Source organism: Schistocerca piceifrons, chromosome 1 (genome assembly GCF_021461385.2).
Source record: "Schistocerca piceifrons isolate TAMUIC-IGC-003096 chromosome 1, iqSchPice1.1, whole genome shotgun sequence".
In the NCBI taxonomy this organism is placed as follows: domain Eukaryota; kingdom Metazoa; phylum Arthropoda; class Insecta; order Orthoptera; family Acrididae; genus Schistocerca; species Schistocerca piceifrons.
This window is the reverse complement of record NC_060138.1, coordinates 1,103,478,573-1,103,766,930: the sequence shown is the minus strand read 5'-3', so window position 1 is coordinate 1,103,766,930 and position 288,358 is coordinate 1,103,478,573. Positions and strand designations below refer to the sequence as shown.

The 288,358-nt window shown below is 42.8% G+C and overlaps 1 protein-coding gene and 1 pseudogene across 1 annotated transcript; one reads left to right on the top strand and one right to left on the bottom strand.

Annotated features, from left to right (window-relative positions):
- Window positions 1-60,729: 60,729 nt before the first annotated feature.
- On the top strand, window positions 60,730-281,439 carry LOC124798820 (putative inorganic phosphate cotransporter). Its single transcript, XM_047262353.1, has 10 exons — window positions 60,730-60,800; window positions 180,033-180,169; window positions 186,747-186,977; window positions 204,946-205,033; window positions 212,462-212,682; window positions 222,832-222,981; window positions 243,859-243,991; window positions 250,136-250,380; window positions 265,783-265,909; window positions 280,028-281,439. The coding sequence occupies exons 1-10, from the start codon at window positions 60,773-60,775 to the stop codon at window positions 280,060-280,062; spliced, it is 1,395 nt and encodes a 464-aa protein (XP_047118309.1). The 5' UTR covers window positions 60,730-60,772; the 3' UTR covers window positions 280,063-281,439.
- Window positions 146,623-146,740, bottom strand: LOC124726931 (annotated as a pseudogene).
- Window positions 281,440-288,358: the final 6,919 nt, after the last annotated feature.

Below are 288,358 nucleotides of genomic sequence, written 5' to 3'. Positions count from 1 at the left end.
TAGGCGGCGCGACTCGAGCTGCTTTTGCGCTTTCGCGCCAAGCTGTCGAGCGTCGCCAGCCGCTCCCTTGCCTTCGGTAGCGGGCGGGGCGCGAGTTTCGGCGGGTGCAGTCGATCCTCGCGCCTCGTGTGTCGCAGTCTTGCTGCGGGTGACAGCAGGAGAAGTGCTAGTAGCGTCCGCCATCTTGCACTTAGGATTATTTATTGGGTGGGAAGGAGGAAACGACAATTTTGCTTTTCTCGATAGGCGAGAGAAGTGTCTCTTGTTCCCTGGAAGTGTCATGCGCACATACACGGTCCAGTCACACCAATGTGACCACCGCCTCTGTTCCACCCCAACGTGCAATAATCACTCAGACGTGGCAGGTGGTGCCACTAACAGTGTTGGGTATACAGGGTGTTACAAAAAGGTACGGCCAAACATTCAGGAAACATTCCTCACACACAAATAAAGACAAGATGTTATGCGGACATGTGTCCGGAAACGCTTAATTTCCATGTTAGAGCTCATTTTAGTTTCGTCAGTATTGGTAGAGGCGGACCAATTCCATGGCCCCCACGCTCTCCTGACCTCAACCCTCTTGACTTTCATTTATGGGGGCATTTGAAAGCTCTTGTCTACGCAACCCCGGTACCAAATGTAGAGATTCTTCGTGCTCGTATTGTGGACGGCTGTGATACAATACGCCATTCTCCAGGGCTGCATCAGCGCATCAGGGATTCCATGCGACGGAGGGTGGATGCATGTATCCTCGCTAACGGAGGACATTTTGAACATTTCCTGTAACAAAGTGTTTGAAGTCACGCTGGTACTTTCTGTTTGCTGTGTGTTTCCATTCCATGATTAATGTGATTTGAAGAGAAGTAATAAAATGAGCTCTAACATGGAAAGTAAGCGTTTCCGGACACATGTCCACATAACATATTTTCTTTCTTTGTGTGTGAGGAATGTTTCCTGAAAGTTTGGCCGTACCTTTCTGTATCACCCTGTATAAAGCGTGTCGGCGGTACGCGGATAACAGTGCTGTCGTTGCCGTAACGCGGAAACGGAGCGCCTAATCAGACGTCCAAAACGACATGTTCGTCGGCTTTCGGGCCAAGGGTGGAAGCATTTCAGAAAAGGCTAAGTTTGTAAACTAGACACCCTACATGGCAAAATGACGCTATTCAAAACCGGCGCCGAGGAAACTCTGGGCCATAGATGACAGTGGTGAACGATAGATCCGAAGACGTGTACGGGCGAACAGACGTGCATCTGTCGTGCAACTGACTGCCCAGATGAACCAAGGGGCTATCAACCGTGTCTCCTCAACGACCGTTCAGCCCACTTTGCTGCGTATGGGAATCCGCATCAGGCGTCTGGTTCATGCACTCATGCTGACTGCTGTTCACCGGCGACGAAGGCTGGAATTTGCACGCCAGTATCACAACTGGACGTCAACTGAGTGGCTACAGGTGGACTTTTCAGATGAATTAAGTTTTCTGCTCCATCACAGCGTGGAACGTCCGAAAGCAAACACTACGCTACAATCGTAGGAATGGTCCAGACCGGAGGAGGGAGCGTTATGACCTGGAGCAAATTTTTGTGGCATTCCCAAGGTGATCTCCTCATTCTGGAAGGCTTCTATCCTTGGGGATCATGTCCACCTCTACAGTTTTGCTGGGACGATGGTACCTACCAGCAGGACAATGCAACATGTCACACAGGTCTCAGCGTACGTGCGTGGTTCAAATTGCATCAGGGTTTTACCATACTCCCCTGGCCACCAAATTCCCGGGATTTAAGTCCAATCAAGAATCTGTTGGACCACCTTGTTCGGGCTGTTCGTGCAATGGATTCTCAACCGAGAAACGTACCGCAGCTGGCCACGGCACTGGTGCATGGCTCCAGACCCCTGTCCGTACCTTCCAGAACCTCACTATTCTCTTCCTGCACGTCTCACTGGGTCCGCGCTACAAAAGGTGTTGATTCAGGCTTTTCACAGGTGGACACATTAATCTGACTGGACAGTGAATTGCCTTATATCATCTACATCTACATTTATACTCCGCAAGCCACCCAACGGTGTGTGGCGGAGGGCACTTTACGTGCCACTGTCATTACCTCCCTTTCCTGTTCCAGTCGCGTATGGTTCGCGGGAAGAACGACTGTCTGAAAGCCTCCGTGCGCGCTCTAATCTCTCTAATTTTACATTCGTGATCTCCTCGGGAGGTATAAGTAGGGGGAAGCAATATATTCGATACCTCATCCAGAAACGCACCCTCTCGAAACCTGGCGAGCAAGCTACACCGCGATGCAGAGCGCCTCTCTTGCAGAGTCTGCCACTTGAGTTTATTAAACATCTCCGTAACGCTATCACGGTTACCAAATAACCCTGTGACGAAACGCGCCGCTCTTCTTTTGATCTTCTCTATCTCCTCCGTCAACCCGACCTGGTACGGATCCCACACTGATGAACAATACTCAAGTATAGGTCGAACGAGTGTTTTGTAAGCCACCTCCTTTGTTGATGGACTACATTTTCTAAGGACTCTCCCAATGAATCTCAACCTGGTACCCGCTTTACCAACAATTAATTTTATATGATCATTCCACTTCAAATCGTTCCCTACGCATACTCCCAGATATTTTACAGAAGTAACTGCTACCAGTGTTTGTTCCGCTATCATATAAACATACAATAAAGGATCCTTCTTTCTATGTATTCACAATACATTACATTTGTCTATGTTAAGGGACAGTTGCCACTCCCTGCACTAAGTGCCTATCCGCTGCAGATCTTCCTGCATTTCGCTACAATTTTCTAATGCTGCAAATTCTCTGTATACTACAGCATCATCCGCGAAAAGCCGCATGGAACTTCCGACACTATCTACTAGGTCATTTATATATATTGTGAAAAGCAATGGTCCCATAACACTCCCCTGTGGCACGCCAGAGGTTACTTTAACGTCTGTAGACGTCTCTCCATTGATAACAACATGCTGTGTTCTGTTTGCTAAAAACTCTTCAATCCAGCCACACAGCTGGTCTGATATTCCGTAGGCTCTTACTTTGTTTATCAGGCGACAGTGCGGAACTGTATCGAACGCCTTCCGGAAGTCAAGAAAAATAGCATCTACCTGGGAGCCTGTATCTAATATTTTCTGGGTCTCATGAACAAATAAAGCGAGTTGGGTCTCACACGATCGCTGTTTCCGGAATCCATGTTGATTCCTACATAGTAGATTCTGGGTTTCCAAAAACGACATGATACTCGAGCAAAAAACATGTTCTAAAATTCTACAACAGATCGACGTCAGAGATATAAGTCTATAGTTCTGCGCATCTGCTCGACGACCCTTCTTGAAGACTGGGACTACCTGTGCTCTTTTCCAATCATTTGGAACCCTCCGTTCCTCTAGAGACTTGCGGTACACGGCTGTTAGAAGGGGGGCAAGTTCTTTCGCGTACTCTGTGTAGAATCGAATTGGTATCCCGTCAGGTCCAGTGGACTTTCCTCTATTGAGTGATTCCAGTTGCTTTTCTATTCCTTGGACACTTATTTCGATGTCAGCCATTTTTTCGTTTGTGCGAGGATTTAGAGAAGGAACTGCAGTGCGGTCTTCCTCTGTGAAACAGCTTTGGAAAAAGGTGTTTAGTATTTCAGCTTTACGTGTGTCATCCTCTGTTTCAATGCCATCATCATCCCGGAGTGTCTGGATATGTTGTTTCGAGCCACTTACTGATTTAACGTAAGACCAGAACTTCCTAGGATTTTCTGTCAAGTCGGTACATAGAATTTTACTTTCGAATTCACTGAACGCTTCACGCATAGCCCTCCTTACGCAAACTTTGACATCGTTTAGCTTCTGTTTGTCTGAGAGGTTTTGACTGCGTTTAAACTTGGAGTGAAGCTCTCTTTGCTTTCGCAGTAGTTTCCTAACTTTGTTGTTGTACCACGGTGGGTTTTTCCCGTCCCTCACAGTTTTACTCGGCACGTACCTGTCTAAAACGCATTTTACGATTGCCTTGAACTTTTTCCATAAACACTCAACATTGTCAGTGTCGGAACAGAAATTTTCGTTTTGATCTGTTAGATCAGAACGCACGCACTACCAAGTTAGAACACTGTGTGTTTTGAGGATCAAACTGACTCACATTTTCACCTTCACCGCAATAATTTACGTTTGTGATTCACTCTCCAGTCAACCACTCAGCAAACAAAAGTCTTGAGATAATCCGCAATGTCGTCGATTTGCTGTGGCCGATCTGCGCCGAGAGCCAATCTGTCTGGAGGATAGTCTAAAAGGCTTTTATTTCTCTACGTTCGGTAGCTCCTACATAGATATGTTTCAGGATCAGGATCTCTCCACAAAGTAAATCATGCCTCAACTGAGAGAGATACGATTTTGTCTAAGTGCCTTCGCGAGTGCTTTGATTTTGTTTACACTTAGTTATTCTTTCAATTCTTTGCAGGTCTCACTTCCGGAGATAATAATGGGCGGATAGATGTATCACAATGATGTATACTGGATAGTGGATATATCCGTAGGATGACCAGTAGTGGGTCAACTCGTATGGTGCCGAAATCCCCACTTAACCTTAAAGTGCGTTTACACCTGTACAATTTTGCGTACCCACAAGGTACATGCGTCCGCTGAACAAATAGGCAAGGGACGCAGTCAGCGGTGCAAAGTCACGCATGCCGTTTGTTTGTACACGTGCGCCATCTTGCGCAGTTCCCGAAGCTTTCCCACTCCAGTCGAGGAGACGCAGTCTTGTGCCCGTTCGCGGTTCGTTTTACTATCTCTCACTGTTAAAGGTTTAGTTTCTTGCGCGTGTCCTGACGAAAAACACGTCGAATTTAAGGGGGCTGTCGTGTTTTCCCTTGTTTGTGGCTTATCACTTCCGCAGATTATTAAGATAGAATAAAACCAAACGACTGTCTACAGTTCCTCAAAGGTAAATGTAACCTGGAAATAATAAAGTTAAGCCACGACAAAATAAAAAAGCCTTCGTGCTTCCAACGAATATATGCTGAAGGGTAATTCTACGGCTCTTGATGTGCCGAAACCGTCCTGGCTCCTTTAAGAGTTACTTCAATACATGTACTGTTTGCATCGACGAGACAAAATAAAAGAGCAGCGAAATCATGCTTGTAATTGAAATGGCTTGTATGGGTACTGCAAGGCCACATATTTGTCGTCTGAAGCCCACAGCCGGCCGAAGTGGCCATGCGGTTAAAGGTGCTGCAGTCTGGAACCGCAAGACCGCTACGGTCGCAGGTTCGAATCCTGCCTCGGGCATGGATGTTTGTGAAGTCCTTAGGTTAGTTAGGTTTAACTACACTCCTGGAAATGGAAAAAAGAACACATTGACACCGGTGTGTCAGACCCACCATACTTGCTCCGGACACTGCGAGAGGGCTGTACAAGCAATGATCACACGCACGGCACAGCGGACACACCAGGAACCGCGGTGTTGGCCGTCGAATGGCGCTAGCTGCGCAGCATTTGTGCACCGCCGCCGTCAGTGTCAGCCAGTTTGCCGTGGCATACGGAGCTCCATCGCAGTCTTTAACACTGGTAGCATGCCGCGACAGCGTGGACGTGAACCGTATGTGCAGTTGACGGACTTTGAGCGAGGGCGTATAGTGGGCATGCGGGAGGCCGGGTGGACGTACCGCCGAATTGCTCAACACGTGGGGCGTGAGGTCTCCACAGTACATCGATGTTGTCGCCAGTGGTCGGCGGAAGGTGCACGTGCCCGTCGACCTGGGACCGGACCGCAGCGACGCACGGATGCACGCCAAGACCGTAGGATCCTACGCAGTGCCGTAGGGGACCGCACCGCCACTTCCCAGCAAATTAGGGAGACACTGTTGCTCCTGGGGTATCGGTGAGGACCATTCGCAACCGTCTCCATGAAGCTGGGCTACGGTCCCGCACACCGTTAGGCCGTCTTCCGCTCACGCCCAAACATCGTGCAGCCCACCTCCAGTGGTGTCGCGACAGGCGTGAATGGAGGGACGAATGGAGACGTGTCGTCTTCAGCGATGAGAGTCGCTTCTGCCTTGGTGCCAATGATGGTCGTATGCGTGTTTGGCGCCGTGCAGGTGAGCGCCACAATCAGGACTGCATACGACCGAGGCACACATGGCCAACACCCGGCATCATGATGTGGGGAGCGATCTCCTACACTGGCCGTACACCACTGGTGATCGTCGAGGGGACACTGAATAGTGCACGGTACATCCAAACCGTCATCGAACCCATCGTTCTACCATTCTTAGACCGGCAAGGGAACTTGCTGTTCCAACAGGACAATGCACGTCCGCATGTATCCCGTGCCACCCAACGTGCTCTAGAAGGTGTAAGTCAACTACCCTGGCCAGCAAGATCTCCGGATCTGTCCCCCATTGAGCATGTTTGGGACTGGATGAAGCGTCGTCTCACGCGGTCTGCACGTCCAGCACGAACGCTGGTCCAACTGAGGCGCCAGGTGGAAATGGCATGGCAAGCCGTTCCACAGGACTACATCCAGCATCTCTACGATCGTCTCCATGGGAGAATAGCAGCCTGCATTGCTGCGAAAGGTGGATATACACTGTACTAGTGCCGACATTGTGCATGCTCTGTTGCCTGTGTCTATGTGCCTGTGGTTCTGTCAGTGTGATCATGTGATGTATCTGACCCCAGGAATGTGTCAATAAAGTTTCCCCTTCCTGGGACAATGAATTCACGGTGTTCTTATTTCAATTTCCAGGAGTGTAGTTCTAAGTTCTAGGGGACTAATGACCTCAGCAGTCGAGTCCCATAGTGCTCAGAGCCATTTGAACCATTTGAAGCCCACAAACAGTAGAAATTTCATGTCAGTTCAAAATCTCGCTGGACATCCAGCCACACTTCTCTAGAGATCGGTAGCTGAAAGTGTCCAAACAAGAAGCTCAGATAATCTAATTAACTATAAACGATAAACATCAACCGAATGTTTTATTTGCCAGAGTAAGAAGCGTTCAGTATCTTAATGTAATTTTCTGAGGATTTTATCAGAGTTTGGCAATCTTCTGGGATGATATTACATATCGAAGCAGTAGATCCCTTGAAATGGAACATCAACACTGGCATTGTGTAACGTCCCCTTAGAAAAATTTGTGAATTACTGTGCTGGTAAACCCCTTACGTTATTTGATTTTCAAACAGCTGAGCTAAACTGAACGTACTCAGACATTCACTAAAGTGACACACAATATGTTTAGCGCAACGCAATCTGACTTTCAGTAATCCCTACAAAAGAATGGCCCTGACTAACAATAACCTATACCTTTAATGAATTCTTACCTCACAAAAATCTTCGTTACTCGAACTACTGCAATACAGCGAGCGCCAATACTGCCAGCTAAATAAAAGATTCAAACTACTGAAGGGACTAACTGCTGATGGGCATAGTTAGCAAATGAAAGATTTTGATAGAGAACAAACAATGTATTTACCTTAATAGTGTTCAAAAGTCATAATATATATATGAGTTCCTTACATCCAGTCTTACAAATTTACTGTCTCTGTCCAGATCATCCGCTCTCAAAACTCCGCCATCTCACTCCCCACATCCACCACTGCTGGCGGCTCACCTCCGACTGCGCAACGCTACGCGCTGTTAACATCCAGCTGTCCAACACTACAATAGCAAACAACAATGCAAACCAGCCACAGACTGCACACAGCACAGCCAGTGATTTTCATACAGAGCGCTACGTGGCGTTACCAATAAAAAAACCTAAACAGCCTACTTACAATTGTCTTTGGTAGAAAGAATCTGAAGTGTCAGAGCAAATCTTGTCACCACTCTCTGTGTTGTGTAGTTTCCTTCACTATCAGTGATACAACAGCATGAAGTATTACTCCGAAATCACGTCTAAAATTTCAAACCAGAGTGTTGCTACCATCCTTTTTTTTCTTTCACCACACTCGCACATGCCTTATGCAAAATATTTGCACTATCCCAGTAATTTCTCTTATTTCTACAATTTTGTCTTTGTCTCAAACAAATACCAAGTTCGATGGCAGCTACAGCTGCTAGCAAAGCGGGTGTTTCGAACTTTGGGATAGAGTAAGCGCTTCTACCCAGGGGTGAATGGAATCACGCATGCGCACATGTTGAGAAAGAGACGTACCGCTTCACGCATACCTCTTCTTGTACATGAGGCAAAAGAGAGTTCACAGCACTTGGGTGCGAACCGCAGACAGAATAAATTTTCGAGCTTTCTCCTTGGTTTCCTTTGCTGCTTACTCAATGTAGAGACTGAATAACGTGAACGATGGAGGCTACAACCCTGTCTCATTCCCCACACAACTGTGCACCTAAAATCTGGTTTCTGCCCAAGTTATAGATTTTTCACTCCCTGTACTCGACGAAGTAGGAGATACCCTTGCCGTCCGCTTTTTCGCTGTATCTTGTGATTTCCGCATAAAGCTAGAATGTTCCTGGACGTGTCAACTCTATCCTTCCTCAGTCATATAATGTTATTTAGCTGACAAACCACAGCCTAACCGTGTTGTTCAGTCTTTCGTCGTATTTTTTTATATTTTTTTTATGCATGCTGTTGTAAAACGAGTGTATGTGATAACGGTCAGCAGTCTGCAGAAAACTGGAACGACTTGTGACCAAGTTTTTTTTTTATTGAGTATAATGTAATAACGTAACTATTTTATAGCAAAATTATACGTAAGGCAGATGCCTGGCCGCAGCAAGCAAAAAATACCCATGTAAACTAATGTATTCAACTGATGAGTGTAAATCCTCGAAACACGTCGCCAACATATATACAAAGTGTGGCTTATGCAGACAACTCATTTACTTTTTCTTTTATCATAAACAAATTAATTACAACCTACAAAGCGGGTGCAGTTGGATGTACCCTCTGGCATGTACTTCACATGTTCTGCAGATTATGGATGCAGAAGAGTATCAGATTTAAAAATACACAGTCCTATAGGGTCAATTTACGACACAATGTTGTTAAGATTGTCAGCTGTCTGAAACCGAGAGTGGCTCGTGCGCTGGTCTCGAAATTTTCTACACGTCAGCAAGTGATCGCAAGAAGCCTCTCCCGAACCTTGGCGAGAGCACTGATTGGCCTCTGGGGTTTTGCAGTCCTAGAGGTATGTGTAATCGTACTTCTTAATAACAACATCCTTCAGACCTCTGCCAAATCTCAGGATCCTTGTGCTGCTAAGGATGAAGTGTAGAGAAAGAAGAGGTGAAACGGGGTGCTGGCGCACAACCACTCTTCTCGAATCCCACCAATAGGACCGCCGGGCTTAACGCCCCCAAATCGATGGACCTCATCATCATTAGTGCGATACCGCCCCACTCCAAAACACAGTGCGGAGAGGTTTGAAATTTTATCACGGTCATTGGTGTGAGATTTGGCAATCGGGAACCCTATACCGTCTCTCTTTCACTTCGTGTCCGAATACCCGCAGCGAGAATTTCTTCCTCAGTTAACACAAAAACTGATTAGTCCGTGTACAAACGTTATTCGGCGACCTCGCCAACGACGGTGAGTTGCGTGTCCGTCGACTGCGCCTCATTAGGCGACACTACTCTGACAACGGTGGCAGGGTAATCACACACTTTGTCAAAGATAACCAGTCCAGTTCGTTAACAGCGTGTTCGAGCTTCTCTAGTTGCCCTTGAAATGCCTTAATCATTCCCTGTACGATGTCGTAGCAACATTCTTTGACTCCCACTTTTAACCTACCATGAAGTTTGATTACAGCGCACACTCTGCTGAAGAGTGATGACCATTACTAAAGCTTCCATCTTACAGTAATTTCAAGAAACATTAGCCAGCAATTCACATAAAATTTTCAGAACTTTAACGAAAAGAATAGTGAAATGAAAAGTGAAGAAGTTGCAACCCGGTTTACAATTCGAAAGTACCTTAATTTAGAAAATTAAAGGTAATCTGCGAATCATTTATAAAAGATATGAATCGTGGTCTCTATGAAAATAGCACGAAAATAAGTTAGAAGCAGTAGTTTAGAGGATGTTGTGGCCAATCTGTCACGAGACCATGAATTATTCTTGGTGATCGACCTAAAGTCTACCAGTTGGCTTGCTCGAGCCTCGCTGCACTAAATTCTTGTCATCGAGTCAGGTCAAACAGCAGGCGAAAGAGACCTAAATTAAATCACGTGATAATCGCTATTTTCAACAGTTAACAAGCCTTGAAATTTTCTAGTATTGGTCTGCGTGGGGTTAGAGTAGAGAGATCGTGTCTACGCACGACTGCTAAAATTGCGACTTCAGTGGTACATACACACATCAAAAAAAGTTTTGCATCACCTCGGTTCCAAGTGTTCCGGAACCTGTACAGAAAATTGGAGTAGAGATCAACAATTCCGCCCTTTTTATTGCTCATGGAAACCACAAATTGCATGTTGTACCACCATACAGAGAGACCTCTAGAGGCGGTGGTACACATTGCTGTACTCAACTGTACCTCTAATACCCAGTAGCACGTCTTCTTGGATTGATGCGTGCCTGTATTCCTCGTGGCATACTATCGACAAGTTCATCAAGGCACTGTTGGCCCAGATTCTCCCACTCATCAACGGCGATTTGGTATAGATCCCTCAGTGTGGTTGGTGGGTCACGTCGTCCATAAACAGACCTTTTCAACCTATCCCAGGCATGTTCGATATGGTTCATGTCTGGAGAACATGCTAGTCAAGCGATGTCGTTATCCTGTAGGAAGTCATTCAGAAGATGTGCACGATGGGGGGCGCGAATTGTCGACCATGAAGACGAATGCCTCGCCAATGTGCTGTCGATATGATTCCACCATCAGTCGGAGGATGTCATTCACGTATCGTACACCCGCTACGGCGCCTTCCATGACCACCAGAAGCGTACGTCGGCCCCACATGATGATATCATAAAACAGCAGGGAACCTCCACCTTACTGCACTCGCTGTACATTGTGCCTAAGGCGTTCAGCCTGACCCGGTTGCCTCCAAACACGTCTCCGACGATTGTCTGGTTGAAGGCATATGCGACACTCATCGGTGAAGACGACGTGACGCCAATCCCGAACGGTCCATTCGGCATTTTGTTGGGCCCGTCTGTACCGCGCTGCAAAGATGTAGTGGTTGCAAAGATGGACCTCACCGTAGACGCCTGGAGTGAAGATGCGTATCATGCAGCCTATTGCGCGCAGTTTGAGTCGTAACAAGACGTCCTGTGGCTGCATGAAAAGCATTATTCAGCATTGTGGCGTTACTGTCAGGGTTCCTCCGAGCCATAATCTGTAGGTAGCGGTCATCAACTGCAGTAGTTGCCCTTGGGCGTCCTGAACGAGGCATGTCATCGACAGTTCCTGTCTCTCTTTATCTCCTCCATGTCCGAACAACATCGCTTTAGTTCACTCCGAGACGCCTGGACACTACCCTTGTTGAGAGCCCTTCCTGGCACAAAGTAACAATGAGGGCGCGATCAAACTGCGGTATTGACCGTCTAGGCGTAGTTGAACTACAGACAACACGAGACGTGTATCTCCTTCCTGATGGAATGACTGGAACTGTTCGGCTACCGGACCCCCTCCGTCTAATAGGCGCTGCTCATGTACGGTTGTTTACATCTTTGGACGGGTTTAGTGACATCTCTGAACAGTCACGGCCACTGTGTCTGTGATACAATAGCCATAGTCAACGTCTATCTTCAGGAGTTCTGGGAATTGGGGTGATGCAAAACTTTTTTTGATGTGTGTATAAGCTTTGTCTCTTCGCAATATTTCTCGCACCCAGATATAATGACACTGCTCAATAGTCAGCTTCAAGTCAAACAAACACATTGACAAATATACTCCAATACAGTTCAAGCTACTAATCACATGTCACAAATTACTAATAATTCAAGCACGATATACTGTTCCGCATTCCATACAGAGAGTGCGCCACTTGAGTTTGTTGCATCTCATTCTGTACCCGCAAATGCGAGTGTACAGTGTTTCGACCACGTCAGGCCCACAGTCTCAGTGTAGGCCTAGACGTTTGACGCCAGAGATGTTGCGAGTGGTGAAGCAGGAATTCCACAGCATGCTGCCAATGGGTATTTGCAGAGTTTCGAGTAGCAGCTAGGCAGCCCCAATCCATGTGGTATCTAAGAAGAGGAACGGATGCCGTCTATGTGGCGATTATCGGCAGCTCAATGCGAGGACCATCCCGGATCGAGACTTCTCTGACAACATTCGTGATAAGGCTATATTTTCCATTATTGATCTAGTCCGGGTTTATTATCAAATCCCCTTTGCCGTAGAAGATATCTCCTACACAGCAGTGACAGCACCTTTCGGTCTCTTCGAGTTTGCTAGGAAGTCTTTTGGTCTGTGCAACGCACAACAGACGCTTCACAGTTTCATGGATGAGATGACTAGGGACTTAGACTTCTCTTATGTTTACGTAGATGACATTTTGATGATATCTGCGACGGAAGAAGGACCTTTACGTCATCTGGCTCAGATACTTAAACGTTTTCGCACACGAGGCATAGCAATCAATCCTTCAAAGTGTACTTTATAAGCGAAAAATGTGCAGTTTCTGAGTTACCCGGAAGACTGGAAGCCAGAAACAAGTACCCTCGCCCTATGGGAGTCAGAGAGTTACTCTGGTTTTTAGGATTCATAAATTGTTACCAAATATTTGTATACAATCACGAATCGATACCGGCGCCCATGAATGAATTTCTTAAGGGTAGTCCAAAGTCAAACGAAAGGTTGGATTGGACAAGCGAGGCAGACGACGCTTTTCAAGCCGTAAAAGCAAAAGTTGCAGACGCTGCACAGTTAGCACACCCTGTGGCACATACTCCACTTGCACTTACGGTTGATGCCTCGTCTACCACCGTTGGCTCTTTACTGTAGCAACAGGCAGCCCATAGCGTTTTGCAGTCACAAGTCATCTTCGTAGGAACGTTGGGCAATCTGTGGGTGCGAAATGTATGCAGCTTACACCGCGGTCGAGAAATTCCGCCATTTACTCACTATTTATACCTTTTCTGTACGTTGCTGTAAAACCAGAGAAAGCATCGCCGAGGCAGCTATGCCATTTAGATTACATTACTCAATTCACCACCTATTTTGTTTATATACAAGGGAAGCTGAACTTACCAGCGGATGCGCTATCACGTGTAGAGGTTGTGAACGCGACAGCAGAGACATGCTCACCTGTTGAAGCTGTAGCGGCTACCAGTGATTTTGATGCCCTTGCACAGCCCAACAACGTGATGATGAGTTACTAGATTTGTTGAAACAACCAAGACGACTGAATTTACAATGTGTCGGGATACCTAAAGTAAATGTTGAATTGTATTGGGATCTATCTGGAATGCAGCTCGTCCTTTTGTGTCGCAACACTGTCGAATACAAGCAATGGCATCAGTACACAATCTGGCACATCCAGGAGTACAATCTATTACTAGATTGGTCAAACAAAATTTCATATGGCCTGGAATGCAGGATTGTAAACATCTGTCAAGCAACGCATTGCGTATCAGAGGGACGAAATCACGCAGCAAGTCAGAGCACCTCTAGGCGTGCTTCTGTCACCGAATTAACGTGTCGAACATGTACACGTCAATATCGTAGGCCTGCTCGCAGTCTCAGAAGGCTATAGTTAGTGTCTTACAGTTATGGACCGATTTACTGGATGGTCTGAAGCATACTTGATGAAGGATATCACAGCCGAATGGGTGTCACAGCCGCAACCGTGGCACAGGCATTTTGTCGGGGTTGGATCGCCCGAGTCGGCGTACCACTACGGATTACCACAGAGCAGTAACGACAATTCAAAGCCTACCTTTTCAAAGCATTAGCTACATTATTAGGCATGAAGCGTATACGCACCACAGCCTATCATCATGTATCAAAATGGTTCAAATGGCTCTGAGCACTATGGGACTCAACTGCTGAGGTCATTAGTCCCCTAGAACTTAGAACTAGTTAAACCTAACTAACCTAAGGACATCACAAACATCCATGCCCGAGGCAGGATTCGAACCTGCGACCGTAGCGGTCTTGCGGTTCTAGACTGCAGCGCCTTTAACCGCACGGCCACTTCGGCCGGCCATCATGTATCAAATACCGTTTAATGGTATAGTTGAACGCCTGCATCACCAACTGAAAGCAGTTCTGCGATGTCACACGACGCAGAGTTGGATGGAGACACTACCTATTGTACTCCCAGGACTACGGACGTCATCGAAAATCGATCTAAAGGCTACGGCAACAGAGCTGTCGTACTGGCAGGCTTTACGTCTGCCAGGAGAATTCTTGCACAGCATGGCAGACGATACAGTAGATGCATCAGATTGCTGCTAGATTACGAGAACACATACGACAGCCTAAACCAACGGCGGCAATAAGTCAGGCTGCGAGACACTTGTTTGTGTTCGCAGATCTTGAGAATTGCACACACGTTTTCTTACGCAATAACACAGAACGAAAGCTGTTGTAGCCACCATACGAGAGACAATATCCGGTGATTAACAGAGGCGGCCACACACTCCAGATTAGAATTAATGGTATGCCTGCCACCGTCGCACTTTTTTGACGCTTTGACCGCAGCAACGACTGCAGGAGGCAAACGAGAAGACAAGGATACATCACCAGAAAACGTCCCCGTGCCCCACAGTAACCACGAGATAATACGGACGCCAGGTGCCTAGGAGAAGGAAATGACACCGAGGACTGGTACCTCACATACCGTTGGAACCACCGACTGCAGTGGCACAATGCCAGATTTCAAGAAAGCAGTGGTAGCGCATGCGGGGCGACATGTGAAGTTTAATTAGCGATATTATTAACACTAGGGGAGGGAGTCATGTAGCATTTAATTTTTTCCCGACAAATGCGAGCGTACAATGATGTATAAACCTTCCGTGTGACTATTATTTGGGGTAGCATCCATCTCACGCTAGATGAGGTGAACCCTACGTCATCGTGACGTAAATACGTCATCATGACGTAAATATCCTAAATCGACTACATGAGAACGTATATCGATCTTTGCAGTTGTACTGATAACGTCGTCAAAGCTAAATGTAAATACATGTGTACAAACGAAGTGACAGGAGCTGTTATACTCATCACAGTTGAATTAATTATTAAGCGGTAATCTCAACAATTTGGGATGTAAAAAATCGTGCATAAATCGTGTGGATAGAAACGTTAAATAATTAATTATTAAGCTGCAATCCAAAGAATGTGGGATGTTATTGTGTGTTTCATGAACATAACGAATATCTGAATGAAGGAATCATAACCATAACGAAAGTGTCTAATTATTTTTCTAGCCTGAGATGAATGCTACCCCATTTTTTTAAAATCCGACGAATCGTGTCTAAATCCTGTGGATAGAAACATGAAATAATTAATTATTAAGCTGCAATCCAAAGAATGTGGGATGTTATTGTGTCTTTCATGAACATAACGAATATCTGAATGAAGGAATCATAACCATAACGAAATTGTCTAGGCATTTTTAGTCCAATTAATTGTGCATAAATCATGTGTATAAAAAGTGAAATAACGAGAAATTAAAGTGTTTCATATTTTTATAAAAACCAGTGAATTGTACATAATTCATGTGGGCAGAAACGTTAAACTGAAAAACTGAAGTTCCGAAGTTAATTCCGAATGTTGCTGGAAATATTAAACAATCTAGTTCCATTTAACTTTGCCTTCATGTTGTAAATAAACTAAGAACAATGAACAATGCAGACTCAAGACGTACACAATAGTCGATGTATACAGAATGCACACAACAGTCGATAGGACAACTCTCGAAACTCATGATGACGCGTGCCTGCGTCACTATGACGTAGGGCTCTCCTCACCTAGTGTGAAATGAATGCTACTCCTATTATTTGTCATTATAATAACTCTTTGATGTTAGAGACTGAGACCATTTCATGCCGCTCTTTACAGTAACCGTTAAACCTTCCACGCTTGTGATCTATCTTCTACAGACGTGTTTTAAGTAGAAATAAATGCTCAATTCTATCAGATACGACAAGTCACTGGCTATCCTGAATCAACATTAATTCCATTCCATTCACATATGAAATAAATCTGATCTGTCGTAGATAGATGTCTTGGCTGCCGTCATATTGTCTCATAGCTGTCGTAGAGCACAGCCAGCTATTACAGGTCTACCGCCCGCATTGAGAACAGAGAGACTCGAGCAAATGTCAGAATTCCGCAACGTCTTCGTACATAAAATCCCCCCTAACAGTGGACCGTTGACCTCTCAGCAGTAATTTTAGTCTGTACAAAAGTCCAAATAACCCAATACTCACGAAAAATAAAATAAATTTTAAAGGGCTCCATAGGCGGTCAGTTACAATGTGTAGGAGAGGGATGAGAACATTCTGGACGAATAGGAAAGGTAAAGAACAATTTATGTCTTCGTGGTATACGTGACGTTACCTTTCACCCGTGCTGTCCTGACGTACCTAGATACTGAGGGTGTTCGACTGGTACTCCCGATCTCTTACCCACTGAGAAAATCTGGCCACGGGTTTCTGGGACGCCACCACTCGCCAGCTTGTTTTTTAGTATTCAATGAAAGTGATGTGAGCTCTATTTTTATTCGATGTGTCACACTTCATATCGGTACACTGGATATTTTTCAAACATAAGTCTTCAATAGTCCAAAATAACTAATACATACTCATAAACTTGTTATTTTTAAGTTTCAAACATATCTGCCTTCCACTTACTTGCAGGTACGTATAGGAATTTCTCGATCGACCACAAACATCGAAAACATTTAGGAAAAAATTTAACATCGTCATCTTTCAGTGTCAACTACACTACTGGCCATTAAAATTGCTACACCACGAAGATGACGTGCTACAGACGCGAAATTTAACCGACAAGAAGAAGATGCTGTGATATGCAAATGATTAGCGTTTCAGAGCATTCACACTAGGTTGGTGTCGGTGGCGACACCTACAACGTGTTGACACGAGGAAAGTTTCCAACCGATTTCTCATACACAGACAGCAGTTGACCGGCATTGCCTGGTAAAACGTTGTTGTGATGCCTCGTATAATGAGGAGAAATGAGTACCATCACGTTTCCGACTTTGATAAAGGTCGGATTGTACCCTATCGTGATTGTGGTTTATCGTATCGCAACATTACTCCTCGCGTTGGTCGAGATCCAATGACTGTTAGCAGAATATGGAAACGGTGGGTTCAGGAGGGTAATACGGAATGTCGTGCTGGATCCTAACGGTCTCGCATCACTAGCAGTCGAGATGACAGGCATCTTATCCGCATGGCTGTAACGGATAGTGCAGCCACGTCTCGATCCCTGAGTCAACAGGTGGGGGCGTATGCAAGACAACAACCATCTGCACGAACAGTTGGACGACGTTTGCAGCAGCACGGACTATCAGCTCGGAGACCATTGCTGCGGTTACCCTTGACGCTGCATCACAGACAGGAGTGCCTGCGATGGTGTACTCAACGACGAACCTGGGTGCACGAATGGCAAAACGTCATTTTTTCGAATAAATCCAGGTTCTGTTTACAGCATCATGGTGGTCGCATCCATGTTTGGCGACATCGCGGTGAATGCACATTGGAAGCGTGTATTCGTTATCGCCATACTGGCGTATCACCCGGCGTGATGGTATGGGGTGCCATTGGTTACACGTCTCGATCACCTCTTGCTCGCATTGACGGCACTTTGAACAGTGGACGTTACATTTCAGATGTGTTACGACCCGTGGCTCTACCCTTTATTCCATCCCTGCGAAACCCTACATTTCAGCAGGATAATGCACGACCGCATGTTTCAGGTCCTGTACGGGCCTTTCTGGATACAGGAAATGTTCGACTGCTGCCCTCGCCAGCACATTCTTCACATCTCTCGCCAATTGAAAACGTCTGGTCAATGTTGGCCGAGCAACTGGCTAGTCACAATACGCCAATCACTACTCTTGATGAACTGTGGTATCGTGTTGAAGCTGCATGGGCAGCTGTACCTGTACATGCCATCCTAGCTCTGTTCGACTCAATGCCCAGGCGTATCAAGTCCGTTATTACGGCCAGAAGTGATTCTTCTGGGTACTAATTTCTCAGCATCTATGCACCCGAATTGCGTGAAAATATAATCACATGTTAGTTCTAGTATAATATATTTGTCTAATGAATAGTCCGCAGCTCGTGGTCGTGCGGTAGCGTTCTCGCTTCCCACGCCCGGGTTCCCGGGTTTGATTCCCGGCGGGGTCAGGGATTTTCTCTGCCTCGTGATGACTGGGTGTTGTGTGCTGTCCTTAGGTTAGTTAGGTTTAAGTAGTTCTAAGTTCTAGGGGACTGATGACCATAGATGTTAAGTCCCATAGTGCTCAGAGCCATTTTTTTGTCTAATGAATACCCGTTTATCATCTGCATTTCTTCTTGGTGTAGCAATTTTCATGGCCAGTAGTGTACAGTTGTTCCATTACACTGTGAGGATTTGAACAACTTCTTCGCGTTAGTATAGGAGATGCATAGTATTGGTTTTATGTCTTGGATTTTCGTTTCTTCTGTGACTACAAAACATTTTTTTCTGCAGACTGATGGCAACTGACACACATGGCAGGGGCTGAGCATTAAATACCTGGTTAGTGGGAAGAGGACCACATCTTTGACAAGTAGCTTGGTCTTTTCAAGCCCTGGTGGTGAGCCTCATTACGTTAGATGTATGCGGGCTAACTTTAAGGCAGAGAAAGCCTCCTTAAAATACTCTGACAGCTTCTGTCAATTGAATGTCAGCATGAAAGACGGTATTCTGTGCAGCTCATCATTAACTCTTCTCAGAGGTTCTAAGTACAAGCAATGTGATCTTTTGTTGTCAGTAGCATTGTCGTGCCAATAGCATCCAGTGAGAAGTAAGTGAGGGAGTTGGGTGTTGGTCACTCTGATTGGCAATTGAAATAACCAGCAGAACACAAAGATGTAAGCCGGAGGATGTTGCTTTTTGGAAATTTAATTTGATTAACCCTGCGGCGGGCGCACTGTACCTCTAATTCAGTTTTCTTCCAGTAATTAAGTTAGCGTGCCAAGCATACAATAATGGTCCTAGATATGCTTCGATGACATTGTCAGGCTACAAGCATCACTGCTGCCGCATTATAAGACCATTCATAATACGCGTGATTGATCTGTGAAGTGGACAACTAAATTGGGGTGGCACTGCGTACCGCACGCGCCCGCTGATGTAAGTAAATGTTGAGTAATCGCTGTTGAATGTTTCCAAGATCAGAAGCTATATTTTACAAAAATACTTTGAGTGAATGATTATTTAGTCACAGAACATTAGTATTATACTTTCCCTATTGTCTTGAAGTTTCGCACAAAGAAAAACATTGACGCCAGACGAAATTGAGCGCCTTCTTCTGGAATCATCTAACGAAAAGGATTATGCTAATTTCTCTGACAGCGATGATGAAGCAGAAATAATCGAGGCTGCAGGTTATTCCAGTGAATCTGAAAAATCGTACGATGGCGGGAATGAAGTGAATGAATTACCAAATGATGAGTGTCATTTTTATATTGGTAAGGACCAGGAAACTTTGCAGATAAATAATTCGTTAGTGGTGCCGGGTAAAATAAAATGTAAGAATATAATCAAGATCTTATCTGGCCCGAAACGCAATGCTGCAGGAATTGAAAGTTTCAAAAAATGGTTCAAATGGCTCTGAGCACTATGGGACTTAACATCTGAGGTCATCAGTCCCCTACAACTTAGAACTACTTAAACCTAACTAACCTAAGGACATCACACACATCCATGCCCGAGACAGAATTCGAACCTGCGACCGTAGCGGTCACGCGGTTCCAGACTGAAGCGCCTAGAACCGCTCGGCCACTTCGGCCGGCTTATGAAAGTTTTCTCAATTTTTTTTTTTTTTTTTGATCCGGAGATAACTGGTTGTGTTGTTGCGAACACCAATAGACATATAAATAACAAGTAATCATCTGTGAATTACGCTAGGGACAGAGACTGCAGAATTACTCTGGCCCGAAACGCAATGTTACAGGAACTAAAACTGAAATTGAAAGTTTTGTCAAATTTTTTGATCCTGAGATAATTGATTGTATTGTTGCGAAGACCAAATACAAAGAACAAGAGATTATATGTGAATTACGAGAGGGCAGAGACTGCAAAAATATTTCTGCTTCTGAAATAATGGGTCTCTTAGGAGCACTGTTTTTCATAGCTGTACATAAAGGAGGACGCACAAACGTATTACAGTGGGCATCAAATGGCACAGGAATGATTATTCTCAGGGCAGCATTTAGCTACAAGCGCTTTCTGTTCTTGCTCCGGTCACTGAGATATGATAAAACTTCAACGAGAAAAGAGCGACTTGCAGTTGACAAAATAGCTGCCATCCGCGATCTCCACCCTTATTTCTGAAAAACTGCAGAAATAACTACAGCCCAGGGGAGTTCACAACCACAGACCAAATGCTTATTCGTTTTCTTGGAGACCGAGAGAGGTGGCGCAATGGTTAGCACACTGGACTCGCATTCGGAAGGGCGACGGTTCAATCCCGCGTCCGGCCATCGTGATTTAGGTTTTCCGTGATTCCTCTAAATCGCTCCAGGCAAATGCCGGGATGGTTCCTTCGAAAGTGCACGGCCGACTTCCTTCCCCGACCCTCCCTAATCCGATGAGACCGATGACCTCGCTGTTTGGTCTCTTCCCCCAAAACAACCCAACCCAACTCGTTTTCGTGGACGTTATGGTTGTGTGCAGTATATGCCTAATAAGCTGGCCAAGTAAGATTTGAAGTTTTACACATGGTGCTATAGCAAGCCATTTTACACTTGTAACTTTGAAGTATACTGCGGCATACACAATCCTGGATCATATCTTGCATCTCACTAGCCTACGGATATTGTGAAGAGATCAGTTGAACCAATCAAGGGCACTCACAGGAATGTAATTACGAACAACTATTATAGTAGTTATCCTTTAGGACAGCATCTTCTAGAAAATGGACTAACCTTCATAGGCACACTGAGAAAGAACAAGAGAGAAATTTCTCCAGAATTTTTGCCAAACAGGTCGAGAGAAACTGGAAACTGTCCTTTCGGAATGATGACTTCTTCTGGTTTCGTGCCTGTCGAAACAGACACTTCAACAGCAGAGTCTGTTGTAAATGTGGACTACAATGCAACCAGAGGTGGTGTAGATACTGATGATTACATGTATACATCCTACTCCACTCAGAGGCCAACAAGGAGATGGCTCTTGGCCTTGTCTTTACGCTTTCTGGATACTGCTGTAATTAATGCCCAAATGCTGTTCTTCGCAAATAATCCAGATAAAAGGTTCAGAATAAGAACGTACCTCACAAACCTGGCCTTGTCTGTTCTAATGGAGGGCCAGTTGAAAGGAGCGGCTCAGCTCTTTACTTTACCAGGGGACATCCAAGGATTTCTGTCACCCTGTCGATCAATCCCCGTACGTAACGAAGAGGTTGTTAGAAGGTGTGAAAGGTACTATCTTTCTGGTGGTAAAAAAAAAGCAAAACTATTGTGAGTTGCAACTGTTGCAAAAGTTTTGTTTGCAAGCAACTCAGCCACAACATAGCGACTTCTACTGACTGCAGAGCTTCTCCAAAGGAACAAAGTGTGTGATTGTTTTTATGTGTTCACGATAATTTTTTTTCTTATTTCGATGTCTAGGCTTTATTATGACTATACAGCATTTCCGTTTCTCTTCACTATACATTTTTATAAGACTTGCTTTAATAAATGTCTTTAATAGCACTGAAATCTGTGCTTCTAACGATTTTACTTGTAGCTCTAAACCACTTCTATAAATTCTACCAGAAAACTAGAAAAATTATCAAAAAATTGTATTTGATGTTAGGCGTCGCTTAGTGCCGCACGCGCCCGCTGGCTTAGTTACACTACACGATCAAACGTATCCGGACACTCCCAAAAACATACTTTTTAATATTAGCTGCATTGTGCTGCCACCTACTGCCAGGTACTGCTTATCAGCGACCTCAGTAGTCATTAGACATTGTAAAAGAGCGGAATGGGGAGCTCAGTGGAACTCACGGACTTCCAACGTGGTCAGGTGATTGGGTGTCACTTGTGCCATACGTCTGAAAGCGAGATTTCCACACTCCTAAACATCCCTAGGTCCCTGTTTCCGATGTGACAGTGAAGTGGAAACATGAAGGGACACGTACAGCACAAAAGCGTACAGGCCGACCTCGTCTGTTGACTGACAGAGACCGCCGGCAGTTGAAGAGGGTCGTAATGTGTAATAGGCAGACATCTATCCAGACCATCACACAGGAATTCCAAACTGCATCAGGATCCACTTCAAGCACTATGACAGTTAGGCGGGAGGTGAGAAAACTTAGATTTCACGGTCGAGTGGCTGCTCATAAGTCACACCACACATCACGCCGGTAAATGCCAAACGACGCCTCGGTTGGTGCCAGGAGCGTAAACATTGGACGACTGAACAGTGTAAGAACTTTGTGTGGAGTGACGAATCACGGTACAAAATGTGGCGATCCGATGGGAGGGTGTGGGTATGGCGAATGCCCGGCGGACGTCATCCGCCAGCGTGTGTAGTGCCAACAGTAAAATTCGGAGGCGGTGGTGTTATGGTGTGGTCGTTGTTTTCGTGGAGGGGACTTCCACACCTTGTTTTTTTGAGTGGCACTATCACAGCACAGGCCTACATTGATGTTTTAAGCACCTCCTTGCTGCCCGCTGTTGAAGAGCAATTCGGGTATGGCAATTGCATCTTTCAACACGATCGAGCGCCTGTTCATAATGCACTGCCTGTAGCGGAGTGGTTACACGACAATAACATCCCTATAATGGACTGGCCTGCATCGAGTCCTGGCGGACTGGTTACACGGCAATAACATCCCTGTGATGGTCTGGCCTGCATAGAGTCCTGACCTGAATCCTATAGAACACCTTCGGGATGTTTCGGAACGCCGACTTCGTGCCAGGCCTCGCCGACTGACATCGATACCTTTCCTCAGTGCAGCACTCCCTGAAAAATGGGCTGCCATTCCCCAGGAAACCTTCCAGCTCTTGATTGAACATATGCCTCCGAGAGTGGAAGCTGTCGTCAAGGTTAAGGGGGGTCCAACACCATATTTAATTCCAGTATTACCGATGGAGGGTGCCACGAACTTGTAAGTCATTTTCAGCCAGGTGTCCGGATACTTTTGATCACGTAGTCCATCTTTAGCGGCGCGTGCCACAGGGTTGGACTGATTTGAGAAGTGTGAAAATATTCGGGTACAATTATGTTGTTGTTACATTGCTGGGTCGAAGTAATTTATAATAAGTTTCCTAAAAGCAAGTTTTCAGGATTTTCTTGTTATTTGTTCTGGTCAGTTAGACTGGTTGTCGAGACGAGACTAGGTAAAATCGTTTGTTCACATGGCTTCCACTAAGACTTATAGTTTCACTACTTTTTTACAATTTTAGTAACGTATTATATTGCAGAGTAATATTTTTAATAAGAAGTAATTTTTGTAAGGATGGTTGCAATTGTCAAGGAAGGAGTTTCATTATTCACAATACATTTTTTGAATGCTAGTCTCTTTTCAATCATTTAGTAAGTCGATTTTCTACCATTATCTCTCAAATTTCGTTTTGCAATTGTGTGTCCCCACATTGCACTAAGCGAACACAGCCACTCAAGGTAAAGTTTTATGTGCTTAGTATAGCTACTTCTTCTTGCACTGTACTGGGCAACTTTTCTTTTCTTTAGCTAGTTTGCTGCACTTTTTAGTTTCATCTCTTTCGAGCAGTACCGAGTTTCCGTTGCCACTTTAACTTTACAGTCAGAAAACAGATAAATCATTCATCAAGCTTTGAATTTAAAAATTAATATCAGTGACGGTTTAGGTAAGGTTTAGTTCAGATATCGTTTCTTTGTCAGACAGACTTATTCTTACAGCGCGCGCACTATGTAATATTTGGAATTTTATTTACTCTGTTTGCGCACATTAATTTACAGGGCATTTAAAAAAATCATTTGGACGGTTATTCTTTCAAAATTCGATTTCTAATTTTATGTAGAATTTTTATGTTGTTTGTTTTGTGTGTTCGAACTGAAAGTCACGTACTGTAACGTCACTCCTTGTAACAATTTCACTGCACTGCACAATAAAGAATTCCACAGGACAACTTATTTAGTATATAGTTTTATTCTTGGTAAAAGTTAATTGTAACACGGTTATGAAGTTTTCAGCTGTATTTGGCGACTCCTTTTATCAGATAACGTTTACGTATGCATGCCACTTGCATTGTTCGAATTAAAATCACAATGCAGACACATGCGACAGTTCAAGTATAGGTAACCAGTTGGCAACAACAATACTTCAAAAACCCAAAAATCACAACTGTTACAGGTTTGATGAATTCTGGCACAGAGTTCTTACAGCATGGAATGACGTACCCCTTATATGAAATCCCAGCTAAGTCAGAGCCGTTGTTGCTGTTTTGTGTACCAAATTCCTCACTCTCTATACTCCAAAATCACCTACAGATTTAAGTAGTAGGCCTTCCCTTCCTATGCACTATACAGAGTGGTCCAATGATAGTGACCGGGCCAAATATCTCACGAAATAAGCATCAAACGAAAAAAATTACAAAGAACGTATCTTGTCTAGGTTGAAGGGGGAAACCAGAAGGAGCTATGGTTGGCCCGCTAATGGCGCTGCCATAGGTCAAACGGATATCAGCTGCGTTTTTTTAAAATAGGAACCCCCATTTTTATTATATTTTCGTGTAGTACGTAAAGAAATATGAATATTTTAGTTGGACCACTTTTTTCGCTTTGTGATAGATGGCGCTGTAATAGTCACAAACGTATAAGTACATGGTATCACGCAACATTCCGCCAGTGCAGACGGTATTTGCTTCGTGATACATTACCCGTGTTAAAATGGACCGTTTACCTATTGCGGAAAAGGTCGATATCGTGTTCATGTATGGCTATTGTGATGAAAATGCCCAAGGGGCGTGAGCTATGGATGCTGCTCGGTATTCTGGACGATATCATCCAAGTGTCCGGACCGTTCGCCGGATAGTTAACGTTATTTAAGGAAACAGGAAGTGTTCAGCCACATGTGGGACGTCAACGACGGCCTGCAACAAATGATGATGCCCATGTAGGTGTTTTAGCTGCACATCAGTAGCAGACAAATTGCGCGAGAATCGGGAATCTCAAAAACGTCGGTGTTGAGAATGATACATTAACATCGATTGCACCCGTACCACATTTCTATGCACCAGGAATTACATGGCAACGACTTTGAACGTCGTGTACAGTTCTGCTACTGGGTGCAGGAGAAATTACGGGACGATGACAGATTTTTTGCACGCGTTCTATTTAGCGGCGAAGTGTCATTCACCAACAGCGGTAACGTAAATCGGCATAATATGCACTATTGGGAAACGGAAAATCCACGATGGCTGCGACAAGTGGAACATTAGCGACCTTGGCGGATTAATGTATGGTGCGGCACTATGGGAGGAAGGATAATTGGCCCTATTTTATCGATGGCAATCTTAATGGTGCAATGTATGCTGATTTCCTACGTAATGTTCTACCAATGTTACTACAAAATATTTCACTGCATGACAGAATGGCGATGTTCTTCCAACATGATGGATTTCCGGCACATAGCTCGCGTGCGGTTGAAGCGTTATTGAATTGCATATTTCGTGACAGATGGACTGGTCGTCGAAGCTGGCCCGCACCTTCACCGGATCTGACGTCCCCGGATTTCTTTCTGTGGGTAAAGTGGAAGGATATTTGCTATCGTGCTCCACCTACAACGCCTGACAACATGCGTCAGCGCATTGTCAATGCATGTGCGAACATTACGGAACGCGAACTACTCGCTGTTGAGAGAAATGTCGTTACACGTATTGCCAAATGCATTGAGGTTGACGGACATCATTTTGAGCATTTATTGCGTTAATGTGGTATTTACAGGTAATCAGGCTGTAACAGCATGCGTTCTCAGAAATGATAAGTTCGCAAAGGTACATGTATCGCATTGGAACAACCGAAATAAAATGTTCAAACGTAAATACGTTCTGCATTTTAATTTAAAAACCTACCTGTTACCAACTGTTCGTCTAAAATTGTGAACCATATGTTTGTGACTACTACAACGCCATCTATCACAAAGCGAAAGAAGTGGTCCAACTAAAACATTCATATTTCTTTACGTACTACAAGCATATGTAATAAAAATGGGAATTCCTATTTAAAGAAACGCAGTTGATATCCGTTTGACCTATGGCATCGCCATCTAGCGGGCCAACCATATCGCCATCTGTTTTCCCCCTTCAAGCTAGACAAGTTTCGTTCTTTGTAGTTTTTTCGTTTGTAGTTTATTTCGTGAGATATTTGGCCCGGTCACTATCACTGGACCACCCTGTATATGCACCAAAAGCAAAATTCCGTTACGTTCTATCATTTATAGTCTCGCAGTTTTAATGGCCAGCAGTGTAGTAATCCAAACAACTCATTCGTATATTGCGTGATAGCTTTATATTAAATTCCTGGGATCATCTTGGATCACGTAGTTCTAGAAAATGCTTTTGTGGAAAAAACTCAAGACAGAGACAGAACATTAGTAATCAAGGGTGTAACGATCTGGAGGAATTGTGGAAAGCCGGCCGATGTGGCCGAGCGGTTCTAGGCTCTTCAGTCTGGAACCGCGCGACTGCTGTGATCGCAGGTTCGAATCCTGCCTCGGGCATGGATGTGTGTGTTGTCCTTAGGTTAGTTAGGTTCAAGTAGTTCTACATTCTGGGGGAATGATGAGCTCAGAATTTAAGTCCGCCGGCCGGAGTGGCCGTGCGATTCTAGGCGCTGTAGTCTGGAACCGAGCGACCCCTACGGTCGCAGGTTCGAATCCTGCCTCGGGCATGGATGTGTGTGATGTCCTTAGGTTAGTTAGGTTTAATTAGTTGTAATTTCTAGGCGACTGATGACCTCAGAAGTTAATTCGCATAGTGCTCAGAGCCATTTGAACCATTTGTGGCAACCGCATTAAATGGCTGATGTCGGGAGAAAGCCGTATAGCTACACGCTGCCGCACATATTGCATATTGGGGTCGATATAATAACTGGAAGCCTAGTCCCTTGTGCTGTGAACTGGTCAGTGAGTCTTGCAACCTACTACGTTAACTGGTCAGACGACTTGCGCACTGTTGCAGTTACGCAATCGTGGAAGAACTTCCCAGCCAGCTTCATCGTCTCCGTGTTCTTCTCTGCTCGGTAGTTCACCCGACTCGTTTCCTTACGGACCCGTTGTCATTACAATCAACATGTACTTCGTGCAGTCTGTACTCACAACATATTGGACAGTGGCAAAAGATGCTCAAAAGGAAGAGGTTTCTGAATCGCCTCACTAACACAGAGAATTCCGGCTGTCCTTTCGTGTACAATAAGTCAATGCGAAATACTTCGTGTTTATCTTCCGTCTCTCAGGCTGAAATCCCCTGCTATACCCGCAGGACAGGATAGATAGTTTAATTTGTGGGAAGGGGCCAAAATGAGTGGCTGTCAGTTGCGCTCGAACATACTACTTCATTCATTTGACAAAGATTACAAGAGTAAAGAAAACATTAAAAACAAGGCAAACATTAATTTTAGAACTTAATTCCCGGCTAAATGCGCCATTCAGTCTCACGCTTCAAGGGCAAAACAGCTTTAATTTAAAACCGGCTGAAGGCCAATCACTTAAGACTCAAAAACAAGAATTTGAATTTTAAACGCAGAAGGCCTTATCTTAATACATTTCTCTAAATTAGTCTGAAGGCCCAAACAATCTCACGCCCTAAGGGCAAAACAACTTTAACTTAACATCAGCTGAAGGCTAATAACTTAAGGCTCAAAACAGGAATTTGATTTTTAAAACGCAGAAAGCCTTATCGTAAAATTTCTTTAAATCAGGCTGGAGGCCCAAACAATCTCACGCCTTAAGGGCAAAACAACTTTAATTTAAAATCAGCTAGAAGCCATACATAAACAAACAACAAGGACAAATAAGAAAAGGCAGCACATCAAACGGCGCTCAGAAGTTTCCAAGGGTCGGCCTGGAATTCAAACACTAACGCTCGCTTAGGTGAGACAGGCAGTCCGCCCAACAATTCTCATTTCGACGGCAACCCAACCGACAGACAGTCAACGAACCAAGCGACAGGATAACTTCCACTCCACACGACCAGCACACAACAGGGAGTTCAATGGAACAACACAGAAGGTATCGGCTCCCACAACGAATTACACATTAGCCCGCATCTCGTGGTCGTGCGGTAGCGTTCTCGCTTCCCACGCCCGGGTTCCCGGGTTCGATTCCCGGCGGGGTCAGGGATTTTCTCTGCCTCGTGATGGCTGGGTGTTGTGTGATGTCCTTAGGTTAGTTAGGTTTAAGTAGTTCTAAGTCCTAGGGGACTGATGATCGTAGATGTTAAGTCCCATAGTGCTCAGAGCCATTTTTGAATTACACATTCGGCTATGAAACTACACGCCGTGCTGGACAGCCACAACAAGTCGAGGAAAATACAATGCCTAGATTTACATCAACGGCCAGGATAGGTAAGGCGGAAAGTTACCGGCCACAAGGCAGAAGATTCCGCTGGTGCACTTCTATTCAAAAATAATCAAGTTGAACTCCACATGAGGACGGCTAGAATTTCGCCAAGTTGAAAACACGTGTTGTTGCTCGCGGGAATGTTGCAATAGCCCACAACGAAATTCAAACGACACAGTGTGAACAGTTGGGGCTGGCTCGTAGATTAAGTAAAGACTCAACTTTCATGTCCGGGATCGGTGAGCCACGGACCTCGTAGCAATGGGAACAGCCCCTCATACCGAGCGAGGTGGCGCAGTGGTTACACACTGGACTCGCATTCGGGAGGACGACGGTTCAACCCCCCGTCCGGCCATCCTGATTTAGGTTTTCCGTGATTTCCCTAAGTCGCTCCAGGCAAATGCCGGGATGGTTCCTTTGAAAGAGCACGGCCGACTTCCTTCCCTAATCCGATGAGACCGATGTCCTCGCTGTCTAGTCTCCTTCCCCAAACAACCCAACAGCCCCTCACACTCCGACAGCGCGTGGACGCCACCAGCGGACCCCCGCCAGACACGCGCCACTGAGACTTCCTCGCTGCTCCACGCCAACCGACCAACTGCCCAGGCCCGGATACGGTGAAAGGACCAAATATACGTCGGCCGATGTGACGACCAACCGAACGGCCAACCAACGGTCGTCCCGCTCCACTCTACCTCCGTCGGACAGTTCATGTGTGTCGCCAGGGGTCGGCGAGCACTGGCTGTCGGCGCCTCACCGGCGCTCCGTCCCCGACTTCACTGCTGCTGCGTCCCGACTGCACTGCTGGTCCGTCTCCAACTGACTGCCAGACACACGACGACCCGCTAATACTATCGGTCGCTCCAGCGGTGGTACAACAGTGCACTTACCGATACGCGCTGCTGCTGCCACTCACGGGCAAGTAAGGCAAGAAGTTAGTGACGCCACTAAATGGAATAAGAAAACGAGGCGGCGTTACGGTAATAGAAGATGACAATGAATAAATGGCATGAACACAAGCCGTGCACGGCTTACACGCATTCAACAGTTTCAAATGGTTCAAATGGCTCGGAGCACTATGGGACTTAACTTCTGAGGTCATCAGTCCCCTAGAATTTAGAACTACTTAAACCTAAGTAACCTAAGGACATCACACACATCCATGCCCGAGGCAGGATTCGAACCTGCGACCGTAGCGGTCGCGCGGTTCCAGCCTGTAGCGCCTAGAAACGCTCGGCCACTCCGGCCGGCTCAACAGTGTCAACTTTTAGTTGAATCAGCACTGATCAGACCGATTTACAAGACGGGTTCAAGAACATCAGCGCACAGCTGTAGACGATATTTGCAGAAAAAAGCATCTGATGCAAATTTCAGTAACTCATTTCTGGAGACCTAACGACGCTTCTGAAGGTATCAACACGGTTTTTGAAGGTCCAAATCATATGAAACTTTGTCCTTTTATGAGATCCATATCGGTGTTGATAGCACACCCTAGGTTCAATTTCCTACTGGGAATATGTCGTCACTCAGAGATTCAGAGAGGCAGCAAAATTCAACGGCTCGAAAACTTATCTGTTCCAGTGGTCATAAGATAGCAGCTTATAGTCGTACACTGAATTCATTCAGTACAGGCTCTTCGGGACACCGATGGTCCAAAACAGCATTCACCCAGAATTGCCTATCCGTTTAATTCCATTAACACTACTACCACTACTACTACTACTATTACTACTACCACCACTATTACTACTTCATCAACAGGCCTCTGCAGCCCCATCGTCCCAGACCGCCGTGTCATCCTTAGCCAACGGCTTTAGGGGATGCGATGTAGGGGGTGGGTGGGGGGAAGGGGCACGGGGTCACCACACGCTCTCCCGGCCGTTGTGAGTTATCGTGGCATGCAGCTGCAAGTACACTACTGGCCATTAAAATTGCTACACCAAGAAGAAATGCAGATGATAAACGGGTATTCATTGGACAAATATATTATAGTACAACTTACATGTGATTACATTTTCACGCAATTTGGGTGCATAGATCCTGAGAAATCAGTACCCAGAACAACCACCTCTGGCCGTAATAACGGCCTTGATACGCCCGGGCATTGAGTCAGAGCTTGGATGGCGTGTACAGGTACAGCTGCCGATGCAGCTTCAACGCGAGACCACAGTTCGTCAAGAGTAGTGACTGGCGTATTGTGACGAGCAAGTTGCTCGGACACCATTGACCAGATGTTTTCAATTGGTGAGAGATCAGGAGAATGTGCTGTCCAGGGCTGCAGTCGAACATTTCCTGTATCGAGAAAGGCCTGTACAGGACCTGAACCATGCGGTCGTGCATTATCCTGCTGAAATGTAGGGTTTCGCAGGGATCGTATGAAGGTTAGAGCAACGGGTCGTAACACGTCTGAAATGTAACGTCCACAGTTCAAAGTGCCGTCAATGCGAACAAGAGGTGACCGAGACGTGTAACCAATGGCACCCCATTCCATCACGGCGGGTGATACGCCAGTATGGCGATGACGAATACACGCCTCCAATGTACGTTCACCGCGATGTCGCCAAACACGGATGCGACCATTATGATGCTGTAAACAGAACCTGGATCATCCGAAAAAATGAGGTTTTGCCATTCGTGCAGCCAGGTTCGTCGTTGAGTACACCATCGCAGACGCTCCTGTCTGTGATGCAGCGCCAAGGGTAACCGCAGCCACGGTCTTCGTGCTGATAGTCCATGCTGCTGCAAGCGTCGTCCAACTGTGCAGACGGTTTTTGTCTTGCAAACGTCCCCCTCTGTTGACTCAGGGATCGAGATGCGGCTGCACGATCCGTTACAGCTATGCGGATAAGATGCCTGTCATCTCGACTGCTAGTGATACGAGACCTTTGGGATCCAGCACGGCGTTCCGTATTACCCTCCTGAACCCACCGATTTCATATTTTGCTAACAGTCATAGGACCTTGATCAACAGCAATGTCGCGATACGATAAACTGCAATCGCGATAGGCTACAATTCTACCTTTATCAAAGTCGGAAACGTGATGGTACGCATTACACAGGCAACGCCGGTCAACTGCTGTTTGTGTATGAGAAATCGGTTGGAAACTTTCATCATGTCAGCACGTTGTAGGTGTCGCCACCGGCGCTAGCCTTTTGTGAATGCTCTGATAAGCTAATCATCTGCATATCACAGCATCTTCTTCCTGTCGGTTAAGTTTCGCGTCTGTTGCACGTCACCTTCGTGGTGTAGCAATTTCAATGGCCAGTAGTGTAACATTCGCCATCACGAGGCTGAGTGTACACTGTCCAGTCCTCCCACCAAGAAAAATCCTAACATTACCGGGAATCGAACCCAAATCCTCCGCTTTGAAGCAAGCTGCGCAGACCACAGCTACTGGAGCAGACTTAAATTTCGTCAGTACCTGTTGGAATCCATACATGATGCTGACATAAGATTTTATGATATTCTAATCTACATACACAACTGGTATTAAAACTGAAAAACCAGATAGGTAAGCAAATAACCAAACTTTACTTATTGTGCGTATACACCGATCAACCAGAAAATTACGACCACCGACCTACTTTCGTTATAAAATCGTCCAGGCGATAGCAGCGTCACCTGGCGAGGAATGACTGCTAGTCAGACACGCGCAGGGCACATGTAGTATCAGTGAGAGTGCTCTGCGCATAGAATGGGGGAGGCGCGCGATCATCTGCGTTTGACCGGTGGCAGATTGTGATGGCCCGGAGGCTCGGCACGAGCATTTCGAAAACTGCACGACTTGTTGGATGCTCGAGGAGTGCTGTGGTGAGTGTCTTCATTACGTGGCGAAACAGAGGTGAAACCACGTCCAGGCGTCGTGGGGTCGGGCGGCCAGTCCTCACAACAGACGTTGGACGTCGTAGCCCGGCAGACTAGGAAAACAGGACAGGCGGCGAATTGTGGAGGAACTAACATCAGGCTTTAGTGTTGGCCAGAGTACAAGTGTGTCTGGTTCAAATGGCTCTGAGCACTTTGGGACTTAACTTCTGTGGTCATCAGTCCCCTAGAACTTAGAACTACTTAAACCTAACTAACCTAAGGACATCACACACATCCATGCCCGAGGCAGGATTCGAACCTGCGAGCGTAGCAGTCGCGCGGTTCCGGACTGAGCGCCTTAACCGCGAGACCACCGCGACCGACACTAGTGTGTCTGATCACGTAGTGCATTTATGACGGCGGCCGAGTTTAGGTTCGTTCTGCGCATCTGACGTCACAAAACACAGTCAGCCAATGAACAGAGAACGACGTTGCCACAACTCGACTGCAGTGCAGGGCACGGACGAGTGTCTTCAGTTTTAGAAACGTTCAGTCATAAATAAAGTAATTGAACAAAAGCAATGTCTTGATAGCAGGCTTTCTTTTATAGAAAGTTTGGAAAAAGCATTCTTTATACCAATTGCTTCATATTCTATTAATTAAATAAACCAAATAAGCAATAAGCCTCCTAATTCAGGCGATAGCAAGGAAGGGTGTTAGTATCATTCTCACTAACCGCATTTTCGCAATAAAGAACAGCGGCAATTGTTTATTTCCTATTGTACCTCGACGAAACGTGAGAAATTGATAATCATACGAACAGTGTTTGTCGGTATTTTGCGTGCTATTTTAAAGTCCTCCGGGAGACATATTGAATGACGAGCTGCGATAGCGTAAGGGTACGATCCCCCTATTGCGGTGGGCAATATTTCGCCTTCTCTTGCACACATTGCCTCATTTCTTGTTGATTACAGTTATGTTCGTCTGAAAGTACCTTCGATGAGAATACCCACGACTCGGGAGATCTATAGGTGCTTGATGGATCAACATGGCCGCAACATAATGGAATTCAAATATCCGTCGAGAACGTGGAACCACATTTGGTGTGCAGTGCATACATTGGCAGAGATGGTCAAGATTATATGGCTTGCTGCCAGATTTATGATGCGACACCGCGTGCTGCAGGGATTGTGATGCAGATGATAACTTCATTCTCACCCCCGCCCGTGACTAGGATTGTCATTTACTTTATTCATGTCACAAAAAAGGAAAAAAAAAGAGGGCGGCCTTTACATTGATTTTATATTTTATCGTTTCCAAATTGTTTTTGCTGTCTCGATACTTTCCCCTAGGACAGCACAATTGTACAAATAAATATTGTTTGTTTACCCTGCCTTCCTGTTCCCAAAAAAAAGTGGTCGCGTTGTTGGACTATAAAGCGAAGGAACCGCGTTTTTATTTTTATTTTTATTTTACTTTTTCAATAAAAAAAAGCGGTCAGCGCGACTGACCGTCAATCCAATGGGCCCAGTTTCGATTCCCGGCTGGGTCGGAGATTTAAAAAATAAAAAAAACAACAAAAAAATAAATAAAAAAAAGGGTTAAAGCGTTTGGTTGCTATGCGAAAGGTTGTGAGTTCAAACCTTGTCTAATGCTTAATATTTTCTGTATTTCAAAACAATATTGAAGTGTCTTCATGAATTTTATTCGTTTGAATGTAATTTTTTGAAATTTATAGTGGCAACTAAAATCGACCATGCGGAAAGTATACGCTATGGACTTTTACCTCTGGAAACTCTTCAAAATATCGTGCAATGGTTTACTACATCTAATACTGCACAATAACTGCGTTGAACATTGCAACAAAATTAAGTCATTTATGGGGGGAAGGTATCAGTCAAGAAGATGTGTAAAAATCAAATTTTTGGGCCAAACAGTTTTTGTGAAATCGAATGATAAAGTGTGTCAAAGCAGTCGGAACACCATGTGTCAGCACAGGCGAGCAGTGCAGTGATGACAAAATCGCGCACATCGCGGAATGCGTGGAGCACGTCTCTGTAGCAGCGAAAGGGTTAATGCGGCCGTGGTGGCTATACTTCATAAACTGCGCGCTCCCCCCTAAACGGAAGTTTGCGAACTATACTATCCCGCTGCTTCTCTTGGCGCGTACAACTGGCAACGCAGCAATCTCCCACGTCTGGGCGGGCATGCGCGAACCGCCGAGATAAAAGAATTGAACTACTATAATAGGCCTCCGCACTCGTCGAACCATGCATGTGCCAATGTTAACTCCACGAGATTGGCAACTATGACTTAAATGGGCACGTGACCATCGGCGCTGGAAGTTGGTGCAGCGGAAAAGCATTGCATGGTTTGATGAATCCCTATACCTTCTTCATTATGCCGATGGAAGGCTCGAACCCGTCGTCTTCCAGCGAAACAGCTCCTTGACACCTGTACTGCGGGACGGAGACAAGCAGGTGGCGGCTCCATTATGCTCTAGAGAACATTCATGTGGCATCCATGAGTCCAGTGGGGCTCGTGCAAGGCATCAAGACAGCCCTTCATGAAGACCATGTTTCCGACAGCAGTGGCATTTTTCAGCAAGATAATGCTCCATGTCGCAAGGCCATGAGTGTGATAGAGTGGTATGAGGAACACAGTGGCGAGTTCAAATTGTTGTGCTGGCCCCAACTTACCAGATCGGAAACCGGCCGAACACATCTGGGATGTGATTGAACTGGGCGTCAGAGCATACTGCCCCCCCCCCCCCCCCACTTTGTAATTTGCGGGAATTAGGTGAGTTGTGTGTGCAGATGTGATTCTAGCTCCTTCCAGCGACCAACCAAGGCTTCATTGCTTCTATGTCACGATACATCGCTGCTGTTATCCATGCTAAAGGTGGACATACTGGCTATTAGGCAGTTAGTCATAATGTTCTGGCTGATCAGTTTACGGCAAATAAGGAAGAATTAATAATTTGTAGGTAATCTTAGGGTATTCAGAGCGCGAAATGCAATACACAGACTCGCCACTTTTGGAGGGAGTAACAACCCCTACACGGCGAGTCCTACATCGACATCTACATCTACATTTATATTCCGCAAGCCACCCAACGGTGTGTGGCGGAGGGCACTTTACGTGCCACTGTCATTACCTCCCTTTCTTGTTCCAGTCGCGTAGGGTTCGCGGGAAGAACGACTGCCGGAAAGCCTCCGTGCGCGCTAGAATCTCTCTAATTTTACATTCGTGATCTCCTCGGGAGGTATAAGTAGGGGGAAGCAATATATTCGATACCTCACCCAGAAACGCACCCTCTCGAAACCTGGACAGCAAGCTACACCACGATGCAGAGCGCCTCTCTTGCAGAATCTGCCACTTGAGTTTGATAAACATCTCCGTAACGCTATCACGCTTACCAAATAACCCTGTGACGAAATGCGCCGCTCTTCTTTGGATCTTCTCTATCTCCTCTGTCAACCCGACCTGGTACGGATCCCACACTGATGAGCAATACTCAAGTATAGGTCGAACGAGTGCTTTGTAAGCCACCTGTTTTGTTGGTGGACTACATTTTCTAAGGACTCTCCCAATGAATCTCAACCTGGCACCCGCCTTACCAACAATTAATTTTATATGATCATTCCACTTCAAATCGTTCCGCACGCATACTCCCAGATATTTTACAGAAATAATAGCTACCAGTGTTTGTTCCGCTATCATATAATCATACAATAAAGGACCCACCAACGAGCGAACTGTTGCGATCGAGCCGCGGCGACCGCGCAAAAATATAAAAACAGTCGCGAGCGCTTGAATTGTCCTACGTGAGCCTACCACGTATGAGGCATGATGCGACACGCGATGCCACGAAGCGGACGTGATATGTTGGTTTCGTGAAGCTGACGCAGTTTCCGATTTGTCAAGTTATAATATCTAAGATTTTGATCAGCGTTGTTCAAAACGTTGTGTACATTTACATTTACATCTATGCCCTGCAAAACACTGTGAAGTGCATGGCAGAAGGTACGCCCATTGCACCATTTATTAGGGTTTTTTCCCGTTCCACTCACTTATTTTGTGCAGGGGAGCTCTTTTTGCTAGTTCCGATCGTCATGCAACCATACGCAGGCTGATCAAAGGGGACACTAATTAGATATGAAACTATTTTAATTATTACCTTTTTTAGACATGCAGGTTAACAAAAAGTCTGGTCAGTAGTTTGGCAATCAAGTGGCGAATCAAGTATCATAACCATACAGCTGAAGTTGACTAGTTAAAGCTAATTATGGACCTACATAGCTACTATTCAGTCTTTGATCAGTAAGAATGCTCATAGAGCAAGCTGTATTGTTCTACAGGATGTGTGAATTTTGAAGATGGTGACAGGCAATTAAGCCTGGTACTTGGCATCACAGGATAAAAGAATCTCAAGAAGAGTACCAGATACCTGTCTACAGGGTGAAAAGTATTTAAACCGTCAAACTCTGGAAGGTTGTAGAGGACATCAAAACAAATATTTTTCCCTAATGTCATTTTTTCCTATGAGGATTATTTAAACCGGTGGAGGCCGTATTACGCTTCTCAGTTGTCAGAGGCCGTATTACGATCTTCAGCCGTTAGAGGGCGTATTACGCTCTTCAGTTGTAGGCAGCTGCTGTCCACCTGTGTAATAGTGCATTGTCTCTGTTTGGTAATGGAGCGGTACAGCTGGAGTGACTACACTGATATGGTTGGTGCGCACTACAAGGGACGAGCTGCACAGCGGGTTTATCAGCAACAATATCCTAATCGCCGTATCCCACATCATACGACCTTTGCTGCTGTGTACCAACGTTTGCGTGAGACAGGGTCATTTAGCAGATTACCTGGACAAGGACGCCGTCGCACGGTAAGAACGCTGCAATTTGAGGAAGCTGTCTAGCAGCATGTGGAGCGGGATCCTTCAATCAGCACTCGTGCAATTGCACGTAACATGGGGACGAATCAGACGAATGTAAGAACAGTCCTTCGAGAGCAATTGTTACGTCCATTTCACTTACAGCGTGTCCGCAATCTGGAACCAGTTGATTATCCACCCAGAGCACAGTTTTCGCAGTGGTACCTGGAACAGTGTGAAATGCATCCTACATTTCCATCCTCTGTGTTGTTTACCGATGAAGCAACGTTCGGGCGTGATGGAGTCTTCAACATGCACAATTCGCATGTCTGGAGTGAGGATAACCCACATGCCACAGTTACTAGCGCTCATCAAGTGCAGTTCTTCGTTAATGTGTGAGACGGTGTTGTTGGGGACTGTTTAATTGGGCCGTATCTGCTACCTAGGCCATTAAATGACAGGCACTGTTACAATTTTCTAGCCAGAGCATTGCCAGAATTGCTGGAAGACGTCCCACTCCTTACAAGACAACGCGCGTGGTTCCAACATGACGGGGCGCCGGCACATTTCAGCCGTCGTGTGCTTCGGTTCCTGGACCGACGGTTCCCAGAAACGTGGATTGACAGAGGTGGTCCTGTACCATGACCTGCTCGATCCTCAGATATGTCCCCTCTGGACTTTTTTGTGTCGGGAGAGATGCGCAACCTTGTTTATGCAAATCCTGTTGCATCAGAAGAGAATCTGGTTGCCCGGATAGTAGCAGCAGCAGGAACAATTCAAGATACTCCTGGGGTTTTTGCCCGTGTCAGACAGAACGTGATCCGACGGTGTAACCTTTATTTACGTGACAATGGAGGCATTTTTGAAAATCTACTGTAATTGAAATTGGGTTGTGTTAATGTGTTGTTTCTTGGTCATAAAAAAATGGAAAAGTGTTTGTTGGTTTAATTAATTGGCCTCCAGAGAAATCTTCCTCTACCGGTTTAAATACTCCTCATAGGAAAAAAATGACATTAGGGAAAAATATTTGTTTTGATGTCCCTTACGACCTCCCAGAGTTTGTCAGTTTAAATAGTTTTCACCCTGTATAAATACCGTTTCAGTAGTTTTACTGGAGAGACTAGTTGGCAAACTGACATCAAATATAGCTGTAAAGCACTCTAAAAGTTCTAAACAAACAAAATGCCTTACTGCAGATTGAAATAATGAGGACATGTAGTTATGTAGCGATTATATCTTGTGATGTAACCACAAAAAATTTCGATTAAAGCTAGGTAGCCCGTATAAAATATCATAAATATTAATGGGTGCAATGCCAAAGTATTCTTCTTTGATGAAAAATTACATTTTGTTAAAAAACTAAATGGTTCCATCGAAAAAACTGTAGTTACTCCATACCTCGATAAATTAAAAAGTTCCAAGCGTTAATCATATGGCGACATAATCACATCATTGCATGCTATCATTTGAAAAAAAACTCATTTCGTTATCTTGAACCGTTTATGAGATACGACTGGTGTTATGACCACATTATTCAAGTGGTACAAGGACTGTACGGCGCGCACTGCGCGCAACCCTCCCATAAAAATGCAAGCCATAACTTAGAGAGCAGAGGTGGATGTCGCTCTGCTCTCAGCTTTAAGTACAATTTCGATATGTTAGTTACATTTCATATACAGCAATGTCTAACCTAAAATGAACTGCAATGCGTTTCCCCATCTGCAAACTCATAAAATTTCGTGCAGAGATTTACTGAATTTGATGCAGCACAATAACGGTGACAGATAACGAAAAGAAATTCGGTACATAATCGAGTGAAGGTATCAGACTGTAAGATGCGAAAGAATCAATTATTTTTCAGTGAATGGTTTTCTTGAAATTGGATGATAAGTACTTCAGGGGGCGGCTCATCTGTTCAAGCACTTCACAAACAATTCATGCAACATGGCTGCACTGCACACATAGGACAGAGAAACCGCACCGTTTTGCATTGGATCGCTCGAATATTTGTGCAGTCCTGCAGTGCGCCCTATTCGCATCAGACTGATCACACGGAACGAGGGATAAGTCGACTGGGCATCACATCGAACTGCATCATTCCACGTTGCTGTAATAGTCAGGAAGCAGCCACCGGCCAGGACAGAGCAGTAACAGGAAGTAACCGATTTTGTGACGTTTTACGAGTTTTAACCAGAAGTGAATTAAACGCTTCCATCTGTGTGCTTTGGTAGTTTAGGTTTTTAATTTCTGCATGTTAATGTAATATTTAATACACACAGTTCTCGCGTTTTCTTTTGTGTCGGAAAGAAACCGATTTTTTGACATTTTACGAGTTCCTAACCAGAAGCGAATTACACTACTGGTCATTAAAATTGCTACACCACAGAGATGACGTGCTGCAGACGCGAATTTTAACCGGCGGGAAGAAAACGCTGTGATATGCAAATGATTAGCATTCACACAAGGTTGGCGCCGGTGGCGACACCTAGAACTTGCTGACATGAGGAAAGTTTCCAACCGATTTCTCATACACAAACGGCAGTTGACCGGCGTTGCCTGGTGAAACGTTGTTGTGATGCCTCGTGTAGGGAGGAGAAATGCGTACCATCACGTTTCCGACTTTGATAAAGGTCGGATTGTACCCTATCGCGATTGCGGTTTATCGTATCGCGACATTGCTGCTCGCGCTGATCGATATCCAATGACTGTTAGCAGAATATGGAATCGGTGGATTCAGGAGGGTAATACGGTACGCCTTGCTGGATCCCAACGGCCTCGTAGCACAAGCAGTCGAGATGACAGGCATCTTATCCGCATGGCTGTAACGAATCGAGCAGCCACGTCTCGATCCCTGAGTCAGCAGATGGGGACGTTTGCAAGACAACAACCATCTGCACTAACAGTTCGACGACGTTTGCAGCAGCATGGACTATCAGCTCGGAGACCACGGCTGCGGTTACCCTTGACGCTGCATCACAGACAGGAGCGCCTGCGATGGTGTACTCAACGACGAACCTGGGTGCACGAATGACAAAACGTCATTTTTTTCGGATGAATCCAGGTTCTGTTTACAGCATCATGATGGTCGCATCCGTGTTTGGCGACATCGCGGTGAACGCACATTGGAAGCGTGTATTCGTCATCGCCATACTGGCATATCACCCGGCGTGATGTTATGGGGTGCCATTGGTTACACGTCTCGGTCACCTCTTGTTCGCATTGACGGCACTTTGAACAGTGGACGTTGCATTTCAGATGTATTACGACCCGTGGTTCTACGCTTCATTCGATCCCTGCGAAACCCTACATTTCAGCAGGATAATGCACGACCGCATGTTGCAGGTCCTGTACGGGCGTTTCTGGATACAGAAAATGTTCGACTGCTGCCCTGGCCAGCACATTCTCCAGATCTCTCACCAATTGGAAACATCTGGTCAATGGTGGCTGAGCACTGGCTTGTCACAATACGCTGGTCACTACTGTTGATGAACTGTGGCATCGTGTTGAAGCTGCATGGGCAGCTGTACCTGTACACGCCATCCAAGCTCTGTTTGACTCAATTCCCAGGCGTATCAGGGCCGTTATTACAGCCAGAGGTGGTTGTGTCTGGATACTGATTTCTCAGGATCTATGCACCCAAATTGCGTGAAAATGTAATCACATGTCAGTTCTAGAATAATATATTTGTCCAATGAATACCCATTTATCATCTGCATTTCTTCATGGTGTAGCATTTTTAATGGCCAGTAGTGTATTTAGTCTCATCTGTGTGCTTTGGTAGTTTAGCTCTTCAATCTCTGCGTGTGAATAAAATTTATTAGACATAATTTCTTCCATTTTGGTCAGTGTCAACAGCAGAGTTTCATAGTGTGTGTCTATAGTCGTTTGTAAAGTGTAGTTTTCCACTGTATTTAGTACAGCTAGAGACTGTGATTGCTGTGTGCGTATGTGAACTGAGTTGGTGACACTGCGCTCTCAGCTCCAGGCAGTGTTAGCTTCGCATACGCAGCCTGAGTGTGCATTTAATGAGCACCACTGTTGTGGACCAGCCGTTGGGGATCCAACGGACGTCTAGCATCACTCATGAGTCTGCCGATCGTTCCGCACTGGTGGCCAGCGCAGTTAATACTCGCACCTGTGGTGGATCAGGGGGTCGCCTCGGAGCGTGGCAATCTCCGAAAGACTTCGCCAGAGTCCGAACACAAGGCCTCCCGGTTAATCTGACAAAAAGTTTCCAGGTGCTATCTGTGGCTGACGAGGTCCCTCAGCCAGATGCTGTCGCTTGTCCTGTTTCAGAGGAAACCTCTCAGCCTACAAGAAGCAGGTAGTCACATTCGGAGGGATTATTGGTAGCTGGGAGCTTCAATGTTAGGCGCATTATGTGGGTGCTTAGGGACACAGAGTACGCGAAAGAACTTGCCCCCCTCTAACACCCGTGTACCGCAAGTCTCTAGAGCAGGCTGTTCCAGCTCGTCGGCTCCGTTGTGAGCCGTGGAGCGCTACCTGCTCCAGGGAGCCGTGTCGCTCGCTGTGGCCATTCAAGTGGGCCGGCACGCCGGTACGTGGCACGGCTGGCTGAGGCAGGTGGCAAGGCAAGCGTTTTGATGTGCCAGCTGCGTCTTACATGATCGACAACCTCATACTCTTAGCTGCTAAGACGTGGTGACATCCTATACCAGGAAATACGATGTTCAGGAAATAAATAAGAAACAACTGTTTTACAAGAAATTGCATTCTAAATTTATTGGGCGTCTGTAGCTTGATATTTTCTTTTCATTACAAGATCGGAAAATCCGGCGTCAAAGTGTTCGCAGCGTTAATGCGGAGGGTGGCCTTCTTTGTTGCATCCTGAAGAAACGATTGTTCCTTACTTTTTACTCTTTTCATTGCTGAGAAAAGATGCTCACAACAATACGTAGATCCAAACATGCACATGATCTGAGCGGCATTGTTGTGAAGCTTGGGAAATTTTTTGCTGTAATGAACAATACCATGATGACAAATCCAACGTGTTGTAATACCTCTCTTTCAACAAAGTTAAATTTTGCAAATCAATAATCTCCAAATGAAGTGACGATGACAAGTCATGGGGGGAAACTGAAAAAGGAGTGCTGAACACCTTAAGTTCCATTTCCAAACTAGTGAGGTCTCGGAATCGTGTTTCAAATGAACTTTGCTTGGTAATCGCCGAAAGTAGTACCTTCAGGTAGTTTTAAACAAGCAAGACGATTGAAGAACGTTAAATGTCCGTTACTCATCTGCCTCTCAAATAAACGTAACTTTTCCATGAGCGCTTTGATCTGGACGTGCATGTCAACGATTAGCTGCCCTTTGCCCTTGCAGTGACAGATTTAAATTATTCAGATGCATAGTTATGTCAGCTAGGAACGCTAGGTCTGATATCCATTTCATATCTTTCAGACAACGCATTTGTTCCCCTTTCATTTCGAGAAAAAGGGATATTTCCTCACGAATGGCAAAGAAAACATCAAGGACTTTTCCCCGACTCAGCCAACGAACTGTACTGTGGTAAGGTATATCCCCATACTCCGCTTCCATATCTTTCAGGAATCCTTTGAATTGGCGATGATTCATACCGTGACGCCGCACAAAATTCACACACTTCACGACATCTTTCATTGTACCACCTGGCTCTACTGTTTCAGCACACAGTGCCTCTTGGTGAATAAAACAATGAAGAGTCAAAATGTCTTTCCAGAATTCGTCCCTGAGTTTATTTTTCAAACAAGAAGCAAAACCTTGGTGACACCCGATCATTTCTGGTGCACCATCTGTCGCTACAGAATGGAGCTTATCCCATGGCAAATTCATATTGTCCACTGATTCACAAACAGCTTCAAAAATGTCACATCCTGTTGCGGTGTGATCTAGTGTTACCACATCCAAGAGTTTTTCAGTTACTTGCAGCTCCATGTCGACACCACGCACAAAGACTGCAAGCTGAGCACAGTCCGATATGTCGGTGCTTTCGTCAAGTGCTAGCGAAAATGCAACAAAGCTCTCCGCCTTTTTCCTGAGCTGTGTCTCTAAATCCGCTACCATGTCCAGACATTGTTTGCTTCGACAGGCAAACGCCTTCAGTGGCCTGCACCTCCCTTGGAAACAGCCGGCCGGAGTGGCCGTGCGGTTCTAGGCGCTGCAGTCTGGAACCGAGCGACCGCTACGGTTGCAGGTTCGAATCCTGCCTCGGGCATGGATGTGTGTTATGTCCTTAGGTTAGTTAGGTTTAATTAGTTCTAAGTTCTAGGCGACTGATGACCTCAGACGTTAAGTCGCATAGTGCTCAGAGCCATTTGAACCATTTTGAACCTTGGAAACAAACATTCTGCAAGTGCTACCATGCACGAGTCTACGAGTGGTCCCACCAAAAACGGCTTGCCACTCGTCGCAATGATGTGAGCGACCCTGTAGCTCGCTCGAATTGAAGAGTCAGTAGTGTTTTCTCCGCTCTCATTCACCTGAAAATGTAAACGCATTACAGAACACGAACTATGTTCCATGTTTTGATACTCTCCGTATTACGAAACCGTTTTTAAACTTACGTCTCCTGGTATGTCGTTCTTAAGCCGGGCTACCAGTTCTCTGCGTGCAACGCCTTCTACCTGATCGTAGTGCACTGCGTGAAGAACTGTATAATGTTGTGTATTGTACCTCTTCGCAGAATTAAATACTTTATGACATACAAGACACTGTGGACGACCATCCCTCTCAATGAATAGAAAGGTATCCTCCAATAGAGGTACAGGGCTCCTGTGACTAGTCATAGCTGTCATTGAACAAGGATTATTGCGTCAGTTGCGGCTGCATGCGGCCAGGGGGCAGTGAGTTAGCTTTCCCTCACCACGCCGGCTCCGAGCTGCCGCAGTGAGCGCTCTGGAGCGCTCCGGCTCCCTGGAGCTCGGTTCGAAGAGCCTGCTCTATGGGAACGGAAGGTTCCAAATGATTGGAAAAGAGCACAGGTAGTTCCAGTTTTCAAAAAGGGTCGTCGAGCAGATGCGCAAAACTATAGGCCTATATCTCTGACATCGATCTGTTGTAGAATTTTAGAACATGTTTTTTGCTCGCATGTCATTTCTGGAAACCCTGAATCTACTCAACATGGATTCCGGGAACAGCGATCGTGTGAGACCCAACTCGCTTTATTTGTTCATGAGATCCAGAAAATATTAGATACAGGCTCCCAGGTAGATGCCATTTTCCTTGACTTCCGGAAGGCGTTCGATACAGTTCCGCACTGTCGCCTGATAAACAAAGTAAGAGCCTACGGAATATCAGACCAGCTGTGTGGCTGGATTGAAGAGTTTTTAGCAAACAGAACACAGCATGTTGTTCTCAATGGAGAGACGTCTACAGATGTTAAAGTAACCTCTGGCGTGCCACAGGGGAGTCTTATGGGACCATTGCTTTTCACAATATACGTAAATGACCTAGTAGATAGTGTCGGAAGTTCAATGCGTGTTTTCGTGGATGATGCTGTAGTATACAGAGAAGTTGCAGCATTAGAAAATTGCAGCGAAATGCAGGAAGATCTGCAGCGGATAGGCACTTGGTGCAGGAAGTGGGAACTGACCCTTAACATAATAGACAAATATAATGTATTGCGAGTACATAGAAAGATGGATGCTTCATTGTATGATTACATGATAGCGGAACAAACGCAGGTAGCAGTTATTTCTGTAAAATATCTGGGAGTATGCGTACGAAACGATTTGAAGTGGAATGATCATATAAAATTAATTGTTGGTAAGGCGGGTGCCAGGTTGAGATTCATTGGGAGCGTCCTTAGAAAATGTAGTCCATCAACAAAGGAGGTGGCTTACAAAACAATCGTTCGAACTATACTTGAGTATTGCTCATCAGTGTGGGATCCATACCAGGTCGGGTTGACAGAGGAGATAGAGAAGATCCAAAGAAGAGCGGCGCGTTTCGTCACGGGGTTATTTGGCAAGCGTGATAGCGTTACGAAGATGTTTATCAAACTCAAGTGGCAGACTCTGCAAGAGAGGCGCTCTGCATCACTGTGTAGCTTGCTGTCCAGGTTTCGAGAGGGTGTGTTTCTGGATGAGGTATCGAATATATTGCTTCCCCCTATTTATACCTCCCGAGGAGATCACGAATGTAAAATAGAGAGATTCGAGCGCGCACGGAGGCTTTCCGGCAGTCGTTCTTTCCGCGAACCATACGCGACTGGAACAGGAAAGAGAAGTAATGACAGTGGCACGTAAAGTGCCCTCCGCCACACACCGTTGGGTGGCTTGCGGAGTATAAATGTGGATGCAGACATGGCTGCAAGGAGGGAAAGAAAGCCAATGTGCACTCTGTGTGCATGCTGGGTGCCATGAAGAGCACAGGGTGCAGCCATCTGCAGGTGCTGGCTAATGTTGGTACCAATGATGTGTGTCGCTTTGGATCTTAAGAGATTCTCTCTGGTTTCGAGTGGCTACCAGAAGTAGTAAAGGCTGCCAGTCTCGCTTGCAGCGACCATTTGCAGCATAGTCGGCAGGACGGATTGCGGACCTCTTGCACAGAGCCGAGTGGAGGGTCTGGATCAGAGGCTGAGACGGTTCTGCGACCGTGTGGGCTGCAGATTCCTCGACTTGCACCATAGAGTGGTAGGATTCGGATTTCGCTAAATAGCTTAGCACTCCATTACACACAGTAGGTGGCTGTACTGGTAACGAGGGCTGTTTGGCGTGGACTTGAGTGTTTCAGGTTAGAGGGCCTTGGGGAAACACAGAATGGGGTTCAGTCTCAAAGGGTGCAGGTCGAACACAAGAAGAACGTAGATACAGGAACCATCCGTACAACAGGTGTAAATTGTCGTACCTGCGTTGGGAAAATACCAGAGCTCCAATCGTTAATGGAAAGCACTGACGCTCAAATCGTTATTGGCACTGAAAGCTGGCTAAAGCCGAATGTAAGTTCAGCCGAAATCTAACGGTATTCAGAAAGGATAGGCTAAATATAGTTGGTGGCGGCGTACGTATTGCTATTAGAGGTAGTTTATCTCGTAGCGAAATTGAAGTAGATAGTTTCTATGAGTTAGCGTAGATAGAGGTCATTCTTGGCAACTGGAATAAAATAGTTATTGGATCCTTTTACTGACCTCCCAACCCTTTGCTGAAAGGCTGAAAGAAACCTTCACTCTGATTTAAAACATGTACGTGACTCATAGAATTATAGTTTGTGAGGACTGCAATTTACCTTCGATATGCTGGCGAAAATACGTCTTTAAATACGTAGGTACGCATAAAACGTCAACCGAAATTGTGCTAAACGCATTCTCTGAAAATTATTTCGAGCAGTTATTTCATGAGCCCACTCGAATAATAAACGGTTGTGTAAACACACTTACCTATTAGCAACAAATAATCCAGAGCTAATAACGAACCTGAAAACGGATACAGGGTTAGTGAACACAGTGTTGTCACAGCGAGACTGAATACCGCAACTTCTAAATCCACCAAAAATAAACGAAAAATACATCTATTAAAACAAGCAGGTAGAAATTCGCTCGATGCCTTCGTGAGAGACAATCTCCAAAACTTCCAGATTAACAGTGTATACGTAGACCATATGTGGCTTTAATTCAAAGAAATAGTTTCGAGAGAAATTAGGAGATTAATAACAAATAAATTAACTAACGGTGGAGCTGATTCTCCCACGGTACACAAAACAGGTCAGAACCCGAAGAAACAATGAAAGAGCATCTCAAACAAACGCAAAACCTCCCAGATTTGCCATTATTTACAGAAGCTCGAAATTTAGCGCGGACTTCAATGCGAGACGCTTATGATAGTTTCCACAAGAAAACTTTGCCTCGAAACTTAGGTGAAAATCGAAAGAGATTCTGGTCGTATGTAAAGCTTGCTAGCGACAGGACACAATCAATGCTTTCTTTGAGCGATAGCAATGTAAATACTATCGATGACAGTGCTGCTAAAGCAGAGTTACTAAACCCTGCCTTAATAATTTCCTTCACCAAAGAAGATGAAGTAAATATGCCTGAATTATAATCAAGAACGGTTGCCTACACGAGTAACCTAGAAGTAGATATCCTGAAGTAGCGAAGCTCCTTAAACCACGTAATAAAACAAGTTTCCGGTCCAGACTGTATACCGCTTAGGTTCCGTTCAGACTATGTTAATGCAATAGCACCATACTTATCAATCATATACAACCACTCGCTCGGCGCAAGATCCGTACGCAAAGATTGGAATAGCCAATAAGAGTTGTTGTTGTTGTCTTCAGTCCAAAGACTGGTTTGATGCAGCTCTCCATGCTACTCTATCCTGTGCAAGCTTCTTCATCTCCGAGTACCTACTGCAACCTACATTCTTCTCAATCTGCTTAGGGTGTTCATCTCTTGGTCTCCCTCTACGATTTTTACACTCAGTGATTCCCTCCAATACTAAATTGGTGATCCCTTGACGCCTCCGAATGTGCCCTACCAACCGATCCCTTCTTCTGGCCAAGTTGTGCCACAAATTCCCCTTCTCGCCAATTCTGCTCAGTACCTCCTCGTTAGTTACGTATCCACCCATGGCACAACGGCCTCATCCGCAAACTCAGCGATGCGGGGTTCCCCGACGGGCTGCTTCGTCTAATACACTCATACCTCACAGACAGGAGTTTCAACACTGACGTGCAGGGAAAACAATCAACACGACACGGTATACACGCGGGAGTACCCCAGGGAAGCATCCTAGGGCCCCTACTGTTTAACCTCTACATAAACGATCTCCCAACCACACACAACACAACGATGGCAATCTACGCGGATGACACAGCCATCCTTGCGTAAGATTGGAAACCATCAAACATTACGTCACGCCTACAGACTGCACTCAGAGTGGCCGAGCCTTGGCCGGAGAAATGGCGTGTTAGAGTAAACGTCGACAAGTGCGAAGCCGTTCTGTTCACTAGAAGACCGAAGCAACTGCGCAAACACCGCTACTGCAGACCAATAACTCTACATGCACGTCCAATACGTTTCCGCGAGAAAGCCAAATACCTCGGTGTCTGGCTGGACCGGAAATTACTCTGGGGGGACCACATACAACACATGACCAACCGAGCTAGCGCGAGGCTCAAACAGCTCTATCCTATGCTCAACAGGCGTAGCACACTGAACAGAAGGGTGTCGAGGTCCATGTACATGACACTTATCCGACCCCTGATGACGTACGCAGCTCCTGTCTGGGGATACTCTGCGCTTACACGCCTGCGCAGTCTGCAGCTCATACAAAACAAAGTACTCAAAATCATAAGCAATGCTCCACGATACACACGCATCGCGGACCTTCACCGGGAATATCGACTTGAGACTCTCACGGAGGTAATCCACAAACTCACCACAAGACTATACAGAAACTCCAGACATTCGCAGAATCCGTTTACTCTGAATCTGGGGAACTAAGACCACAACCATAGATGGAAACATAAAAGACCAAAAGGCATACTTGTAAGGACATAACATCTATGGCCAAGCATACGCAAACATAACGCACAGGCGAGCCCCTGTTAATCAGACGCCATTACTGGATGTCCAGCTGAAATACACTGCCGAATAACTGGCACAACGCAGGGAAGCCGTACCGTACACTGCATGCAAACAAGCTCCACACATCCCCCACACAGTGAGATGATCTTGATTCTTCCAGGAATGTAGCAGCTGCAGCAACTGGGACACATCGCCATCACCTGTCACGGTAATGATGCGTGATACCTATACTAACAAATCCAACCTTGCATGAACTATCGCAGCTAGTAAGCCACTACTGCTCTTACTACCCATCCCACTGTCGCAGAGGTTTTTTCCCACGGCACGAGCCATGGCACTTTTTTCCCTCTGCTCTTCAAATCGCTACCCTCACTCGCGTTTCGTCCACTATCTATCACCTGATGGACCGTGTTAATGCGGAGTCTTACCCAGACGCACGGACAACATCACAGCCCAGCATCCTGTGATCCACTTACTAGATAACTAACATGTTTACGGAGGTGACAGTAGAACTTTTGGTTTGGTCACCACGTTGGTGCGGGCGTGGAGGGGCCCCATCTCTCTTTAACCCATGTAATCTTCAGCATCCTTCTGTAGCACCACATTTCAAAAGCTTCTATTCTCTTCCTGTCTAAACTGTTTATCGCCCATGTTTCACTTCCATACATGGCTACACTTCATACAAATACTTTCAGAAAAGACTTCCTAATACTTAAATCTATAATCGATGTTAGCAAATATCTCTTCTTCAGAAACGCATTCCTTGCCATTGCCAGCCTACATTTTATATCCTCTCTACATCGACTACCATGAGTTATTTTGCTGCCCAAATGGAAAAACTCATCTACAATTTTAAGTGTCTCATTTCCTAATCTAAATCTCTCAGCATCACCTGATCTAATGCGACAGCATTCCATTATCCTTCTTTTGATTTTGTTGATGTTCATGTTATATACTCCTATCAAGACACTGTCCATTCCGTTCAACTGCTCTTCTAAGTCCTTTGCTGTCGCTGAGAGAATTACAATGTCATCGCGAAACCTCAAGTTTTTTAGTTCTTCTCCTAGGACTTTAGTTCCTACTCCATATTTTACTTTTGTTTCCTCTCCTGCTTGTTCAATATACAGATGAATAACATCTGGGAAAGGCTGCAACCCTGTCTCACTCCCTTCCCAACCACTACTTCCCTTTCGTGCTCCTCGAGTCTCATAACAGCAAAAATGGTTCAAATGGCTCTGAGCACTATGGGACTTAACTGCTGTGGTCATCAGTCCCCTAGAACTTAGAACTGCTTAAACCTAACTAACCTAAGGACATCACAAACACCCATGCCTGAGGCAGGATTCGAACCTGCGACCGCAGCGGTCGCGCGGTTCCAGACTGTAGCGCCTAGAACCGCTCGGCCACTCTGGCCGGCTCATAACAGCCATCTGCTGTCTGTACAATTGTAAATAGCCTTTCGCTCCCTGTATTTTACATGATACAGGATTTGTGGTGGACATAATTAAACAAAAGGCGCTCCTCGTTGTGGCGGGATGTTCTCACGAATTCTGTTCTCACGAAATTCCAATCAGCAACTGTCTCCTCCGCATGCGAGAATATTTTGTTGACGCCGACCTAAATAGGAAGAAACGATCATCATAATAAAATTAGAGAAATCAGAGCTCGCACGGAAAGATATAGGTGTTCGTTCTTTCTGCGCGCAGTTCGAGAGTGGAGTGACAGAGAATTATTGTGATGGTGGTAAGATGAACCCTCCACCAAGTATTTAAGAATGATTTGCAGAGTAGATGTAGATGACTTTTGTGCCAGAATTCATCAAGGGGTGTGGCTATCTAGTGATGGCGTGCCAGTCTCTTTGCAAAACACGACCAGATGTTTCCAGTGGATGAGAGATCTGGAGAACGTGCTAGCCAGGGTGACAGTCGAACACTCCCTGTGTCGAGGTAGGTCAGGAAAAGCACGGACAACATGCGGTTTCTGTTGTTGTTGTTGTTGTTGTGGTGGTCTTCAGTCCCGAGACTGGTTTGATGCAGCTCTCCATGCTACTCTATCCTGTGCAAGCTTCTACATCTCCCAGTACCTACTGCAGCCTACATCCTTCTGAATGTGCTTAGTGTATTCATCTCTTGGTCTCCCTCTACGATTTTTACCCTCCACGCTGCCCTCCAGTACTAAATTGGTGATCCCTTGATGCCTCAGAACATGTCCTACCAACCGATCCCTTCTTCTAGTCAAGTTGTGCCACAAACTCCTCTTCTCCCCAATTCTATTCAATACCTCCTCATTACTTATGTGATCTACCCATCTAATCTTCAGCATTCTTCTGTAGCACCACATTTGGAAAGCTTCTATTCTCTTCTTGTCTAAACTACTTATCGTCCATGTTTCACTTCCATACATGGCTACACTCCATACAAATACTTTCAGAAACGACTTCCTGACTCTTAAATCCATACTCGATGTTAACAAATTTCTCTTCTTCAGAAACGCTTTCCTTGCCATTGCCAGTCTACATTTTATATCCTCTCTACTTCGACCATCATCAGTTATTTTGCTCCCCAAATAGCAAAACTCCTTTACTACTTTAAGTGTCTCATTTCCTAATCTAATTCCCTCAGCATCCCCCGACTAAATTCGACTACATTCCATTATCCTCGTTTTGCTTTTGCTGATGTTCGTCTTATACCCTCCTTTCAACACACTGTCCATTCCGTTCAACTGCTCTTGCAAGGCTCTCTGTCTCTGACAGAATTACAATGTCATCGGTGAACCTTAAAGTTTTTATTTCTTCTCCATGGATTTTAATGCCTACTCCGAACATTTCTTAAGTTTCCTTTACTGCTTGCTCAATATACAGATTGAATAGCATCGGGGAGAGGCTACAACCCTGTCTCACTGCCTTCCCAACCACTGCTTCCCTTCCATGTCCTTCGATTCTTATAACTGCCATTTGCTTTCTGTACACATTGTAAATAGCCTTTCACTCCCTGTATTTTACCCCTGCCACCTTCAGAATTTGAAAGAGATTATTCCAGTCAACATTGTCAAAAGCTTTCTCTGAGTCTACAAATGCTAGAAACGTAGGTTTGCCTTTCCTTAATCTTTCTTCTAAGGTAAGTCGTAGGGTCAGTATTGCCTCACGTGTATCTTGTCCAGAAACATTGTCACGGGACCTCGAGGATAGGGGACATCCACCGGCCTTAACTCGTCAGAAACGTATCGGTATTGTCCAAATTATTGGTTATGCGAACCGGAGTCATCGAGCTGTGCACCCAGTGACACTCTATATCATCAAGCCACGTGCTGGGCCTGTTTTACAATGAGATCTAGCAATTTCCGTATGTTACGTACCTTTACGACCGTGCAGGGCCTAGTGAAGAATATGTCTGTCCTCGTACGCGTTAGTCTTGTGGAGCAGGCCGCTGTGACCGAGCGGTTATAGGCGCTTTGGTCCGGAACCGCGCTGCTGCTACGGTCGCAGGTTCGAATCCTGCCTCGGTCATGGATGTGTGTGATGTCCTTAGGTTAGTTAGGTTTAAGTAGTTCTAAGTCTAGGGGACTGATGACCTCAGATGTTAAGTCCCATAGTGCTCAGAGCCATTTGAACCATTTAAACCTGTGTGGTGTTGAGTATGACCTCGTGAAATCATCGGTTCCATATTCACGTAACAGTAGAAGCATACCAAACAACGCGAGCAGCAGTATCACAGAACGATAAATCGTAGTCTTGGAAGGCCGCAATCTTGCCACGGTTGAATTCCAACCCGAGGGATAACACTATCTTCTCAACAACAACCGCAATCAGATGCGATTTCTCAATGACAAATCCACTGTGTAATCTTTCCTTATATAACAAAATGTAAATAATAAAATGTCATGTGGTTCAGTGGCCTGGTGCAAGACTTTCATTTGGACGCCACTTTGGCGACTTGCGTGTCTTCAATCTATCGCAGTTATACAACCCGGAAAAGGGGACATGCCGTTTAACGGGAGTCCGGACCACGTATCGTTTCTGGTGGTTTTTGTTTTCGCATCATTGAGACGTGAAGTCTAGGTTAAAGACAGACAGAATACTGCACAGTCAGAATATTATCCCTCACAAGCTGTGCTGGTTTTTTCTAAACACTCCTTGAACGGTGGAGCCGCGAGTTACTGGCGAAGTGGTAAGACACCGGAATTACATCCGGGAGGTCAGACGTTAAGACCCTCATCTGGCCACTGAGACTGAGATGTTCAATGGGTTCCATACGCTGCTCAAGGAAAATACCGGTAGAGCTCCCTTGAAAGGGGCACCACCGATTTTCCTTCCCATCTTTTCCCCAACTTGAGTTTGTGCTCCATCTCTAACAACTCATCGTCAAGGGATCTTCATATTCCTAGAAGGTGGAAAGGGACATAGACTGATTCCCCTAGTGAAAACCTGACACCACAGCGCTTCGTCCGCACTATGACCTTACAACTAGCTTGCCCACTCTAGCAAGTGGAATCCAACCACAGATATACCTAGTTATTTTCGTAGGAACGATTAATTAAGGTGGCAACAGAAAATAACTCCAACCACGACAGCAAGCTTTTTCTCTCTGTCTGTTTCCGAGTATTTCCACAGGAACCATTAGGATCAATCAGTCTCACTTTTATAGGTTTTATGGGCCAGTAAGAACCTACAGTCTGTGTCCCAGTAGTCAGTCGCCCACCGCAACTGACGACTGAAACGTGATAACCAACACAAGGGAGCTACGTTCCTCCGATTTCAGTGCAAGATCTATTCACATGCTTCACTGCATAACTGATTAACTTACGAGAGAGTTTTAATCGAATTTTTGATAAAAATCAACATATTACTTTATCCAAGACAGCTGCACTAATACCAAAGTAATATGAGTTGACAGACATGATTACACGCCACACAAAACGTTTAGTTTATAAGATTTACACTTTCAAATGTCATTTTTAATTAATTGTTTTTAAATTCGCCTAATGTTGTCCACAATTCGAAACAGATTATAGTCACGTTAATTCTGACTGTAGCAGTGGAAAGAGAAGGAAAATTCCTGTAAGACTGAGGTGTCACACGTGTCTACACTGTAATCAGTGAAGGCACAGACATGACCTATTTTTATTACTGTTGCTAAAGTATGCAGTTGTCTAAAAGAAATTTGTGGCCAAAGTACTACACGTAAATTAAGTATGATATCCCAGTTTTCTTTAGATTTTTAGTGCGCATCTGATAGCGCATTCAGATTTTTAATTGCATTTGTATGTAAAAAGTCGTAAGAGAGGCTGGTGACAGCATGAAGGCATTAAGTGACGTAGAGACTTGGATTTTCCTCAAATGGGTGCGCCGAGGGCTTAAAAGCGTGACGGCTGTCATTCTCATTCACAGTTTACAGCTCCGTCTGGTAAAGGGCAGACCTACGGTAGTCTGAGCAGTGATATTCTCGCTGACAGAAGTTTTCGCGTCGTCGGTCGCACCGCTTTGAAATACACTACTGGCCATTAAAATTGCTACACCACGAAGATCATGTGCTACAGACGCGAATTTAACCGACAGGAAGAAGATGCTGTGATATGCAAATGATTAGCTTTTCAGAGCATTCACACAAGGTTGGCGCCGGTGGCGACACCTAGAACGTGCTGACATGAGGAAAGTTTCCAACCGATTTCTCATACACAAACAGCAGTTGACCGGCGTTGCCTGGTGAAACGTTGTTGTGATGCCTCGTGTAAGGAGGAGAAATGCGTACCATCACGTTTCCGACTTCGATACTGGTCGGATTGTACCCTATCGCGATTGCAGTTTATCGAATCGCGACAATGCTGCTCGCGTTGGTCGAGATGTAATGACTGTTAGCAAAATATGGAATCGGTGGTTTCAGGAGGGTAATACGGAACGCCGTGCTGGATCCCAACGGCCTCGTATCACTAGCAGTCGAGATGACAGGCATCTTATCCGCCCGGTTGTAACGGATCGTGCAGCCACATCTCGATCCCTGAGTCAACAGATGGGGACGTTTGCAAGATAATAACCATCTGCACGAACAGTTCGACGAGGTTTGCATCAGCATGGACTATTAGCTCGGAGACCGTGGCTGCGGTTACGCTTGACGCTGCATCAAAGACAGGAGCGCCTGCGATGGTGTACTCAACCTCGAACCTGGATGTACTCAACCTCGAACCTGGATGCACGAATGGCAAAAACGTCATTTTTTCGGATGAATCCAGTTTCTGTTTACAGCATCATGATGGTCGCATCCGTGTTTGGCGACATCGCGGTGAGCGCACATTGGAAGCGTGTATTCGTCATCGCCATACTGGCGTATCACCCGGCGTGATGGTATGGTGTGCCATTGGTTACAGGTCTCTATCATCTCTTGTTCGCATTGACGGGACTTTGAACAGTGGACGTTACATTTCAGATGTGGCTTTACCCTTCATTCGATCCCTGCGAAACCCTACATTTCAGCAGGATAATGCACGACCGCATGTTGCAGGTCCTGTACGGGCCTTTCTGGATACAGAAAATGTTCGACTGCTGCCCTGGCCAGCACATTCTCCAGATCTCTTACCAACTGGAAACGTCTGGTCAATGGTGACAGAGCAACTGGCTCGTCACAATACGCCAGTCACTACTCTTGATGAACTGTGGTATCGTGTTGAAGCTGCATAGGCAGCTCTACCTGTACACGCCATCCAAGCTCTGTTTGGCTCAACGTCCAGGCGTATCAAGGCCGTAATTACGGCCAGAGGTGGTTGTTTTGGGTACTGATTTCTCAGGATCTACGCACCCAAATTGCGTGAAAATGTAATCAAATGTCAGTTCTAGTATAATATATTTGTCCAATGAATACCCGTTTATCATCTGCATTTCTTCTTGGTGTAGCAATTTTAATGGCCAGTAGAGTATTTCGCGCCTGTTCAGTGGGGACTTAAAGAGTTATTCTGCAGTGGTCACGACTGTTTTAACTCTGCCGCGCGTGAAGCTGAGTTGAACTTCGAGCTATTTGCACTGAGTCTGATTTTTAATTCAGTCAGCCGGCCGAAGTGGCCGTGCGGTTAAAGGCGCTGCAGTCTGGAACCGCAGGACCGCAGGTTCGAATCCTGCCTCGGGCATGGATGTTTGTGAAGTCCTTAGGTTAGTTAGGTTTAACTAGTTCTAAGTTCTAGTGGACTAATGACCTCAGCAGTTGAGTCCCATAGTGCTCAGAGCCATTTGAACCATTTTTAATTCAGTCTGCCACTGGGGACTTGGATTATTTTCGTCACTGATCGGCACTTAAGATTATAGCATCCAGTGCAGATTAGACTAATATTTGTTAATGTTACTGTGGAGTTTGAGTGCTATCCATTATGTTCATTTTATTTATATAGTGTATTTCCCACCTACTATATCGGAGGCTCTAGCTAAGTTCCATTTCACTTAATTATGATGAGATTAGATTAGATTCAGTTTTTCGTTCGTGTAGAATTTGTCACCCACCTACAATTTTTAAACGATTCCAAGAACAATAAGCTTTATTTACTAAACTTATCTACCTGTATTTAAAATATATTATTTAGATTTCATGCACCTACCCTCATCCTAACATTATTTTACATCTGATTAGTATAACAAAGACAATTTTATTATTTTGATTTAAACCAACAATTACTGAAAAATAATCACCACCTAAGACGAAGTATTACTGAGCGGCACAAACTCTACTACTATCGTTGTAAGGCGACTAGTTAGTTCAACGAGTCTCGTGTTTGTAAATATTTTCAAATGACGCAAGGCGTCGACAGCGGCAACGGTCAGCTGAGTTGTTTAACCCAAAGTGGCAAGCTGGAATATGACCTGCGGAGTAAAAGTGACAAATTTTTATCCGGTATGCCGATTTAAGTTATCGCAGTGCATTTGGATTCTTATAATAATTGTATGACCCCACTTCGCCATCTACAGTCTCAAGATTAAACGTGTACCGACGATGTTTTTTTCTTTTCACGTCTGTAACCAGGATGGAGTACAGTGCTTCCGACATTGCACAGAACGGAAACTTTTAATTCGAGTTCCAATTGCTAGAGAAACTGGTGGGCTGGTTGCAATACCGTCATAATTCCTCTTGGTTGTCTTCTGAAACCGTCGTGGAACTGTTTTAGGGGAAATATTAAACCCGGCAGCACCATCATGACTCATGAAGCTATCAAAAATGTGGACATAAACTAATCATCGGATCTGAATATGCACAATTACGAGCCATAAAACTAGTTGTACAGAACAAGAACACAGCTGACAGAAATTAGGATGTTATTCAAGACATCTTTTATGACTATCCTGGTAGGGGGCCCGATGACTCCAGTGTCCTTTGCAAGGTAATAACGCAATTATAATTTATTCAGTGTATTATACCAGTTTCCTTTGTTTCGGTGAAAATAAAAATGTGTGCCGCCACTAGTCAGCTGATATAGATGTTGATTTCAATATAATGACGTCATGTGCCACCTGTATCTTCTAAGATATAGGGTATGTTTTACTCTTCCATTTCAGGTTTCTAGGACGAATAAAATATGGCGAAATTCCTATGAATAGGGAGGCCTCATTATGGTGATCAGATACTGTCGAAGGCGACAGCAGAACTGGTGAACCTGCTCCGAGACATATAATGGAATGAGATGGCGCACGTTTCCCGTAACCCAGTGATCGTCAAATTGCGGCCCGAATAAATTATTCGTGTGGTCCATGATTCTCAACCGTGTGTTATAACAATATTATCTAGAAACTAACAGCCGAACCCAAAAACGTCAACCAACATTAGGAGTTTCTTAAGAGTGCTCACTAAAGCAAAACTAATTACAGACACAGTAATATTTTTAGATATGCTTCATTTTAATTGACAGTGAATTCGACCGCGAGTTATGTTGGCTACTGACATCAGGAGAAGAAGAGTAAGTAGCGCGGCCGCGTCGAGAGTGGAGGACGTGAGAGGAGGAATGTTTTCTTGTTTGTCTTTCAGTTCTGACAACCCAAGGGCGTGTGTGACTGTTACGATCACCTGTTATACGTAGTATAAATGTCAAATGGAAGGAACATAACACTGATAAGTCAAAACATTATGACCACTGCCCACCGCGGCGTTGCATGCCACCTGGTATCACTGCGGGCACGTGACGCGGTAAAAAAAATGGGTGTAAGCGGAACATACATGGACGGGGGATCACCCTAGCCAAGATGTGGGGGCCGGCCGCTGTGGCCGAGCGGTTCTAAGAGCTTCAGTCCGGAACCGCGCTGCCGCTACGATCGCATGTTCGAATCCTGCCTCAGGCATGGATGTGTGTGATGTCCTTAGGTTAGAAGGGTTTAAGAAGTTCTAAGTCTATTGGACTGATGACCTCCCATGTTAAGTCCCATAAGTCCCACAGTGCTTAGAGCCATTTGAAGATATGGGCTCCAAATGGGGAAACCCATTGAGCTAAGCGGCTTTGACAAAGGGTTGATCATTATTACGCAGAGCCTGTGAATGAGTATCTCGAAAACGGCGAAGCTGGTCGAATGTGATCGTGCTACTGTCGTGAACATCTACGGAGAATGGTAGGACAGTGAAACTTCCAATAGGTGCTCAATGGTCGGACGTCCACGGCTCTTCCCAGAACGAGTAGTTCGGAGGCTTGATTGCTCAGTAAAGTAGGATAGATGGTGATCTGTGGCATGTCTGCCGAAAGAGCACATTTCTGGTGCACGCAGAAGTGTTTCGAAGCGCAACGTTCGTCGCGCATTGTTGAATATTGAGCTCCGCAGCAGGCCACCCCTATATGTTCACATGTTGACCCAACGAGATCGTCAATTACGACTGAATGTGCACTGGACCGTCAGGAGTCGACTGTCGATTGATGGAAACGTGTCGGTCTTCGGGTGAATCACATTTTTGCTACCCTAAGCCGAGCGTCGCCATCGATGTGAGCGGCGGCCCGAAACGTGCAGCGCGCTGCGGACGCTGGTCGGTGGGAGCAGTGTTATGCTATGGGAGACATTCTCCTGCGCTTGCATGGGGCCTTTGGTGGTAATCGAAGACACGCTGACAGCTGCGAACCACGTGCATCCCTTCATGCTTGATGTCTTCCCCGACAGTGATGTCATCTTTCAGCAGAATAATTGTCCGTGTCTCAGAGCCATAACCGTGCTGCAATGGTTTGAGGAGCATTATAGTGAACCCACGATGCTGTCTCTCTACCAAATTCGCCAGATGTAAATACTCTGGAGCCTATGTGGATCGCTATCGGGCGCAGTCATCGCGTTCGCACTTCAGCGGCTCCTTATTTACACGAGTTACATATAATGCCAAATACCTCCACAAAGCTAGTAACAAACTGTCGGATCTCTGATACGCAATATCAGTGATGTAGCGCCCCAGCAAAACTATCTATAGCAATGGCGCGAAGACTGGCCGCTGGCCCCCAAGCACTGATCGTTAAAAGTCGACACTATTCGGAACACTTCGTGTATACAGTTCTGTTTCAGTTTCCTGCCACTCTGAGCGGCCTCGGTTTATTGTAATTGCTTGACGAAGTGTCATGTTGTCTGTGTCAGACGATGATTAACTGATTAATACCAGAAACTCGCCGAGCGAGGTGGCGCAGTGGTTAGCGCACTGGACTCGCATTCGGAAGGACGACGGTTCAATATCGCATCCGGCCGTCCTGATTTAGGTTTTCCGTGATTTCCCTAAATCGCTTCACGCAAATGCCGGGATGGTTCCTTTGAAAGGGCACGGCCGACTTCCTTCCCTAATCCTATGAGACCGATAACCTCGCTGTTTGGTCTCTTCCCCCAAAACAACCAACCAACCAACCAGAAATTCGACTTATATTTAATTGATATATTGAATGTGAGACACATTCATAAATGTTACTGTTTTGAGAGTCATTTTTCTTCTATTGACTGTGTTGTATTACAGGACCCCTAATTTAATTTCTTACTTCTTGCTACAAATCTATAACACATTTCAACATGACCGTCTCTACAACGCACACTGGCCAATTCATGTTACTTCCGTGTCAAAATTTATACAGTAGCAGTGGATCGGTACGAGTCGCGAACGCCCGTCAGTTGTCAGTACTAGAAGACAACGAATCATTCGCCTTCTTATTTCTAGTAAGCCTGCAGTGTTTGCGCTACTTGCCCCTCTGCCCCTAAACTGAGTGGATTGGTTCAAATGGTTCTGAGCACTATGGGACTCAACTGCTGAGGTCATTAGTCCCCTAGAACTTAGAACTAGTTAAACCTAAGTAACCTAAGGACATCACAAACATCCATGCCCGAGGCAGGATTCGAAACTGCGACCGTAGCGGTCTTGCGGTTCCAGACTGCAGCGCCTTTAACCGCACGGCCACTTCGGCCGGCTAACTGAGTGGACAACTTTACTTAGATCACGGGCAAATTCACCAACGACAATTAAAAGTAAGCACATTTTAAAATATTACTCTCTCTATAAGTACTTATTGTAACTGAGCAGAAAAAAGCTCTTAACGTCAGTCGATGTTTATGGATTCGGCTGTTATTTGCCACATGCGTATTACCGTAAAATTCGGCTGAGAACCGGGGGACGAACTAATATTTGATTCGGCACGCATGCGGCCCGCGGCCCGCAGTTCGAGGACCACTGACTTTGCCACCTGCAGGACTCGCGCAGTCCGAACACGCACCAGTGCATGCGCCCAGCGGAGCAAGTAATTGGCGAAAGGCTGCCCGGCGGCGATAGGAGCGGATAGGATAGCGTAGTGTAGGACAGCGTAGTGGCGCCGCTTTACCAGGTGGGAGGGGGGGGGGGGAGGTGAGGGGGGGCGGTGCGGTCGTCGCGGCTGTCCTGAGACTCGCGCAGTGTCACGACTGGGGCAGGCTGAGCAGGACGCCGCCGCAAAACACTCTCTCCACCATGGTGAAGCTCACGCCCACCGCCATACGTACGTACATCTCGTCTCACCTTACACTACTGCAGCTGTCTGCGTTCACAACCAAGCTATGCTTCGACTAGTGTCGCCGGCTCCCATCGACGTCCAAAATGTATCGGATTTCGTGTATCGAGTTCGACGCCGTCATGTCACCTGTTGCGTGTTACTACCACAACTAATGATAGGGTCGCTTTCGCGCCAATGCTCAACCACCGCACATAGCACACTTGTATCGAATGATGACGTTTGGAAGTTTAAAATGTATCGAACCAAGACGACATGCTAAGTGCGACAGGTTAATTATATAGCCCGTTCTTTGTAGTTCCACAAGTACTACTTCGTACCTCAGTTTCCTTCGGCTGTCGCACATAATGAAAAAAGAGCTAGCGATATTTGTCATCTGCTTTCTCCATTGAAGTGTCCATTATCCCACGGGACTACACCCACGTCCAAAATATATCAGGTCACTTACTACGTGTTCGACACAGCCACAAGTCAGTAGTAGTATATGACAAATTCATAACCAAAGACACAGTTGCTTTGGCGCCAGTGATAAACCAAACTTGTCCCTAGGGATCAGATATTACAGATCGAAACCTGTCGAACTAAAGCAACACAGGAAGGCGTGACTCCTTAATTATATAGTTAGATTTTAGATAATCCGGAATTAAAACAATGTGGATCAATTTCCTGTTGCTGTTACAACGAATGAGTGAAAAATTACTCGAACATGTTTTTGCTTCACAAGGTCGTTTTTCGCGAAATTGAAATAATTTGATGGTTTGAGAGGCTGGTAATTAAGCATGCGGCGCGCGAGTGAAACAGCGACTAATTTCCAATATCACATTAATACCGGAAATCAATGGCATTTATTTTTCAGTTTATGTACCAGCCTCATATTTTAAGGTATTGTGTATGATTTTCGGCCCACGAGTAAGTGAGAAAATACACAAGTTATCAATTGCAACCGTAGCAACCAACGAAGTTAAAGCTGTACCCGAAGCTGAGGTTTTCACGCCTCCTGTTCAGCTGTGCGGTAAAGTGTGATAGCTTAATGACGTAGTCACTTTTTTTTCAAATTTCCAAATTGATACATGGTAGCTCAGTTTCTTGTTGTAACTATCCGATGAAATAACGAGTAGTGGAATTTTTACTTTCTTAAGATCGCTTTTTTTCAGTCGAAATTAAATGGTTCAAATGGCTCTGAGCACTATGGGACTTAACATCTTAGGTCATCAGTCCCCTAGAACTTAGAACTACTTAAACCTAACTAACCTAAAGACATCACACACATCCATGCCCGAGGCAGGATTCGAACCTGCGACCGTAGCAGTCCCGCCATTCCGGACTGCAGCGCCTAGAACCGCAAGACCACCGCGGCCGGCAGTCGAAATTAAAAAAAAAAAGCTTGTTGGTTGACATATCAACATTTTTGTATCCCAATCTGTGACGTAAAATTCAAATTATTTTACGATCGCATTTAATGGCTTTCATTGTGCTTTTTTATGGTTCAAATGGCTCTGAACACTATGGGACTCAACTGCTGAGGTCATTAGTCCCCTAGAACTTAGAACTAGTTAAACCTAACTAACCTAAGGAAATCACAAACATCCATGCCCCAGGCAGGATTCGAACCTGCGACCGTAGCGGTCTTGCGGTTCCGGACTGCAGCGCCCTTAACCGCACGGCCACTTCGGCCGGCGTGCTTTTTTATGAGTTTAGTACTTTACGTATATTACAATACAGATCCTGAGTGAAAATTAATCTGAAAAATTCCGAAATGGTATTTTTTCCGTTATTTTTCGACCTGTTCGCATTTTCGTGGCTGCAACGCTAGCACAGTGTGAATGAAAAAGTTTTCCTGGTGGTGTGTGTGACGTACAGTTTAAAAGACAGGCGCATCTGAAATGAACTTGTCTGTTCTGAACCGGAACATATCGTTCTTCGTTCCTTCCTACACTGGCACTCACGGTAAACATTCCTTTCTGCCATACGTTGCTCAGCACGAAAGGGTGTAATTATAACATTTGCTTTTGTAATCCAGTCTTCTGTCCTTCCATTGAGTCACTATTTTTTTATTTGCAACTACTTCAGTCCTTAAGCGTTCGTACTGTCGATTTAGACAGCATAGGTTAATGCTATACAATAGGCAATTGCGCCAGCAGAGGGGTACCTGGTTCTGGACCGTCCAACAACACATACCAAACCATCCACAGTTTCTTACTTCTGTTCTCAGGAGGACGGAGACTGTCACCATGAACAGCATATAAATGAAATGAATTCGCGATTGCGAATATGGACAACCATCAGCTGTAGAACAGAATGACGACAATGAAAATTTGTGTTGGACTGGGACTCGATCGCGGATATCCCGCTTATCTTGAGCGGTCGTTTTACTATTTAACTATCCGTGCACGACTCCGCCCACTCTCATCCATATGTCGTCAACGATGCGTCTACAGCCTGTACGCCTATGTGTATTGCTATATATTTCCGTACAGGAGAAACATTTTACTTGGAAGTCGCTTGGCCGGTGTCGGCGAATAAATACGATATTGCTGTGCCTATGTTGCTTCGATTTATGATGCAAAATTCCTTTGGATATGAATGCATGATGGTTGCCCATATTCGCAAATGTAAATACATTTAACGTATTTCGTTATGTGGTATTCTTCCCGGTGTTGCAGTCTTCATGCCCAGCAGTGTAATTTTGTAAATCTCGTAACAATACCGAAATCGAAACAGAGAACGTCAAAGGCTGAATTGGATCAGTTATAGTGAAACGAGAAATTTCGGTTGAGAAATGTGAATGGCTATATAGTTGAAGACATTCAACTCAAAGAGTTTGGCTTTTGGAAACTAGTTGAACGCTAATATTGTACGACGAATTGAATTGCGCATCCACAGAGGATCGACTGCTTATTCACATTGTAAATCATTCGGTAGACTTAGAGAAAGCTTTAGACAATGTTAACTGGAATACTCTCTTTCAAATTCTGAAGGTGGCAGGGGTAAAAAACAGGGAGCGAAAGGCTATTTACAATTTGTACAGGAACCAGTTGGCAGTTACAAGAGTCGAGGGGCATGAAAGGGAAGCAGTGGTTGGGAAGGGAGTGAGACAGGGTTGTAGCCTCTCCCCGATGTTATTCAATCTGTATATTGGGCAAGCAGTAAAGGAAACAAATGAAAAATTTGGAGTAGATATTAAAATTCATGGAGAAGAACTAAAAACTTTGAGGTTAGCCGATGACATTGTAATTCTGTCAGAGACAGCAAAGGACTTAGAAGAGCAGTTGAACGGAATGGACAGTGTCTTGAAAGGAGGATATAAGATGAACATCAACAAAAGCAAAACGAGGATAATGGAATGTAGTCAAATTAAATCGGGTGATGCTGAGGGAATTAGATTAGGAAATGAGACACTTAAAGTAGTAAAGGAGTTTTGCTATTTAGGGAGTAAAATAACTGATGGTGGTCGAAGTAGAGAGTATATAAAATGTAGACTGGCAATGGCAAGGAAAGCGTTTCTGAAGAAGAGAAATTTGTTAACATCGAGTATAGATTTAAGTGTCAGAAAGTCGTTTCTGAAAGTATTTGTATGGAGTGTAACCACGTATGGAAGTGAAACATGGACTATAAATAGTTTGGACAAGAAGAGAATAGAAGCTTTCGAAATGTGGTGCTACAGAAGAATGCTGAAGATTAGATGGGTATATCACATAACTAATGAGGAGGTACTGAATACACTCCTGGAAATTGAAATAAGAACACCGTGAATTCATTGTCCCAGGAAGGGGAAACTTTATTGACACATTCCTGGGGTCAGATACATCACATGATCACACTGACAGAACCACAGGCACATAGACACAGGCAACAGAGCATGCACAATGTCGGCACTAGTACAGTGTATATCCACCTTTCGCAGCAATGCAGGCTACTATTCTCCCGTGGAGACGATCGTAGAGATGCTGGATGTAGTCCTGTGGAACGGCTTGCCATGCCATTTCCACCTGGCGCCTCAGTTGGACCAGCGTTCGTGCTGGACGTGCAGACCGCGTGAGACGACGCTTCATCCAGTCCCAAACATGCTCAATGGGGGACAGATCCGGAGATCTTGCCGGCCAGGGTAGTTGACTTACACCTTCTAGAGCACGTTGGGTGGCACGGGATAGTGCGGACGTGCATTGTCCTGTTGGAACAGCAAGTTCCCTTGCCGGTCTAGGAATGGTAGAACGATGGGTTCGATGACGGTTTGGATGTACCGTGCACTATTCAGTGTCCCCTCGACGATCACCAGTGGTGTACTGCCAGTGTAGGAGATCGCTCCCCACACCATGATGCCGGGTGTTGGCCCTGTGTGCCTCGGTCGTATGCAGTCCTGAGTGTGGCGCTCACCTGCACGGCGCCAAACACGCATACGACCATCATTGGCACCAAGGCAGAAGCGACTCTCATCGCTGAAGACGACACGTCTCCATTCGTCCCTCCACTCACGCCTGTCGCGACACCACTGGAGGCGGGCTGCACGATATTGGGGCGTGAGCGGAAGACAGCCTAACGGTGTGCGGGACCGTAGCCCAGCTTCATGGAGACGATTGCGAATGGTCCTTGCCGATACCCCAGGAGCAACAGTGTCCCTAATTTGCTGGGAAGTGGCGGTGCGGTCCCCTACGGCAGTGCGTAGGATCCTACGGTCTTGGCGTGCATCCGTGCGTCGCTGCGGTCCGGTCCCAGGTCGACGGGCACGTGCACCTTCCGCCGACCACTGGCGACAACATCGATGTACTGTGGAGACCTCACGCCCCACGTGTTGAGCAATTCGGCGGTACGTCCACCCGGCCTCCCGCATGTCCACTATACGCCCTCGCTCAAAGTCCGTCAACTGCACATACGGTTCACGTCCACGCTGTCGCGGCATGCTACCAGTGTTAAAGACTGCGATGGAGCTCCGTATGCCACGGCAAACTGGCTGACACTGATGGCGGCGGTGCACAAATGCTGCGCAGCTAGCGCCATTCGACGGCCAACACCGCGGTTCCTGGTGTGTCCGCTGTGCCGTGCGTGTGATCATTGCTTGTACAGCCCTCTCGCAGTGTCCGGAGCAAGTATGGTGGGTCTGACACACCGGTGTCAATGTGTTCTTTTTTCCATTTCCAGGAGTGTAGAATTGGGGAGAAGAGGAGTTTGTGGCACAACTTGACAAAAAGAAGGGACCTGTTGGTAGGACATGTTTGAGGCATCAAGGGATCACAAATTTAGCATTGGAGGGCAGCGTGGAGGGTAAAAATCGTAGAGGGAGACCAAGAGATGAATACACTAAGCAGATTCAGAAGGATGTGGGCTGCAGTACGTAATGGGAGATGAAGAAGCTTGGACAGGATAGAGTAGCATGGAGAGCTGCGTCAAACCAGTCTCAGGACTGAAGTCCACAACAACAACAAGTCATTCGGAGATACATGACAGCATACAATAACTGAGAAGTTCGCTAATAACAGTACAAATTAAAGTGAAAAATCTTTGTCCACACCGTTGTAAAAAAAGAGAGAAAATAGACACTGTAGGACTGACAACACACATATACAGTAATGTTAGTAGCGTGCTTTTCACCGAACTTGTTGTCGTATCAGTAAACACTTGTTCAAATAATAGCTGCGCGCTACACTTCATACGTTCCTAGCGGCGTAGGACGAGCAGATACGAACTTGGCCTTGTTAGGTAGAATGGAAGAGAAATTACAGTAGAAATGATAACTCGACAATGAGTCGCACCAGTTGGGCTTTCGATGGTATCAGCGTTTGCTGCAATTGCTTCAGTATTCACGGCCCACTGGCACTATCTTCGCATTAACTACAAGTTTACTTCAGGTAGCGATCAAGGTTCAGTGAAGGCCGTCAATAAGTCAGCTGCATCTGCCGGCCTCCGTGGAGTAGTGGTAAAGCGCGACAGGTCGCGGACTCGAATCCCGGTGGAATCAATGAAATGTTTCCGCCTGCCTTTAAGCTAAACTGCACCTCTCAGTGATGTGAAGATTCGCTAGGAACGAAACGTGGTCCGAATCCGACGTTAGAAAGTGTGTCCGCTTTCCCCGCTTGGGCTACTAGGTTGGGTTAGAGACACACATGTTGCCAAAGAGGCGCCCAGTTGAAAGACTTGCACCAGACTACTGAACTACACGAAATTGTTGGCTATATACAGTTGGCTGACAAACAGTAACTTTCTCATTTACGTGACTACAGATGTATTACGCCATGCTATGATTATAATAAACAATACGAGGTTTACAAGCTGATAATATCGCGATATACAGGGTGTTACAAAAAGGTACGGCCAAACTTTCAGGAAACATTCCTCACACACAAATAAAGAAAAGAGCTCATTTTAGTTTCGTCAGTATGTACTGTACTTCCTCGATTCACCGCCAGTTGGCCCAATTGAAGGAAGGTAATGTTGACTTCGGTGCTTGTGTTGACATGCGACTCATTGCTCTACAGTACTAGCATCAAGCACATCAGTACGTAGCATCAACAGATTAGTGTTCATCACGAACGTGGTTTTGCAGTCAGTGCAATGTTTACAAATGCGGAGTTGGCAGATTCCCATTTGATGTATGGATTAGCACGGGGCAATAGCCGTGGCGCGGTACGTTTGTATCGAGACAGATTTCCAGAACGAAGGTGTCCCGACAGGAAGACGTTCGAAGCAATTGATCGGTGTCTTAGGAAGCACGGAACATTCCAGTCTATGACTCGCGACTGGGGAAGACCTAGAACGACGAGTACACCTGCAATGGACAAGGCAATTCTTCGTGCAGTTGACGATAACCCCAATGTCAGCGTTAGAGAAGTTGCTGCTGTACAAGGTAACGTTGACCACGTCACTGTATGGAGAGTGCTACGGGAGAACCAGTTGTTTCCGTACCATGTACAGAGTGTGCAGGCACTATCAGCAGCTGATTGGCCTCCACGGGTACACTTTGCGAACGGTTCATCCAACAATGTGTCAATCCTCATTTCAGTGCAAATGTTCTATTCACGGACGAGGCTTCATTCCAACGTGATCAAATTGTATATTTTCACAATCAACATGTGTGGGCTGACGAGAATCCGCACGCAATTGTGCAATCACGTCATCAACACAGATTTTCTGTGAACGTTTGGGCAGGCATTGTTGGTGATGTCTTGATTGGGCCCCATGTTATTCCACCTACGCTCAATGGAACACGTTATCATGATTTCATACGGGATACTCTACCTGTGCTGCTAGAACATGTGCCTTTACAAATACGACACAACATGTGGTTCAAGCACGATGGAGCTCCTGCACATTTCAGTCGAAGTGTTCGAACGTTTCTCAACAACAGATTCGGTGACCGATGGATTGGTAGAGGCGGACCAATTCCATGGCCTCCGCGCTCTCCTGACCTCAACCCTCTTGACTTTCATTTATGGGGGCAGCTCTTGTCTACGCAAACCCGGTACCAAATGTAGAGACTCTTTGTGCTCGTATTGTGGACGGCTGTGATACAATACGCCACTCTCCAGGGCTGCATCAGCGCATCAGGGATTCCATGCGACGGAGGGTGGCTGCATGTGTCCTCGCTAACGGAGGACATTTTGAACATTTCCTGTAAGTGTTTGAAGTCACGCTGGTACGTTCTGTTGCTGTGTGTTTCCATTCCATGATTAATGTGATTTGAAGAGAAGTAATAAAATAAGCTCTAACATGGAAAGTAAGCGTTTCCGGACACATGTCCACATAACATATTTTCTTTCTTTGTGTGTGAGGAATGTTTCCCGAAAGTTTGGCCGTTCCTTTTTGTAACACCCTGTAGACTTGTACCTTCGTTGTTATTGTTAGTGATAGTCACATGACATTGCTGTCATTCGCATTACAGACAAAAGTAGATTCTTAGAAGAACATAAGGGTTTTTAACGACTCTAGGATGCCTAAAACTGTTAATGATTAATTTAATCTTGCACTGTTGCACAGTTTCGGCGCTAGACCATTTTCAAGTACCAGGATACGTTTCTTAGTCCTTTTATGATTAAATATTTCTGATGGAACGTATTGACGCCTTCTATTAATATTAAATATTTGCCATCGTAGGTATTTTATCATCAAAGAGTTAAGAATCGCATCCATCCTGGAAAAGGCCTAAGGCCGAAAATGTACACAGTACAAAAATAAAATAAAAATTAATAGTTGCAGGCGTCATGGACGCATGCAACAAATTCGCAGCGACTTTGACCTAGGATCGAAGAAAATAACACGAGAATGTAACAAAAAAGTCCGAAAGAGGACGTACAGAAAATAAACATAAAACGCAAACATACCCAAAAGAAATTATGGCATGCTTCAAATCAATGGAATCTGTCAAGCTGCAAATAAAATTACGCTTTTATCTCTAAAATGTTGAGAAAAGAAGACACGACCACAGATTTATTAGCCATTCCAAAAGTTTTCTGTCACCACCAAAAACAAAGGGCAATTTCGCTATCAGTTTATCAACCACGATCTTGTTAGCAAAGTTGGTGCGGTCTTCAAATATATGCGTACGGATTAATCATAAGCCAGAAGCGCCGTATACTGTCCAGTCCTCTCACTAGAGGGACATTTAATCCGTCAGATGGATGTTTCCAATTCTCTATATTCGAAAATTATTTCAGGAATACTGACGTTAGCATCCACAAAGCGAATTGGTAGTGATGGAGAGTGCCAGCCTGGAATGTGGACTACAGATATTTTATACGATGCAGAATTCTTAGATACTTCTAGAAGTGAGTAATAAAAAGCAATTCTCTGGGATACAATAAGATTTTCGCGTCGCCTGTAAAATTTAGTTGTTGAGGCACGACATGTCTCAAAACGGACAAACTCATTTATGTCAAAACTGATAATTTTTGAACCTTGCCCCCCCCCCCCCCCCCCCTATTCCCCCGCGCAAACTTTTCTGCTGACGTCCATGAATACCGATCTAGCTGGATAAAGAAAATTATGTAGACGCATGGTTTAATACATGCGATCGATCCTGGAAGACACCGCGACGATTTAAGAATTTTACTAATGAAATTGAAACCCTCATCAGGCACAGACAATATCCAGTCGCAAAACTCCTTATGTGATATTAAATCTTCAAAAAATTTCATCGCACAGCTAATTTCCTGTCATATTTTCAGAGTTCGAATCAACAAAATTGTGCCATGTATGTCCGTAATAGCTTGATTATTAGTCGTTAATTATTTTATTATCTTTGTCTAATCTTGCAATCTCTAATAATGATATTGCATCGTTATCTCGGAGGAACGGCAGATTGCTTAAGCAGGGAACAGACAATTTACTTCAAAGAGAATATTTGCCGCTTCATAAGTACCATGAGTCGAAATCACGTTCGATATGACCGTCCGTTAGTGGTAAACACTCTGTCTGAAAAATGTGTCACTCGTGTTAGTGAGCCACGCACATGACAAATTAAACAGAACACATACTTGTCTCAGTTTTGGCATCACGCTGTTTGTATTCTGGCACACGGGACATACAAAATATGGTAATTTCGTTATTCCGCGAAGATACGATGGTTGTATTTACTTGGGACTGATTTCAATAGATATATACAAGACGGAAGTATCACTAGCTGTCTAAATTTATTCCATAGTAAAATTTGGCGTTCACAAGTTAGCATGAAAATTTACGCACAAATTGGCACAGATACAGAACCAAAATCTCCCACACCTAAAACAAGACACACCACCTGCTCATTTGCGTAGCTGCATAAAATATTTCTCATTTATGAAGTTGCATTTGCTTTAGATTATTTGCACGGAATGTTATAATGACTGAAAAAAGAGACCTTTACAAGTCGTTTAACATAATTATGCGCTTCCATATATTAATGGTACATTTACACTGATGAGTATAGTAGTATATAAAAGGGGCAAAAGCTGTTTTGTAACACCAGTACGTTATCTTTACTTTTGCCGTAGTCCGTAAAATCAGTTGCAATAACATAAAAATAATGTTCATAGTTGCAGTGATTCTTCCTCAGTTGCTAGCTCAAAGTCTTTTACCTTGTTATTTCACCTAAGTGTATTAGGCATCTTCGGTAGTCAACAAAGGAACCGAAGGAACGTCAGTGTAAACATTTTGTTTTGAGATATGTAGTGCTTCATGGCACCACATTTAGGTTACCTAAATGTTTACGTTGCTTTCAAATACAAGAATGCGATTTAGCAGTTAATTTTGAGCTTGTTGTGCTTTGTGTGGATCCAATGAAACTTGTGTAAGCATTTTAGCCTCACAATTCCTTTGAACAGCACGGTTGAGTCATTTTAGTAAATAATGAATAGAAATAAATAATAATAATAGAATTCAGTTACAAAAGTAATAGTCATTCCCATCGAAAAAATACACAGTACTGGAACAGCGTATACTCAAAACATCGAACAAGAAATAGCACAACTAAACTATTAAATCATAAATCAAGTTGGCGAGTTTTTGTATTTAGGGTATTTGGATGAAACGAAAAGGAAAAGAGTTCCGACGTGCTTTTGGCACGCTAAATGAAAATGAAAGCTTCCGGCATCTCTGAGACGGAAAGTTTTCAATCATTGCGTGTGAACTCTTCTGACAAATGACAGTGAAACTGAGCACTTAACGTGAAATTAATTCAAAAATTGAGCCTTTCTGAGCGAGTAACTGAGAAGTGCATGTTGGGAATAACTGAGAGAGACAGGAGACCACACGAACTGCTTAGAGAAAAGACTGCAGTGAAAGGCGTGATGAATGCAATGAAAATGAAACGATGAGGCATCGTGTAGTTGTGAATTTGATAACAGAGACAAATTTGGTGGCACAAATTGTAGACGATATCATGGCTTTAATATAAACATGTTGAAATGAACGTATGTTGCAGTAGCTACGCAGAAATGAAGAGGCTTAAACAGGATAGACTAACGCGATAAGCTGCACCTTCGTATTGAGGATCACAACACCATTTTTTTACGAATCCGTAAACAGAAACACTGAACGACACATATCTTATGAACAGTAGTCCGTTTTTTTTATTAAATCTGTAAGTGAAAGCCCCAGTCTCAGAGCTTAGAATTTTATTGTGTTTCTTATTACGACCTGATAGAGCAGTCGTACTTAACGAATATTATCATCAATCATTTTAGTCATCAACCATTCGACATTCACTACTGAATGAAGGCTACCACCACACTATTCAGTGCAATACTCACTTCATATATCTGCATCCATATCACCATTGCGTGTTTCCTAATGTGATCTACCCACATTTCATACCTCCCGGAAACAGTCAAAGAACTTCCCTGACCTACGTTACACCATTTCACCTAGTTGGATGTTTCGCCTGCTTCCATTTAATTTTAATTAATGTCTGTTGGAAATACCTCGCTGTACAAACGTTGGTCGTGAAGGAAAGTGAAAAACGGAAGGTGCGAGCGTGGAGACGTTTTGAACTAGTCGAATAAGTGTAACAAGACAGTAAATGATGAGAAATGAAACGGCTAGGCAGATAAGATATGAGCAAACTCTAAATGATAACTTTGTGGAAAGCAGATTAAGATGATATGGGCACGTGAAGAGAGTGGATGAGAAGACGTGAACTAGAAAGAGTCGCTAGATGAAGGTTATGGGCAAGAGAGGAAGGGGAAAGCCAAGGGATGAAAGGGCTAGAAGCAGTGGAGGGAAGTATTCGGAAGTCAGAAGAAAATTAGCCCAGAATGGCGACAGAGAGGTAGTGGGAAGAATGCAGAAGATGGAAAGGCTTGCGATACAAACAGACCATTCCAGAGGCGAGAAAATGCACAGCATGATCGCGATAATGGTGATGATAAGTCTTCCAATCCAGTAGGTTCTCTTATCTATTTAATTCATCTCCAGACTGTCAGTCTATCCTCAATTTGGCAGTAGTATAGTACGGAATTGTTTCTAACGCCTTTCAGAACGCAAGGAATACGATGTCAGCTTGGCCGTCCTTATCGACTGCCGCCTGGGTCTGGTGGACATACAACGCGAGTTGAGTTTCAGATGGTCCTTAGTTGTGGAATCCATGTTGGTCCTCACAGAGGAGATTCTTGGTCTCAAAAAAAGATCATAATGCTTGCGCATAAAACAAGTTGCATAATCCTACAACAGCGTCAATGGTATAGGCCTACAGGTCTGTGCACACGACAACTATTCTTGAAAATGGAACTGACAAGCCCCCTTTTCCAGAAACGAACTACAAACTCGGAATATGTCAAGGATGGGGAAGGAAATCGGCCCTGCCCTTTCAGAGGAACCATCCCAGAATTTGCCTGCAGCGATTTCGGGAAATCATGGAAAACCTAAATCTGGATGGCCTGGCGCGGATTTGAACCGTTGTCCTTCTGTAATCGCTTAGAACGCTTCCCTGCTCCAGCGGCCTATGACAAACTGCTACTGGAAAGACAGCAAGTTCTCTCGTGTAATCTGTATACCGTACATCTAAGGTGTCAGAAGTGATTTCAACGCTTCACCGGTAGATTTCCAACACTCCTCGAGCGGCAAAGGCAAACGATTCGCCGAAGGACCTATGACAAACTGCTAATAGAAGGTCAGCAAGTTCTCTCGCGTAATATGTATACCGTACATCTAAGGCGTCAGAAGTGATTTCAACGCTTCACCGGTAGATTTGCAACATGCCTCGAGCAATCCTGTGAAAGGAAGCGGCAAAGGCAAACGATTCGCCGAAGGACCTTGCCCAGAGCGGATACTCGGGGTTCCCTCACCGCTCCACGATTTACGTCATGAGAATGCAGCCAGTGTTCCACCTGCTGCTCGCTATTGTGCAACTCCGCTACATGAACTGCAGCCTCCACTTTCAAGGGGGAGGCCTCAGAGACGGCCAACCGACTCGGCTCATACTGGGCACGTCGCTTTTGTAAAACCTAAAATGAAAGACTGCTAAGATATTTTGGCTCAACATCCCTCCGGGTTTGAGGAAACCTAGCCTAAACTTCAAGCTGCGCAATCGACTCGAAGTTGACTGGATCGATAGGTAATTTTTCATCATATGTGGGGTCCGCAAAGGCACATTTTCCTAGAAATCGAGGAAAGAAACCGTTAGAGCTGCCGCTCACATGCCAAACAGGAAAAATCTGACGTAATAACCAAGTCATCTAGTTGGGAATCAGAGAAATAGTGTTAGATTCTCAAATGAAACAGGCTCTAGCTTTTTTTAAAAAAATTGTATTTGTTTCCGTATCGAAACTGGTAGGAATAGGAGGGTAAATAAGGTAATCAATGAGGAATAAATAACAGACGAATAAATTATTACGCAAATTAATTTCTCAAGCGACTTGTATTAGTAAATAATTAAAATTTGAAGCACCAATTATTCAGGCTATATTATCTCATGCGTGGTACTTATTAAAATTAATTCCGAAAAAGAAATATTGTTAAATGTAAATCAAGTCTGTTTCCTGCCAAATCTTCGGAAGGAACGATGTAGTTGTGCGAAGATTGCATTCATTAGATATTCTTGGTGCCGCGAATATATTTGCTTCGAATGTTTGTATGACAAGTACAATCCAAGTAGTTACTCGAAAGAAAGTGAGGACATGTAACAGAGTGAGTAAAAGAGCGATTGTAAGGCGAACAGGATTAAAATTTTAATTCTTTACTGACCCGGGTCGTTTGAGAAGTTTCTTTGCTTACGTTGTTGTTATTCCTTATTCTTTACTTTATTAACCCTCCTAGTCCTGTCGGTTTCGACACAGAAAAAATACAAATTTCTACACCACCGACACTTCCGTTGTACAGTGTTTTCCTTATGGTTACACAAGCGGCAGTCGTAGCAGTTTCTTTCCTCGATTTCTAGGACAATATGCGTTTGCACATATGACGATGAAAAATGCTCAGTTTCTAGTTATCTATCGATCCCTGCAATTTTCAGTTGCTTGTGCGTCGTGAGCTTTACAGGTGGTTTTCTCAAAAGCGGAGGGATGTTGAGCCAAAATATCTTAGAGTATTACAGTAACTGCCAATTTTTATTTTGGGGGCGTCTAATTACAGTTGAATGAAACAATTTCTTGAGCCGTACACTTTTCGCCTTTATTGTTTGCAAATCATCTTCAGTGGCAGATTTCGCGCCTGTTGGTCTACTTGTTGTTTTTTCTTTCCTTTGTTATCGCTGTCCATCTTGTTATAACTGCCGCTTGAAACTTTGTTTTCAGACTTCACAGCACTAGGAACTGAACACTCGTTTTGATATTATACGCAACTGAGGACGACAGTCACAAAATTTGAAGCTGTATCGTAGAGTCTTTCTTACACAAGCGACCTGCCAAATATGAGTCGAATCATTTTGGGTATTAATAACCGCTTCGGCTGTATTTAGTCATTTAATATTGGATCACTACCGGTTTCGTGCCACTAAAAGTCACATCTTCATGTGAACATGTGATTAAAACACTGGAGAGGAGAAGCCCGGAATCTTTTTACCCAACATTCGTTATCCGTACGCGGTTCCGTATAGATCGGAGAAGCTATCACTATGGCCCGATATGTTTTGGATCCATCAAATATATTGGAAACTGGCAGATTTTAGTCTATGACATACCGTCTTTTTGCGCCGTATTGTTTTGACAGACAACAGAATGTTGGGTAAAAAGATTCTGAGCTTTTCCGCTCTAATGTTTTAATTATATTTTCACCGGAAGACATGGCATTTAGTGCCACGAAACCGGTAGTGATCCAGTAATAAAGGACTAAAAACAGCTGAAGCTGTCATTAATACCCAAGATGAATACTCATAGCTGTGGTTGCCCCAACTACAATATTGTATGTTGAACCGATTCAGTTGGCCGTGTCTGAGGCGTTCCCCTTGTCAGTGAAGCTTAAATGACGGCTGATTGATCCACTCACATTCACACACAGAGAAATCAATAGTGTTTGATTGTGACAACGGCTTCCACAAGTAGAATAGTAAAGGTAAGGAGGGCAAGATTTACCGTAAAAGTAAAGTATGGGGATAAAACCAGAATATTTTAGGTAATTCTGTTTCACTGTCAGTTTATGTTATTCGCGGTTTGGCCTCCAGATCAACATAAAGCCAAAGCATACCTTTTGCAGCATCACTAATATCATACACCTGCAATTGTCAAACGACAACGATTCAAGTCAATCAGTTGTGGCGCTGCACATTTTTTTTCTATTTTTTGGTATTCGGAGCGCACACAGTATAACATTGACAGCACATCTACAAAAAATTTCAAATAATTACACTTAAGGGCATAGCAGCTATTAACATACCATAACAATATTCTGAAGGTGGCAGGGTTAAAATACAGGAAGCGAAAGGCTATTTACAATTTTTACAGAAACCAGATGGCAGTTATAAGTGTCGAGGGACATGAAAGGGAAGCAGTGGTTGGGAAGGGAGTGAGACAGTTTTGTAGCCTATCCCCGATGTTATTCAATCTGTATATTGAGCAAGCAGTAAAGGAAACAAAAGAAAAATTCGGAGTAGGTATCCATGGAGAAGAAATAAAAACTTTGAGGTTCGCCGATGACATTGTAATTCTGTCAGAGACAGCAAACGATTTGGAAGAGCAGTTGAAGGGAATGGACAGTGTTTTGAAAGGAGGATATAAGAGGAACATCAACAAAAGCAAAATGAGGATAATGGAATGTTGTCAAATTAAGTCGGGTGATGCTGAGGGTATTAGATTAGGAAATGAGACACTTAAAGTAGTAAAGGAGTTTTGCTATTTGGGGAGCAAAATAACTGACGATGATCGGAGTAGAGAGGATATAAAATGTAAACTGGCAATGGCAAGGAAAGCGTTTCTGAAGAAGAGAAATGTGTTAACATCGGGTATAGATTTAAGTGTCAGGAAGTCGTTTCTGAAAGTATTTGTATGGAGTGTTGCCATGTATGGAAGTGAAACATGGACGATAAATAGTTTAGACAAGAAGAGAACAGAAGCTTTCGAAGTGTGGTGCTACAGAAGAATGCTGAAGATTAGATGGGTAGATCACATAACTAATGAGGAGGTATCGAATAGAATTGGGGAGGAATTTGTGGCACAACTTGACAAGAAGAAAGGACAGGTTGGTAGGACATGTTCTGAGGCATCAAGGGATCACAAATTTAGCACTGGAGGGCGGCGTGGAGGGTAAAAATCATAGAGGGAGACCAAGAGATGCACACACAAAGCAGATTCAGAAGGATGTAGGTTGCAGTAGGTACTGGGAGATGAAGAAGCTTGCACAGGATAGGTTAGCATGGAGAGCTGCATCAAACCAGTCTCAGGACTGATGACCACAACAACAATATAGCAAGGCAATGGACAAATACTGGGCGACGCAAACGGAAAAATTTGAAGTTCATGTTGGCAGCCCTACAGCAGAGGTGAGGGAACGGCGTCAAACTAAAGCAGTAAACGGACATTCAGTTAGGGTGCACACACAGTAACTTCGTCGTACTTGAGCGGGTATGGTAGGAGACAGCAAAATGTAGTACGTTCTCCTGTGTGCAGCCACCACCCAGCAGCACACATGCATTACAACAGCTGACGCTGCTCACAAGCAGAACTTCTAAGCTACAAGTAGCGAGTCTGCAAACAAGCGTATTTTACACGTCATGCCAGTGCTACCAGCAGCTCGACGAAGTGCTTCGCTCTGCAGGCAACAACACATCAACGGTCGCCCCTACGGACAAGAGGTAGGCTCGCTCAGCCCTGAGAAGGACAACGCGTTAGTGAGCTACCAAGTTATCAGAAGCTAGTAAACTCCGACTGTGACAGTGAAAGTGAAAAGGTGGCACCGCATAACAGGCATTTTGTTGGTGTTCCTATAGTCAACTTCTGCATAATCTTCAGCGAAATTAAAGCAGAAGATAGAATGAAAAAAATCAAATGGCTCTGAGCACTATGGGACTCAACTGCTGTGGTTATCAGTCCCCTAGAACTTAGAACTACTTAAACCTAACTAACCTAAGGACATCACACACATCCATGCCCGAGGCAGGATTCGAACCTGCGACCGTAGCAGTCGCACGGCTCCGGACTGCGCGCCTAGAACCGCGAGACCACCGCGGCCGGCAGAAGATAGAATGAATTTGATGGATTATACGATGGGTAGTTGTAAATTTTAATTATCACCTGGACAACATAAAATTACGTAAATAATTTTCATTTGTTTGCTGGTATCTGTCTGTAGTCTTGGTACACATCGAAATCTTTGCGACGCAATACCGCAGAATGTCCTAGAGAACTCAAAACAAAATGGCGCAGCCAATTAGTACAGTGCAGTATCGTGCGGGATTCGTTGTCTGCATTTGAAGGGGAACAACGCTGAAACAATACATGCGTAGTTGGTGATGGTGTGCTACAGATAGGCGTCGTCATATGCCCCAATGGTCAGGTGACAAGCGCTTCCAGTCTGGTCAAACAACTCTGAAGTGGCACACCATCTCTCTGCGAAGAACCGACAATCGCAGGAAAACATCACAATCGAGGCGAAAGTCGAGAAAGTGAAAATCATTCAGGGATAGATTTGAAGCTTCTTATTTCGAACATGGCAAGCCTCCCCACTGGCTGGGTTCTACGACTGCGCACATCCATCCAGAAAGCTGTCGAACCGAGGCAGCAGCGGAATTGCAGCCAGACCAGATGACTGTTTTAGCCAACTAGTAGCCAGGGACGAGTGCTGGGTGGATCAGGGCGTCCCCGAAACAGAGGAGCAAAGCTAGAAACGGAAACACGTGGACTCATCACTGCCGATGAAGAACATCCAACCATCGTAAGGCAACATTAGATTAGAGGTACTTTTCGTTCCAATTAACCCGTAGTGAGGACATCCTTCAGAATGTAGAATATGTCAGAAAAATAAGAATACATAATAAACATTTACAATGAAAAACAAATATTCTAATTTAACCTACATAGATCCTAAGCAAAATGATCGTCATGGATGTGGAAAGACTAAAAAAATTGTAAGCATGTGAACATATAAATGGTAATAAATACTTGTCATAAAACATGTAAATGCTCAGTACACTCAGGTGCACATGATAATACTTATGCTGTTGCAGCCTTGCATCATCAATCATGTTACAACAAGACTGAAATTTCTCATTTTGAGAAACTAGAAGGAAAGAGCTCTTTTACTTGGTAAGAAAATTTCTACAGCTTAGATCGCATAAATACTTATTTATTTTCGACAACTGGTTTCGACAGGCTAAGCTGTCATCTTCTGGACCTCAAAAATTTTTCTTACAAAACGTGTTCATTGTGAGTTGGAACTTAATGTCGAGTTGTCATACTAGAAGATAAAGTACAGCACACTATGCAAAGGTTTGTCTAAAATAAAACGTTTCTAGTCAAAAAGCACCTTGCGCACATGGCCAGCCGGCCGCGGTGGCCGAGCGGTTCTAGGCGCTACAGTCCGGAACCGCGCGGCTGCTACGGTCGCAGGTTCGAATCCTGCCTCGGGCATGGATGTGTCTGATGTCCTTAGGTTAGTTAGGTTTAATTAGTTCTAACAAGGGGAGGCCACGACGTTTGGAACTCAGATTTACTGCAAACTTCGTACACTCGTAGTACTCCATGAGGACAACAAAATGTGTAAGCAGTAGCGCGTACTTCTCAAGACTTATTGAGAAAATCGCAAGATAATTTCGGTCCTCGAATGTATATATGTGTGCGTGGCCATTTTAACTATGAAGCGGGTGCAGCCGACTGGTGCCGGCAGGGTAGCTCAGCGTGTTCGGTCAGAGCATTAGCTACCCTTTATAATAAAAGAAACTGAACGAACGGATCATCGAACAAACTGAATGAGCGGCATCAGACGTCCGCTCTGAACAAATTCCACGAAGAATATAGAACAACTAAAAAAAAGAAAAGTGTTTGGCGTTCAAGCTGCTGGATCGCTGCATCGAGTTCCGTACGTCAGCTTTTTTTTTTTTTCAACAGAGTCATTTTCTTTATTATTTATATTACAATTGATATAATGGGGAAAATACGTGTAATTGGATGAACTTTTATTAAATTTACAATGTTATTGGCAGTCTACTAATTTTTACTATCACAAATAATGTAATATTCGTAACTGTCGACTAGTAAACGACCAAACGCATAAAGTGATACTGAAAGTAAATGCTTGTCCGTGATTTGAGAAATCCTTTACACCTGGAAGGAGCCGGAAACGACTTGTTACCTCCAAGTTTTGACCGGCACAGACGGCTTTCGAAAGATGTACAATTAATCGTCGCTTTCGACATTACGAGTACAAGTTACAGGGTGACATTTTTCGTAAAAAGATGGAAAACATAAAGTTAAACGGCACCAGATGCATTGAATAAATGCTATGTTTCCGCATACACGAGGTCTTTTGACGTTTTCCGTGGAAAAACAAACCTCGTTAACATTTTCAAAAACCCCTCTTTCAGACGATAGTTTCGAAGCAAACCATGCATAGAGCAGTATTTCCTTAAAAATCGGCGCTGATAATTGGTTTTTGCAGTATCGAGTGTATTTTAATAGCGTCTTCCAAGAAGCAATTTCTCGTTCTCTTTCGATTAAATACGAACAGATTTGAAGACACGGACAAGCACACATTTTCAGTATCACTTTATGCGTTTGGTCTTTTACTAGTCGATTGTTATGAATATTATATTATTTGTGATAATAAAAATTAGTAGATTGCCAAATAACATTGTAAATTTAATAAAAGTTCATCCTATTACACGTATTTTTCCCGTTATATCAATTGTAATATAAATAGTAAAGAAAATGACTGTGTTGAAAATAAAAAATAAAAAAAACTGACGAGCAGAACTCGATCCAGTGATCCAACGGCTTGAACGCCAAACACTTTTTTTAAAAAACAAAAATTGGTCTATATTGTCCGTTGAATTTGTTCAGGGCGGACGTCCGATAACACCCATTCTGTTTGTTCGTTCATCCGTTCGCTCAGTTTTTTATTAGAAAGGGTAGCTAATGCTCTGACCGAACACGCTTTTTTTAATCTCATTTTGTTCGTTTTCGTTCGTTGTATCTGCTCGGGACGGACGTGGAAAGACACCCATTTCAATTCGTTGTTGATCCATTAACTCATTTTTTTTTTTTTTATTACAGAGCGGCACCAATCCGCTGTAGCCGCTTCATGGTTAAAATGGTCACGCACACACACATATATATATATATATATATATATATATATATATATATATATATATATATATATATATATATATTCGACGACCGAAATTATCTTGCGATTTTCTCAGTAACGCTTGAGAAGTACGCGCTACTGCTTACACATTTTGTTGTGTTCATGGAGAACTACGAGTGTACGGAGTTTATAGTAAATCCGTGTTCCAAACGTCGTGGCCTCCCCTTGTAAGTTCAAGAAGACTGATGACCTCAGATGTTAAGTCCCATAGTGCTCAGAGCCATTTGAACCATTTTTTGCACATGGCCATGTCCGTATATGCAGCGCTTCACAGATGACTGCTAAATTTTAAAAGCACAACGTAAGGTAAAATGCACAACAGCTCATCTGTTTACGTTAGCTTGGCATGTTCCATTCATTGGTAACCTACCTTAGACGGCGTATTAGTACAAAGAGTTGTACCAAATACGCCATCTACTATCGTTCATGATCCACGTTCCATTCGTGTACCATATGCGTCGTGTAAGGTTATAAACTTGGTAGACAAAGGGCTAAGGCACTATCACGTAACTATATTCCTACACTAGTGTCAAATTTTTTAAAGAATTACGGCACGCTCTTCATTATTTTCGTAATAATTTCAGTAATTTGCGTTTGCAGCAAAAACACCTGAATGTAAAAGGGTTGGTGAGCACAGTGAATATAATTGTACGCGTTTGGAAATTAATGTATAATTACTGGGAAAATTCTAATCGAGAAAACGTCCTGAACTATATTTTACGATGCTTACGTTAACAACACATGTGTAAGTGACCTTGCGGAGGCACAAGTATTGTCTGACCAATTAACACACAAATTTTCTCGTTAACTTTCCGTGTGAGTATGCGTAACTTTTTTACGCCCGTAAGTTTCCGCAATCATGAGAAAACTAAAAACCTACAGATAATTCACCCTGAAGCAATTATTGCGTTTATTTACTTCGACCAAAAGAAAACATCACAATGTTATCAGCAAAACTAGAGTGGTTCATGTGAGTTGCACTGACACACATTCTTTCCTTGTTTACGCAGCTCAGGCTCCTGTAAAATTCCTCTAAAGTTGCTGCGAACGTTTTCGTGATAAGGCATTCCCATGCCAGACACTTTTTCCAGTTCTGATTTGCCGGCCGCGGTGGCCGTGCGGTTCTAGGCGCTGCAGTCCGGAACCGCGGGACTGCTACGGTCGCAGGTTCGAATCCTGCCTCGGTCATGGATGTGCGTGATGTCTTTAGGTTAGTTAGGTTTAAGTAGTTCTAAGTTCTAGGGGACTGATGACCTAAGATGTTAAGTCCCATAGTGCTCAGAGTCATTTGCACCATTTTTAGTTCTGATTTTCCCGTTTTCCTAATGGAGTCTAGCGGCAGCTGTGTTATTGAAGAATTTAATCTACTGCATACTAACACAGGCGTGATCTATGTCGCGTTTCTCAACGGCAGTTAGTACAGATTTCGTTGAAACCGAGTCAAAACATGTCCCACAATATGTATGAATCCCAGAAAAAGTTGTAATTCATACGCATAGCTCGTGTAGAAATCTCTCTGGCGGTGCAGCTGAACTTCCGAACTTCCACAGTCAGGGCATACCCTGAAGAAAGCCACATGCATACTATCCGAAAGTTGACATTACGATACAATCAACAACCTACAAAAGTTTATGGAAACTGGCCCCGGCCGTGAAAGATCATACTACAATCATGCCCTCCATGAGAACGCTCAAGTCTTCTTTTGACTCGTTTTGATCTAAAACGCATCTCAGTCGTGGCTGTAGTTACTTCTCTGATCTGTAGCCTCACCTCATACAGAGGAAGTTCAGTGGGTAAGCTGGAGGACATGACGACATATTGTACGCGCCCAAGTTGATACAGTGTTTCTCGATTTTCGGAAGGCATTAGGTGCAGTTACGCACTGGTGCTTAATGAACACAATACGAACTTACCGAGCTCAGAAAATACCATTCTTGTGAAAAACAACTAGCTCTTTATTCACACGAAGTAACGAGTGCTACCAAAAGGAAATTCCTAATTGATACCATATTTATAGATTTGCAGAAGACTTTTGACACCGCTACTTTGAATCAAACTGCGTGTCTACGGAGCATCGTCTCAGTTGCGCCACTGGATTCTTGATTTCGTGCCGGAAAGGTCGCAGTTTGTAGTAACTGTCGGAATGTCATCGTGTCAAATACAGTTGATATCCTGCGTTCCCCAAAGGAGTGTTGTAGGCTCTTTGTTGTTTTTAAATGTACATAAACGATTTAGGAGTCAATCTGAGCAGCCCTCTTAGATTGTTTACATGACAAATCACAGAAATCTAAAGGCTATCAATACAGTTAAATATGTAAGGATTACAATTACGAGTGATTTAAAATGGAACGATCACATAGGTAATTCTGTGTGGAAGGCGAACCGAAGACTCCGTTTTATTGGCAGAACGCTTATAATATGCTACAGGTCTACTAGAGACTGCCTACACTACGCTTGTCTGTCCTCTTCCGGAGTAGTGCTGCGCGTTATGGGATCCGTGTCAGATATGACTGACGGGGGACATCGAAAAAGTTCAAAGAAGGGCAGCTCCTTTCGTACTATCGCGAATGGGGAGACGGTGTCATGGATATGACACATGAGTTGGGATGGACATCATTAAAACAAAGGCGTTTTTCTTTCCGGTGAAGTTTTTGCATGAAATTTCAGTCACCAACTTTCACCTCCGAATGCGAAAATATTGCACTGGCGTCCGCCTACGCAGAGAAAAATGATTATCGTATAAAATAAGAGAATTTAGATCTCGTACGGAGAGATTTAAGTGTTCGTTTTCCCCGCGCGCTGTTCGGAAGTGGAACGACAGAGATGTAGTCTGAAGGTGGTTCCACGAACCCTCTGCCAGGCACTCAATTGTGAATTGCAGATTAGTCATGTAGATGTAGATACAATATGTGACGAGTCTTTGTAACTGGATTCAGGACTGCCAAGGAAACAGAACTCAACAAGCCGTTATTAACTGGGCAATTGTTTCCGGAGTAACACTCGGGAATGTTGTAATATCGTTACTGTTAACAGTATACACCGAGGTGACAAAGGTCATGGGACACCTCCTAATATCTTGTCGGACCTCCTTTTCCCGGCGTTTTGCAGCAACTCGACGTGGAAAGGCACGGCATTGTATCCCCTGCAGAAATGTTGAGCCGCGCTGCCTCTATAGCCGTCCATAATTGCGAATATGTTGCCGGTGTACGATTTTTTGTACGAACTGACATCTACATCTACATCTACATCTACATTTATACTCCGCAAGCCACCCAACGGTGTGCGGCGGAGGGCATTTTACGTGCCACTGTCATTACCTCCCTATCCTGTTCCATTCGCGTATGGTTCGCGGGAAGAACGACTGTCTGAAAGCCTCCGTGCGCGCTCTAATCTCTCTAATTTTACATTAGTGATCTCCTCGGGAGGTATAAGTAGGGGGAAGCAATATATTCGATACCTCATCCAGAAACGCAACCTCTCGAAACCTGGACAGCAAGCTACACCGCGATGCAGAGCGCCTCTCTTGCAGAGTCTGCCACTCGAGTTTATTAAACATCTCCGTAACGCTATCACGGTTACCAAATAACCCTGTGACGAAACGCGCCGCTCTTCTTTGGATCTTCTCTATCTCCTCCGTCAACCCGATCTGGTACGGATCCCACACTGATGAGCAATACTCAAGTATAGGTCGAACGAGTGTTTTGTAAGCCACCTCCTTTGTTGATGGACTACATTTTCTAAGCACTCTCCCAATGAATCTCAGCCTGGTACCCGCCTTACCAACAATTAATTTTATATGATCATTCCACTTCAAATCGTTCCGCACGCAAACACCCAGATATTTTACAGAAGTAACTGCTACCAGTGTTTGTTCCGCTATCATATAATCATACAATAAAGGATCCTTCTTTTAGCGCTCACTACGCAAACGCCGTTTCACTCGAACGTTGAGTGAAAGCCTTGTGCAACTGTTCAGGGCTATTACAAATGATTGAAGCGATTTCATAAATTCACTGTAGCTCCATTCATTGACATATGGTCACGACCTCTCGATTATGACCCATACGTTCGATGGAATTCATGTGGGGGGATCTGGGTGGCCAAATAATTCGCTCGAACTGTCCAGAATGTTCTTCAGAACAGTCGCGAACAGTTTTGGTCCGGTGGCATGGCGCACTGTCATCCAAGATGATTCCATCCATGAATGGTTGCAAATGGGTTCCAAGTAGCCGGACACATCCATTTCCAGTTAATGGTCGGTTCAGTTGGACGATAGGACCCAGTCCATTCCATGTAAACACAGCCCATACCAAAATTTGCAAAGTGCCTTGTTCACAATTTGGTCCATGGATTCGTGGGGCCTGCGCCACACTCGAGCCGTATCATCAGTCATACCAACTGTAACTGGAACTCATCTGCCCAGGGCTCGGTTTTACAGTCGTCACGAGTCCAGGAGAGGCGCTGGAGGCGATGCCGTGCTGTTAGCAAAGGCACTCACGTCGGTCGTCTGTTGCCATAGCCCTTTGATGCCATATTTCGCCGCACTGTCCTAAGGAATACGTTCGCCGCACGTCTCACACTGATTCCTGCGGTTATTGCACGCAGTGCTATTTCTCTTTTAGCGCTCACTACGCAAACGCCGTTTCACTCGAACGTTGAGTGAAAGCCTTGGGCAACTGTACAGGGCTATTACAAATGATTGAAGCGATTTCATAAATTCACTGTAGCTCCATTCATTGACATATGGTCACGACACACTACAGATACGTAGAAAAACTCATAAAGTTTTGTTCGGCTGAAGCCGCACTTCAGGTTTCTGCCGCCAGAGCGCTCGTGAGCGCAGTGAGACAAAATGGCGACAGGAGCCGAGAAAGCGTATGTCGTGCTTGAAATGCACTCACATCAGTCAGTCATAACAGTGCAACGACACTTCAGGACGAAGTTCAACAAAGATCTACCAACTGCTAACTCCATTCGGCGATGGTGTGCGCAGTTTAAAGCTTCTGGATGCCTCTGTAAGGGGAAATCAACGGGTCGGCCTGCAGTGAGCGAAGAAACGTTTGAACGCGTGCGGGCAAGTTTCACACGTAGCCCGCGGAAGTCAACGAATAAAGCAAGCAGGGAGTTAAACGTACCACAGCCGACGGTTTGGAAAATCTTACGGAAAAGGCTAAAGCAGAAGCCTTGCCGTTTACAATTGCTACAAGCCCTGACACCCGATGACAAAGTCAAACGCTTTGAGTTTTCGGCGCGGTTGCAACAGCTCATGGAAGAGGATGCGTTCAGTGCGAAACTTGTTTTCAGTGATGAAGCAACATTTTTCTTTAATGGTGAAGTGAACAGACACAATGTGCGAATCTGGGCGGTAGAGAATCCTCACGCATTCGTGCAGCAAATTCGCAATTCACCAAAAGTTAACGTGTTTTGTGCAATCTCACGGTTTAAAGTTTACGGCCCCTTTTTCTTACGCGAAAAAAACGTTACAGGACACGTGTATCTGGACATGCTGGAAAATTGGCTCATGCCACAACTGGAGACCGACAGCGCTCACTCCATCTTTCAACAGGATGGTGCTCCACTGCACTTCCATCATGATGTTCGGCATTTCTTAAACAGGAGACTGGAAAACCGATGGACTGGTCGTGGTGGAGATCATGATCAGCAATTCATGTCATGGCCTCCACGCTCTCCCGACTTAACCCCATGCGATTTCTTTCTGTGGGGTTATGTGAAAGATTCAGTGTTTAAACCTCCTCTACCAAGAAACGTGCCAGAACTGCGAGCTCGCATCAATGATGCTTTCGAACTCACTGATGGGGACATGCTGCGCCGAGTGTGGGAGGAACTTGATTATCGGCTTGATGTCTGCAGAATCACTAAGGGGGCACATATCGAACATTTGTGAATGCCTAAAAAAACTTTTTGAGTTTTTGTATATGTGTGCAAAGCATTGTGAAAATATCTCAAATAATAAAGTTGTTGTAGAGCTAAGAAATCGCTTCAATCATTTGTAATAACCCTGTATTGTCCGTGGTGAGAGGTAATGCCTGAAATTTAGTACCCTCGGCACACTCTTGACGCTGTGGATCTCGGAATACTGAATTCCCCAACGATTTCCGAAATGGAATGTCCCAGGCGTATAGCTGCAACTACCATTCCGCGTTCAAAGTCTGTCAATTGCCATCGTGCGGCCGTAATCACGTCGAAAACCTTTTCATATGAATCATCTGAGTTTAAATAACAGCTCCGCCAATTCAGTGCCCTTTTCTTACCATATGACTATCCCATGACTTTTGTCACCTCAGTGTATGTTAGTGATGTGGTGGAGAACGTCGGAAGTTCGGTGAGGCTGTTCGCAGGAGATGACCTTGACTAATGACCTTTACTGTACGGAAGTTGCAACGGCAGAAAACTGTATTGAAATCCAGGAAGACCTGCACAGGACCGACAGCTGGTACAGCTACCGGCAGCTGAGCTGAACGAAAGTAAGCGTAAAGTATTGTACCTATGTAGGAGAAGAGACCCATTGCCGTCCGATTACAGTATTGCCGATAAATCACTGTAACTACTGTGATCTAACGAGGAGTAACCATCTGGAGCTACATAAGTGGAATGAACATACAAAAGTTGTCGTAGGAGAATTAGTTGCCAGGCTGAGATTCGTTAGAATAATCTTAAGCACGAAGAGGTGGCTTACCAAACAGTTCTGGTGATCCTTGAGTTCTGTTCGTGAGTCTGGAACCCTTTTCTAGTTAGATTAATAGAAGATATAGAGGGTTGTAGCCGCTCCCCGATGCTGTTCAATCTGTATATTGAGCAAGCAGTAAAGGAAACGAAAGAAAAGTTCGGAGTAGGTATTAAAATCCATGGAGAGGAAATAAAAACTTAGAGGTTCGCCGATGACATTGTAATTCTGTCAGAGACAGCAAAGGGCTTGGAAGAGTAGTTGAACGGAATGGACAGTGTCTTGAAAGGAGGATATAAGATGAACATCAACAAAACCAAAACGAGGATAATGGAATGTAGTCGAATTAAATCGGGTGATGCTGCGGGAATTAGATTAGGAAATGAGATACTTAAAGTAGTAAAGGAGTGTTGCTATTTGTAGAGCAAAATAACTGATGATGGTCGAAGTAGACAGAATATAAAATGTAGACTGGCAATGCCAAGGAAAGCGTTTCTGAAGAAGAGAAATTTGTTAACATCGCGTATAGATTTAACCATCAGGAAGTCGTTTCTGGAAGTATTTGTATGGACTGTAGCCATGTATGGAAGTGAAACATGGGCGATAAATAGTTTAGACAAGAAGAGAATAGAAGCTTTCGAAACTTGGTGCTATAGAAGAATGCTGAAGATTAGATGGGTAGATCACATAACTAATGAGGAGGTACTGAATAGGATTGGGGAGAAGAGAAGTTTGTGGCACAACTTGACTAGAAGAAGGGATCGGTTGGTAGGACGTGTTCTAAGGCATCGAGGGATCACCAATTTAGTACTGGAGGGCAGCATGGAGGGTAAAAATCGTAGAGGGAGGCCAAGAGATGAATACACTAAGCAGATTCAGAAGGATGTAGGCTGCAGTAGGTACTGGGAGATGAAGAGGCTTGCACAGGATAGGGTAGCATGGAGAGCTGCATCAAACCAGTCTCAGGACTGAAGACCACAACAACAACAACATAGAGACGATTCAACGAAGAGAAGTGCATCTCGTCAAGGGATCGTTTTGTCCGCCCCAGAGCGTTACGGACATACTCCAGTGCCGGAGGGTACAGCAGAGGCGTTGTGCACCATGGAACAGTTTACTGTTGAAATTCTGAGAGTACGTTCTGGCAACATACCAGTTCCTATCAAATACGTCTCAGGAAAGGACCTAGGCAAGAAATTCAGAGAAATTAGAATTCATATGGAGATTTAGCGACAATCTTTCTTACCGTGGGGCATCCGCGAATGGAACAGGAATGGAGGGAAAAGAAGTGGTACCAGAAAACTCTCCGCCGTGCACCGTAAGGTGGTTTACGGTGTATAGATGTGTATAGAAATACAAGAGGCAGTAAAATGAAAACGAGACAGATGGAGAAAAGTAAACAAACTTTTCATTATTACGAAAGTAATTGCCGTGACTGTTTATCCCAGTGTGAGACAAGACGGCCAATGCCTTCATGGAAAAATGTTTTAGGATGCCGACCGAACTATGGTTGTATCCAAGCATGCACCTTTTCGTCTGAAGTAAAAATACGGAAGTAAAAATACGGAAATCTGATGGAGAGATAATCGGGATTGCATGGAGCACAAACGTCTGCAGCGTAGTCGAAACAACCTTGGCAGCACGTTGTCAGACATTATCCTGCAACAAAATGATGCCGTCAGTCAACATTCCTGGGTATTTGGACTTGATGTGGCAATCCAATTTTTGCGAAGTGTCCACGTACCACTGTATGTTAGTTGTGGTGCCGTGTTCCAGAAAGTCAATGAGCAGAGGCCCGTTGCAGTCAAAGATAAAGGTCATCTTGACTTTCCTGGAGTTGGTGTGCTTGTTGTTTCGACTAGGCTGTGCAAGTTCCACTAGACACCCTGAACATCCTCCACATAGTCCCGATCTGTCCCAGCACGATTTCCACATTTTTGCAGCGCTGTAGAAAGACATTCGTGGCCGTCGGTTTGCTTCGGACGAAGAGGTGCCCTCCTGTGTAATATAACGGTTCCTTGATAAATCGCAAATATTTTTCCATAAAGACATTGACCATGTTGTGTCATAGTGGGAAAAACGTATTAAAGGTTACGGCGATTGCTTTGAAATAATAAACAGTTTACTTGCTTTTTAGCGTTCCGTACATCAGTCTGTAAAAATGAAACCCTTAAAGGATTACTTTGTTGACTGTCTCCTCGGCCGCTCAAAACATTTTTCCTCAGTAACGGATATACGTATCATGTTCAAATTTAAGTCAAATATTAAGGTTTATGGTCCTTTGCTGTTGCAAAAAAGTGGAACTTCTAAGTCAATGTAGTAACAAAATACGGCCGTTTTTGTGATATATTTTGATACTCGTAAGCTCACTCATCAAAACCTATAGGGTACTTCCCTTTGGTCTACAATCGTGAAGTTTGGCATGAAGAAAGATTTCACAGTACAAGTAACGACAAAAATCCGAAATTTTTTATTTGTAATTGTATCACATGGAAAAAAAAATTGTCATTTGTTAACCTACTGTCTGTCTATTCCTTCGTCTGTTAAGGCCCCTTTTTCTCAGGAACGAGTACACGTATCGCGTTTAAATTTATGTCACATAGTGAGGCCTATAGGACTTAGCTGGTGCAAAACTTCTAAGCCCCTAAGTTAGTGCACTCAAAAGACACGTCCATTTACGCTAAATATTTTGATACAAACTCTCTCAATAAAACATGTAGGGCACTTTCCATTGACGTAGAATCATGAAATTTTGCAAGAAAAAAGATTTCACAGTACAAACAAAGAAAAGAATCAAAAAATTGTTGATTTGTAATTATATCGCACGAAAAAATAGCGTTTGTCATTTGTTATCCGACTTCAAACTTGAAATTAGAACATTCTCGAAAGTTTTGGAATTCATAGGAGCGATATCTTGCCAGTATCAACATCGATAACGGGCAAAAATTGTCGAGCTCTCGACATACGAGATCTCGATATACGTAATTAAACGTTTGCGGAACCCTGAGTGCGCGATTTCTCTTCAGACTTGGCCAATACTTTTTCCATCTATCTCGTTTTCATTTGACTGCCGCTTATACTAACAGTATGATTATAAAACCGCATCGCAACGCGACACCCTGGTTAGACTAGTGACAAATTGGTTCTATACACCACTGACGTATGCATATCGTCACAAAGAAAAATACGCTCACAGATTTGGATTTACCAAGTATGCTAAGATCCTCGAGAGAAGGTAATAGATGTCTATGGTGAACTCGTTAAAAGCCGGATACACACTCGTGAGCGATTATGTTCGAGACTGCTGATATGCGGAGATACGGCGTTGCTATCGCGACAGGGAATGGAATAGTTTGGCGTGTCACGTGACTAAGAAGTCGTCAAGGTCTGAGTCGTGTGTCGGTGCGATAATCGAGAGCGGGGCGGGCAAGATGTGCGATATCGATTGTCCGCGGGCAGGCAGCTGGTAGGCGCCGCATGGCGGCCTTTGCCTGCGAGGTCGAGAGGTCTCCGGGTTTTTCATGCTCTACCGTGTTGAGGAGGCGCCGTGAATTCCGAGAATCATCTGCTAAGAGCAACACCTAGTTGCTGGCACGCAGCGCCGATCACTGTTACGGAATTTAGCGGCATACAGACGGGCTGTTGTTGTTCTGGTCATCCATCTGACTGGTTCGATGCAGGTCTCTTCATCTCTGCATAACTACTGCAGAATACAACCATTTTAACCTACTTACTGTATTCAAGTTACGGCTAGCATCAACAATTTTTACACTCAACACTTTCCTCCATTACGAAAGAAACTCAGAGTTGCATGCGGTACGTCCCAGACGTGACTCAAGGAGCGTAAGTGCAATACCTATTATAAAACAAAGCCTCGATCATACGGGCGAGTGCAATGCTCGTTCTTTTCTCTGAATACTTCATGGAACAGATCGTTGAGTCTGGTCACTGTACGCAAAGAAAATACCGTCACAAAAAATGGTTCAAATGGCTCTGAGCACAATGGGACTTAACATCTGAGGTCATCAGTCCCCTAGAACTTAGAACTACTTAAACCTAGCTAACCTAAGGACATCACACACATTCATGCCCGAGGCAGGATTCGAACCTGCGACCGTAGCGGTCGCAAGGTTCCAGACTGAAGCGCCTAGAACCGCTCGGCCACATCGGTCGGCAACACTGTCACTGTGAGAACAACAAATTGGATATACAACAGGTTATATTTGTTATTTGTGAATCGCGTATCCATGGAAAAGTCGTAGGACAGACGTTTTGGAGCGTATGCAACCATCGTTCTCACGCTTTCTGGGCGGTGCCATGGCGTCTTCGACTTCGATATACGCACATAAAAGGCAAAACGCGGTGACGGCAGGACGGGTGCCGGCACAGTAGTATGAAGCAGGCTGCAGCCACACTTCCTCAGAAACTGACGATCTCCCCGGGGTGGCGGATTTGGGGGGGGGAGGGGGGGGGAGAGCACTCCTACTCATCTCCCATTGAGATTCATTGACTTTCTTTTGCTGACAACAGGATTTAAGACCACATCGGTAGCGCACCGTCCCAGAGCGAAAAAGCGGAGCTTTTCTCCCAAGCAAACCAGGCCAGTACCCACGAAATAGTAACCGTGAAATAGTCGCAGCGAACCGGCCAGGTTACCCGAGAGCGCTAATGCGCTGCTTCCTGGACTCGGGTAGGCGCGCCGGCCCCAGATCGAATCTGCCCGGCGGATTAACGACGACGGCCGGTGTGCCGGCCGGCCTGGATGTGGTTTTTAGGCGGTTTTCCACATCCCCCTAAGTGAATACCGGGCTGGTCCCCACATCCCGCCTCAGTTACTCGGCTCGTAGACATTTGAACACTTTCGTACTATTCCATGCATTACACTAGTCGCAGACAGTTGGGGTACACTGATTCCATCCCGGGGGGTACGGAGTGGCGGCAGGAAGGGCATCCAGCCACCCCTTCCACTAACATTGCCAAATCCGATTAACCATGCCGACCCTGCGTAACTGTGGGAAAAGGCACAAGCGCAACAAAGAAAAGAGAGAAAGAAAGAAATAGTCGCAGGCAAAGAAACAATATCGTATACCACTATGTGACGGTAATATCACAAAATATTTTTTGTTACCTCAGGATGTGCCCTATCAACCAACCCTTCTTTTTGTCAAGCTGTGGGATAAAGATCTTTTCGCCCTGGCTGCGTGGGGTAAACGCTCCGTCTTGAGCGCCTTGTCATGGTTCGCGCGGCTCCCTCTGTCAGAGATTCGAGTTCTTCCTCGGGCATGGGTGTGTGTGTTGTCCTTAGCGTAAGTTAGTTTAAGTTGGATTAAGTAGTGTGTAAGGCTAGGGACCGATGACCTCAGCAGTTTGGACCCATAAGGACTTACCACCACCACCACACGTTTTCTACCTGAATCCTTTACATTGATTATCCTACGTAACCCTCTTATTTTCGGCAATATTCTGCAGCACTACATTCCAAAAGCTTTACACGCATCTTTGTACTAGTAATTATTCTACACGTTTTGCTTCCATATGTCTTTTTATGTTTAGGTTTTTATGTAATTCTATGTAGGTAGGCTGTTTAGGATTTCATGTTAGTAACGTCACGTAGTGCTCTGTATGAAAATCGCTGACTGCTTTGTGGCTGGTTGGACTCATTGTTGTAATATTCGTTAGTGTAGAGTTGGACAGTTGGATGTGAACAAATGGTTCAGATGCCTCTGATCAGTATGGGACTTAACATCAGAGGCCATCAGTGCCCTAGAACTTAGAACTACTTAAACCTAACTAACCTAAGGACATCACGCACATCCATGTCCGAGGCAGGATTCGAACCTGCGACCGTAGCAGTCACGCGGTTCCGGACTGAAGCGCCTAGAACCGCTCGGCCACCGCGGCCGGCGGATGTGAACAGCGCGTAGCGTTGGGCAGTTGGAGGTGAGCCGCCGGCAGTGGTGGATGTGGGGAGAGAGATGCAAGAGTTTTGAGCGGACGATCTGGACGTGTGTCGGTCAGAAAAAGGAAATTTGTTTAATTGGATGTCACAAAATTATATATAATGACTTTTGAACGCTATTAAGGTATAGACAGTGTTGGTTCTCTATCAAAATGTTTCATTTGCTAACTGTGCCTATCAGTAGTTAGTGCCTTCAGTAGTTAGAATCTTTTATTTAGCTGGCAGTATTGGCGCTCGCTGTATTACAGTAGTTCGAGTAACGAAGATTTTTGTGAGGTAAGTGGTTCATGAAAGGTATAGGTTATTGTTAGTCACGGCCATTCTTTTGCTGGAATTATTGAAAGTCAGATTGCGTTGCGCTAAAAATACTGTGTGTCTGTTTAGTGATGATCAGAATAAGTAAAGAGAGAAATTTCTGAGACTTACCATCACCACCACCACCCGTTTTCTACCTGAAACCTTTTCATGGATTATCCTATGTATCCCTCTTATCATCAGCAATCTTCTGTAGCACTACATTTCAAACGCTTTACACTCTTCTTGTCTGTACTAGTAATTATTCTACACGTTCCGCTTCCATATTACGCTACACTCAAACAATATTTTCAGAACAGATTCCCTGTTCATATACTGGCGTGAAAAACTTAGCGACGAAGGAAAATTTCGCATGATGGGCCTCTACCACGAAATATAGCTCGATGAAACTTCGACCATAAGTACAAAAAGCTGCTATAGTATAGTACAGAAGGTAACTGAAAGAAATACACAATGAGACGAACGAAAACCGATCGAGGTGGCGCAGAGCTTAGACACTGGACTCGCATTCGCGAGGACGACGGTTCAATCCCGCGTCCGGCCATCCTGATTTAGGTTTTCCGTGATTTCCCTAAATCGCTCCAGACAAATGCCGGGATGGTTCCTTTGAAAGGGCACGGCCGACTTCCTTCCCCATCCTTCCCTAAACCGATGAGACCGATGACCTCGCTGTCTGGTCTCCTTCCCCAAAACAACCCAACCCAACGAACTAAAATCACACTTTTATTCAAAAATGATAATTACACTGAAGTCACATAATTCATAACAGGGAGTGTGTTCACAACGAACGGCAGTGCATGCTCTGCGACGTGCTCCCACGCTGGCCAAGAGCTAAGTAAGGGCCGTGCGGTTCTAGGCGCTGCAGTCTGGAACCGCGAGACCGCTACGGTCGCAGGTTCGAATCCTGTCTCGGGCATGGATGTGTGTGATGTCCTTAGGTTAGTTAGGTTTAACTAGTTCTAAGTTCTAGGGGACTAATGACGTCAGAAGTTGAGTCCCATAGTGCTCAGAGCCATTTGAACCATTTTTGAGGTAAGTAAGGACTTCCTGTAGCAGGGCGTTCCATTCTCCCACTAGCGTTGTTAACAACTGCTGGATGGTCGTGCGCGTGTGTGGTCGTGCTGCAATACACGTCCCCAACGCACTACACAGGTGCTTGATAGGATTCAAGTCGGGGTCACGAACATGCCAGTCCATTCGCCGTACATCCTGTCGTTAAAAGAGCTTGTCCCCCTGCGCTGTTCGATGCTGTCGCGCATTGTCATCCACAAAAATGAAATCAGAGCCCGATGGATCCCTGAGATCACGTACATGGGGAAGGAGTACGGTGTCATTATAGGGTTGACCGGTGAGCGCACAATGTTCAAAGATGTGGAGGTCAGTACTCCCATGCAGCTTTACACTTCCAAACACCATTAACACCTGCACCACCAAAACGACCACGTTCGACAATGTTCGTGCGTGCATTGCTTGTTACCGCTTCTCGCCATACGAGGGTACGTCCAGAATCACGACTCAGACCGAATCTGTTCTCATCGGAGAAGGCAGGCGACCCCAGCCTCGTTGGTCCCGTCCTTATGCCATTGGCACCGTCGAAAGCGGTACTGGTCACCGTGCAACTGTGGAGCGTGAGACTGTGTGCTTTGCACTCCTGGTTAATGTCACTGCAATTGCATCCGCTGCTTGACGTGCGTCGCTCCTTGTCGGTTGACCGATCAACATCTACACTACTGGCCATTAAAATTGCTACACCAAGAAGAAATGCAGATGATAAACGGGTATTCATTGGACAAATATATTATACTAGAACTGACATATGATTATATTTTCACGCAATTTGGGTGCATAGATCCTGAGAAATCAGTAACCAGAACAACCACCTTTGGCCGTAATAACGGCCTTGATACGCCTGGGCATAGAGTCAAACAGAGCTTGGATGGCGTGTACAGGTACAGTTGCCCATGCAGCTTCAACACGATACCACAGTTCATCAAGAGTAGTGACTGGCGTATTGTGACGAGCCAGTTGCTCGGCCAACATTGACCAGATGTTTTCAATTGGTGAGAGATCTGGAGAAAGTGCTGGCCAGGGCAGAAGTCGAACATTTTCTGTATCCAGAAAGGCCCGTACAGGACCTGCAACATGCGGTAGTGCATTATCCTGCTGAAATGAATGGTTTCGCAGGGATCGTATGAAGGGTAGAGCCACGGGTCGTAACACATCTGAAATGTAACGTCCACTGTTCAAAGTACCGTCACTGCGAACAAGAGGTGACCGAGACGTGTAACCAATGGCACCCCATACCATCACGCCGGGTGATACGACAGTATGGCGATGACGAATACAAGCTTCCAATGTGCGTTCACCGCGATGTCGCCAAACACGGATGCGACCGTCATGATGCTGTAAACAGAACCTGGATTCATCCGAAAAAATGACGTTTTGCCAATCGTGCACTCGGGTTCGTAGTCGAGTACACCATCGCAGGCGCTCCTGTCTGTGATGCAGCGTCAAGGGTAATCGCAGTCATGGTCTCCGAGCTGATAGTCCATGCTGCTGCAAACGTCGTCGAACTGTTCGTGCAGATGGTTGTTGTCTTGCAAACGTCCCCATCTGTTAACTCAGGGATCGAGACGTGGCTGCACGATCCGTTACAGCCATGCGGGTAAGATGTCTGTCATCTCGACTGCTAGTGATACGAGGTCGCTGGGATCTAGCATGGCGTTCCGTGCTACCCTCCTGAACCCACCGATTCCATATTCTGCTAACAGTCATTGGATTTCGACCAACGCGAGCAGCAATGTCGCGATACGATAAACCGCAATCGCGATAGGCTACAATCCGAACTTTATCAAAGTCGGAAACGTGATGGTACGCATTTCTCCTCCTTACACGAGGTATCAACACAATGTTCATAATGGTGAAAGTATTGCCGGTGTAGGATTTTGTGCAACGTACCTCGATTATGCCACATAAAAGTTCAATGGGATTCATGTCTCGCGATCTGGGTGGCCAGATCAGTCGCTCGAATTGTCCAGAACGTTCTTCAACCAACCAAGTAGCCGAACATCACCAGTTCCAGTCAACGATCGGTCCAGTTTGACCAGAGCACCCAATCCATTCCACGTAAACACAACCCACACCATTATAGAGCTATCGCCAGCTGGCAGATTGCCTTCTTGACAAATTGGGTCGATAGCTTCATGGGGTCTGAGCAACACTCGAAACCTACCATCAGCTCTTACCAACTGAAATCGGGACTCATCTGTCGAGGCCACGGTTTTCCAGTCGTCTAGGGTCCAACCGATATGGTCATGAGTCCAGGAGAGGCGCTGCAGGCTATGTCCTGCTGTCAGTAAAGACACTCGCGTCGGTCGTCTGCTGCCATAGCCCATTAACCCCAAATTTCGCCGCTCTATCCTAATGGATACGATCGTCGTACGTCCCACATTTATTTATGCAGTTATTTCAAGCAGTGTTGCTTGTCTGTTAGCACTGGCAACTTTGCGCAAACGTCACTTCCCTCGGTCCTTAAATGATGGCCATCGGTCACTGCGTTGTCAATGGTGAGAGGTAATGCGTGAATCTGGTATCCTCGGTACACTCTTGGCGCTGAGGATCTCGGTATATTGAATTCCCTAATGACTTCCGAAATGGAATGTCTCATGCATCTTCTTCCAACTACCACTCCACGTTCAAAATCTGTTAATTTCCGTCGTGCAGACATAATCACTTCGGAACCCTTTTCAAATGAATAACCTGAGTAGCCGGCCGGAGTAGCCGAGCGGTTCTAGGCGCTACAGTCTGGAGCTGCGCGACCGCTACGGTCGCAGGTTCGAATCCTGCCTCGGTCATGGATGTGTGTGATGTCCTTAGGTTAGTCAGGTTTAAGTAGTTCTAAGTTCTAGGGGACTTATGACCTCAGATTTCAAGTCCCATAGCGCTCAGAGCCATTTGAACCATTTAACCTGAGTGCAAATGATAGCTCCGCCAAAGAACTCCCACATTATACCTTGTATGCACGATACTACCGCCATCTGTAAACGTGTATATCGCTATCCCATTAATTTTGCCACCTCAGTGTAATTGTAGGTGTGACATATTTGTGATAATTCTGCAATGTGCTGTTACCTTGAAACGGCTTACTGCAGTTTATGATACGAAACAGCTAAATATGCCAAAATCAATATGGTATCTGCTGCATCGAGAAAAAGTCGGTCCTGGAACGGGGTAGTCAGAGATCCCTATACTGTAGATCCCAGAGCGAGGAATTTCGACGTGCCTGTAGATTCTTGTCATCTGCATACTCTGCCATGTTGTAATTAAGCAAAAAAAAATTCCACAGGTCTGTAGGTGATAAAGAATTCTTTTTTTTCTCGCTTTGAATGTTATATTAATATATGATGAATAGGTTGATGTAAGAGCCAGATCGAAAAGTATTATCACTTTGCGTTCTCGTGGCATTTCCTCGTACTTATAATTAGGCAAGAAACGGAATACGAGCATCTTTAGCCGGCACGATCGCAAGCTGGAACTCGACATCCATATAGAATGGAGATCACTGGGTGTAGTAGTCTCTGGCCATAAACGGAAGTGGTATAATCCTGCTATTAACGTGCACTCGCGTAGCCTGCGACACTTGTCGAGGTTTTACATTTAACTGCCAAACAAAAAATTATACGTGATGAATACATGGACCCCCAGAGCGTAGAATGATTACCCGCCCGCTGAGCCCTCCCACTTGATTCGTTGAACCGACATCCAATTATAGGGAAGTAACAGATCTATCAGACGAGACGGCAAGAAAAACAAAATAATAATATCTTCTTTAAGGTATTCCGATTATCCTTGTAAAGTAATAGCCTACAAAGAATGTTTCCTCAGCACTTAATAATTCGCAGCCACTTCTAACTTAAATAGACACAGATTTAAAAATACTCAAATACAGCCGCAGTATGTATCAAAAACTAAACATAAAGGGAAACTTCACATACAGAAGGAAATAGTTTGAGGAATACAGATTATAAACAGCAGCAAAATGCGTAATGCTTTGTGAGATGTTGCCGCTCTTTTTAATGCACTCAACAGCTGATTTTAATCTTGACTACGGCATTTATTAATTTTATTCTGCCGCCGAAAGGCGTAATGAAGTATAAAATTAATAAATACAGACTAATATCAGTTTTTGAGTGCAAATTATAAACGATTGCATTACATATGCAATGCCACACTGTTAAAAAATTATAGGAACGATTCAAAAACGACAATAAAAACTGGAAAAATAATAGTAAACACACACACACACACACACAGAGAGAGAGAGAGAGAGAGAGAGGGAGAGAGAGAGAGAGCGAGAGAAAGAGAGAGAGTAAAGAAAGTTCAGATTGACGCCAGAACAAGTCTGAAAGCAAGTGAACGTTTACAAGCATCAAACCACAACAGTTGCAAACATTGTGTTATGGAAAGTTCAAAAAGCGCTACTTGCGAGTTCATTTCTTCAAAAACGTGTAACTCGTTCAAGAGCATATTTCCACAAGCACATAGGCATCCACATGAGAGGGCCGGCCGCGGTGGTCTAGGGGTTCTAGGCGCTCAGTCCGGAACCGCGCGACTGCTACGGTCGCAGGTTCGAATCCTGCCTCGGGCATGGATGCTTGTGATGTCCTTAGGTTAGTTAGGTTTAAGTAGTTCTAAGCTCTAGGGGACTGATGACCACAAATGTTAAGTCCCATAGTGCTCAGAGCCATTTGAACCCTGCACATGAGAGCAGATACCACGAAGCTATGTGTAAGGAATCGAGAAATGTACAATATTACATTTGGTGGTAATGTGATTCGTTGACTCGCCAGCCAAACTCACAATAACATTTACGACTACATCTGCATGGCTACTTTCCAGTTCAAACTTAAGTGCTTGGCAAAGGGTTCTTAGAACCACCTTCAGAAATAGTTCTCCACCGATCCACTCTCTAAAAGCGCGTGGGATAAATGAACACTTAAATATTTCTGTACGAGCTCTGATTTCTCTTATTTTGTTATGATGATCATAATTTTCCTGTGTAGATTGGAGGCAGTAAAATATTATTACATTCAGAGGAGACAGTTGGTGATTGAAATGTCGTGAAAAGGTCTCGTCGCAACGAAAAACCCCTTTGTTTTAATGACTGCATCCCAACTCGCTTGTTGCATCCGTGACACTCTCTCCCCTATTTCCCATTGAGTTGTAGATGACAAGCTATATAATAAAGTAAATAATTTTCTACAGAACATAACATCCTACAAAATAAAGTAATGGTCACAAAACATAAAATGTTTTAGGCCAAATTTCGTTACAATAATTATTACTCACAGACTTTAACATTTCACAGAAATGAAAAAAGTAACCACCGGTGACGGTGCAAAGCTATTGAATTACGTATGGTATTATGTGTCGAAAAGGTTCGAAACCTTTTCATTAAATCGTAATATTGTGGAAGGATTAGGGAGATAAAAAAGAATAAAAAATAAATAAAATTGATTCTTATCTTCCAATCTCGCATGTGCTCTGAGATTATTTTTAGGAAATCACAATTTCATTTTCACTAGGATAATTGTCTGCACTATTAATATGGCACAATATAAATGTGGTACCTGTAGTCGATTAGTATTACAATCGACAGAGGATTAGAAAAAAAGTATGTCTTACATTGGTCAGGGCCTCCAGTTCGCTCAAAAGCTGTGAAGTTTATTTTGTTAAAGGGAAAACCCTCAGTTGACACGCGCACGTACTCACTGGGTTTATGTCAAAGAATCAGATGCCGCCCACATTTCCTCCCTCCGCATCGCTCCGTACCATTGTTCTGTCAGTTGGCACTCGTTACCAGTGTCTGATGTGTGTTTTAATCGCTTATCTAGTTATCGTTGAAATTATCATGTATTATCAGGTATTTATAATTTTTCAGTTATTTTGTGACGTCGTGGTGATAAATCATGTCTTTATCTTACATCACAAGACAGGTGTTTGATTGCCGTATATTTGGTAAACCTAAATATACAGGGTGCGTCAAAAAATGTATACACACTTTGAAGCGCCATAGAAAATTTATTTTCCGTTCTACAATGTTAAATTTCTGGAAATGGAAAGCTTAAAGTCCAATTGGAAAAATAAATGTACTTTGCAAATGTGATTAATGTTCAAACTGGTGGCCTTCAGCATCAATACATTTCTGAGTACGAGTGACCACTGATTCCATACATCGTACAAAAGTGTCCAAAGAGATTTCTGCGCACACCACCTGAATCTCATTCCAAAGTGTGTTCAGGTTACGTGGTTTACTTTTGTACACCTCATCTTTTACTGTGCCCCATAAGAAGAAATCCAGCGGCGTGAGGTCTGAAGAGCGTGCAGGAAACTCGATTGGTCCCCTGTGTCCTATCTACTGGCCTGGCACATTGTGATCCAGGTATGCTCGTACATCGCCATCTTGTTGGAAATAAAACTCATCATTACCGTATAAAGCACGAATGGCAGGGAATATGGAGTCACCAAGCATTGTTAGGTACCTTTCTCCAGTAACAGTACCTTCAAATCGGAAAGGCCCAATGAGTCCCCTTGCAGACAAACCACACCACACATTTACACCAGGCAAATTCACAGCCTTTTCATCTGTAATGTGAGGATTATCTTCAGCCCAATACACACAATTGTGCCTATTGACAGTTCCATTGAGTTTGAATTGGGCTTCATCCGACCAAATTATGCTACCCATAAATCCCGGTTCACGTCTCACCATCTCTTGAACCCATTCACAAAATTCTAAACTTCGATCTGGATCGTCGTCTCTTAGCACCAACCTTGGAATGTACACACGAAACTTGCTTTCCTTCAGAATGCGTAGCACACTACTAGCACTTACATTACTCTCACGTGCCGCTTGCCTTGAAGATTTTTGAGGCGTACGCTGAATCAGTTCCAAGACCGCAGTTGTGGAATCATCACTTGTAGCTGTACGAGGTCGCCCTGATCGACCTTTATGCACATCACACACTGTTCCACGAATTTCGAATTTGTCTCGTAGACGTGTAATTGTTAACCTTGAAGGTGGTTCTGTACCACACTCACTTCTCCACTGTCTTAGAACCGCAGCTACATTCTCAAACTTCTAGTACCACTTAATTATCTGCTTCCGTGCTTCAAAGCTCAAACGCACGTCCGCCATGTTTCAGTTACTTCCTTGCCACTGCTGCCACCTGTTGAAGAAACGTAACATTACTTTCTCACAGATATTTAACCTTGTAGAACGGGAAATAAATTGTCTATGACAGTTCAGAGTGTGTATACTTTTTTTGACGCACCCTGTATTTCAGCAAACAGGCTTCGTACTGGTGAGGACAGGATTCGGCGTTGTTCACAACACAAGTACGGGAACTGGACAAAAATATGTAAACATGTGATAAATACGTGCTTGAACACAAATGTAGATGACAGCCAAGCCTGCTGGTTGCGCTGTTGTGTTTGACCACGAACGGGATTTGTGCAGTGTCCTCAATACGTTGTAAGTCGTCAGCCGTGGTCACAATGGTTCAAATGGTTCAAATGGCTCTGAGCACAATGGGACTTAACATCTATGGTCATCAGTCCCCTAGAACTTAGAACTACTTAAACCTAACTAACCTAAGGACGGCACACAACACCCAGACATCATGAGGCAGAGAAAATGCCTGACCCCGCCGGGAATCGAACCCGGGAACCCGGGCGTGGGAAGCAAGAACGCTACCGCACGACCACGAGATGCGGGCGTGGTCACAATAATGTTCTCTGTAGTTGTGAGTGCGTTACGTCGGAGCTAAGTGAATTCGAACATGGGCAGATTTTGGTGCCCGTATGGTGCGTGCTAGCGTAACCAAGAGGGCCGAAGTGCTTGGTGTTTCAAAAGGCATCATACCAAAGACTTAAACCGCATACAAGGAAAGCGAAACAGAAGTGTGTGTTGAAGGATGTCTGTTGAAAGACCATGACAGACGCTCATTGAAGAGCATTGTGACGAAAAATAAGAAGACGTCCAGCTGCAAAAGACACTGCAGAACTGAATGTCACACTCGCGAACCCTGTCAGCACCAAAACAACAGGAAGGGATCTCCATAAGCAAGGAATTGCAGGGCAATGGAAGAATGTCATATGGTCGGATAACTCTTGTTCCAGGTTCTGCCGGAGTTTACGTCCCAGGAGTGAAACATGGAGGGGGTCCGGTCATGATTTGGGACGCCATAGACTATTATGGTATTCCATGGATCTAATGATTACTCTGCAGTACGCCCCCGGTAGCTGAGTGGATAGTTCGCCAGCGGACGGCGTGGAGGTATGACGTAGTGTGGTGTGCGCTGAGCCGTCTGTGCTTCCGCGTGACAAGTCATGCGCTTTCAACAGCTTAAAGCTCGGTTTACAGAAGACTTCGAGAATTAATGTGTAGCATGCAGTGATGGCCCAACCAAGTTTAAAAGATACATTGAAACTTACTTTTGATCCACGATATGCTCGACCCAAGTCGTTTGAAGTAGAGAATTGGTTAGAAGAAGATGCGGAGCCCTCCTTTAATGATATAATAGGGATCCACCTGTCGATTGTAGCTTGTGTCGTGTTTGTAAAATTGTGTAGTGCCGAGTTGTGCGAGAAAATAGTTGAGTCTTCCGGATGTGTCATGAAATTTAAGCACACTGGCTATTAAAATTGCTACACCAAGAAGAAATACAGATGATAAACGGGTATTCATTGGACAAATATATTATACTAGAACTGACATCTGATTGCATTTTCACGCAATTTGGGTGCATAGATCCTAACAAATCAGTACCCAGAACAACCACCCCTGGCCGTAATAACGGCCTTGACACGCTTGGGCATTGAGTCAAACAGAGCTTGGATGGCGAGTACAGGTACAGCTGCCCATGCAGCTTCAACACGATACCACAATTCATCAACAGTAATGACTGGCGTGGCGAGCCAGTTGCTCGGCCACCATTGACCAGACGTTTTCAGTTGGTGAGAGATCTGGAGAATGTACTAGTCAAGGCAGTAGTCGAACATTTTCTGTATCCAGAAAGGCCCATACAGGACCTGCAACATGCGGTCGTGCATTATCATGCTGAAATGCAGGGATCGAATGAAGGGTAGAGCCACGGGTCGTAACAAATGGTTCAAATGGCTCTGAGCACTATGGGACTTAACTGCTGAGATCATTAGTCCCCTAGAACTTAGAACTAGTTAAACCTAACTAACCTAAGGACATCACAAACATCCATGCCCAAGGCAGGATTCGAACCTGCGACCGTAGCGGTCTTGCGGTTCCAGACTGCAGCGCCTTTAACCGCACGGCCACTTCGGCCGGCGGGTCGTAACACATCTGAAATGTAACGTCCACTGTTCAAAGTGCTGCCAATGCGAACAAGAGGTGACCGAGGCGTGTAACCAATGGCACCCCATACAATCACGCCAGGTGATACGCCAGTATGGCGATGACGAATACACGCTTCCAATGTGCGTTCACCGCGATGTCGCCAAACACGGATGCGACCATCATGATGCTGTAAACAGAACCTGGATTCATCCGAAAAAATGACGTTTTGCCATTCGTGCACCCAGGTTCGTCGTTGAGTATACCATCGCAGGCGCTCCTGTCTGTGATGCAGCGTCAAGGGTAACCGCAGCCATGGTCTCCTAGCTGATAGTCCATGCTGCTGTAAACGTCGTCGAACTGTTCGTGCACATGATTGTTGTCTTGCAAACGGTCCCATGTGTTGACTAACGGATTGAGATGTGGTTGCACGTTCCGTTACAGCCATGCGGATAATATGCCTGTCAATTCGACTGCTAGTGATACGAGGCCGTTGGGATCCAGCACGGCGTTCAGCATTACCCTCCTGAATCCACCGATGCTATGTTCTTCTAGCAGTCATTGGATCTCGACAAACGCGAGCAGCAATGTCGCGATACGATAAACCGCAATCGCGATAGGCTACTATCCGACCTTTATCAAAGTCGGAAACGTGATAGTACGCTTTTCTCCTCCTTACACAAGGTGTCACAACAACGTTTCACCAGGCAACGCCGGTCAACTGCTGTTTGTGTATGAGGAATCGGTTGGAAACTTTCCTCATGTCAGCATGTTGTAGGTGTCGCCACCAGCGCCAGCCTTGTGTGAATACTCTGGAAAGCTAATCATTTGCATATCACAGCATCTTCTTCGTGTCGGTTAAATTTCGCGTCCTTAGCACGTTATCTTCCTGGTGTAGCAATTTTAATGGCCAGTAGTGTAATTTGGTATTGGACGGAAATGTGGGGCGAGGAGGGTTAAGCTGAGGAGGAAGATCAATGTCTGTTTACGGTATGCAGGTTCAAATGGATGTAGATTGGAGCAGTTACTGAAGAGATGAAGAGGTTTGTTCAGGAGAGTCTAGCGTGGAGAGACCGAAGACAATAACAACGTTTGTGAGGAAGCTACTAATATATTTGCACCGTTAAAACATGATATCAGAGGAAGTGAATGCGATATTAAACATGTAGTGGAAATAAGAGATTGGACATTACATAAGAAGGAAGCAGTCAGAGTTAAAACTCTAGAGCGAGGAGTTTATAACTCCGCGGAAGCGCATGTTGGCCTCTGCGAGTGGAGTGTGCAGCAGACCTCGAGTTACGCAGTGACCCTGAACCTCACCTTCAAAGCGCATTGGAATCTTGTTGCGGTTGCGAAGGCATTAAACGGTGTACGTTACACGTATTGCACTCATTATACCTATTCGAATACAGAAAAAACGTGATGGTGTGCATCGCCTCTGCTATCCTTACAATTCTTCATCGCCTAAACTTTGTTTACATTTAAACCATCTTCTATGCTAAGGACGCTGTCCAGTCTTCTTAGTAGGTCTTCTCAGTCCTTACATCTGGACTGAAGGGCTATATCTAAGCAGTGCTATCAAACTTTCTTTAGCCTTTATTCCTCTTACGAAATAGTTAAACATCAGACCTAGAATACCGTCCGCTGTGGCCGAGCATTTCTAGGCACTTCAGTCTGGAACCGCGCTGCTGCTACGGTCGGAGGTTCGAATCCTGCCTCGGACATTGACGTGTGTGATGTTCTTAGGTTAGTTAGGTTTAAGTAGTTCTAAGTCTAGGGGACTGGTGACCTCAGATGTTACGCCCCTTAGTGGTTAGTGGCATTTGAACCATTTTGGACCTAGAATAGTGTAAATTATCTTATCAAAAGTACCTGAACACTCCTAAGAAATGCGGAATAGGTTATTGTATGTTACGAAAAGCAGACCCGCCAGTATAACAGAAGGTCAGAACTATAGTGTTGTCGAAGAGAAGCAGAAGGGGTGGTGAGGAGAGTTCAGTAACTTTGGAAATGGATACTAATTGGATGTCACCCGAGTAACAATTCCATGAGGAACATTTCACATCTACATCTACGTGATTACTCTGCTATTCACAATAAAGTGCTTGGCAGAAGGGTTCAATGAACTACCTTCATGCTGTCTCTCTGCCGTTCCGCCGGCCGGAGTGGCGGAGCGGTTCTAGGCGCTACAGTATGCAACCGCACGACCGCTACGGACGCAGGTTCGAATGCTGCCTCGGGCATGGATTTGTGTGATGTCCTTAGGTTAGTTAGGTTTAAGTAGTTCTAAGTTCTAGGGGACTGATGACCTCAGAAGTTAAATCCCATAGTGCTCAGAGCCATTTGCACCATTTCTACCGTTCCACTCTCGAACGGCACGCGGGAAAAACGAGCGCATAATTTTTTCTGTGCGAGCCCTGATTTCTCTTATTTTATGATGATGATCATCTCTCCCTATGTAGATGGGTGCCAACAGAATGTTTTCGCAATCGGAGGAGAAAACTGGTGATTTATATTTCATGAGAATATCCCGTCGCAACGAAAAACGCCTTTGTTTTAATGATTGCTACTCCAATTCACTTATCATGTCTGGTTCACTATCTCCCCTATTTCGCGATAATACAAAACGAGCTGCCCTTCTTTTTACTTTTTCGATGTCATCCGTCAGTCCCACCTTAGGCGGGACCCACGCCGCACAGCAATATTCCAGAATAGGGCGGACAAGCGTAGTGTAAGCAGTCTCTTTAGTAGACCTGTTGCACCTTCTAAGTGTTCTTCCAATGAATCGCAGTCTTCCGTCTGCTCTCCGACAATATTATCTATGTGATCGTTCCAATTTAGGTTATTTGCAGTTGCAATCCCTAAGTACTTAGCTGAATTTACAGCCTTCAGATTTGTGTGACTTATCGCGTAATCAAATGGTTCAAATGGTTCTGAGCACTATGGGACTTCTGAGGTCATTAGTCCCCTAGAACTTAGAACTAGTTAAACCTAACTAACCTAAGGACATCACACACATCCATGTCCGAGGCAGGATTCGAACCTGCGACCGTAGCGGTCTCGCGGTTCCAGACTGCAGCGCCTAGAACCGCACGGCCGCTTCGGCCGGCCTATCGCGTAATCGAAATTTAGCTGATTTCTTTTAGTACCCATGTGAACAACTTTACAATTTTTTTATTCAGGGTTAATTGTACCTTCTAAAGCAGCGCAAAATCACTGCTGATGATTTGAGTGTGAAGTGGTAACGGAAACAGCAGCCACAGATAAATTAAGAACTAGCAGGTTTCATGTATTGCCGAGCACTGCGGAGGGTGGTTGCAAAAAAACCCATGAAATTAGCGAAAGGAATCAGTCGTGAGTTTCAAGTTCTACAATCAGTCCACCTAGCGCAATGACTGTGCTTAGGGTTAAAAAATAATGGGGTACAACAGTCGAGCTGATCTTCATAAGCCACAGATTTCTGTAATCAGTGCTAAGCCTCGTCGCTTGATGAGGTGTAAAGAGCGACAGCTATGGACAGTGGACGACTGAAAATGAGTGATTTTCACTGATAACACACGCTAACGCTGTGGCAATGCGATGGAAGGGTTTGGGTTCGGCGAACGACTAGAGAACTTTACCATCATGTGTAGTGCCAACAGCGAAGTACGGGCAGGTCGTGTTAGGAAAAGGAGGTGTTTTCCACGCTCACAGTGTAGTTCCTTATTGCGCTGAAAGAATATGAACAAGTTTTACAGCATTGGGTATTGCTTACAGTAGAAGAACAGTTCGGAGACGATAACTGTTTTATCAGCATGACAACACACATTGTCATAGAGCATCTGAGAAGCAATGGTTTGTAGACAAGAACATTCCTGACTTAGACTGGCCTGCCCAGGGAATAATGAAATGACATAATTTCAGAGACTTTACTGGTCTCATACAGATTTGATTTTATGTATGTAGAATAAAGTAAAGAGAGAAAATTTGTACCAAGGCCGGAAATCGAACCTATGTCTTCGGCTTACTATACAGGTGCGTTAGTCACTACGGCACCTTGGCACAGCGATTCACACAACTGCACAGATTAGCCTGACACAGCTCCCTCCTCAACCAAAATTCTCAAATGGTTCAAATGGCTCTGAGCACTATGGGACTTAACTTCTGAGGTCATCAGTCCCCTAGAACTTATAACTACTTAAACCTACCTAACCTAAGGACGTCACACACATCCATGGCCGAGGCAGGATTCGAACCTGCGACGTAGCGGTCGCGCGGTTCCAGACTGTAGCGCCTAGAACCGCTCGCCAAAATTCTCACTGCCGCCCCAGTCTACTTTAAATTCCCGGCAATAATCTATGCAGCTGTTTGTACTACTGTGCCAAGGTGTCTTGGTGGCTAACGCAGGAGACCCGGGTTCGAGCTCCGGCCTTGGTACAAATTTTCACTCACTGCTTCGGTTTATACAAGGTGGTCCATTGATAGTGACCGGGCCAAATATCTCACGAAATAAGCGTCAAACGAAAAAAATACAAAGACGAAACTTGTCTAGCTTGAAGGGGGAAACCAGATGGCGCTATGGTTGGCCCACTAGATGGCGCTGCCATAGGTCAAACGGATATCAACTGCGTTTTTTTAAATAGGAACCCCCATTTTATTACATATTCGTGTAGTACGTAAAGAAATATGAATGTTTTAGTTGGACCACTTTTTTCGCTTTGTGATAGAAGACGCTGGAATAGTCACAAACATATGGCTCACAATTTCAGACCAACAGTTGGTAACAGGTAGGTTTCTTAAATTAAAATACAGAGCGTAGGTACGTTTGAAAATTTTATTTCGGTTGTTCCAATGCGATACATGTACCCTTGTGAACTTATCATTTCTGAGAACGCATGCTGTTATAGCGTGATTACCTGTAAATACTACATTAATGCAATAAATGCTCAAAATGATGCCCGCCAACAATGTATTTGGCAGTACGTGTAAAGAAATTCCTCTCAACTGCGAGTGTTTCACCTTCCGTAATGTTCGCACATGCATTGGCAATGCGCTGAAGCATGTTGTCAGGCGTTGTCGGTGGATCCCGATAGCAAATATCCTTCAACTTCCCCCACAGAAAGAAATCCGGGGACGTCAGATCCGATGAATGTGCGGGCCATGATATGGTGCTTCGACGACCAATCCACCTGTCATGAAATATGCTATTGAATACCGCTTCAACCGCAAGCGAGCTATGTGCCGAACATCCATCATGTTGGAAGTACATCGCCATTCTGTCATGCAGTGAAACATCTTGTAGTAATATCGGTAGAACATTACGTAGGAAATCAGCATACATTGCAACATTTAGATTGCCATCGATAAAATGGGGGCCAATTATCCTTCCTCCCATAATATCGCACCATACATTAACCCACCAAGGTCGCTGATGTTCCACATTTCGCAGCCATCGTGGATTTTCCGTTGCCCAATATTGCATATTATGCCGGTTCACGTTACTGCTCTTGGTAAACGACGCTTCGTCGCTAAATAGAACGCGTGCAAAAAATCTGTCATCATCTCGTAATTTCTCTTGTGCCCAGTGGCAGAACTGTACACGACGTTCAAAGTCGTCACCATGCAATTCCTGGTGCAATCGATATTGATGTAGCATTCTCAACACCGATGTTTTTGAGTTCCCAATTGTCGCGCAATTTGCCTGCTACCGATGCGCGGATTAGCCGCGCCGGTCGGACTGGCCGTGCGGTACTAGGCGCTACAGTTTGGAACCGCGTGACCGCTACGGTCGCAGGTTCGAATCCTGCCTCGGGCATGGATGTGTGTGATGTCCTTAGGTTAGTTACGTTTAAGTAGTTCTAAGTTCTAGGGGACTGATGACCTCAGATGTTGAGTCCCATAGTGCTCAGAGCCATTTTTTTGATTAGCCGCGACAGCAGCTAAAACACCTACTTAGGCATCATCATTTGTTGCAGGTCGTAGTTGACGTTTCACATGTGGCTGAACACTTCCTGTTTGCTTAAATAACGTAACTATCCGGCGAATGGTCCGGACGCTTGGATGATGTCGACCAGGATACCGAGCAACATACATAGCACACGTCCGTTGGGCATTTTGATCACAATAGTTACACATCAACATGATATCGACCTCCTCTGGAATTGGTATATGGCCATTTTAACACGGGTAATGTATCACGGAGCAAATACCGTCCGCACTGACGGAATGTTACGTGATACCACGTACTTACACGTTTGTGACTATTACAGCGACATCTATCACAAAGCGAAAAAAGTGGTCCAGCTAAAACATTCATATTTCTTTACGTACTACACGAATATGTAATAAAAAATGGGGATTCCTATTTTTAAAAAGGCAGTTGATATCCTTTTGACCTATGGCAGCGCCATCTAGCGGGTCAACAATAGAGCCATCTGGTTCCCCCTTCAAGCTAGACGAGTTTCGTTCTTTGTAGTTTTTTTTGTTTGATTCTTATTTCGTGAGATATTTGGTCTTTGCAGGTGCGTTGGTCACTACGGCACCTTCGCACAGCGATTCACACAACTGCACAGATTAGCCTGACACAGCTCTCTCCTGAACCCAAATTCTCACTGCCGCCCCAGTCTACTTAAATTCCCGAGAATAATCTATGCAGCTGTTGGAACCAATGTGGCAAGGTGCCTTGGTGGCTAACGCAACTGCCTAGTAAGCAGGTGACCCGGGTTCGAGCCTCGGCCTTGCTATAAATTTTCACTCACTGCTTCAGTTTAAATACGTAAAACCCTCGGGAAAAGTTACAACGTCAACTTCGCTTCAAACGCTAGCGTCGAACGTCAATACCTTCTTTATTTTCGGTTCTTCAGGAAGAATGGGTTGCGATTCCGCCACAGACTTTGACACCTCACTGAAAGTGTCCCCGGCAGAGTTCAAGCCATTATAAAGGCGAAGGTCGATACCCCACATTAATATCCACTAACAGGTGCCTGGATACTTTTGATCGGATAACGTAGATGAAACACAGATGTTCACAAAAATGCGTTTCCAAGTTGAAAGTGGAACCTAACGCCTAGAATAAAAAGAAAAGAAGGAGCTTTTTAAAAATTAAGTTTCGGTTAGCGAATGTGTATATTAATTCTGGTCGTTAGTATACGCCACAGACTAAGCACAGCACAACTGGCTAGCATTTAAGTATTTTATTCGGCTGCAAAGAAAGACTTGGTATAATGGAACACCGCAATTGGAATATAAAAAGTGAAGAATCGACTACTAAAAAATTAAAACGACACTGCGGTACTCGTTCATCAAAAAAGTTTCTGACAGTGAATAACTGAAGTTATTGTTCTCAGGCAGCACCAAGAATGTTTAGTCTCTCACCGCTGTTCCTCTCGGTTGAGTTTACGCTCTGGGAACTGTTTTGCTACCTCAACAATGACGGAGCATTAACGTGGCTGTCCGTCGTTCCGCTGTAGGGGGCACAACCTTCGCTCTTCAAAATACAACGTAACTTTCGTTGACCAGGAACGGTTAGGTAACGCTTGTGGCTGCCTTTTAGAACAAAAGAGCTTCCCGTACAAATACGAAGGTTGCGAAGCTGTCGGTCCCTCATTCGAACCCTACAGGGCCATGCAGGCAGCACAGGCAACACAAAATATATCCAGAGATAGTTAACAAATCGGAAAGCGGTTTTCGGGGAGTTACAGCGGTCAATGTAGCGAATTATCTAACGTACGCACGTCATTTTTAACGCCTATAGCTGTCTAATTATGACATCTCGTTTATTTTCTTCAAAGTAAAACGAAATCCTTTCTTTCGTTGGCACTGGAAATAGCCTTCGAAGAGGATTGCAATGACATCAAACACACTCTCTGATCAAAAGTAGCCGACCGGTGTGGCCGAGCGGTTCTAGGCGCTTCAGTCTCGAACCCCGCGACCGCTGCGGTCGCAGGTTCGAATCCTGGCTCGGGCATGGATGTGTGTGATGTCCTTAGGTTAGTTAGGTTTAAGTAGTTCTAAGTTGTAGGGGACTGATGACCTCAGATGTTAAGTCCCATAGTGCTCAGAGCCATTTGATCCATTTGATCAAAAGTATCCGCACATCTACTAGAGTACATAACTATAGCGTGTATGTCCCCCCTTCACTTTTATGACGAACTGAACTCTCTACTGGGGACGCTTTCAACGAGGTGTCTAAATGTCCGTGGACGAATGCCAGCCCATGCAAGAGCCGAAACCAGAGAAGTCAGCGATGGACCCTGTGGTCAATGGCGAAGTCGACGCATCAACTCATCCCAAAGGTGAAATGATAATTAAATCAAGACCCTACGCTACCGACAGGCGTTGATATACATCAACGGGGACAGCTGAAAATGTGTACCCCGACCGGAACTCGAACCTGGAATCTCCTGCTTACATGGAAGACCCTCTAGCCATCTGAGCGAACGAGGGCACAGAGGATAGTGCGACTTCAGGGATTTATCCCTTGCACGCTCCCCGTGAGACCCACATTCGCAACTTAATGTCCACACATGTCCGAAAGAACAGATACTATCTTCATACATCCCAAAAGTATTCCACTGTTTTCAGATCGAAAATCCGAGCAGGCCAGTCCATTCAGAAATGTTATTGTCACAAAACCATTGCCTCAAAGAAGCTGTGTTACGACAGCTAGCTGTATACCAATTAGATTCAATTCAGAGTATGCCGATGCAGTAGCTCCATACTGAACAATCATATATTACCGTTCGCTCGACGAAAGATCCGTACCCAAAGACTGCAAACTTGCACAGGTCACACCAATATTCAAGAAAGGTAGAAGAAGTAATCCAATAAATTACGGGCCCACATCATTAACGTCGATATGCAGCAGCATTTTGGAACATATGTTGTGTTCGAACATTGTGAATTACCTCGAAGAAAACGGTCTATTGACAAACACTCAACATGGGTTTAGAAAACACCGTTCTTATGAAACATAACTACTCTTTACGCGTATGAAGTGTTGAGTGCTATTGACAAGGGATTTCAGACTTATTCCGTATTTCTGAATTTCCGGAAGGCTTTTAACACTATACCGCACAAGCGACATGTAGTGAAATTGCGTGCTTATGGAATATCGTCTCAGTTATGTGACTGGATTCGTGACTTCCTGTCAGAAGTCACAGTTCGTAGTAATTGACGGAAGACATCGAGTAAAACAGAAGTGATTTCTGGCGTTCCCAAAGATAGCGTTATAGGTCCTTTGCTGTTCCTTATCAATATAAACGATTTGGGAGACGATCTGAGCAGCCGTCGTTTATCGACTAATAAAGTGATCAGAAGATCAAAACAAATTGCAAAACGATTTAGAAAAGATATCCTTATGGTGCGAAAATTGGCAGTTGGCCCTAAATAACGAAAAGTGTGAGGTCATCCAGATGAACGCTAAAATGCATCCGTTGCAGTTCGGTTACACGATAAATCAGTCAAATCTAAAGGCCGTAAATTCAACTAAATACCTAGGAATTACAATTCACATAGAAAATCTTGTGGGAGAAGGCTAACCAAAGACTGCATTTTATAGGCAGGGCACTTAGAAAATGTAACAGATCCACTAAGGAGACTTCCGACATTACGCTTGTCCGTCCTCTTTTAGAATACTGCTGCACGGTGTGAGATCCTTACCAGATAGGATTGGCAGAGTACATCGAACAAGTTCAAAGAAGGGCAGCACGTTTTGTATTATCGCGAAACAGGGGAGAGAGTGTCAGTGAAATGATACAGTATTAGGGGTGGTCGTCATTAAAACAGAGGCGTTTTTCGTTGCGGCGGAATCTTCTTACGAAATTCCAATCACCAACTTTCTGCCTCGAATGCGAAAATATTTTATTGGCACCGACATACATAGGGAGAAACGATCACCACGATAAAATAGGGGGAATCAACAGTTCGTACGGAAAGATATAGGTCTTCGTTCTTCCCGCGCGCTATACGAGGTTGGAATAATAGAGAATTGTGAAGTTGGTTCGATGAACCCTCTGCCACGCACTTAAATGTGATTTTCTGAGTATCCATGTAGATATAGATGTAGATGGGTGCATGCTGATAAAAACAGTCATCGTCTCGGAACAGTTCCTCTACTGCACATAGTGCGCAATGCTGCAATATGTGTTCAGAGTGATTCGTCGCTCCTGTCAATCGTTTCTAGTCATCCATGGTCCAGTTGCGTCGCTCTTTACGCTTCCTCAAACGTCGCTTACCACTGACTATAGAAATGTGTGGTTTATGAGGAGCTGCTCGACCCCTGTGTCCATTCTTCCTAACTCCCTACAGGCAGCCATTGTGCTAGCTGAACTGCTGGTTGCACTTTGGAACTCAGGATGATTCCTTCCGTTGATTTCAAGCGATTTTTTTACACTCGCCCTCCGCGATGTTCGATGTGCCTTGTCGGTCAGTACATGACGTCTTCCTGATCTTGATTTAGCTGTGGCTGTTTCTTCGCGTTTCCACTTCGAAGTCACATCAACAGTCGACTTGGGCAGGTTAAGAAGGGCTGAAACGTTCCTGATGCATTTCTTACTCGGGTTACGTCCAGTTTCACTGAAGCGCCAAGGAAACTGGTATAGGCATGCGTATTCAAATACAGAGATATGTAAACAGGCAGAATACGACGCTGCCGTCGGCAACGCCTATGTAAGACAACTAGTGTCTGGCGCAGTTGTTAAGATTGGTTACTGCTGCTACAATGGCAGGTTATCAAGATTTAAGTGAATTTGGACATGTTGTTATAGTCGGTGCACGAGCGATGGGACACAACATCTCCGAGGTAGCGATGAACCGGAGATTTTGCCGTACGTCCATTTCACGAGTGTACCGTGAATATCAAGAATCTGGTAAAACATCTAATCTCCGACATTGTTGCGGCCGGAGAAAGATCCTGCAAGAACTGAAGAGAATCGTTCAGTGTGACGGAAGTGCAACCCTTCCGCAAATTGCTGCAGATTTCAAAGCTGGGCCATCAACGAGTGTCGGCGTGCGAACCATTCAACGAAACATCATCGATATGGGCTTTCGGAGCCAAACGCCCACTCGTGTACCCTTGATGAATGCACGACAGAAAGCTTACCCAACGCTTGGACCCGTCGACACTGACAATGGACCATTGATAACTGGAAACATGTTGCCTGGTCGGAAGACTCTCGTTTCAAATTGTATCGAGCGGATGGGCGTGGACAGGTGTGGAGACAACCTCATGAATCCATGAACCCTGCATGTCAGCAGGCGACTGTCCAAGCTGGTAGAGGCTCTGTAACGACGTGGGGCGTGTGCAGTTGGAGTGATATGGGACCTGTGAAACGTACGTAAGCATCCTGTCTGATCACCTGCGGGATTGATGACCATAGATGTTAAGTCCCATAGTGCTCAGAGCCATTTTTGATCACCTGCACCCACTCATGTCAATTGTGCATTCCGACGGCCTTGGCAATTCCAGCAGGACAATGCAACACCCCATACGTCCAGAATTGCTACAGAATGGCTCCAAGAACACTGTTCCTAGTTGAAACACTTCCGCTGGCCACCAAACTCCCCAGATATTAACATTATTGAGCATATCTGGGATACCTTGCAACATGCTGTTCAGAAGAGATCTCCACCCCCTCGTACTCTTATGGATTTATGGACAGCTCTGCAGGATTCATGGTGTCAATTGCTTCCAGCACTACTTCAGACGTTAGCCGAGTCCATGCCACGTCGCGTTGCAGCACTTCTGCGTGATTGCGGGGGCCCTTACACGGTATTAGGCAGGTGTACCAGTTTCTTTGGCCCTTCAGTGTACTAGTCCTCGTTCCAAACTACTGAGTTCTTCTGGCAGACTTATTCTGCTGTTACTGTTTCTCTACAGACAACGAAATACTCACCACTTCCGTAGGCCGCTGTGGTCGAGCGGTCCTTGGCGCTTCAGTACGGAACCACGTGGCTGCTACGGTCGCAGGCTCGAATCCTCCCTCGGGCATGGATGTGTGTGGTGTCCTTAGGTTAGTTAGGTTTACGTAGTACTAAGTCTAGGGGACTGGTGACCTCAGATGTTAAGTCCCATAGTACTTTGAGCCATTTGAACCATTTTACTCTCCGCTTCCGTTACTCGTACAATGGCGTGGTCGCCTGAGGTGACATCCAGATGTCATTTACGCTTTAAGTGGTAGTGTGTGGATAGTTTTGTTTAACAACAAGATAACAGCGACGCTGAACATCGTCCCGACACCGTGAGAAGAGAACCCTCAACGTCTGCAATTGTGTACCAAATGTAAGGAAACACATACCGCAGGTACGATTCCTGCGTTTACTATGATGACTGTCATATCAATGACTCGATATGTTATGCTTCAGCACTGATACATGCTATAAACCGATTCCTGGCAGGCAATATTGGACACTGAATGTCATCTGGACTTACTGCAGCACACATCCACGGTACACAGCATGTCACGTCTTTGGAAGTCGTCTGTTTCCTTGTAGGCCTCTGGCGATATTTTTCTCCTTCGATAATAGCCCAGAGCTGCTACGTCCAGTCACATAAAGGTCATTTTGTGCTTCCCGAATGACCAGCCCTACAATCTCTAAAAGTTTTATTAAGAAGTCCTTTAATTATCTGTGCGGAATGGGCACAACGTCGGTCGCGCTGATACCCGATGGACTGCCATATGTTTGCTGGGATATTTTTCTGCAGGTGAGACAAATAAAAGTAGAGAAGTCCAGGGTACAAAGAAACACAACAGAAGACAGGAAATACATTAGTAACCTGACTATAGCAGATGTTTAAAGTGACCTCAATTCATCTCTTGGCACTTTAGTGCCCTGGTCAGCAAGTTTCTGAAGGCGGATCGAAGCTGAACTGAAGGAATTGCTGCAGTGTCATCCGAAATCTTCTCCTGCAGTTCTTGAAGATTACGAGGGTTGCTGTGATACACCTTATACTTGAGGGCTCCTCACGCAAAGTAATCGCACGCTGACAGATCAGGTGACCTGGGTGGACAGCTAGGGCCGCGACCACGCTGACCTCTGCTAACAACTGTCTGGCGTGAAGACTGTTAAGATGTGCACCAAGGTTCGACCGGTTGTATGGGCAGTTGCTCCAGCCTATTGGAAGTGACTGCAGGCCCTTTCCTCCTCCGTTTATGCTGCAACAAATGGTTTCAAAATGTTTGCGTCGAAGTCAGCAGTTGATAAAAGAAGATGGGACCGATAATGCGGCGTGCAGACAGTGCACACCAAACTCCAACCTTCTGATGATGCAACGGTATTTCGTGAAAGTTCTGTGGAATCTTGGCTACCCAGAACCTGTGATTCTGCGAGTTGACATAACCACTCAGGTGAAACCAAGCTTCATCAGACATAAAGAACAGATCCGTATCCAAGCCATTCTTTGTTACCTCAATAAACAGCCACTCACAAAACTGGAGGCTCTGAGGAACGTCTGCTGGTTTTAATGCATGAACAACAGAAACGTGAAAGGAATTAATGTGCATATCTACGGAGTATTTGTCCACACGATCGACGTGACATGCTGGTCTCTTGCGACAGGCGGCGGGTTGGTTTGGTAGGACTCTGAAGATTGTCTGGTGAACTGCAGCAATATTTTCTGGTGTGCGGGAACGTTTCGCGATGTTTTTTGAATTGTTCATAACAGATCATGTCTGACGCCATTTTCGGACCAAGTGTTGCATGGCACTTTGATACCATCAAACTTCTCAGCAAACAACTGACCACACCGTTCCCACGACTTTGTTGTCACCTGACTTTCTATAGCGAACATCCGCTGCTTCACTGTGAGTGCCATCATTCCCTACGCATTGCATTGTGCACCCAATTTTGTATTAAAGACAACCTTAACGTGGTGTAGTGGACAATGTCGTTTTTTTCTTCCTTTTTTGTGTCACTCGTGTACAGTGTGTTTCACGAGGAGTAGCAAATATTTTAGGAGGTGATAGTAAAACCTAATTCGAATAAAACAGTTCAGATTAACTGTTCCAGTTGTATTCGGTTACAGAAATACAGCTGGTTACAGAAATTTTCATTTGTCGTTTTGCTATTCCAGTTACTGTGCGTCTATTTATCGAGTGTCATTTTTGTTTTGAAGTCGAAGTTGTCAAGTTGCACTTTAGTTCAAGTAATTGAATTTTGTAACTGTGATTTGTTGGCTGATTCTACTGTATCATTTAAGCATGCGGCACGTATGTGTGAATGCCATATATGCCGATATGGTATTTGTGTATTGGTTTCATATCAGATACGCTGTTACTGTTTATAGAGAATACGGTAGACGATTTCGTAAACACAACGTACCAGTTTCGAGAGTGTCTGCTGGTGTTTTCACTAAAGTGCTTGAGGCTGGTGCAGCGGCCAACAGTCGTATTTCATCAAAAGCGACAATGTAGTCATTGAACAAACGCACGCAGAATTTCTACATGTATCTGTGTTTCACATACAAGAATACGGTGGACATCACGTATGCACGGCCTCTATACTTATCATTAACGGGAGATTCAACTCCTCTGAGAAAGAGATAAAGGTATATTTGGAATTTTGTCATTCGTTAATTGGATTTTGCCGAATAATCTCTTCAATACTCATTACTGATAACGGCATTTACACTCTTGATTATATCAGTAACTTGCGTAGCTCACACGTGTGCTCTGAAGAAAATCCACCTGCCTTTGTGGAGAGGCATTTCCAAAAACGCTTCTCCATAAATGATTGATGTGCTATGATACACAGTTTATTGGGCCTGATCTGTTGGTGCATTTTACAACGTCCCATTTTCTAGACATTCTCAAAAAAAAACTTTCACCGTTATTGAAAGAGGTACCGTTGTCTACAAGGATGGGTGCGTTCTCCCAGGATTTCGGAGGCTCTGTGCATTCTAATCGTCAGGTGATACATAACATTCTCCAAAAGATAAATCGTCAGAAATGGGGCCGGCCAGAGTGGTCGAGCGGTTCTAGGCGCTACAGTCTGGAACCGCGCAACCGCTACGGTCGCAGGATCGAATCCATCCTCGGGCATGGATGTGTGTGATGTCCTTAGGTTAGTTAGGTTTAAGTAGTTCTAAGTTCTAGGGGACTGATGACCTCAGAAGTTAAGTCCCATAGTGCTCAGAGCCATTTGAACCATTTGTCAGAAATGGTCACGTTTCTTGACCACCAACGTCACCTGACCTAACCCCTTCATTTTTTTCCTGTGAGAATGGTTGAGAGGCGAAGCCTACAAATAAAAATTTAACGCAAAAAACGGATATTTGACATATGGATTACGAATAGCGCTGCCCTCACAAAGCAACGCCAAGACGACCTCAGAAGATGTGGAGTTCTCAAGAAAGTTCGAAAATCAACTTTGAACTTAATCGTTTATCTTTGCCTAACACCTTCCATGGGTTACATTCTAACAGCTGTATCTCTGTAACCAATCAAATTGGACGAAAGGTATTGGAATGTGTTATTAGATTTAGTTCATACTACCGTCTCCTAATATGTTTACCACTACTACGGTAACACCTGGTACAGAGCTTTAATTTGGCAGTGGCAGAGATGGCCAGTGGATGCAGTGTTACGGACTTAGCGCACTCCACCCAACGGTTATTTCCCGTACTGTCGTAGGGTGCGCGCACACTTACAAACAATATGTTCGCGATTGGCTCACGAGCTACTCGGACCAAAAAATGACACGCCTCAGCATCCTGGGAGTCATATTGCACGCAATCACACACATACTTACGGCCCCCATTCACAAGTGGACAGATCGTTGACCCGTGCGCCAAACGGGTTTGCCCTGAACTCTACCAGCCGTTCGCCCAGTCACGTGGCAGCGTACTGAGAGTGCGGCCTTGCAGGTAACGGCTCGCCGGTGCAACGATGCACCCAGATCGCAGGCTCCAAGGACCCAGCGCCCACACACAGGCAGATGGTCTGGACGGACCTGTTCGGGCCACTGGTCGGTCGACCGAACCGACTGTGAACGGGACCATTTATTTTATGAGCATGCAAAAATGTTGTCCTACTGAGCCTAAGCGGACCTTTGCGCTCACTGGTTCGCGCCCAGCGGCTTTCGAACAACATACACACCAGCAGAAGTCTGTAAATTGAGATTCTAGGCGCGCAGTCCGAAACCGCGCGACTGCTACGGTCGCAGGTTCGAATCCTGCCTAGGGCATGGATGTGTGTGATATCCTTAGGTTAGTTAGGTTTAAGTAGTTCTAAGTTCTAGGGGACTGATGACCACAGCTGTTAAGTCCCATAGTACTCAGAGTCATTTGAACCATTTTTGTAAATTGAGAAGGGGCGGCACTCATTCGAGAAAAAAATGCGAACAGGTTTTCATGCTGTGTGTTTAGGTATATTTTACGTGCTACAAAGGAATATTTGCTTTGAGCACACTATTCCGTTCCTTATACACTGAAGCACCACAGAAACTGACATAGGCATGCCTATTCAAATACAAAGATAAGTAAACAGGCAGAATACGGCGCTGCGATCGGCAACACATATACAAGAAAACATCTACATATACATCTACATTTATACTCCGCAAGCCACCCAACGGTGTGTGGTGGAGGGCACTTTACGTGCCACTGTCATTACCTCTCTTTCCTGTTCCAGTCGCGTACGGTTCGCGGGAAGAACGACTGCCGGAAAGCCTCCATTCGCACTCGAATCTCTCTAATTTTACATTCGTGATCTACTCGGGAGGTATAAGTAGGGGGAAGCAATATATTCGATACCTCATTCAGAAACGCACCCTCTCGAAACCTGGACAGCAAGCTACACCGCGATGCAGAGCGCCTCTCTTGCAGAGTCTGCCACTTGAGTTTGCTAAACATTTCTGTAACGCTATCACGCTTACCAAATAACCCTGTGACGAAACGCGCCGCTCTTCTTTTGATCTTCTCTAACTCCTCTGTCAACCCGACCTGGTACGGATCTCACACTGATGATCAATACTCAAGTATAGGTCGAACGAGTGTTTTGTAAGCCACCTCCTCTGTTAATGGACTACATTTTCTAAGGACTCTCCCAATGAATCTCAGTCTGGCACCCGCCTTACCAACAATTAATTTTATATGATCATTCCACTTCAAATCGTTCCGTACGCATACTCCCAGATATTTTACAGAAGTAACTGCTACGAGTGTTTGTTCCGCTATCATATAAGCATACAATAAAGGATCCTTCTTTCTATGTATTCGCAATACATTACATTTGTCTATATTAAGGGTCAGTTGCCACTCCCTGCACCAAGTGCCTATTCGCTGCAGATCTTCCTGTGTCTAGCACAGTTGTTATATCGGCTGTTGCTGCTACAATGGCAGGTTATCAAGATTTAAGTGAATTTGAACGTGGTGTCGTAGTCGGCGCACGAGTGATGGGACACAGCATCTCCGAGGCAGCGATGAAGAGGGAATTTTCCGGTACGACCATTTCACGAGCATACTGTGAATATCAGGAATCCGGTAAAATCTCTGACATCGCTGCTGGCGGAAAAAGATTGTGTAGAAACAGGACCAACGACGACTGAAGAGAATCATTCAACGTGACAGAAGTGCTACCCTTCCGTAAATTGCAACAGATTCCAGTGCTGGGCCATCAACGGGTGTCAGCGTCCGAACCATTCAACGAAACATCATCGATATGGGCTTTCGGAGCCGAAGGCCCACTCGTGTACCCTTGATGACTACACGACACAAAGTTTTACGCCTCGCTTGGACCCGTCAACACCGACATTGGACTGTTGACGAATGGAAACACGAGTCTCGTTTCAAACTGTATCGAGCGGTTTGACGTGTACGGGTATGGAGCCTAACCTTATGAATCCATGGACCCTGGATGTCAGCAGGGGACTGTTCAAGCTGGTGGAGGCTCTATAATGGTGAAGGGAGTGTGCAGTTGCAGTGATGTGGGACCCCTGATACGTCTAGATATGACTCTGACGGGTGCCACTTACGTAAGCATCTAAATCTACATTTATACTCCGCAAGCCACCCAATGGTATGTGGTGGAGGGCACTTTACGTGCCACTGTCATTACCTCCCTTTCCGGTTCCAGTCGCGTATGGTTCGCGGGAAGAACGACTGCCGCAAAGCCTCCGTGCGCACTCGAATCCCTCTAATTTTGCATTCGTGATCTCCTCGGGAGGTATAAGTAGGGGGAAGCAATATATTCGATACCTCATCCAGAAATGCACCCTCTCGAAACCTGGACAGCAAGCTACACCGCGATGCAGAGCGCCTCTCTTGCAGAGTCTGCCACTGGAGTTTGCTAAACATCTCCGTAACGCTATCACGTTTACCAAATAACCCTGTGACGAAACGCGCCGCTCTTCTTTGGATCTTCTCTATCTCCTCCGTCAACCGGACCTGGTACGGATCCCACACTGATGAGCAATACTCAAATATAGGTCAAACGAGTGTTTTGTAAGCCACCTCCTTTGTTGATGGACTACATTTTCTAAGGACTCTCCCAATGAATCTCAACCTGGTACCCGCTTTACCAACAATTAATTTTATATGATCATTCCACTTCAAATCGTTCCGCACGCATACTCCCAGATATTTTACAGAAGTAACTGCTACCAGTGTTTGTTCCGCTACCATGTAATCATACAATAAAGGATCCTTCTTTCTATGTATTCGCAATACGTTTCATTTGTCTATGTTAAGGATCAGTTGCCACTCCCTGCACCAAATGCCTGTCCGCTGCAGATCTTCCTGCATTTCGCTACAATTTTCTAATGCTGCAACTTCTCTGTATACTACAGCATCATCCGCGAAAAGCCGCATAGAACTTCCAATACTATCTACTAGGTCATTTATATATATTGTGAAAAGCAATGGTCTCATAACACTCCCCTGTGGCACGCCAGAGGTTAACGTCTGTAGACGTCTCTCCATTGAGAATAACATGCTGTGTTCTGTTTGCTAAAAACTCTTCAATTCAGCCACACAGCTGGTCTGATATTCCGTAGGCTCTTACTTTGTTTATCAGGCGACAGTGCGGAACTGTATCTAACGCCTTCCGGAAGTCATCCTGGATCCATTTATATATATTGTGCATTCCGACGGACTTAGACAACTTCAGGAGGACAATGGGACACACCACACATCCAGAATTGCTACAGAGTGTCTCCAGGAACACTCTTCTGCGTTTAAACACCTCCGCTGGTCACCAGACTCCCCAGACATCAACATTATTGAGCATATCTGGGATTCCTTGTAACGTGCTGTTCAGAAGAAATCTCCACCCCCTCGTACTTTTATGGATTTATGGACAGCCCTGCAGGATTCATGGTGTCAATTCCCTCCAGCACTACTTCAGACATTAGTCGAGTCCATGCCGGCACTCCAAATGGAACCACCTCGGAGAGCCAAGACCGCAAAAAGCACGCCAAGTTCGATCAAATGTCGAAGTTTTGCTCATACGACGAAAACAGAACGCCATCAGCTCAATCCACGGGTTTGATCTTCCTGCAGTTCCTGACCGGTCGGAGACTTCGAATGGTATGCACGGAAGTTGTGCCTCCTGAAAATTCGGTCCTGAGCACTGCTATTCAGGACACCGCGAAAATATTATAAATCGATATCTAAGCACATCAGCCAGAGACACCACGCTTATACCACCTACAACACCGCCTGCACGCTTGATAATTGGCTGGGTTCACCGAGGAAGATAATCCATAAGTTTCTTCAGATATGCCATATTCGGGTCAAAGAGATATACAGGCCCGGTGGCGTGCTTCACATCACGTGATCCAAGTCTTTCGAATGCCAGCGGTCATCTCCGGCATGAAGCGTGTTACTATTTCAGACGAGTCCAATAATTCCCAACTGCGCATTTAAATACATGCAAGATCTCGGTAACACATGATAAAGTTAAGAATGTAAGTGGGTAGCTTTTCATTTACATAATCATTTCCCGTCTTGCTCCGTGCATAGCTGAGCGTTCGCGATATTTGTCGGCCAAAGCAACTTGTGTGACGTCACAGGTTTGTTGCTGGCACGTATTTCTCGTAGACCCCGTGCCTTATCCAGCTGACACTAATGATTGATCTTCATATGCTGTAGAGCTACGAAATTGGCAGGATGTTGAATGTCACGTTTCACGCGCTGTTCCAAATAGTTCCAGAGATTTGATGTGGGATTCAGATCGGATGCTTTTGCGGGCCGACCGAGGTGCAATAGGCCGCCAGTGTTTTCATCAGACTAGTTACGTATGCATGCAACGCAGCAAAACAGTGCCGTCCTCATCTTAAATCTCACATTGGGATCTCAGTGCAGTCAGTGCCCTGCATCGTTTGAAAACAAACGTCCATTTTATGTCTTGTTTGATATACATCTACACCTATATCACTACTCTGCAATTCCCATCCAAATTCTGGACAGAGGGTCCACAGAACCACGTACAGACACATTCGAATAGTATGTGAAAAAAAGTGAACACATAAATCTTTCTGTGCGAGCTCTGATTTCTCTTATTTCATTACGACTATCATTTCCCCCTGTGTATGTGGGAGTCAAAAAAACATTTTAGCATTCGGAGAAGAAAGACGGTGATTGAAATTTTGTGAAACGTTTCGCCACAGCGAAAAACTTCTTTGTTTTAATGATTGACACTACAGCTTCCACCATACACGTGACACTCTCTCCACTATTTCGCACTAGTACAAAACGAACCGCCATTCTCCGAACTTTTTGGATGTTCTCAGCCAATCCTACCTGATAAAGATCCTATAATGCGCACCTCTACTGTAGCCGAGGATGGACAACTGTACTGTAGGCAGCCTTTTTAGTAGATTTGTTGCATCTCCTAAGTGTTCTGACAATAAAAGGCATGATTCGCTGCCGGCCGGAGTGGCCGAGCGGTTCTAGGCGCTTCAGTCCGAAACCCCGCGACCGCTACTGTCGCAGGTTCGAATCCTGCCTCAGGGATGGATGTGTGTGATGTTCTTAGGTTAGTTAGGTTTAAGTAGTTCTAAGTTCTAAGGGACTGATGACGTCAGATGTTAAATCCCATAGTGGTCAGAGCCATTTGAGTCATGATTCGCTTTCCACACTACGTTTCCTACATAATCGTTCCATTGAACGCGTGAAGTTTTAAGTACAGTTGTGAGCAGTAGGCTTTGGGAGATACCCGATTCCAAATGTCCGCTGCATGCAATTCCCTTCGTAACGTTAGCTCGGAAAGTGGTTGAGATGGAACTGCATTTGTCGACAGCAGCTCTTTCTGTCGGGCTTGAAATCAATTTTCGGTGAGAAGGTGTAACACTCGCCTCTGGCCCCTGCCGGTTAGATTCTTACGTCGTATTACGTGGTTACGAGTCTAACAAAAATGGACCTGAGCACTATGAGACTTAACATCTGAGGTCATCAGTCCCCTGGAACTTAGAACTACTTAAACCTAACTAACGTAAGGACGTCACACACATCCATGCACGAGGCAGGATTCGAACCTGTGACCGTAGCGGTCGCGCAGTTTCAGACTGTAGCGCCTAGAACCGCTCGGCCACCCCGGCCGGCTCGGAGTCTAAGACCATTCCTTGTTGACAAGTTGGATAGATCGCGTTGGTACACAAAAAAATCGAGCAGTTTCACACATCGTGTGGCCATAGGAACGCCTAATCACAATGACTTCTTTCCACAATTGTGGCATCTGTACACGGAGACTTGTTTCACTGCACCGTTCCATAAAACCGAATGGCACGCGCACTTCACCTTACTGCTGCCGCAGGCTCAGCCGTGGAGTGTCGCATGACCACGTGGTACCAGTTCTTCACCATCCATAGCGCTCCAAAGCGGCCAATGTGTAGTTTTTAAGGGTGTACCTAATACCGGGTCTCCATTGGGCGAATCGTTTCCCCTCTAAATACTTTGGGACAATTTGAAACACAGATTGTAACAGCAGACGTCGTGGCTGGCTAGCGGATCTGGAGCGAAATTTGGCGGAGGAAGCCACTGGAGTGGAACCGTGGCGCTGCTGCCAGTGACGGCTGTCAAGGCCGCAGACACCAGCCGCAGTTTTCGTGGGAGCCGCGGCTCGGCTTCGGAATCCCGCACACCTCTCGGCATATCTGACATATTTACTTAAGCAACTGGATGGTCTATGTCAGAGGAAACGAAAGACAAAGTTCTCGGTTCGGTTTCCGACCCGCAACGTAGTGTTAAGATAATAGGAAGTTTCAAAAGAGTGAATACTCTGAAACATCCCCTTAGAAAAATTTATAAATGACAGTGCTGGAAAACCTCTACGTTATTTGATTTTCAAACAGCTGAGCAAAACTGAACGTACTCAGGCATTTCTGTCTTTGCTTATTCTGATCAACACTAACACTAAACTGACGCAAAGTTTTTTTTTTTTTTTTTTTTTTTTTTTTTTTTTTTTTTTTTTTTTTTTTTTTTTTAGCGCAACGCATTCTGACTTTCAATAATCCCTACAAAACAATGGCCCTGACTAACAATAAACCTATATCTTTCATGAATCACTTACCTCACAAAAAACTTCGTTACTCGAACTACTGCAATACAGTGAGCGCCAATACTGCCAGCTAAATAAAAGATTCTAACTACTGAAGGCACTAACTACTGATAGGCACAGTTAGCAAATGAGAGAGTTTGATTGAGAACAAACAATGTATTTACCTTAATATGTTTAGTAAGCCTTTGTATTACGATGTTATTTTTTGGCGCTATAAGCTTATTTCGGCTCCATGGCCGTTATCAAGCTATCTGCAAACATATGGAGTTAGTCCATATATCTCCGTCTGTTTGTAACTAATGACAATTCTGTATATACAGTATCTTTTGTGTTATTTACTTCTGTAACTCATCGTTAATGCTGTTGCTTGTAATGCTGCATATCATAGATGTAGCGCAGTACAAGGTATTGGACAGCAACAGCGTTAATGATGTGTTATGGAAGTAAGTATAAGAGATGTATACAAATCTGTTATTAGCTATAAAAAGACACACACACATGCATATACAGCAACTCCACATGTTTGCAGACAGCTTCATAGTGCCATGGAGCCGAAATAGACTTATAGCACCAAAAACTTAGGATGATAATAAAACGTCTTTGAATATAGCGGCGTTTTGTCTTACTAAACATATAATGTCCTTACAAGAAATCCCTATAGGCTACGGTTAAGACATTTTTCCGCCGTACCGGTGTTCCTTTCCTCAAACTGATGCATCTGCACTTCTCTGTCACCTCTGAAACTATTTCCGCAGTTTTTAATGAAATTTTCGCCATTTGTATGTATGGTTTGATATGCACGTGTTTCACACTATCGCGATATCAGCTTTGAAGCCATTACCAAACGGAAGGTGAAATGTCACAAAATATTCGACATGTCTGAATGGCGTGTCATCTTCGATTGAAGCTGGAATCGCGATAGTGTGAAACAAATGAGTATTAAAATATACAGTCAAATGGAGGAAATTTCATTTAAAAACTGGAGCATGACTGCGGGCACCAAAAAAGGAAAAATCACTATTTCTTCAATATCAATAATGTTCCACCTCCCCTCCAGAATGCTTAGCGCTGCTGCCTCCAGTGCGGAAGGACGCGATTTCGATTTCCGGTACCTTCTCAGAAGTTTTCTGAGACAGCGAGGTCTAGAACGGGATCCATTCAGCCTCGTGAGACCTGATGAAGAGCTGCCTGAATAAAGAAGCAACGGCATCACAAGGATTCATCTACTTGCAATAACGGCTGGACGGAATGGGGACATATCCCACGATCAATTAAATGGTTCAAATGGCTCTGAGCACTACGGGACTTAACTTCTGAGGTCATCAGTCCCCTACAACTTAGAATTACTTAAACCTAACTAACCTAAGTACATCACACACATCCATGCCCGAGGCAGGATTCGAACCTGCGACCGTAGCGGTCGCGCGGTTCCAGACTGTATCGCCTAGAACCGCTCGGCCACTAGAGCCGGCCCAGGATCAATTATCTCGAGAAAAACGATCAAATAGCCAACACGGATTCAGAAAATATCGTTCCTGTGAAACGCAACTAGCTCTTTATTCTCACGAAGTAATGAGTGCTATCGACAGGGGGTCTCACATTGATTTCATATTTTTGTATTTCCAGAAGGCTTTTAATACCGTCCGTCACAAGTTGCGCGCCTATGGCGTATCGTCTCATTGTGTAATTGGATTGTGATTTCGTGTCGGGAATATCACAATTCCTATTAATTGACGGAATGTCATCGTATAAAACAGAAGCGATATCTGGCGTCCCAAGGAAATGTTACAGGCCTTCCGTTGTTCCTGATCTACGTAAACGATTTACGAGATAATCTGCCTAGCCCTTTTAGATTATTTACAGGTTATGCTGTCATTTACCGCCTAGTTAAATCACCAGGTGATCAACAGGAATCGCAAAATGATATAGACAAGCTATTTGTGTGGTGCAAAAAGTGTCAATTGATCCAAAATAGTGGAAAAGTGTGACGTCACCCTCAGGACTACGAAGGAATCTGCTAAATTTAGGTTACATGATAAATCAAAGCTAAAGGCTATCATTAATCTAAATACCTAGGAATGACAATCACGAACAACTCAAACTGGAACGACTACATAGATAATGCAGTGGGGAAGGCAAACCAAAGATTGCGTTTTATTCGCAGAACACTTAGAAGATGGAACAGGTCCACTAAAGATACTTCCTACACTACGCTTGTCCGTCCTCTGCTAGAGTACTGCTGTGAAGTGTGGGATCCTTACCATATTGTATTGACGGACGGCACTGAAAAAGGACAGAAATGGACAGCTCGTTTCGTGCTATCGCGAAATAGGGGAGAGAGTGTCAAGGATATGATACGCGAGCTGGGATAGAAACCATAGACTTTTTCGTTGTAGAGAGATTTTTTCACGAAATTTCGATCTCCAACATTCACCTAACAATGCGAAAATATTTTGTTAGCCCTAACTCGCCTACACAGGGGAAATAACCGTTGTAATAAAAGAAGACAAATCAGACAACGAACGGAATTGGTTTTTTCCGCTCACTGTTAAAGAGTGGAACTTAATTGTGAATTGCACTGTAGCCATGTAGATATAGTTATGTGGCTCCTCGTACTGCCTTGTAGCTAGCAGTCGTCCACTCGAAACACGAGTAAGTCCTAATCCATGAGTGGTGTCAGTATTGTCTCAAAACGGCATCTGCCCTTTCTCTTTTGGCCGTAGCGCGATTTCTTTGTCAAAAAATATGGCAATCTTTCATGCCCGGCGGCATAGTTATGCCAGACGAATGAGACTGCGCGCCACTATAGCAGGCGAGGCAAGACGTAGCAAATACCGAAGAAGTGAACAGTTTGCGCCACAGGAGAACTTGCCTCATTGTCGAAACTTCATGGCACCTTAAAACTATGTGTTGGACTGGGACTCGAACCCAGAACCTTGTCTTTAGCGGGCAATGCTTTTACCGACTGAGCTGTCCAGGCACGACTCACAACTCTTCCGCACAGTTGTACTTTCGCCAATACCTCTCTCTTACAATAAAAAATCCACAGAAGCTATCATTTGCACTAGCATTCCTGGTCTTAGAACCTGTAAAACAACGTTCAGTGACACTGAACATAGGCTTACACGTTCTATGTTTTGATGAGTAATTTTTTCAACTTTTAACTTTTTAATTTTTCATCTTTTCTAGCCTGATAATGTTTAAAAACACCTTTCGTTCTTGTTCTTGTTGTGGTATTCAGTCCGAAGACTGGTTTGATGCAGCTCTCCACGCTACTCTATCCCATGTAAGTCTCTTCACTTCCGAATAACTACTGCAACCTACATCCTTCTGAATCTGTTTACTGTATTCATCTCTTGGTCTCCCTCTACTGCTTCTACACCCCACATTTCCCTCCAATACTAAACTGGCGATCCCTTAGGTCTCAGAATGTGTCCTGTGAAACAAGTCCTTCTTTTAGTCAAATTATGCAACACATTTACTTTCTCCCCAATTCTATTCAGTAACTCGTCATTAATTACGTGATCTACCCATCTAACCATCAGCAGTCTTCTGTAGCACCACATGCAAAAGCTTCTATCCCCGTCTAGTCTAAACTGTTAATCGCCCACGATTCACTTCCACACAAGACAACATTCCAGATTCATACCTTCGGAAAAGACTTCCTAACACTTAAATCTACATTCTAAGTCAAAAAATTATTTATTTCAAACGCTTTTCTTGCCATTGCCAGCCTACATTTTACATCCTCTCTACGTCGCCCATCATCAGTTACTTCGCTCCAAAATGGCGAAACTCGTCTATTACTTTAAGTGTCTCGTTTCCCAGTCTAATTCCCTCAGCATCAACTTATTTAATTCGGCTACATTCCATTGTCATTGGTTTGGCTTTGTTGATATTCATCTTCTATTCTCCTTTCAAGATACTATCCATTCCGTTCAACTGCTCTTGCAAGTCGCTTGCTGTCTCTGGAAGAATTACAATGTCATTGGCAAACCTCAGAGTTTTTATTTCTCTCCCTAAACTTTAACTCCTGCTCCAATTTTTTCTTTGGTTTCCTTTACGCTTTCTGAATGTACAGAATCAATAATGTCGGCGGTAGGCTACAAGCCTGTCTCATTCCCTTCTCAACCATTGCTCCCCTTTCGTGCCCCTCGACTCATAACAGCCGTCTGGTTTGTGTACAAGTTGTATATAACCTTCCGCTCTTTATATTTTATCCCTGTTATCTTCAGAACTTCAAACAGTGTATTCCAGTCGACATTGTTAAAACCTTTCTAGAAATCTACAAAATCTATAAAGGTAGATTTGCCTTTCCTTAAATAATCTGCTAAGAGAAGTAGTAGGGTCAGTTCCTACGTTTCTCCGGAATCCGAACTGATCTTCCTCGAGGTGTGCCTCTAACAGTTTTTCCACTCTCAAAATTGTGTTCTTTAATTCTTAATTAAACATCTTATGATTGCAGTAGCCGCGCCACGAAAGAAATATTCTGCAGCTGTGGTACAACATAAATACGACACTGAAACTTCGCCTTTTCCTTTTGCCGTTTGTCTGTGGGGTCGGCAGAGTTATATATCGTTTTTGGCGGTGCTAGTGGCATTTCGTGGCCTGATGTTCTCTTGACGCCACAGCTACTCTTGGGAAGGAAGCTGTCTACGGCATCTGTCTGAGAATAGAGTAAATCGCATATTCCATGTAGTTGGATGTAGGAAACCGGGAAACCGCCTAATAGTCTGGCTGGTCTGCTCACCAGCCCTGCATCTACATCTACATACATACTCCACAAGCCGCCGTATGGTGCATGGCGGAGGGTACCCTATACTACTAGTTATTTCCTTTTCTGTTCCTCTCACAAAGAGAGTGAGGGAAAAACGACAGTCTATATGGCTGCGTAGGAACCCCAACCACTCCAATCTTATTTTCATGGTCCTTGATGAAATGTACGTTGGTTCAAATGGCTCTGAGCACTATGGGACTTAACATCTGAAATCATCACTCCCCTAGAACTTAGAACTATTTAAACCTAACTAACCTCAGGACATCACACACATCCATGCCCAAGGCAGGATTCGAACCTGTGACCGTAGCAGTCGCTCGGTTCCGGACTGTAGCGCCTAGAACCGCTCGGCCACCACAGCCGGCTGTACGTTGGTACCAGTTCTGTAAATTTTCTCAGTAGTACTCATTGGAAACGTCGCTTTCCTTCAGGGATTCCCATTTGAGTTCCCGAAGCAACAACGTAATACTTGCGTGTTGATCGAACATACCGGTAACAAATCTAGCACCCCACCTTTGAATTGCTTCGATGTCTTCCTTTAGTCCGGCCTGGTGCGGATCCCAAACACTCGAACAGTACTCAACAACAGATCGCACTAGTGCCCTATACGCGGTATTCTTTAAGATGAATCACACTTCCCTAACATTCTTCCAATAAACCGAAGTCGACCATTCGCCTTCCCTACTACAACCCTTACATGCTCATTCCATTTCATACTGGTCTGTAACGTTACGCCCAGCAATTGAATGGACGTGACTGTGTCAAGGAGTGCACTCCTAATGCTGTACCCGAACATTATGGGTTTATTTTTCCTACTCATCTGCATTAACTTACATTTTTCTACATTTTTTATACATTTAGAACTAGCTGCCATTCATCACACCAACTAGAAATTTTGTATACGTCATCTTGCATCCTCCTAAAGACACTCAGCGACGACGTCTTCCCATTTACCACAGCATCATCAGCAAACAGTCGCAGGCTGTTGCTTACCCCGTCTGTAAGATTATTTATATGTATAGAAAACAAGAGAGGTTCTACCACTCTTCACTGGGGCACTCCTGACGAACACTCGCCGTCGAGGACAACGCACTGGCTTCTGTTACTTTAGAATTCTTCGAGCCACTCACATACCTGAGAACTTATTCCGTATGCTTGTACCTTCGTTAACGGTCGGCAGTTGGCACCGTGTCAAATGCTTTACGGAAAATTAGGAATATGGAATCCTTCAGTTGCTCTTCATCTAAGGCTCGCAGGATATCATGCGAGAGAAGGGCAAGCTGAATTTCGCACGAGCGATGCTTTCTAAAACCGTGCTAATTTGTGCACAAAAGCTTTTCCTTCTCAAAGAAATTTATTACATTCGAACTGAGACTATGTTGAAGGATTCTCCAGCAAACCGATGTTAAAGAGATCTGTGTGTAGTTTTGAGCGTCCCTTCTCTTACACTTTTTTATATATGGAATTCGCCTACGCTTTTTTACACTCGCTTGGAGATTCAGGTTGCGCGAAAGGTTCGCGATAAATGGTAGCGAAGTAAGGGGCCACGCTGTAGAGTACTCTTTCTAAAATGGAATTGGGATTTCATCTGGAGCTGACGACTTACTTGCTCTTAACTCTTTCAGTTCTTTCTCTACAACAGCGATGCTTATTACTACACTCATGCTCATAAATTAAGAATAATGCTGATACAAGGTGAAACGACGCTCTGGTGGGCGGTTTGCGGGTTTAAATCGCCTCGGGGTATGAGCATGCGGTGCATTTGACCTGCGGTCGTCGCACGGTGACGCTGGCAGCAGTCCACATACGCAGAGGTGTGTTGGTGCATCTCAGAGTACGGTGCAACGAGTATGTGTGCAGACATTTTCAGACGTGCTAATGGTGACTGTGTGTTGAAAATGGCTCAAAGAACACATATTGATGACGTTATGAGGGGTAGAATACTGGGGCGACTGGAGGCTGGCCAAACTCAGCAGAACGTAGCACGGGCCCTCCGTGGGCCACAAAGTTTGATCTCACGATTATGGCAACGATTCCAGCAGACTAGAAACGTGTCCAGGCGCTACAGTACGGGACGTCCACAGTGTACAACATCACCAGAAGACCGATATCTCACCATCAGTGTCCGCAGACGGCCACGGAGTACTGCAGGTAGCCTTGCTCGGGACCTTACCGCAGCCACTAGAACAGTTGTCTCCAGACAGACAGTCTACAAACGACTGACCAGACATGGTTTATTCGCCCGGAGACCTGCGAGGTGCATTCCACTGACCTCTGGTCACAGGAGAGCCCGGAAAGCCTGGTGTCAAGAGCACAGTACATGGTCACTGGAACAGTGGTCCCAGGTTATGTTCACGGACGAGTCCAGGTACAGTCTGAACAGTGATTCTCGCCGGATTTTCATCTATCGTGAACCAGTAACCAGATACCAATCCCTAAATGTCCTTGAAAGAGACCTGTATGGAGATCGTGGTTTGAGGGTGTGAGGTGGGATAATGACTGGTGCAAGTACAGCCCTGCATGTCTTTGACAGAGGAACTGTAACAGGTCCGCTGTATCGGGTCGTCATTTTGCACCAATATGTCCGCCTTTTCAGGGGTGCAGTGAGTCCTATCTACCTCATGGTGGATGATAACGCACAGCCGCACCACCATCGTGGAGGAGTACCTTGAAACAGAACATATCAGACGAATGGAGTGGCCTGCCTGTTCTCCAGACCTAAACCCCATCGAGCACGTCTGGGACGCTCTCGGTCGACGTATCGCTGCACGTCTTCAAACCCCTACGACACTTCAAGAGCTCCGACAGGCACTGGTGCAAGAATGGGAGGCTATAACCCAGCGGCTGCTCGGCCACCTGATCCAGAGTATGCCAGCCCATTGTGCGGCCTGTGTACGTGTACATGGTGATCAAAAACGGTTCAAATGGCTCTGAGCACTATGGGACTTAACCTCTGAGGTCATCAGTCCCCTAGAACTTAGAACTACTTAAACCTAACTAACCTAAGGCTGTAGCGCCTAGAACCGCTCAGCCACCCCGGCCGGCCATGGTGATCATATCCCATATTGATGTCGGGATACATGCGCAGGAAACGGTGGCGTTTTGTAGCACATGTGTTTCTGGGACGTTTCCTCAACTTATCACCAATACCGTGGATTTTCAGATCTGTGTGGTGTGTGTCCCCTATGTGCCTATGCTATTAGCGCCAGTTTTGTGTAGTGCCACATTGTGTGCCGCCACATTCTGCAGTTATCCTTTATTTATGAGCATGAGTGTATGTCCTACGTATTGGAGTCTGTGCAATGGTAAAATGATGGTATGTTCGTACGACTCTTCTGCGTGAACGATTTCTGAAATGAGAAATATAAAACTTCGACTTTACTTTTGCTATCTTCTATTGTCGTACCAGACTAGTCAACGACGTTAGTCAGCTGGTCGGATTGGATCAGGGGTTGGCTCGCCTGCTCGTGTCCCAGAAACGGGCCGGTTACAGCTCTCGCTTGCTCCTGTGGGTTAAATCTCTCAATAGCAAGGGGGGATGGTACTCAGGGCCCGCCTCTTGAAAATATTGCAATCTACTCAGGTTAATTATATTTTAAAATTTTGAAAAAAAATATTTAATGTTTATAATGCAGTCTTCTACCAAACTCCATAAATGTTTTAAATTTTCTAGTTAAACTTCATCCATAAATTTAAATCCCAGTAGTAGATAGTATGAGAATGTAAGTCATATTCAATGTTTTCATGTTCAGTATTCTATCAACACATCGGTACCTCTTCAAAAAGTTTGTTGTTAATATAAAACAACAAAAGTTAGCACACGTTACTGAAAATATGTTGGTTCAAATGGCTCTGAGCACTATGGGACTGAACTTCTAAGGTCATCAGTCTCCTAGAACTTAGAACTAATTAAACCTAACTAACCTAAGGACATCACACACATCCATGCCCGAGGCAGGATTCGAACCTGCGACCGTAGCGGTCGCGCGGTTCCAGACTATAGCGCCTAGAACCGCTCGGCCACCCCGGCCGGCAAAATATGTTGGTCTTGCGAGGGTTAGGCAAGACAGTGAAACTAACTGCGGCATATAAAACTTGAAATTACCGAGCTGTAATGAAAGGCTATTTCTCTTTTATGTTGGACGCTCGTCGCCTTGGCTGCCAGCCAGTTTTCTGTAAGAAGCTTAGATTTTGTGCCGAGTCCTTCCATGTTGAGATAGTAAGTGCCTGTCGTCCTTCTGCGTAAAAGTCTCGTCAAATTTATCACTTAGGTGTTATCAGTCGGGGTTTGCGTGACTGACCTTCGCTTTTCACTAACGAGAAAACTCGAAGGTACGCAACTATGCTGTCATTGTTTTACAAGTAGCGCTAATGACAAACTACAACAATAAGTCCCTTTGCAGTAAGTGCATCTGCACGTAATGGCGTCGCCTTGGTCTTTATTTCATTAGTTCTCATTTCGAAACTTATCTTGGCAGAACTCACTTTGGTAAACAAACTATGTGGTTACCCTTTCGTAAAATTTTGGAAATTTGTGGTAAGGTCTTACGGGACCAAACTGCTGAGGTCCTCGGTCCCTAAGCCTATACACTACTTAATCTAAATTAAACTAACTTACGCTATGGACAACACACACACATCCATGCCCGAGGGAGGACTCGAACCTCCTACGACGGGGGGGGGGGGGGGGGGGGGGGGAGGCGCCTTAGACCGCGCGGCTTACCATTTTGCCTTATCAGCCACTTGACCATTGTTGGTTCTACATCACTACTGAAGGTAAACCAACAAAGCTGAAATTCAGAATTTCATAGGGTAAGTAACAGATCACTTGAATGGAAAACAGCTGACGGAGAGTGCCACACGTTAAAACACAGAAGACCTTAGCACAGCGTAACCTCGTTTATGCGGTCCTATCCGAATCCCCGGTCCATCCGATTCATCTGGATCGATATGTTTTTTTTTTTTTTTTTTTTTTTTTTCAATGCAGCAACTGCACAGTACTTAGCAATCTGGAAGTAAGCACCTATCTACGACGGTGATCATTGAGTTTAAATGCAGCCAACCTCTATACAGGCGTTCTGGAACAATCTCAGTTAACAAGTTAACACTAAGTTGTACAGTACTGTATTGTTCCCATTCGTTGTGAGTGTAAACTGAAATCAAAGAGAAAGAAGACGGCTGTGATCGTGAAAAACAAATTATATGTACTGCATAAGGTGGGTGAAGCAGCACTGTTGGAAAATATTGCTGCTGAACCATGTGTTTGATCTTCAACGGTGTCAGATTCGAAGAATAACCGAAAATAACTTGAAGAATTGTGTTTAATATGACGATTTCTGACGAGGAAATTATCGCTTTTTGTTCCGCTGCCGAAAATGAGAGCACTGGTTCAAAAATGGTTCAAATGTCTCTGAGCACTATGGGACTTAAGAGGTCATCAGTTCCCTAGAACTTAGAACTACTTAAACCTAACTAACCTAAGGACACCACATACGAGGTGCATTCAAGTTCTAAGGCCTCCGATTTTTTTTTCTAATTAACTACTCACCCGAAATCGATGAAACTGGCGTTACTTCGCGACGTAATCGCCCTGAAGACGTACACATTTTTCACAACGCTGACGCCATGATTCCATGGCAGCGGCGAAGGCTTCTTCAGGAGTCTGTTTTGACCACTGGAATATCGCTGAGGCAATAGCAGCACGGCTGGTGAATGTGCGGCCACAGAGAGTGTCTTTCATTGTTGGAAAAAGCCAAAAGTCACTGGGAGCCAGGTCAGGTGAGTAGGGAGCATGAGGAATCACTTCAAAGTTGTTATCACGAAAAAACTGTTGCGTAACGTTAGCTCGATGTGCGGGTGCATTGTCTTGGTGAAACAGCACACGCGCAGCCCTTCCCGGACGTTTTTGTTGCAGTGCAGGAAGGAATTTGTTCTTCAAAACATTTTCGTAGGATGCACCTGTTACCGTAGTGCCCTTTGGAACGCAATGGGTAAGGATTACGCCCTCGCTGTCCCAGAACATGGACACCATCATTTTTTCAGCACTGGCGGTTATCTGAAATTTTTTTGGTGGCGGTGAATCTGTGTGCTTCCATTGAGCTGACTGGCGCTTTGTTTATGGATTGAAAAATGGCATCCACGTCTCATCCACTGTCACAATCAACGAAAAGAAAGTCCCATTCATGCTGTCGTTGCGCGTCAACATTGCTTGGCAACATGCCACACGGGTAGCCGTGTGGTCGTCCGTCAGCATTCGTGGCACCCACCTGGATGACACTTTTCGCATTTTCAGGTCGTCATGCAGGATTGTGTGCACAGAACTCACAGAAATGCCAACTCTGGAGGCGATCTGTTCAACAGTCATTCAGCGATCCCCCAAAACAATTCTCTCCACTTTCTCGATCATGTCGTCAGACCGGCTTGTGTGAGCCCGAGGTTGTTTCGCTTTGTTGTCACACGATGTTCTGCCTTCATTAAACTGTCACACCCACGAACACACTTTCGACACATCCATAACTCCATCACCACATGTCTCCTTCAACTGACAAAGAATTTCAATTGGTTTCACACCACGCAAATTCAGAAAACGAATAATTGCACGCTGTTCAAGTAAGGAAAACGTCGCCATTTTAAGTATTTAAAACAGTTCTCATTCTCGCCACTGGCGGTAAAATTCCATCTGCCGTACGGTGCTGCCATCTCTGGGACGTATTGACAATGAACGCGGCCTCATTTTAAAACAATGCGCAAGTTTCTATCACTTTCCAGTCCGGAGAAAAAAAATCGGAGGCCTTAGAACTTGAATGCACCTCGTACATCCATGCCCGAGGCAGGATTCGAACCTGCGACCGTAGCGGTCGCGCCGTTCCAGACTGTAGCGCCTAGAACCCCTCGGCCACCCCTGCTGGCAAATGAGGGTACTGACGACGGTTTAGCTGACGATGTTGGCGCCTAAATCTGAGGGCATTAAGACACATACAGAGCCAACAACGCAGCTGGGCTTAATTATGGTTCATTTGTTGGTGAAACACCTGTGTGATCGTGTTACAAATAAACGCCATACGAAACTGGCTCAAAAGATACTTAGTAATTATATCCGAATATAAACTCAGCCGCTTATTTTTCAGTATCTTGTCCAAATTTGTGTGAAACAAACGTCTCATTTGTGTATTGACGTGGAAAGATATACAACTTGTATGTTTACGGTATTTAACCCACGCCATAATAAATGTTTTCTTAGTTTTTGTTTCATCAAAATTTTTCGATAATCCGGGTGACCTACAGTCCCATCCAGCCCCGACAAACGAAGTTCCAATTATGGAAGGGGCTTCCTCGCTAGGTCTCCAAAATCGCTCTGTGTACACACTATGACAACACTCCAACCCCCCCCCCCTATTAATTAGTGCAAAGGTCATTCTGACATAATCCTACAGTGTGCTGTAATACTGTGCAGTGGAGAACACGGCCGCTAGCGCTAAAAGCAGATACAGCCATCGGCATGGTATTACATGACGCGATAGTAGCGAAATCAGACACTGTGACCGCATAGACAGCTGGGACATTGAGTGTGTCCTCCACCCACCCAACCACGCACACACACACACACACACACACACACACACACACACACACAGTGGTGCAGTATTATGCAACAGGAACCGTTAGCGAATGGGAGCATACCAGACCTGAAACAACCAACGCAGACATGCTTCTTATTGAGCAGTTTAATACAATGTTACAGAGGTTCCCATACAGAATACCGCAACAACAAAAAGCTGACTTCAAAAGTAGGAGATTATTAGATTGGTTCCGGAACATGTTACAGGGCGGTCATGGCGATTTCAGTTACAAATGGAATTTTGTGCACTGCTTGGTCTTGACAAGTATTCTTGATCATTTTTTGCTAAGTAGTACCTTCTGCGATATGTTCACATTATTTCATGACGTGTATAATGTGACACATAATGTGTAATTGTCTGCACATACTTTACATATGTGGACTGTTTTTTTCCTTTATTGTTATTTGAAGCCCCTCGTCGCGCATGGGCCGGCAAAGAGCTTCAAAAATATAAACAAAGACGAGACAAATCTATAAAAAGAATTATTTTGTTGACGTTTACACAAAACATTAAAACTTTTTTCCTCGCTGATATTAACAATGAAGGACTAAAAAAAGAAACAAAAATATATATTTAAACTGCATTGGAGAAATGGGTATTTCTTTCTAAAAAAACAGCACTGCACGTCATTCAAGGAGCTGAAGCACCTGCAGTGGGGGGAAAACCTTTTGAGCAGAGGAAACCGTGTTCTATAGGGTTGAAGGGTGTGGGTCAAAAGTAAAGGGGGGCCATTGTGTAGTAACTATGGAGATGAAGATAATTAGAGTGGATAGTGGGAAGATAAGGTGAGGAGGAGTCTGGTGGGCGAGAAAAGCCGTGGAATCAAGAGGAGAAATATGGTTTTACTTATCGTAGTCATTTTTCAGTACTATGCATACATTGATCACATTCTTCAGTTATGGATACATGTGTACCAAACCATACAAATGTAACAGTTGCTTTCTCAACCAATAATAAGTTAGGAAACCTACTCATCCATACCGTAAAATCAAATACACAAACATACAACAACAGCGGAGTGTACAAAGTATCATGCCCCAGTTGTCCTGCCTACTATGTAGGGAAAACAAGCAGAAACTTCAAGACCCGTTTTCAAGAACATGTAAATGCTTTCAGGCTCAAGAATTTCGAAAAATCAGTCATTGCACAACATATGTTGGAAACGAAACATGTCATCAACAGTCTAGAAAACACTTTGGTAATACTACATAACGAAGCCAATGGTAAAACCCCAAGTCTGTTAGAACAACTGGAGAAATACCTCCACAAAATCAAAAAAACCAGAATCTATGTTAAATGACCAAACAGATTTCGCAAGCCATAGTTATTTCAGTAATTTTAAAGACCTATTATAAAGTTATTTCTTGCATATGTCAATTGTTTAATAGTTGTATCTTTAGCACTACCAATAAATTCATCTTTGACAACACCATGTGCAAAAACATCTGTGAAGTGTTTATAAACTATGTGTGCAAATGTACATCTTGAATGAAGCGACATGTACTAATAATGTTTGCCGTTACTAAAACGTTAAAAATGCTTTCTTTGTATGATGTGGTAAGTTTACGCTGTTCATTTTCCACTATTTTGCACATCTCTTCCGCGTTCGACTTACGAAATTCATAACCTAACATTAAACCTTTTCCTGACAGGAATAGGCATTTCACCCCATTCAGGACAAGAAATAAAACATGTATTAAGACAAATTATACCTGACGATAGACCCACAGGGTCTGAAATGCATCGTGTAGTTAATAAAACACGAAAAAGTTGTGACTGAAGGCGTTGTATAATTCATACCTCCAATGTTTTGAATACAGTCACGTTTTAAGCTGAAAAATATGGATAAAATTAAATCCAATAAATATTGTTACAGTAGTAAAAGGAATGTCTACATTGAGTAAAGCAATAAGCTAGCAAAGCAGCATAAATCACTTAATAAGGGGAAATCCTCCGGTCCTGTTAGTTTCCTTTTAGAGTATGGCGATATAGTAGCTCCGCATTTAACAATCATATACAACCACTCGCTAGACAAAAGATCCGTATCTAAAGACTGGTATGCTGCACACGTCACACCAATATTCAAGAATGGGGGTAGGAGTAATCCGATGAATTATAGACATATCATTGACGTCGACTAGCAGTAGGATTTTGGAACATATACTGTGCTCGAATATTATACCTCGAGTAAAACGACATGTTGACACACAGTCAGCACCGATTCAGAATACTATTGTTATGATTCACAAGTAGATCTTTATTCTCACGAAGTAGTGACTGCGATCGATAGGGGATCTAAAATTGATTGCATATTTCTAGATTTCCAGAAGGCTTTTGATACCGTCCCTCACAAGCGGCTTATAATCAAGTCGCGTGCCTATGGAGTATCGTCTCATTGTGCAACTGGATTCGTGATTCCCTGTCGGAAAGATCACAGTTCGTAGTAATTCATGGAAAGCCATCGTGTAAAACAGAAGTGAGACGTGGTGTTTCCCAAGCAAGTGTTACAGGCCCTCTGCTCTTCTATATAAACTATTTGGGAGACAATCTGAGCAGTCATCTTGGACTGTTTGCAGATTATGCAGTCATTTACCTCCTAATATGAGGGGATCAAAACCAACTGTAAAATGATTTAATCAAGGTATTTCTACGGTAATTGAATCCAAATAAAGAAAAGTGTGAGGTCATCCACAAGAGTACTAAAAAGAAAATCCGCTAAATTTCGTTTACATGATAAATCACACAAATCTAAAGCCTGTCAATTCATCTAAATACCTAGGAATTACAATTACGAACAACTTAAACTGGAAAGATCATATAGATAATGTAGTGCGGAAGGCAAACCAAAGACTGCGATTTATTGGCAGATCATTAATTAGATCCAATACTTCTACTAAAGAGACTGCCTACACTGCGTTTGTCCGTTCTCTGCTAGAGTATTGCTGTGCTGTATGGGGTCCTTACCAGACCGGATTGACGGAAAACATCGATAAAGTTCAAAGAATGACGCCTATTTTTGTATTATCGCGAAGTAGGGAAGAGAGTGTCACGGACGTGATAAACGAGTCGGGATGGCAACCGTTAAATCGTGTTTCGTTGCGGAGAGATCTTGTCACGGAATTTCAATCTCCAACCGCCTTCTCCGAATGCGAAAATATTTTGTAGGCACCCACCTAGATAGGGGGAATTGATGGTTGTAATGAAATAAGAGAAATCAGGGCTCGCGAAGAAAGGTGTAAGTGTTCGTTTTTCCTGCGCGCTGTTAGAGAGCGGAGCAGCAGAAAAACAGTGTGAAAGTGGTTCGATGAGCCATCTGCCAGGCAAACATTCCACATCTAATTTCCAACTGGAACTCGACCAATGCGAGTTCACCGGGCTCCAGTGACGTTCTGTCTGCTGGCCTCATATTACAACTACAAACAAGTTTTGCAGTGATGCCAACTGCGGTGCACTGAAATCAGTGATCGAATGCTGTTGCGCTTATGTGATACGAAAATCGTAGTCACGGATTTCGTAATGCAGTTACGAATTTGAAAGAACTACGAAAAACAGCGCCTAATATTGCAATCTCATTATTTCTTCTCGAACAAAATCTTCTGCATCAACTTCTACATACGCGTATATACTCCGCAAGCAACCGTATAATGCATGGCGGAGAATACCCCATACCACTACTAGTCATTTCCTTTTCTGTTCCTCTCGCAAATACAGCGAGGGAAAAACGACAATCTACACTTATGCTCATAAATTAAGGATGATTGCAGAATGTGGTGCCACACGAAGTGGACTACACAAAACTGGCGCTAATAGCATAGGCACATAGGGAACACACACGACACAGATCTGTAAGTCCATGATATTGGTGATAAGCTGAGAAAACCGTCCAGAAACACATGTGCTACAAAACGCCACTGTTTCCTGCGCATGTACCTCGACATCAATATGGGATATGGTCACCATGCATACGTACACAGGCCACACAACGGGTTGGCATACTCTGGATCAGGTGGTCGAGAACTGATGGGTTATAGCCTCCCATTCTTGCACCAGTGCCTGTCGGTGCTCCTGAAGAGTCGTAGGTGTTTGAAGACGTGCAGCGATACGTCGACTGAGAGCATCCCAGATGTGTTCCATGGGGTTTAGGTTTGGAGAACAGGCAGGCCACTCCATTCGTCTGATATATTCTGTTTCAAGGTACTCCTCCACGATGGCAGTGCGGCTGTGCGTTATCATCCAACATGAGGAAGGTAGGACTCACTGCACCCCTGAAAAGGCGGACATACTGGTGCAAAATGACGACCTGATACAGCGGACCTGTTACAGTTCCTCTGTCAAAGACATGCAGGGCTGTACGTGCACCAGTCATAATCCCACCTCACACCCTCAAACCACGATCTCCATACAGGTCCCTTTCAAGGACATTGAGGGATTGGTATCTGGTTACTGGTTCACGCTAGATGAAAACCCGGCGAGAAACACTGTTCAGACCGTACCTGGACTCGTCCGTGAACATAACCTGGGACCGCTGTTCCAATGACCATGTACTGTGCTTTTGACACCAGGCTTTACGGGCTTTCCTGTGACCAGAGGTCAGTGGAATGCACCTCGCAGGTCTCCGGGCGAATAAACCATGTCTGGTCAGTCGTTTGTAGACTGTCTGTATGGAGACAACTGTTCCAGTGGCTGCGGTAAGGTCCCGAGCAAGGCTACCTGCAGTACTCCGTGGTCGTCTGCGGGCACTGATGGTGAGATATCGGCCTTCTGGTGTTGTTGTACACTGTGGACGTCCCGTACTGTAGCGCCTGGACACGTTTCCTGTCTGCTGGAATCGTTGACATAATCGTGAGATCGCACTTTTCGGCATATGGAGGGCCCGTGCTACGTTCTGCTGTGTTTGAGCAGCCTCAAGTTGCCCTAGTATTCTACCCCTCATAACGTCATCAATATGTGTTCTTGGGCTATTTTCAACACACAGTCACCATTAGCACGTCTGAAAAGTCTGCACACTTACTCGCTGCACCGTACTCTGAGATGCACCAACACACCTCTGCGTATGTGGACTGCTGCCAGCGCCACCGTGCGGCGACCGCAGCTGAAATGCACCGCATGGTCATACCCCGAGGCGATTTAAACCCGCAAACCGCCCACCAGAACGTTGTTTCACCATGTATCAGCATTATCCATAATTTATGAGCATGAGTGCATATGCCTCTGTACGTTCCCTAACCTCTCCAATCTTATTTTCACGGTCCTTACGCGAAATGTATGTTGGCGGCAGCAGAATTATTCTGCAGGCAGCCTCAAATGTGGTTCTCTAAATTTTCTCAATAGTACTTCTCGACAAGAATTTCGCCTTCCTCCATGGATTCCCATTTGAGTTCCCGAAGCACCTCCGTAATATTTGCGTGTTGTTTGAACATACAGGTAACAAATATACCACCCCGCATCTGAATTTCTTCGATGTCTTCCTTTAATCCGACTTAATGCGGATCCCTCACACTTGAAAAGTACTTAACAATGGGTCGAGCAGGCCGGAGTGGCCGAGCGGTTCTACGCGCTTCAGTACGGAACCGCGCGATCGCTACGGTCGCAGGTTCAAATCCTGCCTCGGACATGAATGTGTGTGTGATGTCCTTAGGTTAGTTAGGCTGAAGTAGTTCTAAGTTCTAGGGGACTGATGACCTCAGAAGTTAAGTCCCATAGTGCTCAGAGCCATTTTTGAACAATGAGTCGCACTATTGTCCTACATGCTGCCTCGTCTACAGATGAAACACACTTCCCTAAAATACCCCCAATAAACCAAAGTTGACCATTCGCTCTACGTACAACAATCCTTACATGGTCATACCATTTCATATTACTTTGCAGCGTTACTTGTAGATATTTAATCGACGTTTCTGTGTCAGGCAGCTCACTACTAATACCATATTCGAACGTTACGGGTTTATTTTTCCTACTCATCTGCTTAACTTAAATATTTCTACATTTAAAGCTAGCTGCCACTCATCACATCAAATCTAAATTTTGCCTAAGTTATCTTCTAGCCTCCTACAGTCACTCAACGACTGCTTCCCACACACCACAGCATCATCAGCAATCAGCCGTAGACTGCTGCTTAACCTGTCCTACAGGTCATTTATGCATACAGAATAGAACAGCACCCCTATCACACTTCGATGGGGCACTCGTGACAATACCATTGACTCTGATGAACACTTGCAGTCTTGTGACCAGTCGTTAGGACAAAAGCACCGGTTAGACAAGTTTAGAAAGAGGGTGCTAAAAAAAATCCACAAACTATCAACCAATGTCATTGATTTCCATTTGCTGTAGAACCTTGGAAGCATTCTGTGCTCAAACGTGACAAGCAACAAAGATTCCATACATCTCGCTCTTGTGGAACCTAGTTCCCGCTTTTCTCTCATGACATACTGAAAGCCGTGGATCGAGGGAGCCAGGTAGATGCAGTATTTCTTGACTTCAGAACAGCATATGACTCCGTGCCACACCAGCGTTTATTAACGGATGTACAATCGTTTGGGTTTGTTGTTGTTCTTGTGGTCTTTAGTCCGAAGACTAGTTCGCTGCAACTTTTCATGCTAGACTTCCCTGCGTAGTAAGCCTTTTCTTCTCATCATTACTACCGCAACATAAATCCACTGAAGCCTGCGTACTGTGTAAACTGGCCTATGTTTCCCTCTAAAAATCTCGCGGCCTCCCAACTCCTCCCTATATCTGTCTCTCTCTCACGCACGCACGCACACACACACACACACACACACACACACACACACACACACACACACACTTCCCATCATTACCAATTAACTATTCCTTGATACCTCAGAATATATCCTCTCAACCTATCAGTTCTTGTTAGTCAAGTTGGGCCATACATTCATTTCCGCCCAATTCGATATAGTTTCCCCTCAGTAAAATTAGTAAAAGTATGGCGCATCAAGCGCTGTTCGTGACTGGAATGATGATATCTACGTATGAAGAATGCAGCGTGTTACCTTGTGTGGAGAATCATGGACAGGTATGTGGAAGTGGCTTCAGACGCGTTCCAGGGAAGTGGGACCCTTGCTGTTCATGTTCTTTATTAACGATGTGGCAGGCGATATTAACAATAACCTCAAACTTTTTGCAGATGATGCAGTTATCTATAATCGCCTAAAAACTAAAACTAAACTGAACTAAAACGAAACTCCTCCCGAACAGGCCATGGACGCCCAACGGCACTGACCGACCGCCGTGTCATCCTCAGGTCATAGGCGTCACTGGATGCGAATATGGAGGAGCATGTGGTCAGCACACCGCTCTCCCGGCCATATGTCAGTTTCCGAGACCGGAGCCGCTACTTCTCTATCAAGTAGCTCCTCAGTTTGCCTCACAAGGGCTGAGTGCAACCCGCTTGCCAACAGCGCTCGGCAGACCGGATGGTCACCCATCCAAGTGCTATCCCAGCCCGACAGCGTTTAACTTCGGTGATCTGACGGGAACCGGTGTTACCACTGTGCCAAGGCCGTTGACTCTATAATCGCCTACTGTCTAAAAAAAGTTGCACAAGGTTCTAGCCAGAGCATGGTAAGATTTCCAATTAGTGTAATAATTGGCAACTTGAACTGGAATCGGTCGTCTTATTCTCTATATAGAAAAATACTGTGACGAACAGGGTGAGATGCAATCTGCGGCTGTTTGCTGACGGGTAAGTGTCGTCGTTGAGTGACTGCAGAAGGATACATGAAAACTTATACGAGGCCGGCCGAAGTGGCCGTGCGGTTAAAGGCGCTGCAGTCTGGAACCGCAAGACCGCTACGGTCGCAGGTTCGAATCCTGCCTCGGGCATGGATGTTTGTGATGTCCTTAGGTTAGTTAGGTTTAACTAGTTCTAAGTTCTAGGGGACTAATGACCTCAGCAGTTGAGTCCCATAGTGCTCAGAGCCATTTGAACCAACCAAAACTTATACGAAATTTCTAGTTGGTGTGCTGAATGGCAGCTTGTTTAAATGTAGAAGAATGTAAGTTACGACAGAGTAGGAAAAATAATCCCGTAAAGTTCGAATACAATATTAGTAGTGCACTGCTCGACACAGCCACTTCGATTAAATATCTAGGCGTAACGTTGCAAAGCGATCTGAAACGGAACGAACACAAGAGGGCGTTAGTTAGAAAGGTGAACGGTCGACTTTGGTTTATTGGGAAAGTTTTAGGGAAGTGTAGCTCATCTACAAAGGAGATTGCTTATAGAACACTCCTGCGCCCTATTCTTGAGTACTGCTCGAGAGTTTGGGATCCCCAACAGATCAGTTTAAAGGATGCTGCTTCGCCGCTAGATTTGTTACCGATAGGTTCGATCAACATGCAGGTAATACGGAGATGCTTCGTGGAATCAAATGGGAATTGCTGGAGGGAAGACGACATTCTTTTCACGAAACATTTTTGGACAAAGAGAACCGGCATCTGAAGCTGGCTGTAGAACGATTCTACTGCCACCAACGTATATTTCGGGTAAGGACCGCGCTGATAAGAGAAACTGGATTCGTGTGGAGGCGTACAGGCTCTGATTGGCGTATGGAACAGGAAAGGGAATGACTAGTAGTGGCACAAGGTATCCTCTGCCACGCACCGTATGGTAGCTTGTGGAGTAGATGTAGATGTAGATATAAACTTAAATTAACTGATATGATACTGAGAAAATGCAGCATCTTCAAATGAGAATGCTTAGAAAACACGCATGCGACCCACCCTAGAATATGGCTCATATGTGTGGGACCCATACCAAATACAGGGTCTAGCAATAAAACCTCCTTCATTTTACGAGGGCGGTTCAGAAAGTAACCTCCGATTGGTCACAGTGCGGGTTGTGGGGGGAGTAGCGACGCCATCTGTGCGTTCACGCACTCAACAGGTCAGTCGGCATCAAGCCGTGGTCGAGTGAACGTCGTACCTGCGCTAGTTTAGTTTTTGTGGCAGTTTGAAATGTGTGCTGCAATAGAAAACCCCGCCAAATGTTAAGTGCGTGCTGTCATAAGGTTTTTTACAGCCAAAGGATATTCTGCAGCAGCTATTCATCGTGAGCTTTGTGCCGTGTATGGACCAAGAGTTATGAGTGAAGGAGTTGTCCGTGAATGGGTACGTTTATTTAAAAGTGGACGAGAAAACGTTCATGATGAAGAGAGGAGTGGTAGACCATCATTTGTGACTGATGAACTCGTTCAGACAGATGATGCAAAAGTTCGTGAAAATCGGCGTTTCTCAAAGTCGGAGTTGTCTACTGGTTTTCCACAGATTTCTAAGACTCTCTTGTACGAGATAGTGACAGCAAGATTGGGTTACCGTAAGGTCTGTGCACGATGGGTGCCCAAAATTCTTACCGACCACCACAAAACTCAAAGAATGACCTCTGCATTAGACTTTCTGTCACGTTATGAGGACGAAGGAGAACCATTGTTAAACAGAATTGTGACCGGTGACGAAACCTGGATTAAGCACGTGAACCCTGAGACAAAAGAACAATCAGAGATGTGGGCACATTCAAATTCGCCTACCAAACCAAGAAAAGCCTCTCAAGATTTTTCTGCCAGAAAACTGATGGCAACGGTGTTTTGGGATGCCAAAGGGGTGTTGTTGGTTGAATTCATGGAACGTGGTACGACCATTAATCAAGACGTGTACTGTGAAACAATAAAAAAGTTACGACGGGCTATACAGAACAAACGCCGTGGTATGCTGACTTCTGGTATCGTTTTTTTGCACGATAACGCCCGTCCTCACTCTGCTCGCAGAACAACGACCCTTCTTGAGTCCTTCAAGTGGGACGTTATCAACCATCCACCTTACAGCCCAGACCTGGCGCCAAGTGATTATCACCTCTTCATGCATTTGAAGAAATGGCTCGGGTCACAGCGGTTTGATGACGACGAAGAGCTCAAAGATGCGGTCACAGGCTGGCTCCAGGCACAAGCGGGTGATTTTTATGCAGAAGGAATTTCAAAGCTTGTGAAGAGATACGATAAGTGCCTCAATCGCTATGAAGACTATGTAGAAAAATAGTGCAAAGATGTAGTTGTAAGATGTATATATTAAAATATTTTTATTTAACTTGGTGTATTTTTTTAAATCAACCGGAGGTTACTTTCTGAACGGCCCTCGTAATAAGATGTCAAAGAAAACCTTAATATGATAGAGAAAAATTACTTTTATTTATGAAAAGTACATTGCCATTTAGGATTATTTGGTTTTAAAAATAATGTCTGCTAGATAACGTCCTCCATTGTTGACACATTGACGAAGTCTATCCCGAAAGTTCTCCATACATCTTCGTGTCATTTCTCTTGGAATGGCTGCCACTTCTTGGGTAATGGCCTCTTTAAGTGCATGCAGTGTCGTACACTAGAGCCTTTAAGCGTCCCCAAAGAAAAAAATCACAAGGCGATAAATCAAGCGTCCCTGAGGGCCACGCGATGTCTCCTCGCTAAGAGACAAGAAAACCAGGAACCAACTCGCGCAACATTTCCATAGAACACCGATAGGTGTGAGTTGTTGCTCCGTCTTTCTGGAACCACACTGCTTGATCTTCATGATCTGCAATAAACTGGTTTAGCCTAGGTTGGAGGAAAGTCTCTAGCATATTACAATAACGGGGTGAATTAACCGTTCCCGTGTGGCCACCTTCTTCGAAAAAATACGGTCCCCACGCAAAACATACAGCAACGGCGCAACAAACTGTCAGAGAGCTGTGTAGTGGTCACTGATAAATTTCACGAGGGTTTTTTGCAGCCCAGTAGCGGGAATTCTGTTTGTTTACAGTTCCTGAAGATGTTTCCAGAATGAGATTTTCACTCTGCAGCGGAGTGTGCGCTGATATGAAACTTCCTGGCAGATTACAACTGTGTGCCCGACCGAGACTCGAACTCGGGACCTTTGCCTTTCGCGGGCAAGTGCTCTACCATCTGAGCTACCGAAGCACGACTCACGCCCGGTCCTCACAGCTTTACTTCTGCCAGTATCTCGTCTCCTACCTTCCAAACTTTACAGAAGCTCTCCTGCGAACCTTGCAGAACTAGCACTCCTGAAAGAAAGGGTACTGCGGAGACATGGCGTAGCCACAGCCTGGGGGATGTTTCCAGAATGAGATTTTCACTCTGCAGTGGAGTGTGCGCTGATATGAAACTTCCTGGCAGATTAAAACTGTGTGCCCGACCGAGACTCGAACTCGGGACCTTTGCCTTTCGCGGGCAAGTGCTCTACCATCTGAGCTACCGAAGCACGACTCACGCCCGCTCCTCACAGCTTTACTTCTGCCAGTATCTCGTCCCCTACCTTCCAAACTTTACAGAAGCTCTCCTGCGAACCTTGCAGAACTGCACTCCTGAAAGAAAGGATACTGCGGAGACATGTCTTAGCCACAGCCTGGGGGAGCTTCTGTAAAGTTTGGAAGGTAGGAGACGAGATACTGGCAGAAGTAAAGCTGTGAGTACCAGTCGTGAGTCGTGCTTCGGTAGCTCAGATGGTAGAGCACTTGCCCGCGAAAGGCAAACGTCCCGAGTTCGAGTCTCGGTCGGGCACACAGTTTTAATCTGCCAGGAAGTTTCAGTTCCTGAAGAATTTCCTCACGCGCAGCTCTGCGAGTTTCAAAATCTCTTTCACTTAATTCCTGGGTAACCATCATTTTGAAGGGGTGCATATGAAGTTCTCTGTTAAGAATTCTTATTACGCTCCTATCAGATAGTCCCAGGGCAGCTGCATGTTTAAGTGCCGAACTCATTGATGATTGTTGCACAGATAGTCTCACACGCGCCACATTTTCCGGCGTTGATGCAGTCCGATGACGGTCAGTAGGTTTTCTTTTCAGTGCTGAACCTGTCTTTCTAAAGTTCGACAGCCACATTGAATAGTTTTTCTGTCCGGGACACCATCATGTCAGCCACGTTTGAATCGTCTCCGAAACGCTCGCTGAGTACTGATCACAGAACCACCATCACGAGTAAATCCCTCCACGATAAACGCACGATGCTCACCAAGCCACGCCTTGGCACTCACTGAAAATGGCACGTACACTTCTTTCAAACAAAACACCACTTCCCATCAGTATCCTAACTACAGCTCGCACGCCGCCTACATCAAATGCGGAAGGTTTTATTGCCAGACCCTGTAGAACTAACAGGGATAGGACGCGAAACACGAACGGTCGCTGGTTTGTTTGACTCAAGGGGGAGCGTAACAGGAAGGGTGAAAATCCGAACTCGCAGACGTCTGAAGATAGACGCAAGTTATCCCACTAAAACATACTTAAAAGTTTTAAGACTCACGAGGGGAATCTAGGAGTATACTACAGCACTCTGTGTAACGCTTCCGTAGAGATCGGAAGATTAGAGGCTTCCTTCGCGCGATCCATATACGAGTGGAACGATAATGAGCATCAATACGTGGTACAATGGGGGGTACCTCCTGTCATGCATTTCTCATTAGTTTTCATAGTATGAATATAGAGATAAATGTATATTTCGTAGGTCACCTTACAGTGTGTGGCCGAGTCAATTTCCCATACCAATTACCATTTCACCTATGAAAACTTTTAGATATCTCTACCGGTTTCACCAGAAAATAAAAGCGTTCGATTAAGTAAAAGTAGCATGCATAAAACTAGAAGTTAATGTAATTACAGCAAAACTAAAATTTTGTATGATCAGTACTGGTAAACAAAAGTTATAAAGATCAACTTTCAGAGTTACAGTTTGATGTGTACTGTGTGACCAAACTAAAACTCTTAACATTAACCAACGGTTTTTCAACGTACAGACGAAGGTTTTCTGATGCATAGTGGGGCGTGCTTTCTGAATTCACGTACCTGAGACACTGAATCACGTCTCATGTGAAGAAACCATGCACAGGTCTGAGCGCGCTTTGATTGGCACGAAAACTGTACATCGTGCAGGTCAGAAAATTTATAAAGTAAAAATGCAGGCCGTTGTTGATAATGGTCCCTCTGAATCTTTTAATTCTCAGTTGCAGAGTTGAACGGCGTAAAGGTTTTGTTGGACTTGGACTTTTCTCTAGGGTATCTTTCAATTGAACTTCCTATTGTATTCGAACTCGTTTCTGGTAGCTTTCTAACGATCTTTATCATTATTTTTAGATGCATCAGACTGCAAACAATGCATACAATATTTTTGTATGAATGTTAGATTACGGACTATGGACTCAAAAGTATCTATACATGGACCAGTCTGTATTTTAAACATATTGCGAGACGGTGAGTATCGGAATGTCTAGTATCCTGTAATATCATTTCTTCCTCGACACATACTACTCCCTTCTTAAAACTACAGCTTGTAATCTTCTTTGAGTTGTTATCGTTATCTCCACCTTTCCTCTTAATAACAAAAAGGCTTTTTGTATTTTCTTACGACTTCTTAATTTCGGTTAGCAAACATATCAAACTTGCGATGCTCCATTGCGAATATGAATCTACTAAAACTGAAGCAGACACATTAGATATTGCCATGATATGACGTAGGCGAGTCGTAAAATATTATGGTAACTCACTCTTTTATTTACCTACTTCCACTATCTCATAAGCTTTACAGAAATTCTTACAATGGTGTGGAAATTATTGCCAGCGTGGGCACAACCTCAAGAGAAATTTTTTTCTCTCTTTCCCATTTGTCCTTCCTCTTTCGATGACAATGAAACTGAGGCGGCAACACTCATATAACATATCAAGCAGGCTGCTAACCCGTAGGACAGTACGTCAATGAAGATCAGGAATCTGTTGTAAACGAATCGCTTTACTTCATACCTGGGAGAGGTGTAATATGACAAGCTCCTGTGTCCCTCAGACTGTCTCCCAACAACTCTTGTATTAATAGTGGTATTACCTCATTAACAGCAGCGAATTGTGATAACGAAGGCCTATATCAAATGTTATCTAAGCTGTTTACACTACCAGGTTTAGGTACGCTCCGATTCGCCGTAGCTAATCACCGTTTATTGGATTTATGTGATATTCTTTTAAGAGCAAATGATCGAGTGCTTCCCAGGTGCCACCCTATCAGCCTCAAAAAGATCTTTCACGTTATCTCGCCACGTGATTCTGCATGATCACGTTTCTCTTCATACGGAACTAATACGTCTGGGAAGATACTGTAGTGCTGGAAATAGACACAGAGATTACCTTATTTCGTCGACCAGCAATAAAAAACAGCGGTACATTTGGTAAGATTTGTAGAAACAGCCCATATGAAGCTCTCAAGTCACAGAGGACGGTTTTTACCTGAAACTAGGGGGTACAAACTTGTTCTCTGTGCCGTCCACCACCAATAATAAAGGGGTGTTTGAGCACGAAGAAAGTTTGGAGAAAACTATTGGAAACCTGGTGGTTCAAGCGTACGGTGTACAGAGGAGAAGATCGCGAAAAATAAAATATTTATGTGAGTACCGGTTGTCCCTCCCAAGGGTCGTCAGGTAAATTTTTTGTATGTTACGGCAGATATTTGCAATTTCCTGTAGTAACGAGTGAAAGGAGTCAGTCCAGGGACCCAAACGTTAGCGACGGATAGGCAGTCGTCGTCAGGTCTTGCGATCCGTCTGTAGATCACATGCACGCGCAAATCGCAGATTTCAGCCACGGATGACTGATCGCTCCTGGTTCCTAAGCAATCCGATGAATTGTATGATACAAATCGGTCGTGTGCGAAAATATGGCTGCCTGTCTGTGGCTCGTTTGTCTAGCTATTAATCCTGGTTGTGTAGTTTCGCTGATCCACAGGGAAGTAAGAATCTTACGTTAGAATTTACATTCATGTAATACGTACCATTCCGAAAAGTGAAGTTGAGGGCGGAGTTGAATCAAGAAACAATACAAGTACCGGGTGTTTCAATATGATGTTTGAAAAATTTGGGGGGGGGGGGGGGGGCCAGCCTTCTAACACACACACAAAAAAGCCGTATAAACATGGGCTTTTAAATGCACACCTTAAGAGCGATCAGCACTTGTTCATCTCCAATACTGTGAAACACATATCTTCTACTGCAAGATCTTTACTCCTCATATTTGGGGAAGAGGTAGTATGGGCCAAAACAAGAAACAAATATCCAGTAAATATGGTTCTAAAGGGCATACCTTAAGAGCTATGAACACTTGTTCTATAGAAGAGATGTTTCACAGCACCAAGGATGAACAATTGCTCATACCTCTTAAGGTATGCGTTGTTGAGCCCATGTTTACAGTACATATTTTTCTTGTTTTTGGTAAGGAACTTGTCCCCAGTTTTTTCAAACGTTACTCTGAAATACGCTGTATAAAAGGAATACGAAAATAAAAACACCCATACTCTTGGATTTCGAAGTGATCATCATTTTGAATCTTGCTCTGCAGAATCAGAAATTCATGGAGAGTTAATAGTAATCGTCATAATATTATGCTCTCCAGTCGACGATTTTATACGTGTAATGTCTTGACGCACTATTAAATTTTTTAATTTCTAAACAGAATAATGTTGTATTCAGTGCGGTTAAAATTTAAATGTTTTAAACTACTGGTACACCTAGTCTAGTCATGTAATATAATCTAATTCTCCTATATACAGTTTCCAAGAATAGTTACGGGAACCATCTGGATTGCTAATGATAACATTGTCAGAGACACAGCGAGATTTCAAAGCTATTTTCAGAGTACTTGTAATTAAGCTACAAGATTAATAAATGAAAAAGGAATTGAGGAGTTAAAGATGTATCTGCGAAATACGACATATCCGGTGTTACTGAAAAATGTAATGTACTCTGTAATATATTCATAGACTACTTTGTGAACTGTTGTCTTAAAAAAAAACTGGATAAGCAGATTAAATCCTTCTACATCTATATCTATACTCTGCAAACTACTGTGTTGTGAATGGCAGGGACTACTTCCCATTGATCTGTTATTAGGGCTTTTCCCTGTTCCATTGATGTGCGGAGTGTGGTAAGAACGACTCCATGAACGCCTCCGTGCGCGCTGTAATTAGTCTAAAGTTGTCTTCGCGAACCCCGTAGGAGTGATATGTAGAGTGCTGTAGTATATTCCTAGAGTCCTCAGTTCTAGACACTTTTCAAGTATATTTTCACGGGATAGGTTACAAAAAGGATCAGAATATCATATATGAGTCTTTACTTTGCATCAAGGGACATGAATGGCAGGGTTAAATGACTAATTGTACAAGGGTCACTCCAAAAGAAATGCACACTATATTTGTAAAAATACAGTTTTCATTCTGCATGTGTGAACGTTTTACAGTGTGTAGATACATCCTTCCCGCTTGTTTTCAAACTTAGTTAAACATGTTCCCGTGAGTGGCGCCGTCACAGCATGTCTTCAAGATGGCACGGCAATATTCAGGATTGTCCTCGCAACAGCAGGCCTCCTACTGCACACACTCCAGACAATGTGAAGAGAGTTAACGAATTGGTGACTGCTGACAGACGCATCACAGTGAACGAATTGTGACGCTACGTTGGGACAGGGGAAGGAAGTGTTTGCGGAATACTGAAAGTGTTGGCGTTAAAAAAGGTTTGTGCCAGGTGGGTTCCCAGGATATTGACAGTGGCTCACAAAGAAACAATAAAAACGGTATGCAGCGAACTTTTGGAACAGTACGAGAATGGTGGAGATAAATGTCTTGGAGGAATTGTGACAGGTGATGAAACATGGCTCCATCATTTTTCACAAGAGACGAAGAGGCAATCAATGGAGTGGCATCATGCAAATTCACTCAAGAAAAAAAAAATTCAAAACCACACCTTCTGCTGGAAAAGTTATGGCTACGGTGTTTATCGATTCTGAAGGACTCTTGCTTGTGGACATCATGCCAAGTGGAACCACCATAAATTCTGATGCATATGTGACGACACTAAAGAAATGTCAAGCTCGACTGAGCCTTGTTCGACCACATCGGCAAAAGCAGGATGTTTTGCTGTTGCACGACAATGCACGACCACACGTCAGTCAAAAAACCATGGAAGCGATCACAAAGCTCGGATGGACAACACTGAAACACCCGCCTTACAGTCCTGACCTGGCTCCATGTGACTATCATCTCTTTGGGAAACTGAAAGACTCTCTTCGTGGAACAAGGTTTGAAGATGATGACTCCTTTGTGCACGCTGCGAAACAGTAGCTCCAACAGATTGGTCCAGAATTTTACCGTGCGGGTACACAGGTGCTGGTTCCAAGATGGCGTAAGGCAGTTGAGAGGGATGGAAATTATGTGGAGAAATGAGAATATTATTCCTAAAGGATGTATCTACACACTGTAAAACTTTCAAACATGTAGAATAAAAGATGGATTAAAAAAAATAGTGTGCATTTGTTTTGGAGTGATCTTCGTACTATCAAATTCTAAGTAAAATCATAAGAGCATCGCAATGTATATGTTTTCAAGAGTTAAATACGTTCCTTAGCAACGAGATAAGAATTACACTGTCCGGTTATACTAATGTGACCACATGCCAAAAGCCTGAGTAACCACGTTTTGGAGTGCAGACGTGCAGGAAGAGAGTCAGTGATGTTCTGGAAGGTACTGCCGGAGATGTGAGACAACGCCGACTACACTGCCACAACCAACTGCGTTAGCTCTCTCGGTTGAGCATTCATGGCGCGAACACTGCGACCGAGGTGGTCAGACGGTTTCTCGACTGGGTTAAATCCGGGGAGTTTGATGGCCAGAGGAGTACGGTAACCTCATCACTGCACTCATTGAAGCACGCACGTGCACTGCGAGCTGGGTGACGCGTTGTATTGTCCTGCTGGTAGATGCCACCGAGCCGAGGAAAAACGAACTGTACATAGGAGTGCGCATGGTCCCCAAGGGTGGATGCATACTTGTGTTGATGTATTTTGCCATCCAGGATGACGAGATCACCGAGGAAATGCCATGAAAACATTTCCCAGACCATAATGCTCTCTCCTCCGGCCTGAACCCTTACGGTGATAGTTACAGGATGTTTGCCTTCACCCCTTTCACGCCGTACACGCCAAATGCCATCTGTCAGATGGAACATAAAACGTGATTCATCCGAAGAGGCAACCTGTCGTCACTCAGTGGAAGGAAGGAAGGAAGATTGGGTTTAATATCCCATCAACATCGAGGTCATTAGAGACGGAGCACAAGCTAGGATGTTGTCAGGGATGGGGAAGGCAATCGGCCGTGCCCTTTCAAAGGCACCATCCAAGTACTTGCCTGGAGCGATTTAAGAAAATCTTGGAAAACCTAAACCTGGAAGGTCCGACGCGGATGTCAACCGTCGTCCTCTCAAATGCGAGTCCAGTGCGCTAACCTCACTGAGTGAACGTCCAGTTGAGGCAGTAACGTGCAAATTCCAGCCGTCGTCGCCAATGAGCAACAGGCGGCATGGATGCATGGACCAGGCGCCAGCTGCGGTGGCCCATACAACGTTCGCTGAACGGTCGTTGACGAGACACTGGAGGTCGCACCTTGGTTCATCCGGGCAGTCAGTTGCTCAACATTTCCACGTCTGTTCGTCCGTATACATCTCCACAGCCGTCGTGCACCCCTGTCACCTAAGGCCCGTTGTGCACCACATTTGCCTCGGCACTGGTTTTGGTTAGCGCCGTTTTGCCACCCAAATTATACTTTAACCACGGCGGCACGCAAAGAGTTTAAGAACTTAGGCGTTTCGGAAATGATTCCACCTTTGGACTGATAGCCAATAATCATGCCCTTTTCGATGTTAGCGAAATAACTCCGTTTCCGCATTAAGACAAAGTCTGCACTGTTTTCCGCTTCCCTTGACACGCTTTACATACCCTACATTGCCATTGCTAGTGCTGCCATCTGCCTTCCGTGAGTGTTTGTTGAACATTGACGTCGAACATAGGCGGTGGTCACATAAATGAGAATGGACCTCATAATAGAGGCTGATCATTACAAGTACACTGGACAAAAAAGTAAGACACTAATACCATGCAGCAGTTTTAGTTCTGTGAGGAAGACAGCCCATAAATTCCTATAGGAATGTCATATCCAGCAGAAGCCAATAATACACTCCTGGAAATGGAAAAAAGAACACATTGACACCGGTGTGTCAGACCCACCATACTTGCTCCGGACACTGCGAGAGGGCTGTACAAGCAATGATCACACGCACGGCACAGCGGACACACCAGGAACCGCGGTGTTGGCCGTCGAATGGCGCTAGCTGCGCAGCATTTGTGCACCGCCGCCGTCAGTGTCAGCCAGTTTGCCGTGGCATACGGAGCTCCATCGCAGTCTTTAACACTGATAGCATGCCGCGACAGCGTGGACGTGAACCGTATGTGCAGTTGACGGACTTTGAGCGAGGGCGTATAGTGGGCATGCGGGAGGCCGGGTGGACGTACCGCCGAATTGCTCAACACGTGGGGCGTGAGGTCTCCACAGTACATCGATGTTGTCGCCAGTGGTCGGCGGAAGGTGCACGTGCCCGTCGACCTGGGGCCGGACCGCAGCGACGCACGGATGCACGCCAAGACCGTAGGATCCTACGCAGTGCCGTAGGGGACCGCACCGCCACTTCCCAGCAAATTAGGGACACTGTTGCTCCTGGGGTATCGGCGAGGACCATTCGCAACCGTCTCCATGAAGCTGGGCTACGGTCCCGCACACCGTTAGGCCGTCTTCCGCTCACGCCCCAACATCGTGCAGCCCGCCTCCAGTGGTGTCGCGACAGGCGTGAATGGAGGGACGAATGGAGATGTGTCGTCTTCAGCGATGAGAGTCGCTTCTGCCTTGGTGCCAATGATGGTCATATGCGTGTTTGGCGCCGTGCAGGTGAGCGCTACAGTCAGGACTGCATACGACCGAGGCACACAGGGCCAACACACCAGGAACCGCGGTGTTGGCCGTCGAATGGCGCTAGCTGCGCAGCATTTGTGCACCGCCGCCGTCAGTGTCAGCCAGTTTGCCGTGGCATACGGAGCTCCATCGCAGTCTTTAACACTGGTAGCATGCCGCGACAGCGTGGACGTGAACCGTATGTGCAGTTGACGGACTTTGAGCGAGGGCGTATAGTGGGCATGCGGGAGGCCGGGTGGACGTACCGCCGAATTGCTCAACACGTGGGGCGTGAGGTCTCCACAGTACATCGATGTTGTCGCCAGTGGTCGGCGGAAGGTGCACGTGCCCGTCGACCTGGGACCGGACCGCAGCGACGCACGGATGCACGCCAAGACCGTAGGATCCTACGCAGTGCCGTAGGGGACCGCACCGCCACTTCCCAGCAAATTAGGGACACTGTTGCTCCTGGGGTATCGGCGAGGACCATTCGCAACCGTCTCCATGAAGCTGGGCTACGGTCCCGCACACCGTTAGGCCGTCTTCCGCTCACGCCCCAACATCGTGCAGCCCGCCTCCAGTGGTGTCGCGACAGGCGTGAATGGACGGACGAATGGAGACGTGTCGTCTTCAGCGATGAGAGTCGCTTCTGCCTTGGTGCCAATGATGGTCGTATGCGTGTTTGGCGCCGTGCAGGTGAGCGCCACAGTCAGGACTGCATACGACCGAGGCACACAGGGCCAACACCCGGCATCATGGTGTGGGGAGCGATCTCCTACACTGGCCGTACACCACTGGTGATCGTCGAGGGGACACTGAATAGTGCACGGTACATCCAAACCGTCATCGAACCCATCGTTCTACCACTCCTAGATCGGCAAGGGAACTTGCTGTTCCAACAGGACAATGCACGTCCGCATGTATCCCGTGCCACCCAACGTGCTCTAGAAGGTGTAAGTCAACTACCCTGGCCAGCAAGATCTCCGGATCTGTCCCCCATTGAGCATGTTTGGGACTGGATGAAGCGTCGTCTCACGCGGTCTGCACGTCCAGCACGAACGCTGGTCCAACTGAGGCGCCAGGTGGAAATGGCATGGCAAGGCGTTCCACAGGACTACATCCAGCATCTCTACGATCGTCTCCATGGGAGAATAGCAGCCTGCATTGCTGCGAAAGGTGGCTATACACTGTACTAGTGCCGACATTGTGCATGCTCTGTTGCCTGTGTCTATGTGCCTGTGGTTCTGTCAGTGTGATCATGTGATGAATCTGACCCCAGCAATGTGTCAATAAAGTTTCCCCTTCCTGGGATAATGAATTCACGGTGTTCTTATTTCAATTTCCAGGAGTGTAGATGACTCGATCCCGTCAAGTTGCCAAATTGCTACGTTTAATTTGCTGTTCCTAACAGCACAAGACTTTTTCTATGAGATTTTGGTCAGGTGATTTTGCGGGCCAGTTGACGTGCGGTAAGGTGCCTGAACGTTCGTCAAACTAGAAGCGTATGCGTGCAGCCCTGTGAACACGGCTGTGGTCTCCTTTGGGGACAGAAATGTCCACAGCACACCCATCATGAAGTGACAAAAGAAATTACAGTATTTGGACATCATGTTTAAATGAACATCCTGATTCATATGAGTGGGGCCAAGTCAGCTTACCAAAAACGCGCCAGAAATCACAGAACATCGTCCAGCATGAAGTAACCCTTCCCATAGTGTGAGTTAGTCGTCTGATTGGACCGCAGGTGCACTCGAACGTTTGTGTCATTTGAAAAGGGGCAAATTCAAGGTTCGTCGGCTGACAGCACTCATCTTCAGCCACGTACTGTCCAGTTTCTGTTCTGTTTGGTCCACTGGAGGTGAGCAGCTTCAAAACCTGACAAAAAAAGTGAAACATCCAGAAGGCAAGATCGAATGTCGATGTAAATTCGTACAAGTACACACCATCGGCGGATATGTGAACGAATAGAGTTGTGATTATCTGTAGTAAGTAGAAGGACCACCAGAGAGCATTGGTGTTGTTCGTGTCTTGTGTAGTTGCTAGGCCTGGTAAGGTACAAAGGGCGTTCAAAAAGTTTTGCTGTTGTGACTTGGCAAGACAGCCAAGCCACTACGAAGTGAAGCCGAAAGGCACGCGTTTAAGCTCACGCAGGCTGGCGTGAGGTCTGGAACAGTTAAAGGCTTTGAGTCTAGCAAATAAAGTACGTAGCTGTTGGAATACTTAACTTTAATCCATAATTGGTGAACATCGGTCTGACGGTATATGCATCACAAGATAAATAGCAAATGGTAATGACGCCTTGCTAGGTCGTAGCAAATGACGTAGCTGAAGGCTATGCTAACTATCGTCTCGGCAAATGAGAGCGTAATTTGTCAGTGAACCATCGCTAGCAAAGTCGGCTGTACAATTGGGGCGAGTGCTAGGAAGTCTCTCTAGACCTGCCGTGTGGCGGCGCTCGGTCTGCAATCATTGACAGTGGCGACACGCGGGTCCGACGTATACCTACGGACCGCGGCCGATTTAAAGGCTACCACCTAGCAAGTGTGGTGTCTGGCGGTGACACCATATTTGCCAGGTCGTCTCTAATTTTTTTATTTCTTGCAGGAGGAGAATGAAATGTTTTGTGAACATACTTGGAATATTTAGCTATATATTGAGCCTACTCAATGTAGCCTCCATCAGCTGTGGCGCATCTACCATAATTACTTTAATTTTAGTTACTTCCCTTTGTCTTCACTCAATTAGCAAGGTTGATTTTGCCTCTAAATATTACCGAACAACACTGTGACCTTATTGAGGCTTCATTATTAATTACTTTAAATTATCTTTTAGCAGGCTAACAAAACTGGCAATGATAGTCTTTTAACACTTTTCTTTTACCTGTTTAAACAACGTCATTCTTACCTATTTAATCAGCGACACTCGGATATTCAATAACTGGAACGAAATGGGACGATAACAAGAGAACCCTCCATGCTGTAAATCACGTATTTTGATGCGCTTCAAATATGTTGTAGAGGCAGTTATCCTGAGTACCTGGCTACCTATTTTTTTAGCGACGGGCCTTGGTTTTTGAGAAAATCGATTTTTAAGTTCATTGCGCGCCTTGCATACCCGTAAAACTGCATATATTCCGAGAAAGTCAGCGCAGCGCAGCGGTAAAGGTTCAGGGCTTCCACGCTGGAGGTGCCGTGTTCGAATCCTGCTCCCATCTCTTTTTTTTTTAATGTTTGCAAGAACCGTCCGGAAAGTTTGGTCCTAACGTTGAAAAACGAGTAGACAAATTAACTGGGAAATACAGAAATGTAATCGTGTCCTGCACGAAATCCGGGAGGTTCACGAAACTGGTGTACGAAGAATTTTTGCGTTCTGTAACTCTTCCGTACGTGAGACAACAAATTTTTTTGTACATTATCGACTCGTGGGGAGGGCAAACCGATTCAACTTTCTACGATCATCTGTTCACTGATGAAAGGAAAGCGAGCACCTGCACCCTAAAAGTGGTCCCACCAAAGCGCACTCCTTATTGCCAGCCCTGCGATGTTTATTTTTACCGACAGGTGAAAATCTTCATGTAAATTATTCAGAATGCTCCCGACTTGATGAAACACAATAGAGAGATCGCTTCTAGGGAAGATTCAATAAAATTACATCTACATCTACATCCATACTCCGCAAGCCAGCTGACGGTGTGTGGTGGAGGGTACCTTGAGTACCTCTATCGGTTCTCCCTTCTATTCCAGTCTCGTATTGTTCGTGGAAAGAAGGATTGTCGGTATGCCTCTGTGTGGGCTTTAATCTCGCTGATTTGATCCTCATGGTCTCTTCGCGAGATATACATAGGAGGGAGCAATATACCGCTTGACTCGTCGGTGAAGGTATGTTCTCGGAACTTCAACAAAAGCCCGTACCGAGCTACTGAGCGTCTCTCCTGCAGAGTCTTCCACTGGAGTTTATCTATCATCTCCGTAGCGCTTTCGCGCATACTAAGTGATCCTGTAACGAAGCGCGATGCTCTCCGTTGGATCTTCTCTATCTCTGCTATCAATCATATTGGTACGGATCCCACACCGGTGAACAGTATTCAAGCAGTGGGCGAACAAGTGTACTGTAACCTACTTCCTTTGTTTTCGGACTGCATTTCCTTAGGATTCTTCCAATGAATCTCAGTCTGGCATCTGCTTTACCGACGATTAATTTTATATGGTCATTCCATTTTAAATCACTCCTAATGCCTACTCCCGGATAATTTATGGAATTAACTGCTTCCAGTTGATGACCTGCTATTTTGTAGCTAAATGATATGGGATCTTTCTTTCTACGTATTCGCAGCACATTACACTTGTCTACATTGAGATTCAGTTGCCGTTCCCTGCACCATGAGTCAATTCGCTGCAGATCCTCCTGCATTTCAGTACAATTTTCCATTGTTACAACCTCTCGATATACCACAGCATCATCCGCAAAAAGCCTCAGTGAACTTCCGATGTCGTCCACAAGGTCATTTATGTATATTGTGAATAGCAACGTGTAACATTACGAGTCAAGACAGCTGTAACGGAACTCGAATAGCGTAAAGTTATCGTTAAAAACGCACGCCGCGCGATTTGTTATGATTTGGTCGGTCATAATAGTAGTAACATGTTTTTTAATACAATTAAAATATAACGGCGATGCCTGTTTAGCGTTATTGGAAATAATATGCAATAAATTAATGAGTAAGGTAGCCGATCCTATAAGAAGAGGTAAAATTGGGCATATTAAGGTGTTTTGCTTTATATCGACTAAGCCGATGATACGGCGTCTTTTTTTTCCGTTTACTCTTAGAAGAAGAAAAAAAAGAAAACAAGAAACGAAGTGCTAATTGTGCGTTGTGAAAAATATAGGGGCGAATTTTAAATAGCTACAGTGTATAATCAGATTAACAAATGGACATTCAGTTACGCGAAATAGCCTACAGTGAAGTGTGGTCATTAAATTGAGTACACCTACAGAGCGGTCAATTCCAGGATAAGTCTATTCGCGTCTCACGAGGCACGCGGTATTGAGACCGGTTTTTTTTAATTATATCACGGAGAGCGGGCTTCAATTTATAAAAAGGAGAAAAGCTGTATCATTATCATTGACTGTTGGTGTTAAGCAACCAAAACTGTTCATCAAAGGGTTTCGGTGAATGAGTGGTGAATGCGAAATGAAACTGTGAACGAAGTTATGTTAAATAAAGCAGAAGAGACAAGACAGTTTGGTCGTATCTGTTATTATTCCATAAACCGTAACATTTATTCTCGTTGTACGAAGCCTTTATAGACGATCGTTATGACAATTTGCTTTGAAGGGATCTCGTTACGAGTTAAGTTTTGGGGACCTGGTCAACCGGAGATAGTTCGTAGATCTTAACTACTGCAGCTATTCTGGAATCAGGTGCTACCGTGACCGTTGTGTGTTGTCTATGGCTTAACGTCATCATATCTCATGCTCTAAGATCGACGCGCCTTTCCTCTTGGTATAACGGTGTCTCACGGTAACCACGACAACGCCGACGGCGAAGGAAGATACGGTAGAAACGGTCCTACGACACTGCCCTGCGGCACACCTGAAATCACTCTTACTTCAGAAGACTTCTCTCCATTGAGAATGACATGCTGCGTTCTGTTATCTAGGAACTCTTCAATCCAATCAGACAATTGGTCTGGTAGTCCATGTGCTCTTACTTTGTTCATTAAACGACTGTGGGGAACCGTATCGAACGCCTTGCGGAAGTCAAGAAACACGGTATCTACCTGGCAACCCGTGTCTATGGCCCTCTGAGTCGCGTGGACGAATAGCACGAGCTGGGTTTCACCCGATCGTCTTTTTCGAAACCCATGCTGATTCCTACAGAGTAGTTTTCTAGTTTCCAGAAAAGTCATTATACTCGAACATAACACGTGTTCCAAAATTCTACAACTGATCGACGTTAGAGATATAGGTCTATAGTTCTGCACATCTGTTCGACGTCCCTTCTTGAACACGGGGATGACCTGTGTCCTATTACAATTCTTTGGAACGCTACGCTCTTCTAGAGACCTACGGTACACCGCTGCAAGAAGGGGGGCAAGTTCCTTCGCCTACTCTGTTTAAAATAGAACTGGTATTCCATCAGGTCCAGCGGCCTTTCCTCTTTTGAGCGATTTTAATTGTTTCTCTATCCCTCTGTCGTCTATTTCGATATCTACAATATTGTCATCTGTGCAACAATCTAGAGAAGGAACTACAGTACGGTCTTCCTCTGTGAAACAGCTTTGGAAAAAGACATTTAGTATTTCGGCCTTTAGTCTGTCATCCTCTCTTTCAGTACCATTTTGGTCACAGAGTGTCTGGACATTTTCTTTTGATCCACCTACCGCTTTGAGATAAGACCAAAATTTCTTAGGATTTTCTGCCAAGTCAGTACATAGAACTTTACTTTCGAATTCATTGAACGCCTCTCGCATGGCCCTCCTCACATTACATTTCGCTTCGCGTGGTTTTTGTTTGTCTGCAAGGCGTTGGCTATGTTTATGTTTGCTGTGAAGTTCCCTTTGCTTCCGCAACAGTTTTCTAAGTCGGTTGCTCGCTAAACCTACATCAATTCAGCGCACCTAATTTCGAAAGCATGATTAGATACGCATGGTTCGCATCGGAATTAGCGGATAAAAGAGAAATATTTTTGAATGCAAATAAATTGTGTTTCCCGGTATCGCTCATGAAGAAACCGTGCGTCTGCAAGATGGTTGCTTTCATAAAATGCGCGTGGTGCAGCGAAAATTTGTGCTTTGGTTGCTTCTATGATAAGCATCACCCACAATATTGATCTGGCACATCAAGCAATGTGGACGATGAAAAATAAGGTTTTGTAATATTGTATGGCAGAAAAAATTAATAACAGAATATTTCTTTATAATTTCGCATACCTTACACTGTGTGTTGATATTCTTTGAAATAAAACTGAAAAAATTCGTTCGATTTTGAAAAAAAGGACAAGAGCAGTATTCGAACATGGTATCTCCAGCGCGGTAGCCGTGAACCTTCGCCGCTGCGCTACGCTAACTTGCTCGGAATACATGTAATGTTACGGGTATAAAAAGCCCACAATGAACTTCAAAATCGATTTTCTCAATAACCAAGGCCCGTCGCTAAAAAACCGAATAGCCAGGTACTCAGGGTAAGTGCCTCAACAACATATTTGAAGCGCATCAAAATCCGTGATTTACAGTATGGAGGGTCCCCTTGTAAGTCATCCTCCATACAGTCCCGACCTGCCCCATCCCATTTTCATCTGTTTCCAACACTCAAAGAACACCCTCGAGTGATGGAGCGGCACAATCAGAGGCGAAGTTGTGGCTCCGTCGACCAAGTCAAACGTGCCACAGAGACGGTATCAACAAACTGGTCTCCTCATTAAGAGATATGTGTTCCTCGGCAGAGCGACTACGTTGAGGAGTAAGTATGTTGACATCCGGAATAAAGACACAGAACGTTAATAAAGTTTGTTTAATTTAAAAAGCTTTAAGAGTTTTTATACACAAATTCCAGAGGCATTACCTTTCAGCACACCCTCGTGTTCTGTCCGGTAGCTTACTCACGTGGATAACCCGACTAGATGTTGGCGGTATAGGTGGATGTATAGGTGGCTGTACAGACCGAGGCTATGGAGTGGCTGCATTTCTCAGTGAAGAGCACTGAATCAGGCTCATTCAGGGACAGCATCGACATAGCGGGTCTGGGGCCGAACGCTTCGGGGTTCGGACACAGCATCGACATAGCGGGTCTGGGATCGAACGCTTCGCGGTTTGGAGTGGCGACCTTTAGAGGCCTAGCCAAACAATCATTACTTGGGTACGCTCGTCACGGACCCATTGTCTGTCTCGCACGTAGCCGGACAGTCGTCACCTCGCTGGCTGACCCATTCTTCCGACCGCAGAGTCGTCCTCCAGGGCAGCCGATCAAACATCTGTGGTCACGACACTGCAGATGTAACTAGTGCCGTGCTGAAGGTTGCTAGGCTGTGTTGCCATGGAGTTACCTTCATATTTACTCGCTCTCCCACGTTATCATCGTTTCCCATCATATCCCTCAAGTGCTTCTGTAGCTACGTTCTTTTTATTTGGTTGTATTTAAACTGTTTACCTCACCTTCAAGTTGAAAAGTAAAGTGTACAGTATTGTAACTGTAAACTGTAGTATTGTTGTCATTCTTCTTCAAATTACTTCTTGTGTCAAGAGTCAACTATGGCATCCAGATGTCCAGTTTGCAAGTACGTTGTAGGACATGACAGTCCTGAAAACATCAACTCACTCCAAATTAAAAATTCGTATGAAAATCGTTGTTCACTCCCATTATCCCTCCTAGACGTGCTAGTGATGTCTTACCCCAACAACACTTTTTTTTTTTCAGGTAGTAAGTCATATTTATTCCAGGTTCGCCTGAAATTGCTCCCATACCAGATCTCTTCATTCAGCATTAACTGTTCTTCGAACCATCAATGCAATGGACAAGACATGTCCAGTTATTCACTGAAATAAACGATCGTTTATTTGAAGGTGGTTCGCGAACTGTTACTAGTTTCGATTCGTCTTAGAGCACCCAAAGAGGCGATTGGTCTTTAGTTTTAGACTCGTTCAAAGACAGCCCTCTTTGATACGCCTTATCTCAAGGTAAGCCATATACCGATACTTCTCAATCATGCTGCCGACAGCATCAACATTTTTTTGGAACAACAAACGACTGTGGTCGCTTTTCATGAAATTTATCACTGACGGAAGCCCCACCACGACGAACCTGCGCGGATAAATTGTAAATAGTCTTTTTCTGCTGTTCAGTTTCCCGGAGTAGCTTACGAGTAAATTGTTAGTATGCTTTTAGCTTGCACGTCCCATAAATGCACTCCGCTTTATTGGAGGTACACCTCTGCTGTCGTAATGGCGAGTGGAATAGTTCGGCGTAACACTTGCCTGGCATGACGTCATACCGTCGGAGTGACAGTTCAAGGCCGGCTGGGTGGGCCGTGCCTTGCCATAGACAACGCTGACGTCATTCAGTGCAAGATATCTCGTTCAGCTGACAGGTGGCTTCTAGTTGCAGGTGTCTTGTGGAGCAAATGTTAATTTTTTTTTAAATTTAGTGTTCTTACAAAGTGTTACACCCAGATATTTGTAAGCGTTGGTCGTATCCAATTGTGACTCATTGATATTATACTAATAGGATATTCCCTTTTTTTCGTTTTACACTTCTGATCATTTAAAGCAAGCTGCCAGTCTTTGCTCCAATTTGAAATCTTGTCAGTATCTGAATGAATATTTATGCAGCTTCTTTCAGACAGTAGTTCATTGTACATAACTGCACCGGCTGAAAAAATTCTGAATTTACCATTAACAGTGCCTGAAAAGTCATTAATACACAACATGAAGAGCGACAGTCCCATCACACTTCCCTGGGGCACACCCGAAGGTACTTCTACATCTGTCGATGACTCTCCATCCAAGAAAACATCGTGCTGTGTCCTCCCTACCAAAACGTCCTCAATCCAATCACAAATTTGACTTGACACCTCACATATATATACACTAATGGCCATTAAAATTGCTACACCAAGAAGAAATGCAGATGATAAACGGGTATTCATTGGACAAATATATTATACTAGAACTGACATGTGATTACATTTTCACGCAATTTGGGTGCATAGACCCTGAGAAATCAGTACCCAGAACAACCACCTCTGGCCGTAATAACGGCCTTGATACGTATGGGCATTGAGTCAAACAGAGCTTGGATGGCGTGTACAGGTACAGCTGCCCATGCTGCTTCAACACCATACCACAGTTCATCAAGAGTAGTGACTGGCGTATTGTGACGAGCCAGTTGCTCGGCCACCATTGACCACACGTTTTCAGTTGGTGAGAGATCAGGAGAATGTGCTGGCCAGGGCAGCAGTCGAACATGTTCTGTATCCACAAAGGCCCGTACAGGGCCTGCAACATGCGGTCGTGCACTATCCTGCTGAAATGTAGGGTTTCGCAGGGATCGAATGAATGGTAGAGCCACGGGTCGTAACACATCTGAAATGTAACGTCCACCGTTCAAAGTGCCGTCAATGCGAACAAGAGGTGACCAAGACGTGTAACCAATGTCACCCCATACCATCACGCCGGGTGATTAGCCAGTATGGCGATGACGAATACACGCTTCCAATGTACGTTCACCGCGATATCGCCAAACACGGATGTGACTATCATGATGCTGTAAACAGAACCTGTATTCATCCGAAAAAATTACGTTTTGCCATTCGTGCACCCAGGTTCGAGGTTGAGTACAACATTGCAGCCGCTCCTGTCTGTGATGCAGCGTCAAGGGTAATAGCAGCCACGTTCGCCGAGCTGATAGTCTATGCTGCTGCAAACGTCGTCGAACTGTTCGTGCAGATGGTTGTTGCCTTGCAAACGTCCCCATCTGTTGACTCAGGGATCGAGACGTGGCTGCACGATCCGTTACAGCCATGCGGATAAGATGCCTGTCATCTCGACTGCTAGTGGTACGAGACCGTTGGGATCTAGCACGGCGTTCCGTATTACCCTCCTGAACACCCCGATTCCATATTCTGCTAACAGTCATTGGATCTCGACCAACGCGAGCAGCAATGTCGCCATACGCTAAACCGCAATCGCGATAGGCTACAATCCGAACTTTATCAAAGTCGGAAACGCGATGGTATGCATTTCTCCTCCTTACACGAGGCATCACAATAACGTTTCACCAGACAACGCCGGTCAACTGCTGTTTGCGTATGAGAAATCGGTTGGAAACTTTCCTCATGTCAGCACGTTGTAGGTGTCGCCACCGGCGTCAACCTAGTGTGAATGCTCTGAAAAGCTAATCATTTGCATATCAGAGCATCTTCTTCCTGTCGGTTAAATTTCGCGTCTGTAGCACGTGATCTTCGTGGTGTAGCAATTTTAATGGCCAGTAGTGTAAATAAGTCCACTTGTCGCCCCTCTGTGGACGTCCAGTTGTGGTATTGGTGTGCAATTCCAGCTTTTGTCGCTGATGTACAGCAGTCAGCATGGGTGCATGAACCAGGCGCCAGGTGCGGAGGTCCATAAGTGTCGTGAGCGTACTGTAAGACCTTCGGTACACACACCATCAGATTATTTGACTTGTCGCTCTAACGAAGTAGGCGAGTGTCAGCAATATGTCTCGTGGTCTTATCGTGGCGTGTTTATCTTCTGCCGTTAGGTCAGATGATAGAAATGCCACTTGCACGCTTAGAGTAGCTGATTGTCAGTGACCAACTTTAAACAGAACTTGATTAATTTTCACACACATTTATTAAAATAATAACAAGCATAAAAATAACTTAACTTGGTTCTGGATGCTATTTACAATTGACAATCTGAAGTTCCTTTGGTCTTATTCTCACATATCTCTGATACTTGGTCTTACTCTCACAGATCTCTGATACTTGACAAAGGGTCTATACATTTATCTTCATGGCTATGTACAGGAATATGATGATCTTATTAGGCGCAGACTGAAACTTTGACTATAGACTGGTATAGACTAATGTAGTCTGGTACAGACAGGTGCAGATAAATGCAGACTAATGCAGACTGATGCAGACTGACTAATCGGAGGTCTGTACACTCGTTATAATACCTCGCGAGTGTGATCCGCGAGGAGAAAATGTTCTACGTTAGCAGCAATCTCGTTGGCTGCGTTACGTATTAATACGCGGATCGGCGGAAGCAGAATTTGGTCCGTCTCTAAGACAGCGCCATCTCGTAGTGCAGAGACGGACGAGCGCTGTACCTGTGCTGTTGTGCTTAGCGGGGCGCGCTCTATTCGGAAAGTTGTGTACACGTTGACTACGCGGAACTACGTACACAACAATAAGCAACAACTTTCGCTGAGCGTTCGTTGTGAAGACACTATTGGGCAGTCAACTGTTTAACAGTTGCGCGTCTATTCGCCCGTATACGTCTCCGCAGAAGTCGTAATCTATGGCCCGTGGTGCTTCACAGTTCCCTCGGCGGCGGTTTTGGATGGCACCATTTTGCCGTCCATGGTATACGAGGGACACTCCAAAAGAAATTCACACTATTTTGGTAAAAATACAGTTTTCATTCTGCATGTGTGAAAGTTTTACAGTGTGTAGATTCATCCGCCCCGCTTGATTTCAAACTTACTTCAATCTGTTCCCGTGAGTTGCACTGTGGCAGCATGTCTTCAAGATGGCTGCTACACTTGACGTTCGTCAGAAGCAACGTGCTGTCATAGATTTCCTGTGCTGTGAAAACGAGACAGCGGGAAACATTCACAAGAGGTTGAAAAAGGTGTATGGAGATGCTCCTGTCGATCGCAGTGCAGTTAGTCAGTGGGCAAGCAGGTTATGTTATTAAAGCGGGTACGGAAATATTGAGGATTGTCCTCGCAACAGCAAGCCTCGCACTGCACACACTCCAGACAATGTGCAGAGAGTTAACGAATTGGTGACTGCTGACAGACGCATCACAGTGAACGAATTGTCACGCTACGTTGGGATAGGGGAAGGAAGTGTTTGCAGAATACTGCAAGTGTTGGCGTTAAAAAAGGTTTGTGCCAGGTGGGTTCCCAGGATGTTGACAGTGGCTCACAGAGAAACAAGAAAAACGGTATACAGTGAACTTTTGGAACAGTACGAGAATGGTGGAGATGAATTTCTTGGAAGAATTGTGACGGGTCATGAAAGATGGCTCCATCATTTTTCATCAGAGACGAAGAGGCAATCAATGGAGTGGCATCATGTAAATTCAGCCAATAAAAAAAATTCAAAACCACATCTTCTGCTGGAAAAGTTATGGCTAAGGTGTTTTTCGATTCCGAAGGACTCTTGCTTGTGGACATCATGCCAAGTGGAACCACCATAAATTCTGATGCATATGTGACGACACTGAAGAAACTTCAAGCTCGACTGAGCCTTGTTCGGCCACATCGGCAAAAGAAGGATGTTTTGCTGTTGCACGACAATGCACGACCACATGTCAGTCAAAAAACCATGGAAGCGATCACAAAACTCGGATGGACAACACTGAAACACCCGCCTTACAGTCCTGACCTGGCTCCATGTGACTATCATCTCTTTGGAAAACTGAAAGACTCTCTTCGTGGAACAAGGTATCAAGATGATGACTCCCTTGTGCACGCTGCCAAACAGTGGTTCCAATAGGTTGGTCCAGAATTTTACCGTGCAGATATACAGGCGCTGGTTCCAAGATGGCGTAAGGCAGTTGAGAGGGATGGAAATTATGTGGAGAAATGAGAATATTGTTCCTATATGATGTATCTACACACTGTAAAACTTTCAAACATGTAGAATAAAAGAGGGATTAAAAAAAAAAATAGCGTGCATTTCTTTTGGAGTGACCCTCGTACCTTAACCAAGCGGGTATTTGCACAGTTAGCCGTTTCGCTAATGTTTTCACCCTTGGCCCGAAAGTCAATGATCACGCCCTTTTGGACGTCAGACAAATCGCTCCTTTCCCGCATGCCTATGTGACTGGACCGAATATTATCGTAGTATGAAGGGACGATGCTTGTGATGGTAGCGTCAGACTGATAAGGCGTCCCATGTGAAATCCATTGCTCATTACTGACCTGCAGCTAGCGCGTCGACAGGTGCTTGGAAAATCAGAATGTGCTCGAGGAATTCTCGTCCGCCCACGCCGCGCCTGCTAATGGCTGATGGAGCTTCTTTGGCAGCTCGTTCCCGTGAGATAACTCCGTCCCGATATCTGTTGGCAGAGATCTCTTGGCGTGATATTGCTCGCCGATGAGTAAAAAATGAAGACTAGTGAATAAAACCGTGTGTTCAAACGAACTGCGCAATCGGTTCAAGTGGCGACATTCCTAACATGCGCCGTCAAACCTGATATCTGCTCTGTTAACGTGTCCTTGTCGCCGATATGGGAAATTTGCCAGATATGACATTTACTGGTAACTCTCTTGAATTGTTCATTGTTCGCATTGCAAAGATAAACACATTTTACGAGGGTGTGTTGAAAAGTAGTGCCTCCGATTTTGTGTGTGTGTGTGTGTGTGTGTGTGTGTGTGTGTGTGTGTGTGTGTGTGAAAACTCTGAAAGCTTTTTGAATAAACGAAACTTAATTAACATTGTACACCTTTTTCTTTCTCAACATAATCAGCCAGCCGACGAACATATTTCTGCCAACGAGAGACCAATATGTTAACACCGTCACTGTAGAATGTTTGACTTTATTGACGCAGTCACATCACCACCTCTGATTGCCCTGCTTCATCACTGAGAAAGTAAGTCCTCGAATGTGTTCTTTAAGTTTTGGAAATAGATGAAAATCGGACGGGGTCAAGTCAAAACGGTATGGAGGATGATCGCTGACAGTGAACCCAAGAAGTCGGATTGTAACATGTTGGAGCGCTCATGTGTGGCCTGGCAATGTAATTTTGAAGGACAGGAAGCTCCGTGTGTGGACCAATTCTTCGAATTCGAAACTCGACCATAGTATGCTGTTTCTTACTCACAACATAGGCACGTTTACACACGGCCATGATAAATGCTACAGCAGTGGATAGTTTTAACTTGCACCGGGAAAGTCGACCGAGTAATATGCATAACACGTAATACCTCAATCGATATTGAGGACAGAATAAAAAATTAGGAAGCACTGCTTTTCAGCACGCCCTCGTAGACACACCGCTGTAAAATAAGAAGCTTCGATCGAAGTACATTGTTTGCTGGGAGCAGTTCTTACCACATTAAACTATCGCAAATCTGACCAGGGGTACCACAAGAACTGGCAGTTTCTTTGTTCTTTAAGGCTGACAACGGGCGAAGAAATTCTCGCCTCGTTACAGATTTAGCGAACTTCCGTAACCAATAGTGTATATAAAAAAATTCAAATTTGGCGTAAAACACATCTCAAGTACAAGCGCACTTAAAAAAATAAGAAAAAGAATTGGTTCTAAGTAAAAGCAGATGCTCGAATATCGCAATGACATGGAAATGGCTGTAGATCGTGTTCCAACAAAATTATGGTGGTTGTTGTGGTCTTCAGTTCTGAGACTGGTTTGATGCAGCTCTCCATGCTACTCTATCCTGTACAAGCTTCTTCATCTCCCAGTACCTACTGCAGCCTACATCCTTCTGAATCTGCTTAGTGTATTCATCTCTTGGTCTCCCTCTACGATTTTTACCCTCCACGCTGCCCTCCAATACTACTAAAGTGGTGATCCCTTGATGCCTCAGAACATGTCCTACCAACCGATCCCTTCTTCTTGTAAAGTTGTGCCACAAACTTCTCTTCTACCCAATCCTATTCAACACTTCCTCATTAGTTATGTGATTTACCCATCTAATCTTCAGCATTCTTCTGTAGCACCACATTTCGAAAGCTTCTATTCTCTTCTTGTCTAAACTATTTATCGTCCATGTTTCACTTCCATACATGGCTACACTCCATACGAATACTTTCAGAAACGACTTCCTAACACTTAAATCAATACTCGATGTTAACAAATTTCTCTTCTTCAGAAACGCGTTCCTTCCCATTGCCAGTCTACGTTTTATATCCTCTATACTTAGACCATCATCAGTTATTTTGCTCCCCAAATAGCAATACTCCTTTACTACTGTAAGTGTCTTAGTTCCTAATCTAATTCCCTTAGAATCACCCAACTTAATTCGACTACATTCCATTATCCTCGTTTTGCTTTTGTTGACGTTTATCTTATATCCTCCTTTCAAGACACTGTCCATTCCGTTCAACTGCTCTTCCAAGTCCTTTGCTGTCTCCGACAGAATTACAATGTCATCGACGAACCTCACAGTTTTTATTTCTGCTCCATGGATTTTAATACCTACTCCGAATTTTTCTTTTGTTTCCTTTACTGCTTGCTCAATATACAGATCGAATAACATCGGGGAGAGGCTACAAACCTGTCTCACTCCCATCCCAACCACTGCTTCCCTTTCATGCCCCTCGACTCTTATAACTCATCTGGTTTCTGTACAAATTGTAAATAGCCTTTCGCTCCCTGTATTTTACCCCTGCCACCTTTAGAAGTTGAAAGAGGGTATTCCAGTCAACATTGTCAAAAGCTTTCTCTAAGTCTACAAATGCTAGGAACGCAGGTTTGCCTTGCCTTAATCTTTCTTCTAAGGTGAGTCATAAGGTCAGTATTGCCTCACGTGCTCCAATATTTCTACGGCATCCAAACTGATCTTCCCCGAGGTCCGCTTCTACCAGTTTTTCCATTCGTCTGTAAATAATTCGCGTTAGTATTTTACAGCTGTGACTTATTAAACTGATAGTTCGGTAATTTTCATATCTGTCAACACCTGCTTTCTTTGGGATTGAAATTATTATATTCTTCTTGAAGTCTGAGGGTATTTCGCCTATCTCATACATCTTGCTCACCAGGTAGTAGAGTTTTGTCAGGACTGGCCCTCCCAAGGCTGTTCTAAAATTATGGTAGCCTTAACAAATTTACATGGCACATCCTGTGTTTGTCCCGGTGGAAGTCTATCAACTAATATAGCATTTGCGTGCAGATAATTCCCTACAGATACACACAACTGCAGTGTTCATGAGAAATTTGTTTAAATTGCGATATACTTTAAGGTGTGCATGTAAAGCAAACTGTACCTTCGCAGTTTATTACGCCAGTGAAACACACATCAGGTTTGGAATCGACACGTTGAGATCAGTGTTGCCAGATGGTCGGGATTCGTCTGGACTCTCCCGACATTTCATACGATGTCCAGACTCCAGGCAATATAGAAAATCTTTCCGACAAACAGCTTCTCGCAAACTCCTGCACAAAATAATAATCTGAATTTGCCGCGCGGTTTCGTGTTTGTTTAAATTAGCATTTTTTTTCTTATGACGAAGGAAGTAGGGCACATTGCTTTATGCGTAACCATTTACTCCTCCAATATTGTTGCAAGACTACCTGCTAGAGTGCAGCACTTTCAGTTCAGTTTCGTACACTCCATATCAGGGTTTAAGCGGCAAATTGGGGTTGGTTAAAGGTCTTGCTGCTACTTCGCTGCGGTATAGTCAGAGGCGGCTGCTGTGTGAGAGCACAAGGGTACGTGAACACCGTAACCGTCGACACCTTGCAGATTTATCGGTTTTTTCTTTGAAAACTGTTAAATGTAACATAGTGAAATCTGAAAATACGGCACTTGAATCTACCGCGCTACTGCTCCTTTATAATCCATTCAGCATAAGAATAAACCTGATGTAAACAAACACAGAGGCAATGATTGGTCAGAAGCCGTAGAATACGTACACTGGCGTTGTTACACTTTTGAAAGTAGGTCCTACTTATATTTTAGATATCTTATTACTAAGTTTCGTTAAATAAAACTTTAAGATATTCAAGTGTATTAACAGCCGTCAACGTTTTTCTTAACCACGCTTTAGCTTCGTAATTTTTATTTCAAAAATCGTGTACAGTCACAGCCTCTGCAGTTTTGTGCTCTGATTGTCGCGCTAATAAAGCGCACTATGAAAATGGCTGAGGCTACTTTCTGTTCCGTAGTGAAACACGCACGTGGAACACGGTTAAAAAGTGCCGAGAAATAGACTGTTCTTAATGTTTTCATCAATTTACGAAGATAATCAGCGTTGAAGTATTCTCAGTGTTGTATATAATGCATTCTCAAACTGGCATTTAATGTATATCGCAGTCGGTAGCGTAATGGAATGTGAAATAAGTGCGCATGCTCGTGCTGCGGTTAAAAACCCCACGGAATCATTTTTTTTTCCTCGTTCAATATGAAATACCTACATCTCGTAATTATAAAACTCATCACCATATTTTATGAATAATGCACGACTTCTTGTTTCTAATTACATATTGGACGCGAAATTCCTTTTTCCATTTCCAATACAAATTCTTAGTTATCGCTATTTTATGAAAGACTGTTCATAAAAATTTTTGAAATTAAGAAAACATAAAACACAAGAATTTAATTTTTCAAAGCAAAAATGAAAAACCAAATCCTCATTTTTTGGACTATGACCATCGTAGAAACATGAAAAACAACCATTTTCACAGCATCGAAAACATCCTAGAAACGCAGCGTTTTACATTTGCTACTGTACCATTACAATATGAACCCAACAGAACTGATCTGTAGTCAAGCTGCGGGATCTGGCCCGAGACGTTAACAAGACTGTTAAGCTGTCAGACGTACTGGAACTGCTTTTTCAAACGTCCCTACCGAACGCTGGCGGGATACAGAAAAACTTTTGTGTTCTCACTTACGGCAGGTCTTGTCATGAGGGAAGCCTCGTCAGCGACGTCCACCGCATGAGCGGCTAGGGAAGTGATGCCAATGGTTTTCCTTGCTGTCCACTGATGTTGATGAAATCAGTCCCTCAACGGAGAAAATCTCCGACCCAGCCGGGAATCGAACCCGGGCCCTTGGCATAACAGACCGCCGCGCTGACCACTCAGCTATCGGTGCGGACCGCGGGACATAGAACGGTCGTCATGAACGAAGAAGAGAAAATGGTGCGCCTGGTTGGCTTTGTGGATTCTGTTGTTGATAGGCTCGTTAACAACGTAGCAGGTGACACTTTCAGAATTGAAATGTATTTCTCTGTTTCGGATAAGGAAGGAGCTAAGAGATTACCAGACGACTGACTGCAAGTAATACCTTCAGTGGCTTCAATATTTAAATATACGGTGAAATCCTTCAATACTCTCTTATGTTACACACAGTTTAGGCAGAAAAATTACCCTCTGGTTAAGTTAGGAGTTTTCATCATTCTTGTTTTTAATTACAATAGTACGTTAGCTAAAAACGATAACGTATTGCGTTTTTCGTCTAGTCATCTAAGGAGCGTATTGTGGGACATTTGCAGTGTATTATTTCATTCTGCTTAAAAATTAAATGACATTCAAAGCTGTATTGCTCTTCTGTTCGTCTCTTTTTACGTGTGAACTGCAGCTCGCCACGCCACTGCACCAGCTGAAAGGCCAGTGCTGTCCAAGTTAAATGCGCCGGTAAAGCTGTTGTCCCGTATTATCGCTAAGTCGATGTGTAAGTGAATCAGATCGCAAAACGTACCTGTATTATCATAGTTGACGGTACTCGAGACGGCGTGGCTGCAGTCCCACGTGAAACGGAAATCCAATGAGGTTCCAGCACACGAGCAAGAATACACAATACAATGTTGGCATCAGGTTTATTCTTATAGTGAACGGATTATAGACTCTATGAAACTTGGGCATCAGGGTCACGAGCACCTCTTCAGTTGTGCACGTTTTAAGGAGCTTTTGCGCATGCGCAGCTCGCGTGACGTAATTGCCTTGATTTGATAAACAAGGTGCACGGTTCAGGGTGTGCACAGCTAGCCCTTGCCACTCAACTAGAAGGTTACGTCAGTGCCATCAGGTGGTAGCATACTGTGGCAGACTTTTATCCCCATTCGCTTGGCATAAATCCTGCTAAGTGATAGCACAGTCCTCAGATATGCTAATTCACTCACTATATAGCAAAATTAGATTGAATGTCAGTATTTGTTACATTTGTACTGACAGTAAACCTATTTTGTGTGTTTCTGAATGAGTTATAGAATATTAAGTTATGAACATTATAATACAGTAATCCATTTGAGACAGTGAGAATCATCATGACCTAAAGCACATCACCGTCGATTGTGAGACTGTAGCATTTATTCATGATCCTGAAATGTGTTGATCTTATGGTGAGTCAGTTTTATCTGTGCTGTAGGCCCACATTGTATTTATGAAAATTCAAAAAAAGCTGTATCACTGGTTTCTCTGATATTCACTTAAATGTGGGATCGATGGCGGTGTGCTTTAGGCCCTTAAGAATCTCAGCGTCTCATTTGTATTCTAGTCAAGCGACCATGTTGATACACATTAGTACTTGAGTTAATCATTTCCACAATGGTAGTTTGCATTTGGAGCTGGTTGTTTACAGTGGGGGAATCGTTTTTGTGTGCAGTGTAAACATGAACTATGTTGAATCTGTTTTAAATACGAACAGAAAAGTAAAGCTGTGGGTCGGGTCGTGAGTCTTGCTTGGGTAGCTCAGTTGGTGGAGCACTTGCCTGCCAAAAGCAAAGGTCCTGACTTCGAGTCTCAATCGGGCACACAGCTTTAATCTGCCAGAAAAGTTTTGTATCAGCGCACACTTTTCTGCAAATTGAAAATCTCATTCCGGGAACATAAAACTAAATTATCAGGAAAAGTTAGCCACGATGGAACTAGGGCCTCCGAGAATAGACTCTTTGATTGAGAGAGTGACGAAATCAAATAAGTGTGATCACAAGTGAACATTCAAGAAGGGAAGTGTACAATGAGCACAAGTTGTTATGTGGGCACAGCGTAAAAACATCTGATTTTCAGTCCGGAAGTAAATCTGTGAACTAATACATCTGTTGGGACCTAGTACATCTGTCCGAAAAAATAGAAAAGTACGAAAACTCATACATACATACTCAACTATTTACCAGGTAATAACAGCTTTCTTCAGCCATGACGCACTTTACAACAGTGGCATAATATCTGCAACATTTTTGAAACTGTGACACCTTCGATAAAACCGACTGTCCTTCCACTGTCGAAATTGCTCAGCTGACAAATTGTCGACATCCTCCAGTAGGACTGTTGACTGTGCAGCATTATCGTACTATAACTGACTACTCTCTCCTTCAACATCTACCAAGGTCACAACTTACAACATATCTACGTAAGATACTCCTGAGAAGTGAGCTCCAGGGCGCCTATGCTGGTGGGACAGACTGGTTGTCAGTGACCTGTACTGGAAATGCATGCAGTTATATGGCTGTGAGACAGGCATGGATATGAAAACCTTGTTTGTTCCCTAGCAGGTGTTGTTACTAAACTGTATTGGTAGTGATTTTTCACTCTGGAAAAATTGTCTCAAAATATGGTTCAATCTGTTTCATGTAACCATTGTTCCGTATATGTTGCAGGTTCTGCCCTTGGCTACCGCCATCTGCAGGTGATGCTCATGTTCCTGGGAGTGACATTTGCGTATGCTTTGAGGACAAATCTTTCAATTGCCATTGTCTCTATGACAGACAAAAACAGCTCAAATCCAAATTTTCCGGTAAGTTTCTGTTGGTTGTAATAATTAGAAAGTATACACTTTATATCTTAGTTAAATACTTTATTTATTTATTTTGCAACACAAAATCCAGAAACATTCTTATGCTTTCTCTCTCTCTCTCTCTCTCTCTCTCTCTCTCTCTCTCTCTCTCTCACACACACACACACACACACACACACACACACACACATACATTGAGATGAATGTGCTGGCTAAATTTTCACCCACTCCTCCTTCCTAGTTGTCATCAATAACATGCAGAACCCTTCTCTTTTCCCTCTACACTCTGCAGTTACACCTAAGACACAATATACTCATTTTCCAAATGAAAGGTACAAATTAAAATGAAAAAAAAGAATACACACAGACACACACATACACTTATTTTAAATTTTTTTATTGTTTAAGGAAGTGTGTCACCTAAATTTTCTCAATCATGGAAGAAGTTATGTAGTATCTACAGTTATTTGTTTACAACAATCAACACACAAAAAATACAATGGCAGTTAATAGAGCATCAGATTTACACAGGCACCTGAGAACATTGACGAAAAATTGCATCCTGTGCCAAGTCAGATAATATGCAATGATCATCAGCAAAATCACAGAACTGTTCTAGACAGTAAGAAGAATCTTCACTGAGCATGGCTGAAGCAAGAGAAAGTAAGGTCTCGCTGGCAGTGTGCTGTCAGCAAGACGTGGCTAGTGCTGGTGTTGACAGCGAGTGAAGCAGATGCTCTCATTTCGACCTTCCACTGACAGCATCAAGTACAAATTCTCCAGTCACAATAGTGGCATACTTCGGTGTGCCACCACTTCCATCCCCTCCTTTAAGAAGTCAGCACCACAGGCATTGATGGCAGAAAATGGAGGGCCAACCAGGTGAGATCACTGCTGTTGACAGGCTGACATGGCCGAGAAGCCCACAGGTTCCAGCCACATGTCCCAACAGCGGCACAATTGGTGCTGAATGTCAACAGTGTTTGTCTGCATCAGCTTAACAGCAACCAAAGAGGCATTGCCATTGTGGAGCAGAACTGTCAGCTGTCTGTGGCCAGGCAGGGCATGCAATCAGAAGTGGCCTGGATGATGGAAAGCCAGGTGCCAGCATGGAAAATGCGCCTTTTGCAATGAGGGATGGACCCAGTAATGACTGGGAAGGGGCAGCCAGGTGCTCTGGCAGATATGCGGCATCCATGCAGCTGCTGTCATGTCGGTGGAGGGTCTGGTGCAGCTGGTGGTTGCATATCTATGTCTCTGGTGCCAAAGGCAATCAGGTGGAGGTGGCTCCATGGCCCCTGGCCCCTGGAGTGGAGCATTGGTTTCTAGAGGGCTTCCAACCAGCGTTTTCTGTGGCTGCAGCTGTGACAGATCAGTGCCCCACTGAGGGTGCAACTGGTTCTGAGGATGGGAGAGTGATACCCTGATGGCTTCTACAATGATCATTCACTGATCATGTATTATTCCCTGGTGCCCATACAGCCTGCCAATGGAAGGTCAGCAGGCATGTACAACAGAGGTCACGAACACACCTTTGGCCTTGCCACAGATCAGAGCAGTTGCAGCAGTGTCCAGAGCTGTCAGTTGTGGAAGATCTCCACTGAGCTACTGCCATTCAGTGAAGTGACCCTGTAGGCTCTGGGAAACAGAGGCAATGCCAAGTCAGTGGACATGTCCATCAATCACATTTTCAGTTGTGTCTTAAAAGTATGCACCATACACTCTGCCACACCATTCATCTGGAGGTGAAATGGTGTGGGTATGAGATGCAGAACTCGTGAAACAGTGGTGAAGTGAACTGTGGACCATTATCAGACACGATTGTCAGGGGCAACCCTTAGATCGTGAAAACCAGGGTGAGAGCGTGCACAGTTGCTTCCATTATGGTCGAGTGCATGTGCATGGAATAGGGTTCAAATAGCTCTGAGCACTATGGGACTTAACTTCTGAGGTCATCAGTCGCCCAGAACTTAGAACTAATTAAACCTAACTAACCTAAGGACATCACACACATCCATGCCCGAGGCAGGATTAGAACCTGCGACCGTAGCAGTCATGCGGTTCCAGACTGTAGCGCCTAGAACCGCTCGGCCTCCCCGGCCGGCCATGGCACAGGGATAATTGGGCAGTGCATCAACCACCAACAACTGAGTAGAATTATGGAAGGGGCCTGCAGAGTCAATGTTGATGATGTCGGACTGGGCCTGGGCCATGGAGCAGAAAGTTGCAGCATCACCACCTGCTGCTCTGTATACTGCTGGCACTCACTGATCTTCATAATTGCTGAATTTATGTCAGGCCAGTAGACAAAATGACATGCAAGGACCTTCATTCAGGTCATACCCCAATGGCCATGAGGTAGGAAAGTAAGAACCGGAGGGATGATGATGCAGGAGTAGTCAAAGTTGGTGCTAAGGAGGAGCATGCCATTAACTACTGCCAGCTGATGATGGAGGAGGAAACAGTTGCAGAGCAGATGGGACTCCTTGGTGGGCAGCTTCTCAGGCTAACCATTGCACATAAAGTAAATCTTCTCGACAGCATACACAATGGTTAAAGCTTCCTTCAATGACTGTTACCATCTTTGAGGTGTAAGCAATATGCTGTTCAGAGCTATGAGCATTTCCGTGAGCCAAAACTGCCACAACCCTGGATTGGGAGGCATCTGTGGTAAGGACAACCTGAAGGTGTCAAGGCGCAGTGATGACTTGAACAGTGAGTTTATGTGGGTGAAAGCTCTGTTGCAGCCTGCCAACTAAAAAAAAATGAACACAATTTGTATGAAAGATGTTTAACAGAGGAATGAAATTGGGGAGAAGTTTGAAATAATAACTGATTTTACCCAGATATGACTGGAATTCCTGCAGATTCCACAGTTTAGATAGGTTGTCAATAGCCACTGTGTGGTGCTCTGTAGGTTTGACATTATCCTGTGCAAGATGGTGGCCCAAATATTTTATTTCTGTGTATACTATTGTCTTCAGATGCAACACAACTCAGGCAAGGTAACTAAAGTCAACAAGGTGTGGTCACACAGCCAAGGCTTATGCATGTTTGTCACCATTCCAGTTTTTCATATAAACAAACTGGCATGTGCTAGTTACCTCCAGATGTAAAATTTAGTTAAACATAGCTGCCAGATTGTCAACTAAAATAAGAAGGGAAGGAATTAACATCATCCTGCTACAGTCCCATAATCCCATGGAGTGTGTACTTCATTATTAAATCTGTGTTTCTGTTGTAACATGAGTGAGGACAGATAGTAATGGGTTCATTTTTACTAGACTTAAGACCTGTGTTATGTACCAATACCAGAGAAGGAAAGCTGCTACTCACCATATAGTGGAGATGCTGAGTCGCAATAGGCACAATAAAAAGATTCACGCAATCAGAGCTTTCAGCCATTAACGCTTTTGTCAGCAGTACATCTACATCTACATGATTACTCTGCAATTCACATTTAAGTGCTTGGCAGAGGGTTCATTGAACACACACACACACACACACACACACACACACACACACACACACACACGCACACACACACACACACACACACACACACACACACACACACACGCACACACACACATGCAACTTGCACACACATCTATAGTCTCAGAGAGCTGAAACTATACTGCGAGCAGCAGCACCAGTGCATGATGGGAGTGTTGACTGGGTGGGGGTAAGGACGAGGCTGGGACGGGGAGTGGGAGGGATAGTATGGTGGGAGTGGCGGACAGGGACGTGTTGCAGTTTAGAAGGGGGGGCAGGTGAGAAGGTGCGGAAGGGTGAAGGGGTAAGTAACAGAACGGAGAGAAATAAAAATAAATTAAAAGACTGGTTGTGGCGGTCAAATGATGGCTGTGTAGTGCTGGAATGAGAGCAGGGAGGGGCTGGATGGGTGAGGACAGTGAGTAACAAAGGTTGAGGCCAGGAGGGTTACGGGAATGTGGGATATATTGCAGGGAAAGTTCCCACCTGCGCAATTCACAGGGTGATCCACTTGTTTCTTGGCCACAGTTTTTTGGTGGCCATTCATGCAGACAGACAGCTTGTTGGTTGTCATGCCTACATAGAATGCAGAACAGTGGTTGCAGCTTAGCTTGTAAATCACATGACTGGTTTCATAGGTAGCCCTGCCTTTGATGCAATGTTGATGCTAGTGACCAGACTGGAGTAGGCAGTGGTAGGAGGATGTATGGGACAGGTCTTGCATCTAGGTCTGTTACAGGGGTATTACCCATGAGGTAAGGGATTGGAAACAGGGGTTGTGTAAGTATGGATGAGTATATTGTGTAGGTTTGATGGATGGCGCAGTACCACAGTAGGAGGGGTGGGAAGGATAGTGGGTAGGACATTTCTCATTTCAGAGCATGACAAGAGGTAATCGAAACCCTGGTGGAGAATGTAATTCAGTTGCTCCAGTCCTGGATGGTACTGAGTTACGAGGGTAATGCTCCTCTGCGGCCAGACTGTGGGACTTTCGGAGGTGGTGGGAGACTGGTAAGATAAGGTACAGGAAATTGGTTTTTGTACAAGGATGGGAGGATAATTATGGTCAGTGAAGGCTTCAGTGAGACCCTCGGTATATTTAGAGAAGGACTGCTCATCACTGCAGATGCAATGACCACTGGTGGCTAGGCTGTACAGAAGGGACTTCTTGATATGGAATGGGGGGCATCTGTCGAAGTCGAGGTATTGCTGGTGGTTAGTAGGTCTGATATGGACGGAGGTACTGATGTAGCCATCTCTGAGGTGGAGGTCAACATCTAGGAAGGTGGCTTGTTGGGTTGAGTAGGACCTGGTGAAGCAAATGGGGAATGTGAATAAGGTGTCCTCACCTTCAGTCTAGATAGCAAAGATCTCATCAATGAATCTGAACCAGGTGAGGGGTTTAGGATTCTGGGGTTTTAGGAAGGATTCTTCTAGATGGCCCATGAATAGGTTAGCATAGGAAGGTGCCATACGGGTGCCCATAGCCGCACTGCGGATTTGTTTGTGGGTGATGCCTTCAAAGGAGAAGTAATTGTGTGTGAGGATATAGTTGGTCATGGAGACTAGGGAGGAGGTTGTTGGTTTGGAATCCATAGGGCATCTGGAAAGGTAGTGTTTGATAGCAGTAAGGCCATGGGCATTAGGAATGTTAGTGTACAGGGAGGTGGCATCAATAGTGACAAGCAGGGCACCGTGTGGTAAAGGGAAAGGAACTGTGGAGAGACAGTCGAGGAAATGGTTGGTATATTTTATATAGGAGGATAGGTTCCAGGTAATAGGTTGAAGGTGTTGGTCTATGAGAGAAGAGATTCTCTCAGTGGGGGCACAGTAATTGGCCAAAATGGGGTGTCCTGGGTGGTTGGGTTTATGGACTTTAGGAAGCATGTAGAAGATGGGAGTGCGGGGAGTGGTAGGGGTAAGTAGAAAGATGGACTCTGGGGAGAGGGTCTGGGATGGGCCTAAGGATTTGAGTAGTGACTGGAGATCCTGCTGGATTGCTGGAATGGGATCACTGTGGCATGGTTTGTAGGTGGAAGTATCTGACAGCTGACGGAGTCCTTCTGCCACGTAATCCTTGCGGTTCAAAACAACGGTGGTGGAGCCTTTGTCTGCAGGTAGGGTTATAAGATCAGGATTAGTTTATAGATGACGGACTGCGGTTCTTTCTGCAGATGTAAGGTTAGTATGCATGTTGAGGGATTTGGGGAATGATGGTGAGGCAAGGTTCAAGGATAAGAAATTCTGGAAAGTTAACAGGGGGTGGTTTGGAGGCAGTGGGGGTGGATCACGGTTGGATGGAGGAGTGAACTGAGTTAGGCAAGGTTCAATATTGGTCGTGGGTTGAGTCTGATTGGTCAGGTTGGTGGCAAGTAGTGTTTCCACTGTAGGGACCAGGAGAAGGAGAGAAGGTCTTTAACTAGTCCTGCATGGTTGAATTTGGGAGTGGGGCAATAGGTAAGGCCTTTGGAAAGGACTGATACTTCTGTGGGACTAAGGCTTCTGGAGGAAAGGTCCATGACTGTGTTGCGGGTCTGTTTAGGTTTTGGGTTCTGTGCAGTGGTGGGAGGGAGTTTTGGAGGGTGGGGTAAGTGTAGTAGGTCTGCAAGCAGGATTTGTCAGCTATGAGGGGGCGTGGGGGAGGTTTGGAGGTTGTAGTAGAAGTGGTGGACTGTGGTACTCCGAGGTGGGAATAGGAAGTGAGCAGGATGGGGAGCTTTTTGAGGTGGCATTGTGCATGTTGCTCAAGTTCCTGCAGGAAAAGAGTTTCAGTGCGTTTTATGGGTTCCAGGAATGAGAAATGTCCTACCCAATATCCTTCCCACCCCTCCTATTGTGGTATATGGTGAGTGGCAGCTTTCCTTATCTGGTATTGTTACATTCCATATTGGATTTTCCATTGTTTGACCTGTGTTATGTAGTGTTCTCAAAATGGCCAGCAAGTTGCCTAGTGTACATAGAAATCATGTATACACATAATTTTGATAGGAAATGAACTAACTAATTAACAAGTAAATATCTCCCTTATGTTGAAAGGAAATTCAATTAGGAACTGATGTTACCTACATTTGTCTTCCAACAGGAATATGACTGGGATCCACAAACACGCAGTACAATATTGAGCTCTTTCTTTTGGGGCTATGTGGTGTTCCAAATCCCTGCTGGGCAACTAGCAGAAAGGTATGGTGCCAACATTTTCTTCTCTAGTGCCCTGTTCATCACAGGAGCCTTGTCACTTCTCACGCCAGTGGCTGCAGACCTCGGAGATTGGCCACTTGTCTGTGCATGCCGAGTCCTCCAGGGTGCCTCCCAGGTGAGTTTTCTGTTGAATCATTCATCCTGCAATGCAAGGTGTGTCTTATAACACCATATTCTGAAAGCTTTTGTATAATTCATTACAAAGGAAACTGTTTGATTATACTGGGTGCCTCATAAGAGTTTCCAGGCATATTTTGTCTGGTATTTTGGCAGTTACTTACAACTCCACTTTTGCAATATGCAGCTGGTGTCAGCCCAAACAAATATTGCTCTTCACACATTTCATGGGGTGCCCAGTGTCAACAGGATGCATCAGTTTGTTTCCCGTTTCAAACAAAATTATTTTTAAATTGAAATTTTACATTCCTATTCAATACAGCACTGCCACATTAGTCTAGTGTGATATTTGTTTTGTTGACATGCATTAACATGTGACAGAAAATATGAAGAATAACCAGTACTCCTGCAGGAACTGAGCAGCCTGCTTCTGCATAGTGGTAGCAGTCAGGATGGGCCAAGGTTGTGTTTTCGCTGCTAGAGCACTTGTTATTCCTTGTGTTTTAGTGTCCTTGTTAATACATACCAGTAAAATGAATATCACACGAGATTAATTTGGGATCACTTTGTTGAAATGACATGTAAAATTCCTCTTTAAAATTAATTTTGTTTGCAGAAGAGCTTCTGTGAAGTTTGGAAGGTAAGAGACAAGGTACTGGCAGAACTGAAGCTGTGAGGGTGGATCATGAGTCGTGCTTGGGTAGCTCAGTTGGTAGAGCACTTGCCCACGAAAGGCAAAGCTCCCCGAGTTTGAGTCTCGGTCTGCCAGAAAGTTTCATGACCAAGGATGACTGACAACAGACTATCCCCACCAATAAATTTTCAGCCAATTTTGATGAAGATGCCATTAAGGCTGATTGTACAGGTAAAAGGCAAGTAGGCTGCAATGCATTGTTGGATATCTGCAAAGTCTGAATGCTCAACTTTCTCACTCAATGCAAGGTGACTGTTCTTCAGTGCCCTCCTTATTCTCCGGATTTGATGTTGGCAGACTTCGTTTTATTATCCCACCTTAAATTAGTCCTGAAAGGATTACAGTTTGTAAAGGTGCACATGACCACACCACTTTGAATGATTCCACAATAAGCTTTACAACTGATGCCAGAAGTGTGTTGTAACTACTGTAATGGTGATTACTTTGACAGCCAGTAAAGGTAATTTGTTTGTAATTTTTGTTTCCTTTATTTTCTGAGACCATGCATCAAATTTTTCAGAAACATCTTGTATTTTCTTTAAAAAAAATACAATTGAGTAACTCAGTGCAAAAAGGGGATAACTCCACTTTTTCCCATAGCATATGCTAGACCCTATAAGCTTTAGCATCTTACCCCATTATCATTTTGTTAGGAGAGAGGGGTAAATACTAGAGATATTTCTGTTTTGCACTGAATGTACACAGTCCAGTCACATTAACAAAACCACTTTCTACTTTCAACGTTGTAGAATATGAATCATCCCCTGTTTGCACTGATATCTTTAATAGTGATCAAGTAGATACCATGTTACTAATAGGGTATAAACAGTATCTCTACAGTTAATTCAGAAGACTGCAGCCTTTTTCTGAGTAGCAGCTTCCTTCCTAATTTAATTGGTTAAATTTAGATGGCTTAAATGTGAATAGTATTAAGAAGCATAATGATAGTTTACTGTGAATACAGAATACTTACTAAGTTTCTATGAGTCCTTTGTCTTTTGTTAATGTATACCCTGACTTGTGCCACATCCCTGACTTTCTCCTTCTTAAAAGGGTCTATGGAGCATTATGAATGAATGGATGGATGAATTAAAAGGCTGATTTTATGAGGACATCAAACAGCAGTAATGCCAACAAAATGCGAAAATATACCCTTGCTAACAAGTACAAAGTGTACTGCTCTCAAACATGTCTGATCTCCCTTTATTGTGTAACAGTTATATGTTATTATTGCTTATCAGTGTCATATAGGTAATAGGTAGATGAGCTTTGTATTCAACTAGCAGAAACAAAAAATAATTTTATGTGTAAACAGACATTGGTTAAACGAGAATCGACTACATCTTTATATGTCATCAAGCTGCAGTTTAATATAGATAGTTCCAATAATTATGTCAATAACAATCTTGAAAGAAAATGTAAGATGAGGTAGCCTAACTTCCTATAGCTGCTTCAGCAGGTGTGTACAATCAGGTGTCTATGGTGATGCATGTGTGAATGTGTGTACTTTTGCTAGAGGAAGAGCAAAAGCTTTAAAGTTAGTGTAAATACTGTTTTCTTTTGTGTATTTCTATGCACTGCACTTCAGTCAGCTATAGGCTGCTTTCCTTTGTTTTATGTATTATTCCATCCAGGAATTTCCATTGTCAGTATCTGTTTATACAAATCTTGATGAATTTTTTTTATAGTTTTGACTACCTTCTTTCAGATATAAAAAGTTTCCATTCAAAGGTCACACAGTCCAGAGTCAGTTTGCCAATCAGGCAAAACTGCTGGTAGTATTGAGGCATTGTCCTGCTGATGCATCAGGTTTAAGATACCCATTTGGTAAAACACAGTGTTATGCTGTGTGAAGAAATCTGTAACTGCGTGCTGCACATCCTTGTCTGTCAGGAACTGTAGACCCTTCAAGGCCTTTTTCTAGGGACCAGAGGCATGATAATCATGTGGGGAGGGATCAGGACTATAGGGCAGGTGCTCAAGTGTCTCCCAGTTGAATTGGCACACCTTTTGTGTTATGACATTTGTGATATGGGGATGCATGCTTTTATGAAGCAGCAGCTCCTCTTGCCGTGCACCATTCCACAATGGTGGTTTTCAATAGACATGCTGCCCCATACACATTCTTTATTCTTTGGTGGATATCTACCAGTGTTTGTAGTGTTTGTCCTTTGGCAACCAAGAAAGGAATAACAGCACATAGTAACTGTTTGGATGCTTTTGGTAATAATGTCTCCATAGTTCACTTTTCTGCATTTACTGCACATTGGAAGACATGAATGCCACTATGATCCCTTTTTCCACATTTACTGCATGTTGGAAGACATAAATGCCACTCTGATCCCTTGTCTGCATGTCAGTGCTTAAATACCCACATTGGAGTCACACTATGTTGAATCTAAGCTGCAGCACTGCACTGAAATGGAAAGTTTTTGATTGCTCCTTATACATTTAATAAGTGCTGCCCAAAAGCAGTAAAAAGACATGTAAAGAAATCAAACAAACAGTGATGTAAAAGTGTACACCAGTGGTTTACACCTATCCCCAGAAAGATACTTTCATAATGAATATTTAAGACAGATGAAAATACATTGCAACAGATGTACTTTGTTATCTTTAATTAAAAATCAGAAATCATAAAACAAATCAAAGTACAACATGGCCATGTACTGAGGAACAAATATTCTATGGAAATTTAAAAGTCTTGCAGTCAAGAAAACCTTGACAATACTGTATTTAATAGACTGTCTGTTACATTATTACACTGCCACACACCAACAAACAGTAAATGACATCAAATTAAATAGAAATATTGTGAAAAACTAGTTACAAGTGAAATACACTGTGAAATAGAAGCTATTGGAGACTAAAACAAATTTTCATTTTCAAGACACATGAAATGATTAAAAGATGAAAGAAACTCAGTTCATTTTTAAATATCACATGCTCCATGGTAAAAGATCTAAAAATATGTAGAGTATTATTTGTGATAAAATTCTGAAACTGAAGAATTAACAGTATCTTCCAAACAGCTTTAATATGTTATACAGCATTTAAATGTGTACAACTCAAAATTTTTACATAGAACACAACCTCATGCCTCACAACAACAAAAACAGCAGACAATGTCAAAAACTGCTCAGGGCAGTCTAGTGCTTATTCTTTCATGTGGTTGTAAAATTGGTCACTAGATTGAAACACGAAGTGGGAAACATCATGTGTTCCTAGGTATACTATTCCACAGGACTTTTGTCTCCAAATGCTTTGGATCTGTAACTGCTCAAAAAAAGATGTTAGTGATGCATCAGTGGAGTGACCCTGGAAGAATTTCTTCATCTGAGTTTTGAAAGTGTGGATGATTCTATTAGCTTCTTCATTTGATTGTAGATGGAGGAAGGGGAGGGGGGGATTGGAATGTGCTGAATGCCAGAATTGTGGACCATTGTGAGTTATGAGCACTTCCAGTAGACCTTCAGTTGCAACAATTTTTTCTAAGGCAGTGATAGTGTCGTTGGTTGACATGGCATTGTATTGGACAATGTACAGAAATTGGGAGTAAGCATTGTGCATTATCAAGAACATGGTGTTAAACACTGGCCCAGCAAAATCAATGTGTACCCGCTGCCACAGGTGGGCACAGGGTGGCCAAGAAGCAAATAAATGTCATGGGGCTGCCTGCTGGCTTTGGCGAGATGGACATGTTTGGGTGAGTTATTCAATGTCCTAGTTCATTCCCAGCCAGTAAGTGAACCTATGAGCCAAGAGTTTAGTTCAGGACACCCTGCAATGAACTTGATGCAATAGTTGTAGGATGTGCCAATGTAAAGAATAAGGAGTGACTACTCACGAGTGGCCTTTAATCAGAAGCAAGTGAAATTACTCCATCAGTCAACATGAGCTGATTGCAGGCATTAAAGAACTGATGGAATGCTGCAGAAGCCTTGGGAGATTGTTGTTCAGGCCGTCTGTGAAATATATGATTCTGGAATTGTTGGAGTACATCATTGCTACCAGTTGCGTCTGGGACCTGGAAGCTGGTAATGGGAGAAGAATTTACAGTGGCTTCTGCTTCCTCATCAATATGAAAATACAGAATTTCTTCTTTGTCAAACTCTGAATTGGGTCCCCATGGAAGGCGGGTGAGGGCATCAGCTTTGGCATGCTCAGTAGTGTTGTGGAAGTGAATCTCTTACTGATAGTGCACAAAGTAGTGTTGTGGAAGTGAATCTCTTACTGATAGTGCACAAAGTAGTGTTGTGGAAGTGAATCTCTTACTGATAGTGCACAAAAAATAAAGCCTAGCACTGGAGGTGGTGAACAGTCCTGTCTGGAATATTCACTGCTGGACTGAATAAGGGGATCAGTGGTTTATGGTCTGTGATGAGATGAAACTTTGAAAAACGTGGAATTTCTTTAATGCAAATATGATAGACAGTGCTTCTATTTCTATTTGGGAGTTTCTGTGTTGGGTATCAGTCAATGTTTTTGTGCATAGGTCATGGCTTGCTCAGAGCCATCCCCCCCCCCCCCCCCCCCTTTCCCCCGGCGGGTCCACAACTCTTTTGTGGATACGTGTGTGGTGAGCATGGGGCCCCAAGCTAGTGCAGTTCTCCTTCCTTTCCGGGCTGCCCTACCCCCCTTCCCCATCCCTCCTCATCCCCAATCCTTCCCCCCCCCCCCCCCTTACCTCCCCTTCACATTCCCTCTTCTTGGAAGTAACGTATCGAGCCTTCGTCCGGAGATGGACGTTTGACAACTCCAAGATCGTGTTTCCTTTGTTTTTCTCCATCCTCACACATCCTCACACTTTCTTCCTCTATTGGTCTTTCCCTACATTCACTCTTCTCCTTGCTTTCATGCCCTTACTTCTATCTCTGCCTCATTCTCCTTGCCCTATTCTCCTTGTCTTATTTTCCATGTCTTACTCTCCGATTCGGCGTTTGAGATTCTTTCTTCTATCCCTCTATCCCTCTCTCTCTCTTTCCTCTCTTCTTTTCTCCCTGTGCGTGTCTGAAGGCCGACCCACACGTTCGCACGCGTAGCCAGCGATGGGGTAATGCGTAATTCCCCACCCTGGGTAGACAAGCAAGGCACGCATGTACCCCCTGGTAAAGGTCAGGCCCAGGGAGGGGATATTGCCTGAGCTGTTACCTTCCGAACATGCCAATTGGTCCCTCCATCCATTTCTTGGGAGGTGTGACCTGAGGTGTGAACAATCACCTAAGGCAGGAGTGCCCTCTGAGAGAGCCCCCCACAAGGAAGGAGCGCGCCATCGGAGATGCTGGCAATCATCGGGGATTCATCCGCAATTGATTTCTCTTCTTCTTCTTCCCTGTCTTCTGCCCAAAAAAGAAAGCTAGATGAAACAAATGTTCCAAAAATTCTACCACTGGCACTGAAGTTTCTTGTTGTCACAAGATCTGACGGACACAATTTCTCAACAGTCAACCCTTTCATCATTCAGAAGGGTGTAGATGTGATTGCAGGACCAGTGAAATCTTCTACTCGGTTGTGCAATGGTACCTTGCTTTTGGAGACAGAGAGCACCTTCCAGGCCCAAAAATTACTGCAAGCCACTCTCTTACAGAAATTTCCTGTGTGGGTGGAGGCCCACCGCACCTTGAATTCATCGCGTGGTGTGGTGTATACCAGGTCACTCGACGGTCTAACTGATGAGGAGATTCTGCCTTTCCTCTCTGATCAGGGAGTGACAGCTGTCCATTGGGTCATGAAAAGGGTCGACAAGGACCTCATACCGACCCAAACCATATTCCTGACATTCGACAATGCGCAATTGCCTTCACGAATTAAAGCAGGTTATGAGATCATTTCTGTTCAGCCGTATATACCCAGCCCTACAAGGTGTTACCAATGTCAGCAGTTTAACCATACAGGGCAGTCTTGTTCAGGTGCGGCTAAATGCGTTACCTGTGGCAGGGATGCCCATGAGGGTGATTGTCCACCTCCGTCCACTCGTTGCATCAACTGCATGGACGACCATGCTGCCTCCTCTCGTGACTGCCCCATCTACAAAGATCAGAAAAGTATACAGGAAATTCGAGTGAAAGAGGAGGTGTCGACCTCGGCTGCTCACAAGTTATTCAATAGCAGAAAGCCCACTGTGCTTCTGACAGGTCAATACAATACCGTTCTCCCCTCTCCTCAGCCTACCAGGGAGGTAGTTACAGACATGTGATCTAACATTTAGCAATTTGGTCGTCAGATCATCCGATGCTAAGATCAGCCGATCAATGTCTCCTCTTCCTCCCACCAACCCCAAGGCTCAAACATCATCATCTGCTACTGCTAAGATGAGGACCTCTAAATCAGATGCTCGGACCTTCAAAAAAGAACTGATACGTGAAGATTTCTTGTGTACACAAACTTCACAGCCATCAACTGTTCTTTCGACAAAATGTAATTCTTCAAAGAAGGCTCATAGAAAAAAGAGTTCTCCATCTCTGCTGAGGCATGTTTCTTCTCCTGTGCCACCCAGCGGTTGTGGTCCCGGGCCATCTTCAGTTTCGCCAGGCCCCACTGCTGGTAGCCGATCATCTGGCCTTTCACCGGCGGAGGAAGCTGCCCCTGCTGACCAGCTCAGGAAGGTGGCAGACACAACTGTTGAGTTGATGGACCATGACTCACCACCTATTGATTGCAGCAGTAGTGCTCCCTTGAAGCCAGGCCCTCAGCAGGCATTGACATGACCCTTTCTTGTTTCTTCTTTTTCTTTTCATTTTCATAATGCACTTCTTCAATGGAATATTCACAGCATTCGGTCCAACCGAGAGGAACTAAAATTGCTCTTTCGAATGCACTGCCCACTTGTTGTAGGTCTCCAAGAAACGAAGTTATTCCCATGCGATCGTATTGACCTGGTACATTATACCTCTGTGCGTTTTGATCTACCCCCTGTGGCAGGTATTCCGGCTCATGGAGGGGTCATGTTGCTGGTCCGGGATGATGTCTACTACGATGCAATCACATTGCACACAGATCTGCAGGCAGTTACCGTCCGAATTACTCTCCTCACTTTCACATTTTCCATTTGTACTGCTTACACTCCATCATTGCCTTTACTAGGGCAGACATGATACACCTGATTGCTCAGCTTCCTACACCATTTTTGTTGATTGGAGACATTAATGCCCACCATCCCCTTTGGGGCTCTCCAGCGTCCTGCCCGAGAGGCTCCCTCTTGGCAGACCTTTTCAACCACCTCAATGTAGTCTGCTTAAATACTGGTGCACCTACCTTCCTTTCGGACACAACGCATACCTATTCCCACTTGGACCTCTCAATATCCACTATCCAACTTGCACATTGGTTTGAGTGGTATGCTCTGTCTGACACATACTCGAGCAACCATTTCCCCTGCGTAAAACCATCTTCTGCGTCACACCCCTTCTCCGTGTTCCACTAGTTGGAACATCTCCAAAGCTGACTGGGGGCTTTTCACCTCCCTGGTGACCTTCAATGATCAAAACTTCTCCAGCTGTGATAGTCAGGTTGCATACCTCACGGACGTTATTCTCACTGCTGCTAAATATTCCATCCCTCGTACTTCCTCTTCTCCACGTCAAGTCCCAGTCCCCTGGTGGACTACAGCATGCAGTGATGCTATTTGTGCTCGGTGATGCGCTTTACACACCTTCCAACACCACCCTAAGATGGCGAACTGTATCAGTTATAAACGACACCGTACACAATGTCGTCGTGTTATCAATGAAAGCAAAAAGGCTTGCTGGGTGGCTTTCACCAGCTCATTCAACAGTTTTACTCCTCCTTCGGTTGTCTGGGGTGGCCTGCGCTGACTATCTGGCACCAAGGTCCACTCCCCGACTTCTGGCCTGACTGTAGCGAATGCAGTCCTTGTGGATTTCTTCTTTGCACCTATAATCACATCTGGACTGAAGGTCATGTTTCCACATGCTGGCGTGAAGTAATTGTTGTTCCCATACCCAAACCAGAAAAGGACAAACACCTACCTTCCAGTTATAGCCCCGTCTCCCTTACCAGCTGCATCTGCAAGGTGATGGAACGCATGGTAAATTCTCAATTGGTTTGGCTCCTCGAATCTCGATGCCTTACCACTGTCCAATGCAGCTTTCGTAGGCGCTGCTCTGCTGTTGACCACCTAGTTACCATGTCAACCTTCATTATGAACAACTTTTTGCATAAGCGCCAGACGGTGGCTGTGTTCTTGGATTTGGAGAAGGCTTATGATATCTGTTGGAGGGTAGGCATTCTCCCTCCGCACCATGCACACTTGGGGCCTTTCGGTTGCCTCCCTCTTTTTATTAATGCATTTTTAATGGATCAAATATTCAGGGTACGTGTGGGTTCTGTTTTGTCAGATGCCTTTCGCCAGGAGAATGGGGTGCCCCAGGGCTCCGTTTTGAGCGTGGCCCTTTTTGCCATAGCTATCAATCCAATAATGGATTTCCTTCCATCTGACGTTTCAGGCTCCCTTTTTGTGGATGACTTTATGATCTTCTGCAGTGCTCAGAGAACATGTCTCCTGGAGTGCTGTCTTCAGTGTTGTCTAGACCGTCTATATTCCTGGAGTGTCGCTAACAGTTTCCATTTTTCTGGTGAGAAAACGGTCTGTATGAACTTCTCAAACAGTTTCTTCCACCATCCTTACATCTCGGTCCCGCTGCTCTTCCATTCATGGAGACAACAAAATTTTTAGGTCTTACATTTGACAGGAAACTTTGCTGGTCTCCACATGTGTCTTACATGGCTGCTTGCTGTACCCATTCCCTAAATGTCCTCCATGTTCTCAGCAGTACGTTATGGGGAGCATATCAAATGGTCCTGCCTCGCTTATATCGGTCCATTGTCCAATCAAAGCTGAATTATGGGAGCTTTGTCTACTCTTCTGCCCGGCCGTCAATCTTACGCTGTCTGAACCCTATCCACCATCGGGGGTTACATCTGGCGACTGCAGCATTCTACAACAGTCCTGTTGAGAGTCTGTGTGCCGAAGTTGCCACATTACTGCTAAACTACCAGCGCGATATGTTGCTTTGTTGGTACGCCTGCCGACTGATGTCAATGCCCGACCACCCATCATATTTCTCCTTCTTTGACGACTCTCTCGACTGTCAATATGGGCTGTATGCCTCTGTCCTGTTACCTCCTGGAGTTTGCTTTCATTGCCTGCTTCAGCAACTTGATTTTACCCTCCCTACAACTTTTCGGGTGGGTGAGACCCCGAAGCCACCTTGGCTCCAGGCTCAGGCTCGCATTCACCTTGAACTCAGCTCACTCCCAAAGGAGAGGACCGTGGATTCGATATACCACTCGAGGTTTGTTGAACTTCGTTTGAGGCTCGCTAATAACGTCTTTATTTACACAGATGGCTCCAAAACTACTGCTGGCGTCGGATGTGCCTTTGCAATTGGGGATGATACCTTTCAATACTAGCTCCTTGACCAGTGTTCAAGCTTTACAGCTGAGCTTCTTGCTCTCTATCAGGCTGTTCAGTATATCCACTGCCATCGTCATTCTCCCTATGCCATCTGCTCTGATTCTTTGAGCGCCATTCAGAGCCTCCGTGACCCATATTCGGACCACTCTCTCGTGCAACGAATTCAACGGTCTCATCAGTCGCTAGCTGATACCGGCGCTCATGCCCTTTTTTGTGTGGATTCCTGGACATGTTGGTGTGCCTGGGAACAAAGCTGCTGATGCTGCGGCCAAGGCTGCTGTCCTCCTGCCTCCGACAGCTTCCTTTTGTGTCCCATCAACTGATGTTAGTGGGGTTCTTTGTCGGCACGTTTCATCATTGTGGCATGAGGCTTGGTCCTCTCTCCAGAAAATAAGCTTAGGGCCATCAAACCAATCCTGATGGCTTGGACGACCTCCTCACACCCTTCCCAGCAAGAGGAAGGGCATTGCCGATTTAGCCACCGCTACCTGTTGTCCGGTGACCCCGCCCCGCAGTGCCCCTGTGGTCATCCATTGACAGTGCACCATGTTTTATTGTCCTGTTCCTGTTTTATTCACTCTCATGTTGTCCTGTGTCTGCCGTCTACCTTACAAGAACTTTTAGCTGATGACGCTCAAGCAGCTGTTCGTGTCCTTATTATTACATTGACGGACTTGTCCAAAGAGATCTAACTCTTTTATTTTGTTTATCTGAGTCTTTGTAAGTACTTTCTAGTGTTGCCCCCTTGCATTTTTCTACGCTATTAGTGCACTAATGTTTGTGACTGGACTCTAATGACCTTAGTAGTTGAGCGCCCTAAACCAAGCCCCCCACCCTTGTGTGCCAGGACCGTTCTGATCAGATGCGTCCGTTGCAATAACTATCTGCTTTGTTGGATCAAAATGTGCGAGGCACGGGGCCATCAACAACTGGGATTTCGGCCTGTGGAAGATGCACTTGCAAGCTGGTGTCCAGTGTAAAGGCACTCCTTTCTTGCACAAGTGGGATGAGGAGTCAGTTTCTGTTGCTGCTGTGGGTAAGAACTTTTGATAACATGATATCTTCCACAGAAAGGAACAAATTTCTTAAGCATTATTAGTATGGGAAGTTTGATTATGGCTTCGTCATGTTCATCCAGTGGACAAATGCTTGAGCTGGAAATGATGTGGCTAAGGTAGTCAGTCTCAGGCTGGAAAAACAACACTTTTCTTTTGTTCATTTTAGGCCAGCTTCCCTTAAGACGCTGAACAAATATTTCGGGTTGTGAAGGTGTTCCTCCATGGTTCTCCCTGTTCCAATGATGTCATCTAAATAGTTAATGCTTCCATCCACTTTGAGTACTAATTGTTCCAAAAACCGCTGACAGATGGTGGGGGTATTTGCTATACCAAACATTAGGCATTTCAAATGATAAAGCCCATGTCACACATTAAGTGTAAGAAACTGTTGAGATTCTACATCAAGTGGAAGTTGGAGGTATGTATCCACTAGGTCTATTTTAGAGAAGAAGTTTCCACCTTTTAATTTTGACAATAATTATTCTGGCTTCAGAATAGGATATGTCTAAATTTCTGAATGGGGGTTGACAGTTACTTTAAAATCACTGTGCAGGTAGATCTCCCCCAATGGCTTTCACACTATGACTAATGGGGTAGCCCATTGACTAGAAGGAATAGGTTCTAGAACTCCAGTTGTTAGGCAATCCAATCCTTTCTTTACTTGGTCTCTGAGAGCTAACAGAACGATGTGGGCTCAAAAGTACTGAGACCGTGCATTGCATTTCAGTGCAATGTGCACCTCAAAATCGCCTGCAGTGCCAAGTTGTGGGTGAACAGGTCCTCATAATCCTGGCAAAGTGTCTCTAGGTCTGAGTATGGAACATCTTCGTATACCAAATTCACAGAATCATCTATTTGAATACCCAAAGTTCTGAAAAGAGTCAAATCCAAACAAGTTCTCAGTGGAATAACTGTTAACGACTAAGAAGGTTGTGTGGCAGATGACCTATGATATGTCATTGGCAGTTCAACCTGACTACATCCTGGGATGGTATATTCATTATACACCATTAGATGTCTCTTTGTTTCCTGCAAGGTAGGAGCTCCAAGTTTCAAATAGGTACCGTAGTTCAGCATGTTCATGGCTGTGCCAATTCTACTTGTAATTGACCTGGTTTCTCTGCAATTTGGACTTCTATGAAAAGGTTATTTAAGGTCTTTTGATGGTCTATAGTGGCTACCAGATTAACATCCATCTGTTGGGCTGGAGGCTGTCTTGCATAAGCCTTTACTTTGATGTTTTCTAAAACATGACGGCAATCGTTTCAGTACCCAAGACTGGGTTGATCAGGTCAAGTGGGGTGGAGGACTTTGTTGGTTAATGAGACAGCATCCCACGTGTACAGTTGCTATGTCCTCGTGTGGTCATTGGCTGCTAGCTAGGATGTGTTTACAGTAATGTTACACGTTGATCCACACCTCCAATTTCTTGCCTACTGCTCGGGTCACTTTGAAGCTTTGTGCTAAGTCCAAAACTCTGTCTAATGATGGGTCATCAAGTTGAAGTGCCTCATGCTGAAAATCCCTATCTGGAGTACCCTGGATGATCATGTTCCTGATCATATCCTCTGCATGTGACTCCTTACTTTTGGGGGTAACAAAATGACATTTTCATGCTAAATCTAGCACCTCTAAGCCCCATTCTCTATGAATCTGGTTTAGTTTTTTCTCGCATCAGTAAAATGCTATCCAGGGGAAAATAATGCCCCAGGTAATATTTAGTCTGCAACAAACGAATATTTGAAAAGATGAGCTATGAAGCCTTAGATAAGGGGGCCAATTTGCACAGTAGCCAATAAATCTTAGGTTTTGACCATTACATAAACAAAGATTTCATGAGGCTGGCAGCAGTTACCTTGAAGGCATGGAAATGCTCTAATAATCTTTATTTGCAGGCTTTCCAGTCCTCTAAAGGCTTCTCAAAGGAAGGTAAAGCCAACAATTGCTGTGTTATAAGAACGTAGGCTTCTGCGGCCGGTATAATAGTGATTAAAATTCTTCTGGGTATTATGCCGCGTCATCGCTAAAAACTAACAACAATAATAAACTAAAACTGACATTTCAGCCGAATTGCAATGGGCTTCCTCAGGGCACGAGGAAGGCCATTGCAATTCAGCTGAAATGTCGGTTTTAGTTTATTATTGTTGTTAGTTTTTAGCAATGACACGGCATAATACCCAGAAGAATTTTAATCACTTGCTGTGTTGCTTGTGTCTGCAGTAAACTTTGAAGAAATGGTTGGAGGGTGTTCAGTAGCAGCTTCTGGTCCTCATCCTGCTGATGAATAAGTTGCGCAAGTAGAGCTTCCATTGTAGATGGTCACTGGCTCATTGCCATTTTATTGCTGTATAACTAGGCATTACACTATAAATATATCACCATTCTCAGTTTATTGATGCAATACTGATACAAATTATTCTGTTACTAAGTGCCAAGTTGTAGATGAACATTTCATGGAAAATTATATAAATTGATGGTAATTGTCCCAATGTCCAGGAAGAGCAAGTGAAATGTAGAATTTTGGCAGAAGTCACAAGTCCGTTGACATACTAAGCCTAGTGAACATTGAACACCAAGTTCCAGTATAGCATTCGGACTCTAAGTCCAAAGCACAGCTGAATCAACATTGAACAGCTGGTCTATCACAGCGTCACATTTCTGAGTTGTGGAGTAGAAACATAGCATGATGAGACCTAGCTTGTAGACATCATCAGCAGCATTAAATAAGGCTCCATAGTTAATGGAACTGACGACTGTGGTCACTGTATTTTCCCAGCCAATCACTGAGTGTTACGGGTGCCCAATTGCTGTGTTTTGAAATGCATGCATGCAAAGGCAGCCTGCAATGTTGATAGGGGGCCATGCATGGAGAAGTGTGGCCAACGGTGTGTTTCTCGGCCGCTCATAATGGAGCATGTCGTTGCTCAGTGTGGAAATTTAATAGTAGTGGATATCACATGCACCTAAGGAAGGTCATACAGTCTCGGTAGTACACTGCCATATGGTCTTAAGTGCTTGTGGTCTCTGGAAGTAATGAGGAAAGATTTGGGAATGTACATGTCTTCCATTCCACATGTGCTGTAGGGTCGTGATCAATCTGGCAAGTATGTAGGCACTAAGTAGGCCATACATCTTCTCCAAGTATGAACTATAAGGTCTTTAACATCACTGTGTCCAGCTCCTCTGAGAGATTTCATGGTGCTGCCCTTTCTTCAGAGGTTATATTACTGCATTGAGGAAGAGCTTTCAAAAGAGCACAGCAGGTTTCCCTTTTATTTCTTTGGCACGAAGTTGGTCTTCCTTTATGGCTTATAGTAAGTAATAGTGACACCCCCAAATATGATTTAGCCAAAGACCTCGCTTTCTTGCTGAGATCATTGGTTGGCAAATGTCCGTGCCATACACGGAACTCAGCTGATTTTGTCAACAGACTGGAGGCTGTCCACCCAAGAAGTTTAGACCTTTAAGTGAGTTTTGATGTAGTACATCTTTTTGCAATGGTACCTCTTGCTGATTCTTTAGCGCTGATTGGTAAACAGTTTCAGGTGGGCATCACTGCTTTGTTTCAGCATGTTCTTTCTTCAACATATTTTATGTTTAACCAAGAATATTTTGAACAGACTGACAGCGTCACCATGGGCAGCCTCTTGTCTCCCCTCGTGGCTAACTTTTTTATGGAGGATTTTGAGGAAAGGCACTTGAGTGAGTGCTTGTTAAACCACTTGTTTTTTCGAGGTATGTGGATGATACTTTCATACTGTGACCCAACAGAGAAGATAAGTTAATGGAGTTTTTACATCATCTTAACTCCATTCATGAGAACATTCATTTTACTATGCAATTAGAGAAAAATAGTTGTCTCCTATTCCTGGATGCTTTGGTTAGATGGAAGAGTGACAGCTTTCTGGGACATTCTATTTATCATAAGCCCCCTCACACTGATTTGTACTTACACTCTCAAAGTTGTGGTAACCCATCCCAAACTATGAGTGTGCTTAAAACCCTTGTACACAGAGCCCATATAGTGTTGGATGCAGATAGTTTGCCTGAAGAGCTTGCACATTTAAAGACAGTGTTCAGAGACAATGGATACTCTACCTGGCAAATTAACAGGGCATTCTTAGTTAATACCAAGAATTTGGAAGTGGATAAAGAGGAGAATGCGCCAGCAAAGTCCAAAACATTTCTTCCCTTTGTTGGAAATATATCCTTCAAAATAGCAAGAACCCTTAGTAATTTTCAGGTGAAAGTGATTTTCTGCCCACCATCTAAGATTTCAAACCTGCTGGAATCAGAGGACAATTTGTTATTGCAGAAGGTGGGAATATACAAAATACCCTGCCAGGGTGGTATGGCCTATATAGGACAATCAACGCACACAGTAGAAAAAAAGCTGCATGGAACATAAATATTGCATTCACCTTCTGCAACCCAGCAAGTCTGCAATTGTGGAACATTGTATCACCAACAGACATTCAGTGGAATGTAACAAATCATTAATTTTGGTCACAGCAACATCATTTGAGACTCCTTCATAGAAGAATCCATTGAAATACACATCATGGAAAATCTAATTAACCGTGGCAGCAGCAGCAGCTGGGTAATGTGTAGAATCCTGTCATCTCTGAGATTTGCTCCAGACGATGACACCAGAATACTCTGATGACTGGAGCGAGCAGCAATGCCAAAGACAGCTGAACTTTGCTGTTACACCAGCGATGGTGGTGCCATGGTGTGGTCTTTCTCCCACCACGATTCCGGTGCATGCGCAGCAATACTTTCAGCATGTTATCTAAGTCAGAGCAGAGAATGTCTCCATCAGTCTTAAATAGCTCACCTGAAGATGACTGGCAGGTGTCCAATTGAAATATCTTGGAGTGAAGTTACTATGTCTGGCTGCAATCCTGAAATCTCTTCAAGCATTTAATTTGCTGGTAAAATTTTAAATTTCACAAGTTTTCATCTATTGGAAGGAGGAAGTTAGATGTATTTTATGTGTCCTAAAAACCGGTATGTCCTGTAGCCCACCTTCCAAACAACTATGATTATGGAAGTTTCTTCTTTATTTACACTCAATTGTCAACTACACAAATAAGAAAATTAGCAAAACTACAAGTTAAACAAACAGCCAAAGTGGCCATGTGTGTGTGAGTTGTGCTTAAGTGAATGTGTGTATTTTTCCTGTTTCCAAAGAAGGCCTTTGAACTGAAATCTTAAATGTTTAATGGTCTTTTCATTGTGTCTATCTGTGACTCAACATCTCCTCTATGCAGTGGGTAGCAGTTATCCTTTTCATAACACTGTTGTTAAGTGCACAATCAAATGACTGACCAGCCCACTACTAGACTGAGTAAAACCCAAAATGGTCATACAAATATAGACATTAAACTTCTCAATGTACTTTGTCTCAAGCATATACAGTCCCATTAGAGATTTTCAGGAATGTTATACACAACTGGCTAAAAAGGCACTTTACACAGTATAGAAATTAATGGGTTATCAGAGAAAGATATTACATTTTGATTGTCATTACTTTTATTTTTTATGTTAATTTGTATGTTACACTTTTGCCCTTACTGTTGGGTTTTAAAGTTATACAATATACAGCTTGTACAAAGTATTTGTCTTTATTCTTGTGCTTTACTGTTCTCCAGTTCACATTGTGTTCCATAGAACTGTACTATATATAATTTGGTTTGTACAAAGTATGATTACATTAAATAGTGATGAATAAATTGAAGTTCGGATTGAAAAATGTACATTCTGAATGATATTTATCCTTCTGTCTAATCCAGGCATTAAAAGCATTAGTTACTCGTTCATACCAGACTTGTAAGTTTTAAGACACGGTCAAGCCTCAAATCCTAAATTAATTTTTGTTATGATAAGTGATTGAAAGGATTTCTGCTTTGTAGTGGAATTAGTGTTTTATCTTTTCTTCTTTTTCAGGGTTCCTTCATTTTTAAGTTTGTGTGATTTTTCACTTCCCAGAGTATATAAAAAAACTAATAGCACATTTAACGTAACTAGGTAGATAAAAAAAATCTATTCATCATGTGGTGGCAGGAGGATATACATGTAAAAAAAAAAGGTTTTACTTATGCAAGCTTTCAGAGCTGTGGGGAAGAAAAAGGGGTGAAGGGAAAGGAACTAGAGAGGTTTAGGAAAATGGGGAAAAGGGATAGATCCCTCTTCTTTCCTTTCAACCCTTCAGCTGGAAGGAGGAGCCACTGGTTCCAAAAGCTTGCATACGGGAAACATTTTTTTTCTCCTGGTGTTGCTTGGTGAGTAGATTTTTTTATCTATACAGTTACATCATATTGTCAAAAATTGCTTATATTCGTTGTTATTATAGCACATTTATTTATAACTTAAGTTTTTTTAAAACAAATAACACATTTATTTATAAGTAAGATTTGTTTTACATTTTACAAGCCTAAAGAATTATTTATAGTCTGGCTGTATGGAGTACTGCGAACAGTTGGTGCATATGGAAATTGAATTTAGTCTTAAACACCATTAACAATAAATAACAGAATAGCATGTGCATCTTTCCAGTTTTGCTTTATTTATATTTTAGCTGAGGTTGAAAGTAGCAGAGTCCAATCACTATCATACTAGCTTACTGAAGTAATGTACAGTGTGCACGTACAGAAATAGCAGGAGTCAAACCAGAGAAAATGATGAAATTGAATTATATGTTAAGGAATTAAAAGATTTTTCAGCCATGAACAGCAAATAAACTCACAGTTCATCAGTTTCCATTCATCCTTTCCAGGGATTCCTGTACCCTTCAATACACACTCTACTTTCATTATGGGTGACACCAGAAGAAAGTGGGCTGTTGGGGACTATAGTTTATGCAGGTAAGCTAGTTTAACTTGCTTTATTAGTTAGGTAGTTCGGCTTACTGGTCTGGCAGTAAAGCACTTGACTGGAAACTGAGAGGTCTCAGTATCAAATCCCAGTCAGACCAAATATTCTTGAGTTTGTGTTTTAACCTAACGAGTCATGTGAGGAGTCACCAGGAATGATACAAGGTACAGGTTTCATGTTAAGCTGTAGGTACCTTTCCCTGACTGGATAGCCGAAGCACTGACGTCCAATTGAAAGATTTGCACCAGGCCATTGAGCCACAAAAAATTATTACATTATTATTTAGGCATATTACAAGCTTTAGTAGTTGATGAATATTGCAAAGCTCTGAAAATAATTCATTTATTTATCATTATAATGATGTACTTTGATGATTGCACAGGTTTTGGAAAAGCTTTTCATATAAGAAAGGTTGGGCATATCTGCAAGTAGAAGGTATTGAGTTACCCTTAATATGGATTCAAGAAGAGCTAATCTGCTGAACATTCCATCTATCATTTCACTGAATGCATATTAAACTATCCGAATGACAAGATGCTGGAATATTTTGTGATCAAAGTCGTTTGACTAGGCAGCTCACAACACTCTTTTGGAGAAATTTAAATTTTGTGGCTGTTGAGGTACAATGAGTGAGTGGTTCACATCATATTTAACTGACAGGAAGCAATGGGCAGCTCTCAGCATGAATCTTTTTCTATGTCAACATATACCTCTACATCCGTAGCCTGCAGACCACTGTGAAGTGGTGACAGAAGGTATGTCCCATTGCACTAGTTATTGAGGCTTTTTCCCATTCCATTCATGTATTGAGTGCAGCAAGAATGATTGCTTGAACAGCTCCATGCATGCTGGTAGTCTAATCTTGTCTTCACAAGCCTAATGCAAATGATATGAGAGGGCTGTAGTATATTCCTAGATCATTACATAAAGTTGGTTCTAGAAACTTTCTTCGTCTGCCAATTCAATTCTTTCAGTTCTTTCTGAGAGTCTCCCATGGGTCATACTAACCTGTGACCATTCAAGCTGCCCTTCTTTTTATCTGTTCAATATACCCTAGTAGTCCTATTCAGTATGGATACTACACACTTGGGTAATATTCTAGAATGGGTTACATGAGTGTTTCCGATGCAGTCTCCTTGTAGACTGATTGTATTGCCTTAGAATTCTCTCAACAAACCACAGTTTGCTACCTGCTTTACCTATTACTGAGTCTATGTGATCATTCCATTTCATACTCCTATAAATTGTTACACCCAAGTATTTGTATGGTTTGACAGATTCAAACAGTGACTCACCACTGCTATAGTTATAGGATATCACACACTTTTTTAATTTTGTGAAGTGTACAATTTCATATTTCTAAATATTTAAAGTGAATAACAATAACAACACTCATCATTCAATAACCATTCAAATTATCATAAAAATTATAACAGTTAAAAAGTTAAGAATGCTGAGATGTTTCCAAAAGCTACATAGCTGCATGAAGGTGCTTTTATTCACAACTACTGGTTTCACATCAGTATAGATGCATCTTCATGTTTATCTGTCAAGAATACCAATTTTTGAAATATTAGAAATACAGAACCATAGTATTGGCATTCAACAAAAAACAATGATGTATCCTCACAGTGGTTATATTCCCATAATGCAGGTGGACAATTTCAGAGTCCCAGTTTTCTGAATGTTATCCATATTCAGAGTCAAACCACAATGGTGGGTCATCATAATAAAATTGAGTACACCCAATGATTCTTGTCAAAATGTACAAAGCATGACTGCTAAATGAGCCAGGACCAGAAAAAAGTGGGGGAAAAAACTAATAATGAATGGGATGTTACTGTGAACAGAGATCAAATGCTGAAAAATTAACTAATGTCTAGGGGAAGTTCTGTAAGTACACGGGAAAGATCACCCAAATATAATACTCTATTATGGAACTAAAATGTTGAGAATGGAAGAAATCTGAAAAATAGCTTATTGGATAACACCTCATAGGATGTGTGATAAGATCCTATTGACACCAGCTGTATAAAACTAAAGAAGTAAAACTTAAATTCCCGTGTAATGTGTACATTTCCCCCATATTGCTATCAGGCTGACATGGTGTAGGTAGTCCATGGAGGTTAGTAATACATTGAAAGGCAGAAGGCCATGGTGCTTAGGAGAGAAACAAAGTAAACACATGAGCAGCTTCAAGGAGGAGATAATAACTAGTAAAACAACCAAAAGCTGGGACTCACATTATGTAACTTTAAAAAATCTGAAATTGTAGGTATAAAATAAAGAATAAAACATAATCTGGTTTATATTAGTATCTTAATATTATAAAATTGCCAAAGGAGTAGTATTTGAGTATTATGCAGTTGCTAAATTAATGTGAAAATCATCCGAATAGCTACTGGTCATAGCCCAGATAAGCAAAATTTGATAGATATTATTTATTCTATTCAACCTTTTCACTTTGCCTTCATCTACTACCAACATTCCTCAGAATAAAGAATGCTGGATGGATATTTTTCTTTTCCAACTTTCTGCCAACATATTCTGATACACTACCAAAATAAGGTACTCTGTGGTAACTTGGCCTGACACTATTTTGATCATATGGAATTAACTTGTGGCTGAACCAATAGTGTTTGCTGAATGGACAGAATGAGCAGACCTTTTCTTACTGAAGAGAAGATCAATAACGAAGTCACTAGTAAGAGGAGAAGATCTATAAAGATGAAAAGATTTCCCTGCTCTGTCCATTTAGCGAGCACTGCTGATTCAGCCACAACATTAATTCCATCTAATCAAAATAGTCTAGGGCCAAGTTATTACAGAGTACTGTATTTCAGCAGTGTATCAGAAAAATATCCATCTAGCATTTTTCATTCTGAGGAGTTTTGGTAGAAGAAAAAGGCATAATGAAAAGGCTGAATAAAATAAATATAAGGGTTCTGGGTTTTTTGATATTGCTTACAGTGGATGCTCCCAGAAATATGTAGATCAGATGGGGCACTATTTTAATATATGGTTGAAAAAAACACTGAAATCTTGCTGGCCCTAAATCAGCTATCCTAGCTCATCTAAAAGAAATAGGTCACTCTGTTTCCAATATTGAAAAAAAATTGTGTATTATATTTAAGGGAACAGAAGGAAACATTTTAAATATTTTGGATGCCAAACATATCACAAATACATAAAAGTGAGCCACAGTTTCAACTTTGAATAATCAGATTGAACTGAGATACTACAATATCATATTGAATCTTGATGATCTGAATTGTTGCTGCTAGCTACTAGGATGATTTTCATGTTAATTTAGTGATTGCACAATACTCAGATACCATTCCTTTGGTAATTTTATAATACTGAAGTACTGATGTGAAGCAGATTATGTTTTATTTTTTATTTTATACCTGCAATAAACTACAGATTTTTTGAAGTTATATAATGTGTTTCCCAGCCTTCAGTTGTTTTCCTAGTCATGATTTCCTCCTTGCAGTTGCTCATGTGTTTACTTTGTTTTTCTCTTAAGCATCATGGCCTTCCACCTTCTACTGTACTGCTAGCCACCATGGTTTGCTTAACCACATTGGCCTGTTAGCAATATGGTGGAAGTACACACATTACAAGGAATTTTAAGTTTTACTTCATTAGTTTTATATAGTTGGTGTCAAAAGGATCTTATTGTACATCCTATGAGGTGTTTTCCGGTAAGCTATTTTTAAGATTTCTTCCATTCTCGACACTTTGATTCCATACCTGAGTATTATTTTTGGATGATCTTTCCCATGTACTTATAGAACTTTCTCTAGATGTTAGTTAATATTTCAGCGTTTTGTCCCTGTTTACAGTAGTGTCTCACTCATTTTTAGTTCTTTCTTCTGCTTTATTATAGGCCTGGCTCATTCAGCAGTCAAGTGATGAGCATCTTTTGGGTGTACTCAATTTTATTATGATGACCCATCATTGTGGTTCGTCTCTTAACATGAATAATTTTCTGAAAGCTGGGACTCTGTAATTGTCCACCTGCATTATGACATGTAACCATTGTTAGCATGTGTTGCTGTTTTTTTGTTGAACGCCAATGCTGTGGTTCTGTATTTCTAACATTTCAAAAACTTGACAGATAAACATGAAGATGCATCTATACTGAGGTGAAACTAGTAGCTGCAAATAAAAGTACTTCCATACAGCTATGTAGATTTTGGAAACACCTCATCATTCTTGACTTTTTAGTTGTTATAATTTTATAATAATTTGAATGGTTGTTGAATGTTGTTATTGTTCCTGTTATTGTTAATGTCTCCGAGCCGTGATGGCCTCCTGAGAAAGGTGTTTGTATTTAAAGTGAGATGCCAATTTTTGCACAACTTTGAAATCTTATCACAATCTGACTGCATATCAGGCTGATTTTCTTATACAGTAATTCTTTGTAGATAAATGCATCATCTGCAAAAGGTCTGAAGTTAATATTATCTGCAAGGTCGTTAAGATAGAACATGAACAGCAAGAGTTCGAACACACTTCCCTGGGACACATCGGAAGTTACTTTTACATCTGTCATTGACTCACTATCCAAAATAATGTTGTGGATCCTCCCCACCATGAAATCTTCAATCCATTCACATGGATTGAAGATGGTACCCTGAAGGAACGGAATAATAAGTGTATGCGTGGAACTGAGTCAAATGCCTTTTGGGAGTCAAAAAACACTATCTGTTTGACTGCCTTGATCCATGGCATTCAGGACATCTTGTAAGAAAAGCACAAATTGGGTTTCATGTGGTTGATGTATTCAGAATTTGTGCTGGTTGGTATGAAGGAGGTCTCTGTGTTCGAAATACTTCATTATGTTTGAGCTCAGAATATCTTATAAGATTCTACAACAAATGAGTGTCAAGGATATGGTATGGTAGTTTCATGCATCACTTACGTTGCTCTTTTTGTAGATGAGAGTGATCTGCACTTTCTTTCAACCACTGGGCATAGTTATTGGTTCAACGGATCTTTGGTACATTATAGTTGAAAGAGTGCTATCTCAGCTTAAAATTCAGTATAGAAGCTAATAGGAATTCCATCAGATCCTGGAGCTTTGTTTGGTTTTAACAACTTCAGTTGTTTCACACATTTTTGCAGTGGTACACAAATTAAAGTGAACAATACTCTTGAGCTTTCTGTTGTAAAGGGAAATTTGAAAGCAGGTTACGCATTTCTGCTTTTGTTTTGCTGCTCTCAATTTTGGTTTTTGTCTCATCTGTGAATGACTGGACACTAACTTTGGTGCCATTAATAGCCTTTACATATGACCAAACTTTCTTTGAGTTTTTCGAAAGATGTTTCAGTACTATTTTGATATAGTAGTCATTGAAGGCTTCGTGCTTTGCCCTAATGACAGCTTACCTAAAAATTAACGATTTGGAAATAACTGATAGTAAACAGGTAGCAGACACATTTAACAACCACTTTCTAAATGTCACCTCTCAAATAGGTTGCAGTGGTGACCTAAGGGAAGCTGCAGATATTCTGAAACTTAACCTCCCACAATGTTTTAATGATATAAATGTAACACCCATAACTGTTAATGAAATAAAAAAAATAATTCACTCATTGAAAAGTAAAGGATCTTCAGGTATAGATAACATCTCCAGTAAACTGTTGAAAGCCTGCAGTAATGATGTAAGTGTAGTACTTGCTCACATTTGCAACACATCTCTTTATGAGGGAGTTGTTCCAGAGAGAACGAAATATGCCATTGTGAGACCTCTTTTCAAGTCTGGCGATGCTACAGATGTCAAAAATTATCGTCCTGTCTCTCTCTTAACAACATTTTCAAAGGTTCTTGAAAAGGCAGTGTATAACAGGATTGTGGCACATCTTGATAAACTTAATATTATTAACCACAGAGAGTTTGGTTTTCAAAAAGGGGTTTCCACAGAGCGTGCCATATATTCACTCACAAATGATGTCTTGGAGTCTATTAATATTAAGAAGTCACCAGTTGGTGTCTTCTGTGATATTTCCAAAGCCTTTCATTGTGTAAACCACAAGATACTCTTGGAGAAGGCCTATCATTACGGAATCAAAGGGCCTATAGGTAAATGGCTAAAATCATATCTTGAAGACATGAAACAAAATGTGGTTCTAAATGGCTGCAACAAAGGATCTTCTAATCTAGTGGATTCTGAATGGGGCAAAATTCAGCATGGAGTTCCCCAGGGATCTGTGCTTGGACCCTTGCTGTTTTTAATATATGTTAATGATTTACCCCTGTCCATTAGTAAAAATTGTGAATTCACAATGTTTGCTGATGATACAAGCATTGTCGTAGATGGTAAGTCTACTGCTGATCTGGAGACTGATTTCAATGATATACTCAGAGAAGTTACAGCTTGGTTTTCAATTAATTCTCTTTCAGTTAATATTAAAAAAAACTAATTTTATACAGTTCCACACAAAAAATAAAACTCTAGAAAATTTAGTAATTGCTCATGACAATCAGGAACTAGAACAGGTGCACTCCACTAAATTCCTGGGGGTTCACATTGACAGTAGGCTCAACTGGGAACAGCATGTGTCCCTTACTCTAAAAAGGCTTTCATCAGCAACTTTTGCTCTAAGAATCATTACTCATTTTGGGGACATCAACATTTTAAAATCAGCTTACTTTGGGTACTTTCACTCATTAATGAGTTACGGCATAATATTCTGGGGTAACTCACCAGCCTCAAAAAAAATCTTAACTGCTCAGAAGAGAGTCCAACACCCTGACTCCAATTTTGGTTGCTATGTATGTGAATTCCAGAAAATTTTATGTACAGTACGTCATTCCGTGTAGACCATTAATGGACAACTCTGGTATCTGTAAGTAATTTTCTTGACTGCAGTTGCATAATATTGGTTTTTTGAGATTAACATTTAAAATTTGTATTTGAACCTGTCATAAGTTGCAAAACAATCATCTTGTGCCTGAAATGGGTGTTTGTATGTCGGTACCATCAGCAACATTGTATTTTTTGTGTAGTCATTTAACATATTAGCTAGGTCACTGATATAGGTAAAAATGGAAACAACACCAATACCAAACTTTTTGGAACATCATATTTTATGTTTCCCATCTGGGTTTAGATTAAAAACTTGTATAAGATGTAAAGTTAATCTAAGTATTTTAAAAATTGCAAAATATAAATATTTCTCTTTGTAAGTTTCTGGCTTAAATTAAGATACTATCTGTAAAGGGAACTTTCTTTTCACATTGAATACTGTACCCAAATTGTAATGAATGTTTAATTATTTAGAACTGTCATGAGAATCAACAGTAATAATAATAATAATAATAATAATAATAATAATAATAATCAGAAGAAGAAGAGACAGTAACCATGATGAGAAGGACATTTACTGTAAACGAGTGTTTTCTGTAACAGGGGCTCAGCTGGGAACAATCATATCTATGCCTCTCTCTGGAGTCTTGGCTAGCAGCAGTCTTGGCTGGCCTTCTGTCTTTTATATATTTGGTGGAATTGCAGTAGCTTGGGGTATCTTATGTGCGATTGTTGGAGCCAGTAGCCCAGCGAAACACAAATTCATAACTGGTGAAGAGAGAAAATTCATTGAAGAATCTCATACAAACAGATCATCAGATAAGGTATTATTTTCATAATTATAATGATGTATGAAACTGTAAATATAACTTTATAAGTAAACTGCTCTGAGTTTCCATATCTCATTAAAATCACCAAGCCAATGTTGTGAATGTCCCTGCAATTATAAGAGGATGCTGAATGTTACTGTAAAATATATGGAGCTTTCCATCCAGGTCAGTATGTGTGACAGCTGTGTGCACATGTACTGACTGTCACAGTCTGGTAAATTCTCCTTCATCCCCACCTCTCGTTGAGCTGATAGATCCCTCTCAATGTGCAAACTTGGTGACCTACTGCTCTCCCCCCTTCTACCACTACTTTATCTGATTGTATTCCTAAGTGTTTATATGTGCTGTAATAAATATTGACCAGATGATCAATTTTTAACTCAGTTTAATATTTCCATATTACATTATTCTTAAATTATCATATTAATAGTCTAGTAATTTTTTTCCCAAGGGTAAACATTGTGGAGATCATTACCTCCTTGTGTCTGTTTTATACTTGTTGGTTAAAACAAATTGTTAGATATCCATGTTTGCAAAACAGTTATTTCTGAGTCTTTTTATATCCTAATCACATTTCAAGGAAGACATGTCACCTTTTATGGCCTCTCTGTCACTGTATGACAGTGCACGGTATGCTCGAAAAAGTCGTGTGCAAAAATATGTTTTTTTCATTGGATCATATCTCAGTTTCTAGTGATCACAGAGGTAAGGGGTGAAGCCTTGGGCTAGTGACCATTGGCATACCTATCGGAAGAACTAGCATACTGTAGCTATCTTACAGTACAGGGTCAAAATTTAAACATTAAACGCTTCCTCTAGCACAAACAAACTGAGTTAATCAGTTGGTTCTTTTGCATTAGATTTAGTCAGGGTAGGCTGTAGGTGGCATATAAAAGTATGACTTGCTCATGAGTGCTTCCTGAGAAAACTCTGAAAAATCATTTTTCGGTAAGAAAAATATCAGTTGTGGGGATAGCCACTTCTTTAACTTTTATTCATGGCAGATCATCAAAATTTTTAACATATGTTCTTAAGATGATTTTCTAAGGTAACCATGAAACTTTCAACAATATCATGATTTGTTATCGAGATCCAGAGGTACGAAGTTAGCATTCTTGAGCACATAAAATATGCATGTAATATCAGGTCTGAGGGGTAAATGTAGTTTAACTGACATAGTGAACACATGGAAAGGGTAGTAGCATCATTGCAAGGGTTCTGAGATCATCAGACAGTGTTTTGAGTCAGTGTGTTTTCACCAATAAAACTTTATGGTGTGCTGTCTCTGTGTAATGGGCACTTACTGCATATAGAAATATGCCCAAAGGGGTACTGCAGAGATACAAAGTGGACTACAAAGGTTTTTAACTTCCCTGGAAGGAACTTTAAATGATAGCCAAAAATTATGTAAAACTGGAAAGACTGTTAATTCAATAAAATATTTCTAGTAACATTTTTACTCTCTTAAGATACAATTCATAAGATGGACAGATGAATTTCAATCACTGAGCAAAGTATCCAGAAAAATTTAAAGCAAGAAATTTTGTGTGACCTTGTATTATACATATTTACTTCTTGTTCATGTGTCAAAGTATATAAATATGTCAAAGTATATGAATAAACAGTCAGGGCATTACAGAGCTATAGAATTCGTTTTATATAAGCAGCAAACCTTGCTGTAACAGGGAAAAGATGGGTACCAGTAGAAAAATGCTTCTGCCAGAGCACAAGAGGGGCAAATATGTTCCTTTTTAAAAGATTTTTGACAGAAAAGTGGGGGACCAGCTGCCTTAATTCCCATCCTGCCTTTGTGGCAGGTGAACATAATTCACACTTTTTTGTGCAGTAAGAGAGAAGAGAGAGAGAGAGAGAGAGAGAGAGAGAGAGAGAGAGAGAGAGAGAGAGAGAGGGAGAGAGATGGATGGTGATAGAAGCAGTGGGAGCAAAAGAGAGAGAAGACAGTGGAGGTAAAAAATACAGATGAACGGAGACCATACATATACTTGGGGGCTCTGGATCCTCCCAGACTGGCGAACTTTAATACATAGCGATAGGGGAGTTGGAATTTGGACCAAAAATTTAAACACATGAATACAATGGAAAAAATTAGTTGAACCCCCACAGTCTGTGAGCTGCCAAGGTTTGGTGGGGATAGTGGCAGTGGGAAAGAAAGAAAAAAGGATACAGTGTAAGTGAGAGAGGAGACAGTGGTAGCAGGATATACTGTAAATCAGTGAGGGGTAAAAAGAGACAATTGGAGAGATACTTATACAGACAGTTGTAGTAAGATGGAGATGGTGAATATGAAGGCTTAACTACAATGGGAGACTGAGTAGAAGGATTTAGAAAGTTATGTGTTAAAAGAGCGCAAATATGTTTGCATGCCAATGTTTTTGGTGCAGAAAGCAGAATGAGGTTTGAGGCAGCTGTTTCTCCACTTTTCTGTCCCTATCTTTTAAATAGGAACATATTTGCCTTTTTGTGTTCCAACAGGACCATTTTTCCATTGGTACAATTTTATTTGAGATTTGTTTAACATGAAAGTGGCCAGATTTTTTACCCAACTTTTCGTTGACAGTAATGTTTTTCTAATATTTATCATAAGACTTTGGTATCATACACCACAACATCTGCCACTTATACCTACATCACTATTGTAGATTATTTTTATGTTTTGATCCCACAAACAATTCAAAATAAAATTTCTGGTCAGTAAATAAAAAATGTCCATTGAAGTTAAACAAGTACTTTGTTGTTGTTGTTTATATTGTTATGGTCTTCATTCCAGAGACTGGTTTGATGCAGCTCTCCATGCTACTCTATCCTGTGCAAACTTCTTCATCTCGAAGTACCTACTGCAACCTACATCCTTCTGAATCTGCTTAGTGTATTCATCTCTTGATCTCCCTCTACAATTTTTACCCTCCACGCCGTCCACCAATACTAAATTGGTGATCCCTTGATGCCTCGGAATATGCCCTACCAATTGATCCCTTCTTCTAGTCAAGTTGTGCCACAAATTCCTCTTCTCCCCAATTCTATTCAGTATCTCCTCATTAGTTACATGATCTACCCATCTAATCTTCAGCATTCTTCTGTAGCACCACATTTTGAATGGTTCTATTCTCTTCTTGTCTAAACTATTTATCGTCCATGTTTCACTTCGATAGATGGAAACACTCCATACAAATACTTTCAGAAATGACTTCCTGATATTTAAATCTATACTCGATGTTAACAAATTTCTCTTCTTCAGAAACACTTTCCTTGCCATTGCCAGTCTACATTTCATGTATTCTCTACTTTGACCATCATCAATTATTTTGCTCCCCAAATAGAAAAACTCATCTACTACTTTAAGTCTCTCATTTCATAATCGAATTCCCTCAGCATCACCTGATTTAATTTGACTACATTCCATTATCCTTGTTTTGTTCTGTTGATGTTCATCTTCTAACCTCCTTTCAAGGCACTGTCCATTCTGTTCAACTGCTCCTGCTCCTCCATGTTCTTTGCTGTCTCTGACAGAATTACAATGTCATCAGCAAACCTTTTTTTTTTTTTTTTTTTTTTTTTTTTCCTCCTGCTTGCTCAATACACAGATTGAATAACACCAGAGATAGGCTACAACTCTGTCTCACTCCCTTCTCAAGTTTTATTCTCTTTCATGCCCTCGACTCTTATAACTGCCATCTGGTTTCTGTACAAATTGTAAATAGTCTTTCACTCCCTGTATTTGACCCCTGCCATCTTCAGAATTTGAAAGACTGTATTCCAGTCAACATTGTCAAAAGCTTTCTCTAAGTCTGCAAATGCTAGAAAAATAGGTTTCCTTCCTTAATCTAATTTCTAAGATAAGTCTTAGGGTCAGTCATAATATTGCCCTCAAGTGCATTTCCCTTGTATAGACCCTCTATATACTTCTTCCACCTTTCTGCTTTCCCTTCTCTGCTTAGAACTGGTTTCCCATCTGAGCTCTTGATATTCATACAGGTGGTTGTATTTTCTCCAAAGGTCTCTTTAATTTTCCTGTGGGCAGTATCTATCTTATCCCTAGTGATATATGCCTCTACATCCTTACATTTGTCCTCTAGCTGTTAAGCCATTTTGCACTTCCTGTTGATCTTACTTTTGAGACGTTTGTATTCCTTTTTGCTTGCTCCATTTTCGCATTTTTATGTTTTCTCCTCTCATCAATTAAATTTAATATCTCTTCTGTTACCCAAGGATTTCTACTAGCCCTTGCCTGTTTACCTACTTGATCGTCTGCTGCCTTCATTACTTCATCTCTCAAAGCTACCCATTCTTCCTCTACAGTATTTGTTTCCCCCACTCTTGTCAATTGTTCCCTAATACTCTCTCTGAAACTCTCTACAAACCCTGGTTCTTTCAGTTTATCTAGGCTCCATCTCCTTAAATTCCCACTTTAATCTACTGTTCATAACCAACAGATTGTGGTCAGAATACACATCAGCCCCTGGAAATGTCTTACAGTTTAAAACCTGGTTCCTAAATCTCTGTCTGGCCATTATATAATCTATCTGAGACCTTCCAGTGTCTCCAGGCCTCTTCCACATGCACTACCTTCTTTTATGATTCTTAAACCAAGTGTTACCTATGATTAAGTTATTCTGTGTGCAAAATTCTACCAGGCAGCTTCCTCTTTCATTCCTTACCCTTTTTTCATATTCACTTACTACTTTTCCTTGTCTTCCTTCTCCTATTATCAAATTCCAGTCCCCCATGAATATTAAATTTTCATCTCTCTTCACTGTCTGAATAATCTCTTTTATCTCGTCATACATTTCTTCAATCTTTTCATCATCTGTGGAGCTAATGGGCATATAAACTTGTACTACTGTGTTAGGCATGGGCCTCATGTCTATCTTGGCTACAATAATGCATTTGCTATGCTGTTTGTAGTAGCTTACCCACACTCCTAGTTTTTTACTCATTATTAAACCTACTTCTGCATTACCCCTATTTGATTTTGTGTTTATAACCCTGTATTCACCTGACCAGAAGTCTTGTTCATCCTGCCACCAAACTTCACTTATTCCCACTGTATGTAACTTTAACCTACCCATTTCCCTTTTTAAATTTTCTAACCTACCTGTCTGATTAAGGGACCTGACATTCCACACTCCGATCCATAGAACACCAGTTTTGTTTCTCCTGATAACGACATCCTCCTGAGTTGTTCCTTCCCAGAGATCCGAATGGGGGATTATTTTACCTCCAGAATATTTTACCCAGGAGGACACCACCATCATTTAACCACACAGTAAAGCTGCAGGCCCTTGGGAAAAAGTATGGCTGTAGTTTCCCATTGCTTTCAGCCGTTCACAGTACCAGCACATCAAGGCCGTTTTGGTTAATGTTACAAGGCCAGATCAGTCAATCATCATGACTGTTACCCCTGCAACTACTGAAAAGGCTGCTGCCCCTCTTCAGGAACCACATGTTTGCCTGACTTCTCAACAGATACCCCTCTATTGTGGTTGCACCTACGTTATGGTTATCTGTATCGCTGAGGCACACAAGCCTCCCCACCAAAGGCAAGATCCATGATTCATGTGGGGAGACAAGGATTTTAAACATCTAAAAACATTATATTTGCTACTCACCATACAGTTGAGATGCTTAGTTGCAGTAAGGCACAACAAAAAGACTTTTGGAAAGTTAGCTTTCGGCCAACTATGCCTTTGTCAAAAATAGACAACATACACACACGCTCACACTTTGCATAAACAACTCAGACACACATGACCACAGTCTATGGCAGCTGGAGCCAGACTGCGAGCAGCAGGATATTATGGAAGAGGCAACCTGTGGGAAAGGATGGGGGGGGGGGGGGGGGGGAAGGGGAAGGGGGTATGGAGGAGATTGGGGCAGAGAGGGGGAGGGGCAGCAGGGTCTTCATGCTCGCAGGGGCCCTGCACGATATTAGGCAGATGTACTAGTTTCTTTGGCTCTTCAGTGTATTTGGAATGGGTCCCACACACTTCAGCAGTGTTCTGAGTCCAGATACACAAGTGACTTGTCAGTAGTCTCATTTATAGACAGACCGCATTTTCTCCATATCCTGCCAACAAACTGAATTTGCCAGCTGTGTTACATGTGAATAAGCCTCTGTGATCATTCTGTTTCATATCCCTACAAACCGTTACACCCAGGTATTTGTATGAGTTGACTGTGATTCATTGTAGACAGCTGCATTATTTATGAAAAGACTGAGGTTGCAGTTAATATTGTCCACTACCATATCATTAATATACAAGATGAACAACAGCGGTCCCAACACAGTTCCCAGGGACACACATATACATCTACTTCTGCTAATTACTCTCCATCCAAAATAACGTGTTGTGTCCGGCCAACAGAAATCCTCTACCCCATTACAAATTTTGTTTCGTAACCCCTGTAAACATACAGGGGTTGAACAAAAATAGGGAAACACTGAGAGAAATGAATACCTGACCATAACTGCAGTTGCTAGCCAAGCCTGCAGTTGGCATTGCTTTATCTGACCATGAACAGCAAATGTGCAATGCCCTCAATACATTGCAAGTTTCAGTTGTGGTGAGAAAAGTGTTCTTTGTAGTTGTAGGTGCATTATGCCTGAGCTAAGTGAATCAGATGTGGGCATATCGTTGGTGCTTGTATGACGGGTGTTTCCGCAACCAAGATAGCTACAGTATTCGGTATTTCAAGAGGCATCATACCAAGATGAAATAGGAGACATGATACTGCATGAAGAGTTTGACAGAGCATTGAAAGACCTAAGTTGAAACAAGGCCCTGGGAGTAGACAACATTCCATTAGAACTACTGACAGCCTTGGGAGAGCCAGCCCTGACAAAACTCTACCATCTAGTGAGCAAGATGTATGAGACATGCGAAATACCTTCAGACTTCAAGAAGAATATAATAATTCCAGTCCCAAAGAAAGCAGGTGTCGACAGATGTGAAAATTACTGAACTATCAGTTTAATAAGTCACAGCTGCAAAATACTAACATGAATTCTTTACAGACGAGTGGAAAAACTGGTAGAAGCCGACCTCGGGGAAGATCAGTCTGGATTCCATAGAAATGTTGGAACATGTGAGGCAATACTGACCCTACCGCTTATCTTAGAAAATAGATTAAGGAAAGACAAACCTACGTTTCTAGCATTTGTAGACTTAGAGAAAGCTTTTGACAATGTTGACTGGAATACTCTCTTTCACATTCTGAAGGTGGCAGGGGTAAAATACAGGGAGCTAAAGGCTATTTACAATTTGTACAGAAACCAGATGGCAGTTATAAGAGTCGAGGGGCATGAAAGGGAAGCAGTGGTTGGGAAGGGAGTGAGACAGAGTTGTAGCCTATCCCCGATGTTGTTCAATCTGTATATTGAGCAAGCAGTGAAGGAAACAAAAGAAAAATTCGGAGTGGGTATTAAAATCCATGGAGAAGAAATAAAAACTTTGAGGTTCGCCGGTGACATTGTAATTCTGTCAGAGACAGCAACGGACCTGGAAGAGCAGCTGAACAGAATGGACAGTGTCTTGAAGGGAGGATATAAGATGAACATCAACAAAAGAAAAACGAGGATAATGGAATGTAGTTGAATTAAATTGGGTGATGCTGCAGGAATTAGATTAGGAAATGAGACTCTTAAAGTAGTAAAGGAGTTTTGCTATTTGGGGAGCAAGATAACTGATGATGTTCAAAGTAGAGAGGATATAAAATGTAGACTGGCAGTGGCAACGAAAGCGTTTCTGAAGAGGAGAAATTTGTTAACATCGAGTATAGATTTAAGTGTCAGGAAGTCGTTTCTGAAAGTATTTGTATAGTGTGTAGCCTTGTATGGAAGTGAAACGTGGACGATAAATAGTTTAGACAAGAAGAGAATAGAAGCTTTCGAAATGTGGTGCTACAGAAGAATGCTGAAGATTAGATGGGTAGATCACATAACTAATGAGGAGGTATTGAATAGAACTCGAGAGAAGAGAAATTTGTGGCACAACTTGACTAGAAGAAGGGATTGGTTGGTAGGGCATATTCTGAGACATCAAGGGATCACCAATTTCGTATTGGAGGGTGGCGTGGAGGGTAAAAGTCGTAGAGGGGGACCAAGAAATGAATGCACTAAACAGATTCAGAAGGATGTAGGTTGCAGTAGGTACTGAGGGATAAAGAAGCTTGCACAAGATAGAGTAGCATGGAGAGCTGCATCAAACCAGTCTCTGGACTGAAGACCACAACAACAACAACATACTAAGGATTTATACTGCATACAGGGAAAGCAGAAAAATTCCATCCGCTAAGTCACATGTGGTCAGAAGTCTGTGTTGAGTGATCATGGTGGAAAGTCGTTGAAGGAGATTTTGATGAAAAATAAAGAGGATGCCAGCTGCAAAAGTCACTGCAGAACTGAATGTCACACTCACAAACCATGTTAGCACCAAAACAACATGTCGGGAGCTCCATAAGATGGGAATTTCAGTATGAGCTGGATTTCCAAAACAACACATCTGTGATGCATATGCCCATGACAGGAAAACATTGTGCCAAAGCCATAAGACCTGAACTATGGAGCAGTGGAAGGAGGTTATTTGCTTAAATGATTCCTGTTTCATGCTATTTCCAGCTTCTGGTCAAGTATACATCTGGTGCACACCATCCCAAGCCTATGATGCAGACTGCTTGTTGCCAAGAGTGAAAAAAGGTAGGGGTACAGAGATGGTTTGTACAGCTATATAATGGGCCCCGTGGTTACTCTGCAGGATCACATTACTTCCAAGGAGTACGTGAAGACCTTGGCTGATCAGGTTCATCCCATGGTACAATATTTGTTTTGCAGTGATGACACTGTGTTCCAAGATGACAGGCCCCCTGTTCACATTTCTCACATAATCCAGGATTGGTTTTGTGACCATGATGATAAACTGTTGCATCTGCCCTAGCTACCACAGTCACCAGTTCAATATTAGTGAGCCTTTGGGGCAAAGAAGCATATATGATGGCTATACTCCTCCATCATTGTTACCTGAACTTGCCACTATTTTGCTGGAATAATAGTATAAGATTCCCATGAAAACCATACAGGACCCGTATTTCCCCACTCCAAGACAATCAGATGCTGTTTTAAAGGGCAACAGCTTTCCTACATTGTATTATGCATAATGACATGTTGTGTTTTGGTATTTCAATATTTTTGCCCACCACTGTATTTTTGTGAACAAACAGTGGAGTGGTACTGAGTCAGATGTTTTATAGAGATCAAGAAATATGGAATTTCCATGATTTCCTTTACTCGTGGCTTTCAGGATGCCACATGAGGAAAGCACAAATTGGGTTTTGCGTGATTGATGTTTTTGGAATGCTCACTGATTGGCATGCAGATATAATTCTATTTCACAAACAACTGGCAGACATAAATGAGATTGGGTGGTGGTTTTGTGGATCATTACTATTGTGCTTCTTGCACATAGTTCTTTCCTTTCAAGGGATTGGTGCTATGTTGTGGTTAAAATGAGAACCATCTCGGCTGCAAATTCAGTATATAGTCTGATAGGGATCTCATTGGGCCTTGGAGTCATTAAAGTTGACCAATTTTAGCTGTGCTCAGTACCACTGATTACAATAACTGTATTATCACTCAAATATTTTGTGGCGCAAGAAATAAACTGAAGAGTAAATCTGTATCTTCTATAATAGAGTAACATTTGGAAACTGAGTTGGACAATCAGTCTTTCATACTCAACCTGTCCAATAAGCCTCTGCTGACTTGAGTTTTTGGGTGAGTTTTTTTTTATAAATTTTCCTGTTTCCTAACACTCAACAGTCCTTTCCTTCTCTCTCTGACTTTCCCTTCAACCATTCTGCCAGTAGAGGTCACTGAATCCAAAAGCTCATGCATTTCCAAATTTTTTGTGTGTTTTCTCCTGGCATTATTTGGTGAGTAGATTTTTTTAAATCTATGTATATTATGTTTTTGTACTACCTTGTGGTAGTAGAAATGTGACCCAATAGTGTGCTGTGTTTTGTTTTGGGCACAATATTGTGACCTGTATTATTTGGGCAATTACTTTAACGTACAATGTAGTACTAATACTTCTACTACATGATGTTACAACCAAAATTAATACATTTCAGAGATATTCAACCCCTTGGCTTTCTATTATTACATCACCTCCCATGATAGCACTCACAATTGTCCATGCTTGCCAATGTTGGGGATTTTGGACGCTTCTGACAGAAATGCCAACTTACATGTCTGACATCCTTCAGTTTGACATTTCTAAGGTAAGTGCACATAATTATTTTTCTCACATGTACGCCTCATGGCGTCCAAGGAATTACTTCCATTTCTTTCACTGAAGTTCTACTGCTTTCTTCATATTCATACTTGAAATGCACTGAGATTGAATATGTATTTATTTATTTATCATCACATTTACAGCCTATTATCTAGCAAATTAAAATGAGGCCAAACAGTCACTTTTTGCGGATAGTAATAAATGTACATATTAATTATTTGTTCATGGTTCTTATAAATAAACACTTTTTAAAAAGAACAAACTTGCAAAAATTTTCACTTTAATTTTTGCAAGTTGCATAAATTTCAGTTTATAACACTGCCCATCTAGTAAGTTCAACACTAATATGGCATGTGATACTTTCAGTAGGGAAGACAAGTTTTCAAAAACAATAAATTAATTAATACTCATCTGTTTTTTAAGACAGCAAGAGGTTGGCAGTGGCATCTAGTAGGTCTCAGGTGTTTGATTAGTTTGTATGAAACATATATTTGTTCTTTTCCAATTAGTTATTGTCCTTTCGAGTTACTGCATAATATCTTCATAAAACTTTACAAAATCATTTCCATTAAATGCAGACAGCAGAACACTGCAGAAGACAACTTTGATGAATTTCACAATTTTACATATGCTACTACTGAACTAAATATCGTGTCCAAAGAGCCACTGTCACACTTCACATCAATATTTGTATGTTAGGTATTTGTGCTAGACGTTTCTCAAAGATCATGGATTTTTAATTGAAATAGAAATTTAAACACAGGTGTATATTTTTTGTATAGCAAACTTAGGGCAGTCAAACAGTGACAATAATGGTTTTAGATGATTGCATTTTTTGGTTAGAAACTTCTACAAACCTAATTTTTTAAGACCATATACATCTTAACAAATGTGCTTTTTGACAAACTAAAAGGTTTTTTGAATGTGATATATTACAATTTTTATAACTTTGTATTTTTTTTTTACGTATTAGGTTTTGTTTATTTTTTCACTTTCACTCATACTTGTTTGGATACATCAGTTCTGATGAAACAAACTGTATGACTGTAGTCACAAAGTGAAAACTAAAATTATATAATAAATTTCCGCATATAAATGATTAGAGTAAATTTATTTCAAATTCATAGTATGACATGTTGCGACTAACATTTTAACAAGAGGTCTAAAAGAAAACTGATTACTAATTTCACACACACTGATAATTTTTGAGAACGTTTCTCATGGAGAACAGTGGTTTATTTTACTTGAAAATGAACATGAACAGTTACAACTGCAATAAACTTCTTTTTTTTATTTTTTTTTTAAAGTTCTCTGGTTTGGTTTAATTTAGGCCATCTTTAGACATATCACCATGATTGTAGATAGTGGTGGTGAACAGAGCAGGCACTATGACTCCACAAATTAGTATTTGTGGATTCATAGCACTACGACTTCACAAGTTTTGTGGAGTTGTAGCACCAACAATAATGGTCACCACCACTGTCTACCATCATGGTGGTAGGTCTGAAGATGGTCTAAAACAGCCCAAAATGGGTGACCTCATAAAGAAGAAGTTTCTTGTGGTTGTGATTGTCCATGTTCATTTTCACATACATTACATTTTTATTTGTTCCAAATATGTCTCTGTATTCTATAAACTCATGATTGATAGGAGTGCTCACATTAATTCTGACAAGTTAAAGTAATTTGGTTTCTGCATAAGCCCATATATCTTGTGGAATTCATGTGTAAACATATATTTGAACTACAAACCTGGAACTATATCACATGATACAATTTGAGGTTGGTATCGGTCTCTTTATTTTGTTAGTTTTTGCCTAATTCCTGGTAATTTACACTTTCTAGCCGCTCATATTCATTATTAGGGCCCAGATGTTTAGAAAATGAATTTTAATCCTTCATTTTCTTGGAATAGCTGTTTTTAGGTTGAAACAAACTATTTTAGCATTTTTGGAATATTTTAATAAAAATAATACTAATATTAGAATATGAAAGTTTTATTGTAATTATGACACAGTTATTCTTGTTCTTTACAGAAAGTAAAAATTAACTGTTCTTTATATTTGCACTTAAAAAAATGCAAAAAAGTTGAGATATTTACCAACGCTACAGTGGTCTTTTTGTAGTACTTTAATGAAAAGTCTTCTACTGAGAAAATTCTTTTTGTGTGTCACTGACATAAAAACACACTTGAGATGTGTACCTATGTATGAGCACAATCCATATCCTAATCTGCAGTTAACAAGAAATTTGCTATTGCATTTTGATATTGCAGTACACAGTTAACCACATTTCTAAGTTTTGCAAAGTGAAACTTTTTCTTTTGTTTCTCAGTGCATTTTTGTAGGCTGAAAATGATCTCTCTACAGCAAAAGAGGTCAATGATGCATATTTCACAACCATAATTACTTGTGATCCCCAATACAGTACACCTTCCAACTTCTCCTCCTGAATAATTGTGGACACTTTCATCATGTGTTCACATCTGTTATTCGTCTGAAGAATAATCCATAATTTAGTGATGTATGCTGTACCCACTGAGTCGGATATTTCCTCCAGATACTTCTGCATGTAAGAGATAACATCCACAGCATCTTTCAGTGGTAGAGATGTGGGCTCAGGGCATTGCATTGCAACAGGTAGATGTTGAAAGTAATCTCCTAAAAATTCCAAGGATGCGACATTCATTTTGTTCTCAAGGGCCATCTTGTCTTTTTCAGTAAAATCTAATTCACTAGAGTCGAATGTGTACACTAAAGCTGTCAAGAGCCAGCTGCACCAGCATTTAAGTATGAGTTCGGGTGAGAAGGGAATGCTTGAACCTACACTCCTGGAAATTGAAATAAGAACACCGTGAATTCATTGTCCCAGGAAGGGGAAACTTTATTGACACATTTCTGGGGTCCGATACATCACATGATCACACTGACAGAACCACAGGCACATAGACACAGGCAACAGAGCATGCACAATGTCGGCACTAGTACAGTGTATATCCACCTTTCGCAGCAATGCAGGCTGCTATTCTCCCATGGAGACGATCGTAGAGATGCTGGATGTAGTCCTGTGGAACGGCTTGCCATGCCATTTCCACCTGGCGCCTCAGTTGGACCAGCGTTCGTGCTTGACGTGCGGACCGCGTGAGACGACGCTTCATCCAGTCCCAAACATGCTCAATGGGGGACAGATCCGGAGATCTTGCTGGCCAGGGTAGTTGACTTACACCTTCTAGAGCACGTTGGGTGGCACAGGATACATGCGGACGTGCATTGTCCTGTTGGAACAGCAAGTTCCCTTGCCGGTCTAGGAATGGTAGAACGATGGGTTCGATGACGGTTTGGACGTACCGTGCACTATTCAGTGTCCCCTCGACGATCACCAGTGGTGTATGGCCAGTGTAGGAGATCGCTCCCCACACCATGATGCCAGGTGTTGGCCCTGTGTGCCTCGGTCGTATGCAGTCCTGATTGTGGCGCTCACCTGCACGGCGCCAAACACGCATACGACCATCATTGGCACCAAGGCAGAAGCGACTCTCATCGCTGAAGACGACACGTCTCCATTCGTCCCTCCATTCACGCCTGTCGCGACACCACTGGAGGCGGGCTGCACGATGTTGGGGCGTGAGCGGAAGACGGCCTAACGGTGTGCGGGACCGTAGCCCAGCTTCATGGAGACGGTTGCGAATGGTCCTCGCCGATACCCCAGGAGCAACAGTGTCCCTAATTTGCTGGGAAGTGGCGGTGCGGTCCCCTACGGCACTGCGTAGGATCCTACGGTCTTGGCGTGCATCCGTGCGTCGCTGCGGTCCGGTCCCAGGTCGACGGGCACGTGCACCTTCCGCCGACCACTGGCGACAACATCGATGTACTGTGGAGACCTCACGCCCCACGTGTTGAGCAATTCGGCAGTACGTCCACCCGGCCTCCCGCATGCCCACTATACGCCTTCGCTCAAAGTCCGTCAACTGCACATACGGTTCACGTCCACGCTGTCGCGGCATGCTACCAGTGTTAAAGACTGCGATGGAGCTCCGTATGTCACGGCAAACTGGCTGACACTGACGGCGGCGGTGCACAAATGCTGCGCAGCTAGCGCCATTCAACGGCCAACACCGCGGTTCCTGGTGTGTCCGCTGTGCCGTGCGTGTGATCATTGCTTGTACAGCCCTCTCGCAGTGTCCGGAGCAAGTATGGTGGGTCTGACACACCGGTGTCAATGTGTTCTTTTTTCCATTTCCAGGAGTGTATTTCCTTAAAGTACTGAGTGCACACAGGAGCTCTGAAAAATACTGCATTTGATATTTTTAACCTCAGGAAAATTGTTTCTGACTTCCTTTGTTAGACAGTGTAGGCCAAGAGAAAGGCAGGTGTAATGGCTTATATGCAATGGATCATACTGGGATATAATTCCTTCATTGTTGTTCCTGCCTTTAACATATGCGTAGCACAGTCTGTTAGCAACAGCAAAAATTTATCATCCCTATCTTCTCCTGGCCACAGGATGTGCATGGCATCCCTGGCAGTGGAGACTACAGTTTTATGATTCATGTTCACCAATTCTTTACACTGGAGTAGGTGGGATTTTCCTGGTGTCATGGAATCTTATTTCCCCCTGATGATATTAGCTATAAATTTACCCAACTGTCAGTGGTCTTACCAATTGAAAGTGAAACATAATGGTCACCAACGTATGTTTTCATACTACCAATAGCCTTTTCATACACCTGTTCTAAATCATTTTTGCACAATGTTGACTCATCTGGTATATTGCGCTCATTGAAACTCTCCAAGAAGCCCTTAAAGGTAGGATTCTTTAGCACATTCCATGGCACATTAGTTGACACTAGTCTTACACAAGTTTAGATAAAAGCTAAGCCCTACACTTCTTGTCATACAGGAAATTGATGGTTGAATCTATTGTTTATTCTTTTTCCTAGTAATGCTCTTAAAGTTAGTTGCAGTATCTTTGTGTTGAAGGAAATATGAATTTTTGTCATGGTTTACCAAAATTAAAACAAACACCAAGGAGATGGCAGTAGCATAAAAATAAGTATGTAATCACATAAAATCGCAACTTCAATTGAATTGCATATGCACTTCAGAGAACAAATTGCAAATTATGATTTGAAAATCTGAGGGAAGATGACTGACTAGCACAAAGACTGGTAGAGGAAATAACATGCTTACTTACTTGTTTTTGACAGGCTTGGTAAAAAATTACTCAGCTGCCAGTGTTACCCAATCCATTGCTTCCAAGACTAACTTTTGATGATATGTGTTTAGCAGGCATGACAAAATTACACTTGAAGCACACAACTCAATAAGAGTCAATGCAATATCCAACTTTCCTTTGTAATTACAAAAATAAACAGACTCAAGTGTCACTGATTTGTCCCTTTAATATATCTCTCTAATGGTAGATGACATTTAAGTAAAGACTAGCTAGGTTTTTCCAAGTGCAATGGCGTAGGGGACATATTCTGAAAGTGACAATGCACCATACCCTATATTGATTACAGAGTGGGCTGTATTTCTTATACATTCCAGATTACAAAAATAAGTAGACTCAGGTGTCACCAATGCAGCAGCTTGGTGACACATTATCGAGTTATAAAGACAAGCAACAGTTGTTGTTGTTGTTGTTGTGGTCTTCAGTCTTGAGACTGGTTTGATGCAGCTCTCCATGCTACTCCATCCTGTGCAAGCTTCTTCATAAGTGTATTCATCTCTTTGTCTCCCTCTACGATTTTTACCCTCCACGCTGCTGATCACTTGATGCCTCAGAACATGCCCTACCAACCGATACCTTCTTCTTGTCAAGTTGTGCCACAAACTCCTCTTCTCCCCAATCCTATTCAATACTTCCTCATCAGTTACGTGATCTACCCATCTAATCTTCAGCATTCTTCTGTAGCACCACATTTCAAAGGCTTCTTTTCTCTTCTTGTCCAAACTATTCATCGTCCATGTTTCACTTCCATACATGTCTACACTCCATACAAATACTTTCAGAAATGACTTCCTGACATTTAAATCTATACTCGATGTTAATAAATATCTCTTCTTCAGAAATGCTTTCCTTGCCATTGCCAGTCTACATTTTATATCCTCTCTACTTTGACCATCATCAGTTACTTTGCTCCCCAAATAGCAAAACTCCTTTACTACTTTAAGTGTCTCATTTCCTAATCTATTTCCCTCAGCATTGCTCGACTTAATTCGACTACATTCCATTATCCTCGTTTTGCTTTTGTTGATGTTCATCTTATATCCTCCCTCCAAGACACTGTCCATTCTGTTCAACTGCTCTTCCAAGTCCTTTGGTGTCTCTGACAGAATTACAATGCCATCGGCGAACCTTAAAGTTTTTATTTCTTCTCCATGGATTTTAATACCTAATCCAAATTTTTCTTTTGTTTCCTTTAGTGCTTGCTCAATATACAGATTGAATAACATTGGTGAGAGGCTACAACCCTGTCTCACTCCCTTCCCAGCCACTGCTTCCCTTCCCTTTCCTGTCCCTCGACTCTTATAACTGCCATCTGGTTTCTGTACAAATTGTAAATAGCCTTTTGCTCCCTGTATTTTACCCCTGTCACCTTCAGAATTTGAAAGAGATTATTCCAGTCAACATTGTCAAAAGCTTTCTCCAAGTCTACAAATGCTAGAAATGTAGGTTTGCCTTTTCTTAATCTAGTTTCTAAGATAAGTCGTAGGGTCAGTATTGCCTCACATGTTCCCATATTTCTACGGAATTCAAACTGATCTTCCCCGGGGTTGGCTTCTACCGGTTTTTCCATTCGTCTGAACAGAATTTGCATTAGTATTTTGCAGCCATTACTTATTAAACTGATAGTTTGGTAATTTTCACATCTGTCAACGCCTGCTTTCTTTGGGATTGGAATTATTATATTCTTCTTGAAGTCTGAGGGTATTCCGCCTGTCTCATACATTTTGCTCACCAGATGGTAGAGTTTTGTCAGGACTGGCTCTCCCAAGGCTGTCAGTAGTTCTAATGGAATGTTGTCTACTCCCAGAGCCTTGTTTTGACTTAGGTCTTTCAGTGCTCTATCACATTCTTCACGCAGTATCATATCTCCCATTTCATCTTCATCTATATCCTCTTCCATTTGCATAATATTGTCCTCAAGAACATCGCCCTTGTATAGTCCCTCTATATACTCCTTCCACCTTTCTGCTTTCCCTTCTTTGCTTTGAACTGGGTTTCCATCTGAGCCCTTGATATTCATACAAATGGTTATCTTTTCTCCAAAGCTCTCTTTAATTTTCCTGTAGGCAGTATCTATCTTACCCCTAGTGAGATAAGCCTCTACATCCTTACATTTGTCCTCTAGCCATTCCTGCTTAGCTATTCTGCACTTCCTGTCGATCTCATTTTTGAGACATTTGTACTCCTTTTTGCCTGCTTCATTTACTGCATTTTTATATTTTCTCCTTTCATCAATTAAATTCAGTATTTCTTCTGTCACCCAAGGATTTCTACTAGCCCTCGTCTTTTTACCTACTTGATCCTCTGCTGCCTTCACCACTTCATCCCTCAAAGCTACCCATTCTTCTTCTACTGTATTTCTTTCCCCCATTCTTGTCAATTGTTCCTTTATGCCCTTCCTGAAACTCTGTACAACCTCTGGTTCTTTCAGTTTATCCAGGTCCCATCTCCTCAAATTCTCACCTTTTTGCAGTTTCTTCAGTTTTAATCTGCAGTTCATAACCAATAGATTGTGGTCAGAGTCCACATCTGCCCCTGGAAATATATTACAATTTAAAACCTGGTTCCTAAATCTCTGTCTTACTATTATATAATCTATCTGAAACCTGTCAGTATCTCCAGGCTTCTTCCTTTTATGATTCTTGAACCAAGTGTTAGCTATGATTAAGTTGTGCTTTGTGCAAAAACAGTATACCATACAAATTCTTGGTTTCAGTGCAGTGTATAAATGTATTCATTATGTGATTTCTTAAAATGTACAAATTCACATTATTGAGTTTCCCCAATACTAATACAAATGGAAATGAGCGTTTGGCGTCATAGGCCGGGAGGTCCACTGCCTCTGAAAGTTTGCATAATTATAAACCTTTTTTCTTATGTGTGTGTTTTGTTGCCACTTGGTGAGTAGATTTTTCAGCTATGCATTGTTAGAACTTCTATCCCACATCATGAACATGTCCATGAACAGCTCCATTGCGGGGCAGGTCTGGCCACCTTGGTGCAGGTCTTATTACATTCGACACCACATTGGGTGACCTGCACACCAGATGGGGATGAAATGATGATGAAGACAACACAACACCCAGTCCCTGAGCAGAGAAAATCTCCTACCCAGCCGGGAATCGAAGCCGGGCCCATAGGACAGCAATCCATCATGCTGACCACACAGCTATCGGGGGCGGACAATACTAATACAGAAAATCTACCTAAAAACCATGTTTTCTGCAAAAGTTCTCTTTACCCTCTACTTTTTCTTTGAAAATACTATTTAACCCCTTTTTGACCTTAAAGTATGATTTAGCCCTTTTTAGGTTCTATAAGGTTAGAACCTTCAAATCTTGGTTCTATTAATTATTATGTGGTTATACTCAGACCTCAATTACATTTATTTATTTATCTGCAAAATCATGTTCATGATGTGGGATAGAAGTTCTAACAATGCATAGCTGAAAAATTTACTCACCAAGTGGCAACAAAACACGCACATAAAAAAAAGGGCAGTGGCTCCTTCTTCCAACAGAAGAGCTGAAGGAAAATGAAGAGGGGTGAAGGAAAAGTATCGAAGAGGTCTAGAAAAAGGGGTACATTTTGGAAAAGCCATGTAGAACTGTGGGTCAGGGGTGAGTTAACAGACGGGATGAAATGGAAAGACTGATTATTGGGGACGGCACCAGGTGAGATTTGGAAACCTGAGAGCTTAAAGGCAGAAGACAGGCTAATATGCAAGACAGAGATTACTGCTAAAACATCATGCATGAGTTAATAAGAGTGAAAAGCTAAGTGCATTGCACATAACAGAGGTGGGAGGGGAATGGCAAAAAATAGACAGGTAAGAGATTGAAAGATGTAAAAAAACTAAAGTGGTGTGAATAAAGGAGTAGCTATTGCAAAGAAATGCTGAGACTGAAGAAATTAATGTAAATTAAGACCAGGTGGGTGGCAAGAACCCAGGACATGTTGTAGTGCTAGTCCCCACCTGCAAAGTTATGAGAAACTGGTGTCTGCAGGAAGAATCCAGATGGTGAATGGGGTGAAACAGACAACGAGGTCATGACTGTCATGTTGTAGAGGATGTCTGCAACAGGATATTGTTTGTTGCGAGTATACACCGTCTGCCTATGCCCATTCATCCTAACTGATAATTTGTTGGTAGTCATGCTGCTGTAGAAGGCCAAACAATCTTTACATAACAGTTGGTATATGATATATTTCATTTCACATGTGGTTCTCCACTTTGATACTATATGTTTTGCCAGTTACAGGGTTGGTATAGGTGGTGGTAAGAAGATGCATAGGGCAAGTCTTGCAGTGGGTACAGTCACAGGGGTAGGAACCATAGGGTAGGGAGATGGATGTAGAAAGAGCATAGGGTCTGACAAGGATATTGTGGACATTGGGATGGTGATGAAAACTATTCTAGGTGTGGTGGGAAAAATCTCAGACAGAATGGTTCTCATTTCAGAGCATGATTTTAGGACATTATGGTCTTGTTAAAGTAGATAATTAATATTTTTTTTGGAGGGGTCAAACTTCAGCATTCTCCTGGTCTGGAATGTATTAATCAGCTGCTTTGACAAGGCCATGACTTCCTAAAATCATGCTCTGAAATGAGATCTGTTCTGTCTGAGACTTTGCCCACCACACCTAGAATAGCTTTTTGTCATCTACACTTGATGTTAACAAATTTCTCTTCTTCAGAAACGCTTTCCTTGCCATACACAGTATACATTTTATATCCTCTCTACTTTGACCATCATCAGTTATTTTGCTCCCCAAATAGCAAAACTCATCTACTACTTTAAGTATCTCATTCCCTAATCTAATTCCCTCAGCATCATCTGATTTAATTTGACTACATTCCATTATCCTCATTTTGTTTTGTTGATGTTCATCTTATAATTTCCTTTCAAGACACTGTCCATTCCATTAAACTGCTCTTCCAGGTCCTTTGCTAGCTCTGACAGCTATGCTCTTGAGTATATACAATTTTTTCCATTATTTTTGACACAGTTGGAAGTAGAGATATTGGTTGGTAGTTGTTGACTTCATGCTTGTCCTCTTTCTTGTGTAATGGAACTATTTTGGAGGTTTTGAGTAGTTGAGTGAAAATGCCAGTATCCATGGAGCTCTTGATTATGTTGCAAAGTGATTGTACAGGGTTCATTATAAAGCTAGGTAAACCATGAAGGTCAGACAGGAGGGAATTTTTCATATTCCTAATAATTAGGAGAACCTTCTTCAAAGCTGCAGGTATTAGAATTTTTACTCTTTGGTGAGAAAGATTTTGTTGGTGGAGAGTGACCAACTGAAAGACTGTTAGCAATTCCAGAAAAGGGTGTATTGAATGTATCATAAATATATTTGGTGACTATTACATTGAAGAGATTCTGATGTTTTCTGTTTGATATCAGTTTGTAAGGTTTCTCTGACAATATCCCACATGGCTTTACCTTTGTTATGAGAATCATTTATGTAGGCTTTATTTGCTAGTTGTTTTAGTTTAGATACTACTTTATGAAGGACATTCTTGAATGTTTGAAATAACTGTGCAAAACTTGAATCATCTGTTTTTACACTTGGCTCATACTGTGACCTCTTAATCTTACATGGCATTCTTATATCCTTTGTCATCCACCTGTTATCCATTTTTCTGGGTGAATATTGTACTTTGTTTTGTTTTACTGCGAAGGCCATATTGAAATGATGACCCAGTATGTCAGGGGTAGTAAAGTTTTCATATCTACATCATCTTCATTGTAAATAATATCCCAGGACAGAGAATTGAGTAAATTTTTAAACATGCCAGTATTGCTAGCATCTACGATGTGCCTTCTGGTGAGAATACAGCCAACTTAGCCATTGTGGAATAAATGGGGAACATTGTTGCTCCCTCCACAACAAGTGCAATGAATATTCCCTCTGGTTGTTATCCAAGATTGACAATTAAGACTTCTGCAGAACAGTACAAGCTGACAGTTAACAGCTTCAGGTTCATTGGAGAACTGTGCATCATCCAGATCACTGTGGTTGAGGTGCAGGGCTCATAGTAGCCATTAAGATAAATGAAAAATAATCACTGTAATTTTGTAGCTTTGTTGTTAATTAACTGGCATATATGTGAAAAAAACAAATATAAAGACAAAATATTTTGTAAAGGTGTCAGTACGTTACTAAACAGTTAAAATTCATTGCTCAGATTTATTGAAATTCACAACAGATATAGTTGTATTAACAGCAATTTCTAGTGGAGGCATTGGAATCCCTGAACTGCTGTGCCATAACATAAGACACCATCCACGAAACTAGTACATATCTCAGTTGTATGAAAAAATTCAACACTAATGCTTTCAAAAGAACAAATGAGAATTGAATGACAAATAATACTTTGATGGATAGTCTAAGTGACTGGATGAGAGTGATTTAGTAAATGAGAAACCGAGTTTCCTTAGAATTTCTTGTTTAATGAAGTACTCCCATTTTTTATATGATAGGCAGATAACTAGATCACCTTTAACAATGAGGATTAAGTTTCATGAAGGCATCACATAAGAACCCAACTTCTGGCTCCACAACCAGCTCTTCATTACCATCTGGATATCTTCATTGGAGCAATAGTGGTGCTTACAAAGGCCTTTTACCTTTTCGAAAAGAGATGAAAATCACAGGGTGCCAAATGTGGACTGTATAGCAGATGCAGTGTTGTCACAAGTATGTCACCTAAGCTCTTCCATGATGACATTTAGTTTATGGCCTGGCATTGTCTTGTTACAACAAAACATTCTCATTCTCCCCTCGAATTTTCCTGAGGCACTTTTTTACAGGTCAAAGAGACTCTTCTCATCTTCTCTTGTGAAATTTGCTATTTGCTGAAAATGTTCATACAGTTCTTTGTTTGTCACACAATTTCAATATTTCAAGCCTGTCAGCCTTAGCTGTGTTTACCCAGCACCACACAGTGCTGACATCAACACATACATTGTCGTAAACTGCTTTGACACATAATAAATTTTGTTGTTGGGAATGTATTGATAGCATGTTGTTTCAGTTGCACTGACTAGCTCCCATTGACTGCTCCAATTTGACCACAATAACAATGCAACAAATCACAGCAGTAGCTTGCAGTTAACTGAGTTGCACATAGACTCCTCACAATTTATTGAAATCAGTTGGATCTCAGTGCTCCATCTATTGAGGAATACAATGCATAGAGGCATTACTTATCACTCAAACCTCCAACAGTTGTGTATAACGTAATGTCTGAGGTTTTCCTGGGACAAGTATCTTTCAAGGAATTTAAAGTCATGACATCAGGAACTGTGTATTAGATAATCAATTCCATAGCTATGAAACACCAAATAGAGATGATTTTCATAGAGAAATACTCACAACCTTGTATCAAAAAAGGTACTTTTTATCAGCCCAAATATTCTATTCATTGCTTACCTAAGTAAATAAAAAAAAATCAGGGTTCCACATATTTTTAAAAAAGTAAAGAAATATTAATTAAATACCAACAGTTCTTATAGCACTGAACAATGCGTGAATGAGCAGCATTGAAAATAGAGCAGCTAATTTCCTTCACTATAATGAAGAGAGACCCCCCCCCCCCCCCATGAACCATGGACCTTGCCGTTGGTGGGGAAACTTGCGTTCCTCAGGGATACAGATGGCCATACCATAGGTGCAACCACAACGGAGGGGTATCTGTTGAGAGGCCAGACAAACATGTGGTTCCTGAAGAGGGGCAGCAGCCTTTTCAGTAGTTTCAGGGGCAACGGTCTGGATGATTGACTGATCTGGCCTTGTAACATTAACCAAAACGGCCTTGCTGTGCTGGTGCTGCGAACAGCTGAAAGCAAGGGGAAACTACAGCCATAATTTTTGCCGAGGACATGCAGATTTACTGTATGATTAAATGATGATGGCATCCTCTTGGGTAAAATATTCCGGAGGTAAAATAGTCCCCCATTCGGATCTCCGGGCAGGGACTACTCAAGAGGACGTCGTTATCAGGAGAAAGAAAACTGGCGTTCTACAGATCGGAGCGTGGAATGTCAGATCCCTTAATCGGGCAGGTAGGTTAGAAAATTTAAAAAGGGAAATGGATAGGTTAAAGTTAGATATAGTGGGAATTAGTGAAGTTCAGTGGCAGGAGGAACAAGACTTTTGGTCAGGTGATTACAGGGTTACAAATACAAAATCAAATAGAAGTAATGCAGGAGTAAGTTTAATAATGAATAAAAAAATAGGAGTGCGGGTTACCTACTACAAACAGCTTAGTGAACGCATTATTGTGGCCAAGATAGACACAAAGCCCATGCCTACTACAGTAGTACAAGTTTATATGCCAACTAGCTCTGCAGATGATGAAGAAATTAATGAAATGTATGACGAGATAAAAGAAATTATTCAGGTAGTGAAGGGAGATGAAAATTTAATAGTCATGGGTGACTGGAATTCGTCAGTAGGAAAAGGGAGAGAAGGAAACATAGTAGGTGAATATGGATTGGCGGGAAGAAATGAAAGAGGAAGCCGCCTTGTAGAATTTTGCACAGAGCATAACTTAATCATAGCTAACACTTGGTTCAAGAATCATAAAAGAAGGTTGTATACCTGGAAGAATCCTGGAGATACTAAAAGGTATCAGATAGATTATATAATGGTAAGACAGAGATTTAGGAACCAGGTTTTAAATTGTAAGACATTTCCAGGGGCAGATGTGGATTCTGACCACAATCTCTTGGTTATGAACTACAGATTCAAACTGAAGAAACTGCAAAAAGGTGGGAATTTAAGGAGATGGGACCTGGATAAACTGAAAGAACGAGAGGTTGTACAGAGTTTCAGAGAGAGCATAAGGGAACAATTAACAGGAATGGGGGAAAGAAATACAGTAGAAGAAGAATGGGTAGCTCTGAGGGATGAAGTAGTGAAAGCAGCAGACGATCAAGTAGGTAAAAAGACAAGGGCTAATAGAAATCCTTGGGTAACAGAAGAAATATTGAATTTAATTGATGAAAGGAGAAAATATAAAAATGCAGTAAATGAAGCAGGCAAAAAGGAATACAAACATCTCAAAAATGAGATCGACAGGAAGTGCAAAATGGCTAAGTAGGGATGGCTAGAGGACAACTGTAAGGATGTAGAGGCTTGTCTCACTAGGGGTAAGATAGATACTGCCTACAGGAAAATTAAAGAGACCTATGGAGAGAAGAGAACCACTTGTATGAATATCAAGAGCTCAGATGGCAACCCAGTTCTAAGCAAAGAAGGGAAAGCAGAAAGGTGGAAGGAGTATATAGAGGGTTTATACAAGGGCGATGTACTTGAGGACAATATTATGGAAATGGAAGAGGAAGTAGATGAAGATGAAATGGGAGATACGATACTGCGTGAAGAGTTTGACAGAACACTGAAAGACCTGAGTCGAAACCAGGCCCCGGGAGTAGACAACATTCCATTAGAACTACTGACGGCCATGGGAGAGCCAGTCCTGACAAAACTCTAACATCTGGTGAGCAAGATGTATGAGACAGGTGAAATACCCTCAGACTTCAAGAAGAATATAATAATTCCAATCCCAAAGAAAGCAGGTGTTGACAGATGTGAAAATTACCGAACTATCAGTTTAATAAGTCACAGCTGCAAAATACTAACGCGAATTCTTTACATACGAATGGAAAAACTTGTAGAAGCCGACCTCGGGGAAGATCAGTTTGGATTCCGTAGAAATGTTGGAACACGTGAGGCAATACTAACCTTACGACTTATCTTAGAAGAAAGATTAAGAAAAGGCAAACCTACATTTCTAGCATTTGTAGACTTAGAGAAAGCTTTTGACAATGTTGACTGGAATACTCTCTTTCACATTCTGAAGGTGGCAAAGGTAAAATACAGGGTGCGAAAGGCTATTTACAATTTGTACAGAAACCAGATGGCAGTTATAAGAGTCGAGGGGCATGAAAGGGAAGCAGTGGTTGCGAAAGGAGTGAGACAGGGTTGTAGCCTCAATCTGTATATTGAGCAAGCAGTAAAGGAAACAAAAGAAAAATTCGGAGTAGGTATTAAAATCCATGGAGAAGAAGTAAAAACTTTGAGGTTCGCCGATGACATTGTAATTCTGTCAGAGACAGCAAAGGACTTGGAAGAGCAGTTGAATGGAATGGACAGTGTCTTGAAAGGAGGATATAAGATGAACATCAACAAAAGCAAAACAAGGATAATGGAATGTAGTCAAATTAAATCGGGTGATGCTGAGGGAATTAGATTAGGAAATGAGACACTTAAAGTAGTAAAGGAGTTTTGCTATTTAGGGAGTAAAATAACTGATGATGGTCGAAGTAGAGAGGATATAAAATGTAGACTGGCAATGGCAAGGAAATCGTTTCTGAAGAAGAAAAATTTGTTAACGTCGACTATAGATTTAAGTGTCAGGAAGTCGTTTCTGAAAGTATTTGTATGGATTGTAGCCATGTATGGAAGTGAAACATGGACGATAACTAGTATGGACAAGAAGAGAATAGAAGATTTCGAAATGTGGTGCTACAGAAGAATGCTGAAGATAAGGTGGGTAGATCATGTAACTAATGAGGAGGTATTGAATAGGATTGGGGAGAAGAGAAGTTTGTGGCACAACTTGACAAGAAGAAGGGATCGGTTGGTAGGACATGTTTTGAGGCATCAAGGGATCACAAATTTAGCATTGGAGGGCAGCGTGGAGGGTAAAAATCGTAGAGGGAGACCAAGAGATGAATACACTATGCAGTTTCAGAAGGACGTAGGTTGCAGTAGGTACTGGGAGATGAAGAAGCTTGCACAGGATAGAGTAGCATGGAGAGCTGCATCAAACCAGTCTCAGGACTGAAGACCACAACAACAACAACAACAGTGAAGAGAGCTGCTTAGTTTAAGAAATATATTTACGTAAAATATGGTAACACTCCTTCTACTATGCTAATTTATATTATGATTGTTTTATGTGTGTGGCAGCTATATCTACATCTGTACTCCGCAAACCACTGTGAAGTGCATGGCTGATGGTATGTAATATTGTACCAGTTATTAGGGTTTCTTTCCATTCCATTCACATATGGAGCATGGGGAGAATGATTATTTCAATGCAGTAATTACTCTAATCTTATACTCATGATTCCTACAGAGTAATATGTAGGGGGGGGGGGGGGGGGGTGTAGTATCATCCTACAGTCATCACTTAATGCTGGCCCTTGAAACCTTGTTAACAGACTTTCTCAGGATAGTTCATGTCTGTCTTCAAGAGTCTTTCAGTCCAGTTGCTTCAGTATCTCTGTGACAGTCTCCCATGGATCAAACAAACCCACCATTCATGCTGCCCTTTTCTGTACACAATCAATATTACTGTTAGTCCTGTTTGCTATGGGTCTCACACACTTGTGCAATCTTCTAGAACCAGCCACACAAGTGATGTGTAAGCAATCTCCGTAGTAGACTCATTGCACTTTTCCAGTATTCTACCAATAAACATGATTTACCCACTACTGAGCCTGTGTGATCATTCCATTTCATATCCCTACATAATTACACCCCCAAATTTGTATGAGTTGACTGATTCTAACAGTGACCCATTAATACTATATTCATAAGCTACCACATTTTTTTTGTTTTGTGAAGCACATAATTTTACATTTGGAACATTTAAAGCAAGTTGCCAGTATTTCTTATGCAGCTTCTTTCAGACAACTTCTTTATAGATAACAGCATCATCTGCAATAAGTCTGAGATTACTATTTACATTGTCTGCAAGGTCTTTAGTATACAACATGAACAGCAAGGGTCCCAACACACTTCCCTGGGGCACACCTGAAGTTACTTCTATATCTGACAGTGACTCTCCATCCAAGACAACATGCTGTTTCCTCCCTACCAAAAGGTCCTCAATCCAATCACAAATTTCACTTGATACCCCATAAGATTGTACTTTTGACAATAAATGTAGATGTGGTACTGATTCAAATGCTTTTTGAAAATCAGGAAATACTGCATCTACCTGACTGCCTTGATCCAAAGCTTTCAGTATATCATATGAGAAAAATGTGAGTTGGAAAAAATATGAGTTGGATTGCATATGATTGATGTTTTTGGAATCCATGCTGCTTGGCATTGAGGAGGTCATGCTGTTCAAGATTTTTCATTATGTTTGAGCTCAAAATATGATTTCAGATTCCACAACAAATGGATGTCAAGGATACTGGATGGTAATTTTGTGGGCCACTTCTACTACCCTTCTTGTAGATGGGTGACTTGTGCTTTTTTCCAGCAACTGGGCATGTCTTTTATTTTTTTTTTTTTTTCAAGGGAGCTGTGATGATAGATTATAATTAAAAGGGGGTGAGGGGCTAACTCAGCAGCAAATTCAGTATAGAATGTGACAGGAATTCCATCGGAGCCTGGAGCTTTGTTCAAATTTAACAATTTCAGCTATTTCTCAACACCACTGACACAAACACTAATTTCATTCATCCTTTCATGGGTATGAGGATTAAATTGGAGAAATTATTGTGGGTTTTCTATCCTAAAGGAACATTTGCAAATGGAGTTAAGCATTTCAGCTCTTGCTTTGCTACCCTCAATTTCAGTTCCTGTCTCATTCACATGTGGTGAGACAGAAGGATTCTAATAAGTTGAATTGAATTGGTATGGGTTTTACAGTTGAGCAATATTCTAGGATGGATAGCATGAGTAACTTGTAATCAGTTTACTTTGTAGACTGATTCCATTTCCTCGGTATCCTACCAATCAACTGAACTCTGTCATTTCTTTTACTTTGACTGGCCATTTCATTTCTTATCTCCACAAGTTGTTAATACATTTATTTCTATGAGCTGAGTGATTCCAATTGTGATTCATTGAGTTTGTAATCCTTGGATACTACATTTTTGTCTTTTGTGAATGTTACATTCCTGAACATTTAAAGCAAGTTACCTATCATTGTGCCATTTTTAAATCTTACCAGAATATGACTGGATAATTGTGTAATATTTATCAGATAGTACTTCATTATAGACAACTGCATCATCTGCAAAAGAAAGTTACCATTAATGTTGTCAGTCAGATCACGAATATACCACATTCCAGTGAAGGTCCCAACACACTTCTTTGGGGCATCTGAAGTTACTTCTGTATCTGTTGATGACTCTCCATCCAAGATAACATGTTGTGTCCCTAATATAGTAACAAATTTCGTTTGATGCTATATGTGATCATACTTTTGTTAGTATGTGTTGTGTGGTACTGAGGCAAATGCCATTCCTATGAATGTCATGCGGTAACAATGACTGGAGATATGAAGCGTAACAATTACACAAACACAGTTGTTAGCAAAGTTAATGGCCATCTTTTATATATTCATAGGATACTGGCAAATTGCAGTTTGTCCTTGATAAAGATTCACCAAAAAACATTTGAGCAGTGCAACGAATGGAGCTCAAGCCTGTGGTGTCTGCATTAAGGTCAACTGAAATACTGCATTGAATGTATATAAGAATGGCAGTAAGAATGATTACAGGCTTGTTTATCTCAAGGGTAAGTGTAAAGGAAGTACAGGGGAACGTTGTGTAATGGGCATAATTTGTTACAGAATCTTACTTGTAGTGCAAAACACTCATTAAGTGAAACAATTTATCCCATATAAATTAATGTAAAATATGATAATGCATTCCATGCAGAAAAAACACTAAAAGTTTTATCTTATTCATGCCATTTATTCAAAGAAAATTATACATACAGTATTATGTACTTTATTATTATAACTAATTCTTTTTACTAGGAAACTATCTATAGTCATTTGTATCTGCTCATAATTCAGCACTTGGCGAAAATGTGAGACAGCATTATCGTCAAATAAATTTGTAGCGCACGTAGCCACTGCTTTATTGCGGTGGTGATTTTCAATGTACGATGCAACTGATTCCCATGCTTTCAGCATTTCTCTTACTGTGCTAAAAGATTTCTGCTTTGCTGTTCCTACCTCCTCCTCCTCCTCCTCCTCCTCCTCCTCCTCCTCCTCCTCCTCTCCACAACTTCCTACTGTGAGATACACTGCAACTTCACAAGCTCTTCGGTGGTCATTTCTTGACTGTGATCTTCCACAAGTTCATCAATATCATTGTTATCCACTTCTAGTTCCATGCTCTTAGCCAAAGACACAATCTCTTTGACTACAGGCTCCACAGGTACTGTCTCAAATATTTGCACACATAAAACACTGTATGAATACAAGTTTAGAAAAATGTGTGATCACAAGCTGCATTAAGATGGTAGCAGAAAGAGTGCTAAACCCAGACTGCAGTACATACTAAAGACATTGTTCATATGCCACTGCTGACAAGGAAAGGTGTTCATATTGTTGAATGTTTCCCCTGCTACATGTGTAATGGTTGGTGACGTCACACTAAATCGTCATCACTTGTTATGTGAAACATCTCTCTTAAGCAAGTAATTTTTTTACAATTTGTTTTGCTTTTTATGTGAATTGTGCAGTATGGGAGGTACTTGTTCAGCGAGGTTCCACTGTACATGAAAATTACATCAGGAAAACTGTCAGTCAGACAATACCACACAGAAATATACTTGGAAATTTCTTCAGAGTACAACTTCGGTTCCTTGATGTTACTTCTATACAGATATATATGTTTATAGTGGATCACAGAGTATTTCTTTAGATTTTGGAAACCACTACACTTAAGAGTTTTGAATGCTCAAAGAAAACAATGGAAAACATAGGAGAAGCACACAATGATAGTTTCCATAGAAGTGAAATTTCAATTAGTGATGTTTGCCATCATGTCACAGTTACAACCCTCACAATAGAAAGGGTAGTTCAGATGTCATTAACACCATAATGGGAGCAGCTTGAAGATTCATTGTGTTATAACACTGTGATTAATTTATTAAAGGAGAAAATCAGTTTTCTCAGTGATTCAGTGCTTTATGTAATTAATGAAAAATTACTTTATTCTGAAAAGATCATTTGATAGAAATTGTTCCAGCAGTACGAAATTGGTCCTATCTGCTTTTCTACAACTATCACAGCAGCAGAATATACAAAACTCTTAAACAGTTTGAAACTTCTAGTTGTATAAACTATTCTAGAGATTGAAATTTAACACAGTGAATTTCAGTCATCATCCAAACGTGACATCACTGTATTGTTCATTCAATAGCTATTCATGCTCACTTCTTAGCCTGTAATGTGCACATAGTACAATAACAATCTATGATTATCAGTTATGCGGTTAGATAGTGTATAAGGCAGATACAAAAATTTGTGTGTACTTTCATTTTCTTTTAAGTTTTCATGGAGGATCCTCTGACTGTAGGAAGTTTCAGTTAGCATACTTTTATTGCTGACTGTTATTGTCATTCCTCAAACGGATGCTCTAGGTGGCATCATTCCAAGCTGACAGTATTTTCTTCCATGGGTTAATTTTAACTTTGTATTCTAAAATTATCTGCATGTATGTGTTTTTTTTAGAATAATTATTGTCCAGTTTGCATAAGCTGTTAGAATTATCTCATTGTTATATAACTGCATTATCTGTGCCATGTTTATGATACACTGTCATTGTACAGAATAGATTGTTCTGGGTTTCAGAATGGATTGCTCTCTGCATTACCATACTTGGTGATGTGGCTGTTGAGTTTTGTTATGAGCCCTGTCTCATTCTGGTTGCAGAGGAGAGAAATTATAAGTCTGACAGCATCCAGGAAACTTTTCAATTCTATAGGTAATTTTTCAGTATAATTATTTTTAATCTTAATCAGATGAAAATGTTGCTTCTTTTATCGAATGAAAGACTTGTCAGTGGGTACAAGAGAAGCTAAACTGTTAAAAATGGATATAAAAAATGCTGACTGTTTTTGATGTGTGTATGTAACTCTTATGACAAGATCAAACAATGGAAAATACAGGATGGAATATAACAGTATTATGAAAAGGATAGATGCATCACACCATATAGCAGATATGCTGAGTCACAGATAAGGGCAACAAAGGACTGTCACAAAATGAGCTTTCAGCCAACAAGGCCTCTGTCGAAAATAGACAGCAGATCTCAGTTCACTCCATCCAACTGTGATCCATCCCCACTGCCCCCCAAATCAGCTCCTGTTAACTTTCTAGAATTTCTTAGCATTGAACCTTGCCTCGGCGTCATTCCCCAATCCGTCACAACATGCAAACTAACCCTACACCCACAGAAAGAATCACAACTCACCACCTAAAAACTGATCCAACCTTATAATCCTACCTGCTGACAAAGGCTCCATCACTGTTGTTTTGAATTGCAATGATTACCTGGCAGAAGGACTCTGCCCGCTGTCAGATTCATCCACCTGCAAACCATGCCACAATGACGCCGTTCCATAAATTCAGCAGGATGTTCACACTCTTCTCAAATCCTTGGGCCCATAACAGGATCTTTCCCCCGAGTCCATCTCTCTCCTCACCCCTACTACTCACTGCATGCCTACCTTATAGATGCTTCCTAAAGTCCATAAACCCAACCATCCAGGATGCCCCATTGTGGCTGGTTACTGTGCCCCCACTGTGAGAATCTCTGCTCTTGGAGACTGACACCATCAGCCTATTACCTACGTCCTACTCTCCTATATAAAAAGTACCAACCATTTCCTCCACCAACTCTCCACAGTGTTTGTTCCTTTACCACATTGTGCCCTGCTGATCACTATTGATGCCACCTCCCTTTACACCAACATCCCTAATGCCCATGGTCTTGTCACTACTGAATGCCCAATGCCCAGTGCCCGATGGATTCCACACCAACCAACTCCTTCCTAATTGCCATGACCAACTGTATCCTCACCCACGGTTACTTCTCCTTTGAGGGCATTATCTACATTCAAATCCAGAGTACAGCTATGGGCATCCACATGGCATCGTCCTATGCCGACCTATTTGTGGGGCATCTAGAGGAATCCTTCCGAAATACCCAGAGTTCCAAACCCCTCATCTGGTTCACATTCACTGATGACATCTTCATTATCTGGATCAAGGATGAGGACACCCTATCCACATTCCTCCAGAACCTCAGCACCATCTCCTCTATTTGCTTCGCAGGGTCCTACTTAACCCAACAAGCCACCTTCCTTGATGTTGACCTCCACCTCAAAGATGGCTGCATCAGTACCTCTGATCATATCAAACCCACTGACCACCAGCAATACCTCCACTTTGACAGGTGCCACTGATTCCATACCAAGAAGTCCCTTCCATACAGCCTAGCCATCTGTGGCCGTCACATCTGCAGTCACAAGCAGTCCCTCTCGAAATATACCAGGGATCTCACTGAGGCCTTTATAGACTGTAATTAGCCTCCCAACCTTGCACAAAAACAGATTTCCCATGCCTTATCTTTGCAGTCACCCTCCAAGGCCTCACAGTCTGGCCAGAGAGGAGAATTCCCCTCGTGCCTCAGTATCACACAGGACTGGATCAACTGAATTACATTTTCCATCAGGGTTTCAACTACCTTTCATTGTGCCCTGAAATGAGAGATGTCCTAGCCACTATCCTCCCTACCCCTCCCACTGTGGTATTCTGCTGCCCACTGAACCTACACAATATCCTAGATCATCCCTACACAACCCCTGCCCCCAACCCCTTGCCTCCTGGCTCATATCCCTGTAATAGACCTAGATCAAGACCCATCTTCCCACCACCACCTACTCCAGTCCAGTCACATACATCACCTATCCCATCAAATAAAGGACTTTGTGAGAAATCAGTCATGTAATTTACAAACTAAGCTTCAACCACTGTGCTGCATTCATCGTGGGCATGACAGCCAACAAGTTGTCCACCTGTGTGATAGCCATCAACAAACTGTGGCCAAGAAACAACTGGATATATCCTCTGTTCCCAGAACCCTCCTGGCCTCAACCTTCCCTGTTCTCATTCCAGTACTACATAGTCCTCTGCCATAGCTGAGTGGACAGTGCACCGGCTTGTCATGCCGGGGGGGCCCAGGTCCAATTCCCAGCTAGGTTCTAGATTTTCTCTGCTTAAGAACTGGGTGTTTGTTTCATCTTCATCATCATCATCATTTCATCCTCATGGACACACAAGTCGCCGATATGGCGTCACCTCAGGCAATCAGGTCTACCCGCTGGGGGCCCTCACCACACAACATCTCATTTCATTTCAGTTCTACATAGCCCTCTATTCCACCAGCACACCCAGTCTTTTTACTTCTCTCCTTTTCCATTACCCCCCTCTGTCTCCTGCCCTCTGCCCAACCTCCTGACTGCACCTGGCTGCCATACCCTCTCTCCATCTAATCCCTGAACACTCCCACTTGCAGTAATTTACTGTCCCCCATCCCTACCCTGCTATCCCTCCCCCACCCTAGCCTAGTCGCCTCCTCACCTCCACCCAGATGCCTCTCCCATCATGTGCTGCTGCTTGTAGTCTGGCTTCAGCTGCCAGTGACTGTGGTCATGTGTGCATGTGTGCATGAGTTGCATGTGTGTGTGTGTGTGTGTGTGTGTGTGTGTGTGTTTGTGTGCGTGTCTATTTTTGACAAAGACCTTGTTGGTCAAAAGCTCATTTTGTGACCTTTTTTTTTTTTTTTTTTTTAATGCCTGTCTGCGACTCTGCATCTCCGCTATATGGTGAGTGGTGAGTAGCAACTGTCCTTTTCATAATATTGTTTTATGCCAAGATAATGAATGTGCAGAAAGTAATTGATATTACAGGCGCCCCAGGTGATAGAATGCAATACATTCTCCAGAAAAAGTACCAAAAAGAGCCCATAGTGTGCTGAATGCTGAAATTGCTGATCTCTTTTTTTTTTTAAGTAACTGATGTTGGTACCAGATTGTAATCCCCAGAGGTTACTCAGGGAAAATCATACCCATGAAAGACATCTCTTTTGCTTTATTTGTGGATTGTTTGTCCCTGAAAGCCACCAAGACTGGCACACAAGAAAATGGTTTTTCACCAGAACGGTGCTCCAGCCAATATTCATTTATTGAACAGTCACAATGGTGAAAATAGCTAGAATTCAAATCAGTGCTATCTTATTTGCTTTATTCAACCCTACACTTAACTTGAAAAGTTGGTCTTGGCAGGAAGAAACTTTCGACAAACAAGGAACTGATTAGCTCCATACTGGGGTACTTCCCAGAATATGACAGAACCTATTTCTTGTATGAAATGAAGAAAAAATTTGGTATCTCACTGGGTTATGCGTACTGAATAAATTAGAATTTGTGAACTACTCCTTTGGACTTTCTTAGCCAGGTTTGCCATGTGTGTGTGTGTGTGTGAGTGTGTGTGTGTGTGTGTGTGTGTGTGTGTGTGTAGAGAGAGAGAGAGAGAGAGAGAGAGAGAGAGAGAGAGAGAGAGAGAGTGGGGTGGGGGTGGGGGCTTGTATAACCAATCCAGATCAACTTTTGAATTGTCTAGACTCCAATCAGTCCATCTTTCTTGTAGATTGGAAGAAATATTTTGTAAGCATCAACTTGTAACACAATACTTCATAGCTGGAAGAGCACTCAACACAATTTAGCTCTGGAGTTTCTGTCTGTGTGCAAGCAGTGATTTGTACAGAGTTTTCTTTGCAAGAGGATATATGTATTACAGCTGATACAAACAGGAGATCTGCTTCTACTATGCTGCAATATCACCAAGGGCAAGCACTAAAAGTGTTGCACTGTTATGCTATATACTTCTATTGTTGCTGAAAATAATACTGTGGGGAACAAGCCAAAGCTGGACATCAGTAACTTGACATTTATCAGTACTATAAAGGATGACGTCAACAATAAAATCTCTAAATACAATGACTTCTCACTTATTTCTTTTATCTGTAATTTTTAAGTTATGAGTGAACAATGAAACAAAAGTTACTGAAACTTGTCCCATAAAGCAGTAATTTTTTATCATAATGACCAGTATGTTGATTAATAGCAATAAAGGTAAATTCTGGATACAACAGTACATAGTAGATTGATATGTGGCACATAAACACATGTAACAGAAAACAATGTTCACTAGCTTTCAAGTGTTTACTTCTTTCCTAATAGAAATTACACACATTCAGGCACAAAACCTCATGGACAACTAAACACACACTACTATGCCCACACGACACTGAGTATTGATTTTTAATTACTGAGGACAGTTTTCTGAGCTAATAGATTTTGAGAGGGTGTAGGGAAGGATGCATGATATCTTCCTTTATTTCTTATATGCCTACCCCTTCAGAATTTCTTTCTATTATTGTGCAGCCAGTGAGTCATCTGTCTGTCCCACTCTTATCTTGCACAAGCCCACTACCCCTTCCTTACCTCATGCATCCTTCCCTACTCCCTCCACACATCTGTTGCCCAAAATAATCATTCTCAATAAACAAAAATCAGTAATCAATGTTGCTCTGGTAGTGCGCATTTCAGTGTCTGTTTGGTTGTGTATGTGAATATGTGTAATTTCCATGAGAAAAAGATCCAAAGCTTGAAAGCTAGTGATCCATTGTTATGGGATTTACTCAACATTATGAATAAATGAATGAGTTGTTCTTACTTTGAACAACAACTGCTGTTGAAACTAACTGATTTATTTTTTTAGTCCTAAAAGACATACCAAATTATTTTACTTCGGAACACAAAAGATGACTATTTTAATCTTAAATAACAAACTGCAACATCAAAACCAAGCTATTAGTTCTCTCTCAATAAAACATTTTGGCATAGTAAAGTAAAAATAACAGGATGGATCATAAACTGTAGAAGTATAATCAAATACAGTTCATTCATTTTATCATTTTCCATAGGCTGATCAAGAAAGTACTGGAGTTCTAACAGTGAAGTGCTCATAAGTAAATTATGGGGACACACAAGTAATGTTTCTCAAGTAATACTGTAAATGCTACATATATGCATTACATATTTGTATAGCTTGTTTTTGTTCCAGTTGTTCATACAGTAGAGGAGCGTGTTGTACCTTGAGGATAGTGTACCCTGGAACACACAATATTTCCTAGTCAGTGTTTCAATCTAGTGGTTGAGTTTGGAATTAAATGAAGGAGCATGCATTGTAGACTGTCATAAACTGTTTGCAGCATTTTCTGCTGTTTCTGTTATTGTGAAATACGAGGTTGTGTTTTGTGCAGTGTCAGTAAATACCATGTTATGAGTTCTACATATTTAAATGCTGTATAATATATTTATGTTGTTTTGAGGTTACTGATAATTCTCCCATTACAGAGTTTTATGGCAAGTAAATTACAATATATTTTAAAACTAGCTACTTAATGTGTGGACTTTTAAGTTGTATTTTGTCAGTCATGTACTATCTAGCACCTAGAAATTGATTTTTTTAAATTTTTTTTAAGTATAATGTTTGCAAATGAACAGAGTTTTTCTACTGCCCTAACAATTTTACTGCCTCAAAAATGGAAATTTGCATTAGTTGCCAATAATTCCTATTTCAAAATTTTAGGTTCTGACTGGTTTTTGATAATATTTTGTCTTATATTACTGGCATGGATAATTGAGAAATAATGTAACACACAGACTATTGTAGACTCTAATGACAAGATTTTTCTTGGCTGCAGCACTTTTAAATCTGAATAGAATATTTGTTCCTTGGTACATGACCATATTGTACCTTGGAACTGTCTTTCACATTTGGAGGAATCTTACTCTTCTGGAGCAATATCTGTAATTTTAGAAAAAGACTGCAGCACACAGAAAGTGAATGCTATCTTTTCAGAATGCAGAATGGAATAACTAAATATATTACACTTCTATTACAAAAGAGGCAAAAGACTAAAAAGTGTTTCAAGGTGTAACACTGTGTCCTACCAAAAGGGAGAAAGTGTGTAATGAAAACAACACTTTTTTTACAGCTCATTATGGTCCTGCTGCAGCACTTATTGGCGTAGCATTAGCCCCTGTGAACAACTCAGACTTGGTGGTTGCACTTCTCACAATTGCTGTTGGTCTCAATGCTGGAACTTTTGTAGGCTTCCAAATAAACCATGTGGATCTTTCTCCTAATTTTGCTGGAACTCTGATGGGAATAACCAATGGGCTTGGAAACATCATGTCTATTGTAGGCCCACTTGTGGTTGGAGTCATTCTTGGCACTGAGGTAAGTAGTTGATTTATTACAGCAGCAATATGGCTAAGTTTTTGGATAATTTGAGTAGAAATTAGTTATAAAGGACACACTGAAAGCTTACAAATGTTTGCAGATTTTACCGTGAACCTACAGAAATAAGTTAAGCTGCTTGTTTGTAATGATTATCTAAATAATGATGTGGTATAAACATTTAAAGATTTAAATATGTCTGCTTGTGTCTGTATATGTCTGGATGGATATGTGTGTGTGTGCGATTGTATACCCGTCCTTTTTTCCCCCTAAGAGAAGTCTTTCCGCTCCTGGGATTGGAATGACTCCTTACCCTCTCCCTTAAAACCCACATCCTTTCGTCTTTCCCTCTCCATCCCTCTTTCCAGATGAGGCAACAGTTTGTTGCGAAAGCTTGAATTTTGTGTGTATGTTTGTGTTTGTTTGTGTGTCTGTCGACCTGCCAGCACTTTCATTTGGTAAGTCACATCATCTTTGTTTTTTTTATATATATATATACCAAACAAAAGCGCTGGCAGGTCGATAGACACACAAACAAACACAAACATACACACAAAATTCTAGCTTTCGCAACCAATGGTTGCCTCGTCAGGAAAGAGGGAAGGAGAAGGAAAGACAAAAGGATATGGGTTTTAAGGGAGAGGGTAAGGAGTCATTCCAATCCCGGGAGCGGAAAGACTTACCTTAGGGGGAAAAAAGGACAGGTATACACTCGCACACACACACACACATATCCATCCACACATACACAGACACAAGCAGACAGATGTAAAGGCAAAGAGTTGAATTTTGTGTGTATGTTTGTGTTAGTTTGTGTGTCTGTCGACCTGCCAGCACTTTCATTTGGTAAGTCACATCATCTTTGTTTTTAGATATATTTTTCCTACATGGAATGATTCCCTCTATTATATCCATATCATGAATTTGAACCCAACAATTACGTTTGTTATTGTCGCTGTTGCATTTCAAAATCTTTCCTGTCGTCTTATTTTCTCTTTATTTTCTCTTTCTGTTTTTAGCAGTAGTCTCACTTTGTATTCACCTTCCCCTTTTTACCGTAATACAATTTTATCCTGCCTATATATACTCAATAATACATAACCCACTTCCAAACCATAGCTCCCGGGATTGGAATGACTCCTTACCCTCTCCCTTAAAACCCACTTCCTTTCGGCTTTCCCTCTTGGCAGAAATCCAACCTTCATTTGGATCAGACTTCCTTAACTCTTGTGCAGAAAGGTGTGCAGTATACTGCTGCATCCACTTTCAATCAGCTACCACAAGAATTCAAAAATCTTAGTAGTAATCCATGCGCTTTCAAATTGAATCTGAAGAGTTTCCTCATGGGTCACTCCTTCTATTCTGAGTTCCTTGAAAAATTAAGCTGATCCTTATGTTGTATTGTTGATTGCATTTACTCAAACCTATGGCTTGATTTTTTTTCGGATTCATAAACATTTTCTCTAGTCTTTTATTACATTATGTTGTAATTACATGTACTGACACGTTCTGTGACGTTGGAGATTTGCCCCTCAATTTGGTCCTACGTGCAGGGGGAGGGGTGGGAGGGGGGGGGGGGAAGGTGTAGTGGGAAGGAGAGAAGTAAAAAGTGTATGTGTGTGTGGGTGCGGGTGTGTTCTGTGTATTTTTGATAAAGGCCTTGATGGCCGAAAGGTAATTTTCTGACAGGCTTTTTGTTGTGCCTTTCTGTCACTCAGCACCTCTGCTATATGATGAGTAGCAACTATCCTTTTCATAATACTGAAAGGACCCATGATCACACAAACAACTAAAGTGGGCTTGAAATGTTGTGTGATGTGGTTGGTGTCTATGAGGGTACTTGTTTTGGAATAGCCGTGCTTCCTCTTGATTGTTTCCATCTGCTTGGCCATGTGCAAACACCATCTCAGCTTGTTCTTGGACATGAACACCTGACCATTCTGCTGCTTAAAGCACACTGTATAAATCACAGTCTGCAGCACGCAAGGAACACACTACATGTGGTCAGAGGAACTTCCATTTGTTGGTACCCTCTACAATGGCAATGATGCAATTCTGGTCACATGTTCACAGGACATTTTGGCCTCCCTGGAGTTTGTTAGTTTTGTTAATCTTAACCCTTTATACATAAATGACATCCCATACTGATACAGGAAAAATGTTCTTTGTTGATGATGCAAAAAATAATCATCACTCTCAACAGAGCTGGAACAATAAGAAGATCAATAAATGAAATATTCAAAAGTACAGGGTGTGGTGTGGGAGCTTCCTTATTTTTAAAAATCATAAAAGAGGAAATTTTGGAGATATCAATTGAATTCTCTTTTTGTTTATCAAGAGTCACATTTAAAGTTTTATTTCATTAGGCTTTGAAAATGATATCAGAAAGTGGCCTCCATTGTGCCCAATGCACTTGGAGCATAAAAATCAGAAGTTTAGGTCCAGTTTGTCCATAATGTCTCTGTGTTGACAATAATAGCATGAATATTGTTCTACAGCTCACACAGAGTCAGTGGATGATTGGTATACCCCAGGGAGTTAAGATAACCCCAAAAGAAACAAATCAGAGGGGGCTAAGTCTGGTGAGTGTGCTGGCCACTGAAGAGCACCCCTCAAAGAGTTTTCACGCAAGAGTGTCATTGGTATTCATGCTGTGTGAGATGTGGTGCCATCTTGTTGGAACCAGACATCAGCCACATCCATTTCTTCAAGTTTAGGGAGAAAAAACTCCTCAGTCATCTGGACATAATGCTCAGAAGTGACTGTAAGTGCCCTCTCATTCTCTTCAAAAAAGCATGGGCCAGTAATGTCAATTTTCAATAACACACTCCAAACTCACATTCTTAATGTGGGGACTTCATGAAGTTTTTGCAGATTTCATGCTATTCTGGTATCCCATGTTTTGTTTATTCGCACATCCAGACAAAGGAAATGTGCCTCATCACTGAAGAGCATGAGGACATTATGAGGCAGGCTTTTGATCAAGAGTTTATATGCATTTTTGTGAAACAAAATAGTGTGGATTGAGTGTGTGAACCACTGCCAGTTTGTTTGGATGAATTTCAGGTCTTCATGAAGAATTTGTCTCAATGTGTAATCAGAAATTGAAAAAGCAGCTGCATGTTTGAAAGCAAATCACTTGGGGGAATTCAAAATTGCCAACCTTATTTTCTTGATGTTTTCTGGTGTGCTGGTTGTTTTTGAAGGTGCTGGTCTCTGTTTCTGCTCATCACCAGTATCCATAAATATGCCCACTCTGACCCCAAAACCTATAATTCCTGATTCAAGTAATTATTAAATTCTGTCTCTGCTGATTTTTCATGACGTGAATTTCATCCTCCTTAACAGTACACTGAGCAAACAGGGTGGAAAGTTCAGAAATGCCGACTGATCGAAAGAATTGGTACTTAGCTGGTAAAATTCTTCTTCATTGTTTCTCATGGTTCACATCTAGGGGTCTTCTTTATCACTTTCCTGTGGAACATTGATAGAATATTTGGATTTGCAGGAGTTCATAGGTTTGTTCTTGTTGTATCAATTCTGAAAAAAGAAATGGACACATTTCAGTTTTCACTGTGTTGATATAGTCTTGAAATCATTTCATTAATTTTAAGTAACACTTTTTTTTGTGGTTCACAATTATAGAAAGATACTTTTGAGCATTGTTATTTAGACACAATGGGCAACAATCACCCAACATGTAGCCATATATAACTCCTCTCGGCAAACTAATCCCCAGCAGCTAACTTACTTTACCTGCTGACAGTCCATAGATTGTTAAATACAAAGATAACAACACATTTGTCTACGATTATTAAATTTCTCCATGCTTATATACCTCTCTGACATTTACATCCATCAAAATAATGATTTTTTATCAGAGATGTTTACAAAATTTATGACAATTAAAAATGGGTATCATAAAACATATTGTATCAGAATTTACACTTGGTGCATAGAACAAGATGTAGTCATACCATTTTCATTCCACAAGTCCACCAGTCAGAATGTGAGCATGAGAATGACAACTAACAGGCTGATGTAAACATAAAGGGAACTGGTCTCACTACAATTTTACACTTTATACAGTACAAAATAGTCTGTTAAATGTAATTGGATAAATAAAAAAAACTACACACCAAGTGGTGACAGAACACACACGTAAAAGGAGATTATAATTAGGCAAGCTCTCAGGCAGAAGGTTTGAAGGGAAAGGAAGAGAAGTGAAGGAAATCAGCAACATTTGAGCTATGTGTAATTGCTGATTTTGGTGGTGAAGACATCAGAGAACTATCTTACATTGCATACTTCCTTGATGTAATATAGAGTAATTTTATGGTTTTACGGGGCAATAGTGTGTGTGCGCGCGTGCACACACACACACACACACACACACACACACACACACACACACACACACACACAAAGTATTCCTTTCACGTAATCATGTTGTAAGGATAATATCTAGTTTTAATCCTCAAACTTCATTTAGGCAACTATTTAAAAATATAAACATACATACAGCAGCTTGAAAATATTTTTACTGTCTTATGATGTGTATTTGTGATGAATCTGGTATTATCTGAAAATAATAGTGCTGTTCATAAACAAAACACTAGGAACAAAATGTGTCCGTACTATAGATGAATTAACCACATGCAGAAAGGACCACAAAGTATGCAGCAATAAAAATGACTGATCATTTCCCTTGTGAATCAAAGCTGCTGGCAGGTAATTAAAGTTTTAAAAACAAAGTGAAATTATTTATGCTTGACAACTCTTACCCCATTAATTAATTTATGAGTAGATGATATGTGTGTGGTTGGCATACTTTCATCAAATTTTATTGTATATCAAGATTAAAACAAAACATCCAGTTTTGTAAATGGCCATTAGTCATAGAGATAAATTTTATTTGTTAACCTACTGATAAGTTCCACATGAATATGAACCATGAAACATAGGAAGAAATTAATCCAAAATATAAACTGCGCATAGTGTGGTGAAACAAAAGACTGGTGCCTAAGCCTAAATGCATTATAGCTGTCACACAGACTGACTGTCTAACTAGCTGCCAAACAACAAAACTGACTGGAAACTTCAAAGTTCTGCTGGCAATTGATCACTATGAAAACTGATCATACTGATTTCAGGCTCTGATGCTTAGAAGCATCCAGGCCTGCTGTAACCATAGGTCTGCAAATGTATGGCACTGTTCACATGTGTCATGGAACTCTTTGGGTCATGGCAGGAGAATATAAAATTGTCAGAATGCTTACTCCAATGTGCAGTTCTGTTGGAAGCCATTATTCTAGTCAAGGTGAAAGAATATTGGAAGGAGTGTACTCAGGGAACACAATGGATTCTGAATGCTTGACATGCCAAGTTTTTTCTATCCTCACACATAATTAAACAAAGTCTGGTTAAACAGACTATAACATGAACTTAGAATACCATCTGCTTACACCACTCTTTAGCTGTTATTGTTGTTGTTGAGGTTTTCCATCTGTAGTCGGGTTTGATGCAGCTTTCCATGTTACTCTATCCTGTGCAAGCCTCTTCATTACCAAATAACTACTGCAACTTACACCCTACTGTAACTGCTTATTGTATTCATCTATTGGTCTCCCTGTAAAATTTTTACCCCCTGCCCCCCTGTGCACTTCCCTCCAGTACTAAATTGGTGAACTCATGACGTCTCAGAATGTGTCTTATCAACCAATCCCTTCATCTAGTCAGGTTGTGCAACAATTAATTTCTTTTTCTGTTCAGTATTTTCTCATTAGTTATGCAATCTACCAACTTAATCTTCAGCATTCCTCCATAGCACCATATTTTAAAAGCTTCTATTCTCTTCTTGTTTAAACTTTTTCGTACATGTTTCACTTCCATATGGGTTACACCCTATACAAACACTTTCAAAAAAGTCTTCTTAACACTTCAATCTGCATTCAATATTTTATACCCTCCCTACTTCAGTCATTGTCAGTTGTTCTGTTGCCCAGATAACTAACTCATCTACTACTCTGAGTGTCTCATTTCCTAATATAATTCCCTCAGCATCACCTGATTTAATTTGTCTATATTCCATTATCCTCAATTTGCTTTTGTTGATGTTCATCTTATATCCTCCTTTGCAGACACTGTCCATTCTATTCAACTCGTTTTCCAAGTCTTTTGTTATATCTGACAGCTATCTGGCAGATTTGTTGGGAAACATCAAGAAATCAATGTCCAAAAATCCTATGGCAGTACTCAACATGCACAAACTCAGATCAGTCATTATGAAATAGGAATAATGCAAACAGGAGGATAATGACCAATCAGTTATATTTCAGATCAGTAATTTTTGGATATATAAAAATGTTATATGGCTTGAAGTTCAGATATTCTGTTCTTTTTAATTAGTATATTCAGACTAAGTCAAAATAATATTTATGGGATGCCATTTTTGTCATGTAAATGATTTTAAATTAATACAAGCTGTAATGCTGGCCAACAGTGGTACACATATTTAATGAAATTACTATTAATCACTATATGTGTCCATGCCAGTTGAGTGTCCAAACCAAAATAAATAGTCAGAATCTTTGCATAATCTTATTACTATATTCACTCTCTGAGGAGGATCACTACAGTCACAGAGGATCTTGCATGCCTTCCTAGTCAGTGAAAAATTTTCACAATACATTCCTTTCCTTTAACTACTTGCAAAGATCATTTGCTTCATTTCTTAACATGTGGGACTTTTGAATCACTTCTTATAATAAAGGATTTGCACAAATACACACCAAGTTATACTATAAAATCAAGCAACAAGCTCAGTGTCCAAGAAAATGGTTGGACAGTCATTGATTGAGGGGATTTATTTATCCAAGCATTCATGAAAACAGCAAAGAAGTTGCAGGTATGAGGAAAACAAAAGAAAAGAAGACCTTAAATGGAATTAGGCAAATATTAAAAGGGAATCAAGAGGGTAAGGCAAACAGTAAGAGGGACATGCTGAATAACACCAGAGTATTCAAAAAGTCATTGAGAGGATATGGGAAGATACTATGAACTTATGTTTACAGAAACAACTGAAAACAATAAGTGTATGAAGAAGGCAAAATATAAACTTATGTTGGGTAGTCACCACATTACGTCAGTAAAGATGCATGACACAGTAACTTTGTAAAAAAAAAAAAAAAAAAAAAAAAAAAAAAAAAAAAAAAAAAAAAAAAAAATGGCACAATGTTGTAATTATTTTACTTCACATGAAAGGATACAGAAAAGACCAAAAAGGATACAGTTTTCTCCCTATTATCTGTAATGGACAAGATATTCATTAAAATTTTCACCTACAGCTTAGAAAAACATTAAATTATACGTTGCTGCAACTGAAATCATCTTCGCACCAGTGAGTGATATCACCTGTTCTATGGTTGGTTGCTTGTGCAGGGCGTGGCTGGACTATTTCTCAGTGCAGTGCTGAAAAGAATATTTGTCCTTTTCATATCTTAATACAGGTGATATTGCACAAGGAGAGGAGGGAGACAGTGTGGTCAGCCGTAGTGTGGTATTTGGTCCACATTGGAGTGGAATGAGGGAGTCGTGGAGCTGTTCTGTGGAGGCAGCATTGTAGTTGGAGTTGCGTCAAACTCTGTTTTCTCATGCTTAAGTGGTAGGTGCTCCCCTATGGCTATATGGCAATGACGGTAAAGGCTTAGTCAGCTGATAACCGTGACATAATCATATTTGGATTATTGATGTGGAGGGGGGAGGGGAGGGGTTTGTAGCTGCAAGTTAATTGTCTTGGTAGAGACCCTTTGTTGGACAGCCTTCCCCATACTGTCTTACGATGACATGGCTGGTAGCATTACAGTTAACTGGCCGAGACACAACTACTGGCCATGCAATTACTTGATGTCCTATGCAACATCATAACTGAATTGCAAATCAAATGTTCATCACATATTATTCTTGGTTCATCTGTGCAAGTTTTGGGTGACATATCACAGAACTGCTTTAGACCCATGTCCCATTCATCATGCAGAAGGCTATTTTCAACTGACTGCATGGGCTGTCACATCTTGGTGTCCGCGCACTAATTGTAATTTTTCACAGACTATTTCAAATGGCCAAATGTCCAACGTGATTGTAATTACTGGACTCAAGCTTGTAGAGCCTACCAACACTCTTAAGACAGACCAAAATGCTTGCAGTTTGACACCCAAGACCAGTTCCAGCATGTGCACCTAGACCTTGTCAGGCCCCTCACTGAGTCAGAAGGCTTCTGTTACATTATGTGGATATGGAGGCACAGGAGGTTGGAGAACAATGAACTACCCTGATGCAGATGCACTGCAGAAGAAAATCCCACTAGTATGTTGTTGCATGGCCCAGCTGGCCAGTTTCCATATGATGTCACAATTGGGTTCAGTGGAAATGTTCCCGTTTCAGCTGGCATGATCAACACAGATGGCATACCACTGTTTCTGTCTCCAACAGTCTGATGACTAGTGTCTCATTGGTAGGAAAATTGGTTACACTCATTGCTGAAATCATTCAGAAGGTCATCAATCACTACCCATTGTTCATGTACACAAGATTCATTGTTGCTACCAACAGTACAGTGCAGTACACATTTAACAGAAAATGTAGATCGTTCCTACTGATCTGAAGCACTAAATGAAACACTATGGAACTGCCTTGCACTCGGTGTTCACCTAAACTGTAATTGGTTCCATTGTCAGAACATAGATGATGAGATGAAGTACACTAAGCAATCTGTAGTTGGTGTTGACATTCTTCAGAGGATCATGAATGTGGCGAAGGGTCCAGGTAAGAATGCTTGTGTGGAATAATGTAGGTAGCAAGTAGGGACAATTTATTGCTGATATCTCAATACACATGGCAATTGTTGAGTTTGAAATGCTGGCCAAAGACAGCACTGTAGCAGAGCTCTGCCATGCTAAACAAAAAGTTTGCCAAGGCAATAAGTGATTGAGTCATTACAGGTTAATGAGTGATACCTGCTCCCCCTAGGAAAAAAATATCTTCACTTAATATAGAGTACCAAAAATTAGTTAATTAGTTGTCTGTGGTGAATTTAATATTAACTTTAAAAGTTGGATAGGAACTGTGATTGCTATGTACAGATGTGAGCTGAGTTGGCGACCCTTCGCTCACAGCTCCAGGCTGCTTTGGCTTCTATCACACAGCCTGAGGCTGCTGCCAAGGGCGTCACTGTGGGGGATCGAACGTGGGGATGCGAGGGACATCGAGCAAGTCCCACGTGTCATCCGATTGGTCCACTGCTGTGGTCGCGCTGGATCCTGCCTGCACTGAAGTTGACCCCTCACCCGTGGTTGAGTGGGAGATCATTCCAAAGTTTGGCAGGCAGCAAAAAACTTTTTGAGGGCCCGATCGTAGGGCCTCCCTGGTTCGTTTCACAAACAGGTTTTTGGCGTTATCTGTGGCTGACGATGTCTCTGAACCGGATGCAGTCATCCACCCTGTTCCAGAGGAAGCTCCTCAGCCCGCAAGGTCTGGGCATTCACAGAGGGTAGGTTTGCTGGTAGTTGGGAGCTCCAATGTTAGGCGCATAATGGGGCGTCTTAGGAACATGGCTGCAAGGAGGGGAAGGAAGCTGGTGTGCACTCCATGTGCATTCTGGGAGGAGTCATTCCAGATGTGGAAAGGGTGCTTCCGAATGCCATGAAGAGTACAGGGTGCAGCCAACTGCAGGTGGTGGATCATGTCGGTACCAGTCACGTGTGTCGCTTTGGATTGGAGCAGATTCTGACTGGTTTCGGGCAGCTAGCAGAAATGGTAAAGACTACCAGTCTTGCTTCTGAGATTAAGGCAGAGCTCACCATCTGCATCATTGTTGATAGAACCGACTGTGGACCTTTGGTGCAGAGCCGAGTGGGGGGTCTGAATCAGGGACTCAGGCAGTTCTGTGACCATGTAGGCTGCAGATTCCTTGACTTAGCCATCGGGTGGTGGATTTCCAGGTTCCGCTTAATAGGTCAGGAGTCCACTACACACAGGAGGCAGCTACATGGGTAGTGGGGGCTGTATGGAAGGGAATGGGTGGTTTTTTAGGTTAGAGGGTCTCAGGGAACCACAGAAAGGATGTCTGTCTAAAAGTGGGCAGGTAAAACACAGTAAGGTAGTTGTAGAAATGATTAGTATTGTAGTTGTAAATTGTCATAGCTGTGTTGGGAAAGAACCAGAGCTCCAAGCCCTAATAGAAAGCACTGAAGCTCAAATAGTTGTAGGTACCAGAAATAAGTTCAGCTAAAATTTTTTCAAACAATCTAACATTGTTCAGAATGATCTAATAGTGTTCAGAAAGGATCAAGTATTTATTTCTGTCAGAGGTAGCTTGCCTTGTAGCGGAATTGAAGTAGATAGTTTGTGTGTAATAGTTGGGTAGAGGTTATACCTAACAATCGGACTAAACTATTAATTGGACCCCCCGACTCAGAAGATATGATTGCTGAACGGTTCAAAGAAAATTTGAGTCTCATTTCAAATAAGTACCCCACTCATATAATTATAGTCGGTGGTGATTTTAATCTACCCTCGATATGCTGGAAAAATTATACATTTAAAGCCAGCGGCAGGCATAAAACGTCATCCAAAATTGTACTGAATGCTTTCTCAGAAAATTATTTTGAACAATTAGTTCATGAGCCCACTCAAAGTGTAAATGGTTGTGAAAGCATACTTGACCTTCTAGCAACAAAAAATCCTGGCCAAATAGTGAGTATTGTGGCAAATACAGGGATTAGCGACCACCAGGCAGTTGCTCCTAGGCTCAATACTGTAACACGTACAATCATCAAAAAGAAACGCAAAGTATATCTATTTAAAAAAGCTGATAAAAATGCTCTTAATGCCTTTTTAAGAGACAGTCTTCACTCTTTCCGATCTGATCATGTAAGTGTAGAAAAGTTGTGGAATGTTTTCAAAGAGATAGTATCGACAAAAATTGAGAGATATATACCACATAAATTAATAAGTGATGGTACTGATCCCCCATGTTACACAAAATGGGTCAGATCGTTGTTGCAGAAGCAACAAAAAAAGCATGCCAAATTTAAAAGAACACAAAATTCCCAAGATTGGCAAAGTTTTACAGAAGTTCGAAATATGGCACATACTTCAGTGCGAGATGCTTTTAATAATTTCCACAAAGAAATTCTGTCATGAAATCTGGCAGAAAACCCAAAGAGATTCTGGTCATACATAAAACACACCAGTGGCAAGCCGCAATCAATACCTTCACTGCGCGATAACAACGGTGAAGTCGCTGATGACAGTGCCACTAAAGCAGAGTTATTAAACATGGTTTTCCAAAAGTCCTTCACCAAAGAAGATGAAGTAAATATTCCTGAATTTCAATGAAGAACAACTGCCAAGATGAGAAACATAGAAGTAGATATCCTCGGAGTAACAAACCAGCTTAAATCACTTAATAAAGACAAGACCTCTGGTCCAGATTGTATACTAGTCAGGTTCCTCTCAGAGTATGCTGATAAAAGAGCTCCATATTTAGCACTTATATACAACCACTCGTTCACAGAAAGATCTGTTCCTAAAGACTGGAAAATTGCTCAAGTCACACCAGTACCCAAAAAGGGAAGTAGGAGTAGTCTGCTGAATTACAAGCCTATATCACTAATGTCGATTTGCAGTAGGGTTTTGGAACATATACCGTATTTGAACATTATGAAGTACCTCGAAGAAAATGATTTATTGACACATAGTCAGCGCTGTTTCAGAAAATATCGTTCTTGTGAAACACAACTAGCTCTTTATTCTCATGAAGTAATAAGTGCTATCAATAGGGGATGTCAAATTCATTCCATATTTTTAGATTTCCAGAAGGTTATCTACACCGTTCCTCACAAGCAAGTGCGTGCCTATGGAGTATTGCCTCAGTTGTGCGACTGGATTCGTGATTTCCTGTCAGAAAGGTCACAGTTCGTAGTAATAGACGAAAAGTCATCGATTAAAACAGAAGTAATATCTGGCATTCCCCAAGGAAGTGTTATAGGCCCTCTATAGTTCCTGATCAATATTAATGACATAGGAGACAATCTAAGTAGCCGTCTTAGATTGTCTGCAGATGATGCTGTTATTTATCATCTTGTAAAGTCATCAGATGATCAAAACGACTTGCAAAATGATTTAGATAAGATATCTGTGTGGTGCGACAAGTGGCAATTGGCCCTGTATAAGGAAAAGTGTGAAGTTATTCACATGAGTACTAAAAGAAATCAGCTAAATTTCGATTACGCAATAAGTCGCACAAATCTGAAGGCTGTAAATTCAACTAAATACTTAGTGATTACAATGACAAGTAATCTAAATTGGCATGATCACATAGATAATATTGTGGGTATAGCAAACCAAAGACTGCAATTCATTGGCAGGACACTTAGAAGGTGCAACAGATCTACTAAAGAGACTGCTTACACCACACTTGTCCGCCCTATTCTGGAGTATTGCTGTGCGGTGTGGGATCCCCATCAGGTGGGACTGACGGATGACTTTGAAAAAGTACAAAGAATGGCAGCTCATTTTGTATTATTGCAAAATAGTGGAGATAGTGTCACAGACATGATTCGTGAATTGGAGAGGCAATAATTAAAACAAAGGCATTTTTCGTTGCGACGGGATCTTCTCATGAAATTTCAATCACCAGTTTTCTCCTCCAATTGTGAAAACATTCTGTTGGCACCCGCCCTCATTGGGAGAAATGATCATCCAATAAAATAAGAGAAATCGGGGTTCACACAGAAAAATTTAAGTGCTCATTTTTCCCGCGTGCCTCTCGAAAGTGGAATGGTAGAGAGACAGCTTCAAGGTGGTTCATTGAACCTTCTGCCAGGCACTTTATTGTAAATATCAGAGTAATCACTTAGATGTAGATGAAAAGTGATTATACAAGGAAAAGAATGTTGGAAAGTCTAAATTCATATCATCTGGTGTAGACTGTATTCTTTGCAAGCAGAGTACAGAGAAACAGTAGCTTAACTACAGATAATATTTTTATTCAGTCTTCAGTACTAGAGGGCCATTCTGTTAGTAAAAGCATGAATGGCCTTTCAGACCTGATGTACAAATTTTAACCCTAAAAGGAATTTGTGGACACAAACATGTTAAATATAATTACATACATATTTAAGAATGTCAATTCAGTGGCAACAGATACTTTTTCAACTACATTATAAAAAGTGTGTCAGGTTGTTTATAGTGCTGATAAAATAGGTGATTTGTTTCTCATGCCCTTTGAAAAGCTGCTTTACAGCAGATGATTTAAAACAAGGTACTAAAATTAACAGATAACCTGGGTGGCTAGCTAATGGGAAAAGGATATCATGTGTTACAAAGGGGGAATCATATTAATATGTTAGAAATAGCCATAATTGGGGTGCAGTAGCTCATTATAAACAGCACAGTAAGAAGTATGTCATTAGGAAAGAAAATGCATGTTGTATGCAAATAGAATAGCTGACTCTCAGGATAAAATTGAAACAGTATGGTCACTAGTGAAAGAAGTGTTGGCCAACTGAACAAGCTCAAGGACAGAAGGGCAGTACATAATACAAATGGTTTTCTTACTGACAAAATAAGTATACAGTATTTAACAATCACTTTCTGAATGTAGCAAGGGAATTACATTAATACTTAATTTCTGTGAATTAAATAAAGACTTAATTTATACAGGGAATCTTATATTTCTCATAAAAAATGGCATAGAAACCGCTACCTGAAGTACTCCTCTGAGGTACTTGCATTGGAAAGACTGAGTCAGTAATCAACTCACTGGAAACTAAGGACCCTTTTGGATATGATAGGGTACCTAGCAGGGGGCTAAAGCACTGTGATGCATATTTTAACCCTTTTACTTAGACACATCTGTAATTTTTCATTTAAGAATGGCAGTTTCCTGAACGATTAAAGTGTCCTGTAGTGAAAGTGCTTTTTAAAAACGGCGGAATGGATAATGTAGATGATTTTAGACCTTTTTCTATGCTATCAGTGTTTGCAAAAGCAATTGAAAAGGCTTCACATGTAAGAATAATTGATCCTTTCAGTTCACACAATTTGCTGTCAAATGTACAATTTAGTTTTGGGAGTGGTTTAACACCTAAAAATGGTACATTCTGTTTTCTCTGTGGGGCACTGGATGGATTAAACAAAATGTTGTTAGGGGATAGGCAGCTTATTTGATTTAACTAAGGCTTTTAACTGTGTTGATCACAAACTATACTGCAGAAATTGAACCATTGTGGAACAAGAGGAGCAGTTTAGAACTGGTTCCTCTGATACTTTAAGAACAGGTGGCAAAAGACCATTCTCCACAGTGATGTGAATGACTGTGAGGTGGCATCTGATTGAGGTGTGGTTAAATTGGTTGGTTGTGGTGGAGGGACGGGAGGGAGGGAGGGAGGGAAGGAGGGAGGGAGGGAGGGAGGGATGGAAGGGGTGCCTCAGGGTCAGTGCTGGCACCATTACTGTTTCTTATACATACAAGGTGCAACTGAGAAGTTCAGTGAATGGTTGCAGAAAATAAAGAAAAAAAGAGTTACAAACAAAATACCTTTCCTGGCCTTCAATGTAATCACTGTTAGCTAAAACACACTTCTGAAATCAGTTGCAAAACTGCAAATGCTTCAAGTGGAATCACTTGAGAGAGTGAGAGAGAGAGAGAGAGAGAGAGAGAGAGATGTGGAGTAACGAGAACACAAAAGTTTCATCATTCTTTGCAAATAATTAACACACAGAACTGCTTCTAAATTATGTATTACAAAAATGCATGTGAGAATGTATTACACAATACAGTTGTTCCATTGTATAATTATCTAGAAGTGATTTATCCATATTATTGTACTAAATGATCAAAAATGAATATATTATTATTATTGTTATTATTATAGTGTTCAGCCCAATCTTCATGTTGAGAGAGCTTTCGATTTTTTTATTGAAAGAAAACTGGACAAATTAACAGTGAACTAGTAAACCACTTGATGAATTTGTGTATTTAGGGCAGTTGAAGACAGTTGAATGGATTGTAAATGAAATGAGTAAGACTTTCCTGGTTTGCTTTTGATAAACTAAATAATGTTTTCACAGCTAAGTGTTTGATGTGTACGAAAAAGAAAATGATAATATAAATTATTATGCAGTTGCATTGTTAATGTGTACTTTGATATTTTTCACATTATTTTTCATTTTGATCCTTGTGTTGGAGTCAGCAAATTCTACAGCTTTGAAGATTCTCTTCGTTGTAGGATCTACAAAACAAGATGACTGAATGAATAAATCAATGTAGTTATATGTAGACTTTAAACTCCTGTCTATCTGATGATTATTAATTTATTTTATTTTTGTTTCATACAGAGCACCAGAGAAAAGTGGCAAATAGTTTTCTATATTGCTTCGGGTATATATCTTTTTGGAAACACAATTTTTGTTATCTTTGGAAGTGCAGTAGTGCAGCCTTGGAATGAGCCAAAGAAAAGTAAAGGTAGGAAAATAATTTCTGCATTTATATTTGTATTAATTTTGATATTATAAAGTACAGTGTTAACATGTCATGAAAGGATATTTGCTTGTTTTATGAACGTTTTCAGCTTCAGTGTAGAAACACATTTAAGAACACTTTTTCTCTGAACAACAGGTGTCACAACTGACTTCATTTTATCAGTAATTTCTTACAGCTGAATGAAACAGTGGAAAGTCCAGGATGGAATAACATCAATATTATGAAACCAATAGATTGCTACTCACCACATAAAGGAGGTTTTTAGTCTAATGGCTTGAATACAGAATCCAGTCATTCAATTGCTGTTTTACTTTAGTGTCATTTTCATCCCACATTAAATCATCATCTGCAAAGGCATGAGCCTAAAATTGTGATACAGTGATGAATAAAATTATGAAAATTCCTTCCTGTGCACCCTGCTTAGTCTCAAACCACAACTGAAAAACAAGCACCTATTTGTGAATAAGTCTGCCAGTGTTCATACAATCATCTGTATATATTAATTAATTGAAACACACATAACAAGTCTTTTCTCAAGATATTCTCAAATTTTCTGCTTCTGTATACTGTCATGATCCTCATCAATATCTAAGAAACCGAATGTGACATATTTTCCTTTTTACTCGTGCTTCTCCATAATTGTTCTTGCAGACAATACTGAACCACATTGTTCTCTTTTCTGTACAGCCACACAGATCTTTTTCAAACTATAGTTCAATAATGGTTCTAGTTTCTGGAGCATATTCTGAGATACTGAGAAAACTTCAAGTGGCTGTTCATTGAGGAGATATTTTAGGCACTGAATGAACATTTACGTTTTGCCTTTAACACTAATGTTACACAGAAAAGGAGTTGTGGACACTGGCTGCAAGCAGGCATTGATTTAAATTTGAGCCAGATGGGGATTCAAACCCAAGTCTCCTGGTTATTAGACAGATGCACTGCTACCCTAGAACACCTCCCATCAGCCCAAATTCCCTACCTAACCACTCACTACTGATGTAGTGCAACTTGCTCATTAGTGGTTGCTGGGTCAAAGTGGTGTTTATTCTTTCGGATGCCTTCCTGTGTACCCTGCTTAGTCTCAAACCACAATGGAAAAACAAGCACCTCTTTGTGAATAAGTCTGCCAGTGTTCATACAATCATCTGTATATATTAATTAATTAAAACACACATAACAAGTCTTTTATCAAGGTATTCTCAGATTTTCTGCTTCTGTATACTGTTATGACCCTCACCAATATTTAAGAAAGTGAGAACGGACAGTATCGATATTTCATAAATAGTGATGATCATTGATCACCCATATTTTGTCCAACATAGTTGATACATGGAATCTAAACTGGAAAAATGTTTATTGCCATCATTAGTTGAATGTCCCCCCCATGAACCATGGACCTTACCATTGGTGGGGAGGCTTGCATGCCTCAGTGATACAGATGGCCATACCGTAGGTGCAACCACAACTGAGGAGTACCTGTTGAGATGCCAGACAAACATGCGGTTCCTGAAGAGGGGCAGCAGCCTTTTCAGTAGTTGCAGGTGCAACAGTCTGGATGATTGACTGATCTGGCCTTGTAACACTAACCAAAACAGCCTTGCTGTGCTGGAGCTGCGAAGGGCTGAAAGCAAGGGGAAACTACAGCTGTAATTTTTCCCGAGGGCATGCAGCTTTACTGTATGGATAAATGATGATGGCGTCCTCTTGGGTAAAATATTCCGGGGGTAAAATAGTCCCCATTCGGATCTCCCCCATTTGGATCTCCGGGCAGGGACTACTCAAGACGATGTCGTTATCAGGAGAAAGAAAACTACGGATCGGAGCGTGGAATGTCAGAGTCCTTAATTGGGCAGGTAGGTTTGAAAATTTAAAAATGGAAATGGACAGGTTAAAGTTAGATACAGTGGGAATTAGTGAAGTTCGGTGGCAGGAGGAACAAGACTTTTGGTCAGGTAAATACAGAGTTATAAATACAAAATCAAATAGAAGTAATGCAGGAGTAGGTTTAATAATGAGTAAAAAAATAGGAGTGCATGTACGGTACTACAAACAGCATAGTGAACACATTATTGTGGCCAAGAGAGACACGAAGCCCACGCCTACTACAGTAGTACAAGTTTATATGCCAACTAGCTCTGCAAATAATGAAGAAATTGATGAAATGAATGATGAGATCAAAGAAATTATACAGGTAGTGAAGGGAGACGAAAATTTAATAGTCATGGGTGATTTGAATTCGAGAGTAGGAAAAGGGAGAGAAGAAAACATAGTAGGTGAATATGGATTGGGCGTAAGAAATGAAAGAGGAATCATCTGGTAGAATTTTGCACAGAGCATAACTTAATCATAGCTAACACTTGGTTCAAGAATCATAAAAGAAGGGTGTATACATGGAAGAATCCTGGAGATACTAGAAGGTATCAGATAGATTATATAATGGTAAGAAGGAGATTTAGGAACCAGGTTTTAAATAGTAAGACATTTCCAGGGGCAGATGTGGACTCTGACCCCCATCTATTGATTATGAACTGTGGATTAAAACTGAAGAAATTGCAAAAAGGTGAGAATTTAAGGAGATGGGACCTGGATAAACTGAAAGAACCAGATGTTGTACAGAGTTTCAGGGAGAGCATAAGGGAACAATTGACAGGAATGTGGGAAAGAAATACAGTAGAAGAAGAATGGGTAGCTCTGAGAGATGAAGTAATGAAGGCAGCAGAGGATCAAGTAGGTAAAAAGATGAGGGCTAGTAGAAATCCTTGGGTAACAGAAGAAATATTGAACTAAATTGATGAAAGGAGAAAATATAAAATGCAGTAAATGAAGCAGGCAAATAGGAATACAAAGTCTCAAAAATGAGATTGACAGGAAGTGCAAAATGGCTAAGCAGGGATGGCTAGAGGACAAATGTAAAGATGTGGAGGTGTATCTCACCAGGGATAAGATAGATACTGCCTACTGAAAAATTAAAGAGACCTTTGGAGAAAATAGAACCACCTGCATGAATATCAAGAGCTAAGATGGAAAACCAGTTCTAAGCAAAGAAGGGAAAGCAGAAAGGTGGAAGGAGTATATAGAGGGTCTGTACAAGGGCAGTGTACTTGAGGACAATATTATGGAAATAGAAGAGGATGTAGATGAAGATGAAATGGGAAATAGGATACTGTGTGAAGAGTTTGACAAAGCGATGAAAGACCTGAGTTGAAACCAGGCCCCGGGAGCAGACAACATTCCATTAGAACTATTGACGGCCTTGGGAGAGCCAGTCCTGACAAAACTCTACCATCTGGTGAGCAAGATGTATGAGACAGGCGAAATACCCTCAGACTTCAAGAAGAATATAATAATTCCAATCCCAAAGAAAGCGAGTGTTGACAGATGTGAAAATTACCGAACTATCAGTTTAATAAGTCACAGCTGCAAAATACTAGCGCGAATTCTTCACAGACGAATGGAAAAACTGTTAGAAGCTGACCTCGGAGAAGATCAGTTTGGATTCCATAGAAATATTGGAACACGTGAGGCAATACTGACCCTATGACTTATCTTAGAAGAAAGATTAAGGAAAGGCAAACCTATGTTTCTAGTATTTGTAGACTTAGAGAAAGCTTTTGACAATGTTGACTGGAATACTCTCTTTCAAATTGTAAAGGTGGCAGGGGTAAAATACAGGGAGCAAAAGGCTATTTACAATTTGTACAGGAACCAGATGGTAGTTATAAGAGTTGAGGGGCATGAAAGGGAAGCAGTGGTTGAGAAGGGAGTGAGACAGGATCGTAGCCTCTCCTCAATGTTATGCGATCTGTATATTGAGCAAGCAGTAAAGGAAACAAAAGAAAAATCCAGAGTAGGTATTAAAATCCATGGAGAAGAAATAAAAACTTTGAGGTTCGCTGATGACATTGTAATTCTGTCAGAGACAACAAAGGACTAGGAAGAGCAGTTGAATGGAATGAACAGTGTCTTGAAAGGAGGATATAAGATGGACATCAACAGAAGCAAAACGAGTATTATGGAATGTAGTCGAATTAAGTTGGGTGATGCTGCGGGAATTAGATTAGAAAATGAGACACTTAAAGTAGTAAAGGAGTTTTGCTATTTGGAGAGCAAAATAACTGATGGTGGTCAAGATAGAGAGGATATAAAATTTAGACTGGCAATGGCAAGGAAAGCGTTTCTGAAGAAGAGAAATTTGTTAACATTGAGTATAGAGTTAAGTGTCAGGAAGTCGTTTCTGAAAGTATTTGTATGGAGCGTAGCCATGTATGGAAGTGAAACATGGACGATAAATAGTTTGGACAAGAAGAGAATAGAAGCTTTCAAAATGTGGTGCTGCAGAAGAATGCTGAAGATTAGATGGGTAGATCACATAACTAATGAGGAGGTATTGAATACAATTGAGGAGAAGAGGAGTTTGTGGCACAACTTGACAAGAAGAAGGGACCAGTTGGTAGGACATGTTCTGAGGCATCAAGGGATCACAAATTTAGCATTGGAGGGCAGCATGGAGGGTAAAAATTGTAGAGGGAGACTGAGAGATGAATACACTAAGCAGATTCAGAAGGATGTAGGTTGCAGTAAGTACTGGGAGATGAAGAAGCTTGCACAGGATAGAGTAGGATGAGGAGCTGCATGAAACCAGTCTCAGGACTTAAGACCACAGCAGCAACAACAACAACAACATGTTGAATGTGCACAGTTCTGAGTGTTTAGCTAAATATTAACAACAACACAAAAAATGCTTCTTGAAGAGTCTTCCACAACTAATCAATTAACACCATAGAAAGTAAATACTCCTTCAGGAAAGTTACTGTGGCATGAAGAGCTGTTCTTCAACACTGTAGTAAGCTGTTCGGTCTTACAAAATGTCAATAATTGGAAGACAAATAACCAAGCCCTTTACTGCATGTTATAACTGGCAGCACACTCTTCTTGAATGTCAGTCTGTGCAGAGCATGAGTAATGGAAAAGTTAGTGGTTATAGCTGCAATCATCAAAGTGATGACAGAGTCCAGATGCACTATCCAGGCATGGTCCAGTCCCCAGGGGTGCGACATCTTGATTGAAGAACGGCAATGAATGGCAGTTGGAAGATGACAGTGGCGGCAGTTCTAGTGTAGTTCATCGGTACTGGGCTTGCAACGTCACTGCCTTCTACCAGCCTGGTGTGAGCTTAAATCCTTGATGTGCAAAGTACTGCATCTTCCCAATTGGCTGCTTGGCTGGACCACAGAAGCAGAACATGGTCTTGACCAGCGCGGGCTGATGCTAGCTGTGTGCAATGAATGAGATTTGATGATATACTTACTGACCTCATGGCCCTTCCATGGTTCGAGTGGAGCCATAATCATTTGAATTGTGCAGCTGGCAGCCATTTGGCTGCTGGACCTCTGTGTTAGGCATGCCACAGCAACCCTCTCCTCCTAGAATGGGGGTGTTTAGGTAGAGACAAGTTGTTGTGGCCTCACTGACATTGATCCCTCAAATACCAGGGGGGGGGAGGGAGGGGTGGGGGGTGAAGCTCCAGCTGACAGATTGACGGCCATTGGAATGTCCCGCTGGGGCAGCTGTTGAGCTGCTGGTGGTCAGATAGTCCTTCCAGGCTGGCGCCTGGTCATTGTCAGCTGCTGGCACTGGGGTTCTTGGAACAAGTAGTGGTGTCAGACTTTCTGCCAGTAGTGAAGGTACCCATGATGGGTAAATTTGGTTAAGGTGGCACTTGTTTTTCGACCCATCAGTATATGTGATTTCTACCTTGGCCCTTCTGAGGAGGTGCTAAATGGTGGCTGGGACGCATTATGGCCTACACCTGCCCACACCTGGCCTTGTGGGGCATACCTGTGATGGTGTAGGCGGGGGTTGATGTGATTGAACTGTTGGGTGGGTGATGGATAGTTGAGGATGTAATGGGCATCCATGTATATTTTTTCCACAAATTGTTCAACTTGAATATAATGCACGTTCATATGTGAAGAAGAATGGCAGATCTCCACTTTATGTCCTGTTTTGCCACAAGATTTTCATCTCACTTTTCAAAAATGACATTGCTGGCATGTGTGTTGTATGAAACATTGCATGCATGATGGGAGTGGCTATTGTGGGCAGCCTCTTAGGGGTACCCCATCCTGCTTGTGGAATGCCGTTGGGGTCCACAGGCAGGCATGGCTGGCGTGGACACAAACACCAAGGTGAGATCCTACAGGGGTGCTGAAGAGTGGAGCAACTGTTCATATGCACAAATAATTGGGAAACACACATCAAGTGAAGAGTCCTTGAGTTTAAGGAGATAGTGCCTCATTGTTTCGTTGAGGGCATGCACTGAAACCATGTTTATATCTAGCAAGGAAGCGTAAGATTAATGGCACTCTCTATTAGTACACATAAATTTACAGTCTCTGTAATTGGCCAATACAATCATGGAATGACTCTGATTCTATCTTTTAACAGCTAAAAAAATTATGCTTCCCTGCCTCAATGTGGATCTGTGAATTGAGGCTAGCCTTGATGTATCATAGGGGAAGGCTTGGGGCTCTGCTTGAGGGTGTAGTTGTTTAACTAATTGGAACACTGAAGGACTTGCATGAGCCAGGAGGAAAGCATGGGCTGCAGGTCGCCTGTAAACTTATAAATGCAGAAGTATTGTTCCATTTGGGTAACCTAGCTGTCCTAAGGTTCCACCTTCTGGTCAAAGGGCAAGGCACTTGATGAAGATTCCAAACCAATGAGTCTATCTGTGTTAATTGGCCCAACACTAGTGGCGTGGACTGGTATATAATCTCCAGCCTTGCCACCAACCTCTCATTAGTCTGCTCCATCTGCTGGAGAAGTATGAGTACAAGTTTTTTGATATCCACGGTCTCTGTTGGAGCTGCCATGGAGAATAAAAAAATCACCAGGTCATTTTCTGCAACAGCATGTGTAAAACACAGTTTTTAACTTATGACCATTGTTATATATGACACAACTGTTACATGGAATCTAAACTGGAAAAATGATTATTGACACTATTACATTGAATGTGCACAGTTGAGCATATAGCTAAATATTAACAACACAAAAAAATGCTTCTTGAAATGTCTTTCACAGTCAGTTAACACCGTAGAAATTAAATACTTCATCGAACACTTACTGTGGCAAGAAGAGCTATTTTTGACCTCTGTAGTAAACAGTCCATTTTTAAAAAATGTCAATAACAGGAAAACAAATAACCAAGTCCCTTGCTGAATAAGAGCTAAAGGTGCAACAAGCCACTGTGGAGCATACTCATTGGGAACACTATGTCTGTGCAAAACACAAGTAATGAAAAATTTAATGTTCCAATGTTACAATCACCAAAACAAGGAGAGAGTCCAGACATGCTGAGCTGGCAGAGTCCAGTCTCCAGGGGCATGATGTTTTTGGTTGAAGAGCAGCAGTGGACGGTGGACTGGAAGACGATAGTGGCAGTGGTGCTGGTGAAGTTCATCAGTTATGGGCTTGTGATGTCATTGGCTTCTGCCGCACATGTCTGAGCCTAAATCCATGATGTGCACAGTAGTACATCTTTCTGATTGTCTGGGTTGTGGAAGCCTTTCACGGGCAAGTGCTCCACCATCTGAGCTACCAAAGCACGACTCATGCCCGGTACTCACAGCTTTACTTCTGCCAGTACCTCGTCTCCTACCTTCCAAACTTTATAGAAGCTCTCCTGCGAACCTTGCAGAACTAGCACTCCTGAAAGAAAGGATATTGCGGAGACATGGCTTAGCCACAGCCTGGGGGATGTTTCCAGAATGAGATTTTCACTCTGCAGCGGAGTGTGTGCTGATATGAAACTTCCTGGCAGATTAAAACTGTGTGCCTGACCGAGACTCGAACTCGGGACCTTTGCCTTTCGCGGGCAAGTGCTCTACCATATGAGCTACCGAAGCACGACTCACGCCCGGTACTCACAGCTTTACTTCTGCCAGTACCTCGTCTCCTACCTTCCAAACTTTACAAAAGCTCTCCCGTGAACCTTGCAGAACTAGCACTCCTGAAAGAAAGGATATTGCAGAGACATGGCTTAGCCACAGCCTGGGGGATGTTTCCAGAATGAGATTTTCACTCTGCAGCGGAGTGTGCGCTGATATGAAACTTCCTGGCAGATTGAAACTGTGTGCCCGACTGAGACTTGAACTCGGGACCTTTGCCTTTCGCGGGCAAGTGCTCTACCATCTGAGCTACCGAAGCATGACTCACGCCCGGTACTCACAGCTTTACTTCTGCCAGTATCTCGTCTCCTTCCTTCCAAACTTTACAGAAACTCTCCTGCAAACCATGCAGAACTAGCACTTCTGAAAGAAAGGATATTGCGGAGACATGGCTTAGCCACAGCCTGGGGGATGTTTCCAGAATGAGATTTTCACTCTGCAATGGAGTGTGCGCTGATATGAAACTTCCTGGCTGATTAAAACTGTGTGCCCGACCCAGACTCGAACTCGGGACCTTTGCCTTTCACTGAGCTACCGAAGCACGACTCACAACCGGTACTCACAGGTTCGCAGGAGAGCTTCTGTAAAGTTTGGAAAGTAGGAGACGAGGTACTGGCAGAAGTAAAGCTGTGAGTACGGGGCGTGAGTCGTGCTTCGGTAGCTCAGATGGTAGAGCACTTGCCCGCAAAAGGCAAAGGTCCCGAATTCGAGCCTCGGTTGGGCACACAGTTTTAATCTGCCACGAAGTTTCATATCAGTGCACACTCTGCTGCAGAGTGAAAATCTCATTCTGGAAACATCCCCCAGGCTGTGGCTAAGCCATGTCTCCGCAATATCCTTTCTTTCAGGAGTGCTAGTTCTGTAAGGTTCGCAGGAGAGCTTCTGTAAAGTTTGGAAGGTAGGAGACGAGGTACTGGCAGAAGTAAAGCTGTGAGTACCGGGCGTGAGTCGTGCTTTGGTAGCTCAGATGGTAGAGCACTTGCCTGCGAAAGGCAAAGGTCCCGAGTTCGAGTCTCGGTCGGGCACACAGTTTTAATCTGCCACGAAGTTTCATATCAGTGCACACTCTGCTGCAGAGTGAAAATCTCATTCTGGAAACATCCCCCAGTCTGTGGCTAAGCCATGTCTCCGCAATATCCTTTCTTTCAGGAGTGCTAGTTCTGCAAGGTTCGCAGGAGAGCTTCTGTAAAGTTTGGAAGGTAGGAGACGAGGTACTGGCAGAAGTAAAGCTGTGAGTATCGGGCGTGAGTTGTGCTTCGGTAGCTCATATGGTAGAGCACATGCCTGCGAAAGGCAAAGGTCCTGAGTTCGTGTCTCGGTCGGGCACACAGTTTTAATCTGCCAGGAAGTTTCAAGCCCTATACTTTTGTGCATCTGTTCAATGACCCTCAAATGTTTTCCTGGTGACCAGAGACTGTTTGGTACTGGGGTGCAAGAGTCACACGTCCCTCTCGAGTGATTTACGTATTGTGTGCAGCCGATCTTCTTCTCAGGACAGATGGCTGTGTCAATCTTTGCAATGCTTCTTCTCCAAAGATTTTGTGCTGGTGAGGGAAATGATACTAAAGTACTTCTCTTCTTTTGAAATGATTTCTTACTCCCAGAATACTTTCATATCAACTTTGCTATAGTTTCATCTTCACAATAAAACAACTACACAAGTTTCACATGTGCTTTCAAGTCTCACAAATCAACCAGTCTGGAATACCTTAGTACTTAACATATACCATTACAGTCTCTTTTGGTTTTAATAAACCTTGTCAAAACAGTTCTTGCTCCTAGAAAGTCGAACAACAGAGTATATATGAGTCTCTAGGTAAAACCTATTTCATTTGTTCCCAACAGTCCCTACTATTTCACTGCACCAAAGAGTAGCCCTTGATTACTCTTTGTACTGGACATATGGCTTCCAAGGTATGTGCGGCCACCACTTGTCAGCACCCATAGACCGCCACAACTTTAGTCTTCTTGTAACACACGCCTGTCCTGCACACACACAAACTGTGGCGCAGTAGACACATTTCCACTCTCACACACTCATCCTTAAAATATCGTGTGTTTGAGATGGTGAAATAAGAGTGTATCTAGAATTTATCCCGGAGTTCTCGAAGCAGAACAACCCTTCTTGGAGACAAGAATGACCTGTACCTATTTTTTCAATTACTAAGAATGCTGTGCTCCTCTGGCAAACCACAGTACATTGCTGCTGGAAGAGGAACAATTACTTTTTCATACTCTACATAGAATCCTATCAGGTCCTCTATTGAGAGATTCAAATGATATCTGTCATATGATCATTTATTTCAGTATCTGTAATTTTGACATGCATGAGAAGATTTAAAGGAGGAATTGCAGTAGGAACGTACTCAGAGAAACAATTTTGAAAAAAGAAATTTAGTATTTCAGTCCTTTCTCTGTCATCTTCTCTTTCAGTGTCACTATGCTCAGTGTGGGTGTGGGAGATGGCTTTGATCCATTTTCTGATTTAACATAAGACCAGAACCTCTCAGAATTTTCTGTAAGAGTGGTAGATTGAATTTTGCTTTTGATTTCATTGAACACTCCATGCATGGCTCTCCTTAAGCTAATTTTTGTTTTGCTCAGTTTTGTTTGTCTAAAAGGTTTTGGGTGCATTTAAATCTGCAGTGAAGCTCTATCTCTGTTTTTGGAGCAGCTGACTAACATGGCTGTCGAAACATATTCAGAGCTCATATCCAATGAGGTAGATCAAACATAATTACTTCCTCCACACTAACCAGGATGGATTCCACAAACACTGGTCATGCAAAACCCAATTTGCACTTTCCTAACATGACATTCTGAAAGCCATGGCTGATGACAATCAGATGGGCGCAGTAATTCTTAACTTTCGAACAGCATTTGACTTTGTATCACAACGATGCTTATTAACTGAAGTATGATTATATGAGGTGGCAAACAAAATTTGTGACTGGGTCAGATATTCCTCAGTAGAGAGAATGCCACATGTCATCTTAGTTAATGAGTCATGAACAGCCTTAGAAATGTCTAACAGCATGTACCCTTACTGCTCACGTTATATGCTAATGATATAATAGACAATATTAATGATAACCTCAGAATATTTTTATATGATTTAACTATGTATCCACAATGAAGTACTATCTAAAAAATAGACAGCTTTCCAAAGGTTGGCAGTTTACTTTATGTTCATAAATGTAAACTGTGCCCTTCATATGACACAAAAATGAAATATGATGTGACTGCAGTTGGGATCAGTCGACTCATACAAATTGCTAGATGTAACTATGAGGGTCATTCAGAAAGTAAAGGACTTTTGTTTTGGCATGTGATCATGTCACCCCATTGCCACCACTGAGTGGCCACTGACCTTGGTACTCATCTGCTTAAGTTTGATGGCAGGTATGATCTGATACACTTCCTTACTACTTAGTTGTGCAGTTTTAAAATATGTGACAAAATTGATGATCCCACCAAATTTGAGGTGCATAGAGTTATCTACTTTTTAAATGTGCAGAATTTGTAGATAGGTAACTGAGGTCGGTTTTGAAGTGGTGTATCATATGTAATGGCAAATAGGAGACTGGTCACATGAAGATTTGCTGTTCACATGAAGATCACTTGGTCTGGCTCTGAGTGGTGATTGATGGACTCAAAGCAAGGACTGAAAGAAAAATCCAAGAAGATAGGCATTTCACAATTAGTGGACTGCACTTACTCTTTTCAGATATTTCAAAAACTGTGTTGTAACAAGATCGTTGGTGGAGATCTGGGCTATAAAAAAGTGTGTGCCAGGTGGGTTCCTAGAATTTTGCCATACAGACACAAAACAAAACAAATGGCAGCTGCATTGACATAAAGTCACTGCGAAAAGGATGGTGATGAATTTTTTGATTCACATTGTTACTGGTGATGAGACTTGGATATCACATTTCACATCAAAAACAAAGCACCAGTTAATGGAATGACGTCACTTGCAATCCCAAAAGAAATCAGAAAAGCAAAACAAATTTTGAGCACAAGAAAGGTTATGGCTGCAGTGTTTTGTGATCATAAGAGTTTCCCACTTATCAACTATGTGTCTATAGTGAGACCATAAATGCAGTGGCTTATTCACTGTGGCCTTAAAAACAAGCAGTGTGGAATGCTAACCAGTTGGAGTCATCCTTCTTCATGATACTGCATGTCCACATACAAAAAGTGACAAAGGACTTGCTTCAGTGGTTACAATGAGAAATGTTTCAACATCCGCCATACAGTCCTGACTTAGCCCTAAGTGATCATCCCCCAAATTGAACTGTTAACCAGTGCTTCAACAACTTGGTGGCAACTGAGTATGCAGAAGGCATAGAAAAGCTGGTTAAACAGTATGACTAAGTAGAAGAGTAGCTTGGGTATCAAACTGTATGTAAAATACAGTTTTGTTTAATTATATCAAATAAAAATTTCTGTAGAAAAAACATTCTTTACTTTCCAAAAGAGCCATTTCATTTGTGGGAATATAAAATGGAAAGATCACAGTGACTCAGTCATAGGTAAAGCTTTTGGTAGACTTTGGTTCATTGGTAGGATATTGCGAAAATGCAGTCATTCAACAAAGGAGATTAATAGGAACACACTTATGTGACATGTCTTAGAATACTGCTCGTGTGGGACCCATAACAAACAGGGCTAATAGGGAATATTGTACATATACAAAGAAGGCAGAATGAATGGTCACACGTGTGTTTGAGTCATGGATGAGTGTCTAAACAATTCCTGAAGAACTTTAAATGGCAGATGCTTGAAGATAGATGCCTGCTATCCATGAAAAGCATACTTACAGAGTTTTGAGAACCTACATCAGCTATCCCTTAGCAGCCTTTTTAAAAATTTGAAGAATGAGTAGTAAGAGACAAATCTGGGAATGTGCCATGTCTGCCTTTGTATTGCTCCAAGTATACAAGATTAGACTAATCAAATCATACATAGAGGTGATATAGCAGCCATGAATGAAATGGGAAGAAACTCTAATGTGTGGTATAATGAGAAGTACCCCCTGGCCTGCATTTTGCAGAGTACAGTTGTAGATGTAGAAATTTGGTCTCAGAGCAGCTGTTGAAGTTTTTAGGAGCAAGTTAATAGTTCTTTTGTGTGACACAGACCACGTAATAATAATTTCATACAAAATACTACTGTTGTTTGAAGAAGGGGAGTCCAATAATTATGCAGTTAGAAATATTGATGATTAACAAAGTAACAAGAATGGATGCAGTGGTTTTGCTGAGGGTGTTTGTGCATGCCCAAACAAATCATAGGAGTAGAGATGCACTGCCATAATTAAAAAATATTTATTTGACTTTCCATTTACCTTCCCTCTTGCACTCCTATGACAATTTCTCTGTCACTTCTGATGCCTTCACTTAACATTCTTGTTTCCCAATCCACCTCTTTGTCCATGCTCAGTGGGACCTGAGCTGACATCCTGCCTAGTTTCCCTCCAGCCCTCCACTGTTCTTATTCACAGATATCGATTCTTTGTCACCTAGAACTTCGCCGGCCGGTGTGGCCGTGCGGTTCTAAGCGCGTCAGTTTGGAACCGCGTGACCGCTATGGTCGCAGGTTCGAATCCTGCCTCGGGCATGGATGTGTGTGATGTCCTTAGGTTAGTTAGGTTTAACTAGTTCTAAGTTCTAGGGGACTGATGACCTCAGTAGTTAAGTCCCATAGAACTTCCTCATTTTCTTCCTTCTACACTATGATGCCCTCTCCCCTTCTACACTACTGACAACCCCATGGTTCTTTATCCAGACAGCGCCTAACTGTCTATCATCATTTTCTGTTCTGTGATCCCAAGTTTACAAAAGACCAGGCATTCTATAGATTTTGATAAAACATGACAACTTTAGATACATAGAACCATTTTAGATGTACAAGAAAAAAGGATAAATAACTCACAATCAAGCATGACAATGTAAAAGAACAAAGGCTAAGTCTCTCATAACCAAGCATCAATAAAGGCTCTCGATCTAAAGAACACAAAAAATGTGTGTTCACATGTGTATGTATTTGCCTGACATAAATCTTTTTTATTTCAGTAAACTTGCTTGCCATACTTGTAAAACAGTTTCAGAGTTCTTAATTGCTTTTATGTTTATTTTTACAGAAAACGCTGAGTCAGCCCCCACTGAAAAGGCGTAATGCGGAGGATGTACTGCTTCAGTAAAAGAAGTTACTGATGGATCTTGATGAAGTGATGTCATCAACAGTTTATTGTATCACCAGCTGACACTGAAAATGATATTACTGACATTTTTAAGCTAGTGAAGCAAAAACAGTGTTACAATGACAGTTGAGTCAGCAAAATGACTTTGTGTGCCACGACTAGTTGTGGTGAACAAGCAAATATCATTATAAAAGCACCAGTACTGAATCTCATCAGCATAACATCAAAATTTATTTTGCAGAAGATAAACTGAAAGGGAAAAATAATAAAGTGTACACAGTCATGATTGGATTTGAACTCTTATTTCCTGATGAAAACTGTTTAACTTCAAACACTCAAGACTTGGTACAACTGTTTTGTTATGTTGTCAGTCTGATTGCTGCCTGCATTTTATAAACATAAATACATAAAATATATCATACATCAGAATTTTACCTCCTTTTATTGTAACATGGGCAACATATTCAGCTGAAAAGATAAAAATGTACAAACAATGTAACAATAGGGTTATGGAGTTTGAGGTGCACAATTATTTATGTGAAAGAAGATGAACAAACATGAAATTAGTACTGTGTGCTTTAGCATCACATCAATTATTAAAAGAATATAACAGCAGTGATTCAAATGTTTAATGTAATCTGGAAAACATTTTGTGTAAGTATATTGACAGTTTCTCATACTGGATATGAGAAAACATGTGCTCATATTTCAAATATAGTTTCTAACAGAATAAGTATTTTACTTTCTTCTGGTGTAGAACTGAAATACTGGCAGAATAGTTTTACTGATATGAAATGTACATATCAGCTGTAAATTATTCTTCACTTCATATAGTAAATTTTAAATTATACTGTGTCATTCTATTTTTTTGAAAAACTGATTAACCTTTTTTTTAAAACTTAAGGTATAAAGTCTAATTTTATATAGTTAGAGAAAGATTCCACTTATCAAGTTATGAAATTATAAAAATTTTAGGGGAGAAAGATTTCAAGACATAAATTTTTTGGGTCATGGAAATTTTAGTCATATGTTCCAGGAAGCTTTCCTCTACATCTCATAATTTCACCTATGGTATTTCTATCAGATAAAGTTGCAAATATAGTAAGGAAAGTTATGGCAGAATGTTATAAGCTCTCCTGAATAATTAGGTGGGATTTGTGTGTTGCTGGTGAACTCTAGTTTACTTTCTAGTAAACCAGAGTTTACTGCTGACTCTTTCTAAGACACTATCATTAACAGTATTTTCAGCCTGTACCAGTTGGGTATGTTCTGAAACAACTAGTCTCTCAAATGAACTACTGTAAGTAGTCTTGTAAAAATTGTTCCTGTTTTGTAAAATATATGCAATTTGTTAAAAACATGTGTTCTCTCTCCATATTTATTATCCTTTTATTAACTTTTAAATAAGATATGCTTTTCAAAATTGTCTGCGGCAGTCTTTAATGCTATGATAGAATGGATAGAAACTTGTTTCATAGAAAAAGAAGCTATGGGATATGAACAAACAAGATGAATTTCAGATACAAACTCACTATGAATATCTACAATAATAACAACATTCAGACCAATGCAAAACTAAAACATTACAAGACAGTAATCTGACCTGAATTGTTATAAACTGAAAAAGTCTGAATCTTGTATAAACAGGATTACTTAGGAGGCTAGAACTTATGAAATGAAGGACTTGCAGGATGACATTGGAACTCAGAAGAACATGAGATGATCAGTATAGAAGACCAATAAGCCAAGAATATTATAATCAGAGAGAGAGGATCTTAGACACTGTCAGATAAAGAAAAACTACATGCTTTGGACATGACCTAAGAATGGATCAGGAAAGGTTGACACATCAAATAATGCAGTTTCTTTTCAACACAACAACCAAAATACAGTGAATCTGAGAGGTAATAAGACATATGGAAGAAATGGGAATAAAGGAAATGATAAACACAATGCAAAAGTTTTTAGCATAAGTTGTCATTGCCCACCCTTTTACAACCATTTACAAAACCACTAATCCCAAAATACAATACCTAAACATTCCAAAAGAAATTATCACCATCTTATCTCTATTATGATAAAGGATTTACGCAGCCTGCCTGAAAAATTCAAACAATTGGTGAACAAAAATGCGTACATGTGTATCAAAAACTTTTATTCATTCAACTTTTCACATAATCATTATGTCAGTACACACTTGTTTATTTAAGAAATATGTTTACAATGACTTTCACGTGCTTATCACTGCTTTTTAATGACAGTAATGTGCTCATAATGTGTTACATACAAAGAAAATGTCAGTTTTTAAGAAAAGCTGAAATTAGCAGATACCAAAGGAAACAAGTATTGGGGAGGATTTTCACTTTTTTAACCAAAAATAGATTGATAGTTAGTGAGGCAGCAGGTTTACCATTGTTAAACAGCAGAAACCTCTCATTGCTTTGGTAAAGATGACTCTTTTCAGTAATTTATCCGAAACATTTTTGTATAAATCAAACAATGGAAACTCCAGGTAGGAATATCAACAATGTAGGAAAAGACAGACTGCTACTTGAAGACAAGTCAAGTTGCAGACAGGCACAATTTAAGGCCACTTACTTAAAGCCTTCAGCCACAGCCACAATAAAAAAGAGACACATACCTAAGCAAGCAAGCACACCTCATGCATGCACAACCACTAACTCCAGCATCTCAGGCCAGAATGCAACTGTCACATGGGATGCGAGGGGTCAGGAAGGGGGAAGGGATAGTAGTGTACAGTGGGGGGAGAGGGAGGGAGAGAGAGGGGGAGAGAGAGAGAGAGAGAGAGAGAGAGAGAGAGAGAGAGAGAGAGACAAACTCTGTCTGGTGGAATGTGCAGGGACTAGAGTGCTAACAAGAGCAGTGACAGGGGGTTGTGGGGCAGCAAGGTGGGCAAAAAAGGAGCAAAAAAGGAGAGAAGCAGGGAAAGATGAGCAGATGCATTGGAGAAGGGCTACAAATAAACAGGGTGGAAGATGAGAATGCAGAGGAGGTGATAGGACAGAGGGGTGGAAACTGTTGGGTGGAGGGTTTGGCGACAGTATCTGACTATGGAAAAAGATAACATTTCAGTTCAGTGATACTGCATAATCCAAACAAATTCTTAGATTTAGGATACACAAGTCTGTATGCATTATGATCCAGATTATCAAGATTTTCTAATGATCCTATATAAATATCGTAAAATTTCTTTATCCCAGATGTTGGCACTCTTGATTTCTCTTTGGCTTTCTCCTACCTCAAACTTAGAAAATCTGCTTTTACCATCATGTCTCTGCTTTCTTCTATCCCCCTGCTTTTTCATCATCTCCCTGACACACTCTTCCCTCTCTTGCGATGACAGAATTTTACATGGAAGAAACTCAACAGTCTCAGAAATGAAGTTAGCTAGTCTGCAATCAAACATGATTTCATATGGTGAAAAACCTGTTGAAGAAGTTTGTAAGCTGTTCATGATATCCTCTAAACCACCGACATAATCTATCCAACTGGTATGATTCTTACTACAATATGTTCTAAACAGTCTTCCAACCTTCTCATATATCTCTCTGCAGGGTTACTTCACACTTGGTACACTGAGGTTAGAATATGCCTTGTTTTAGTGTGATCAACAAAATCTTTCCAAGCTTATGATGTAAACTAGAACCATTGCCAGATAAATTTTTTTTAGGAATACTCACTTGATGAAAATAAGTATTTTCAAACTTAGAGATGAATTGCTTAGTGGTAGCTTTCTTAAGAGGAAACAGCTTTATGAACTTCGAAAATACATCAACCACCACAAAAACATAACAAAACCTGTTCTTAGACATAGGCAAAGGTCCATAAACGTCCACAGACATGATATCTAGGTAACTATTTGGCAGTATGTTTTGCATTTGGCCTCTACTTGTTTGATTACTTTCCTTCAGTCTTTGACATCTGTCACAGCTGGCAATCTTCTTCTTGACTCTCCTTCCTATGTTATAAAAATAGATGTTTTCCTGAATTTTCTGTGTACATTTGGTTGATCCACAATGACCAAAACTCTCACGTGCATAAGTAATTAAAGTATCGGTGCATGGTTCCAGCCAACATAGTTTCCAATCATCTAAGTCAGTCCCGAATAAATTACCCTTGTATACCTTATAATATTGTTCTAAAAACCAAGATGATGTAACTTACCAAATGAAAGCATTGGTATGTTGATAGACACACAAACAAATACAAACACACACACAAAATTCGAGCTTTCACAACCTAAGGTTGCTTCATCAGGAAAGAGGGAAGGAGAGGGAAAGACGAAAGGATGTGTGTTTTAAGGGAGAGGGTAAGGAGTCATTCCAATCCCAGGAGTGGGAAGACTTACCTTAGGGGGAGAAAAGGACGGGTATACACTCGCGCACACACAGACATATCCATCCGCGCATATACAGACACAAGCTCCCGGGATTGGAATGACTCCTAACCCTCTCCTTTAAAACCCACATCCTTTCGTCTTTCCCTCTCCTTCCCTCTTTCCTGATGAAGCAACCTTAGGTTGCAAAAGCTCAAATTTTGTGTGTGTGTTTGTATTTGTTTGTGTGCCTATCAACATACCAACACTTTCATTTGGTAAGTTACATCATCTTCGTTTTTAGATATATTTTTCCCACGTGGAATGTTTCCCTCTATTATATTCTTATAATATTGTTCTGTCTTTTCTCCTCCTTTCTTACCCAACACGCTTTTAACCAGTTTCCAATTTTGATCATGTATTTAATACCTGCAGATGTCTTATTTTCAACATCTCTTTTTCCTCTTTCACACCTCTCAAGTGCATAATTTTAAACTCTTGTTCTCCTTCCCCAAAGTTGTTAGATGATTCACTCCGTAAAGGTAGCCTAGACAAAGCATCAGCATCTACACTGTATGTGCCCTTAATGTATCTAATTTCATAATTGAACTGCTGTAAAAACAAGGCCCAGTGAGTAATTCTGTTATGGTACAGCTTACATACCTGGAGATAACATAATGCTTTGTGATCAGTATAGATGATGACTTTGTGACCTAGTCGATAATTTTTAAACTTCTTAACTGCCCAATGTACAGCCAAAACTTCTTTTTCAGATACAGTGTATATCTTTTCATGCTTCTGCAACACTCTACTAGCAAATGCAAGAGATCTATGTTCAATAACAACTTCAACATCAATTTTCTGAAATAAATGAGCACCCAAACCAACATCACTACTGCCTTTCATAATACAAAAAGGAAGAGGCAAACCTGGTCTGGACAATATCTGACTTTGACATAACTGCCCTTTCATCTCATAAAAAGCATCCTACATTCCTGATTCCAATTCCAAACACTATTCTTCTTCAAAAGTTCACAAAAGCATGAAGCATTTAAAGCTTTGCTGCTACAAAATTTTCTATAGAATCTTGTTAACCCAAAAAACCATCTAAGCTGTTTTTGCAGTGGGGACTAGGAAAATTAGCAACAGCATCAAGTTTCTCTTTATTAGGTGTAACTCCCATCTCAGATACAACACGTCCTAAAAATTTAACTTCTTCCATACCAAATTTACACTTACCTATTTTCAAAGTCATACCTCCTGATTCCAATTTTTAAAACACATCTCTTAACAGATCCAAATGTTGTTCCCAAGTCTTCTCAGTGACCAAAATGTCACCAACGCACACAATTAATTTTGAATGCACTTCACTTCCCAGCTCTTATGAATTCAGTTACAGATACTTTTAGCCCAAATGGCACCACACAGTATTGAAAACACTTACCTATAAAGAAAAATGCAGTATACTTTCTAGAACTAATTTCAAGTGGGATCTTGTGAAATCCAGAAGTTAGGTCCAATTTACTCATGTATTTTACATAATCAAATTTGTGTAATAGCTCGTTCATGTTCTCAGGATGGTCATTGATAGTTTCTAATGTTAAGCATGCGCTGATAGCCTTTCACTTTCCCTGGTTTTTCACTAAACACACTTCTAAATTCCAATAAAAATTTCGTAAGTTGTTCTTTTTGTTGGTCATTAAGAATTGTAGCTTCCCTTACTTTAGAATCTACTACATTTTCAAAATCCTGATCCTCAGTCTCATCAATATCTATAATACAGAAATTAGTTTTTATGTAAGTATTATTTTTAGGTTCCAAAACAAACAATTCTTCACCATTCAAAACAAATCAAGCCTCAGCTTTCCCTATAGAGTCCATACCAAGAATGATATTTTCTTCCAGACTAGGGCTCACTAAACATCCATGTTCAAAGCTTTTGTCTTCTATACTAAAAGTTAAAAGTACCTGAGATTTTACCAATTTGCTTTGCTTACCTGTAGCTCCTCGTATCTTTACAGCTAGAATGGGCATTTCCACAAAATTCTTTCTAAATTGTTTCTCAATAGTTCAGATATATGGTACCACAAATTGGGCTTCCTGTATCATTCAAACAGTTCTAATGAAAACTTGTTTTCAATGGACTGGTATTCCATGCATCTCACTAACAACATCACGTACATCACTTACCTTATCTGTATTGTTAACATCATTCACAAATAACTCTGAAACTTCATTATCCTTAAACTCCACAAATACTTGATATTCATCATCATCATATTCCTCCAAAATTACCTCATCAACAGCATCACTAACAACACAAGTCTCATCTCCATCAAAGTCACTTACCTCACCTACTTTCATTTGCAATAAGCTACTAGTCTCAAGACTTATCAACCTCAGTTATTTCACAACTCTCATTCATATCTATATCAAAAGCATGGCCTATTTCTGATCCAATACAGTCATCATCCAATTTACATACATCAATAACACTGTTTTCTGAACAAGAAAAGAAATCATTAGTACATACTATATCAAAATTCTCATCACTCTCACTTTCTGGTTTGTGATTAGCACCTACATCACCATAATTAAACATATTATCCCAAAACTTTTGATCAAAACATAAATGAGAAATTTAATATTCCTTTTGTTCACTGTCAGGTACATGTGCCATATCATGAACACTGTTATTCTTGTTTAATTGCAAGTGTAAGTTGGGGGCCCTGTGCTTGTTGTGTTTCCTCACCCCAAAACTTTGGATAGAGACGAACTGCCGTTTCCCAAGTAGTTAGGTCTATGATTGTTTCTCCTATTAAAATGCCCATGGTTATCCCCATTATTCCTATCCTGCTGATGTTCAAAATTTTTCCCTCTATCAACACTTTGATCCTGATAGAAGTTACCATTATCTCTGTTTCCATAATTATTCTCATTATGAATTCTATCATTCCAATTATTATTATTATGGTACATACTTCTTTTTAGTGCCCTATCCAGCCTGTCAACATATTGTAAAAAATGTGCAAGACAATCATCAGCTCCATGTACAAAATCCCACTGCAACCTTTCTGTAATCTTCTTTATTTAAGTGCATCAACAAAGATCATTTCACCAAATGGTTTGTCAACGTGTGCTAATTTTTTAAAGTTGGTTCTTACAAAACTCTTTCAAAGTACCCTCCCTATTCCTATAATTGGGACCATTCAAAAATTCGCTTTTAATTCTCCCCTGTTCAGCTTCTGACCAAAATTCATTTAAAAAACTTTTCTCAGAACTTTGATATGTTTCCAACAGACTTAAATTTAAATTTATCCATGATAGAGGTTTGCCTTCAAGATACCTTGTATTAAATTTAATTTTTTGATTCAAACAATGGAAAATCCTGGATGGAATGTAACAATACCAGAGAAGGAAAGTTGCTACTCACCATATAGCGGAGATGCTGAGTAGTGATAGGCACAACAATAAGATTCACGCAGTTGGCCATTTGTCAGCAGCAGACACACAGATACACACGCACACACACACTCATGCAAACGCAACTTGCACACACGTCTGCAGTCCCAGAGAACTGAAACCACACTGCGAGCAGTAGCATCAGTGCATGATGGGATTGGCGTCTGGGTGGTGGTTAGGAGCAGGCTGGGGTGGGGAGGCGGAGGGATAGTATGGTGGGGGTGGTGGATAGTGAAGTGCTGCAGTTTGGACTGAGGGCAGGAGAGAAGGTGTGGAGGGGGGAGGGGGTAAGCAGCGGAAAGCAGAGAACTGTGGGACAGGAATTGTTGAGAGTCAGTTGAGGAAATGGTTGGTATCTTTTATGTAGGAGGACAGGTTCCGGGTAATATGTTGAAGGTGTTGGCCTATGAGAGCAGTGATTCTCTCAGTGGGAGCACAATAACTGGCCACAATAGAGCCACTATCCTTTCCAC

Coding starts and splice junctions, on each gene's coding strand:
- LOC124798820 (XM_047262353.1), top strand. CDS start 60,773: ATGGTGAAGCTCACGCCCACCGCCATAC. Junction 60,801..180,032: donor GCTCACGCCCACCGCCATAC/GTACGTACATCT, acceptor TATATGTTGCAG/GTTCTGCCCTTGGCTACCGC. Junction 180,170..186,746: donor GCTCAAATCCAAATTTTCCG/GTAAGTTTCTGT, acceptor GTCTTCCAACAG/GAATATGACTGGGATCCACA.